Source organism: Bombus vancouverensis, chromosome 6, assembly GCF_051014615.1.
Source record: "Bombus vancouverensis nearcticus chromosome 6, iyBomVanc1_principal, whole genome shotgun sequence".
Lineage (NCBI taxonomy): Eukaryota > Metazoa > Arthropoda > Insecta > Hymenoptera > Apidae > Bombus > Bombus vancouverensis.
In genome coordinates, this window is record NC_134916.1 from 1 (window position 1) to 278,088 (window position 278,088).

Consider the following 278,088-nt stretch of genomic DNA (forward strand, 5'->3'; position numbering starts at 1 on the left):
AATGCGAAGATCAGTGGATGTTTCAGTAGTTGAAAACACCGTTCGCACAAGCCGACACAGCGGACAACTCTTTTGTTAAAAGTTTAAACAATGATTCTATCTTCAAAACCGTTCACGAAAATAAAACGAAATCGATGATAGGAAGTTCTAATTCAATTCTCGAGGGCAACGAGATTACCAGGGAAGAAGGAAATTTTCAAAATTAATTTTCTTACCTTGAGGAGTAGGTGCTGTCTGGTGCCATTGCCTCAGCCGCTCCGGTGGTCGTCGAAGTTTTGTTGAGTTTATTATTTGAACTCGAATATAGTTTACTATCAACTCTTACTTTATTTATCTATTTTAATACAGACTGAGCAATTCACTTAGCTGGATTAATACCGCAATTACAATGCGCGTTTGTGTTTAAACGATGAAATGAGGACTTCAAAGATAAAATTTTCTTTTTACTTAGTCGCGACTCTCTTTTCTTGACCGAAAAAATTAAGACCCCGAAACGCAAAATACTATACAAAATTTCTAAACGCAGTGACGAGCGCAATAGCGAACGTAGTAATAAATTAATAATGGGCCGTAATAACAAACGATCACAAGAATTATGAACAAACTAATGAGCGAAGAATAATGAGCCGTAAGGAATGAACACTATAAAAAATGAACGAACGCAAATTATAAGAAGAATGGACACTATAATAATGAACAAAGAATAATGAACCGTAATAAGAATGTTCACCAGAATAATAATGAGCGCTGCGCTATGTTGCTACGCTTATTTATAATGCCATCCCCCACGGGGTGGTGGTCCACTGGGGGTACGCTTCCGTGGGAATCGGGATGTTGCAGTTTGGGCTTCTTGGAATCGTACGTGACAAAATGCAAATTCCATATTTCGACTTAGTTTTTATCAGTCCTGTGTTCCGCTGAGCTAGCGTCTAGGAGATTTGAAGCATTCCACGCTGATCTAATCCTTTCCACGAGAAACTTCCACGTGCTGTACCGTGGGAATTACCGGTGTTCTTCGGCCCGTGGAAGGGCTGATGGCTGCAGCATCATTATCATTTCAATGTTTACTGGGTAAACACGCGCAGCTCCGCTGCTCTCCCATAACAAGGACCTCCTCCTTCGAGTTGTTTTGCGTAAGTTTGGATGTTTGCATATTAAGGTTGTTTTTGTGATTTTGATTGTTTTTTCCTTTTTTGCTATTTCCCTAGGCTTCGGTGATCGACGTTCGAACAATGTTTGCGGAGTCGTTTCCATCAGAGGTTCCTTTCCAGACTTCCCTGGTACGTATTTAGTCTTGTTTTTAGTCCGCTTGATTCGTCCTGTTTCGTTTTATTTAAAATATACCGTGTTGTTCTCAGCCCAAGCGAAAGAGGGATTCCGAAGAACCCATGGGCGACTCGGGAGGACCAATCAAACGCATGCGGCCCTGTAATAAACCACGAGTATCAGAGTGGTTGGAGGAACTATTCAACATTGGTGCCGAGGCCGTGTCGAAATTGGGCTTTGACGATTTGGTTACTTTCGACGAGAATTTCTTCGATGCAGAGACCGTCGTATTGGAGAGGGAACCCCCTCTGGTTGAAATCGTTGATACCGATCGTTGCGTGAAAGTTCGTTTTGCGAATGAAATTCCCGAAGAGGTTTTGGAGGCACATCTTCCTCACCATGCTTCTGGGAGAAAGGGAATTTCCCCTGTTGTGCGCTATTGGTGTATGCGTGAGTTCAGCGAACTTTATCCCAGAGCTCCTTGCTTCGATTTTGATTTAGTGTAGCTGCTTCAATTTCGTTGGTTCGCTGTTTGATGTTCCTTATTATTATTAATTTTTTGATGTATTTTGTTTTGTGTTCATATATATATATATATATATATATATATATGAATGTGATAGTGTTAGGTTATCTATTTTACGTTTCTTATTTTTTTCAATTTTATATTTCCCCCCTTTTAATTAATTATATATATATATTTTTTTTTACATTTGTAGTTGCGCATAGAATTTATTAAAGAAAAGTGTTAACAATGTGTTTTCATGATTTGTTTCTCGCGCCTGACTTCCATTAATCCCTAATATTCCTGTCGCCATGACGCGTGTAAATCCAACATGGCTGCTCATAAATGTCATCAGTAAAGTTTTTAGTGACGGGTCTTTAGTTTTGTTTGATATCGAAGTAATTTTTCGTCTGTCGCTCGTTTTTCCTTATTCTACCGCAATTGGAACATTTATTTATTAATATTGTTTTAAAGTGACAATAGTATAATATGTATATATATATATATATGTTTATGTTGTGTGTCACTTCAATATGGCTAATGTTTTGTAATTCTTCGATTGCGTTATTTATTGTTTTGAGTAGTTTATTTTATAGAGTATTCGATAATATAAAACATATGCACTCACACATACATATATATATATATATACGTATTTATATGTATATTTCTCTCGTTCATGTAGTGTTCGTACGAAATGAAATGTTAATTATTTATTTTATATTAATTTCTTTTAATAAGATAGAACACGCACACGCACACGTATATATGTATATATTTCTGGCAAAGTGATTTTCATTTAGATTCTTTTGTGATATAGTGTTGTGTATTTGAGGTTATGTGTCAATCATTTGATTTCATATATACATATATATTTTGTATTGTGACAACATAGTATTGAAGGTTTTGTTTCTAGATTATTGTGCGTTTAATGTGTGTTTACATATTTGTGCTTGATGACAGAATTTCTGTAAGCAATTCCTCAAGTCGTTGCGGTGTTAATTATTTTGAGCGTTTGGCCTGTCGACAGGTTGTCGCTTGGTCCCAAGTGTTGCGTTGTGTGTTCTATTTTTTTTGTAGATTATTAATAGTGGTTTTAGTTTAGAAAATAGATTATTTATATGTTTATATAGAGACATGCATGTTTCATAATGTAGTTCTTATTTTATAATGCTTTACCGGCATGTAGGCTAGTTTTAAATATGTATTTCAGATTGTAGAATGCACATAGATTAGTAGTAGTATAGAATATATATGTTTCTGACAATGTAACTTTTATTTCTTTAATAATACAATATTGTATGTTTTATATATTCGTTAGACTATTAGTTTTTAACTTCGTATATACTTATAATTCATAAATTGATAATATTGTATTTGTTGCATAGTATTATAAGCACTAACACTAATATTTACTAGTTTATTACATATCTAGCATATATGTTTATACTTATATGTAACTCTCCAAGTTGATTGATTAAAATATATTTATATATACATGTATTTCTGGCGCTTCAATTATTTCCCTTTTTGTAGTTATTCTTATTTCCTGGTTTATTTGTTTGGTTCGTAACTCGTTCAATCCGTTAGCTGGTTTTATTTATTTTATTTTATACTGGTTGGATTTATTAGTCGCCCTCGCTTTGTTAATCCTTCCTTTAGTTTCGTAGCGCCGTGTGTTCGTTTGTGCATTCAAATCTTTATTCGCGCGTTTTGTATAGAATAGTTTTCTTGTTCTTGTTACGGCGCGTGCGGAGCGCGGGACGTGACACCCCCGCCCTTGGAGTTCAAATTTCCAAAGGAAATTTGACTGATGGTGTCTCTGAGTCGGCTCAAGGCGGACGTAGATGGCGTTGGTTGTTAAGTGACTACCGGTGTTATCGATATCCCTCGAGGTTGTGCTGTTTGATCATCGATATTTCGTTTTCTTTTGAGGTATAGTAGCAGGTGGGTAACTGAGCCGCATATTGCTCCTAATAGGGCGATTCCACATCCGTAAGTTTCACGTAACTGGTATCCGTGTATGGCTATATCTATTATCGTCTTGATTAGTTTAAATATTACAAGTATTCCAAATATTGCTGCACTGACAGTTCCAAATTCCATAAAACCAATCCATAAGCTTGATACGGTATTTTTTGCTATTGTCGTTAATGTGTTTTCGTCCATCATTCCCAGGATGTTTACTGTTCCAGGGACGATTGTTTTTCCTGTTGCTCCTCTGGCCAATGTGTTCAAAACTGCAGATTTTTCTGCCGGGAACATGACGTGGTCCCATAGTGCATCGAGGTCTTTTTGGGTATATATTCCGCTCGTGGCCAACGACGATGGTGCTGAATATTGCCACGTTTGGCGTACGTCCGGGCGGAGTTCCTGTGGTGCAATTGTTTCCATGGGTTTTGGTACGAATTTGTGCCAGAGTCCGTCGATATTGTATAGCGTAGGTAGTACCGCGCTACATTCTCTGTGGTTTCCGTGTTGCGTTAGGATGTGTGTTTTTGGCGTTAAAAATGCGGTGCGATTCCCTTGCCAAACGGGTAGCTCCGAGTAGCATTCTGTTGTATGTCGTACTTTTACTTGTACCGGAATGCATTTGACTATGTGGACTGCTTCTCCTGCGATCAGGGCCATGTGTCCTGGGGTTTTGGATATGGTATATGCAAATTCATCGGGCAGTAAGATTGCTAAGCTTAAAGCATTTTCTATTAGTTTCTTCTGCGTGGTACATCTTTGTGTCAGTATATCATGGTACAATGTTGTCATTTGTCGTTTAATATGTTTCTCTACGTAAATGAATTTTGAGTTGACGTATGCGAATATGTCCAAGTTTTCGACTGCTGTCTTGCTTTTGGAGATAAACGTATTTCCTCTTGTTGTTTCAACTATTTGGGGTGTTCGGTGGATAGTAGGGTATATCCACACAGTGGCTGTTCTTCGGTTTTAGTCAGTGCAAATGTTACTTCTTGCGTTGTTAGTGCGTAAACTGGTTGTGCTGATTCTCTGTTGGTTTTTATTTCCTGGATCTTTGTAGCAATTCCTTCATATAGCACATCGTACTGATCAAATTTGCATGGTGAGGGTGGTTGTGGTTGCCAATAAGTGTATCCGTCTTCAGCGTCTAGACAGTTTCCTTCGCTAAAGGTACATACTGTTCCTGATTTCAGTAGAATTTTGTTCGCCTCGATCCGTACTGGCACAACTGCTGATTTTAAACTTATCCTTACTGTTGCTTGTACGACGACCTTTTCCCAGCTCCCGTATGGGTCTACATACTGTGTTCCCTGGCAGCTGCCGTCGTCTGTTAGCTTGCCGGCTAGGACAAGCGACCTTGTTTCTGTTGCATTATCTTTTAAGGCCAACTATAAGGTTTTGTGGTCCGAGTGAAAATGTGCCGTCTTGGTGCATCCTTGCACATTGTTGGTCGGTTGTTTCATGGAGGTATTTGGCGAATCCGTTATGCACTGCCGACGTGTGAAGGTGCATGCCACAGTAATATACAATTCGAGTTATTTGCACCTTGCATTGCCTTACGTTGGTAAATTCAAATTCTGAGAGTTGAAGTAGTTGTATATAAATATCTTGGGTTTCAGTCATTGTAGGCTGTATGCTGCAGTCCCCGATGGAGTTTAGAGAGATAGTGGTAACGTTGAGGTGGTTGCCATTGCAGTCATATCCTACCAGGCCGTATGCTATTTTGATGAGGGTAAGTACGATGACCAGGCGATTCATCTTCCTATTAACAATTTATTAAATTGTTTCTTACTCTCGAGTTTATTAGAAATAAGAATAATCTTTTATTATTATTAATATATATAAAAAAAATTTATATTTATATGTTTTTTTTTTTTTGTTAAAACTTATTATCGGTGAAAATAAATACCATGAATGCTACCTGGGTTATAATTATATACGTATATGCATACGTATTGCTAAGTAATATAGATGAGATTTGTTTTATCGTTATAAATATATAAGTATATATTATCTATAGGAATAGATATTACAATTATAGCTTGTCTTTGAATATATATATATGTGCGTGTAATGGTAAATATGACGACTTATTTTACGAGTCACTCGGATTATCAATGGAAGTGAGTGTCATAGATATCGCCCACTTTACAACATGCGTGCATATATATATTGGTAAACATAAGTGAAAATTATATGCATAATTATAAATGTCGGTTGTTTACAGGTGGATAGCATCAGTATTTGGTCTTGTGCGTAGCATACAAGTACTTTATAGTTCTACGGCGCGGATTGCTATTCCTTGAACTAAAAAGTTTCTTTCAAGGTGAGTTAGATTAGTGTAAACGATCATGCATTGGAGGCATGATATAGCGGGTTGTAGGTCCGCTAGGTTTATATCACACATACGACAGTATGATATTCGTGTTCTTGCAGATACTCCGCATATGAAATGAGTGGGTGGGTCGTCACATAGGTCCTGGTGGTCTGGATCTAAGTTATCGAAACAGTCTTGACAAAGATGACCGTTATCTAAATGGTAGACAGAACGTATCAACCGAACACAGAGGCAAGACTGAACATCCTCCGTCGCTTCCAGATCGAATGCGGGTACGGGCCCGTCTGAGTCCTCTATGTTAGGGTCGATGAACTCGCCACCTGTTCTGGACATACATACGAAAACAGTTAATATATATATTTTATAATTTTTTATAAGTTTTGTTCGGACCTATCCCTTTGTACAAATACTGTATCCCTGTATGTGGTATAATATATAATATGTTATGGTTATGTTAGTTGTTGTTTATTATATATATTTTCCTTATCTCTCTCTTTTTTTTTCTTTTTTTTTTTATTATTTTTTTTTTGTGTTCAGTACCTAGCATTGCTATTATAATGCTGTATTACATTGTATTAGCTATTATTTGTGTTGGGGTGCGTGCGACGAATTTTCAACATGGTCGCTTGCGTGTATCGTTTGTTTAATGTCAACAGTAGCGTGTTGTTGAAATAGTTAATTTGTTAATCATTATAGTTTATTTTGTAGTGTTTCTGTAATATTGTTTGTGTTTCATGGTATTGTGTGTGTCAATACCGTGTGCTACCTTAATGCGATAGCATAGATTGTGTTGTTTTCGAATTTCGATAGTCATTGTTTTGATTATACGTGACTCGCATTTATATAAATCTTGTTTAATTTAGTTAATGTTTTTTTTCTTTTTTTTTTGTGTGTATTGTGTTACCAGATATTTTGTGTAACGTAACTTTATTCCTTTGCACCGAGTTCAGTCATGTTGTTAATATTTAGTTAGTCCATCTTGATTAATTTCTAACTTATTCCTGTGTTTATTAACCTTTCTTATTTTCCCTATTAATTTATTATTGCATGTACTTGCTATTTGCTATTATTTTGTGTATGATATGAGTTAGTTCCCTTATTAGTGATTAAAACCTACTTGTTAGATTAACATTGTCTGTAATTCTTCAGATTCTACTCTTCCGATGCTGCATCACTTACCTAGATCATTCCCACAACATCACCTGATTCTTCGATATGCCTTGGATACTTACTATGGTTGTCTTCAATCGTCTTATATCTGTGGCCATAAAGGTACTGTTTAGTTTATTTAGTTTAATATGTGTATAATGCATTGTGTGTGCGACCGCTATTGTGTATTACAAAATCCACTTCTACATGTTAGATATAATAATATAACAATACTACGTAGATTAATACATAATAAGATATCCTTTTACTTTCAATTAATCTATCTTAATTATTTTCTAACCACTTTCTACACTTATCAGCTATTTTATTTCTTCTTGTTAATCTGCGACATTCATGCATGTACACTTCCTTGTATGGTGATTAATTGTTCACGAGGTAAGTTGCACTTCCACTGTTTTAGTTATTCGTTGAACTAACACGTTTTACATTCAAACAGTAATCGGAGCATTTGTAATAAACTTCTTTTTCTTTTCAGGTTTCCGCCATCTGTGTTGTTCGACGAACAGTGCCATGCTTCCATAGTATTGTTATAACATTTAGTACTGTTGTATTTTGCATTAAGGCAGTTGAAGTTAATTTGTTCATTTATTTTTCAGCTGGCTGTTGTACATGGTGTTTCGCAAACCGAGATCCATAACCTATTTTGCACGTAAACCTTCTCGTATGATGATTACTTGTTCACAAGGTAACTTTCACTTTCACTCTTTTAATTATTTATTGAATCAACACGTTCTATATTCAAACAATAATTAGAGTACATATAATAATTTTTCCTTTTCTCTTTTAGGTGTTCGATATCTGTATTATTCGACGAACAGCACTACAACATACACTACCGCACTACGTTGCCCACTGAAATCACTTTATTCATTGCTTATTTCGGTTATGCGCTAGTTTTAGCTTGTTTAAGTGCACTGTTCGCGGAATCCCTTTTACTTCAATCTTGACGTTCTGGTTCTGCAAGATTTCTAGCACCTTGTATGGTCCAGTATATTGATCGGAGAATTTTCCTTTACTAGGTTCTTTTAGTAGATATATCGAATCTCCTGTTTTAAAATCTTGAGGGTTAATTCGTCGATCGTTAGTCTTAGTTTGGATTTTATCAAATTTTCTCTTGCCATTCGTTGTACAGTGTTAATTTTTTCGAACAGATCTTCGAGGTATTCTGCGCATGTTGGTTCCGTGTTCTCTTCGATTGTTACTTCACCAATAGGTTCTCTGGCTAGATGTCCGAAACTAATTTGTGCGGGGAGAATTTCGTTCCTTTCCTTCATTTTAGTTTTTATTTTGCGCCAAGACACAGGTTTACTGACATTGATCCAATTATCCAATTGCTTGCTAATAGCATTTAAGATACAAATTTTTGAGAGTGCCGCAGCCATATTAACCCAAAAATATTTTGTATATAGTATAGTGTGATACCATCCATATTTTCCTGGGGGAATCATAAGATCAGCACTACTTACTATGTTACCTACGTCAAATATTAGATGTAGTAACCAATAAAGTATTTTTAATCCAATTATAATCCAATGGCTAGCATATTTATTCAAGTTTTTATATATATCTTCGACTGGTGATTCCCTGTTTTCTCCCTTTTGATTTCTTTGAGCTCGTTGAACTTGCGTTTCTTCAGCTTGAAAATGTTTAGAATCCTTTTCCTTAGTTACCCTTTTTTCTTCTTCATTTATTTTATTCGCAGCACCTTTATTTTTCTCTACCTTTTCAGGATGAATAGTTTTACTGGAAGTGCTTATTATAATTAAATTATTATTTATTTGTATGGAACGTTTAGGAATATTTTTGGTAGATTTGGAATTATTCTTTGAATTTTTACTACAAACCTTTTTGCTTATAGATTCTGTTTTGGATTTAGGGATAGCTATATTTTTATTTTCTATAGTGTGATCTTCCTTGCAATTTAATGATTTGGCTTTGAGTTCGATAAAGTTTCCTTCTGATGGTTTTATAGAAGTTTTTGAGTGAGATGCACTCGCTATCTCTTTTCCTATTATGGTTGAAACATTCACGAAATTCGTGGAGTCTTGCTTTTGTATCTTTGCCAAGTCGAACGTGGAGAGGCGATTTGCACTTCCCAGCGGGTCCAATATCTCTGTGATGTTAGGCAGTGGATAAGCATTGCCTGTCGTCTCGTCGTTCAATTTCCTAGTTTCTGCTTTGTCTGAAAGTTCTTTGGCACTAACATTATTTATCTTGTTTGGTAACTCAGAAAATTTCTCACTCATGATCCTGTCTATGGCACCGTGCGTCCTTTTATTATTTAACGTGACATTATCCCTTATCACAGCAACGGAATGGTGTTTGCATTGAAAAGTTGATTGGTTGAAATGATCAGCATCTCTCTTTTGATTTAGATCTCTATCGAGGTATTTATTTATGCGTTTTTCTTCCCAAGTTATTGCTCTTGTTTCTTTCCTGACATTTTCTTCTATTCCCGGGTTGTTTAGATGTTTCTGCGACGGCGGTACAAATCTCCAGTCCTGGCGGTTGTTTACAGTATAGATACTATTGTATGGTGGATGAGCGTTGTTTTGGTTATAATTATCCGAAGGTGTCGGACGTTGGTATCGAATTCTATTGTTCACTTGTTTTAATTCTCGTGTTGCTTTCACGGCTTAGCGGTACGCATCGTCCAAGGATTGGTATCCTGCTATCTTTACTCGTAAATACACCTCGTTTGGGAGCCCCTTAACGAAAGCTTCCCTCGTGTCTCGATCTATCCTATCTTGAAATACGGTGCCGTACTCGTACCTTTCCCCGTTCATTATCGCCAGCCTGAGATCTTTGACGCGTTCTATGTAGTCCAAAATATCTTCTCCCGGTCGTTGAAATATTGTAGCTAATTCCCCTTTATATTCGTTAACCGTTTTTCCCGGACCGAACATATCTTTTAATTTATTCCCGAAATCGTTTAAACTTATTACTTCTGTGTCTTCTACGGCGAGAAACGCGTGTCCGCGAAGCTTATTCGTTAATAATTTTACTAACTGAGATTCTTGATGCCTAGGAACCATGTTTCGTGCACGCTCGCATGCTCTTAAAAATCGAAATACCGAGGGTCGATGTCCGTCGAACACTGGTACTGTCTCTATTGCATCTTTTAACTTAATTGATTGGGGATTAACTTCTATCGGTATTGTCGCTTGGGAAATTATCGGCGATGATACGGGTGTCTTGATTTCCTTTTTTATTTTCAGTGAACGCACATCGTCTTGTAATTTATTCATTGTTGTACTCATGTCGCGAAAATTCGCATCCCATGCTTTAAGTTTTTCCGATAACATCAAGATCATGCCTTTGTCCAACGATTCTAATTTAGTCGACATTATTTCTTAGGTATATATTTTATCGATAATCGTGACAACTTTAATCCCTTGTGGTGCGAATCGAACCGTTTAAACCAACTTTAATCCTCCGTGGAGCGTATCCCACTGCTGCCACCAAAAATTTATTACTTTACTCTGTTACGTATCTATTTGTTTAAATCGATCAAATTTAAAGTTAAATTTTACTGAAAAATTTTTTTTTTATAGTTTGAGTTTTGAATTTAATCGGAAGGGAAATAAATTGAAATGATATTATTGTGTATTTAATACTGATTTAGATTTCTAATTAATACGGTAGTTGCTGCCACCAGAAATAGTCTAAGGACTATTTCAAAATATTTTATTTTTATTATTTTCTTTTACGCTTAATGGGTAGCGTTAACTGACGCTTAATGCAACTGGTAAACGAATTCCACTTTTCGGCTAACCTGCTATGCGCAGGGATACTAGCACGGGAGAGGATTAAAGCTGGGTACAATAAATATTTTTCCTCGTTGAACGGATTTTTATTTGAATGTAAAATGGCTTAGGTTATTATATATATATTTTATTAGCTAGATAATATATATTTTAGCGTTGCTGGATTGGATAGGAATGTGAGATTTTTCGTTGTTTTATATAAATTTATTTTTACGTTTGACTTCTTCTTCTCTTTTAATTTCGCTGTAGTAGTTTGCCGTTAGGACCGAAACTCAATTCATTTACTACGATGGATTCTGTCACCACGATTTTCTTGCCTTTTGAGTTTAATAATCGGGGATGATTCTAACGATCCTCTCTGTGTGGGACTCGTGTGATTTCGCAAGCCTTGCCCAAAGACGGGTAATATTTTACCAACAGTGGGAGGAGGAATGCGGAGATCGATGGGTGTTTTCGATAAGCGAAAACACCGTTTGCACAAGCCAACACAGCGAACGATCCTTTGGTTAAATTCTCGAAGGGAAATTGTTCTGTTATATCTCTCTTACAATCGCATGCAATGATGGCAAGAATATCAGTTAATAGCAACGCCGGTATTGTTCTTAATTTTCGATTGACCCCGACGATGTATTTAATAGTCCTTTCTGTGCGGGACTTATGTGATTTCGCAAGCCTTGCCCAAAGACGGGTAATATTTTACCAACAATGGGAGGAGGAATGCGAAGATCAGTGGATGTTTCAGTAGTTGAAAACACCGTTCGCACAAGCCGACACAGCGGACAACTCTTTTGTTAAAAGTTTAAACAATGATTCTATCTTCAAAACCGTTCACGAAAATAAAACGAAATCGATGATAGGAAGTTCTAATTCAATTCTCGAGGGCAACGAGATTACCAGGGAAGAAGGAAATTTTCAAAATTAATTTTCTTACCTTGAGGAGTAGGTGCTGTCTGGTGCCATTGCCTCAGCCGCTCCGGTGGTCGTCGAAGTTTTGTTGAGTTTATTATTTGAACTCGAATATAGTTTACTATCAACTCTTACTTTATTTATCTATTTTAATACAGACTGAGCAATTCACTTAGCTGGATTAATACCGCAATTACAATGCGCGTTTGTGTTTAAACGATGAAATGAGGACTTCAAAGATAAAATTTTCTTTTTACTTAGTCGCGACTCTCTTTTCTTGACCGAAAAAATTAAGACCCCGAAACGCAAAATACTATACAAAATTTCTAAACGCAGTGACGAGCGCAATAGCGAACGTAGTAATAAATTAATAATGGGCCGTAATAACAAACGATCACAAGAATTATGAACAAACTAATGAGCGAAGAATAATGAGCCGTAAGGAATGAACACTATAAAAAATGAACGAACGCAAATTATAAGAAGAATGGACACTATAATAATGAACAAAGAATAATGAACCGTAATAAGAATGTTCACCAGAATAATAATGAGCGCTGCGCTATGTTGCTACGCTTATTTATAATGCCATCCCCCACGGGGTGGTGGTCCACTGGGGGTACGCTTCCGTGGGAATCGGGATGTTGCAGTTTGGGCTTCTTGGAATCGTACGTGACAAAATGCAAATTCCATATTTCGACTTAGTTTTTATCAGTCCTGTGTTCCGCTGAGCTAGCGTCTAGGAGATTTGAAGCATTCCACGCTGATCTAATCCTTTCCACGAGAAACTTCCACGTGCTGTACCGTGGGAATTACCGGTGTTCTTCGGCCCGTGGAAGGGCTGATGGCTGCAGCATCATTATCATTTCAATGTTTACTGGGTAAACACGCGCAGCTCCGCTGCTCTCCCATAACAAGGACCTCCTCCTTCGAGTTGTTTTGCGTAAGTTTGGATGTTTGCATATTAAGGTTGTTTTTGTGATTTTGATTGTTTTTTCCTTTTTTGCTATTTCCCTAGGCTTCGGTGATCGACGTTCGAACAATGTTTGCGGAGTCGTTTCCATCAGAGGTTCCTTTCCAGACTTCCCTGGTACGTATTTAGTCTTGTTTTTAGTCCGCTTGATTCGTCCTGTTTCGTTTTATTTAAAATATACCGTGTTGTTCTCAGCCCAAGCGAAAGAGGGATTCCGAAGAACCCATGGGCGACTCGGGAGGACCAATCAAACGCATGCGGCCCTGTAATAAACCACGAGTATCAGAGTGGTTGGAGGAACTATTCAACATTGGTGCCGAGGCCGTGTCGAAATTGGGCTTTGACGATTTGGTTACTTTCGACGAGAATTTCTTCGATGCAGAGACCGTCGTATTGGAGAGGGAACCCCCTCTGGTTGAAATCGTTGATACCGATCGTTGCGTGAAAGTTCGTTTTGCGAATGAAATTCCCGAAGAGGTTTTGGAGGCACATCTTCCTCACCATGCTTCTGGGAGAAAGGGAATTTCCCCTGTTGTGCGCTATTGGTGTATGCGTGAGTTCAGCGAACTTTATCCCAGAGCTCCTTGCTTCGATTTTGATTTAGTGTAGCTGCTTCAATTTCGTTGGTTCGCTGTTTGATGTTCCTTATTATTATTAATTTTTTGATGTATTTTGTTTTGTGTTCAATATATATATATATATATATATATATATATATATATATATATATATATATATATATATTTTGAATGTGATAGTGTTAGGTTATCTATTTTACGTTTCTTATTTTTTTCAATTTTATATTTCCCCCCTTTTAATTAATTATATATATATATTTTTTTTTACATTTGTAGTTGCGCATAGAATTTATTAAAGAAAAGTGTTAACAATGTGTTTTCATGATTTGTTTCTCGCGCCTGACTTCCATTAATCCCTAATATTCCTGTCGCCATGACGCGTGTAAATCCAACATGGCTGCTCATAAATGTCATCAGTAAAGTTTTTAGTGACGGGTCTTTAGTTTTGTTTGATATCGAAGTAATTTTTCGTCTGTCGCTCGTTTTTCCTTATTCTACCGCAATTGGAACATTTATTTATTAATATTGTTTTAAAGTGACAATAGTATAATATGTATATATATATATATATATGTTTATGTTGTGTGTCACTTCAATATGGCTAATGTTTTGTAATTCTTCGATTGCGTTATTTATTGTTTTGAGTAGTTTATTTTATAGAGTATTCGATAATATAAAACATATGCACTCACACATACATATATATATATATATACGTATTTATATGTATATTTCTCTCGTTAATGTAGTGTTCGTACGAAATGAAATGTTAATTATTTATTTTATATTAATTTCTTTTAATAAGATAGAACACGCACACGCACACGTATATATGTATATATTTCTGGCAAAGTGATTTTCATTTAGATTCTTTTGTGATATAGTGTTGTGTATTTGAGGTTATGTGTCAATCATTTGATTTCATATATACATATATATTTTGTATTGTGACAACATAGTATTGAAGGTTTTGTTTCTAGATTATTGTGCGTTTAATGTGTGTTTACATATTTGTGCTTGATGACAGAATTTCTGTAAGCAATTCCTCAAGTCGTTGCGGTGTTAATTATTTTGAGCGTTTGGCCTGTCGACAGGTTGTCGCTTGGTCCCAAGTGTTGCGTTGTGTGTTCTATTTTTTTTGTAGATTATTAATAGTGGTTTTAGTTTAGAAAATAGATTATTTATATGTTTATATAGAGACATGCATGTTTCGTAATGTAGTTCTTATTTTATAATGCTTTACCGGCATGTAGGCTAGTTTTAAATATGTATTTCAGATTGTAGAATGCACATAGATTAGTAGTAGTATAGAATATATATGTTTCTGACAATGTAACTTTTATTTCTTTAATAATACAATATTGTATGTTTTATATATTCGTTACACTATTAGTTTTTAACTTCGTATATACTTATAATTCATAAATTGATAATATTGTATTTGTTGCATAGTATTATAAGCACTAACACTAATATTTACTAGTTTATTACATATCTAGCATATATGTTTATACTTATATGTAACTCTCCAAGTTGATTGATTAAAATATATTTATATATACATGTATTTCTGGCGCTTCAATTATTTCCCTTTTTGTAGTTATTCTTATTTCCTGGTTTATTTGTTTGGTTCGTAACTCGTTCAATCCGTTAGCTGGTTTTATTTATTTTATTTTATACTGGTTGGATTTATTAGTCGCCCTCGCTTTGTTAATCCTTCCTTTAGTTTCGTAGCGCCGTGTGTTCGCTTGCGCATTCAAATCTTTATTCGCGCGTTTTGTATAGAATAGTTTTCTTGTTCTTGTTACGGCGCGTGCGGAGCGCGGGACGTGACACCCCCGCCCTTGGAGTTCAAATTTCCAAAGGAAATTTGACTGATGGTGTCTCTGAGTCGGCTCAAGGCGGACGTAGATGGCGTTGGTTGTTAAGTGACTACCGGTGTTATCGATATCCCTCGAGGTTGTGCTGTTTGATCATCGATATTTCGTTTTCTTTTGAGGTATAGTAGCAGGTGGGTAACTGAGCCGCATATTGCTCCTAATAGGGCGATTCCACATCCGTAAGTTTCACGTAACTGGTATCCGTGTATGGCTATATCTATTATCGTCTTGATTAGTTTAAATATTACAAGTATTCCAAATATTGCTGCACTGACAGTTCCAAATTCCATAAAACCAATCCATAAGCTTGATACGGTATTTTTTGCTATTGTCGTTAATGTGTTTTCGTCCATCATTCCCAGGATGTTTACTGTTCCAGGGACGATTGTTTTTCCTGTTGCTCCTCTGGCCAATGTGTTCAAAACTGCAGATTTTTCTGCCGGGAACATGACGTGGTCCCATAGTGCATCGAGGTCTTTTTGGGTATATATTCCGCTCGTGGCCAACGACGATGGTGCTGAATATTGCCACGTTTGGCGTACGTCCGGGCGGAGTTCCTGTGGTGCAATTGTTTCCATGGGTTTTGGTACGAATTTGTGCCAGAGTCCGTCGATATTGTATAGCGTAGGTAGTACCGCGCTACATTCTCTGTGGTTTCCGTGTTGCGTTAGGATGTGTGTTTTTGGCGTTAAAAATGCGGTGCGATTCCCTTGCCAAACGGGTAGCTCCGAGTAGCATTCTGTTGTATGTCGTACTTTTACTTGTACCGGAATGCATTTGACTATGTGGACTGCTTCTCCTGCGATCAGGGCCATGTGTCCTGGGGTTTTGGATATGGTATATGCAAATTCATCGGGCAGTAAGATTGCTAAGCTTAAAGCATTTTCTATTAGTTTCTTCTGCGTGGTACATCTTTGTGTCAGTATATCATGGTACAATGTTGTCATTTGTCGTTTAATATGTTTCTCTACGTAAATGAATTTTGAGTTGACGTATGCGAATATGTCCAAGTTTTCGACTGCTGTCTTGCTTTTGGAGATAAACGTATTTCCTCTTGTTGTTTCAACTATTTGGGGTGTTCGGTGGATAGTAGGGTATATCCACACAGTGGCTGTTCTTCGGTTTTAGTCAGTGCAAATGTTACTTCTTGCGTTGTTAGTGCGTAAACTGGTTGTGCTGATTCTCTGTTGGTTTTTATTTCCTGGATCTTTGTAGCAATTCCTTCATATAGCACATCGTACTGATCAAATTTGCATGGTGAGGGTGGTTGTGGTTGCCAATAAGTGTATCCGTCTTCAGCGTCTAGACAGTTTCCTTCGCTAAAGGTACATACTGTTCCTGATTTCAGTAGAATTTTGTTCGCCTCGATCCGTACTGGCACAACTGCTGATTTTAAACTTATCCTTACTGTTGCTTGTACGACGACCTTTTCCCAGCTCCCGTATGGGTCTACATACTGTGTTCCCTGGCAGCTGCCGTCGTCTGTTAGCTTGCCGGCTAGGACAAGCGACCTTGTTTCTGTTGCATTATCTTTTAAGGCCAACTATAAGGTTTTGTGGTCCGAGTGAAAATGTGCCGTCTTGGTGCATCCTTGCACATTGTTGGTCGGTTGTTTCATGGAGGTATTCGGCGAATCCGTTATGCACTGCCGACGTGTGAAAGTGCATGCCACAGTAATATACAATTCGAGTTATTTGCACCTTGCATTGCCTTACGTTGGTAAATTCAAATTCTGAGAGTTGAAGTAGTTGTATATAAATATCTTGGGTTTCAGTCATTGTAGGCTGTATGCTGCAGTCCCCGATGGAGTTTAGAGAGATAGTGGTAACGTTGAGGTGGTTGCCATTGCAGTCATATCCTACCAGGCCGTATGCTATTTTGATGAGGGTAAGTACGATGACCAGGCGATTCATCTTCCTATTAACAATTTATTAAATTGTTTCTTACTCTCGAGTTTATTAGAAATAAGAATAATCTTTTATTATTATTAATATATATAAAAAAAATTTATATTTATATGTTTTTTTTTTTTTTGTTAAAACTTATTATCGGTGAAAATAAATACCATGAATGCTACCTGGGTTATAATTATATACGTATATGCATACGTATTGCTAAGTAATATAGATGAGATTTGTTTTATCGTTATAAATATATAAGTATATATTATCTATAGGAATAGATATTACAATTATAGCTTGTCTTTGAATATATATATATGTGCGTGTAATGGTAAATATGACGACTTATTTTACGAGTCACTCGGATTATCAATGGAAGTGAGTGTCATAGATATCGCCCACTTTACAACATGCGTGCATATATATATTGGTAAACATAAGTGAAAATTATATGCATAATTATAAATGTCGGTTGTTTACAGGTGGATAGCATCAGTATTTGGTCTTGTGCGTAGCATACAAGTACTTTATAGTTCTACGGCGCGGATTGCTATTCCTTGAACTAAAAAGTTTCTTTCAAGGTGAGTTAGATTAGTGTAAACGATCATGCATTGGAGGCATGATATAGCGGGTTGTAGGTCCGCTAGGTTTATATCACACATACGACAGTATGATATTCGTGTTCTTGCAGATACTCCGCATATGAAATGAGTGGGTGGGTCGTCACATAGGTCCTGGTGGTCTGGATCTAAGTTATCGAAACAGTCTTGACAAAGATGACCGTTATCTAAATGGTAGACAGAACGTATCAACCGAACACAGAGGCAAGACTGAACATCCTCCGTCGCTTCCAGATCGAATGCGGGTACGGGCCCGTCTGAGTCCTCTATGTTAGGGTCGATGAACTCGCCACCTGTTCTGGACATACATACGAAAACAGTTAATATATATATTTTATAATTTTTTATAAGTTTTGTTCGGACCTATCCCTTTGTACAAATACTGTATCCCTGTATGTGGTATAATATATAATATGTTATGGTTATGTTAGTTGTTGTTTATTATATATATTTTCCTTATCTCTCTCTTTTTTTTTCTTTTTTTTTTTATTATTTTTTTTTTGTGTTCAGTACCTAGCATTGCTATTATAATGCTGTATTACATTGTATTAGCTATTATTTGTGTTGGGGTGCGTGCGACGAATTTTCAACATGGTCGCTTGCGTGTATCGTTTGTTTAATGTCAACAGTAGCGTGTTGTTGAAATAGTTAATTTGTTAATCATTATAGTTTATTTTGTAGTGTTTCTGTAATATTGTTTGTGTTTCATGGTATTGTGTGTGTCAATACCGTGTGCTACCTTAATGCGATAGCATAGATTGTGTTGTTTTCGAATTTCGATAGTCATTGTTTTGATTATACGTGACTCGCATTTATATAAATCTTGTTTAATTTAGTTAATGTTTTTTTTCTTTTTTTTTTGTGTGTATTGTGTTACCAGATATTTTGTGTAACGTAACTTTATTCCTTTGCACCGAGTTCAGTCATGTTGTTAATATTTAGTTAGTCCATCTTGATTAATTTCTAACTTATTCCTGTGTTTATTAACCTTTCTTATTTTCCCTATTAATTTATTATTGCATGTACTTGCTATTTGCTATTATTTTGTGTATGATATGAGTTAGTTCCCTTATTAGTGATTAAAACCTACTTGTTAGATTAACATTGTCTGTAATTCTTCAGATTCTACTCTTCCGATGCTGCATCACTTACCTAGATCATTCCCACAACATCACCTGATTCTTCGATATGCCTTGGATACTTACTATGGTTGTCTTCAATCGTCTTATATCTGTGGCCATAAAGGTACTGTTTAGTTTATTTAGTTTAATATGTGTATAATGCATTGTGTGTGCGACCGCTATTGTGTATTACAAAATCCACTTCTACATGTTAGATATAATAATATAACAATACTACGTAGATTAATACATAATAAGATATCCTTTTACTTTCAATTAATCTATCTTAATTATTTTCTAACCACTTTCTACACTTATCAGCTATTTTATTTCTTCTTGTTAATCTGCGACATTCATGCATGTACACTTCCTTGTATGGTGATTAATTGTTCACGAGGTAAGTTGCACTTCCACTGTTTTAGTTATTCGTTGAACTAACACGTTTTACATTCAAACAGTAATCGGAGCATTTGTAATAAACTTCTTTTTCTTTTCAGGTTTCCGCCATCTGTGTTGTTCGACGAACAGTGCCATGCTTCCATAGTATTGTTATAACATTTAGTACTGTTGTATTTTGCATTAAGGCAGTTGAAGTTAATTTGTTCATTTATTTTTCAGCTGGCTGTTGTACATGGTGTTTCGCAAACCGAGATCCATAACCTATTTTGCACGTAAACCTTCTCGTATGATGATTACTTGTTCACAAGGTAACTTTCACTTTCACTCTTTTAATTATTTATTGAATCAACACGTTCTATATTCAAACAATAATTAGAGTACATATAATAATTTTTCCTTTTCTCTTTTAGGTGTTCGATATCTGTATTATTCGACGAACAGCACTACAACATACACTACCGCACTACGTTGCCCACTGAAATCACTTTATTCATTGCTTATTTCGGTTATGCGCTAGTTTTAGCTTGTTTAAGTGCACTGTTCGCGGAATCCCTTTTACTTCAATCTTGACGTTCTGGTTCTGCAAGATTTCTAGCACCTTGTATGGTCCAGTATATTGATCGGAGAATTTTCCTTTACTAGGTTCTTTTAGTAGATATATCGAATCTCCTGTTTTAAAATCTTGAGGGTTAATTCGTCGATCGTTAGTCTTAGTTTGGATTTTATCAAATTTTCTCTTGCCATTCGTTGTACAGTGTTAATTTTTTCGAACAGATCTTCGAGGTATTCTGCGCATGTTGGTTCCGTGTTCTCTTCGATTGTTACTTCACCAATAGGTTCTCTGGCTAGATGTCCGAAACTAATTTGTGCGGGGAGAATTTCGTTCCTTTCCTTCATTTTAGTTTTTATTTTGCGCCAAGACACAGGTTTACTGACATTGATCCAATTATCCAATTGCTTGCTAATAGCATTTAAGATACAAATTTTTGAGAGTGCCGCAGCCATATTAACCCAAAAATATTTTGTATATAGTATAGTGTGATACCATCCATATTTTCCTGGGGGAATCATAAGATCAGCACTACTTACTATGTTACCTACGTCAAATATTAGATGTAGTAACCAATAAAGTATTTTTAATCCAATTATAATCCAATGGCTAGCATATTTATTCAAGTTTTTATATATATCTTCGACTGGTGATTCCCTGTTTTCTCCCTTTTGATTTCTTTGAGCTCGTTGAACTTGCGTTTCTTCAGCTTGAAAATGTTTAGAATCCTTTTCCTTAGTTACCCTTTTTTCTTCTTCATTTATTTTATTCGCAGCACCTTTATTTTTCTCTACCTTTTCAGGATGAATAGTTTTACTGGAAGTGCTTATTATAATTAAATTATTATTTATTTGTATGGAACGTTTAGGAATATTTTTGGTAGATTTGGAATTATTCTTTGAATTTTTATTACAAACCTTTTTGCTTATAGATTCTGTTTTGGATTTAGGGATAGCTATATTTTTATTTTCTATAGTGTGATCTTCCTTGCAATTTAATGATTTGGCTTTGAGTTCGATAAAGTTTCCTTCTGATGGTTTTATAGAAGTTTTTGAGTGAGATGCACTCGCTATCTCTTTTCCTATTATGGTTGAAACATTCACGAAATTCGTGGAGTCTTGCTTTTGTATCTTTGCCAAGTCGAACGTGGAGAGGCGATTTGCACTTCCCAGCGGGTCCAATATCTCTGTGATGTTAGGCAGTGGATAAGCATTGCCTGTCGTCTCGTCGTTCAATTTCCTAGTTTCTGCTTTGTCTGAAAGTTCTTTGGCACTAACATTATTTATCTTGTTTGGTAACTCAGAAAATTTCTCACTCATGATCCTGTCTATGGCACCGTGCGTCCTTTTATTATTTAACGTGACATTATCCCTTATCACAGCAACGGAATGGTGTTTGCATTGAAAAGTTGATTGGTTGAAATGATCAGCATCTCTCTTTTGATTTAGATCTCTATCGAGGTATTTATTTATGCGTTTTTCTTCCCAAGTTATTGCTCTTGTTTCTTTCCTGACATTTTCTTCTATTCCCGGGTTGTTTAGATGTTTCTGCGACGGCGGTACAAATCTCCAGTCCTGGCGGTTGTTTACAGTATAGATACTATTGTATGGTGGATGAGCGTTGTTTTGGTTATAATTATCCGAAGGTGTCGGACGTTGGTATCGAATTCTATTGTTCACTTGTTTTAATTCTCGTGTTGCTTTCACGGCTTAGCGGTACGCATCGTCCAAGGATTGGTATCCTGCTATCTTTACTCGTAAATACACCTCGTTTGGGAGCCCCTTAACGAAAGCTTCCCTCGTGTCTCGATCTATCCTATCTTGAAATACGGTGCCGTACTCGTACCTTTCCCCGTTCATTATCGCCAGCCTGAGATCTTTGACGCGTTCTATGTAGTCCAAAATATCTTCTCCCGGTCGTTGAAATATTGTAGCTAATTCCCCTTTATATTCGTTAACCGTTTTTCCCGGACCGAACATATCTTTTAATTTATTCCCGAAATCGTTTAAACTTATTACTTCTGTGTCTTCTACGGCGAGAAACGCGTGTCCGCGAAGCTTATTCGTTAATAATTTTACTAACTGAGATTCTTGATGCCTAGGAACCATGTTTCGTGCACGCTCGCATGCTCTTAAAAATCGAAATACCGAGGGTCGATGTCCGTCGAACACTGGTACTGTCTCTATTGCATCTTTTAACTTAATTGATTGGGGATTAACTTCTATCGGTATTGTCGCTTGGGAAATTATCGGCGATGATACGGGTGTCTTGATTTCCTTTTTTATTTTCAGTGAACGCACATCGTCTTGTAATTTATTCATTGTTGTACTCATGTCGCGAAAATTCGCATCCCATGCTTTAAGTTTTTCCGATAACATCAAGATCATGCCTTTGTCCAACGATTCTAATTTAGTCGACATTATTTCTTAGGTATATATTTTATCGATAATCGTGACAACTTTAATCCCTTGTGGTGCGAATCGAACCGTTTAAACCAACTTTAATCCTCCGTGGAGCGTATCCCACTGCTGCCACCAAAAATTTATTACTTTACTCTGTTACGTATCTATTTGTTTAAATCGATCAAATTTAAAGTTAAATTTTACTGAAAAATTTTTTTTTTATAGTTTGAGTTTTGAATTTAATCGGAAGGGAAATAAATTGAAATGATATTATTGTGTATTTAATACTGATTTAGATTTCTAATTAATACGGTAGTTGCTGCCACCAGAAATAGTCTAAGGACTATTTCAAAATATTTTATTTTTATTATTTTCTTTTACGCTTAATGGGTAGCGTTAACTGACGCTTAATGCAACTGGTAAACGAATTCCACTTTTCGGCTAACCTGCTATGCGCAGGGATACTAGCACGGGAGAGGATTAAAGCTGGGTACAATAAATATTTTTCCTCGTTGAACGGATTTTTATTTGAATGTAAAATGGCTTAGGTTATTATATATATATTTTATTAGCTAGATAATATATATTTTAGCGTTGCTGGATTGGATAGGAATGTGAGATTTTTCGTTGTTTTATATAAATTTATTTTTACGTTTGACTTCTTCTTCTCTTTTAATTTCGCTGTAGTAGTTTGCCGTTAGGACCGAAACTCAATTCATTTACTACGATGGATTCTGTCACCACGATTTTCTTGCCTTTTGAGTTTAATAATCGGGGATGATTCTAACGATCCTCTCTGTGTGGGACTCGTGTGATTTCGCAAGCCTTGCCCAAAGACGGGTAATATTTTACCAACAGTGGGAGGAGGAATGCGGAGATCGATGGGTGTTTTCGATAAGCGAAAACACCGTTTGCACAAGCCAACACAGCGAACGATCCTTTGGTTAAATTCTCGAAGGGAAATTGTTCTGTTATATCTCTCTTACAATCGCATGCAATGATGGCAAGAATATCAGTTAATAGCAACGCCGGTATTGTTCTTAATTTTCGATTGACCCCGACGATGTATTTAATAGTCCTTTCTGTGCGGGACTTATGTGATTTCGCAAGCCTTGCCCAAAGACGGGTAATATTTTACCAACAATGGGAGGAGGAATGCGAAGATCAGTGGATGTTTCAGTAGTTGAAAACACCGTTCGCACAAGCCGACACAGCGGACAACTCTTTTGTTAAAAGTTTAAACAATGATTCTATCTTCAAAACCGTTCACGAAAATAAAACGAAATCGATGATAGGAAGTTCTAATTCAATTCTCGAGGGCAACGAGATTACCAGGGAAGAAGGAAATTTTCAAAATTAATTTTCTTACCTTGAGGAGTAGGTGCTGTCTGGTGCCATTGCCTCAGCCGCTCCGGTGGTCGTCGAAGTTTTGTTGAGTTTATTATTTGAACTCGAATATAGTTTACTATCAACTCTTACTTTATTTATCTATTTTAATACAGACTGAGCAATTCACTTAGCTGGATTAATACCGCAATTACAATGCGCGTTTGTGTTTAAACGATGAAATGAGGACTTCAAAGATAAAATTTTCTTTTTACTTAGTCGCGACTCTCTTTTCTTGACCGAAAAAATTAAGACCCCGAAACGCAAAATACTATACAAAATTTCTAAACGCAGTGACGAGCGCAATAGCGAACGTAGTAATAAATTAATAATGGGCCGTAATAACAAACGATCACAAGAATTATGAACAAACTAATGAGCGAAGAATAATGAGCCGTAAGGAATGAACACTATAAAAAATGAACGAACGCAAATTATAAGAAGAATGGACACTATAATAATGAACAAAGAATAATGAACCGTAATAAGAATGTTCACCAGAATAATAATGAGCGCTGCGCTATGTTGCTACGCTTATTTATAATGCCATCCCCCACGGGGTGGTGGTCCACTGGGGGTACGCTTCCGTGGGAATCGGGATGTTGCAGTTTGGGCTTCTTGGAATCGTACGTGACAAAATGCAAATTCCATATTTCGACTTAGTTTTTATCAGTCCTGTGTTCCGCTGAGCTAGCGTCTAGGAGATTTGAAGCATTCCACGCTGATCTAATCCTTTCCACGAGAAACTTCCACGTGCTGTACCGTGGGAATTACCGGTGTTCTTCGGCCCGTGGAAGGGCTGATGGCTGCAGCATCATTATCATTTCAATGTTTACTGGGTAAACACGCGCAGCTCCGCTGCTCTCCCATAACAAGGACCTCCTCCTTCGAGTTGTTTTGCGTAAGTTTGGATGTTTGCATATTAAGGTTGTTTTTGTGATTTTGATTGTTTTTTCCTTTTTTGCTATTTCCCTAGGCTTCGGTGATCGACGTTCGAACAATGTTTGCGGAGTCGTTTCCATCAGAGGTTCCTTTCCAGACTTCCCTGGTACGTATTTAGTCTTGTTTTTAGTCCGCTTGATTCGTCCTGTTTCGTTTTATTTAAAATATACCGTGTTGTTCTCAGCCCAAGCGAAAGAGGGATTCCGAAGAACCCATGGGCGACTCGGGAGGACCAATCAAACGCATGCGGCCCTGTAATAAACCACGAGTATCAGAGTGGTTGGAGGAACTATTCAACATTGGTGCCGAGGCCGTGTCGAAATTGGGCTTTGACGATTTGGTTACTTTCGACGAGAATTTCTTCGATGCAGAGACCGTCGTATTGGAGAGGGAACCCCCTCTGGTTGAAATCGTTGATACCGATCGTTGCGTGAAAGTTCGTTTTGCGAATGAAATTCCCGAAGAGGTTTTGGAGGCACATCTTCCTCACCATGCTTCTGGGAGAAAGGGAATTTCCCCTGTTGTGCGCTATTGGTGTATGCGTGAGTTCAGCGAACTTTATCCCAGAGCTCCTTGCTTCGATTTTGATTTAGTGTAGCTGCTTCAATTTCGTTGGTTCGCTGTTTGATGTTCCTTATTATTATTAATTTTTTGATGTATTTTGTTTTGTGTTCAATATATATATATATATATATATATATATATATATATATATATATATATATATATATATATATTTTGAATGTGATAGTGTTAGGTTATCTATTTTACGTTTCTTATTTTTTTCAATTTTATATTTCCCCCCTTTTAATTAATTATATATATATATTTTTTTTTACATTTGTAGTTGCGCATAGAATTTATTAAAGAAAAGTGTTAACAATGTGTTTTCATGATTTGTTTCTCGCGCCTGACTTCCATTAATCCCTAATATTCCTGTCGCCATGACGCGTGTAAATCCAACATGGCTGCTCATAAATGTCATCAGTAAAGTTTTTAGTGACGGGTCTTTAGTTTTGTTTGATATCGAAGTAATTTTTCGTCTGTCGCTCGTTTTTCCTTATTCTACCGCAATTGGAACATTTATTTATTAATATTGTTTTAAAGTGACAATAGTATAATATGTATATATATATATATATATGTTTATGTTGTGTGTCACTTCAATATGGCTAATGTTTTGTAATTCTTCGATTGCGTTATTTATTGTTTTGAGTAGTTTATTTTATAGAGTATTCGATAATATAAAACATATGCACTCACACATACATATATATATATATATACGTATTTATATGTATATTTCTCTCGTTAATGTAGTGTTCGTACGAAATGAAATGTTAATTATTTATTTTATATTAATTTCTTTTAATAAGATAGAACACGCACACGCACACGTATATATGTATATATTTCTGGCAAAGTGATTTTCATTTAGATTCTTTTGTGATATAGTGTTGTGTATTTGAGGTTATGTGTCAATCATTTGATTTCATATATACATATATATTTTGTATTGTGACAACATAGTATTGAAGGTTTTGTTTCTAGATTATTGTGCGTTTAATGTGTGTTTACATATTTGTGCTTGATGACAGAATTTCTGTAAGCAATTCCTCAAGTCGTTGCGGTGTTAATTATTTTGAGCGTTTGGCCTGTCGACAGGTTGTCGCTTGGTCCCAAGTGTTGCGTTGTGTGTTCTATTTTTTTTGTAGATTATTAATAGTGGTTTTAGTTTACAAAATAGATTATTTATATGTTTATATAGAGACATGCATGTTTCATAATGTAGTTCTTATTTTATAATGCTTTACCGGCATGTAGGCTAGTTTTAAATATGTATTTCAGATTGTAGAATGCACATAGATTAGTAGTAGTATAGAATATATATGTTTCTGACAATGTAACTTTTATTTCTTTAATAATACAATATTGTATGTTTTATATATTCGTTAGACTATTAGTTTTTAACTTCGTATATACTTATAATTCATAAATTGATAATATTGTATTTGTTGCATAGTATTATAAGCACTAACACTAATATTTACTAGTTTATTACATATCTAGCATATATGTTTATACTTATATGTAACTCTCCAAGTTGATTGATTAAAATATATTTATATATACATGTATTTCTGGCGCTTCAATTATTTCCCTTTTTGTAGTTATTCTTATTTCCTGGTTTATTTGTTTGGTTCGTAACTCGTTCAATCCGTTAGCTGGTTTTATTTATTTTATTTTATACTGGTTGGATTTATTAGTCGCCCTCGCTTTGTTAATCCTTCCTTTAGTTTCGTAGCGCCGTGTGTTCGCTTGCGCATTCAAATCTTTATTCGCGCGTTTTGTATAGAATAGTTTTCTTGTTCTTGTTACGGCGCGTGCGGAGCGCGGGACGTGACACCCCCGCCCTTGGAGTTCAAATTTCCAAAGGAAATTTGACTGATGGTGTCTCTGAGTCGGCTCAAGGCGGACGTAGATGGCGTTGGTTGTTAAGTGACTACCGGTGTTATCGATATCCCTCGAGGTTGTGCTGTTTGATCATCGATATTTCGTTTTCTTTTGAGGTATAGTAGCAGGTGGGTAACTGAGCCGCATATTGCTCCTAATAGGGCGATTCCACATCCGTAAGTTTCACGTAACTGGTATCCGTGTATGGCTATATCTATTATCGTCTTGATTAGTTTAAATATTACAAGTATTCCAAATATTGCTGCACTGACAGTTCCAAATTCCATAAAACCAATCCATAAGCTTGATACGGTATTTTTTGCTATTGTCGTTAATGTGTTTTCGTCCATCATTCCCAGGATGTTTACTGTTCCAGGGACGATTGTTTTTCCTGTTGCTCCTCTGGCCAATGTGTTCAAAACTGCAGATTTTTCTGCCGGGAACATGACGTGGTCCCATAGTGCATCGAGGTCTTTTTGGGTATATATTCCGCTCGTGGCCAACGACGATGGTGCTGAATATTGCCACGTTTGGCGTACGTCCGGGCGGAGTTCCTGTGGTGCAATTGTTTCCATGGGTTTTGGTACGAATTTGTGCCAGAGTCCGTCGATATTGTATAGCGTAGGTAGTACCGCGCTACATTCTCTGTGGTTTCCGTGTTGCGTTAGGATGTGTGTTTTTGGCGTTAAAAATGCGGTGCGATTCCCTTGCCAAACGGGTAGCTCCGAGTAGCATTCTGTTGTATGTCGTACTTTTACTTGTACCGGAATGCATTTGACTATGTGGACTGCTTCTCCTGCGATCAGGGCCATGTGTCCTGGGGTTTTGGATATGGTATATGCAAATTCATCGGGCAGTAAGATTGCTAAGCTTAAAGCATTTTCTATTAGTTTCTTCTGCGTGGTACATCTTTGTGTCAGTATATCATGGTACAATGTTGTCATTTGTCGTTTAATATGTTTCTCTACGTAAATGAATTTTGAGTTGACGTATGCGAATATGTCCAAGTTTTCGACTGCTGTCTTGCTTTTGGAGATAAACGTATTTCCTCTTGTTGTTTCAACTATTTGGGGTGTTCGGTGGATAGTAGGGTATATCCACACAGTGGCTGTTCTTCGGTTTTAGTCAGTGCAAATGTTACTTCTTGCGTTGTTAGTGCGTAAACTGGTTGTGCTGATTCTCTGTTGGTTTTTATTTCCTGGATCTTTGTAGCAATTCCTTCATATAGCACATCGTACTGATCAAATTTGCATGGTGAGGGTGGTTGTGGTTGCCAATAAGTGTATCCGTCTTCAGCGTCTAGACAGTTTCCTTCGCTAAAGGTACATACTGTTCCTGATTTCAGTAGAATTTTGTTCGCCTCGATCCGTACTGGCACAACTGCTGATTTTAAACTTATCCTTACTGTTGCTTGTACGACGACCTTTTCCCAGCTCCCGTATGGGTCTACATACTGTGTTCCCTGGCAGCTGCCGTCGTCTGTTAGCTTGCCGGCTAGGACAAGCGACCTTGTTTCTGTTGCATTATCTTTTAAGGCCAACTATAAGGTTTTGTGGTCCGAGTGAAAATGTGCCGTCTTGGTGCATCCTTGCACATTGTTGGTCGGTTGTTTCATGGAGGTATTCGGCGAATCCGTTATGCACTGCCGACGTGTGAAAGTGCATGCCACAGTAATATACAATTCGAGTTATTTGCACCTTGCATTGCCTTACGTTGGTAAATTCAAATTCTGAGAGTTGAAGTAGTTGTATATAAATATCTTGGGTTTCAGTCATTGTAGGCTGTATGCTGCAGTCCCCGATGGAGTTTAGAGAGATAGTGGTAACGTTGAGGTGGTTGCCATTGCAGTCATATCCTACCAGGCCGTATGCTATTTTGATGAGGGTAAGTACGATGACCAGGCGATTCATCTTCCTATTAACAATTTATTAAATTGTTTCTTACTCTCGAGTTTATTAGAAATAAGAATAATCTTTTATTATTATTAATATATATAAAAAAAATTTATATTTATATGTTTTTTTTTTTTTTGTTAAAACTTATTATCGGTGAAAATAAATACCATGAATGCTACCTGGGTTATAATTATATACGTATATGCATACGTATTGCTAAGTAATATAGATGAGATTTGTTTTATCGTTATAAATATATAAGTATATATTATCTATAGGAATAGATATTACAATTATAGCTTGTCTTTGAATATATATATATGTGCGTGTAATGGTAAATATGACGACTTATTTTACGAGTCACTCGGATTATCAATGGAAGTGAGTGTCATAGATATCGCCCACTTTACAACATGCGTGCATATATATATTGGTAAACATAAGTGAAAATTATATGCATAATTATAAATGTCGGTTGTTTACAGGTGGATAGCATCAGTATTTGGTCTTGTGCGTAGCATACAAGTACTTTATAGTTCTACGGCGCGGATTGCTATTCCTTGAACTAAAAAGTTTCTTTCAAGGTGAGTTAGATTAGTGTAAACGATCATGCATTGGAGGCATGATATAGCGGGTTGTAGGTCCGCTAGGTTTATATCACACATACGACAGTATGATATTCGTGTTCTTGCAGATACTCCGCATATGAAATGAGTGGGTGGGTCGTCACATAGGTCCTGGTGGTCTGGATCTAAGTTATCGAAACAGTCTTGACAAAGATGACCGTTATCTAAATGGTAGACAGAACGTATCAACCGAACACAGAGGCAAGACTGAACATCCTCCGTCGCTTCCAGATCGAATGCGGGTACGGGCCCGTCTGAGTCCTCTATGTTAGGGTCGATGAACTCGCCACCTGTTCTGGACATACATACGAAAACAGTTAATATATATATTTTATAATTTTTTATAAGTTTTGTTCGGACCTATCCCTTTGTACAAATACTGTATCCCTGTATGTGGTATAATATATAATATGTTATGGTTATGTTAGTTGTTGTTTATTATATATATTTTCCTTATCTCTCTCTTTTTTTTTCTTTTTTTTTTTATTATTTTTTTTTTGTGTTCAGTACCTAGCATTGCTATTATAATGCTGTATTACATTGTATTAGCTATTATTTGTGTTGGGGTGCGTGCGACGAATTTTCAACATGGTCGCTTGCGTGTATCGTTTGTTTAATGTCAACAGTAGCGTGTTGTTGAAATAGTTAATTTGTTAATCATTATAGTTTATTTTGTAGTGTTTCTGTAATATTGTTTGTGTTTCATGGTATTGTGTGTGTCAATACCGTGTGCTACCTTAATGCGATAGCATAGATTGTGTTGTTTTCGAATTTCGATAGTCATTGTTTTGATTATACGTGACTCGCATTTATATAAATCTTGTTTAATTTAGTTAATGTTTTTTTTCTTTTTTTTTTGTGTGTATTGTGTTACCAGATATTTTGTGTAACGTAACTTTATTCCTTTGCACCGAGTTCAGTCATGTTGTTAATATTTAGTTAGTCCATCTTGATTAATTTCTAACTTATTCCTGTGTTTATTAACCTTTCTTATTTTCCCTATTAATTTATTATTGCATGTACTTGCTATTTGCTATTATTTTGTGTATGATATGAGTTAGTTCCCTTATTAGTGATTAAAACCTACTTGTTAGATTAACATTGTCTGTAATTCTTCAGATTCTACTCTTCCGATGCTGCATCACTTACCTAGATCATTCCCACAACATCACCTGATTCTTCGATATGCCTTGGATACTTACTATGGTTGTCTTCAATCGTCTTATATCTGTGGCCATAAAGGTACTGTTTAGTTTATTTAGTTTAATATGTGTATAATGCATTGTGTGTGCGACCGCTATTGTGTATTACAAAATCCACTTCTACATGTTAGATATAATAATATAACAATACTACGTAGATTAATACATAATAAGATATCCTTTTACTTTCAATTAATCTATCTTAATTATTTTCTAACCACTTTCTACACTTATCAGCTATTTTATTTCTTCTTGTTAATCTGCGACATTCATGCATGTACACTTCCTTGTATGGTGATTAATTGTTCACGAGGTAAGTTGCACTTCCACTGTTTTAGTTATTCGTTGAACTAACACGTTTTACATTCAAACAGTAATCGGAGCATTTGTAATAAACTTCTTTTTCTTTTCAGGTTTCCGCCATCTGTGTTGTTCGACGAACAGTGCCATGCTTCCATAGTATTGTTATAACATTTAGTACTGTTGTATTTTGCATTAAGGCAGTTGAAGTTAATTTGTTCATTTATTTTTCAGCTGGCTGTTGTACATGGTGTTTCGCAAACCGAGATCCATAACCTATTTTGCACGTAAACCTTCTCGTATGATGATTACTTGTTCACAAGGTAACTTTCACTTTCACTCTTTTAATTATTTATTGAATCAACACGTTCTATATTCAAACAATAATTAGAGTACATATAATAATTTTTCCTTTTCTCTTTTAGGTGTTCGATATCTGTATTATTCGACGAACAGCACTACAACATACACTACCGCACTACGTTGCCCACTGAAATCACTTTATTCATTGCTTATTTCGGTTATGCGCTAGTTTTAGCTTGTTTAAGTGCACTGTTCGCGGAATCCCTTTTACTTCAATCTTGACGTTCTGGTTCTGCAAGATTTCTAGCACCTTGTATGGTCCAGTATATTGATCGGAGAATTTTCCTTTACTAGGTTCTTTTAGTAGATATATCGAATCTCCTGTTTTAAAATCTTGAGGGTTAATTCGTCGATCGTTAGTCTTAGTTTGGATTTTATCAAATTTTCTCTTGCCATTCGTTGTACAGTGTTAATTTTTTCGAACAGATCTTCGAGGTATTCTGCGCATGTTGGTTCCGTGTTCTCTTCGATTGTTACTTCACCAATAGGTTCTCTGGCTAGATGTCCGAAACTAATTTGTGCGGGGAGAATTTCGTTCCTTTCCTTCATTTTAGTTTTTATTTTGCGCCAAGACACAGGTTTACTGACATTGATCCAATTATCCAATTGCTTGCTAATAGCATTTAAGATACAAATTTTTGAGAGTGCCGCAGCCATATTAACCCAAAAATATTTTGTATATAGTATAGTGTGATACCATCCATATTTTCCTGGGGGAATCATAAGATCAGCACTACTTACTATGTTACCTACGTCAAATATTAGATGTAGTAACCAATAAAGTATTTTTAATCCAATTATAATCCAATGGCTAGCATATTTATTCAAGTTTTTATATATATCTTCGACTGGTGATTCCCTGTTTTCTCCCTTTTGATTTCTTTGAGCTCGTTGAACTTGCGTTTCTTCAGCTTGAAAATGTTTAGAATCCTTTTCCTTAGTTACCCTTTTTTCTTCTTCATTTATTTTATTCGCAGCACCTTTATTTTTCTCTACCTTTTCAGGATGAATAGTTTTACTGGAAGTGCTTATTATAATTAAATTATTATTTATTTGTATGGAACGTTTAGGAATATTTTTGGTAGATTTGGAATTATTCTTTGAATTTTTACTACAAACCTTTTTGCTTATAGATTCTGTTTTGGATTTAGGGATAGCTATATTTTTATTTTCTATAGTGTGATCTTCCTTGCAATTTAATGATTTGGCTTTGAGTTCGATAAAGTTTCCTTCTGATGGTTTTATAGAAGTTTTTGAGTGAGATGCACTCGCTATCTCTTTTCCTATTATGGTTGAAACATTCACGAAATTCGTGGAGTCTTGCTTTTGTATCTTTGCCAAGTCGAACGTGGAGAGGCGATTTGCACTTCCCAGCGGGTCCAATATCTCTGTGATGTTAGGCAGTGGATAAGCATTGCCTGTCGTCTCGTCGTTCAATTTCCTAGTTTCTGCTTTGTCTGAAAGTTCTTTGGCACTAACATTATTTATCTTGTTTGGTAACTCAGAAAATTTCTCACTCATGATCCTGTCTATGGCACCGTGCGTCCTTTTATTATTTAACGTGACATTATCCCTTATCACAGCAACGGAATGGTGTTTGCATTGAAAAGTTGATTGGTTGAAATGATCAGCATCTCTCTTTTGATTTAGATCTCTATCGAGGTATTTATTTATGCGTTTTTCTTCCCAAGTTATTGCTCTTGTTTCTTTCCTGACATTTTCTTCTATTCCCGGGTTGTTTAGATGTTTCTGCGACGGCGGTACAAATCTCCAGTCCTGGCAGTTGTTTACAGTATAGATACTATTGTATGGTGGATGAGCGTTGTTTTGGTTATAATTATCCGAAGGTGTCGGACGTTGGTATCGAATTCTATTGTTCACTTGTTTTAATTCTCGTGTTGCTTTCACGGCTTAGCGGTACGCATCGTCCAAGGATTGGTATCCTGCTATCTTTACTCGTAAATACACCTCGTTTGGGAGCCCCTTAACGAAAGCTTCCCTCGTGTCTCGATCTATCCTATCTTGAAATACGGTGCCGTACTCGTACCTTTCCCCGTTCATTATCGCCAGCCTGAGATCTTTGACGCGTTCTATGTAGTCCAAAATATCTTCTCCCGGTCGTTGAAATATTGTAGCTAATTCCCCTTTATATTCGTTAACCGTTTTTCCCGGACCGAACATATCTTTTAATTTATTCCCGAAATCGTTTAAACTTATTACTTCTGTGTCTTCTACGGCGAGAAACGCGTGTCCGCGAAGCTTATTCGTTAATAATTTTACTAACTGAGATTCTTGATGCCTAGGAACCATGTTTCGTGCACGCTCGCATGCTCTTAAAAATCGAAATACCGAGGGTCGATGTCCGTCGAACACTGGTACTGTCTCTATTGCATCTTTTAACTTAATTGATTGGGGATTAACTTCTATCGGTATTGTCGCTTGGGAAATTATCGGCGATGATACGGGTGTCTTGATTTCCTTTTTTATTTTCAGTGAACGCACATCGTCTTGTAATTTATTCATTGTTGTACTCATGTCGCGAAAATTCGCATCCCATGCTTTAAGTTTTTCCGATAACATCAAGATCATGCCTTTGTCCAACGATTCTAATTTAGTCGACATTATTTCTTAGGTATATATTTTATCGATAATCGTGACAACTTTAATCCCTTGTGGTGCGAATCGAACCGTTTAAACCAACTTTAATCCTCCGTGGAGCGTATCCCACTGCTGCCACCAAAAATTTATTACTTTACTCTGTTACGTATCTATTTGTTTAAATCGATCAAATTTAAAGTTAAATTTTACTGAAAAATTTTTTTTTTATAGTTTGAGTTTTGAATTTAATCGGAAGGGAAATAAATTGAAATGATATTATTGTGTATTTAATACTGATTTAGATTTCTAATTAATACGGTAGTTGCTGCCACCAGAAATAGTCTAAGGACTATTTCAAAATATTTTATTTTTATTATTTTCTTTTACGCTTAATGGGTAGCGTTAACTGACGCTTAATGCAACTGGTAAACGAATTCCACTTTTCGGCTAACCTGCTATGCGCAGGGATACTAGCACGGGAGAGGATTAAAGCTGGGTACAATAAATATTTTTCCTCGTTGAACGGATTTTTATTTGAATGTAAAATGGCTTAGGTTATTATATATATATTTTATTAGCTAGATAATATATATTTTAGCGTTGCTGGATTGGATAGGAATGTGAGATTTTTCGTTGTTTTATATAAATTTATTTTTACGTTTGACTTCTTCTTCTCTTTTAATTTCGCTGTAGTAGTTTGCCGTTAGGACCGAAACTCAATTCATTTACTACGATGGATTCTGTCACCACGATTTTCTTGCCTTTTGAGTTTAATAATCGGGGATGATTCTAACGATCCTCTCTGTGTGGGACTCGTGTGATTTCGCAAGCCTTGCCCAAAGACGGGTAATATTTTACCAACAGTGGGAGGAGGAATGCGGAGATCGATGGGTGTTTTCGATAAGCGAAAACACCGTTTGCACAAGCCAACACAGCGAACGATCCTTTGGTTAAATTCTCGAAGGGAAATTGTTCTGTTATATCTCTCTTACAATCGCATGCAATGATGGCAAGAATATCAGTTAATAGCAACGCCGGTATTGTTCTTAATTTTCGATTGACCCCGACGATGTATTTAATAGTCCTTTCTGTGCGGGACTTATGTGATTTCGCAAGCCTTGCCCAAAGACGGGTAATATTTTACCAACAATGGGAGGAGGAATGCGAAGATCAGTGGATGTTTCAGTAGTTGAAAACACCGTTCGCACAAGCCGACACAGCGGACAACTCTTTTGTTAAAAGTTTAAACAATGATTCTATCTTCAAAACCGTTCACGAAAATAAAACGAAATCGATGATAGGAAGTTCTAATTCAATTCTCGAGGGCAACGAGATTACCAGGGAAGAAGGAAATTTTCAAAATTAATTTTCTTACCTTGAGGAGTAGGTGCTGTCTGGTGCCATTGCCTCAGCCGCTCCGGTGGTCGTCGAAGTTTTGTTGAGTTTATTATTTGAACTCGAATATAGTTTACTATCAACTCTTACTTTATTTATCTATTTTAATACAGACTGAGCAATTCACTTAGCTGGATTAATACCGCAATTACAATGCGCGTTTGTGTTTAAACGATGAAATGAGGACTTCAAAGATAAAATTTTCTTTTTACTTAGTCGCGACTCTCTTTTCTTGACCGAAAAAATTAAGACCCCGAAACGCAAAATACTATACAAAATTTCTAAACGCAGTGACGAGCGCAATAGCGAACGTAGTAATAAATTAATAATGGGCCGTAATAACAAACGATCACAAGAATTATGAACAAACTAATGAGCGAAGAATAATGAGCCGTAAGGAATGAACACTATAAAAAATGAACGAACGCAAATTATAAGAAGAATGGACACTATAATAATGAACAAAGAATAATGAACCGTAATAAGAATGTTCACCAGAATAATAATGAGCGCTGCGCTATGTTGCTACGCTTATTTATAATGCCATCCCCCACGGGGTGGTGGTCCACTGGGGGTACGCTTCCGTGGGAATCGGGATGTTGCAGTTTGGGCTTCTTGGAATCGTACGTGACAAAATGCAAATTCCATATTTCGACTTAGTTTTTATCAGTCCTGTGTTCCGCTGAGCTAGCGTCTAGGAGATTTGAAGCATTCCACGCTGATCTAATCCTTTCCACGAGAAACTTCCACGTGCTGTACCGTGGGAATTACCGGTGTTCTTCGGCCCGTGGAAGGGCTGATGGCTGCAGCATCATTATCATTTCAATGTTTACTGGGTAAACACGCGCAGCTCCGCTGCTCTCCCATAACAAGGACCTCCTCCTTCGAGTTGTTTTGCGTAAGTTTGGATGTTTGCATATTAAGGTTGTTTTTGTGATTTTGATTGTTTTTTCCTTTTTTGCTATTTCCCTAGGCTTCGGTGATCGACGTTCGAACAATGTTTGCGGAGTCGTTTCCATCAGAGGTTCCTTTCCAGACTTCCCTGGTACGTATTTAGTCTTGTTTTTAGTCCGCTTGATTCGTCCTGTTTCGTTTTATTTAAAATATACCGTGTTGTTCTCAGCCCAAGCGAAAGAGGGATTCCGAAGAACCCATGGGCGACTCGGGAGGACCAATCAAACGCATGCGGCCCTGTAATAAACCACGAGTATCAGAGTGGTTGGAGGAACTATTCAACATTGGTGCCGAGGCCGTGTCGAAATTGGGCTTTGACGATTTGGTTACTTTCGACGAGAATTTCTTCGATGCAGAGACCGTCGTATTGGAGAGGGAACCCCCTCTGGTTGAAATCGTTGATACCGATCGTTGCGTGAAAGTTCGTTTTGCGAATGAAATTCCCGAAGAGGTTTTGGAGGCACATCTTCCTCACCATGCTTCTGGGAGAAAGGGAATTTCCCCTGTTGTGCGCTATTGGTGTATGCGTGAGTTCAGCGAACTTTATCCCAGAGCTCCTTGCTTCGATTTTGATTTAGTGTAGCTGCTTCAATTTCGTTGGTTCGCTGTTTGATGTTCCTTATTATTATTAATTTTTTGATGTATTTTGTTTTGTGTTCTATATATATATATATATATATATATATATATATATATATATATGAATGTGATAGTGTTAGGTTATCTATTTTACGTTTCTTATTTTTTTCAATTTTATATTTCCCCCCTTTTAATTAATTATATATATATATTTTTTTTTACATTTGTAGTTGCGCATAGAATTTATTAAAGAAAAGTGTTAACAATGTGTTTTCATGATTTGTTTCTCGCGCCTGACTTCCATTAATCCCTAATATTCCTGTCGCCATGACGCGTGTAAATCCAACATGGCTGCTCATAAATGTCATCAGTAAAGTTTTTAGTGACGGGTCTTTAGTTTTGTTTGATATCGAAGTAATTTTTCGTCTGTCGCTCGTTTTTCCTTATTCTACCGCAATTGGAACATTTATTTATTAATATTGTTTTAAAGTGACAATAGTATAATATGTATATATATATATATATATGTTTATGTTGTGTGTCACTTCAATATGGCTAATGTTTTGTAATTCTTCGATTGCGTTATTTATTGTTTTGAGTAGTTTATTTTATAGAGTATTCGATAATATAAAACATATGCACTCACACATACATATATATATATATATACGTATTTATATGTATATTTCTCTCGTTCATGTAGTGTTCGTACGAAATGAAATGTTAATTATTTATTTTATATTAATTTCTTTTAATAAGATAGAACACGCACACGCACACGTATATATGTATATATTTCTGGCAAAGTGATTTTCATTTAGATTCTTTTGTGATATAGTGTTGTGTATTTGAGGTTATGTGTCAATCATTTGATTTCATATATACATATATATTTTGTATTGTGACAACATAGTATTGAAGGTTTTGTTTCTAGATTATTGTGCGTTTAATGTGTGTTTACATATTTGTGCTTGATGACAGAATTTCTGTAAGCAATTCCTCAAGTCGTTGCGGTGTTAATTATTTTGAGCGTTTGGCCTGTCGACAGGTTGTCGCTTGGTCCCAAGTGTTGCGTTGTGTGTTCTATTTTTTTTGTAGATTATTAATAGTGGTTTTAGTTTAGAAAATAGATTATTTATATGTTTATATAGAGACATGCATGTTTCATAATGTAGTTCTTATTTTATAATGCTTTACCGGCATGTAGGCTAGTTTTAAATATGTATTTCAGATTGTAGAATGCACATAGATTAGTAGTAGTATAGAATATATATGTTTCTGACAATGTAACTTTTATTTCTTTAATAATACAATATTGTATGTTTTATATATTCGTTAGACTATTAGTTTTTAACTTCGTATATACTTATAATTCATAAATTGATAATATTGTATTTGTTGCATAGTATTATAAGCACTAACACTAATATTTACTAGTTTATTACATATCTAGCATATATGTTTATACTTATATGTAACTCTCCAAGTTGATTGATTAAAATATATTTATATATACATGTATTTCTGGCGCTTCAATTATTTCCCTTTTTGTAGTTATTCTTATTTCCTGGTTTATTTGTTTGGTTCGTAACTCGTTCAATCCGTTAGCTGGTTTTATTTATTTTATTTTATACTGGTTGGATTTATTAGTCGCCCTCGCTTTGTTAATCCTTCCTTTAGTTTCGTAGCGCCGTGTGTTCGCTTGCGCATTCAAATCTTTATTCGCGCGTTTTGTATAGAATAGTTTTCTTGTTCTTGTTACGGCGCGTGCGGAGCGCGGGACGTGACACCCCCGCCCTTGGAGTTCAAATTTCCAAAGGAAATTTGACTGATGGTGTCTCTGAGTCGGCTCAAGGCGGACGTAGATGGCGTTGGTTGTTAAGTGACTACCGGTGTTATCGATATCCCTCGAGGTTGTGCTGTTTGATCATCGATATTTCGTTTTCTTTTGAGGTATAGTAGCAGGTGGGTAACTGAGCCGCATATTGCTCCTAATAGGGCGATTCCACATCCGTAAGTTTCACGTAACTGGTATCCGTGTATGGCTATATCTATTATCGTCTTGATTAGTTTAAATATTACAAGTATTCCAAATATTGCTGCACTGACAGTTCCAAATTCCATAAAACCAATCCATAAGCTTGATACGGTATTTTTTGCTATTGTCGTTAATGTGTTTTCGTCCATCATTCCCAGGATGTTTACTGTTCCAGGGACGATTGTTTTTCCTGTTGCTCCTCTGGCCAATGTGTTCAAAACTGCAGATTTTTCTGCCGGGAACATGACGTGGTCCCATAGTGCATCGAGGTCTTTTTGGGTATATATTCCGCTCGTGGCCAACGACGATGGTGCTGAATATTGCCACGTTTGGCGTACGTCCGGGCGGAGTTCCTGTGGTGCAATTGTTTCCATGGGTTTTGGTACGAATTTGTGCCAGAGTCCGTCGATATTGTATAGCGTAGGTAGTACCGCGCTACATTCTCTGTGGTTTCCGTGTTGCGTTAGGATGTGTGTTTTTGGCGTTAAAAATGCGGTGCGATTCCCTTGCCAAACGGGTAGCTCCGAGTAGCATTCTGTTGTATGTCGTACTTTTACTTGTACCGGAATGCATTTGACTATGTGGACTGCTTCTCCTGCGATCAGGGCCATGTGTCCTGGGGTTTTGGATATGGTATATGCAAATTCATCGGGCAGTAAGATTGCTAAGCTTAAAGCATTTTCTATTAGTTTCTTCTGCGTGGTACATCTTTGTGTCAGTATATCATGGTACAATGTTGTCATTTGTCGTTTAATATGTTTCTCTACGTAAATGAATTTTGAGTTGACGTATGCGAATATGTCCAAGTTTTCGACTGCTGTCTTGCTTTTGGAGATAAACGTATTTCCTCTTGTTGTTTCAACTATTTGGGGTGTTCGGTGGATAGTAGGGTATATCCACACAGTGGCTGTTCTTCGGTTTTAGTCAGTGCAAATGTTACTTCTTGCGTTGTTAGTGCGTAAACTGGTTGTGCTGATTCTCTGTTGGTTTTTATTTCCTGGATCTTTGTAGCAATTCCTTCATATAGCACATCGTACTGATCAAATTTGCATGGTGAGGGTGGTTGTGGTTGCCAATAAGTGTATCCGTCTTCAGCGTCTAGACAGTTTCCTTCGCTAAAGGTACATACTGTTCCTGATTTCAGTAGAATTTTGTTCGCCTCGATCCGTACTGGCACAACTGCTGATTTTAAACTTATCCTTACTGTTGCTTGTACGACGACCTTTTCCCAGCTCCCGTATGGGTCTACATACTGTGTTCCCTGGCAGCTGCCGTCGTCTGTTAGCTTGCCGGCTAGGACAAGCGACCTTGTTTCTGTTGCATTATCTTTTAAGGCCAACTATAAGGTTTTGTGGTCCGAGTGAAAATGTGCCGTCTTGGTGCATCCTTGCACATTGTTGGTCGGTTGTTTCATGGAGGTATTCGGCGAATCCGTTATGCACTGCCGACGTGTGAAAGTGCATGCCACAGTAATATACAATTCGAGTTATTTGCACCTTGCATTGCCTTACGTTGGTAAATTCAAATTCTGAGAGTTGAAGTAGTTGTATATAAATATCTTGGGTTTCAGTCATTGTAGGCTGTATGCTGCAGTCCCCGATGGAGTTTAGAGAGATAGTGGTAACGTTGAGGTGGTTGCCATTGCAGTCATATCCTACCAGGCCGTATGCTATTTTGATGAGGGTAAGTACGATGACCAGGCGATTCATCTTCCTATTAACAATTTATTAAATTGTTTCTTACTCTCGAGTTTATTAGAAATAAGAATAATCTTTTATTATTATTAATATATATAAAAAAAATTTATATTTATATGTTTTTTTTTTTTTTTTGTTAAAACTTATTATCGGTGAAAATAAATACCATGAATGCTACCTGGGTTATAATTATATACGTATATGCATACGTATTGCTAAGTAATATAGATGAGATTTGTTTTATCGTTATAAATATATAAGTATATATTATCTATAGGAATAGATATTACAATTATAGCTTGTCTTTGAATATATATATATGTGCGTGTAATGGTAAATATGACGACTTATTTTACGAGTCACTCGGATTATCAATGGAAGTGAGTGTCATAGATATCGCCCACTTTACAACATGCGTGCATATATATATTGGTAAACATAAGTGAAAATTATATGCATAATTATAAATGTCGGTTGTTTACAGGTGGATAGCATCAGTATTTGGTCTTGTGCGTAGCATACAAGTACTTTATAGTTCTACGGCGCGGATTGCTATTCCTTGAACTAAAAAGTTTCTTTCAAGGTGAGTTAGATTAGTGTAAACGATCATGCATTGGAGGCATGATATAGCGGGTTGTAGGTCCGCTAGGTTTATATCACACATACGACAGTATGATATTCGTGTTCTTGCAGATACTCCGCATATGAAATGAGTGGGTGGGTCGTCACATAGGTCCTGGTGGTCTGGATCTAAGTTATCGAAACAGTCTTGACAAAGATGACCGTTATCTAAATGGTAGACAGAACGTATCAACCGAACACAGAGGCAAGACTGAACATCCTCCGTCGCTTCCAGATCGAATGCGGGTACGGGCCCGTCTGAGTCCTCTATGTTAGGGTCGATGAACTCGCCACCTGTTCTGGACATACATACGAAAACAGTTAATATATATATTTTATAATTTTTTATAAGTTTTGTTCGGACCTATCCCTTTGTACAAATACTGTATGTGGTATAATATATAATATGTTATGGTTATGTTAGTTGTTGTTTATTATATATATTTTCCTTTTCTCTCTCTTTTTTTTTCTTTTTTTTTTTATTATTTTTTTTTTGTGTTCAGTACCTAGCATTGCTATTATAATGCTGTATTACATTGTATTAGCTATTATTTGTGTTGGGGTGCGTGCGACGAATTTTCAACATGGTCGCTTGCGTGTATCGTTTGTTTAATGTCAACAGTAGCGTGTTGTTGAAATAGTTAATTTGTTAATCATTATAGTTTATTTTGTAGTGTTTCTGTAATATTGTTTGTGTTTCATGGTATTGTGTGTGTCAATACCGTGTGCTACCTTAATGCGATAGCATAGATTGTGTTGTTTTCGAATTTCGATAGTCATTGTTTTGATTATACGTGACTCGCATTTATATAAATCTTGTTTAATTTAGTTAATGTTTTTTTTCTTTTTTTTTTGTGTGTATTGTGTTACCAGATATTTTGTGTAACGTAACTTTATTCCTTTGCACCGAGTTCAGTCATGTTGTTAATATTTAGTTAGTCCATCTTGATTAATTTCTAACTTATTCCTGTGTTTATTAACCTTTCTTATTTTCCCTATTAATTTATTATTGCATGTACTTGCTATTTGCTATTATTTTGTGTATGATATGAGTTAGTTCCCTTATTAGTGATTAAAACCTACTTGTTAGATTAACATTGTCTGTAATTCTTCAGATTCTACTCTTCCGATGCTGCATCACTTACCTAGATCATTCCCACAACATCACCTGATTCTTCGATATGCCTTGGATACTTACTATGGTTGTCTTCAATCGTCTTATATCTGTGGCCATAAAGGTACTGTTTAGTTTATTTAGTTTAATATGTGTATAATGCATTGTGTGTGCGACCGCTATTGTGTATTACAAAATCCACTTCTACATGTTAGATATAATAATATAACAATACTACGTAGATTAATACATAATAAGATATCCTTTTACTTTCAATTAATCTATCTTAATTATTTTCTAACCACTTTCTACACTTATCAGCTATTTTATTTCTTCTTGTTAATCTGCGACATTCATGCATGTACACTTCCTTGTATGGTGATTAATTGTTCACGAGGTAAGTTGCACTTCCACTGTTTTAGTTATTCGTTGAACTAACACGTTTTACATTCAAACAGTAATCGAAGCATTTGTAATAAACTTCTTTTTCTTTTCAGGTTTCAGCCATCTGTGTTGTTCGACGAACAGTGCCATGCTTCCATAGTATTGTTATAACATTTAGTACTGTTGTATTTTGCATTAAGGCAGTTGAAGTTAATTTGTTCATTTATTTTTCAGCTGGCTGTTGTACATGGTGTTTCGCAAACCGAGATCCATAACCTATTTTGCACGTAAACCTTCTCGTATGATGATTACTTGTTCACAAGGTAACTTTCACTTTCACTCTTTTAATTATTTATTGAATCAACACGTTCTATATTCAAACAATAATTAGAGTACATATAATAATTTTTCCTTTTCTCTTTTAGGTGTTCGATATCTGTATTATTCGACGAACAGCACTACAACATACACTACCGCACTACGTTGCCCACTGAAATCACTTTATTCATTGCTTATTTCGGTTATGCGCTAGTTTTAGCTTGTTTAAGTGCACTGTTCGCGGAATCCCTTTTACTTCAATCTTGACGTTCTGGTTCTGCAAGATTTCTAGCACCTTGTATGGTCCAGTATATTGATCGGAGAATTTTCCTTTACTAGGTTCTTTTAGTAGATATATCGAATCTCCTGTTTTAAAATCTTGAGGGTTAATTCGTCGATCGTTAGTCTTAGTTTGGATTTTATCAAATTTTCTCTTGCCATTCGTTGTACAGTGTTAATTTTTTCGAACAGATCTTCGAGGTATTCTGCGCATGTTGGTTCCGTGTTCTCTTCGATTGTTACTTCACCAATAGGTTCTCTGGCTAGATGTCCGAAACTAATTTGTGCGGGGAGAATTTCGTTCCTTTCCTTCATTTTAGTTTTTATTTTGCGCCAAGACACAGGTTTACTGACATTGATCCAATTATCCAATTGCTTGCTAATAGCATTTAAGATACAAATTTTTGAGAGTGCCGCAGCCATATTAACCCAAAAATATTTTGTATATAGTATAGTGTGATACCATCCATATTTTCCTGGGGGAATCATAAGATCAGCACTACTTACTATGTTACCTACGTCAAATATTAGATGTAGTAACCAATAAAGTATTTTTAATCCAATTATAATCCAATGGCTAGCATATTTATTCAAGTTTTTATATATATCTTCGACTGGTGATTCCCTGTTTTCTCCCTTTTGATTTCTTTGAGCTCGTTGAACTTGCGTTTCTTCAGCTTGAAAATGTTTAGAATCCTTTTCCTTAGTTACCCTTTTTTCTTCTTCATTTATTTTATTCGCAGCACCTTTATTTTTCTCTACCTTTTCAGGATGAATAGTTTTACTGGAAGTGCTTATTATAATTAAATTATTATTTATTTGTATGGAACGTTTAGGAATATTTTTGGTAGATTTGGAATTATTCTTTGAATTTTTACTACAAACCTTTTTGCTTATAGATTCTGTTTTGGATTTAGGGATAGCTATATTTTTATTTTCTATAGTGTGATCTTCCTTGCAATTTAATGATTTGGCTTTGAGTTCGATAAAGTTTCCTTCTGATGGTTTTATAGAAGTTTTTGAGTGAGATGCACTCGCTATCTCTTTTCCTATTATGGTTGAAACATTCACGAAATTCGTGGAGTCTTGCTTTTGTATCTTTGCCAAGTCGAACGTGGAGAGGCGATTTGCACTTCCCAGCGGGTCCAATATCTCTGTGATGTTAGGCAGTGGATAAGCATTGCCTGTCGTCTCGTCGTTCAATTTCCTAGTTTCTGCTTTGTCTGAAAGTTCTTTGGCACTAACATTATTTATCTTGTTTGGTAACTCAGAAAATTTCTCACTCATGATCCTGTCTATGGCACCGTGCGTCCTTTTATTATTTAACGTGACATTATCCCTTATCACAGCAACGGAATGGTGTTTGCATTGAAAAGTTGATTGGTTGAAATGATCAGCATCTCTCTTTTGATTTAGATCTCTATCGAGGTATTTATTTATGCGTTTTTCTTCCCAAGTTATTGCTCTTGTTTCTTTCCTGACATTTTCTTCTATTCCCGGGTTGTTTAGATGTTTCTGCGACGGCGGTACAAATCTCCAGTCCTGGCGGTTGTTTACAGTATAGATACTATTGTATGGTGGATGAGCGTTGTTTTGGTTATAATTATCCGAAGGTGTCGGACGTTGGTATCGAATTCTATTGTTCACTTGTTTTAATTCTCGTGTTGCTTTCACGGCTTAGCGGTACGCATCGTCCAAGGATTGGTATCCTGCTATCTTTACTCGTAAATACACCTCGTTTGGGAGCCCCTTAACGAAAGCTTCCCTCGTGTCTCGATCTATCCTATCTTGAAATACGGTGCCGTACTCGTACCTTTCCCCGTTCATTATCGCCAGCCTGAGATCTTTGACGCGTTCTATGTAGTCCAAAATATCTTCTCCCGGTCGTTGAAATATTGTAGCTAATTCCCCTTTATATTCGTTAACCGTTTTTCCCGGACCGAACATATCTTTTAATTTATTCCCGAAATCGTTTAAACTTATTACTTCTGTGTCTTCTACGGCGAGAAACGCGTGTCCGCGAAGCTTATTCGTTAATAATTTTACTAACTGAGATTCTTGATGCCTAGGAACCATGTTTCGTGCACGCTCGCATGCTCTTAAAAATCGAAATACCGAGGGTCGATGTCCGTCGAACACTGGTACTGTCTCTATTGCATCTTTTAACTTAATTGATTGGGGATTAACTTCTATCGGTATTGTCGCTTGGGAAATTATCGGCGATGATACGGGTGTCTTGATTTCCTTTTTTATTTTCAGTGAACGCACATCGTCTTGTAATTTATTCATTGTTGTACTTATGTCGCGAAAATTCGCATCCCATGCTTTAAGTTTTTCCGATAACATCAAGATCATGCCTTTGTCCAACGATTCTAATTTAGTCGACATTATTTCTTAGGTATATATTTTATCGATAATCGTGACAACTTTAATCCCTTGTGGAGCGAATCGAACCGTTTAAACCAACTTTAATCCTCCGTGGAGCGTATCCCACTGCTGCCACCAAAAATTTATTACTTTACTCTGTTACGTATCTATTTGTTTAAATCGATCAAATTTAAAGTTAAATTTTACTGAAAATTTTTTTTTTATAGTTTGAGTTTTGAATTTAATCGGAAGGGAAATAAATTGAAATGATATTATTGTGTATTTAATACTGATTTAGATTTCTAATTAATACGGTAGTTGCTGCCACCAGAAATAGTCTAAGGACTATTTCAAAATATTTTATTTTTATTATTTTCTTTTACGCTTAATGGGTAGCGTTAACTGACGCTTAATGCAACTGGTAAACGAATTCCACTTTTCGGCTAACCTGCTATGCGCAGGGATACTAGCACGGGAGAGGATTAAAGCTGGGTACAATAAATATTTTTCCTCGTTGAACGGATTTTTATTTGAATGTAAAATGGCTTAGGTTATTATATATATATTTTATTAGCTAGATAATATATATTTTAGCGTTGCTGGATTGGATAGGAATGTGAGATTTTTCGTTGTTTTATATAAATTTATTTTTACGTTTGACTTCTTCTTCTCTTTTAATTTCGCTGTAGTAGTTTGCCGTTAGGACCGAAACTCAATTCATTTACTACGATGGATTCTGTCACCACGATTTTCTTGCCTTTTGAGTTTAATAATCGGGGATGATTCTAACGATCCTCTCTGTGTGGGACTCGTGTGATTTCGCAAGCCTTGCCCAAAGACGGGTAATATTTTACCAACAGTGGGAGGAGGAATGCGGAGATCGATGGGTGTTTTCGATAAGCGAAAACACCGTTTGCACAAGCCAACACAGCGAACGATCCTTTGGTTAAATTCTCGAAGGGAAATTGTTCTGTTATATCTCTCTTACAATCGCATGCAATGATGGCAAGAATATCAGTTAATAGCAACGCCGGTATTGTTCTTAATTTTCGATTGACCCCGACGATGTATTTAATAGTCCTTTCTGTGCGGGACTTATGTGATTTCGCAAGCCTTGCCCAAAGACGGGTAATATTTTACCAACAATGGGAGGAGGAATGCGAAGATCAGTGGATGTTTCAGTAGTTGAAAACACCGTTCGCACAAGCCGACACAGCGGACAACTCTTTTGTTAAAAGTTTAAACAATGATTCTATCTTCAAAACCGTTCACGAAAATAAAACGAAATCGATGATAGGAAGTTCTAATTCAATTCTCGAGGGCAACGAGATTACCAGGGAAGAAGGAAATTTTCAAAATTAATTTTCTTACCTTGAGGAGTAGGTGCTGTCTGGTGCCATTGCCTCAGCCGCTCCGGTGGTCGTCGAAGTTTTGTTGAGTTTATTATTTGAACTCGAATATAGTTTACTATCAACTCTTACTTTATTTATCTATTTTAATACAGACTGAGCAATTCACTTAGCTGGATTAATACCGCAATTACAATGCGCGTTTGTGTTTAAACGATGAAATGAGGACTTCAAAGATAAAATTTTCTTTTTACTTAGTCGCGACTCTCTTTTCTTGACCGAAAAAATTAAGACCCCGAAACGCAAAATACTATACAAAATTTCTAAACGCAGTGACGAGCGCAATAGCGAACGTAGTAATAAATTAATAATGGGCCGTAATAACAAACGATCACAAGAATTATGAACAAACTAATGAGCGAAGAATAATGAGCCGTAAGGAATGAACACTATAAAAAATGAACGAACGCAAATTATAAGAAGAATGGACACTATAATAATGAACAAAGAATAATGAACCGTAATAAGAATGTTCACCAGAATAATAATGAGCGCTGCGCTATGTTGCTACGCTTATTTATAATGCCATCCCCCACGGGGTGGTGGTCCACTGGGGGTACGCTTCCGTGGGAATCGGGATGTTGCAGTTTGGGCTTCTTGGAATCGTACGTGACAAAATGCAAATTCCATATTTCGACTTAGTTTTTATCAGTCCTGTGTTCCGCTGAGCTAGCGTCTAGGAGATTTGAAGCATTCCACGCTGATCTAATCCTTTCCACGAGAAACTTCCACGTGCTGTACCGTGGGAATTACCGGTGTTCTTCGGCCCGTGGAAGGGCTGATGGCTGCAGCATCATTATCATTTCAATGTTTACTGGGTAAACACGCGCAGCTCCGCTGCTCTCCCATAACAAGGACCTCCTCCTTCGAGTTGTTTTGCGTAAGTTTGGATGTTTGCATATTAAGGTTGTTTTTGTGATTTTGATTGTTTTTTCCTTTTTTGCTATTTCCCTAGGCTTCGGTGATCGACGTTCGAACAATGTTTGCGGAGTCGTTTCCATCAGAGGTTCCTTTCCAGACTTCCCTGGTACGTATTTAGTCTTGTTTTTAGTCCGCTTGATTCGTCCTGTTTCGTTTTATTTAAAATATACCGTGTTGTTCTCAGCCCAAGCGAAAGAGGGATTCCGAAGAACCCATGGGCGACTCGGGAGGACCAATCAAACGCATGCGGCCCTGTAATAAACCACGAGTATCAGAGTGGTTGGAGGAACTATTCAACATTGGTGCCGAGGCCGTGTCGAAATTGGGCTTTGACGATTTGGTTACTTTCGACGAGAATTTCTTCGATGCAGAGACCGTCGTATTGGAGAGGGAACCCCCTCTGGTTGAAATCGTTGATACCGATCGTTGCGTGAAAGTTCGTTTTGCGAATGAAATTCCCGAAGAGGTTTTGGAGGCACATCTTCCTCACCATGCTTCTGGGAGAAAGGGAATTTCCCCTGTTGTGCGCTATTGGTGTATGCGTGAGTTCAGCGAACTTTATCCCAGAGCTCCTTGCTTCGATTTTGATTTAGTGTAGCTGCTTCAATTTCGTTGGTTCGCTGTTTGATGTTCCTTATTATTATTAATTTTTTGATGTATTTTGTTTTGTGTTCATATATATATATATATATATATATATATTGAATGTGATAGTGTTAGGTTATCTATTTTACGTTTCTTATTTTTTTCAATTTTATATTTCCCCCCTTTTAATTAATTATATATATATATTTTTTTTTACATTTGTAGTTGCGCATAGAATTTATTAAAGAAAAGTGTTAACAATGTGTTTTCATGATTTGTTTCTCGCGCCTGACTTCCATTAATCCCTAATATTCCTGTCGCCATGACGCGTGTAAATCCAACATGGCTGCTCATAAATGTCATCAGTAAAGTTTTTAGTGACGGGTCTTTAGTTTTGTTTGATATCGAAGTAATTTTTCGTCTGTCGCTCGTTTTTCCTTATTCTACCGCAATTGGAACATTTATTTATTAATATTGTTTTAAAGTGACAATAGTATAATATGTATATATATATATATATGTTTATGTTGTGTGTCACTTCAATATGGCTAATGTTTTGTAATTCTTCGATTGCGTTATTTATTGTTTTGAGTAGTTTATTTTATAGAGTATTCGATAATATAAAACATATGCACTCACACATACATACATATATATATATACGTATTTATATGTATATTTCTCTCGTTCATGTAGTGTTCGTACGAAATGAAATGTTAATTATTTATTTTATATTAATTTCTTTTAATAAGATAGAACACGCACACGCACACGTATATATGTATATATTTCTGGCAAAGTGATTTTCATTTAGATTCTTTTGTGATATAGTGTTGTGTATTTGAGGTTATGTGTCAATCATTTGATTTCATATATACATATATATTTTGTATTGTGACAACATAGTATTGAAGGTTTTGTTTCTAGATTATTGTGCGTTTAATGTGTGTTTACATATTTGTGCTTGATGACAGAATTTCTGTAAGCAATTCCTCAAGTCGTTGCGGTGTTAATTATTTTGAGCGTTTGGCCTGTCGACAGGTTGTCGCTTGGTCCCAAGTGTTGCGTTGTGTGTTCTATTTTTTTTGTAGATTATTAATAGTGGTTTTAGTTTAGAAAATAGATTATTTATATGTTTATATAGAGACATGCATGTTTCATAATGTAGTTCTTATTTTATAATGCTTTACCGGCATGTAGGCTAGTTTTAAATATGTATTTCAGATTGTAGAATGCACATAGATTAGTAGTAGTATAGAATATATATGTTTCTGACAATGTAACTTTTATTTCTTTAATAATACAATATTGTATGTTTTATATATTCGTTAGACTATTAGTTTTTAACTTCGTATATACTTATAATTCATAAATTGATAATATTGTATTTGTTGCATAGTATTATAAGCACTAACACTAATATTTACTAGTTTATTACATATCTAGCATATATGTTTATACTTATATGTAACTCTCCAAGTTGATTGATTAAAATATATTTATATATACATGTATTTCTGGCGCTTCAATTATTTCCCTTTTTGTAGTTATTCTTATTTCCTGGTTTATTTGTTTGGTTCGTAACTCGTTCAATCCGTTAGCTGGTTTTATTTATTTTATTTTATACTGGTTGGATTTATTAGTCGCCCTCGCTTTGTTAATCCTTCCTTTAGTTTCGTAGCGCCGTGTGTTCGTTTGTGCATTCAAATCTTTATTCGCGCGTTTTGTATAGAATAGTTTTCTTGTTCTTGTTACGGCGCGTGCGGAGCGCGGGACGTGACACCCCCGCCCTTGGAGTTCAAATTTCCAAAGGAAATTTGGCTGATGGTGTCTCTGAGTCGGCTCAAGGCGGACGTAGATGGCGTTGGTTGTTAAGTGACTACCGGTGTTATCGATATCCCTCGAGGTTGTGCTGTTTGATCATCGATATTTCGTTTTCTTTTGAGGTATAGTAGCAGGTGGGTAACTGAGCCGCATATTGCTCCTAATAGGGCGATTCCACATCCGTAAGTTTCACGTAACTGGTATCCGTGTATGGCTATATCTATTATCGTCTTGATTAGTTTAAATATTACAAGTATTCCAAATATTGCTGCACTGACAGTTCCAAATTCCATAAAACCAATCCATAAGCTTGATACGGTATTTTTTGCTATTGTCGTTAATGTGTTTTCGTCCATCATTCCCAGGATGTTTACTGTTCCAGGGACGATTGTTTTTCCTGTTGCTCCTCTGGCCAATGTGTTCAAAACTGCAGATTTTTCTGCCGGGAACATGACGTGGTCCCATAGTGCATCGAGGTCTTTTTGGGTATATATTCCGCTCGTGGCCAACGACGATGGTGCTGAATATTGCCACGTTTGGCGTACGTCCGGGCGGAGTTCCTGTGGTGCAATTGTTTCCATGGGTTTTGGTACGAATTTGTGCCAGAGTCCGTCGATATTGTATAGCGTAGGTAGTACCGCGCTACATTCTCTGTGGTTTCCGTGTTGCGTTAGGATGTGTGTTTTTGGCGTTAAAAATGCGGTGCGATTCCCTTGCCAAACGGGTAGCTCCGAGTAGCATTCTGTTGTATGTCGTACTTTTACTTGTACCGGAATGCATTTGACTATGTGGACTGCTTCTCCTGCGATCAGGGCCATGTGTCCTGGGGTTTTGGATATGGTATATGCAAATTCATCGGGCAGTAAGATTGCTAAGCTTAAAGCATTTTCTATTAGTTTCTTCTGCGTGGTACATCTTTGTGTCAGTATATCATGGTACAATGTTGTCATTTGTCGTTTAATATGTTTCTCTACGTAAATGAATTTTGAGTTGACGTATGCGAATATGTCCAAGTTTTCGACTGCTGTCTTGCTTTTGGAGATAAACGTATTTCCTCTTGTTGTTTCAACTATTTGGGGTGTTCGGTGGATAGTAGGGTATATCCACACAGTGGCTGTTCTTCGGTTTTAGTCAGTGCAAATGTTACTTCTTGCGTTGTTAGTGCGTAAACTGGTTGTGCTGATTCTCTGTTGGTTTTTATTTCCTGGATCTTTGTAGCAATTCCTTCATATAGCACATCGTACTGATCAAATTTGCATGGTGAGGGTGGTTGTGGTTGCCAATAAGTGTATCCGTCTTCAGCGTCTAGACAGTTTCCTTCGCTAAAGGTACATACTGTTCCTGATTTCAGTAGAATTTTGTTCGCCTCGATCCGTACTGGCACAACTGCTGATTTTAAACTTATCCTTACTGTTGCTTGTACGACGACCTTTTCCCAGCTCCCGTATGGGTCTACATACTGTGTTCCCTGGCAGCTGCCGTCGTCTGTTAGCTTGCCGGCTAGGACAAGCGACCTTGTTTCTGTTGCATTATCTTTTAAGGCCAACTATAAGGTTTTGTGGTCCGAGTGAAAATGTGCCGTCTTGGTGCATCCTTGCACATTGTTGGTCGGTTGTTTCATGGAGGTATTCGGCGAATCCGTTATGCACTGCCGACGTGTGAAAGTGCATGCCACAGTAATATACAATTCGAGTTATTTGCACCTTGCATTGCCTTACGTTGGTAAATTCAAATTCTGAGAGTTGAAGTAGTTGTATATAAATATCTTGGGTTTCAGTCATTGTAGGCTGTATGCTGCAGTCCCCGATGGAGTTTAGAGAGATAGTGGTAACGTTGAGGTGGTTGCCATTGCAGTCATATCCTACCAGGCCGTATGCTATTTTGATGAGGGTAAGTACGATGACCAGGCGATTCATCTTCCTATTAACAATTTATTAAATTGTTTCTTACTCTCGAGTTTATTAGAAATAAGAATAATCTTTTATTATTATTAATATATATAAAAAAAATTTATATTTATATGTTTTTTTTTTTTTTGTTAAAACTTATTATCGGTGAAAATAAATACCATGAATGCTACCTGGGTTATAATTATATACGTATATGCATACGTATTGCTAAGTAATATAGATGAGATTTGTTTTATCGTTATAAATATATAAGTATATATTATCTATAGGAATAGATATTACAATTATAGCTTGTCTTTGAATGTATATATATGTGCGTGTAATGGTAAATATGACGACTTATTTTACGAGTCACTCGGATTATCAATGGAAGTGAGTGTCATAGATATCGCCCACTTTACAACATGCGTGCATATATATATTGGTAAACATAAGTGAAAATTATATGCATAATTATAAATGTCGGTTGTTTACAGGTGGATAGCATCAGTATTTGGTCTTGTGCGTAGCATACAAGTACTTTATAGTTCTACGGCGCGGACTGCTATTCCTTGAACTAAAAAGTTTCTTTCAAGGTGAGTTAGATTAGTGTAAACGATCATGCATTGGAGGCATGATATAGCGGGTTGTAGGTCCGCTAGGTTTATATCACACATACGACAGTATGATATTCGTGTTCTTGCAGATACTCCGCATATGAAATGAGTGGGTGGGTCGTCACATAGGTCCTGGTGGTCTGGATCTAAGTTATCGAAACAGTCTTGACAAAGATGACCGTTATCTAAATGGTAGACAGAACGTATCAACCGAACACAGAGGCAAGACTGAACATCCTCCGTCGCTTCCAGATCGAATGCGGGTACGGGCCCGTCTGAGTCCTCTATGTTAGGGTCGATGAACTCGCCACCTGTTCTGGACATACATACGAAAACAGTTAATATATATATTTTATAATTTTTTATAAGTTTTGTTCGGACCTATCCCTTTGTACAAATACTGTATCCCTGTATGTGGTATAATATATAATATGTTATGGTTATGTTAGTTGTTGTTTATTATATATATTTTCCTTATCTCTCTCTTTTTTTTTCTTTTTTTTTTTATTATTTTTTTTTTGTGTTCAGTACCTAGCATTGCTATTATAATGCTGTATTACATTGTATTAGCTATTATTTGTGTTGGGGTGCGTGCGACGAATTTTCAACATGGTCGCTTGCGTGTATCGTTTGTTTAATGTCAACAGTAGCGTGTTGTTGAAATAGTTAATTTGTTAATCATTATAGTTTATTTTGTAGTGTTTCTGTAATATTGTTTGTGTTTCATGGTATTGTGTGTGTCAATACCGTGTGCTACCTTAATGCGATAGCATAGATTGTGTTGTTTTCGAATTTCGATAGTCATTGTTTTGATTATACGTGACTCGCATTTATATAAATCTTGTTTAATTTAGTTAATGTTTTTTTTCTTTTTTTTTGTGTGTATTGTGTTACCAGATATTTTGTGTAACGTAACTTTATTCCTTTGCACCGAGTTCAGTCATGTTGTTAATATTTAGTTAGTCCATCTTGATTAATTTCTAACTTATTCCTGTGTTTATTAACCTTTCTTATTTTCCCTATTAATTTATTATTGCATGTACTTGCTATTTGCTATTATTTTGTGTATGATATGAGTTAGTTCCCTTATTAGTGATTAAAACCTACTTGTTAGATTAACATTGTCTGTAATTCTTCAGATTCTACTCTTCCGATGCTGCATCACTTACCTAGATCATTCCCACAACATCACCTGATTCTTCGATATGCCTTGGATACTTACTATGGTTGTCTTCAATCGTCTTATATCTGTGGCCATAAAGGTACTGTTTAGTTTATTTAGTTTAATATGTGTATAATGCATTGTGTGTGCGACCGCTATTGTGTATTACAAAATCCACTTCTACATGTTAGATATAATAATATAACAATACTACGTAGATTAATACATAATAAGATATCCTTTTACTTTCAATTAATCTATCTTAATTATTTTCTAACCACTTTCTACACTTATCAGCTATTTTATTTCTTCTTGTTAATCTGCGACAGTCATGCATGTACATTTCCTTGTATGGTGATTAATTGTTCACGAGGTAAGTTGCACTTCCACTGTTTTAGTTATTCGTTGAACTAACACGTTTTACATTCAAACAGTAATCGGAGCATTTGTAATAAACTTCTTTTTCTTTTCAGGTTTCCGCCATCTGTGTTGTTCGACGAACAGTGCCATGCTTCCATAGTATTGTTATAACATTTAGTACTGTTGTATTTTGCATTAAGGCAGTTGAAGTTAATTTGTTCATTTATTTTTCAGCTGGCTGTTGTACATGGTGTTTCGCAAACCGAGATCCATAACCTCTTTTGCACGTAAACCTTCTCGTATGATGATTACTTGTTCACAAGGTAACTTTCACTTTCACTCTTTTAATTATTTATTGAATCAACACGTTCTATATTCAAACAATAATTAGAGTACATATAATAATTTTTCCTTTTCTCTTTTAGGTGTTCGATATCTGTATTATTCGACGGACAGCACTACAACATACACTACCGCACTACGTTGCCCACTGAAATCACTTTATTCATTGCTTATTTCGGTTATGCGCTAGTTCTAGCTTGTTTAAGTGCACTGTTCGCGGAATCCCTTTTACTTCAATCTTGACGTTCTGGTTCTGCAAGATTTCTAGCACCTTGTATGGTCCAGTATATTAATCGGAGAATTTTCCTTTACTAGGTTCTTTTAGTAGATATATCGAATCTCCTGTTTTAAAATCTTGAGGGTTAATTCGTCGATCGTTAGTCTTAGTTTGGATTTTATCAAATTTTCTCTTGCCATCCGTTGTACAGTGTTAATTTTTTCGAACAGATCTTCGAGGTATTCTGCGCATGTTGGTTCCGTGTTCTCTTCGATTGTTACTTCACCAATAGGTTCTCTGGCTAGATGTCCGAAACTAATTTGTGCGGGGAGAATTTCGTTCCTTTCCTTCATTTTAGTTTTTATTTTGCGCCAAGACACAGGTTTACTGACATTGATCCAATTATCCAATTGCTTGCTAATAGCATTTAAGATACAAATTTTTGAGAGTGCCGCAGCCATATTAACCCAAAAATATTTTGTATATAGTATAGTGTGATACCATCCATATTTTCCTGGGGGAATCATAAGATCAGCACTACTTACTATGTTACCTACGTCAAATATTAGATGTAGTAACCAATAAAGTATTTTTAATCCAATTATAATCCAATGGCTAGCATATTTATTCAAGTTTTTATATATATCTTCGACTGGTGATTCCCTGTTTTCTCCCTTTTGATTTCTTTGAGCTCGTTGAACTTGCGTTTCTTCAGCTTGAAAATGTTTAGAATCCTTTTCCTTAGTTACCCTTTTTTCTTCTTCATTTATTTTATTCGCAGCACCTTTATTTTTCTCTACCTTTTCAGGATGAATAGTTTTACTGGAAGTGCTTATTATAATTAAATTATTATTTATTTGTATGGAACGTTTAGGAATATTTTTGGTAGATTTGGAATTATTCTTTGAATTTTTATTACAAACCTTTTTGCTTATAGATTCTGTTTTGGATTTAGGGATAGCTATATTTTTATTTTCTATAGTGTGATCTTCCTTGCAATTTAATGATTTGGCTTTGAGTTCGATAAAGTTTCCTTCTGATGGTTTTATAGAAGTTTTTGAGTGAGATGCACTCGCTATCTCTTTTCCTATTATGGTTGAAACATTCACGAAATTCGTGGAGTCTTGCTTTTGTATCTTTGCCAAGTCGAACGTGGAGAGGCGATTTGCACTTCCCAGCGGGTCCAATATCTCTGTGATGTTAGGCAGTGGATAAGCATTGCCTGTCGTCTCGTCGTTCAATTTCCTAGTTTCTGCTTTGTCTGAAAGTTCTTTGGCACTAACATTATTTATCTTGTTTGGTAACTCAGAAAATTTCTCACTCATGATCCTGTCTATGGCACCGTGCGTCCTTTTATTATTTAACGTGACATTATCCCTTATCACAGCAACGGAATGGTGTTTGCATTGAAAAGTTGATTGGTTGAAATGATCAGCATCTCTCTTTTGATTTAGATCTCTATCGAGGTATTTATTTATGCGTTTTTCTTCCCAAGTTATTGCTCTTGTTTCTTTCCTGACATTTTCTTCTATTCCCGGGTTGTTTAGATGTTTCTGCGACGGCGGTACAAATCTCCAGTCCTGGCGGTTGTTTACAGTATAGATACTATTGTATGGTGGATGAGCGTTGTTTTGGTTATAATTATCCGAAGGTGTCGGACGTTGGTATCGAATTCTATTGTTCACTTGTTTTAATTCTCGTGTTGCTTTCACGGCTTAGCGGTACGCATCGTCCAAGGATTGGTATCCTGCTATCTTTACTCGTAAATACACCTCGTTTGGGAGCCCCTTAACGAAAGCTTCCCTCGTGTCTCGATCTATCCTATCTTGAAATACGGTGCCGTACTCGTACCTTTCCCCGTTCATTATCGCCAGCCTGAGATCTTTGACGCGTTCTATGTAGTCCAAAATATCTTCTCCCGGTCGTTGAAATATTGTAGCTAATTCCCCTTTATATTCGTTAACCGTTTTTCCCGGACCGAACATATCTTTTAATTTATTCCCGAAATCGTTTAAACTTATTACTTCTGTGTCTTCTACGGCGAGAAACGCGTGTCCGCGAAGCTTATTCGTTAATAATTTTACTAACTGAGATTCTTGATGCCTAGGAACCATGTTTCGTGCACGCTCGCATGCTCTTAAAAATCGAAATACCGAGGGTCGATGTCCGTCGAACACTGGTACTGTCTCTATTGCATCTTTTAACTTAATTGATTGGGGATTAACTTCTATCGGTATTGTCGCTTGGGAAATTATCGGCGATGATACGGGTGTCTTGATTTCCTTTTTTATTTTCAGTGAACGCACATCGTCTTGTAATTTATTCATTGTTGTACTCATGTCGCGAAAATTCGCATCCCATGCTTTAAGTTTTTCCGATAACATCAAGATCATGCCTTTGTCCAACGATTCTAATTTAGTCGACATTATTTCTTAGGTATATATTTTATCGATAATCGTGACAACTTTAATCCCTTGTGGAGCGAATCGAACCGTTTAAACCAACTTTAATCCTCCGTGGAGCGTATCCCACTGCTGCCACCAAAAATTTATTACTTTACTCTGTTACGTATCTATTTGTTTAAATCGATCAAATTTAAAGTTAAATTTTACTGAAAATTTTTTTTTTATAGTTTGAGTTTTGAATTTAATCGGAAGGGAAATAAATTGAAATGATATTATTGTGTATTTAATACTGATTTAGATTTCTAATTAATACGGTAGTTGCTGCCACCAGAAATAGTCTAAGGACTATTTCAAAATATTTTATTTTTATTATTTTCTTTTACGCTTAATGGGTAGCGTTAACTGACGCTTAATGCAACTGGTAAACGAATTCCACTTTTCGGCTAACCTGCTATGCGCAGGGATACTAGCACGGGAGAGGATTAAAGCTGGGTACAATAAATATTTTTCCTCGTTGAACGGATTTTTATTTGAATGTAAAATGGCTTAGGTTATTATATATATATTTTATTAGCTAGATAATATATATTTTAGCGTTGCTGGATTGGATAGGAATGTGAGATTTTTCGTTGTTTTATATAAATTTATTTTTACGTTTGACTTCTTCTTCTCTTTTAATTTCGCTGTAGTAGTTTGCCGTTAGGACCGAAACTCAATTCATTTACTACGATGGATTCTGTCACCACGATTTTCTTGCCTTTTGAGTTTAATAATCGGGGATGATTCTAACGATCCTCTCTGTGTGGGACTCGTGTGATTTCGCAAGCCTTGCCCAAAGACGGGTAATATTTTACCAACAGTGGGAGGAGGAATGCGGAGATCGATGGGTGTTTTCGATAAGCGAAAACACCGTTTGCACAAGCCAACACAGCGAACGATCCTTTGGTTAAATTCTCGAAGGGAAATTGTTCTGTTATATCTCTCTTACAATCGCATGCAATGATGGCAAGAATATCAGTTAATAGCAACGCCGGTATTGTTCTTAATTTTCGATTGACCCCGACGATGTATTTAATAGTCCTTTCTGTGCGGGACTTATGTGATTTCGCAAGCCTTGCCCAAAGACGGGTAATATTTTACCAACAATGGGAGGAGGAATGCGAAGATCAGTGGATGTTTCAGTAGTTGAAAACACCGTTCGCACAAGCCGACACAGCGGACAACTCTTTTGTTAAAAGTTTAAACAATGATTCTATCTTCAAAACCGTTCACGAAAATAAAACGAAATCGATGATAGGAAGTTCTAATTCAATTCTCGAGGGCAACGAGATTACCAGGGAAGAAGGAAATTTTCAAAATTAATTTTCTTACCTTGAGGAGTAGGTGCTGTCTGGTGCCATTGCCTCAGCCGCTCCGGTGGTCGTCGAAGTTTTGTTGAGTTTATTATTTGAACTCGAATATAGTTTACTATCAACTCTTACTTTATTTATCTATTTTAATACAGACTGAGCAATTCACTTAGCTGGATTAATACCGCAATTACAATGCGCGTTTGTGTTTAAACGATGAAATGAGGACTTCAAAGATAAAATTTTCTTTTTACTTAGTCGCGACTCTCTTTTCTTGACCGAAAAAATTAAGACCCCGAAACGCAAAATACTATACAAAATTTCTAAACGCAGTGACGAGCGCAATAGCGAACGTAGTAATAAATTAATAATGGGCCGTAATAACAAACGATCACAAGAATTATGAACAAACTAATGAGCGAAGAATAATGAGCCGTAAGGAATGAACACTATAAAAAATGAACGAACGCAAATTATAAGAAGAATGGACACTATAATAATGAACAAAGAATAATGAACCGTAATAAGAATGTTCACCAGAATAATAATGAGCGCTGCGCTATGTTGCTACGCTTATTTATAATGCCATCCCCCACGGGGTGGTGGTCCACTGGGGGTACGCTTCCGTGGGAATCGGGATGTTGCAGTTTGGGCTTCTTGGAATCGTACGTGACAAAATGCAAATTCCATATTTCGACTTAGTTTTTATCAGTCCTGTGTTCCGCTGAGCTAGCGTCTAGGAGATTTGAAGCATTCCACGCTGATCTAATCCTTTCCACGAGAAACTTCCACGTGCTGTACCGTGGGAATTACCGGTGTTCTTCGGCCCGTGGAAGGGCTGATGGCTGCAGCATCATTATCATTTCAATGTTTACTGGGTAAACACGCGCAGCTCCGCTGCTCTCCCATAACAAGGACCTCCTCCTTCGAGTTGTTTTGCGTAAGTTTGGATGTTTGCATATTAAGGTTGTTTTTGTGATTTTGATTGTTTTTTCCTTTTTTGCTATTTCCCTAGGCTTCGGTGATCGACGTTCGAACAATGTTTGCGGAGTCGTTTCCATCAGAGGTTCCTTTCCAGACTTCCCTGGTACGTATTTAGTCTTGTTTTTAGTCCGCTTGATTCGTCCTGTTTCGTTTTATTTAAAATATACCGTGTTGTTCTCAGCCCAAGCGAAAGAGGGATTCCGAAGAACCCATGGGCGACTCGGGAGGACCAATCAAACGCATGCGGCCCTGTAATAAACCACGAGTATCAGAGTGGTTGGAGGAACTATTCAACATTGGTGCCGAGGCCGTGTCGAAATTGGGCTTTGACGATTTGGTTACTTTCGACGAGAATTTCTTCGATGCAGAGACCGTCGTATTGGAGAGGGAACCCCCTCTGGTTGAAATCGTTGATACCGATCGTTGCGTGAAAGTTCGTTTTGCGAATGAAATTCCCGAAGAGGTTTTGGAGGCACATCTTCCTCACCATGCTTCTGGGAGAAAGGGAATTTCCCCTGTTGTGCGCTATTGGTGTATGCGTGAGTTCAGCGAACTTTATCCCAGAGCTCCTTGCTTCGATTTTGATTTAGTGTAGCTGCTTCAATTTCGTTGGTTCGCTGTTTGATGTTCCTTATTATTATTAATTTTTTGATGTATTTTGTTTTGTGTTCAATATATATATATATATATATATATTTGAATGTGATAGTGTTAGGTTATCTATTTTACGTTTCTTATTTTTTTCAATTTTATATTTCCCCCCTTTTAATTAATTATATATATATATTTTTTTTTACATTTGTAGTTGCGCATAGAATTTATTAAAGAAAAGTGTTAACAATGTGTTTTCATGATTTGTTTCTCGCGCCTGACTTCCATTAATCCCTAATATTCCTGTCGCCATGACGCGTGTAAATCCAACATGGCTGCTCATAAATGTCATCAGTAAAGTTTTTAGTGACGGGTCTTTAGTTTTGTTTGATATCGAAGTAATTTTTCGTCTGTCGCTCGTTTTTCCTTATTCTACCGCAATTGGAACATTTATTTATTAATATTGTTTTAAAGTGACAATAGTATAATATGTATATATATATATATATGTTTATGTTGTGTGTCACTTCAATATGGCTAATGTTTTGTAATTCTTCGATTGCGTTATTTATTGTTTTGAGTAGTTTATTTTATAGAGTATTCGATAATATAAAACATATGCACTCACACATACATACATATATATATATACGTATTTATATGTATATTTCTCTCGTTCATGTAGTGTTCGTACGAAATGAAATGTTAATTATTTATTTTATATTAATTTCTTTTAATAAGATAGAACACGCACACGCACACGTATATATGTATATATTTCTGGCAAAGTGATTTTCATTTAGATTCTTTTGTGATATAGTGTTGTGTATTTGAGGTTATGTGTCAATCATTTGATTTCATATATACATATATATTTTGTATTGTGACAACATAGTATTGAAGGTTTTGTTTCTAGATTATTGTGCGTTTAATGTGTGTTTACATATTTGTGCTTGATGACAGAATTTCTGTAAGCAATTCCTCAAGTCGTTGCGGTGTTAATTATTTTGAGCGTTTGGCCTGTCGACAGGTTGTCGCTTGGTCCCAAGTGTTGCGTTGTGTGTTCTATTTTTTTTGTAGATTATTAATAGTGGTTTTAGTTTAGAAAATAGATTATTTATATGTTTATATAGAGACATGCATGTTTCATAATGTAGTTCTTATTTTATAATGCTTTACCGGCATGTAGGCTAGTTTTAAATATGTATTTCAGATTGTAGAATGCACATAGATTAGTAGTAGTATAGAATATATATGTTTCTGACAATGTAACTTTTATTTCTTTAATAATACAATATTGTATGTTTTATATATTCGTTAGACTATTAGTTTTTAACTTCGTATATACTTATAATTCATAAATTGATAATATTGTATTTGTTGCATAGTATTATAAGCACTAACACTAATATTTACTAGTTTATTACATATCTAGCATATATGTTTATACTTATATGTAACTCTCCAAGTTGATTGATTAAAATATATTTATATATACATGTATTTCTGGCGCTTCAATTATTTCCCTTTTTGTAGTTATTCTTATTTCCTGGTTTATTTGTTTGGTTCGTAACTCGTTCAATCCGTTAGCTGGTTTTATTTATTTTATTTTATACTGGTTGGATTTATTAGTCGCCCTCGCTTTGTTAATCCTTCCTTTAGTTTCGTAGCGCCGTGTGTTCGTTTGTGCATTCAAATCTTTATTCGCGCGTTTTGTATAGAATAGTTTTCTTGTTCTTGTTACGGCGCGTGCGGAGCGCGGGACGTGACACCCCCGCCCTTGGAGTTCAAATTTCCAAAGGAAATTTGGCTGATGGTGTCTCTGAGTCGGCTCAAGGCGGACGTAGATGGCGTTGGTTGTTAAGTGACTACCGGTGTTATCGATATCCCTCGAGGTTGTGCTGTTTGATCATCGATATTTCGTTTTCTTTTGAGGTATAGTAGCAGGTGGGTAACTGAGCCGCATATTGCTCCTAATAGGGCGATTCCACATCCGTAAGTTTCACGTAACTGGTATCCGTGTATGGCTATATCTATTATCGTCTTGATTAGTTTAAATATTACAAGTATTCCAAATATTGCTGCACTGACAGTTCCAAATTCCATAAAACCAATCCATAAGCTTGATACGGTATTTTTTGCTATTGTCGTTAATGTGTTTTCGTCCATCATTCCCAGGATGTTTACTGTTCCAGGGACGATTGTTTTTCCTGTTGCTCCTCTGGCCAATGTGTTCAAAACTGCAGATTTTTCTGCCGGGAACATGACGTGGTCCCATAGTGCATCGAGGTCTTTTTGGGTATATATTCCGCTCGTGGCCAACGACGATGGTGCTGAATATTGCCACGTTTGGCGTACGTCCGGGCGGAGTTCCTGTGGTGCAATTGTTTCCATGGGTTTTGGTACGAATTTGTGCCAGAGTCCGTCGATATTGTATAGCGTAGGTAGTACCGCGCTACATTCTCTGTGGTTTCCGTGTTGCGTTAGGATGTGTGTTTTTGGCGTTAAAAATGCGGTGCGATTCCCTTGCCAAACGGGTAGCTCCGAGTAGCATTCTGTTGTATGTCGTACTTTTACTTGTACCGGAATGCATTTGACTATGTGGACTGCTTCTCCTGCGATCAGGGCCATGTGTCCTGGGGTTTTGGATATGGTATATGCAAATTCATCGGGCAGTAAGATTGCTAAGCTTAAAGCATTTTCTATTAGTTTCTTCTGCGTGGTACATCTTTGTGTCAGTATATCATGGTACAATGTTGTCATTTGTCGTTTAATATGTTTCTCTACGTAAATGAATTTTGAGTTGACGTATGCGAATATGTCCAAGTTTTCGACTGCTGTCTTGCTTTTGGAGATAAACGTATTTCCTCTTGTTGTTTCAACTATTTGGGGTGTTCGGTGGATAGTAGGGTATATCCACACAGTGGCTGTTCTCCGGTTTTAGTCAGTGCAAATGTTACTTCTTGCGTTGTTAGTGCGTAAACTGGTTGTGCTGATTCTCTGTTGGTTTTTATTTCCTGGATCTTTGTAGCAATTCCTTCATATAGCACATCGTACTGTTCAAATTTGCATGGTGAGGGTGGTTGTGGTTGCCAATAAGTGTATCCGTCTTCAGCGTCTAGACAGTTTCCTTCGCTAAAGGTACATACTGTTCCTGATTTCAGTAGAATTTTGTTCGCCTCGATCCGTACTGGCACAACTGCTGATTTTAAACTTATCCTTACTGTTGCTTGTACGACGACCTTTTCCCAGCTCCCGTATGGGTCTACATACTGTGTTCCCTGGCAGCTGCCGTCGTCTGTTAGCTTGCCGGCTAGGACAAGCGACCTTGTTTCTGTTGCATTATCTTTTAGGCCAACTATAAGGTTTTGTGGTCCGAGTGAAAATGTGCCGTCTTGGTGCATCCTTGCACATTGTTGGTCGGTTGTTTCATGGAGGTATTCGGCGAATCCGTTATGCACTGCCGACGTGTGAAAGTGCATGCCACAGTAATATACAATTCGAGTTATTTGCACCTTGCATTGCCTTACGTTGGTAAATTCAAATTCTGAGAGTTGAAGTAGTTGTATATAAATATCTTGGGTTTCAGTCATTGTAGGCTGTATGCTGCAGTCCCCGATGGAGTTTAGAGAGATAGTGGTAACGTTGAGGTGGTTGCCATTGCAGTCATATCCTACCAGGCCGTATGCTATTTTGATGAGGGTAAGTACGATGACCAGGCGATTCATCTTCCTATTAACAATTTATTAAATTGTTTCTTACTCTCGAGTTTATTAGAAATAAGAATAATCTTTTATTATTATTAATATATATAAAAAAAATTTATATTTATATGTTTTTTTTTTTTTTTTGTTAAAACTTATTATCGGTGAAAATAAATACCATGAATGCTACCTGGGTTATAATTATATACGTATATGCATACGTATTGCTAAGTAATATAGATGAGATTTGTTTTATCGTTATAAATATATAAGTATATATTATCTATAGGAATAGATATTACAATTATAGCTTGTCTTTGAATATATATATATGTGCGTGTAATGGTAAATATGACGACTTATTTTACGAGTCACTCGGATTATCAATGGAAGTGAGTGTCATAGATATCGCCCACTTTACAACATGCGTGCATATATATATTGGTAAACATAAGTGAAAATTATATGCATAATTATAAATGTCGGTTGTTTACAGGTGGATAGCATCAGTATTTGGTCTTGTGCGTAGCATACAAGTACTTTATAGTTCTACGGCACGGATTGCTATTCCTTGAACTAAAAAGTTTCTTTCAAGGTGAGTTAGATTAGTGTAAACGATCATGCATTGGAGGCATGATATAGCGGGTTGTAGGTCCGCTAGGTTTATATCACACATACGACAGTATGATATTCGTGTTCTTGCAGATACTCCGCATATGAAATGAGTGGGTGGGTCGTCACATAGGTCCTGGTGGTCTGGATCTAAGTTATCGAAACAGTCTTGACAAAGATGACCGTTATCTAAATGGTAGACAGAACGTATCAACCGAACACAGAGGCAAGACTGAACATCCTCCGTCGCTTCCAGATCGAATGCGGGTACGGGCCCGTCTGAGTCCTCTATGTTAGGGTCGATGAACTCGCCACCTGTTCTGGACATACATACGAAAACAGTTAATATATATATTTTATAATTTTTTATAAGTTTTGTTCGGACCTATCCCTTTGTACAAATACTGTATCCCTGTATGTGGTATAATATATAATATGTTATGGTTATGTTAGTTGTTGTTTATTATATATATTTTCCTTATCTCTCTCTTTTTTTTTCTTTTTTTTTTTTATTATTTTTTTTTTGTGTTCAGTACCTAGCATTGCTATTATAATGCTGTATTACATTGTATTAGCTATTATTTGTGTTGGGGTGCGTGCGACGAATTTTCAACATGGTCGCTTGCGTGTATCGTTTGTTTAATGTCAACAGTAGCGTGTTGTTGAAATAGTTAATTTGTTAATCATTATAGTTTATTTTGTAGTGTTTCTGTAATATTGTTTGTGTTTCATGGTATTGTGTGTGTCAATACCGTGTGCTACCTTAATGCGATAGCATAGATTGTGTTGTTTTCGAATTTCGATAGTCATTGTTTTGATTATACGTGACTCGCATTTATATAAATCTTGTTTAATTTAGTTAATGTTTTTTTTCTTTTTTTTTTGTGTGTATTGTGTTACCAGATATTTTGTGTAACGTAACTTTATTCCTTTGCACCGAGTTCAGTCATGTTGTTAATATTTAGTTAGTCCATCTTGATTAATTTCTAACTTATTCCTGTGTTTATTAACCTTTCTTATTTTCCCTATTAATTTATTATTGCATGTACTTGCTATTTGCTATTATTTTGTGTATGATATGAGTTAGTTCCCTTATTAGTGATTAAAACCTACTTGTTAGATTAACATTGTCTGTAATTCTTCAGATTCTACTCTTCCGATGCTGCATCACTTACCTAGATCATTCCCACAACATCACCTGATTCTTCGATATGCCTTGGATACTTACTATGGTTGTCTTCAATCGTCTTATATCTGTGGCCATAAAGGTACTGTTTAGTTTATTTAGTTTAATATGTGTATAATGCATTGTGTGTGCGACCGCTATTGTGTATTACAAAATCCACTTCTACATGTTAGATATAATAATATAACAATACTACGTAGATTAATACATAATAAGATATCCTTTTACTTTCAATTAATCTATCTTAATTATTTTCTAACCACTTTCTACACTTATCAGCTATTTTATTTCTTCTTGTTAATCTGCGACAGTCATGCATGTACATTTCCTTGTATGGTGATTAATTGTTCACGAGGTAAGTTGCACTTCCACTGTTTTAGTTATTCGTTGAACTAACACGTTTTACATTCAAACAGTAATCGGAGCATTTGTAATAAACTTCTTTTTCTTTCCAGGTTTCCGCCATCTGTGTTGTTCGACGAACAGTGCCATGCTTCCATAGTATTGTTATAACATTTAGTACTGTTGTATTTTGCATTAAGGCAGTTGAAGTTAATTTGTTCATTTATTTTTCAGCTGGCTGTTGTACATGGTGTTTCGCAAACCGAGATCCATAACCTCTTTTGCACGTAAACCTTCTCGTATGATGATTACTTGTTCACAAGGTAACTTTCACTTTCACTCTTTTAATTATTTATTGAATCAACACGTTCTATATTCAAACAATAATTAGAGTACATATAATAATTTTTCCTTTTCTCTTTTAGGTGTTCGATATCTGTATTATTCGACGGACAGCACTACAACATACACTACCGCACTACGTTGCCCACTGAAATCACTTTATTCATTGCTTATTTCGGTTATGCGCTAGTTCTAGCTTGTTTAAGTGCACTGTTCGCGGAATCCCTTTTACTTCAATCTTGACGTTCTGGTTCTGCAAGATTTCTAGCACCTTGTATGGTCCAGTATATTGATCGGAGAATTTTCCTTTACTAGGTTCTTTTAGTAGATATATCGAATCTCCTGTTTTAAAATCTTGAGGGTTAATTCGTCGATCGTTAGTCTTAGTTTGGATTTTATCAAATTTTCTCTTGCCATCCGTTGTACAGTGTTAATTTTTTCGAACAGATCTTCGAGGTATTCTGCGCATGTTGGTTCCGTGTTCTCTTCGATTGTTACTTCACCAATAGGTTCTCTGGCTAGATGTCCGAAACTAATTTGTGCGGGGAGAATTTCGTTCCTTTCCTTCATTTTAGTTTTTATTTTGCGCCAAGACACAGGTTTACTGACATTGATCCAATTATCCAATTGCTTGCTAATAGCATTTAAGATACAAATTTTTGAGAGTGCCGCAGCCATATTAACCCAAAAATATTTTGTATATAGTATAGTGTGATACCATCCATATTTTCCTGGGGGAATCATAAGATCAGCACTACTTACTATGTTACCTACGTCAAATATTAGATGTAGTAACCAATAAAGTATTTTTAATCCAATTATAATCCAATGGCTAGCATATTTATTCAAGTTTTTATATATATCTTCGACTGGTGATTCCCTGTTTTCTCCCTTTTGATTTCTTTGAGCTCGTTGAACTTGCGTTTCTTCAGCTTGAAAATGTTTAGAATCCTTTTCCTTAGTTACCCTTTTTTCTTCTTCATTTATTTTATTCGCAGCACCTTTATTTTTCTCTACCTTTTCAGGATGAATAGTTTTACTGGAAGTGCTTATTATAATTAAATTATTATTTATTTGTATGGAACGTTTAGGAATATTTTTGGTAGATTTGGAATTATTCTTTGAATTTTTATTACAAACCTTTTTGCTTATAGATTCTGTTTTGGATTTAGGGATAGCTATATTTTTATTTTCTATAGTGTGATCTTCCTTGCAATTTAATGATTTGGCTTTGAGTTCGATAAAGTTTCCTTCTGATGGTTTTATAGAAGTTTTTGAGTGAGATGCACTCGCTATCTCTTTTCCTATTATGGTTGAAACATTCACGAAATTCGTGGAGTCTTGCTTTTGTATCTTTGCCAAGTCGAACGTGGAGAGGCGATTTGCACTTCCCAGCGGGTCCAATATCTCTGTGATGTTAGGCAGTGGATAAGCATTGCCTGTCGTCTCGTCGTTCAATTTCCTAGTTTCTGCTTTGTCTGAAAGTTCTTTGGCACTAACATTATTTATCTTGTTTGGTAACTCAGAAAATTTCTCACTCATGATCCTGTCTATGGCACCGTGCGTCCTTTTATTATTTAACGTGACATTATCCCTTATCACAGCAACGGAATGGTGTTTGCATTGAAAAGTTGATTGGTTGAAATGATCAGCATCTCTCTTTTGATTTAGATCTCTATCGAGGTATTTATTTATGCGTTTTTCTTCCCAAGTTATTGCTCTTGTTTCTTTCCTGACATTTTCTTCTATTCCCGGGTTGTTTAGATGTTTCTGCGACGGCGGTACAAATCTCCAGTCCTGGCGGTTGTTTACAGTATAGATACTATTGTATGGTGGATGAGCGTTGTTTTGGTTATAATTATCCGAAGGTGTCGGACGTTGGTATCGAATTCTATTGTTCACTTGTTTTAATTCTCGTGTTGCTTTCACGGCTTAGCGGTACGCATCGTCCAAGGATTGGTATCCTGCTATCTTTACTCGTAAATACACCTCGTTTGGGAGCCCCTTAACGAAAGCTTCCCTCGTGTCTCGATCTATCCTATCTTGAAATACGGTGCCGTACTCGTACCTTTCCCCGTTCATTATCGCCAGCCTGAGATCTTTGACGCGTTCTATGTAGTCCAAAATATCTTCTCCCGGTCGTTGAAATATTGTAGCTAATTCCCCTTTATATTCGTTAACCGTTTTTCCCGGACCGAACATATCTTTTAATTTATTCCCGAAATCGTTTAAACTTATTACTTCTGTGTCTTCTACGGCGAGAAACGCGTGTCCGCGAAGCTTATTCGTTAATAATTTTACTAACTGAGATTCTTGATGCCTAGGAACCATGTTTCGTGCACGCTCGCATGCTCTTAAAAATCGAAATACCGAGGGTCGATGTCCGTCGAACACTGGTACTGTCTCTATTGCATCTTTTAACTTAATTGATTGGGGATTAACTTCTATCGGTATTGTCGCTTGGGAAATTATCGGCGATGATACGGGTGTCTTGATTTCCTTTTTTATTTTCAGTGAACGCACATCGTCTTGTAATTTATTCATTGTTGTACTCATGTCGCGAAAATTCGCATCCCATGCTTTAAGTTTTTCCGATAACATCAAGATCATGCCTTTGTCCAACGATTCTAATTTAGTCGACATTATTTCTTAGGTATATATTTTATCGATAATCGTGACAACTTTAATCCCTTGTGGAGCGAATCGAACCGTTTAAACCAACTTTAATCCTCCGTGGAGCGTATCCCACTGCTGCCACCAAAAATTTATTACTTTACTCTGTTACGTATCTATTTGTTTAAATCGATCAAATTTAAAGTTAAATTTTACTGAAAATTTTTTTTTTATAGTTTGAGTTTTGAATTTAATCGGAAGGGAAATAAATTGAAATGATATTATTGTGTATTTAATACTGATTTAGATTTCTAATTAATACGGTAGTTGCTGCCACCAGAAATAGTCTAAGGACTATTTCAAAATATTTTATTTTTATTATTTTCTTTTACGCTTAATGGGTAGCGTTAACTGACGCTTAATGCAACTGGTAAACGAATTCCACTTTTCGGCTAACCTGCTATGCGCAGGGATACTAGCACGGGAGAGGATTAAAGCTGGGTACAATAAATATTTTTCCTCGTTGAACGGATTTTTATTTGAATGTAAAATGGCTTAGGTTATTATATATATATTTTATTAGCTAGATAATATATATTTTAGCGTTGCTGGATTGGATAGGAATGTGAGATTTTTCGTTGTTTTATATAAATTTATTTTTACGTTTGACTTCTTCTTCTCTTTTAATTTCGCTGTAGTAGTTTGCCGTTAGGACCGAAACTCAATTCATTTACTACGATGGATTCTGTCACCACGATTTTCTTGCCTTTTGAGTTTAATAATCGGGGATGATTCTAACGATCCTCTCTGTGTGGGACTCGTGTGATTTCGCAAGCCTTGCCCAAAGACGGGTAATATTTTACCAACAGTGGGAGGAGGAATGCGGAGATCGATGGGTGTTTTCGATAAGCGAAAACACCGTTTGCACAAGCCAACACAGCGAACGATCCTTTGGTTAAATTCTCGAAGGGAAATTGTTCTGTTATATCTCTCTTACAATCGCATGCAATGATGGCAAGAATATCAGTTAATAGCAACGCCGGTATTGTTCTTAATTTTCGATTGACCCCGACGATGTATTTAATAGTCCTTTCTGTGCGGGACTTATGTGATTTCGCAAGCCTTGCCCAAAGACGGGTAATATTTTACCAACAATGGGAGGAGGAATGCGAAGATCAGTGGATGTTTCAGTAGTTGAAAACACCGTTCGCACAAGCCGACACAGCGGACAACTCTTTTGTTAAAAGTTTAAACAATGATTCTATCTTCAAAACCGTTCACGAAAATAAAACGAAATCGATGATAGGAAGTTCTAATTCAATTCTCGAGGGCAACGAGATTACCAGGGAAGAAGGAAATTTTCAAAATTAATTTTCTTACCTTGAGGAGTAGGTGCTGTCTGGTGCCATTGCCTCAGCCGCTCCGGTGGTCGTCGAAGTTTTGTTGAGTTTATTATTTGAACTCGAATATAGTTTACTATCAACTCTTACTTTATTTATCTATTTTAATACAGACTGAGCAATTCACTTAGCTGGATTAATACCGCAATTACAATGCGCGTTTGTGTTTAAACGATGAAATGAGGACTTCAAAGATAAAATTTTCTTTTTACTTAGTCGCGACTCTCTTTTCTTGACCGAAAAAATTAAGACCCCGAAACGCAAAATACTATACAAAATTTCTAAACGCAGTGACGAGCGCAATAGCGAACGTAGTAATAAATTAATAATGGGCCGTAATAACAAACGATCACAAGAATTATGAACAAACTAATGAGCGAAGAATAATGAGCCGTAAGGAATGAACACTATAAAAAATGAACGAACGCAAATTATAAGAAGAATGGACACTATAATAATGAACAAAGAATAATGAACCGTAATAAGAATGTTCACCAGAATAATAATGAGCGCTGCGCTATGTTGCTACGCTTATTTATAATGCCATCCCCCACGGGGTGGTGGTCCACTGGGGGTACGCTTCCGTGGGAATCGGGATGTTGCAGTTTGGGCTTCTTGGAATCGTACGTGACAAAATGCAAATTCCATATTTCGACTTAGTTTTTATCAGTCCTGTGTTCCGCTGAGCTAGCGTCTAGGAGATTTGAAGCATTCCACGCTGATCTAATCCTTTCCACGAGAAACTTCCACGTGCTGTACCGTGGGAATTACCGGTGTTCTTCGGCCCGTGGAAGGGCTGATGGCTGCAGCATCATTATCATTTCAATGTTTACTGGGTAAACACGCGCAGCTCCGCTGCTCTCCCATAACAAGGACCTCCTCCTTCGAGTTGTTTTGCGTAAGTTTGGATGTTTGCATATTAAGGTTGTTTTTGTGATTTTGATTGTTTTTTCCTTTTTTGCTATTTCCCTAGGCTTCGGTGATCGACGTTCGAACAATGTTTGCGGAGTCGTTTCCATCAGAGGTTCCTTTCCAGACTTCCCTGGTACGTATTTAGTCTTGTTTTTAGTCCGCTTGATTCGTCCTGTTTCGTTTTATTTAAAATATACCGTGTTGTTCTCAGCCCAAGCGAAAGAGGGATTCCGAAGAACCCATGGGCGACTCGGGAGGACCAATCAAACGCATGCGGCCCTGTAATAAACCACGAGTATCAGAGTGGTTGGAGGAACTATTCAACATTGGTGCCGAGGCCGTGTCGAAATTGGGCTTTGACGATTTGGTTACTTTCGACGAGAATTTCTTCGATGCAGAGACCGTCGTATTGGAGAGGGAACCCCCTCTGGTTGAAATCGTTGATACCGATCGTTGCGTGAAAGTTCGTTTTGCGAATGAAATTCCCGAAGAGGTTTTGGAGGCACATCTTCCTCACCATGCTTCTGGGAGAAAGGGAATTTCCCCTGTTGTGCGCTATTGGTGTATGCGTGAGTTCAGCGAACTTTATCCCAGAGCTCCTTGCTTCGATTTTGATTTAGTGTAGCTGCTTCAATTTCGTTGGTTCGCTGTTTGATGTTCCTTATTATTATTAATTTTTTGATGTATTTTGTTTTGTGTTCAATATATATATATATATATATATTTTGAATGTGATAGTGTTAGGTTATCTATTTTACGTTTCTTATTTTTTTCAATTTTATATTTCCCCCCTTTTAATTAATTATATATATATATTTTTTTTTACATTTGTAGTTGCGCATAGAATTTATTAAAGAAAAGTGTTAACAATGTGTTTTCATGATTTGTTTCTCGCGCCTGACTTCCATTAATCCCTAATATTCCTGTCGCCATGACGCGTGTAAATCCAACATGGCTGCTCATAAATGTCATCAGTAAAGTTTTTAGTGACGGGTCTTTAGTTTTGTTTGATATCGAAGTAATTTTTCGTCTGTCGCTCGTTTTTCCTTATTCTACCGCAATTGGAACATTTATTTATTAATATTGTTTTAAAGTGACAATAGTATAATATGTATATATATATATATATGTTTATGTTGTGTGTCACTTCAATATGGCTAATGTTTTGTAATTCTTCGATTGCGTTATTTATTGTTTTGAGTAGTTTATTTTATAGAGTATTCGATAATATAAAACATATGCACTCACACATACATATATATATATATACGTATTTATATGTATATTTCTCTCGTTCATGTAGTGTTCGTACGAAATGAAATGTTAATTATTTATTTTATATTAATTTCTTTTAATAAGATAGAACACGCACACGCACACGTATATATGTATATATTTCTGGCAAAGTGATTTTCATTTAGATTCTTTTGTGATATAGTGTTGTGTATTTGAGGTTATGTGTCAATCATTTGATTTCATATATACATATATATTTTGTATTGTGACAACATAGTATTGAAGGTTTTGTTTCTAGATTATTGTGCGTTTAATGTGTGTTTACATATTTGTGCTTGATGACAGAATTTCTGTAAGCAATTCCTCAAGTCGTTGCGGTGTTAATTATTTTGAGCGTTTGGCCTGTCGACAGGTTGTCGCTTGGTCCCAAGTGTTGCGTTGTGTGTTCTATTTTTTTTGTAGATTATTAATAGTGGTTTTAGTTTAGAAAATAGATTATTTATATGTTTATATAGAGACATGCATGTTTCATAATGTAGTTCTTATTTTATAATGCTTTACCGGCATGTAGGCTAGTTTTAAATATGTATTTCAGATTGTAGAATGCACATAGATTAGTAGTAGTATAGAATATATATGTTTCTGACAATGTAACTTTTATTTCTTTAATAATACAATATTGTATGTTTTATATATTCGTTAGACTATTAGTTTTTAACTTCGTATATACTTATAATTCATAAATTGATAATATTGTATTTGTTGCATAGTATTATAAGCACTAACACTAATATTTACTAGTTTATTACATATCTAGCATATATGTTTATACTTATATGTAACTCTCCAAGTTGATTGATTAAAATATATTTATATATACATGTATTTCTGGCGCTTCAATTATTTCCCTTTTTGTAGTTATTCTTATTTCCTGGTTTATTTGTTTGGTTCGTAACTCGTTCAATCCGTTAGCTGGTTTTATTTATTTTATTTTATACTGGTTGGATTTATTAGTCGCCCTCGCTTTGTTAATCCTTCCTTTAGTTTCGTAGCGCCGTGTGTTCGTTTGTGCATTCAAATCTTTATTCGCGCGTTTTGTATAGAATAGTTTTCTTGTTCTTGTTACGGCGCGTGCGGAGCGCGGGACGTGACACCCCCGCCCTTGGAGTTCAAATTTCCAAAGGAAATTTGACTGATGGTGTCTCTGAGTCGGCTCAAGGCGGACGTAGATGGCGTTGGTTGTTAAGTGACTACCGGTGTTATCGATATCCCTCGAGGTTGTGCTGTTTGATCATCGATATTTCGTTTTCTTTTGAGGTATAGTAGCAGGTGGGTAACTGAGCCGCATATTGCTCCTAATAGGGCGATTCCACATCCGTAAGTTTCACGTAACTGGTATCCGTGTATGGCTATATCTATTATCGTCTTGATTAGTTTAAATATTACAAGTATTCCAAATATTGCTGCACTGACAGTTCCAAATTCCATAAAACCAATCCATAAGCTTGATACGGTATTTTTTGCTATTGTCGTTAATGTGTTTTCGTCCATCATTCCCAGGATGTTTACTGTTCCAGGGACGATTGTTTTTCCTGTTGCTCCTCTGGCCAATGTGTTCAAAACTGCAGATTTTTCTGCCGGGAACATGACGTGGTCCCATAGTGCATCGAGGTCTTTTTGGGTATATATTCCGCTCGTGGCCAACGACGATGGTGCTGAATATTGCCACGTTTGGCGTACGTCCGGGCGGAGTTCCTGTGGTGCAATTGTTTTCATGGGTTTTGGTACGAATTTGTGCCAGAGTCCGTCGATATTGTATAGCGTAGGTAGTACCGCGCTACATTCTCTGTGGTTTCCGTGTTGCGTTAGGATGTGTGTTTTTGGCGTTAAAAATGCGGTGCGATTCCCTTGCCAAACGGGTAGCTCCGAGTAGCATTCTGTTGTATGTCGTACTTTTACTTGTACCGGAATGCATTTGACTATGTGGACTGCTTCTCCTGCGATCAGGGCCATGTGTCCTGGGGTTTTGGATATGGTATATGCAAATTCATCGGGCAGTAAGATTGCTAAGCTTAAAGCATTTTCTATTAGTTTCTTCTGCGTGGTACATCTTTGTGTCAGTATATCATGGTACAATGTTGTCATTTGTCGTTTAATATGTTTCTCTACGTAAATGAATTTTGAGTTGACGTATGCGAATATGTCCAAGTTTTCGACTGCTGTCTTGCTTTTGGAGATAAACGTATTTCCTCTTGTTGTTTCAACTATTTGGGGTGTTCGGTGGATAGTAGGGTATATCCACACAGTGGCTGTTCTTCGGTTTTAGTCAGTGCAAATGTTACTTCTTGCGTTGTTAGTGCGTAAACTGGTTGTGCTGATTCTCTGTTGGTTTTTATTTCCTGGATCTTTGTAGCAATTCCTTCATATAGCACATCGTACTGATCAAATTTGCATGGTGAGGGTGGTTGTGGTTGCCAATAAGTGTATCCGTCTTCAGCGTCTAGACAGTTTCCTTCGCTAAAGGTACATACTGTTCCTGATTTCAGTAGAATTTTGTTCGCCTCGATCCGTACTGGCACAACTGCTGATTTTAAACTTATCCTTACTGTTGCTTGTACGACGACCTTTTCCCAGCTCCCGTATGGGTCTACATAGTGTGTTCCCTGGCAGCTGCCGTCGTCTGTTAGCTTGCCGGCTAGGACAAGCGACCTTGTTTCTGTTGCATTATCTTTTAAGGCCAACTATAAGGTTTTGTGGTCCGAGTGAAAATGTGCCGTCTTGGTGCATCCTTGCACATTGTTGGTCGGTTGTTTCATGGAGGTATTCGGCGAATCCGTTATGCACTGCCGACGTGTGAAAGTGCATGCCACAGTAATATACAATTCGAGTTATTTGCACCTTGCATTGCCTTACGTTGGTAAATTCAAATTCTGAGAGTTGAAGTAGTTGTATATAAATATCTTGGGTTTCAGTCATTGTAGGCTGTATGCTGCAGTCCCCGATGGAGTTTAGAGAGATAGTGGTAACGTTGAGGTGGTTGCCATTGCAGTCATATCCTACCAGGCCGTATGCTATTTTGATGAGGGTAAGTACGATGACCAGGCGATTCATCTTCCTATTAACAATTTATTAAATTGTTTCTTACTCTCGAGTTTATTAGAAATAAGAATAATCTTTTATTATTATTAATATATATAAAAAAAATTTATATTTATATGTTTTTTTTTTTTTTTTTGTTAAAACTTATTATCGGTGAAAATAAATACCATGAATGCTACCTGGGTTATAATTATATACGTATATGCATACGTATTGCTAAGTAATATAGATGAGATTTGTTTTATCGTTATAAATATATAAGTATATATTATCTATAGGAATAGATATTACAATTATAGCTTGTCTTTGAATATATATATATATGTGCGTGTAATGGTAAATATGACGACTTATTTTACGAGTCACTCGGATTATCAATGGAAGTGAGTGTCATAGATATCGCCCACTTTACAACATGCGTGCATATATATATTGGTAAACATAAGTGAAAATTATATGCATAATTATAAATGTCGGTTGTTTACAGGTGGATAGCATCAGTATTTGGTCTTGTGCGTAGCATACAAGTACTTTATAGTTCTACGGCGCGGATTGCTATTCCTTGAACTAAAAAGTTTCTTTCAAGGTGAGTTAGATTAGTGTAAACGATCATGCATTGGAGGCATGATATAGCGGGTTGTAGGTCCGCTAGGTTTATATCACACATACGACAGTATGATATTCGTGTTCTTGCAGATACTCCGCATATGAAATGAGTGGGTGGGTCGTCACATAGGTCCTGGTGGTCTGGATCTAAGTTATCGAAACAGTCTTGACAAAGATGACCGTTATCTAAATGGTAGACAGAACGTATCAACCGAACACAGAGGCAAGACTGAACATCCTCCGTCGCTTCCAGATCGAATGCGGGTACGGGCCCGTCTGAGTCCTCTATGTTAGGGTCGATGAACTCGCCACCTGTTCTGGACATACATACGAAAACAGTTAATATATATATTTTATAATTTTTTATAAGTTTTGTTCGGACCTATCCCTTTGTACAAATACTGTATGTGGTATAATATATAATATGTTATGGTTATGTTAGTTGTTGTTTATTATATATATTTTCCTTTTCTCTCTCTTTTTTTTTCTTTTTTTTTTTATTATTTTTTTTTTGTGTTCAGTACCTAGCATTGCTATTATAATGCTGTATTACATTGTATTAGCTATTATTTGTGTTGGGGTGCGTGCGACGAATTTTCAACATGGTCGCTTGCGTGTATCGTTTGTTTAATGTCAACAGTAGCGTGTTGTTGAAATAGTTAATTTGTTAATCATTATAGTTTATTTTGTAGTGTTTCTGTAATATTGTTTGTGTTTCATGGTATTGTGTGTGTCAATACCGTGTGCTACCTTAATGCGATAGCATAGATTGTGTTGTTTTCGAATTTCGATAGTCATTGTTTTGATTATACGTGACTCGCATTTATATAAATCTTGTTTAATTTAGTTAATGTTTTTTTTCTTTTTTTTTTGTGTGTATTGTGTTACCAGATATTTTGTGTAACGTAACTTTATTCCTTTGCACCGAGTTCAGTCATGTTGTTAATATTTAGTTAGTCCATCTTGATTAATTTCTAACTTATTCCTGTGTTTATTAACCTTTCTTATTTTCCCTATTAATTTATTATTGCATGTACTTGCTATTTGCTATTATTTTGTGTATGATATGAGTTAGTTCCCTTATTAGTGATTAAAACCTACTTGTTAGATTAACATTGTCTGTAATTCTTCAGATTCTACTCTTCCGATGCTGCATCACTTACCTAGATCATTCCCACAACATCACCTGATTCTTCGATATGCCTTGGATACTTACTATGGTTGTCTTCAATCGTCTTATATCTGTGGCCATAAAGGTACTGTTTAGTTTATTTAGTTTAATATGTGTATAATGCATTGTGTGTGCGACCGCTATTGTGTATTACAAAATCCACTTCTACATGTTAGATATAATAATATAACAATACTACGTAGATTAATACATAATAAGATATCCTTTTACTTTCAATTAATCTATCTTAATTATTTTCTAACCACTTTCTACACTTATCAGCTATTTTATTTCTTCTTGTTAATCTGCGACATTCATGCATGTACACTTCCTTGTATGGTGATTAATTGTTCACGAGGTAAGTTGCACTTCCACTGTTTTAGTTATTCGTTGAACTAACACGTTTTACATTCAAACAGTAATCGGAGCATTTGTAATAAACTTCTTTTTCTTTTCAGGTTTCCGCCATCTGTGTTGTTCGACGAACAGTGCCATGCTTCCATAGTATTGTTATAACATTTAGTACTGTTGTATTTTGCATTAAGGCAGTTGAAGTTAATTTGTTCATTTATTTTTCAGCTGGCTGTTGTACATGGTGTTTCGCAAACCGAGATCCATAACCTATTTTGCACGTAAACCTTCTCGTATGATGATTACTTGTTCACAAGGTAACTTTCACTTTCACTCTTTTAATTATTTATTGAATCAACACGTTCTATATTCAAACAATAATTAGAGTACATATAATAATTTTTCCTTTTCTCTTTTAGGTGTTCGATATCTGTATTATTCGACGAACAGCACTACAACATACACTACCGCACTACGTTGCCCACTGAAATCACTTTATTCATTGCTTATTTCGGTTATGCGCTAGTTTTAGCTTGTTTAAGTGCACTGTTCGCGGAATCCCTTTTACTTCAATCTTGACGTTCTGGTTCTGCAAGATTTCTAGCACCTTGTATGGTCCAGTATATTGATCGGAGAATTTTCCTTTACTAGGTTCTTTTAGTAGATATATCGAATCTCCTGTTTTAAAATCTTGAGGGTTAATTCGTCGATCGTTAGTCTTAGTTTGGATTTTATCAAATTTTCTCTTGCCATTCGTTGTACAGTGTTAATTTTTTCGAACAGATCTTCGAGGTATTCTGCGCATGTTGGTTCCGTGTTCTCTTCGATTGTTACTTCACCAATAGGTTCTCTGGCTAGATGTCCGAAACTAATTTGTGCGGGGAGAATTTCGTTCCTTTCCTTCATTTTAGTTTTTATTTTGCGCCAAGACACAGGTTTACTGACATTGATCCAATTATCCAATTGCTTGCTAATAGCATTTAAGATACAAATTTTTGAGAGTGCCGCAGCCATATTAACCCAAAAATATTTTGTATATAGTATAGTGTGATACCATCCATATTTTCCTGGGGGAATCATAAGATCAGCACTACTTACTATGTTACCTACGTCAAATATTAGATGTAGTAACCAATAAAGTATTTTTAATCCAATTATAATCCAATGGCTAGCATATTTATTCAAGTTTTTATATATATCTTCGACTGGTGATTCCCTGTTTTCTCCCTTTTGATTTCTTTGAGCTCGTTGAACTTGCGTTTCTTCAGCTTGAAAATGTTTAGAATCCTTTTCCTTAGTTACCCTTTTTTCTTCTTCATTTATTTTATTCGCAGCACCTTTATTTTTCTCTACCTTTTCAGGATGAATAGTTTTACTGGAAGTGCTTATTATAATTAAATTATTATTTATTTGTATGGAACGTTTAGGAATATTTTTGGTAGATTTGGAATTATTCTTTGAATTTTTATTACAAACCTTTTTGCTTATAGATTCTGTTTTGGATTTAGGGATAGCTATATTTTTATTTTCTATAGTGTGATCTTCCTTGCAATTTAATGATTTGGCTTTGAGTTCGATAAAGTTTCCTTCTGATGGTTTTATAGAAGTTTTTGAGTGAGATGCACTCGCTATCTCTTTTCCTATTATGGTTGAAACATTCACGAAATTCGTGGAGTCTTGCTTTTGTATCTTTGCCAAGTCGAACGTGGAGAGGCGATTTGCACTTCCCAGCGGGTCCAATATCTCTGTGATGTTAGGCAGTGGATAAGCATTGCCTGTCGTCTCGTCGTTCAATTTCCTAGTTTCTGCTTTGTCTGAAAGTTCTTTGGCACTAACATTATTTATCTTGTTTGGTAACTCAGAAAATTTCTCACTCATGATCCTGTCTATGGCACCGTGCGTCCTTTTATTATTTAACGTGACATTATCCCTTATCACAGCAACGGAATGGTGTTTGCATTGAAAAGTTGATTGGTTGAAATGATCAGCATCTCTCTTTTGATTTAGATCTCTATCGAGGTATTTATTTATGCGTTTTTCTTCCCAAGTTATTGCTCTTGTTTCTTTCCTGACATTTTCTTCTATTCCCGGGTTGTTTAGATGTTTCTGCGACGGCGGTACAAATCTCCAGTCCTGGCGGTTGTTTACAGTATAGATACTATTGTATGGTGGATGAGCGTTGTTTTGGTTATAATTATCCGAAGGTGTCGGACGTTGGTATCGAATTCTATTGTTCACTTGTTTTAATTCTCGTGTTGCTTTCACGGCTTAGCGGTACGCATCGTCCAAGGATTGGTATCCTGCTATCTTTACTCGTAAATACACCTCGTTTGGGAGCCCCTTAACGAAAGCTTCCCTCGTGTCTCGATCTATCCTATCTTGAAATACGGTGCCGTACTCGTACCTTTCCCCGTTCATTATCGCCAGCCTGAGATCTTTGACGCGTTCTATGTAGTCCAAAATATCTTCTCCCGGTCGTTGAAATATTGTAGCTAATTCCCCTTTATATTCGTTAACCGTTTTTCCCGGACCGAACATATCTTTTAATTTATTCCCGAAATCGTTTAAACTTATTACTTCTGTGTCTTCTACGGCGAGAAACGCGTGTCCGCGAAGCTTATTCGTTAATAATTTTACTAACTGAGATTCTTGATGCCTAGGAACCATGTTTCGTGCACGCTCGCATGCTCTTAAAAATCGAAATACCGAGGGTCGATGTCCGTCGAACACTGGTACTGTCTCTATTGCATCTTTTAACTTAATTGATTGGGGATTAACTTCTATCGGTATTGTCGCTTGGGAAATTATCGGCGATGATACGGGTGTCTTGATTTCCTTTTTTATTTTCAGTGAACGCACATCGTCTTGTAATTTATTCATTGTTGTACTCATGTCGCGAAAATTCGCATCCCATGCTTTAAGTTTTTCCGATAACATCAAGATCATGCCTTTGTCCAACGATTCTAATTTAGTCGACATTATTTCTTAGGTATATATTTTATCGATAATCGTGACAACTTTAATCCCTTGTGGAGCGAATCGAACCGTTTAAACCAACTTTAATCCTCCGTGGAGCGTATCCCACTGCTGCCACCAAAAATTTATTACTTTACTCTGTTACGTATCTATTTGTTTAAATCGATCAAATTTAAAGTTAAATTTTACTGAAAATTTTTTTTTTATAGTTTGAGTTTTGAATTTAATCGGAAGGGAAATAAATTGAAATGATATTATTGTGTATTTAATACTGATTTAGATTTCTAATTAATACGGTAGTTGCTGCCACCAGAAATAGTCTAAGGACTATTTCAAAATATTTTATTTTTATTATTTTCTTTTACGCTTAATGGGTAGCGTTAACTGACGCTTAATGCAACTGGTAAACGAATTCCACTTTTCGGCTAACCTGCTATGCGCAGGGATACTAGCACGGGAGAGGATTAAAGCTGGGTACAATAAATATTTTTCCTCGTTGAACGGATTTTTATTTGAATGTAAAATGGCTTAGGTTATTATATATATATTTTATTAGCTAGATAATATATATTTTAGCGTTGCTGGATTGGATAGGAATGTGAGATTTTTCGTTGTTTTATATAAATTTATTTTTACGTTTGACTTCTTCTTCTCTTTTAATTTCGCTGTAGTAGTTTGCCGTTAGGACCGAAACTCAATTCATTTACTACGATGGATTCTGTCACCACGATTTTCTTGCCTTTTGAGTTTAATAATCGGGGATGATTCTAACGATCCTCTCTGTGTGGGACTCGTGTGATTTCGCAAGCCTTGCCCAAAGACGGGTAATATTTTACCAACAGTGGGAGGAGGAATGCGGAGATCGATGGGTGTTTTCGATAAGCGAAAACACCGTTTGCACAAGCCAACACAGCGAACGATCCTTTGGTTAAATTCTCGAAGGGAAATTGTTCTGTTATATCTCTCTTACAATCGCATGCAATGATGGCAAGAATATCAGTTAATAGCAACGCCGGTATTGTTCTTAATTTTCGATTGACCCCGACGATGTATTTAATAGTCCTTTCTGTGCGGGACTTATGTGATTTCGCAAGCCTTGCCCAAAGACGGGTAATATTTTACCAACAATGGGAGGAGGAATGCGAAGATCAGTGGATGTTTCAGTAGTTGAAAACACCGTTCGCACAAGCCGACACAGCGGACAACTCTTTTGTTAAAAGTTTAAACAATGATTCTATCTTCAAAACCGTTCACGAAAATAAAACGAAATCGATGATAGGAAGTTCTAATTCAATTCTCGAGGGCAACGAGATTACCAGGGAAGAAGGAAATTTTCAAAATTAATTTTCTTACCTTGAGGAGTAGGTGCTGTCTGGTGCCATTGCCTCAGCCGCTCCGGTGGTCGTCGAAGTTTTGTTGAGTTTATTATTTGAACTCGAATATAGTTTACTATCAACTCTTACTTTATTTATCTATTTTAATACAGACTGAGCAATTCACTTAGCTGGATTAATACCGCAATTACAATGCGCGTTTGTGTTTAAACGATGAAATGAGGACTTCAAAGATAAAATTTTCTTTTTACTTAGTCGCGACTCTCTTTTCTTGACCGAAAAAATTAAGACCCCGAAACGCAAAATACTATACAAAATTTCTAAACGCAGTGACGAGCGCAATAGCGAACGTAGTAATAAATTAATAATGGGCCGTAATAACAAACGATCACAAGAATTATGAACAAACTAATGAGCGAAGAATAATGAGCCGTAAGGAATGAACACTATAAAAAATGAACGAACGCAAATTATAAGAAGAATGGACACTATAATAATGAACAAAGAATAATGAACCGTAATAAGAATGTTCACCAGAATAATAATGAGCGCTGCGCTATGTTGCTACGCTTATTTATAATGCCATCCCCCACGGGGTGGTGGTCCACTGGGGGTACGCTTCCGTGGGAATCGGGATGTTGCAGTTTGGGCTTCTTGGAATCGTACGTGACAAAATGCAAATTCCATATTTCGACTTAGTTTTTATCAGTCCTGTGTTCCGCTGAGCTAGCGTCTAGGAGATTTGAAGCATTCCACGCTGATCTAATCCTTTCCACGAGAAACTTCCACGTGCTGTACCGTGGGAATTACCGGTGTTCTTCGGCCCGTGGAAGGGCTGATGGCTGCAGCATCATTATCATTTCAATGTTTACTGGGTAAACACGCGCAGCTCCGCTGCTCTCCCATAACAAGGACCTCCTCCTTCGAGTTGTTTTGCGTAAGTTTGGATGTTTGCATATTAAGGTTGTTTTTGTGATTTTGATTGTTTTTTCCTTTTTTGCTATTTCCCTAGGCTTCGGTGATCGACGTTCGAACAATGTTTGCGGAGTCGTTTCCATCAGAGGTTCCTTTCCAGACTTCCCTGGTACGTATTTAGTCTTGTTTTTAGTCCGCTTGATTCGTCCTGTTTCGTTTTATTTAAAATATACCGTGTTGTTCTCAGCCCAAGCGAAAGAGGGATTCCGAAGAACCCATGGGCGACTCGGGAGGACCAATCAAACGCATGCGGCCCTGTAATAAACCACGAGTATCAGAGTGGTTGGAGGAACTATTCAACATTGGTGCCGAGGCCGTGTCGAAATTGGGCTTTGACGATTTGGTTACTTTCGACGAGAATTTCTTCGATGCAGAGACCGTCGTATTGGAGAGGGAACCCCCTCTGGTTGAAATCGTTGATACCGATCGTTGCGTGAAAGTTCGTTTTGCGAATGAAATTCCCGAAGAGGTTTTGGAGGCACATCTTCCTCACCATGCTTCTGGGAGAAAGGGAATTTCCCCTGTTGTGCGCTATTGGTGTATGCGTGAGTTCAGCGAACTTTATCCCAGAGCTCCTTGCTTCGATTTTGATTTAGTGTAGCTGCTTCAATTTCGTTGGTTCGCTGTTTGATGTTCCTTATTATTATTAATTTTTTGATGTATTTTGTTTTGTGTTCAATATATATATATATATATATATTTTGAATGTGATAGTGTTAGGTTATCTATTTTACGTTTCTTATTTTTTTCAATTTTATATTTCCCCCCTTTTAATTAATTATATATATATATTTTTTTTTACATTTGTAGTTGCGCATAGAATTTATTAAAGAAAAGTGTTAACAATGTGTTTTCATGATTTGTTTCTCGCGCCTGACTTCCATTAATCCCTAATATTCCTGTCGCCATGACGCGTGTAAATCCAACATGGCTGCTCATAAATGTCATCAGTAAAGTTTTTAGTGACGGGTCTTTAGTTTTGTTTGATATCGAAGTAATTTTTCGTCTGTCGCTCGTTTTTCCTTATTCTACCGCAATTGGAACATTTATTTATTAATATTGTTTTAAAGTGACAATAGTATAATATGTATATATATATATATATGTTTATGTTGTGTGTCACTTCAATATGGCTAATGTTTTGTAATTCTTCGATTGCGTTATTTATTGTTTTGAGTAGTTTATTTTATAGAGTATTCGATAATATAAAACATATGCACTCACACATACATATATATATATATACGTATTTATATGTATATTTCTCTCGTTCATGTAGTGTTCGTACGAAATGAAATGTTAATTATTTATTTTATATTAATTTCTTTTAATAAGATAGAACACGCACACGCACACGTATATATGTATATATTTCTGGCAAAGTGATTTTCATTTAGATTCTTTTGTGATATAGTGTTGTGTATTTGAGGTTATGTGTCAATCATTTGATTTCATATATACATATATATTTTGTATTGTGACAACATAGTATTGAAGGTTTTGTTTCTAGATTATTGTGCGTTTAATGTGTGTTTACATATTTGTGCTTGATGACAGAATTTCTGTAAGCAATTCCTCAAGTCGTTGCGGTGTTAATTATTTTGAGCGTTTGGCCTGTCGACAGGTTGTCGCTTGGTCCCAAGTGTTGCGTTGTGTGTTCTATTTTTTTTGTAGATTATTAATAGTGGTTTTAGTTTAGAAAATAGATTATTTATATGTTTATATAGAGACATGCATGTTTCATAATGTAGTTCTTATTTTATAATGCTTTACCGGCATGTAGGCTAGTTTTAAATATGTATTTCAGATTGTAGAATGCACATAGATTAGTAGTAGTATAGAATATATATGTTTCTGACAATGTAACTTTTATTTCTTTAATAATACAATATTGTATGTTTTATATATTCGTTAGACTATTAGTTTTTAACTTCGTATATACTTATAATTCATAAATTGATAATATTGTATTTGTTGCATAGTATTATAAGCACTAACACTAATATTTACTAGTTTATTACATATCTAGCATATATGTTTATACTTATATGTAACTCTCCAAGTTGATTGATTAAAATATATTTATATATACATGTATTTCTGGCGCTTCAATTATTTCCCTTTTTGTAGTTATTCTTATTTCCTGGTTTATTTGTTTGGTTCGTAACTCGTTCAATCCGTTAGCTGGTTTTATTTATTTTATTTTATACTGGTTGGATTTATTAGTCGCCCTCGCTTTGTTAATCCTTCCTTTAGTTTCGTAGCGCCGTGTGTTCGCTTGTGCATTCAAATCTTTATTCGCGCGTTTTGTATAGAATAGTTTTCTTGTTCTTGTTACGGCGCGTGCGGAGCGCGGGACGTGACACCCCCGCCCTTGGAGTTCAAATTTCCAAAGGAAATTTGACTGATGGTGTCTCTGAGTCGGCTCAAGGCGGACGTAGATGGCGTTGGTTGTTAAGTGACTACCGGTGTTATCGATATCCCTCGAGGTTGTGCTGTTTGATCATCGATATTTCGTTTTCTTTTGAGGTATAGTAGCAGGTGGGTAACTGAGCCGCATATTGCTCCTAATAGGGCGATTCCACATCCGTAAGTTTCACGTAACTGGTATCCGTGTATGGCTATATCTATTATCGTCTTGATTAGTTTAAATATTACAAGTATTCCAAATATTGCTGCACTGACAGTTCCAAATTCCATAAAACCAATCCATAAGCTTGATACGGTATTTTTTGCTATTGTCGTTAATGTGTTTTCGTCCATCATTCCCAGGATGTTTACTGTTCCAGGGACGATTGTTTTTCCTGTTGCTCCTCTGGCCAATGTGTTCAAAACTGCAGATTTTTCTGCCGGGAACATGACGTGGTCCCATAGTGCATCGAGGTCTTTTTGGGTATATATTCCGCTCGTGGCCAACGACGATGGTGCTGAATATTGCCACGTTTGGCGTACGTCCGGGCGGAGTTCCTGTGGTGCAATTGTTTTCATGGGTTTTGGTACGAATTTGTGCCAGAGTCCGTCGATATTGTATAGCGTAGGTAGTACCGCGCTACATTCTCTGTGGTTTCCGTGTTGCGTTAGGATGTGTGTTTTTGGCGTTAAAAATGCGGTGCGATTCCCTTGCCAAACGGGTAGCTCCGAGTAGCATTCTGTTGTATGTCGTACTTTTACTTGTACCGGAATGCATTTGACTATGTGGACTGCTTCTCCTGCGATCAGGGCCATGTGTCCTGGGGTTTTGGATATGGTATATGCAAATTCATCGGGCAGTAAGATTGCTAAGCTTAAAGCATTTTCTATTAGTTTCTTCTGCGTGGTACATCTTTGTGTCAGTATATCATGGTACAATGTTGTCATTTGTCGTTTAATATGTTTCTCTACGTAAATGAATTTTGAGTTGACGTATGCGAATATGTCCAAGTTTTCGACTGCTGTCTTGCTTTTGGAGATAAACGTATTTCCTCTTGTTGTTTCAACTATTTGGGGTGTTCGGTGGATAGTAGGGTATATCCACACAGTGGCTGTTCTTCGGTTTTAGTCAGTGCAAATGTTACTTCTTGCGTTGTTAGTGCGTAAACTGGTTGTGCTGATTCTCTGTTGGTTTTTATTTCCTGGATCTTTGTAGCAATTCCTTCATATAGCACATCGTACTGATCAAATTTGCATGGTGAGGGTGGTTGTGGTTGCCAATAAGTGTATCCGTCTTCAGCGTCTAGACAGTTTCCTTCGCTAAAGGTACATACTGTTCCTGATTTCAGTAGAATTTTGTTCGCCTCGATCCGTACTGGCACAACTGCTGATTTTAAACTTATCCTTACTGTTGCTTGTACGACGACCTTTTCCCAGCTCCCGTATGGGTCTACATAGTGTGTTCCCTGGCAGCTGCCGTCGTCTGTTAGCTTGCCGGCTAGGACAAGCGACCTTGTTTCTGTTGCATTATCTTTTAAGGCCAACTATAAGGTTTTGTGGTCCGAGTGAAAATGTGCCGTCTTGGTGCATCCTTGCACATTGTTGGTCGGTTGTTTCATGGAGGTATTCGGCGAATCCGTTATGCACTGCCGACGTGTGAAAGTGCATGCCACAGTAATATACAATTCGAGTTATTTGCACCTTGCATTGCCTTACGTTGGTAAATTCAAATTCTGAGAGTTGAAGTAGTTGTATATAAATATCTTGGGTTTCAGTCATTGTAGGCTGTATGCTGCAGTCCCCGATGGAGTTTAGAGAGATAGTGGTAACGTTGAGGTGGTTGCCATTGCAGTCATATCCTACCAGGCCGTATGCTATTTTGATGAGGGTAAGTACGATGACCAGGCGATTCATCTTCCTATTAACAATTTATTAAATTGTTTCTTACTCTCGAGTTTATTAGAAATAAGAATAATCTTTTATTATTATTAATATATATAAAAAAAATTTATATTTATATGTTTTTTTTTTTTTTTTGTTAAAACTTATTATCGGTGAAAATAAATACCATGAATGCTACCTGGGTTATAATTATATACGTATATGCATACGTATTGCTAAGTAATATAGATGAGATTTGTTTTATCGTTATAAATATATAAGTATATATTATCTATAGGAATAGATATTACAATTATAGCTTGTCTTTGAATATATATATATATGTGCGTGTAATGGTAAATATGACGACTTATTTTACGAGTCACTCGGATTATCAATGGAAGTGAGTGTCATAGATATCGCCCACTTTACAACATGCGTGCATATATATATTGGTAAACATAAGTGAAAATTATATGCATAATTATAAATGTCGGTTGTTTACAGGTGGATAGCATCAGTATTTGGTCTTGTGCGTAGCATACAAGTACTTTATAGTTCTACGGCGCGGATTGCTATTCCTTGAACTAAAAAGTTTCTTTCAAGGTGAGTTAGATTAGTGTAAACGATCATGCATTGGAGGCATGATATAGCGGGTTGTAGGTCCGCTAGGTTTATATCACACATACGACAGTATGATATTCGTGTTCTTGCAGATACTCCGCATATGAAATGAGTGGGTGGGTCGTCACATAGGTCCTGGTGGTCTGGATCTAAGTTATCGAAACAGTCTTGACAAAGATGACCGTTATCTAAATGGTAGACAGAACGTATCAACCGAACACAGAGGCAAGACTGAACATCCTCCGTCGCTTCCAGATCGAATGCGGGTACGGGCCCGTCTGAGTCCTCTATGTTAGGGTCGATGAACTCGCCACCTGTTCTGGACATACATACGAAAACAGTTAATATATATATTTTATAATTTTTTATAAGTTTTGTTCGGACCTATCCCTTTGTACAAATACTGTATGTGGTATAATATATAATATGTTATGGTTATGTTAGTTGTTGTTTATTATATATATTTTCCTTTTCTCTCTCTTTTTTTTTCTTTTTTTTTTTATTATTTTTTTTTTGTGTTCAGTACCTAGCATTGCTATTATAATGCTGTATTACATTGTATTAGCTATTATTTGTGTTGGGGTGCGTGCGACGAATTTTCAACATGGTCGCTTGCGTGTATCGTTTGTTTAATGTCAACAGTAGCGTGTTGTTGAAATAGTTAATTTGTTAATCATTATAGTTTATTTTGTAGTGTTTCTGTAATATTGTTTGTGTTTCATGGTATTGTGTGTGTCAATACCGTGTGCTACCTTAATGCGATAGCATAGATTGTGTTGTTTTCGAATTTCGATAGTCATTGTTTTGATTATACGTGACTCGCATTTATATAAATCTTGTTTAATTTAGTTAATGTTTTTTTTCTTTTTTTTTGTGTGTATTGTGTTACCAGATATTTTGTGTAACGTAACTTTATTCCTTTGCACCGAGTTCAGTCATGTTGTTAATATTTAGTTAGTCCATCTTGATTAATTTCTAACTTATTCCTGTGTTTATTAACCTTTCTTATTTTCCCTATTAATTTATTATTGCATGTACTTGCTATTTGCTATTATTTTGTGTATGATATGAGTTAGTTCCCTTATTAGTGATTAAAACCTACTTGTTAGATTAACATTGTCTGTAATTCTTCAGATTCTACTCTTCCGATGCTGCATCACTTACCTAGATCATTCCCACAACATCACCTGATTCTTCGATATGCCTTGGATACTTACTATGGTTGTCTTCAATCGTCTTATATCTGTGGCCATAAAGGTACTGTTTAGTTTATTTAGTTTAATATGTGTATAATGCATTGTGTGTGCGACCGCTATTGTGTATTACAAAATCCACTTCTACATGTTAGATATAATAATATAACAATACTACGTAGATTAATACATAATAAGATATCCTTTTACTTTCAATTAATCTATCTTAATTATTTTCTAACCACTTTCTACACTTATCAGCTATTTTATTTCTTCTTGTTAATCTGCGACAGTCATGCATGTACATTTCCTTGTATGGTGATTAATTGTTCACGAGGTAAGTTGCACTTCCACTGTTTTAGTTATTCGTTGAACTAACACGTTTTACATTCAAACAGTAATCGGAGCATTTGTAATAAACTTCTTTTTCTTTCCAGGTTTCCGCCATCTGTGTTGTTCGACGAACAGTGCCATGCTTCCATAGTATTGTTATAACATTTAGTACTGTTGTATTTTGCATTAAGGCAGTTGAAGTTAATTTGTTCATTTATTTTTCAGCTGGCTGTTGTACATGGTGTTTCGCAAACCGAGATCCATAACCTCTTTTGCACGTAAACCTTCTCGTATGATGATTACTTGTTCACAAGGTAACTTTCACTTTCACTCTTTTAATTATTTATTGAATCAACACGTTCTATATTCAAACAATAATTAGAGTACATATAATAATTTTTCCTTTTCTCTTTTAGGTGTTCGATATCTGTATTATTCGACGGACAGCACTACAACATACACTACCGCACTACGTTGCCCACTGAAATCACTTTATTCATTGCTTATTTCGGTTATGCGCTAGTTCTAGCTTGTTTAAGTGCACTGTTCGCGGAATCCCTTTTACTTCAATCTTGACGTTCTGGTTCTGCAAGATTTCTAGCACCTTGTATGGTCCAGTATATTGATCGGAGAATTTTCCTTTACTAGGTTCTTTTAGTAGATATATCGAATCTCCTGTTTTAAAATCTTGAGGGTTAATTCGTCGATCGTTAGTCTTAGTTTGGATTTTATCAAATTTTCTCTTGCCATCCGTTGTACAGTGTTAATTTTTTCGAACAGATCTTCGAGGTATTCTGCGCATGTTGGTTCCGTGTTCTCTTCGATTGTTACTTCACCAATAGGTTCTCTGGCTAGATGTCCGAAACTAATTTGTGCGGGGAGAATTTCGTTCCTTTCCTTCATTTTAGTTTTTATTTTGCGCCAAGACACAGGTTTACTGACATTGATCCAATTATCCAATTGCTTGCTAATAGCATTTAAGATACAAATTTTTGAGAGTGCCGCAGCCATATTAACCCAAAAATATTTTGTATATAGTATAGTGTGATACCATCCATATTTTCCTGGGGGAATCATAAGATCAGCACTACTTACTATGTTACCTACGTCAAATATTAGATGTAGTAACCAATAAAGTATTTTTAATCCAATTATAATCCAATGGCTAGCATATTTATTCAAGTTTTTATATATATCTTCGACTGGTGATTCCCTGTTTTCTCCCTTTTGATTTCTTTGAGCTCGTTGAACTTGCGTTTCTTCAGCTTGAAAATGTTTAGAATCCTTTTCCTTAGTTACCCTTTTTTCTTCTTCATTTATTTTATTCGCAGCACCTTTATTTTTCTCTACCTTTTCAGGATGAATAGTTTTACTGGAAGTGCTTATTATAATTAAATTATTATTTATTTGTATGGAACGTTTAGGAATATTTTTGGTAGATTTGGAATTATTCTTTGAATTTTTATTACAAACCTTTTTGCTTATAGATTCTGTTTTGGATTTAGGGATAGCTATATTTTTATTTTCTATAGTGTGATCTTCCTTGCAATTTAATGATTTGGCTTTGAGTTCGATAAAGTTTCCTTCTGATGGTTTTATAGAAGTTTTTGAGTGAGATGCACTCGCTATCTCTTTTCCTATTATGGTTGAAACATTCACGAAATTCGTGGAGTCTTGCTTTTGTATCTTTGCCAAGTCGAACGTGGAGAGGCGATTTGCACTTCCCAGCGGGTCCAATATCTCTGTGATGTTAGGCAGTGGATAAGCATTGCCTGTCGTCTCGTCGTTCAATTTCCTAGTTTCTGCTTTGTCTGAAAGTTCTTTGGCACTAACATTATTTATCTTGTTTGGTAACTCAGAAAATTTCTCACTCATGATCCTGTCTATGGCACCGTGCGTCCTTTTATTATTTAACGTGACATTATCCCTTATCACAGCAACGGAATGGTGTTTGCATTGAAAAGTTGATTGGTTGAAATGATCAGCATCTCTCTTTTGATTTAGATCTCTATCGAGGTATTTATTTATGCGTTTTTCTTCCCAAGTTATTGCTCTTGTTTCTTTCCTGACATTTTCTTCTATTCCCGGGTTGTTTAGATGTTTCTGCGACGGCGGTACAAATCTCCAGTCCTGGCGGTTGTTTACAGTATAGATACTATTGTATGGTGGATGAGCGTTGTTTTGGTTATAATTATCCGAAGGTGTCGGACGTTGGTATCGAATTCTATTGTTCACTTGTTTTAATTCTCGTGTTGCTTTCACGGCTTAGCGGTACGCATCGTCCAAGGATTGGTATCCTGCTATCTTTACTCGTAAATACACCTCGTTTGGGAGCCCCTTAACGAAAGCTTCCCTCGTGTCTCGATCTATCCTATCTTGAAATACGGTGCCGTACTCGTACCTTTCCCCGTTCATTATCGCCAGCCTGAGATCTTTGACGCGTTCTATGTAGTCCAAAATATCTTCTCCCGGTCGTTGAAATATTGTAGCTAATTCCCCTTTATATTCGTTAACCGTTTTTCCCGGACCGAACATATCTTTTAATTTATTCCCGAAATCGTTTAAACTTATTACTTCTGTGTCTTCTACGGCGAGAAACGCGTGTCCGCGAAGCTTATTCGTTAATAATTTTACTAACTGAGATTCTTGATGCCTAGGAACCATGTTTCGTGCACGCTCGCATGCTCTTAAAAATCGAAATACCGAGGGTCGATGTCCGTCGAACACTGGTACTGTCTCTATTGCATCTTTTAACTTAATTGATTGGGGATTAACTTCTATCGGTATTGTCGCTTGGGAAATTATCGGCGATGATACGGGTGTCTTGATTTCCTTTTTTATTTTCAGTGAACGCACATCGTCTTGTAATTTATTCATTGTTGTACTCATGTCGCGAAAATTCGCATCCCATGCTTTAAGTTTTTCCGATAACATCAAGATCATGCCTTTGTCCAACGATTCTAATTTAGTCGACATTATTTCTTAGGTATATATTTTATCGATAATCGTGACAACTTTAATCCCTTGTGGAGCGAATCGAACCGTTTAAACCAACTTTAATCCTCCGTGGAGCGTATCCCACTGCTGCCACCAAAAATTTATTACTTTACTCTGTTACGTATCTATTTGTTTAAATCGATCAAATTTAAAGTTAAATTTTACTGAAAATTTTTTTTTTATAGTTTGAGTTTTGAATTTAATCGGAAGGGAAATAAATTGAAATGATATTATTGTGTATTTAATACTGATTTAGATTTCTAATTAATACGGTAGTTGCTGCCACCAGAAATAGTCTAAGGACTATTTCAAAATATTTTATTTTTATTATTTTCTTTTACGCTTAATGGGTAGCGTTAACTGACGCTTAATGCAACTGGTAAACGAATTCCACTTTTCGGCTAACCTGCTATGCGCAGGGATACTAGCACGGGAGAGGATTAAAGCTGGGTACAATAAATATTTTTCCTCGTTGAACGGATTTTTATTTGAATGTAAAATGGCTTAGGTTATTATATATATATTTTATTAGCTAGATAATATATATTTTAGCGTTGCTGGATTGGATAGGAATGTGAGATTTTTCGTTGTTTTATATAAATTTATTTTTACGTTTGACTTCTTCTTCTCTTTTAATTTCGCTGTAGTAGTTTGCCGTTAGGACCGAAACTCAATTCATTTACTACGATGGATTCTGTCACCACGATTTTCTTGCCTTTTGAGTTTAATAATCGGGGATGATTCTAACGATCCTCTCTGTGTGGGACTCGTGTGATTTCGCAAGCCTTGCCCAAAGACGGGTAATATTTTACCAACAGTGGGAGGAGGAATGCGGAGATCGATGGGTGTTTTCGATAAGCGAAAACACCGTTTGCACAAGCCAACACAGCGAACGATCCTTTGGTTAAATTCTCGAAGGGAAATTGTTCTGTTATATCTCTCTTACAATCGCATGCAATGATGGCAAGAATATCAGTTAATAGCAACGCCGGTATTGTTCTTAATTTTCGATTGACCCCGACGATGTATTTAATAGTCCTTTCTGTGCGGGACTTATGTGATTTCGCAAGCCTTGCCCAAAGACGGGTAATATTTTACCAACAATGGGAGGAGGAATGCGAAGATCAGTGGATGTTTCAGTAGTTGAAAACACCGTTCGCACAAGCCGACACAGCGGACAACTCTTTTGTTAAAAGTTTAAACAATGATTCTATCTTCAAAACCGTTCACGAAAATAAAACGAAATCGATGATAGGAAGTTCTAATTCAATTCTCGAGGGCAACGAGATTACCAGGGAAGAAGGAAATTTTCAAAATTAATTTTCTTACCTTGAGGAGTAGGTGCTGTCTGGTGCCATTGCCTCAGCCGCTCCGGTGGTCGTCGAAGTTTTGTTGAGTTTATTATTTGAACTCGAATATAGTTTACTATCAACTCTTACTTTATTTATCTATTTTAATACAGACTGAGCAATTCACTTAGCTGGATTAATACCGCAATTACAATGCGCGTTTGTGTTTAAACGATGAAATGAGGACTTCAAAGATAAAATTTTCTTTTTACTTAGTCGCGACTCTCTTTTCTTGACCGAAAAAATTAAGACCCCGAAACGCAAAATACTATACAAAATTTCTAAACGCAGTGACGAGCGCAATAGCGAACGTAGTAATAAATTAATAATGGGCCGTAATAACAAACGATCACAAGAATTATGAACAAACTAATGAGCGAAGAATAATGAGCCGTAAGGAATGAACACTATAAAAAATGAACGAACGCAAATTATAAGAAGAATGGACACTATAATAATGAACAAAGAATAATGAACCGTAATAAGAATGTTCACCAGAATAATAATGAGCGCTGCGCTATGTTGCTACGCTTATTTATAATGCCATCCCCCACGGGGTGGTGGTCCACTGGGGGTACGCTTCCGTGGGAATCGGGATGTTGCAGTTTGGGCTTCTTGGAATCGTACGTGACAAAATGCAAATTCCATATTTCGACTTAGTTTTTATCAGTCCTGTGTTCCGCTGAGCTAGCGTCTAGGAGATTTGAAGCATTCCACGCTGATCTAATCCTTTCCACGAGAAACTTCCACGTGCTGTACCGTGGGAATTACCGGTGTTCTTCGGCCCGTGGAAGGGCTGATGGCTGCAGCATCATTATCATTTCAATGTTTACTGGGTAAACACGCGCAGCTCCGCTGCTCTCCCATAACAAGGACCTCCTCCTTCGAGTTGTTTTGCGTAAGTTTGGATGTTTGCATATTAAGGTTGTTTTTGTGATTTTGATTGTTTTTTCCTTTTTTGCTATTTCCCTAGGCTTCGGTGATCGACGTTCGAACAATGTTTGCGGAGTCGTTTCCATCAGAGGTTCCTTTCCAGACTTCCCTGGTACGTATTTAGTCTTGTTTTTAGTCCGCTTGATTCGTCCTGTTTCGTTTTATTTAAAATATACCGTGTTGTTCTCAGCCCAAGCGAAAGAGGGATTCCGAAGAACCCATGGGCGACTCGGGAGGACCAATCAAACGCATGCGGCCCTGTAATAAACCACGAGTATCAGAGTGGTTGGAGGAACTATTCAACATTGGTGCCGAGGCCGTGTCGAAATTGGGCTTTGACGATTTGGTTACTTTCGACGAGAATTTCTTCGATGCAGAGACCGTCGTATTGGAGAGGGAACCCCCTCTGGTTGAAATCGTTGATACCGATCGTTGCGTGAAAGTTCGTTTTGCGAATGAAATTCCCGAAGAGGTTTTGGAGGCACATCTTCCTCACCATGCTTCTGGGAGAAAGGGAATTTCCCCTGTTGTGCGCTATTGGTGTATGCGTGAGTTCAGCGAACTTTATCCCAGAGCTCCTTGCTTCGATTTTGATTTAGTGTAGCTGCTTCAATTTCGTTGGTTCGCTGTTTGATGTTCCTTATTATTATTAATTTTTTGATGTATTTTGTTTTGTGTTCAATATATATATATATATATATATTTTGAATGTGATAGTGTTAGGTTATCTATTTTACGTTTCTTATTTTTTTCAATTTTATATTTCCCCCCTTTTAATTAATTATATATATATATTTTTTTTTACATTTGTAGTTGCGCATAGAATTTATTAAAGAAAAGTGTTAACAATGTGTTTTCATGATTTGTTTCTCGCGCCTGACTTCCATTAATCCCTAATATTCCTGTCGCCATGACGCGTGTAAATCCAACATGGCTGCTCATAAATGTCATCAGTAAAGTTTTTAGTGACGGGTCTTTAGTTTTGTTTGATATCGAAGTAATTTTTCGTCTGTCGCTCGTTTTTCCTTATTCTACCGCAATTGGAACATTTATTTATTAATATTGTTTTAAAGTGACAATAGTATAATATGTATATATATATATATATGTTTATGTTGTGTGTCACTTCAATATGGCTAATGTTTTGTAATTCTTCGATTGCGTTATTTATTGTTTTGAGTAGTTTATTTTATAGAGTATTCGATAATATAAAACATATGCACTCACACATACATATATATATATATACGTATTTATATGTATATTTCTCTCGTTCATGTAGTGTTCGTACGAAATGAAATGTTAATTATTTATTTTATATTAATTTCTTTTAATAAGATAGAACACGCACACGCACACGTATATATGTATATATTTCTGGCAAAGTGATTTTCATTTAGATTCTTTTGTGATATAGTGTTGTGTATTTGAGGTTATGTGTCAATCATTTGATTTCATATATACATATATATTTTGTATTGTGACAACATAGTATTGAAGGTTTTGTTTCTAGATTATTGTGCGTTTAATGTGTGTTTACATATTTGTGCTTGATGACAGAATTTCTGTAAGCAATTCCTCAAGTCGTTGCGGTGTTAATTATTTTGAGCGTTTGGCCTGTCGACAGGTTGTCGCTTGGTCCCAAGTGTTGCGTTGTGTGTTCTATTTTTTTTGTAGATTATTAATAGTGGTTTTAGTTTAGAAAATAGATTATTTATATGTTTATATAGAGACATGCATGTTTCATAATGTAGTTCTTATTTTATAATGCTTTACCGGCATGTAGGCTAGTTTTAAATATGTATTTCAGATTGTAGAATGCACATAGATTAGTAGTAGTATAGAATATATATGTTTCTGACAATGTAACTTTTATTTCTTTAATAATACAATATTGTATGTTTTATATATTCGTTAGACTATTAGTTTTTAACTTCGTATATACTTATAATTCATAAATTGATAATATTGTATTTGTTGCATAGTATTATAAGCACTAACACTAATATTTACTAGTTTATTACATATCTAGCATATATGTTTATACTTATATGTAACTCTCCAAGTTGATTGATTAAAATATATTTATATATACATGTATTTCTGGCGCTTCAATTATTTCCCTTTTTGTAGTTATTCTTATTTCCTGGTTTATTTGTTTGGTTCGTAACTCGTTCAATCCGTTAGCTGGTTTTATTTATTTTATTTTATACTGGTTGGATTTATTAGTCGCCCTCGCTTTGTTAATCCTTCCTTTAGTTTCGTAGCGCCGTGTGTTCGTTTGTGCATTCAAATCTTTATTCGCGCGTTTTGTATAGAATAGTTTTCTTGTTCTTGTTACGGCGCGTGCGGAGCGCGGGACGTGACACCCCCGCCCTTGGAGTTCAAATTTCCAAAGGAAATTTGACTGATGGTGTCTCTGAGTCGGCTCAAGGCGGACGTAGATGGCGTTGGTTGTTAAGTGACTACCGGTGTTATCGATATCCCTCGAGGTTGTGCTGTTTGATCATCGATATTTCGTTTTCTTTTGAGGTATAGTAGCAGGTGGGTAACTGAGCCGCATATTGCTCCTAATAGGGCGATTCCACATCCGTAAGTTTCACGTAACTGGTATCCGTGTATGGCTATATCTATTATCGTCTTGATTAGTTTAAATATTACAAGTATTCCAAATATTGCTGCACTGACAGTTCCAAATTCCATAAAACCAATCCATAAGCTTGATACGGTATTTTTTGCTATTGTCGTTAATGTGTTTTCGTCCATCATTCCCAGGATGTTTACTGTTCCAGGGACGATTGTTTTTCCTGTTGCTCCTCTGGCCAATGTGTTCAAAACTGCAGATTTTTCTGCCGGGAACATGACGTGGTCCCATAGTGCATCGAGGTCTTTTTGGGTATATATTCCGCTCGTGGCCAACGACGATGGTGCTGAATATTGCCACGTTTGGCGTACGTCCGGGCGGAGTTCCTGTGGTGCAATTGTTTTCATGGGTTTTGGTACGAATTTGTGCCAGAGTCCGTCGATATTGTATAGCGTAGGTAGTACCGCGCTACATTCTCTGTGGTTTCCGTGTTGCGTTAGGATGTGTGTTTTTGGCGTTAAAAATGCGGTGCGATTCCCTTGCCAAACGGGTAGCTCCGAGTAGCATTCTGTTGTATGTCGTACTTTTACTTGTACCGGAATGCATTTGACTATGTGGACTGCTTCTCCTGCGATCAGGGCCATGTGTCCTGGGGTTTTGGATATGGTATATGCAAATTCATCGGGCAGTAAGATTGCTAAGCTTAAAGCATTTTCTATTAGTTTCTTCTGCGTGGTACATCTTTGTGTCAGTATATCATGGTACAATGTTGTCATTTGTCGTTTAATATGTTTCTCTACGTAAATGAATTTTGAGTTGACGTATGCGAATATGTCCAAGTTTTCGACTGCTGTCTTGCTTTTGGAGATAAACGTATTTCCTCTTGTTGTTTCAACTATTTGGGGTGTTCGGTGGATAGTAGGGTATATCCACACAGTGGCTGTTCTCCGGTTTTAGTCAGTGCAAATGTTACTTCTTGCGTTGTTAGTGCGTAAACTGGTTGTGCTGATTCTCTGTTGGTTTTTATTTCCTGGATCTTTGTAGCAATTCCTTCATATAGCACATCGTACTGATCAAATTTGCATGGTGAGGGTGGTTGTGGTTGCCAATAAGTGTATCCGTCTTCAGCGTCTAGACAGTTTCCTTCGCTAAAGGTACATACTGTTCTTGATTTCAGTAGAATTTTGTTCGCCTCGATCCGTACTGGCACAACTGCTGATTTTAAACTTATCCTTACTGTTGCTTGTACGACGACCTTTTCCCAGCTCCCGTATGGGTCTACATAGTGTGTTCCCTGGCAGCTGCCGTCGTCTGTTAGCTTGCCGGCTAAGACAAGCGACCTTGTTTCTGTTGCATTATCTTTTAAGGCCAACTATAAGGTTTTGTGGTCCGAGTGAAAATGTGCCGTCTTGGTGCATCCTTGCACATTGTTGGTCGGTTGTTTCATGGAGGTATTCGGCGAATCCGTTATGCACTGCCGACGTGTGAAAGTGCATGCCACAGTAATATACAATTCGAGTTATTTGCACCTTGCATTGCCTTACGTTGGTAAATTCAAATTCTGAGAGTTGAAGTAGTTGTATATAAATATCTTGGGTTTCAGTCATTGTAGGCTGTATGCTGCAGTCCCCGATGGAGTTTAGAGAGATAGTGGTAACGTTGAGGTGGTTGCCATTGCAGTCATATCCTACCAGGCCGTATGCTATTTTGATGAGGGTAAGTACGATGACCAGGCGATTCATCTTCCTATTAACAATTTATTAAATTGTTTCTTACTCTCGAGTTTATTAGAAATAAGAATAATCTTTTATTATTATTAATATATATAAAAAAAATTTATATTTATATGTTTTTTTTTTTTTTTTGTTAAAACTTATTATCGGTGAAAATAAATACCATGAATGCTACCTGGGTTATAATTATATACGTATATGCATACGTATTGCTAAGTAATATAGATGAGATTTGTTTTATCGTTATAAATATATAAGTATATATTATCTATAGGAATAGATATTACAATTATAGCTTGTCTTTGAATATATATATATGTGCGTGTAATGGTAAATATGACGACTTATTTTACGAGTCACTCGGATTATCAATGGAAGTGAGTGTCATAGATATCGCCCACTTTACAACATGCGTGCATATATATATTGGTAAACATAAGTGAAAATTATATGCATAATTATAAATGTCGGTTGTTTACAGGTGGATAGCATCAGTATTTGGTCTTGTGCGTAGCATACAAGTACTTTATAGTTCTACGGCGCGGATTGCTATTCCTTGAACTAAAAAGTTTCTTTCAAGGTGAGTTAGATTAGTGTAAACGATCATGCATTGGAGGCATGATATAGCGGGTTGTAGGTCCGCTAGGTTTATATCACACATACGACAGTATGATATTCGTGTTCTTGCAGATACTCCGCATATGAAATGAGTGGGTGGGTCGTCACATAGGTCCTGGTGGTCTGGATCTAAGTTATCGAAACAGTCTTGACAAAGATGACCGTTATCTAAATGGTAGACAGAACGTATCAACCGAACACAGAGGCAAGACTGAACATCCTCCGTCGCTTCCAGATCGAATGCGGGTACGGGCCCGTCTGAGTCCTCTATGTTAGGGTCGATGAACTCGCCACCTGTTCTGGACATACATACGAAAACAGTTAATATATATATTTTATAATTTTTTATAAGTTTTGTTCGGACCTATCCCTTTGTACAAATACTGTATCCCTGTATGTGGTATAATATATAATATGTTATGGTTATGTTAGTTGTTGTTTATTATATATATTTTCCTTATCTCTCTCTTTTTTTTTCTTTTTTTTTTTTATTATTTTTTTTTTGTGTTCAGTACCTAGCATTGCTATTATAATGCTGTATTACATTGTATTAGCTATTATTTGTGTTGGGGTGCGTGCGACGAATTTTCAACATGGTCGCTTGCGTGTATCGTTTGTTTAATGTCAACAGTAGCGTGTTGTTGAAATAGTTAATTTGTTAATCATTATAGTTTATTTTGTAGTGTTTCTGTAATATTGTTTGTGTTTCATGGTATTGTGTGTGTCAATACCGTGTGCTACCTTAATGCGATAGCATAGATTGTGTTGTTTTCGAATTTCGATAGTCATTGTTTTGATTATACGTGACTCGCATTTATATAAATCTTGTTTAATTTAGTTAATGTTTTTTTTCTTTTTTTTTTGTGTGTATTGTGTTACCAGATATTTTGTGTAACGTAACTTTATTCCTTTGCACCGAGTTCAGTCATGTTGTTAATATTTAGTTAGTCCATCTTGATTAATTTCTAACTTATTCCTGTGTTTATTAACCTTTCTTATTTTCCCTATTAATTTATTATTGCATGTACTTGCTATTTGCTATTATTTTGTGTATGATATGAGTTAGTTCCCTTATTAGTGATTAAAACCTACTTGTTAGATTAACATTGTCTGTAATTCTTCAGATTCTACTCTTCCGATGCTGCATCACTTACCTAGATCATTCCCACAACATCACCTGATTCTTCGATATGCCTTGGATACTTACTATGGTTGTCTTCAATCGTCTTATATCTGTGGCCATAAAGGTACTGTTTAGTTTATTTAGTTTAATATGTGTATAATGCATTGTGTGTGCGACCGCTATTGTGTATTACAAAATCCACTTCTACATGTTAGATATAATAATATAACAATACTACGTAGATTAATACATAATAAGATATCCTTTTACTTTCAATTAATCTATCTTAATTATTTTCTAACCACTTTCTACACTTATCAGCTATTTTATTTCTTCTTGTTAATCTGCGACAGTCATGCATGTACATTTCCTTGTATGGTGATTAATTGTTCACGAGGTAAGTTGCACTTCCACTGTTTTAGTTATTCGTTGAACTAACACGTTTTACATTCAAACAGTAATCGGAGCATTTGTAATAAACTTCTTTTTCTTTTCAGGTTTCCGCCATCTGTGTTGTTCGACGAACAGTGCCATGCTTCCATAGTATTGTTATAACATTTAGTACTGTTGTATTTTGCATTAAGGCAGTTGAAGTTAATTTGTTCATTTATTTTTCAGCTGGCTGTTGTACATGGTGTTTCGCAAACCGAGATCCATAACCTATTTTGCACGTAAACCTTCTCGTATGATGATTACTTGTTCACAAGGTAACTTTCACTTTCACTCTTTTAATTATTTATTGAATCAACACGTTCTATATTCAAACAATAATTAGAGTACATATAATAATTTTTCCTTTTCTCTTTTAGGTGTTCGATATCTGTATTATTCGACGAACAGCACTACAACATACACTACCGCACTACGTTGCCCACTGAAATCACTTTATTCATTGCTTATTTCGGTTATGCGCTAGTTCTAGCTTGTTTAAGTGCACTGTTCGCGGAATCCCTTTTACTTCAATCTTGACGTTCTGGTTCTGCAAGATTTCTAGCACCTTGTATGGTCCAGTATATTGATCGGAGAATTTTCCTTTACTAGGTTCTTTTAGTAGATATATCGAATCTCCTGTTTTAAAATCTTGAGGGTTAATTCGTCGATCGTTAGTCTTAGTTTGGATTTTATCAAATTTTCTCTTGCCATCCGTTGTACAGTGTTAATTTTTTCGAACAGATCTTCGAGGTATTCTGCGCATGTTGGTTCCGTGTTCTCTTCGATTGTTACTTCACCAATAGGTTCTCTGGCTAGATGTCCGAAACTAATTTGTGCGGGGAGAATTTCGTTCCTTTCCTTCATTTTAGTTTTTATTTTGCGCCAAGACACAGGTTTACTGACATTGATCCAATTATCCAATTGCTTGCTAATAGCATTTAAGATACAAATTTTTGAGAGTGCCGCAGCCATATTAACCCAAAAATATTTTGTATATAGTATAGTGTGATACCATCCATATTTTCCTGGGGGAATCATAAGATCAGCACTACTTACTATGTTACCTACGTCAAATATTAGATGTAGTAACCAATAAAGTATTTTTAATCCAATTATAATCCAATGGCTAGCATATTTATTCAAGTTTTTATATATATCTTCGACTGGTGATTCCCTGTTTTCTCCCTTTTGATTTCTTTGAGCTCGTTGAACTTGCGTTTCTTCAGCTTGAAAATGTTTAGAATCCTTTTCCTTAGTTACCCTTTTTTCTTCTTCATTTATTTTATTCGCAGCACCTTTATTTTTCTCTACCTTTTCAGGATGAATAGTTTTACTGGAAGTGCTTATTATAATTAAATTATTATTTATTTGTATGGAACGTTTAGGAATATTTTTGGTAGATTTGGAATTATTCTTTGAATTTTTATTACAAACCTTTTTGCTTATAGATTCTGTTTTGGATTTAGGGATAGCTATATTTTTATTTTCTATAGTGTGATCTTCCTTGCAATTTAATGATTTGGCTTTGAGTTCGATAAAGTTTCCTTCTGATGGTTTTATAGAAGTTTTTGAGTGAGATGCACTCGCTATCTCTTTTCCTATTATGGTTGAAACATTCACGAAATTCGTGGAGTCTTGCTTTTGTATCTTTGCCAAGTCGAACGTGGAGAGGCGATTTGCACTTCCCAGCGGGTCCAATATCTCTGTGATGTTAGGCAGTGGATAAGCATTGCCTGTCGTCTCGTCGTTCAATTTCCTAGTTTCTGCTTTGTCTGAAAGTTCTTTGGCACTAACATTATTTATCTTGTTTGGTAACTCAGAAAATTTCTCACTCATGATCCTGTCTATGGCACCGTGCGTCCTTTTATTATTTAACGTGACATTATCCCTTATCACAGCAACGGAATGGTGTTTGCATTGAAAAGTTGATTGGTTGAAATGATCAGCATCTCTCTTTTGATTTAGATCTCTATCGAGGTATTTATTTATGCGTTTTTCTTCCCAAGTTATTGCTCTTGTTTCTTTCCTGACATTTTCTTCTATTCCCGGGTTGTTTAGATGTTTCTGCGACGGCGGTACAAATCTCCAGTCCTGGCGGTTGTTTACAGTATAGATACTATTGTATGGTGGATGAGCGTTGTTTTGGTTATAATTATCCGAAGGTGTCGGACGTTGGTATCGAATTCTATTGTTCACTTGTTTTAATTCTCGTGTTGCTTTCACGGCTTAGCGGTACGCATCGTCCAAGGATTGGTATCCTGCTATCTTTACTCGTAAATACACCTCGTTTGGGAGCCCCTTAACGAAAGCTTCCCTCGTGTCTCGATCTATCCTATCTTGAAATACGGTGCCGTACTCGTACCTTTCCCCGTTCATTATCGCCAGCCTGAGATCTTTGACGCGTTCTATGTAGTCCAAAATATCTTCTCCCGGTCGTTGAAATATTGTAGCTAATTCCCCTTTATATTCGTTAACCGTTTTTCCCGGACCGAACATATCTTTTAATTTATTCCCGAAATCGTTTAAACTTATTACTTCTGTGTCTTCTACGGCGAGAAACGCGTGTCCGCGAAGCTTATTCGTTAATAATTTTACTAACTGAGATTCTTGATGCCTAGGAACCATGTTTCGTGCACGCTCGCATGCTCTTAAAAATCGAAATACCGAGGGTCGATGTCCGTCGAACACTGGTACTGTCTCTATTGCATCTTTTAACTTAATTGATTGGGGATTAACTTCTATCGGTATTGTCGCTTGGGAAATTATCGGCGATGATACGGGTGTCTTGATTTCCTTTTTTATTTTCAGTGAACGCACATCGTCTTGTAATTTATTCATTGTTGTACTCATGTCGCGAAAATTCGCATCCCATGCTTTAAGTTTTTCCGATAACATCAAGATCATGCCTTTGTCCAACGATTCTAATTTAGTCGACATTATTTCTTAGGTATATATTTTATCGATAATCGTGACAACTTTAATCCCTTGTGGAGCGAATCGAACCGTTTAAACCAACTTTAATCCTCCGTGGAGCGTATCCCACTGCTGCCACCAAAAATTTATTACTTTACTCTGTTACGTATCTATTTGTTTAAATCGATCAAATTTAAAGTTAAATTTTACTGAAAATTTTTTTTTTATAGTTTGAGTTTTGAATTTAATCGGAAGGGAAATAAATTGAAATGATATTATTGTGTATTTAATACTGATTTAGATTTCTAATTAATACGGTAGTTGCTGCCACCAGAAATAGTCTAAGGACTATTTCAAAATATTTTATTTTTATTATTTTCTTTTACGCTTAATGGGTAGCGTTAACTGACGCTTAATGCAACTGGTAAACGAATTCCACTTTTCGGCTAACCTGCTATGCGCAGGGATACTAGCACGGGAGAGGATTAAAGCTGGGTACAATAAATATTTTTCCTCGTTGAACGGATTTTTATTTGAATGTAAAATGGCTTAGGTTATTATATATATATTTTATTAGCTAGATAATATATATTTTAGCGTTGCTGGATTGGATAGGAATGTGAGATTTTTCGTTGTTTTATATAAATTTATTTTTACGTTTGACTTCTTCTTCTCTTTTAATTTCGCTGTAGTAGTTTGCCGTTAGGACCGAAACTCAATTCATTTACTACGATGGATTCTGTCACCACGATTTTCTTGCCTTTTGAGTTTAATAATCGGGGATGATTCTAACGATCCTCTCTGTGTGGGACTCGTGTGATTTCGCAAGCCTTGCCCAAAGACGGGTAATATTTTACCAACAGTGGGAGGAGGAATGCGGAGATCGATGGGTGTTTTCGATAAGCGAAAACACCGTTTGCACAAGCCAACACAGCGAACGATCCTTTGGTTAAATTCTCGAAGGGAAATTGTTCTGTTATATCTCTCTTACAATCGCATGCAATGATGGCAAGAATATCAGTTAATAGCAACGCCGGTATTGTTCTTAATTTTCGATTGACCCCGACGATGTATTTAATAGTCCTTTCTGTGCGGGACTTATGTGATTTCGCAAGCCTTGCCCAAAGACGGGTAATATTTTACCAACAATGGGAGGAGGAATGCGAAGATCAGTGGATGTTTCAGTAGTTGAAAACACCGTTCGCACAAGCCGACACAGCGGACAACTCTTTTGTTAAAAGTTTAAACAATGATTCTATCTTCAAAACCGTTCACGAAAATAAAACGAAATCGATGATAGGAAGTTCTAATTCAATTCTCGAGGGCAACGAGATTACCAGGGAAGAAGGAAATTTTCAAAATTAATTTTCTTACCTTGAGGAGTAGGTGCTGTCTGGTGCCATTGCCTCAGCCGCTCCGGTGGTCGTCGAAGTTTTGTTGAGTTTATTATTTGAACTCGAATATAGTTTACTATCAACTCTTACTTTATTTATCTATTTTAATACAGACTGAGCAATTCACTTAGCTGGATTAATACCGCAATTACAATGCGCGTTTGTGTTTAAACGATGAAATGAGGACTTCAAAGATAAAATTTTCTTTTTACTTAGTCGCGACTCTCTTTTCTTGACCGAAAAAATTAAGACCCCGAAACGCAAAATACTATACAAAATTTCTAAACGCAGTGACGAGCGCAATAGCGAACGTAGTAATAAATTAATAATGGGCCGTAATAACAAACGATCACAAGAATTATGAACAAACTAATGAGCGAAGAATAATGAGCCGTAAGGAATGAACACTATAAAAAATGAACGAACGCAAATTATAAGAAGAATGGACACTATAATAATGAACAAAGAATAATGAACCGTAATAAGAATGTTCACCAGAATAATAATGAGCGCTGCGCTATGTTGCTACGCTTATTTATAATGCCATCCCCCACGGGGTGGTGGTCCACTGGGGGTACGCTTCCGTGGGAATCGGGATGTTGCAGTTTGGGCTTCTTGGAATCGTACGTGACAAAATGCAAATTCCATATTTCGACTTAGTTTTTATCAGTCCTGTGTTCCGCTGAGCTAGCGTCTAGGAGATTTGAAGCATTCCACGCTGATCTAATCCTTTCCACGAGAAACTTCCACGTGCTGTACCGTGGGAATTACCGGTGTTCTTCGGCCCGTGGAAGGGCTGATGGCTGCAGCATCATTATCATTTCAATGTTTACTGGGTAAACACGCGCAGCTCCGCTGCTCTCCCATAACAAGGACCTCCTCCTTCGAGTTGTTTTGCGTAAGTTTGGATGTTTGCATATTAAGGTTGTTTTTGTGATTTTGATTGTTTTTTCCTTTTTTGCTATTTCCCTAGGCTTCGGTGATCGACGTTCGAACAATGTTTGCGGAGTCGTTTCCATCAGAGGTTCCTTTCCAGACTTCCCTGGTACGTATTTAGTCTTGTTTTTAGTCCGCTTGATTCGTCCTGTTTCGTTTTATTTAAAATATACCGTGTTGTTCTCAGCCCAAGCGAAAGAGGGATTCCGAAGAACCCATGGGCGACTCGGGAGGACCAATCAAACGCATGCGGCCCTGTAATAAACCACGAGTATCAGAGTGGTTGGAGGAACTATTCAACATTGGTGCCGAGGCCGTGTCGAAATTGGGCTTTGACGATTTGGTTACTTTCGACGAGAATTTCTTCGATGCAGAGACCGTCGTATTGGAGAGGGAACCCCCTCTGGTTGAAATCGTTGATACCGATCGTTGCGTGAAAGTTCGTTTTGCGAATGAAATTCCCGAAGAGGTTTTGGAGGCACATCTTCCTCACCATGCTTCTGGGAGAAAGGGAATTTCCCCTGTTGTGCGCTATTGGTGTATGCGTGAGTTCAGCGAACTTTATCCCAGAGCTCCTTGCTTCGATTTTGATTTAGTGTAGCTGCTTCAATTTCGTTGGTTCGCTGTTTGATGTTCCTTATTATTATTAATTTTTTGATGTATTTTGTTTTGTGTTCAATATATATATATATATATATATTTTGAATGTGATAGTGTTAGGTTATCTATTTTACGTTTCTTATTTTTTTCAATTTTATATTTCCCCCCTTTTAATTAATTATATATATATATTTTTTTTTACATTTGTAGTTGCGCATAGAATTTATTAAAGAAAAGTGTTAACAATGTGTTTTCATGATTTGTTTCTCGCGCCTGACTTCCATTAATCCCTAATATTCCTGTCGCCATGACGCGTGTAAATCCAACATGGCTGCTCATAAATGTCATCAGTAAAGTTTTTAGTGACGGGTCTTTAGTTTTGTTTGATATCGAAGTAATTTTTCGTCTGTCGCTCGTTTTTCCTTATTCTACCGCAATTGGAACATTTATTTATTAATATTGTTTTAAAGTGACAATAGTATAATATGTATATATATATATATATGTTTATGTTGTGTGTCACTTCAATATGGCTAATGTTTTGTAATTCTTCGATTGCGTTATTTATTGTTTTGAGTAGTTTATTTTATAGAGTATTCGATAATATAAAACATATGCACTCACACATACATATATATATATATACGTATTTATATGTATATTTCTCTCGTTCATGTAGTGTTCGTACGAAATGAAATGTTAATTATTTATTTTATATTAATTTCTTTTAATAAGATAGAACACGCACACGCACACGTATATATGTATATATTTCTGGCAAAGTGATTTTCATTTAGATTCTTTTGTGATATAGTGTTGTGTATTTGAGGTTATGTGTCAATCATTTGATTTCATATATACATATATATTTTGTATTGTGACAACATAGTATTGAAGGTTTTGTTTCTAGATTATTGTGCGTTTAATGTGTGTTTACATATTTGTGCTTGATGACAGAATTTCTGTAAGCAATTCCTCAAGTCGTTGCGGTGTTAATTATTTTGAGCGTTTGGCCTGTCGACAGGTTGTCGCTTGGTCCCAAGTGTTGCGTTGTGTGTTCTATTTTTTTTGTAGATTATTAATAGTGGTTTTAGTTTAGAAAATAGATTATTTATATGTTTATATAGAGACATGCATGTTTCATAATGTAGTTCTTATTTTATAATGCTTTACCGGCATGTAGGCTAGTTTTAAATATGTATTTCAGATTGTAGAATGCACATAGATTAGTAGTAGTATAGAATATATATGTTTCTGACAATGTAACTTTTATTTCTTTAATAATACAATATTGTATGTTTTATATATTCGTTAGACTATTAGTTTTTAACTTCGTATATACTTATAATTCATAAATTGATAATATTGTATTTGTTGCATAGTATTATAAGCACTAACACTAATATTTACTAGTTTATTACATATCTAGCATATATGTTTATACTTATATGTAACTCTCCAAGTTGATTGATTAAAATATATTTATATATACATGTATTTCTGGCGCTTCAATTATTTCCCTTTTTGTAGTTATTCTTATTTCCTGGTTTATTTGTTTGGTTCGTAACTCGTTCAATCCGTTAGCTGGTTTTATTTATTTTATTTTATACTGGTTGGATTTATTAGTCGCCCTCGCTTTGTTAATCCTTCCTTTAGTTTCGTAGCGCCGTGTGTTCGTTTGTGCATTCAAATCTTTATTCGCGCGTTTTGTATAGAATAGTTTTCTTGTTCTTGTTACGGCGCGTGCGGAGCGCGGGACGTGACACCCCCGCCCTTGGAGTTCAAATTTCCAAAGGAAATTTGACTGATGGTGTCTCTGAGTCGGCTCAAGGCGGACGTAGATGGCGTTGGTTGTTAAGTGACTACCGGTGTTATCGATATCCCTCGAGGTTGTGCTGTTTGATCATCGATATTTCGTTTTCTTTTGAGGTATAGTAGCAGGTGGGTAACTGAGCCGCATATTGCTCCTAATAGGGCGATTCCACATCCGTAAGTTTCACGTAACTGGTATCCGTGTATGGCTATATCTATTATCGTCTTGATTAGTTTAAATATTACAAGTATTCCAAATATTGCTGCACTGACAGTTCCAAATTCCATAAAACCAATCCATAAGCTTGATACGGTATTTTTTGCTATTGTCGTTAATGTGTTTTCGTCCATCATTCCCAGGATGTTTACTGTTCCAGGGACGATTGTTTTTCCTGTTGCTCCTCTGGCCAATGTGTTCAAAACTGCAGATTTTTCTGCCGGGAACATGACGTGGTCCCATAGTGCATCGAGGTCTTTTTGGGTATATATTCCGCTCGTGGCCAACGACGATGGTGCTGAATATTGCCACGTTTGGCGTACGTCCGGGCGGAGTTCCTGTGGTGCAATTGTTTTCATGGGTTTTGGTACGAATTTGTGCCAGAGTCCGTCGATATTGTATAGCGTAGGTAGTACCGCGCTACATTCTCTGTGGTTTCCGTGTTGCGTTAGGATGTGTGTTTTTGGCGTTAAAAATGCGGTGCGATTCCCTTGCCAAACGGGTAGCTCCGAGTAGCATTCTGTTGTATGTCGTACTTTTACTTGTACCGGAATGCATTTGACTATGTGGACTGCTTCTCCTGCGATCAGGGCCATGTGTCCTGGGGTTTTGGATATGGTATATGCAAATTCATCGGGCAGTAAGATTGCTAAGCTTAAAGCATTTTCTATTAGTTTCTTCTGCGTGGTACATCTTTGTGTCAGTATATCATGGTACAATGTTGTCATTTGTCGTTTAATATGTTTCTCTACGTAAATGAATTTTGAGTTGACGTATGCGAATATGTCCAAGTTTTCGACTGCTGTCTTGCTTTTGGAGATAAACGTATTTCCTCTTGTTGTTTCAACTATTTGGGGTGTTCGGTGGATAGTAGGGTATATCCACACAGTGGCTGTTCTCCGGTTTTAGTCAGTGCAAATGTTACTTCTTGCGTTGTTAGTGCGTAAACTGGTTGTGCTGATTCTCTGTTGGTTTTTATTTCCTGGATCTTTGTAGCAATTCCTTCATATAGCACATCGTACTGATCAAATTTGCATGGTGAGGGTGGTTGTGGTTGCCAATAAGTGTATCCGTCTTCAGCGTCTAGACAGTTTCCTTCGCTAAAGGTACATACTGTTCCTGATTTCAGTAGAATTTTGTTCGCCTCGATCCGTACTGGCACAACTGCTGATTTTAAACTTATCCTTACTGTTGCTTGTACGACGACCTTTTCCCAGCTCCCGTATGGGTCTACATAGTGTGTTCCCTGGCAGCTGCCGTCGTCTGTTAGCTTGCCGGCTAAGACAAGCGACCTTGTTTCTGTTGCATTATCTTTTAAGGCCAACTATAAGGTTTTGTGGTCCGAGTGAAAATGTGCCGTCTTGGTGCATCCTTGCACATTGTTGGTCGGTTGTTTCATGGAGGTATTCGGCGAATCCGTTATGCACTGCCGACGTGTGAAAGTGCATGCCACAGTAATATACAATTCGAGTTATTTGCACCTTGCATTGCCTTACGTTGGTAAATTCAAATTCTGAGAGTTGAAGTAGTTGTATATAAATATCTTGGGTTTCAGTCATTGTAGGCTGTATGCTGCAGTCCCCGATGGAGTTTAGAGAGATAGTGGTAACGTTGAGGTGGTTGCCATTGCAGTCATATCCTACCAGGCCGTATGCTATTTTGATGAGGGTAAGTACGATGACCAGGCGATTCATCTTCCTATTAACAATTTATTAAATTGTTTCTTACTCTCGAGTTTATTAGAAATAAGAATAATCTTTTATTATTATTAATATATATAAAAAAAATTTATATTTATATGTTTTTTTTTTTTTTTTGTTAAAACTTATTATCGGTGAAAATAAATACCATGAATGCTACCTGGGTTATAATTATATACGTATATGCATACGTATTGCTAAGTAATATAGATGAGATTTGTTTTATCGTTATAAATATATAAGTATATATTATCTATAGGAATAGATATTACAATTATAGCTTGTCTTTGAATATATATATATATGTGCGTGTAATGGTAAATATGACGACTTATTTTACGAGTCACTCGGATTATCAATGGAAGTGAGTGTCATAGATATCGCCCACTTTACAACATGCGTGCATATATATATTGGTAAACATAAGTGAAAATTATATGCATAATTATAAATGTCGGTTGTTTACAGGTGGATAGCATCAGTATTTGGTCTTGTGCGTAGCATACAAGTACTTTATAGTTCTACGGCGCGGATTGCTATTCCTTGAACTAAAAAGTTTCTTTCAAGGTGAGTTAGATTAGTGTAAACGATCATGCATTGGAGGCATGATATAGCGGGTTGTAGGTCCGCTAGGTTTATATCACACATACGACAGTATGATATTCGTGTTCTTGCAGATACTCCGCATATGAAATGAGTGGGTGGGTCGTCACATAGGTCCTGGTGGTCTGGATCTAAGTTATCGAAACAGTCTTGACAAAGATGACCGTTATCTAAATGGTAGACAGAACGTATCAACCGAACACAGAGGCAAGACTGAACATCCTCCGTCGCTTCCAGATCGAATGCGGGTACGGGCCCGTCTGAGTCCTCTATGTTAGGGTCGATGAACTCGCCACCTGTTCTGGACATACATACGAAAACAGTTAATATATATATTTTATAATTTTTTATAAGTTTTGTTCGGACCTATCCCTTTGTACAAATACTGTATGTGGTATAATATATAATATGTTATGGTTATGTTAGTTGTTGTTTATTATATATATTTTCCTTTTCTCTCTCTTTTTTTTTCTTTTTTTTTTTATTATTTTTTTTTTGTGTTCAGTACCTAGCATTGCTATTATAATGCTGTATTACATTGTATTAGCTATTATTTGTGTTGGGGTGCGTGCGACGAATTTTCAACATGGTCGCTTGCGTGTATCGTTTGTTTAATGTCAACAGTAGCGTGTTGTTGAAATAGTTAATTTGTTAATCATTATAGTTTATTTTGTAGTGTTTCTGTAATATTGTTTGTGTTTCATGGTATTGTGTGTGTCAATACCGTGTGCTACCTTAATGCGATAGCATAGATTGTGTTGTTTTCGAATTTCGATAGTCATTGTTTTGATTATACGTGACTCGCATTTATATAAATCTTGTTTAATTTAGTTAATGTTTTTTTTCTTTTTTTTTGTGTCTATTGTGTTACCAGATATTTTGTGTAACGTAACTTTATTCCTTTGCACCGAGTTCAGTCATGTTGTTAATATTTAGTTAGTCCATCTTGATTAATTTCTAACTTATTCCTGTGTTTATTAACCTTTCTTATTTTCCCTATTAATTTATTATTGCATGTACTTGCTATTTGCTATTATTTTGTGTATGATATGAGTTAGTTCCCTTATTAGTGATTAAAACCTACTTGTTAGATTAACATTGTCTGTAATTCTTCAGATTCTACTCTTCCGATGCTGCATCACTTACCTAGATCATTCCCACAACATCACCTGATTCTTCGATATGCCTTGGATACTTACTATGGTTGTCTTCAATCGTCTTATATCTGTGGCCATAAAGGTACTGTTTAGTTTATTTAGTTTAATATGTGTATAATGCATTGTGTGTGCGACCGCTATTGTGTATTACAAAATCCACTTCTACATGTTAGATATAATAATATAACAATACTACGTAGATTAATACATAATAAGATATCCTTTTACTTTCAATTAATCTATCTTAATTATTTTCTAACCACTTTCTACACTTATCAGCTATTTTATTTCTTCTTGTTAATCTGCGACAGTCATGCATGTACATTTCCTTGTATGGTGATTAATTGTTCACGAGGTAAGTTGCACTTCCACTGTTTTAGTTATTCGTTGAACTAACACGTTTTACATTCAAACAGTAATCGGAGCATTTGTAATAAACTTCTTTTTCTTTCCAGGTTTCCGCCATCTGTGTTGTTCGACGAACAGTGCCATGCTTCCATAGTATTGTTATAACATTTAGTACTGTTGTATTTTGCATTAAGGCAGTTGAAGTTAATTTGTTCATTTATTTTTCAGCTGGCTGTTGTACATGGTGTTTCGCAAACCGAGATCCATAACCTCTTTTGCACGTAAACCTTCTCGTATGATGATTACTTGTTCACAAGGTAACTTTCACTTTCACTCTTTTAATTATTTATTGAATCAACACGTTCTATATTCAAACAATAATTAGACTACATATAATAATTTTTCCTTTTCTCTTTTAGGTGTTCGATATCTGTATTATTCGACGGACAGCACTACAACATACACTACCGCACTACGTTGCCCACTGAAATCACTTTATTCATTGCTTATTTCGGTTATGCGCTAGTTCTAGCTTGTTTAAGTGCACTGTTCGCGGAATCCCTTTTACTTCAATCTTGACGTTCTGGTTCTGCAAGATTTCTAGCACCTTGTATGGTCCAGTATATTGATCGGAGAATTTTCCTTTACTAGGTTCTTTTAGTAGATATATCGAATCTCCTGTTTTAAAATCTTGAGGGTTAATTCGTCGATCGTTAGTCTTAGTTTGGATTTTATCAAATTTTCTCTTGCCATCCGTTGTACAGTGTTAATTTTTTCGAACAGATCTTCGAGGTATTCTGCGCATGTTGGTTCCGTGTTCTCTTCGATTGTTACTTCACCAATAGGTTCTCTGGCTAGATGTCCGAAACTAATTTGTGCGGGGAGAATTTCGTTCCTTTCCTTCATTTTAGTTTTTATTTTGCGCCAAGACACAGGTTTACTGACATTGATCCAATTATCCAATTGCTTGCTAATAGCATTTAAGATACAAATTTTTGAGAGTGCCGCAGCCATATTAACCCAAAAATATTTTGTATATAGTATAGTGTGATACCATCCATATTTTCCTGGGGGAATCATAAGATCAGCACTACTTACTATGTTACCTACGTCAAATATTAGATGTAGTAACCAATAAAGTATTTTTAATCCAATTATAATCCAATGGCTAGCATATTTATTCAAGTTTTTATATATATCTTCGACTGGTGATTCCCTGTTTTCTCCCTTTTGATTTCTTTGAGCTCGTTGAACTTGCGTTTCTTCAGCTTGAAAATGTTTAGAATCCTTTTCCTTAGTTACCCTTTTTTCTTCTTCATTTATTTTATTCGCAGCACCTTTATTTTTCTCTACCTTTTCAGGATGAATAGTTTTACTGGAAGTGCTTATTATAATTAAATTATTATTTATTTGTATGGAACGTTTAGGAATATTTTTGGTAGATTTGGAATTATTCTTTGAATTTTTATTACAAACCTTTTTGCTTATAGATTCTGTTTTGGATTTAGGGATAGCTATATTTTTATTTTCTATAGTGTGATCTTCCTTGCAATTTAATGATTTGGCTTTGAGTTCGATAAAGTTTCCTTCTGATGGTTTTATAGAAGTTTTTGAGTGAGATGCACTCGCTATCTCTTTTCCTATTATGGTTGAAACATTCACGAAATTCGTGGAGTCTTGCTTTTGTATCTTTGCCAAGTCGAACGTGGAGAGGCGATTTGCACTTCCCAGCGGGTCCAATATCTCTGTGATGTTAGGCAGTGGATAAGCATTGCCTGTCGTCTCGTCGTTCAATTTCCTAGTTTCTGCTTTGTCTGAAAGTTCTTTGGCACTAACATTATTTATCTTGTTTGGTAACTCAGAAAATTTCTCACTCATGATCCTGTCTATGGCACCGTGCGTCCTTTTATTATTTAACGTGACATTATCCCTTATCACAGCAACGGAATGGTGTTTGCATTGAAAAGTTGATTGGTTGAAATGATCAGCATCTCTCTTTTGATTTAGATCTCTATCGAGGTATTTATTTATGCGTTTTTCTTCCCAAGTTATTGCTCTTGTTTCTTTCCTGACATTTTCTTCTATTCCCGGGTTGTTTAGATGTTTCTGCGACGGCGGTACAAATCTCCAGTCCTGGCGGTTGTTTACAGTATAGATACTATTGTATGGTGGATGAGCGTTGTTTTGGTTATAATTATCCGAAGGTGTCGGACGTTGGTATCGAATTCTATTGTTCACTTGTTTTAATTCTCGTGTTGCTTTCACGGCTTAGCGGTACGCATCGTCCAAGGATTGGTATCCTGCTATCTTTACTCGTAAATACACCTCGTTTGGGAGCCCCTTAACGAAAGCTTCCCTCGTGTCTCGATCTATCCTATCTTGAAATACGGTGCCGTACTCGTACCTTTCCCCGTTCATTATCGCCAGCCTGAGATCTTTGACGCGTTCTATGTAGTCCAAAATATCTTCTCCCGGTCGTTGAAATATTGTAGCTAATTCCCCTTTATATTCGTTAACCGTTTTTCCCGGACCGAACATATCTTTTAATTTATTCCCGAAATCGTTTAAACTTATTACTTCTGTGTCTTCTACGGCGAGAAACGCGTGTCCGCGAAGCTTATTCGTTAATAATTTTACTAACTGAGATTCTTGATGCCTAGGAACCATGTTTCGTGCACGCTCGCATGCTCTTAAAAATCGAAATACCGAGGGTCGATGTCCGTCGAACACTGGTACTGTCTCTATTGCATCTTTTAACTTAATTGATTGGGGATTAACTTCTATCGGTATTGTCGCTTGGGAAATTATCGGCGATGATACGGGTGTCTTGATTTCCTTTTTTATTTTCAGTGAACGCACATCGTCTTGTAATTTATTCATTGTTGTACTCATGTCGCGAAAATTCGCATCCCATGCTTTAAGTTTTTCCGATAACATCAAGATCATGCCTTTGTCCAACGATTCTAATTTAGTCGACATTATTTCTTAGGTATATATTTTATCGATAATCGTGACAACTTTAATCCCTTGTGGAGCGAATCGAACCGTTTAAACCAACTTTAATCCTCCGTGGAGCGTATCCCACTGCTGCCACCAAAAATTTATTACTTTACTCTGTTACGTATCTATTTGTTTAAATCGATCAAATTTAAAGTTAAATTTTACTGAAAATTTTTTTTTTATAGTTTGAGTTTTGAATTTAATCGGAAGGGAAATAAATTGAAATGATATTATTGTGTATTTAATACTGATTTAGATTTCTAATTAATACGGTAGTTGCTGCCACCAGAAATAGTCTAAGGACTATTTCAAAATATTTTATTTTTATTATTTTCTTTTACGCTTAATGGGTAGCGTTAACTGACGCTTAATGCAACTGGTAAACGAATTCCACTTTTCGGCTAACCTGCTATGCGCAGGGATACTAGCACGGGAGAGGATTAAAGCTGGGTACAATAAATATTTTTCCTCGTTGAACGGATTTTTATTTGAATGTAAAATGGCTTAGGTTATTATATATATATTTTATTAGCTAGATAATATATATTTTAGCGTTGCTGGATTGGATAGGAATGTGAGATTTTTCGTTGTTTTATATAAATTTATTTTTACGTTTGACTTCTTCTTCTCTTTTAATTTCGCTGTAGTAGTTTGCCGTTAGGACCGAAACTCAATTCATTTACTACGATGGATTCTGTCACCACGATTTTCTTGCCTTTTGAGTTTAATAATCGGGGATGATTCTAACGATCCTCTCTGTGTGGGACTCGTGTGATTTCGCAAGCCTTGCCCAAAGACGGGTAATATTTTACCAACAGTGGGAGGAGGAATGCGGAGATCGATGGGTGTTTTCGATAAGCGAAAACACCGTTTGCACAAGCCAACACAGCGAACGATCCTTTGGTTAAATTCTCGAAGGGAAATTGTTCTGTTATATCTCTCTTACAATCGCATGCAATGATGGCAAGAATATCAGTTAATAGCAACGCCGGTATTGTTCTTAATTTTCGATTGACCCCGACGATGTATTTAATAGTCCTTTCTGTGCGGGACTTATGTGATTTCGCAAGCCTTGCCCAAAGACGGGTAATATTTTACCAACAATGGGAGGAGGAATGCGAAGATCAGTGGATGTTTCAGTAGTTGAAAACACCGTTCGCACAAGCCGACACAGCGGACAACTCTTTTGTTAAAAGTTTAAACAATGATTCTATCTTCAAAACCGTTCACGAAAATAAAACGAAATCGATGATAGGAAGTTCTAATTCAATTCTCGAGGGCAACGAGATTACCAGGGAAGAAGGAAATTTTCAAAATTAATTTTCTTACCTTGAGGAGTAGGTGCTGTCTGGTGCCATTGCCTCAGCCGCTCCGGTGGTCGTCGAAGTTTTGTTGAGTTTATTATTTGAACTCGAATATAGTTTACTATCAACTCTTACTTTATTTATCTATTTTAATACAGACTGAGCAATTCACTTAGCTGGATTAATACCGCAATTACAATGCGCGTTTGTGTTTAAACGATGAAATGAGGACTTCAAAGATAAAATTTTCTTTTTACTTAGTCGCGACTCTCTTTTCTTGACCGAAAAAATTAAGACCCCGAAACGCAAAATACTATACAAAATTTCTAAACGCAGTGACGAGCGCAATAGCGAACGTAGTAATAAATTAATAATGGGCCGTAATAACAAACGATCACAAGAATTATGAACAAACTAATGAGCGAAGAATAATGAGCCGTAAGGAATGAACACTATAAAAAATGAACGAACGCAAATTATAAGAAGAATGGACACTATAATAATGAACAAAGAATAATGAACCGTAATAAGAATGTTCACCAGAATAATAATGAGCGCTGCGCTATGTTGCTACGCTTATTTATAATGCCATCCCCCACGGGGTGGTGGTCCACTGGGGGTACGCTTCCGTGGGAATCGGGATGTTGCAGTTTGGGCTTCTTGGAATCGTACGTGACAAAATGCAAATTCCATATTTCGACTTAGTTTTTATCAGTCCTGTGTTCCGCTGAGCTAGCGTCTAGGAGATTTGAAGCATTCCACGCTGATCTAATCCTTTCCACGAGAAACTTCCACGTGCTGTACCGTGGGAATTACCGGTGTTCTTCGGCCCGTGGAAGGGCTGATGGCTGCAGCATCATTATCATTTCAATGTTTACTGGGTAAACACGCGCAGCTCCGCTGCTCTCCCATAACAAGGACCTCCTCCTTCGAGTTGTTTTGCGTAAGTTTGGATGTTTGCATATTAAGGTTGTTTTTGTGATTTTGATTGTTTTTTCCTTTTTTGCTATTTCCCTAGGCTTCGGTGATCGACGTTCGAACAATGTTTGCGGAGTCGTTTCCATCAGAGGTTCCTTTCCAGACTTCCCTGGTACGTATTTAGTCTTGTTTTTAGTCCGCTTGATTCGTCCTGTTTCGTTTTATTTAAAATATACCGTGTTGTTCTCAGCCCAAGCGAAAGAGGGATTCCGAAGAACCCATGGGCGACTCGGGAGGACCAATCAAACGCATGCGGCCCTGTAATAAACCACGAGTATCAGAGTGGTTGGAGGAACTATTCAACATTGGTGCCGAGGCCGTGTCGAAATTGGGCTTTGACGATTTGGTTACTTTCGACGAGAATTTCTTCGATGCAGAGACCGTCGTATTGGAGAGGGAACCCCCTCTGGTTGAAATCGTTGATACCGATCGTTGCGTGAAAGTTCGTTTTGCGAATGAAATTCCCGAAGAGGTTTTGGAGGCACATCTTCCTCACCATGCTTCTGGGAGAAAGGGAATTTCCCCTGTTGTGCGCTATTGGTGTATGCGTGAGTTCAGCGAACTTTATCCCAGAGCTCCTTGCTTCGATTTTGATTTAGTGTAGCTGCTTCAATTTCGTTGGTTCGCTGTTTGATGTTCCTTATTATTATTAATTTTTTGATGTATTTTGTTTTGTGTTCAATATATATATATATATATATATTTTGAATGTGATAGTGTTAGGTTATCTATTTTACGTTTCTTATTTTTTTCAATTTTATATTTCCCCCCTTTTAATTAATTATATATATATATTTTTTTTTACATTTGTAGTTGCGCATAGAATTTATTAAAGAAAAGTGTTAACAATGTGTTTTCATGATTTGTTTCTCGCGCCTGACTTCCATTAATCCCTAATATTCCTGTCGCCATGACGCGTGTAAATCCAACATGGCTGCTCATAAATGTCATCAGTAAAGTTTTTAGTGACGGGTCTTTAGTTTTGTTTGATATCGAAGTAATTTTTCGTCTGTCGCTCGTTTTTCCTTATTCTACCGCAATTGGAACATTTATTTATTAATATTGTTTTAAAGTGACAATAGTATAATATGTATATATATATATATATGTTTATGTTGTGTGTCACTTCAATATGGCTAATGTTTTGTAATTCTTCGATTGCGTTATTTATTGTTTTGAGTAGTTTATTTTATAGAGTATTCGATAATATAAAACATATGCACTCACACATACATATATATATATATACGTATTTATATGTATATTTCTCTCGTTCATGTAGTGTTCGTACGAAATGAAATGTTAATTATTTATTTTATATTAATTTCTTTTAATAAGATAGAACACGCACACGCACACGTATATATGTATATATTTCTGGCAAAGTGATTTTCATTTAGATTCTTTTGTGATATAGTGTTGTGTATTTGAGGTTATGTGTCAATCATTTGATTTCATATATACATATATATTTTGTATTGTGACAACATAGTATTGAAGGTTTTGTTTCTAGATTATTGTGCGTTTAATGTGTGTTTACATATTTGTGCTTGATGACAGAATTTCTGTAAGCAATTCCTCAAGTCGTTGCGGTGTTAATTATTTTGAGCGTTTGGCCTGTCGACAGGTTGTCGCTTGGTCCCAAGTGTTGCGTTGTGTGTTCTATTTTTTTTGTAGATTATTAATAGTGGTTTTAGTTTAGAAAATAGATTATTTATATGTTTATATAGAGACATGCATGTTTCATAATGTAGTTCTTATTTTATAATGCTTTACCGGCATGTAGGCTAGTTTTAAATATGTATTTCAGATTGTAGAATGCACATAGATTAGTAGTAGTATAGAATATATATGTTTCTGACAATGTAACTTTTATTTCTTTAATAATACAATATTGTATGTTTTATATATTCGTTAGACTATTAGTTTTTAACTTCGTATATACTTATAATTCATAAATTGATAATATTGTATTTGTTGCATAGTATTATAAGCACTAACACTAATATTTACTAGTTTATTACATATCTAGCATATATGTTTATACTTATATGTAACTCTCCAAGTTGATTGATTAAAATATATTTATATATACATGTATTTCTGGCGCTTCAATTATTTCCCTTTTTGTAGTTATTCTTATTTCCTGGTTTATTTGTTTGGTTCGTAACTCGTTCAATCCGTTAGCTGGTTTTATTTATTTTATTTTATACTGGTTGGATTTATTAGTCGCCCTCGCTTTGTTAATCCTTCCTTTAGTTTCGTAGCGCCGTGTGTTCGCTTGTGCATTCAAATCTTTATTCGCGCGTTTTGTATAGAATAGTTTTCTTGTTCTTGTTACGGCGCGTGCGGAGCGCGGGACGTGACACCCCCGCCCTTGGAGTTCAAATTTCCAAAGGAAATTTGACTGATGGTGTCTCTGAGTCGGCTCAAGGCGGACGTAGATGGCGTTGGTTGTTAAGTGACTACCGGTGTTATCGATATCCCTCGAGGTTGTGCTGTTTGATCATCGATATTTCGTTTTCTTTTGAGGTATAGTAGCAGGTGGGTAACTGAGCCGCATATTGCTCCTAATAGGGCGATTCCACATCCGTAAGTTTCACGTAACTGGTATCCGTGTATGGCTATATCTATTATCGTCTTGATTAGTTTAAATATTACAAGTATTCCAAATATTGCTGCACTGACAGTTCCAAATTCCATAAAACCAATCCATAAGCTTGATACGGTATTTTTTGCTATTGTCGTTAATGTGTTTTCGTCCATCATTCCCAGGATGTTTACTGTTCCAGGGACGATTGTTTTTCCTGTTGCTCCTCTGGCCAATGTGTTCAAAACTGCAGATTTTTCTGCCGGGAACATGACGTGGTCCCATAGTGCATCGAGGTCTTTTTGGGTATATATTCCGCTCGTGGCCAACGACGATGGTGCTGAATATTGCCACGTTTGGCGTACGTCCGGGCGGAGTTCCTGTGGTGCAATTGTTTTCATGGGTTTTGGTACGAATTTGTGCCAGAGTCCGTCGATATTGTATAGCGTAGGTAGTACCGCGCTACATTCTCTGTGGTTTCCGTGTTGCGTTAGGATGTGTGTTTTTGGCGTTAAAAATGCGGTGCGATTCCCTTGCCAAACGGGTAGCTCCGAGTAGCATTCTGTTGTATGTCGTACTTTTACTTGTACCGGAATGCATTTGACTATGTGGACTGCTTCTCCTGCGATCAGGGCCATGTGTCCTGGGGTTTTGGATATGGTATATGCAAATTCATCGGGCAGTAAGATTGCTAAGCTTAAAGCATTTTCTATTAGTTTCTTCTGCGTGGTACATCTTTGTGTCAGTATATCATGGTACAATGTTGTCATTTGTCGTTTAATATGTTTCTCTACGTAAATGAATTTTGAGTTGACGTATGCGAATATGTCCAAGTTTTCGACTGCTGTCTTGCTTTTGGAGATAAACGTATTTCCTCTTGTTGTTTCAACTATTTGGGGTGTTCGGTGGATAGTAGGGTATATCCACACAGTGGCTGTTCTTCGGTTTTAGTCAGTGCAAATGTTACTTCTTGCGTTGTTAGTGCGTAAACTGGTTGTGCTGATTCTCTGTTGGTTTTTATTTCCTGGATCTTTGTAGCAATTCCTTCATATAGCACATCGTACTGATCAAATTTGCATGGTGAGGGTGGTTGTGGTTGCCAATAAGTGTATCCGTCTTCAGCGTCTAGACAGTTTCCTTCGCTAAAGGTACATACTGTTCCTGATTTCAGTAGAATTTTGTTCGCCTCGATCCGTACTGGCACAACTGCTGATTTTAAACTTATCCTTACTGTTGCTTGTACGACGACCTTTTCCCAGCTCCCGTATGGGTCTACATAGTGTGTTCCCTGGCAGCTGCCGTCGTCTGTTAGCTTGCCGGCTAGGACAAGCGACCTTGTTTCTGTTGCATTATCTTTTAAGGCCAACTATAAGGTTTTGTGGTCCGAGTGAAAATGTGCCGTCTTGGTGCATCCTTGCACATTGTTGGTCGGTTGTTTCATGGAGGTATTCGGCGAATCCGTTATGCACTGCCGACGTGTGAAAGTGCATGCCACAGTAATATACAATTCGAGTTATTTGCACCTTGCATTGCCTTACGTTGGTAAATTCAAATTCTGAGAGTTGAAGTAGTTGTATATAAATATCTTGGGTTTCAGTCATTGTAGGCTGTATGCTGCAGTCCCCGATGGAGTTTAGAGAGATAGTGGTAACGTTGAGGTGGTTGCCATTGCAGTCATATCCTACCAGGCCGTATGCTATTTTGATGAGGGTAAGTACGATGACCAGGCGATTCATCTTCCTATTAACAATTTATTAAATTGTTTCTTACTCTCGAGTTTATTAGAAATAAGAATAATCTTTTATTATTATTAATATATATAAAAAAAATTTATATTTATATGTTTTTTTTTTTTTTTTGTTAAAACTTATTATCGGTGAAAATAAATACCATGAATGCTACCTGGGTTATAATTATATACGTATATGCATACGTATTGCTAAGTAATATAGATGAGATTTGTTTTATCGTTATAAATATATAAGTATATATTATCTATAGGAATAGATATTACAATTATAGCTTGTCTTTGAATATATATATATATGTGCGTGTAATGGTAAATATGACGACTTATTTTACGAGTCACTCGGATTATCAATGGAAGTGAGTGTCATAGATATCGCCCACTTTACAACATGCGTGCATATATATATTGGTAAACATAAGTGAAAATTATATGCATAATTATAAATGTCGGTTGTTTACAGGTGGATAGCATCAGTATTTGGTCTTGTGCGTAGCATACAAGTACTTTATAGTTCTACGGCGCGGATTGCTATTCCTTGAACTAAAAAGTTTCTTTCAAGGTGAGTTAGATTAGTGTAAACGATCATGCATTGGAGGCATGATATAGCGGGTTGTAGGTCCGCTAGGTTTATATCACACATACGACAGTATGATATTCGTGTTCTTGCAGATACTCCGCATATGAAATGAGTGGGTGGGTCGTCACATAGGTCCTGGTGGTCTGGATCTAAGTTATCGAAACAGTCTTGACAAAGATGACCGTTATCTAAATGGTAGACAGAACGTATCAACCGAACACAGAGGCAAGACTGAACATCCTCCGTCGCTTCCAGATCGAATGCGGGTACGGGCCCGTCTGAGTCCTCTATGTTAGGGTCGATGAACTCGCCACCTGTTCTGGACATACATACGAAAACAGTTAATATATATATTTTATAATTTTTTATAAGTTTTGTTCGGACCTATCCCTTTGTACAAATACTGTATGTGGTATAATATATAATATGTTATGGTTATGTTAGTTGTTGTTTATTATATATATTTTCCTTTTCTCTCTCTTTTTTTTTCTTTTTTTTTTTATTATTTTTTTTTTGTGTTCAGTACCTAGCATTGCTATTATAATGCTGTATTACATTGTATTAGCTATTATTTGTGTTGGGGTGCGTGCGACGAATTTTCAACATGGTCGCTTGCGTGTATCGTTTGTTTAATGTCAACAGTAGCGTGTTGTTGAAATAGTTAATTTGTTAATCATTATAGTTTATTTTGTAGTGTTTCTGTAATATTGTTTGTGTTTCATGGTATTGTGTGTGTCAATACCGTGTGCTACCTTAATGCGATAGCATAGATTGTGTTGTTTTCGAATTTCGATAGTCATTGTTTTGATTATACGTGACTCGCATTTATATAAATCTTGTTTAATTTAGTTAATGTTTTTTTTCTTTTTTTTTGTGTGTATTGTGTTACCAGATATTTTGTGTAACGTAACTTTATTCCTTTGCACTGAGTTCAGTCATGTTGTTAATATTTAGTTAGTCCATCTTGATTAATTTCTAACTTATTCCTGTGTTTATTAACCTTTCTTATTTTCCCTATTAATTTATTATTGCATGTACTTGCTATTTGCTATTATTTTGTGTATGATATGAGTTAGTTCCCTTATTAGTGATTAAAACCTACTTGTTAGATTAACATTGTCTGTAATTCTTCAGATTCTACTCTTCCGATGCTGCATCACTTACCTAGATCATTCCCACAACATCACCTGATTCTTCGATATGCCTTGGATACTTACTATGGTTGTCTTCAATCGTCTTATATCTGTGGCCATAAAGGTACTGTTTAGTTTATTTAGTTTAATATGTGTATAATGCATTGTGTGTGCGACCGCTATTGTGTATTACAAAATCCACTTCTACATGTTAGATATAATAATATAACAATACTACGTAGATTAATACATAATAAGATATCCTTTTACTTTCAATTAATCTATCTTAATTATTTTCTAACCACTTTCTACACTTATCAGCTATTTTATTTCTTCTTGTTAATCTGCGACAGTCATGCATGTACATTTCCTTGTATGGTGATTAATTGTTCACGAGGTAAGTTGCACTTCCACTGTTTTAGTTATTCGTTGAACTAACACGTTTTACATTCAAACAGTAATCGGAGCATTTGTAATAAACTTCTTTTTCTTTCCAGGTTTCCGCCATCTGTGTTGTTCGACGAACAGTGCCATGCTTCCATAGTATTGTTATAACATTTAGTACTGTTGTATTTTGCATTAAGGCAGTTGAAGTTAATTTGTTCATTTATTTTTCAGCTGGCTGTTGTACATGGTGTTTCGCAAACCGAGATCCATAACCTCTTTTGCACGTAAACCTTCTCGTATGATGATTACTTGTTCACAAGGTAACTTTCACTTTCACTCTTTTAATTATTTATTGAATCAACACGTTCTATATTCAAACAATAATTAGAGTACATATAATAATTTTTCCTTTTCTCTTTTAGGTGTTCGATATCTGTATTATTCGACGGACAGCACTACAACATACACTACCGCACTACGTTGCCCACTGAAATCACTTTATTCATTGCTTATTTCGGTTATGCGCTAGTTCTAGCTTGTTTAAGTGCACTGTTCGCGGAATCCCTTTTACTTCAATCTTGACGTTCTGGTTCTGCAAGATTTCTAGCACCTTGTATGGTCCAGTATATTGATCGGAGAATTTTCCTTTACTAGGTTCTTTTAGTAGATATATCGAATCTCCTGTTTTAAAATCTTGAGGGTTAATTCGTCGATCGTTAGTCTTAGTTTGGATTTTATCAAATTTTCTCTTGCCATCCGTTGTACAGTGTTAATTTTTTCGAACAGATCTTCGAGGTATTCTGCGCATGTTGGTTCCGTGTTCTCTTCGATTGTTACTTCACCAATAGGTTCTCTGGCTAGATGTCCGAAACTAATTTGTGCGGGGAGAATTTCGTTCCTTTCCTTCATTTTAGTTTTTATTTTGCGCCAAGACACAGGTTTACTGACATTGATCCAATTATCCAATTGCTTGCTAATAGCATTTAAGATACAAATTTTTGAGAGTGCCGCAGCCATATTAACCCAAAAATATTTTGTATATAGTATAGTGTGATACCATCCATATTTTCCTGGGGGAATCATAAGATCAGCACTACTTACTATGTTACCTACGTCAAATATTAGATGTAGTAACCAATAAAGTATTTTTAATCCAATTATAATCCAATGGCTAGCATATTTATTCAAGTTTTTATATATATCTTCGACTGGTGATTCCCTGTTTTCTCCCTTTTGATTTCTTTGAGCTCGTTGAACTTGCGTTTCTTCAGCTTGAAAATGTTTAGAATCCTTTTCCTTAGTTACCCTTTTTTCTTCTTCATTTATTTTATTCGCAGCACCTTTATTTTTCTCTACCTTTTCAGGATGAATAGTTTTACTGGAAGTGCTTATTATAATTAAATTATTATTTATTTGTATGGAACGTTTAGGAATATTTTTGGTAGATTTGGAATTATTCTTTGAATTTTTATTACAAACCTTTTTGCTTATAGATTCTGTTTTGGATTTAGGGATAGCTATATTTTTATTTTCTATAGTGTGATCTTCCTTGCAATTTAATGATTTGGCTTTGAGTTCGATAAAGTTTCCTTCTGATGGTTTTATAGAAGTTTTTGAGTGAGATGCACTCGCTATCTCTTTTCCTATTATGGTTGAAACATTCACGAAATTCGTGGAGTCTTGCTTTTGTATCTTTGCCAAGTCGAACGTGGAGAGGCGATTTGCACTTCCCAGCGGGTCCAATATCTCTGTGATGTTAGGCAGTGGATAAGCATTGCCTGTCGTCTCGTCGTTCAATTTCCTAGTTTCTGCTTTGTCTGAAAGTTCTTTGGCACTAACATTATTTATCTTGTTTGGTAACTCAGAAAATTTCTCACTCATGATCCTGTCTATGGCACCGTGCGTCCTTTTATTATTTAACGTGACATTATCCCTTATCACAGCAACGGAATGGTGTTTGCATTGAAAAGTTGATTGGTTGAAATGATCAGCATCTCTCTTTTGATTTAGATCTCTATCGAGGTATTTATTTATGCGTTTTTCTTCCCAAGTTATTGCTCTTGTTTCTTTCCTGACATTTTCTTCTATTCCCGGGTTGTTTAGATGTTTCTGCGACGGCGGTACAAATCTCCAGTCCTGGCGGTTGTTTACAGTATAGATACTATTGTATGGTGGATGAGCGTTGTTTTGGTTATAATTATCCGAAGGTGTCGGACGTTGGTATCGAATTCTATTGTTCACTTGTTTTAATTCTCGTGTTGCTTTCACGGCTTAGCGGTACGCATCGTCCAAGGATTGGTATCCTGCTATCTTTACTCGTAAATACACCTCGTTTGGGAGCCCCTTAACGAAAGCTTCCCTCGTGTCTCGATCTATCCTATCTTGAAATACGGTGCCGTACTCGTACCTTTCCCCGTTCATTATCGCCAGCCTGAGATCTTTGACGCGTTCTATGTAGTCCAAAATATCTTCTCCCGGTCGTTGAAATATTGTAGCTAATTCCCCTTTATATTCGTTAACCGTTTTTCCCGGACCGAACATATCTTTTAATTTATTCCCGAAATCGTTTAAACTTATTACTTCTGTGTCTTCTACGGCGAGAAACGCGTGTCCGCGAAGCTTATTCGTTAATAATTTTACTAACTGAGATTCTTGATGCCTAGGAACCATGTTTCGTGCACGCTCGCATGCTCTTAAAAATCGAAATACCGAGGGTCGATGTCCGTCGAACACTGGTACTGTCTCTATTGCATCTTTTAACTTAATTGATTGGGGATTAACTTCTATCGGTATTGTCGCTTGGGAAATTATCGGCGATGATACGGGTGTCTTGATTTCCTTTTTTATTTTCAGTGAACGCACATCGTCTTGTAATTTATTCATTGTTGTACTCATGTCGCGAAAATTCGCATCCCATGCTTTAAGTTTTTCCGATAACATCAAGATCATGCCTTTGTCCAACGATTCTAATTTAGTCGACATTATTTCTTAGGTATATATTTTATCGATAATCGTGACAACTTTAATCCCTTGTGGAGCGAATCGAACCGTTTAAACCAACTTTAATCCTCCGTGGAGCGTATCCCACTGCTGCCACCAAAAATTTATTACTTTACTCTGTTACGTATCTATTTGTTTAAATCGATCAAATTTAAAGTTAAATTTTACTGAAAATTTTTTTTTTATAGTTTGAGTTTTGAATTTAATCGGAAGGGAAATAAATTGAAATGATATTATTGTGTATTTAATACTGATTTAGATTTCTAATTAATACGGTAGTTGCTGCCACCAGAAATAGTCTAAGGACTATTTCAAAATATTTTATTTTTATTATTTTCTTTTACGCTTAATGGGTAGCGTTAACTGACGCTTAATGCAACTGGTAAACGAATTCCACTTTTCGGCTAACCTGCTATGCGCAGGGATACTAGCACGGGAGAGGATTAAAGCTGGGTACAATAAATATTTTTCCTCGTTGAACGGATTTTTATTTGAATGTAAAATGGCTTAGGTTATTATATATATATTTTATTAGCTAGATAATATATATTTTAGCGTTGCTGGATTGGATAGGAATGTGAGATTTTTCGTTGTTTTATATAAATTTATTTTTACGTTTGACTTCTTCTTCTCTTTTAATTTCGCTGTAGTAGTTTGCCGTTAGGACCGAAACTCAATTCATTTACTACGATGGATTCTGTCACCACGATTTTCTTGCCTTTTGAGTTTAATAATCGGGGATGATTCTAACGATCCTCTCTGTGTGGGACTCGTGTGATTTCGCAAGCCTTGCCCAAAGACGGGTAATATTTTACCAACAGTGGGAGGAGGAATGCGGAGATCGATGGGTGTTTTCGATAAGCGAAAACACCGTTTGCACAAGCCAACACAGCGAACGATCCTTTGGTTAAATTCTCGAAGGGAAATTGTTCTGTTATATCTCTCTTACAATCGCATGCAATGATGGCAAGAATATCAGTTAATAGCAACGCCGGTATTGTTCTTAATTTTCGATTGACCCCGACGATGTATTTAATAGTCCTTTCTGTGCGGGACTTATGTGATTTCGCAAGCCTTGCCCAAAGACGGGTAATATTTTACCAACAATGGGAGGAGGAATGCGAAGATCAGTGGATGTTTCAGTAGTTGAAAACACCGTTCGCACAAGCCGACACAGCGGACAACTCTTTTGTTAAAAGTTTAAACAATGATTCTATCTTCAAAACCGTTCACGAAAATAAAACGAAATCGATGATAGGAAGTTCTAATTCAATTCTCGAGGGCAACGAGATTACCAGGGAAGAAGGAAATTTTCAAAATTAATTTTCTTACCTTGAGGAGTAGGTGCTGTCTGGTGCCATTGCCTCAGCCGCTCCGGTGGTCGTCGAAGTTTTGTTGAGTTTATTATTTGAACTCGAATATAGTTTACTATCAACTCTTACTTTATTTATCTATTTTAATACAGACTGAGCAATTCACTTAGCTGGATTAATACCGCAATTACAATGCGCGTTTGTGTTTAAACGATGAAATGAGGACTTCAAAGATAAAATTTTCTTTTTACTTAGTCGCGACTCTCTTTTCTTGACCGAAAAAATTAAGACCCCGAAACGCAAAATACTATACAAAATTTCTAAACGCAGTGACGAGCGCAATAGCGAACGTAGTAATAAATTAATAATGGGCCGTAATAACAAACGATCACAAGAATTATGAACAAACTAATGAGCGAAGAATAATGAGCCGTAAGGAATGAACACTATAAAAAATGAACGAACGCAAATTATAAGAAGAATGGACACTATAATAATGAACAAAGAATAATGAACCGTAATAAGAATGTTCACCAGAATAATAATGAGCGCTGCGCTATGTTGCTACGCTTATTTATAATGCCATCCCCCACGGGGTGGTGGTCCACTGGGGGTACGCTTCCGTGGGAATCGGGATGTTGCAGTTTGGGCTTCTTGGAATCGTACGTGACAAAATGCAAATTCCATATTTCGACTTAGTTTTTATCAGTCCTGTGTTCCGCTGAGCTAGCGTCTAGGAGATTTGAAGCATTCCACGCTGATCTAATCCTTTCCACGAGAAACTTCCACGTGCTGTACCGTGGGAATTACCGGTGTTCTTCGGCCCGTGGAAGGGCTGATGGCTGCAGCATCATTATCATTTCAATGTTTACTGGGTAAACACGCGCAGCTCCGCTGCTCTCCCATAACAAGGACCTCCTCCTTCGAGTTGTTTTGCGTAAGTTTGGATGTTTGCATATTAAGGTTGTTTTTGTGATTTTGATTGTTTTTTCCTTTTTTGCTATTTCCCTAGGCTTCGGTGATCGACGTTCGAACAATGTTTGCGGAGTCGTTTCCATCAGAGGTTCCTTTCCAGACTTCCCTGGTACGTATTTAGTCTTGTTTTTAGTCCGCTTGATTCGTCCTGTTTCGTTTTATTTAAAATATACCGTGTTGTTCTCAGCCCAAGCGAAAGAGGGATTCCGAAGAACCCATGGGCGACTCGGGAGGACCAATCAAACGCATGCGGCCCTGTAATAAACCACGAGTATCAGAGTGGTTGGAGGAACTATTCAACATTGGTGCCGAGGCCGTGTCGAAATTGGGCTTTGACGATTTGGTTACTTTCGACGAGAATTTCTTCGATGCAGAGACCGTCGTATTGGAGAGGGAACCCCCTCTGGTTGAAATCGTTGATACCGATCGTTGCGTGAAAGTTCGTTTTGCGAATGAAATTCCCGAAGAGGTTTTGGAGGCACATCTTCCTCACCATGCTTCTGGGAGAAAGGGAATTTCCCCTGTTGTGCGCTATTGGTGTATGCGTGAGTTCAGCGAACTTTATCCCAGAGCTCCTTGCTTCGATTTTGATTTAGTGTAGCTGCTTCAATTTCGTTGGTTCGCTGTTTGATGTTCCTTATTATTATTAATTTTTTGATGTATTTTGTTTTGTGTTCAATATATATATATATATATATATTTTGAATGTGATAGTGTTAGGTTATCTATTTTACGTTTCTTATTTTTTTCAATTTTATATTTCCCCCCTTTTAATTAATTATATATATATATTTTTTTTTACATTTGTAGTTGCGCATAGAATTTATTAAAGAAAAGTGTTAACAATGTGTTTTCATGATTTGTTTCTCGCGCCTGACTTCCATTAATCCCTAATATTCCTGTCGCCATGACGCGTGTAAATCCAACATGGCTGCTCATAAATGTCATCAGTAAAGTTTTTAGTGACGGGTCTTTAGTTTTGTTTGATATCGAAGTAATTTTTCGTCTGTCGCTCGTTTTTCCTTATTCTACCGCAATTGGAACATTTATTTATTAATATTGTTTTAAAGTGACAATAGTATAATATGTATATATATATATATATGTTTATGTTGTGTGTCACTTCAATATGGCTAATGTTTTGTAATTCTTCGATTGCGTTATTTATTGTTTTGAGTAGTTTATTTTATAGAGTATTCGATAATATAAAACATATGCACTCACACATACATATATATATATATACGTATTTATATGTATATTTCTCTCGTTCATGTAGTGTTCGTACGAAATGAAATGTTAATTATTTATTTTATATTAATTTCTTTTAATAAGATAGAACACGCACACGCACACGTATATATGTATATATTTCTGGCAAAGTGATTTTCATTTAGATTCTTTTGTGATATAGTGTTGTGTATTTGAGGTTATGTGTCAATCATTTGATTTCATATATACATATATATTTTGTATTGTGACAACATAGTATTGAAGGTTTTGTTTCTAGATTATTGTGCGTTTAATGTGTGTTTACATATTTGTGCTTGATGACAGAATTTCTGTAAGCAATTCCTCAAGTCGTTGCGGTGTTAATTATTTTGAGCGTTTGGCCTGTCGACAGGTTGTCGCTTGGTCCCAAGTGTTGCGTTGTGTGTTCTATTTTTTTTGTAGATTATTAATAGTGGTTTTAGTTTAGAAAATAGATTATTTATATGTTTATATAGAGACATGCATGTTTCATAATGTAGTTCTTATTTTATAATGCTTTACCGGCATGTAGGCTAGTTTTAAATATGTATTTCAGATTGTAGAATGCACATAGATTAGTAGTAGTATAGAATATATATGTTTCTGACAATGTAACTTTTATTTCTTTAATAATACAATATTGTATGTTTTATATATTCGTTAGACTATTAGTTTTTAACTTCGTATATACTTATAATTCATAAATTGATAATATTGTATTTGTTGCATAGTATTATAAGCACTAACACTAATATTTACTAGTTTATTACATATCTAGCATATATGTTTATACTTATATGTAACTCTCCAAGTTGATTGATTAAAATATATTTATATATACATGTATTTCTGGCGCTTCAATTATTTCCCTTTTTGTAGTTATTCTTATTTCCTGGTTTATTTGTTTGGTTCGTAACTCGTTCAATCCGTTAGCTGGTTTTATTTATTTTATTTTATACTGGTTGGATTTATTAGTCGCCCTCGCTTTGTTAATCCTTCCTTTAGTTTCGTAGCGCCGTGTGTTCGTTTGTGCATTCAAATCTTTATTCGCGCGTTTTGTATAGAATAGTTTTCTTGTTCTTGTTACGGCGCGTGCGGAGCGCGGGACGTGACACCCCCGCCCTTGGAGTTCAAATTTCCAAAGGAAATTTGACTGATGGTGTCTCTGAGTCGGCTCAAGGCGGACGTAGATGGCGTTGGTTGTTAAGTGACTACCGGTGTTATCGATATCCCTCGAGGTTGTGCTGTTTGATCATCGATATTTCGTTTTCTTTTGAGGTATAGTAGCAGGTGGGTAACTGAGCCGCATATTGCTCCTAATAGGGCGATTCCACATCCGTAAGTTTCACGTAACTGGTATCCGTGTATGGCTATATCTATTATCGTCTTGATTAGTTTAAATATTACAAGTATTCCAAATATTGCTGCACTGACAGTTCCAAATTCCATAAAACCAATCCATAAGCTTGATACGGTATTTTTTGCTATTGTCGTTAATGTGTTTTCGTCCATCATTCCCAGGATGTTTACTGTTCCAGGGACGATTGTTTTTCCTGTTGCTCCTCTGGCCAATGTGTTCAAAACTGCAGATTTTTCTGCCGGGAACATGACGTGGTCCCATAGTGCATCGAGGTCTTTTTGGGTATATATTCCGCTCGTGGCCAACGACGATGGTGCTGAATATTGCCACGTTTGGCGTACGTCCGGGCGGAGTTCCTGTGGTGCAATTGTTTTCATGGGTTTTGGTACGAATTTGTGCCAGAGTCCGTCGATATTGTATAGCGTAGGTAGTACCGCGCTACATTCTCTGTGGTTTCCGTGTTGCGTTAGGATGTGTGTTTTTGGCGTTAAAAATGCGGTGCGATTCCCTTGCCAAACGGGTAGCTCCGAGTAGCATTCTGTTGTATGTCGTACTTTTACTTGTACCGGAATGCATTTGACTATGTGGACTGCTTCTCCTGCGATCAGGGCCATGTGTCCTGGGGTTTTGGATATGGTATATGCAAATTCATCGGGCAGTAAGATTGCTAAGCTTAAAGCATTTTCTATTAGTTTCTTCTGCGTGGTACATCTTTGTGTCAGTATATCATGGTACAATGTTGTCATTTGTCGTTTAATATGTTTCTCTACGTAAATGAATTTTGAGTTGACGTATGCGAATATGTCCAAGTTTTCGACTGCTGTCTTGCTTTTGGAGATAAACGTATTTCCTCTTGTTGTTTCAACTATTTGGGGTGTTCGGTGGATAGTAGGGTATATCCACACAGTGGCTGTTCTCCGGTTTTAGTCAGTGCAAATGTTACTTCTTGCGTTGTTAGTGCGTAAACTGGTTGTGCTGATTCTCTGTTGGTTTTTATTTCCTGGATCTTTGTAGCAATTCCTTCATATAGCACATCGTACTGATCAAATTTGCATGGTGAGGGTGGTTGTGGTTGCCAATAAGTGTATCCGTCTTCAGCGTCTAGACAGTTTCCTTCGCTAAAGGTACATACTGTTCCTGATTTCAGTAGAATTTTGTTCGCCTCGATCCGTACTGGCACAACTGCTGATTTTAAACTTATCCTTACTGTTGCTTGTACGACGACCTTTTCCCAGCTCCCGTATGGGTCTACATAGTGTGTTCCCTGGCAGCTGCCGTCGTCTGTTAGCTTGCCGGCTAAGACAAGCGACCTTGTTTCTGTTGCATTATCTTTTAAGGCCAACTATAAGGTTTTGTGGTCCGAGTGAAAATGTGCCGTCTTGGTGCATCCTTGCACATTGTTGGTCGGTTGTTTCATGGAGGTATTCGGCGAATCCGTTATGCACTGCCGACGTGTGAAAGTGCATGCCACAGTAATATACAATTCGAGTTATTTGCACCTTGCATTGCCTTACGTTGGTAAATTCAAATTCTGAGAGTTGAAGTAGTTGTATATAAATATCTTGGGTTTCAGTCATTGTAGGCTGTATGCTGCAGTCCCCGATGGAGTTTAGAGAGATAGTGGTAACGTTGAGGTGGTTGCCATTGCAGTCATATCCTACCAGGCCGTATGCTATTTTGATGAGGGTAAGTACGATGACCAGGCGATTCATCTTCCTATTAACAATTTATTAAATTGTTTCTTACTCTCGAGTTTATTAGAAATAAGAATAATCTTTTATTATTATTAATATATATAAAAAAAATTTATATTTATATGTTTTTTTTTTTTTTTTGTTAAAACTTATTATCGGTGAAAATAAATACCATGAATGCTACCTGGGTTATAATTATATACGTATATGCATACGTATTGCTAAGTAATATAGATGAGATTTGTTTTATCGTTATAAATATATAAGTATATATTATCTATAGGAATAGATATTACAATTATAGCTTGTCTTTGAATATATATATATGTGCGTGTAATGGTAAATATGACGACTTATTTTACGAGTCACTCGGATTATCAATGGAAGTGAGTGTCATAGATATCGCCCACTTTACAACATGCGTGCATATATATATTGGTAAACATAAGTGAAAATTATATGCATAATTATAAATGTCGGTTGTTTACAGGTGGATAGCATCAGTATTTGGTCTTGTGCGTAGCATACAAGTACTTTATAGTTCTACGGCGCGGATTGCTATTCCTTGAACTAAAAAGTTTCTTTCAAGGTGAGTTAGATTAGTGTAAACGATCATGCATTGGAGGCATGATATAGCGGGTTGTAGGTCCGCTAGGTTTATATCACACATACGACAGTATGATATTCGTGTTCTTGCAGATACTCCGCATATGAAATGAGTGGGTGGGTCGTCACATAGGTCCTGGTGGTCTGGATCTAAGTTATCGAAACAGTCTTGACAAAGATGACCGTTATCTAAATGGTAGACAGAACGTATCAACCGAACACAGAGGCAAGACTGAACATCCTCCGTCGCTTCCAGATCGAATGCGGGTACGGGCCCGTCTGAGTCCTCTATGTTAGGGTCGATGAACTCGCCACCTGTTCTGGACATACATACGAAAACAGTTAATATATATATTTTATAATTTTTTATAAGTTTTGTTCGGACCTATCCCTTTGTACAAATACTGTATCCCTGTATGTGGTATAATATATAATATGTTATGGTTATGTTAGTTGTTGTTTATTATATATATTTTCCTTATCTCTCTCTTTTTTTTTCTTTTTTTTTTTTATTATTTTTTTTTTGTGTTCAGTACCTAGCATTGCTATTATAATGCTGTATTACATTGTATTAGCTATTATTTGTGTTGGGGTGCGTGCGACGAATTTTCAACATGGTCGCTTGCGTGTATCGTTTGTTTAATGTCAACAGTAGCGTGTTGTTGAAATAGTTAATTTGTTAATCATTATAGTTTATTTTGTAGTGTTTCTGTAATATTGTTTGTGTTTCATGGTATTGTGTGTGTCAATACCGTGTGCTACCTTAATGCGATAGCATAGATTGTGTTGTTTTCGAATTTCGATAGTCATTGTTTTGATTATACGTGACTCGCATTTATATAAATCTTGTTTAATTTAGTTAATGTTTTTTTTCTTTTTTTTTTGTGTGTATTGTGTTACCAGATATTTTGTGTAACGTAACTTTATTCCTTTGCACCGAGTTCAGTCATGTTGTTAATATTTAGTTAGTCCATCTTGATTAATTTCTAACTTATTCCTGTGTTTATTAACCTTTCTTATTTTCCCTATTAATTTATTATTGCATGTACTTGCTATTTGCTATTATTTTGTGTATGATATGAGTTAGTTCCCTTATTAGTGATTAAAACCTACTTGTTAGATTAACATTGTCTGTAATTCTTCAGATTCTACTCTTCCGATGCTGCATCACTTACCTAGATCATTCCCACAACATCACCTGATTCTTCGATATGCCTTGGATACTTACTATGGTTGTCTTCAATCGTCTTATATCTGTGGCCATAAAGGTACTGTTTAGTTTATTTAGTTTAATATGTGTATAATGCATTGTGTGTGCGACCGCTATTGTGTATTACAAAATCCACTTCTACATGTTAGATATAATAATATAACAATACTACGTAGATTAATACATAATAAGATATCCTTTTACTTTCAATTAATCTATCTTAATTATTTTCTAACCACTTTCTACACTTATCAGCTATTTTATTTCTTCTTGTTAATCTGCGACAGTCATGCATGTACATTTCCTTGTATGGTGATTAATTGTTCACGAGGTAAGTTGCACTTCCACTGTTTTAGTTATTCGTTGAACTAACACGTTTTACATTCAAACAGTAATCGGAGCATTTGTAATAAACTTCTTTTTCTTTTCAGGTTTCCGCCATCTGTGTTGTTCGACGAACAGTGCCATGCTTCCATAGTATTGTTATAACATTTAGTACTGTTGTATTTTGCATTAAGGCAGTTGAAGTTAATTTGTTCATTTATTTTTCAGCTGGCTGTTGTACATGGTGTTTCGCAAACCGAGATCCATAACCTATTTTGCACGTAAACCTTCTCGTATGATGATTACTTGTTCACAAGGTAACTTTCACTTTCACTCTTTTAATTATTTATTGAATCAACACGTTCTATATTCAAACAATAATTAGAGTACATATAATAATTTTTCCTTTTCTCTTTTAGGTGTTCGATATCTGTATTATTCGACGAACAGCACTACAACATACACTACCGCACTACGTTGCCCACTGAAATCACTTTATTCATTGCTTATTTCGGTTATGCGCTAGTTCTAGCTTGTTTAAGTGCACTGTTCGCGGAATCCCTTTTACTTCAATCTTGACGTTCTGGTTCTGCAAGATTTCTAGCACCTTGTATGGTCCAGTATATTGATCGGAGAATTTTCCTTTACTAGGTTCTTTTAGTAGATATATCGAATCTCCTGTTTTAAAATCTTGAGGGTTAATTCGTCGATCGTTAGTCTTAGTTTGGATTTTATCAAATTTTCTCTTGCCATCCGTTGTACAGTGTTAATTTTTTCGAACAGATCTTCGAGGTATTCTGCGCATGTTGGTTCCGTGTTCTCTTCGATTGTTACTTCACCAATAGGTTCTCTGGCTAGATGTCCGAAACTAATTTGTGCGGGGAGAATTTCGTTCCTTTCCTTCATTTTAGTTTTTATTTTGCGCCAAGACACAGGTTTACTGACATTGATCCAATTATCCAATTGCTTGCTAATAGCATTTAAGATACAAATTTTTGAGAGTGCCGCAGCCATATTAACCCAAAAATATTTTGTATATAGTATAGTGTGATACCATCCATATTTTCCTGGGGGAATCATAAGATCAGCACTACTTACTATGTTACCTACGTCAAATATTAGATGTAGTAACCAATAAAGTATTTTTAATCCAATTATAATCCAATGGCTAGCATATTTATTCAAGTTTTTATATATATCTTCGACTGGTGATTCCCTGTTTTCTCCCTTTTGATTTCTTTGAGCTCGTTGAACTTGCGTTTCTTCAGCTTGAAAATGTTTAGAATCCTTTTCCTTAGTTACCCTTTTTTCTTCTTCATTTATTTTATTCGCAGCACCTTTATTTTTCTCTACCTTTTCAGGATGAATAGTTTTACTGGAAGTGCTTATTATAATTAAATTATTATTTATTTGTATGGAACGTTTAGGAATATTTTTGGTAGATTTGGAATTATTCTTTGAATTTTTATTACAAACCTTTTTGCTTATAGATTCTGTTTTGGATTTAGGGATAGCTATATTTTTATTTTCTATAGTGTGATCTTCCTTGCAATTTAATGATTTGGCTTTGAGTTCGATAAAGTTTCCTTCTGATGGTTTTATAGAAGTTTTTGAGTGAGATGCACTCGCTATCTCTTTTCCTATTATGGTTGAAACATTCACGAAATTCGTGGAGTCTTGCTTTTGTATCTTTGCCAAGTCGAACGTGGAGAGGCGATTTGCACTTCCCAGCGGGTCCAATATCTCTGTGATGTTAGGCAGTGGATAAGCATTGCCTGTCGTCTCGTCGTTCAATTTCCTAGTTTCTGCTTTGTCTGAAAGTTCTTTGGCACTAACATTATTTATCTTGTTTGGTAACTCAGAAAATTTCTCACTCATGATCCTGTCTATGGCACCGTGCGTCCTTTTATTATTTAACGTGACATTATCCCTTATCACAGCAACGGAATGGTGTTTGCATTGAAAAGTTGATTGGTTGAAATGATCAGCATCTCTCTTTTGATTTAGATCTCTATCGAGGTATTTATTTATGCGTTTTTCTTCCCAAGTTATTGCTCTTGTTTCTTTCCTGACATTTTCTTCTATTCCCGGGTTGTTTAGATGTTTCTGCGACGGCGGTACAAATCTCCAGTCCTGGCGGTTGTTTACAGTATAGATACTATTGTATGGTGGATGAGCGTTGTTTTGGTTATAATTATCCGAAGGTGTCGGACGTTGGTATCGAATTCTATTGTTCACTTGTTTTAATTCTCGTGTTGCTTTCACGGCTTAGCGGTACGCATCGTCCAAGGATTGGTATCCTGCTATCTTTACTCGTAAATACACCTCGTTTGGGAGCCCCTTAACGAAAGCTTCCCTCGTGTCTCGATCTATCCTATCTTGAAATACGGTGCCGTACTCGTACCTTTCCCCGTTCATTATCGCCAGCCTGAGATCTTTGACGCGTTCTATGTAGTCCAAAATATCTTCTCCCGGTCGTTGAAATATTGTAGCTAATTCCCCTTTATATTCGTTAACCGTTTTTCCCGGACCGAACATATCTTTTAATTTATTCCCGAAATCGTTTAAACTTATTACTTCTGTGTCTTCTACGGCGAGAAACGCGTGTCCGCGAAGCTTATTCGTTAATAATTTTACTAACTGAGATTCTTGATGCCTAGGAACCATGTTTCGTGCACGCTCGCATGCTCTTAAAAATCGAAATACCGAGGGTCGATGTCCGTCGAACACTGGTACTGTCTCTATTGCATCTTTTAACTTAATTGATTGGGGATTAACTTCTATCGGTATTGTCGCTTGGGAAATTATCGGCGATGATACGGGTGTCTTGATTTCCTTTTTTATTTTCAGTGAACGCACATCGTCTTGTAATTTATTCATTGTTGTACTCATGTCGCGAAAATTCGCATCCCATGCTTTAAGTTTTTCCGATAACATCAAGATCATGCCTTTGTCCAACGATTCTAATTTAGTCGACATTATTTCTTAGGTATATATTTTATCGATAATCGTGACAACTTTAATCCCTTGTGGAGCGAATCGAACCGTTTAAACCAACTTTAATCCTCCGTGGAGCGTATCCCACTGCTGCCACCAAAAATTTATTACTTTACTCTGTTACGTATCTATTTGTTTAAATCGATCAAATTTAAAGTTAAATTTTACTGAAAATTTTTTTTTTATAGTTTGAGTTTTGAATTTAATCGGAAGGGAAATAAATTGAAATGATATTATTGTGTATTTAATACTGATTTAGATTTCTAATTAATACGGTAGTTGCTGCCACCAGAAATAGTCTAAGGACTATTTCAAAATATTTTATTTTTATTATTTTCTTTTACGCTTAATGGGTAGCGTTAACTGACGCTTAATGCAACTGGTAAACGAATTCCACTTTTCGGCTAACCTGCTATGCGCAGGGATACTAGCACGGGAGAGGATTAAAGCTGGGTACAATAAATATTTTTCCTCGTTGAACGGATTTTTATTTGAATGTAAAATGGCTTAGGTTATTATATATATATTTTATTAGCTAGATAATATATATTTTAGCGTTGCTGGATTGGATAGGAATGTGAGATTTTTCGTTGTTTTATATAAATTTATTTTTACGTTTGACTTCTTCTTCTCTTTTAATTTCGCTGTAGTAGTTTGCCGTTAGGACCGAAACTCAATTCATTTACTACGATGGATTCTGTCACCACGATTTTCTTGCCTTTTGAGTTTAATAATCGGGGATGATTCTAACGATCCTCTCTGTGTGGGACTCGTGTGATTTCGCAAGCCTTGCCCAAAGACGGGTAATATTTTACCAACAGTGGGAGGAGGAATGCGGAGATCGATGGGTGTTTTCGATAAGCGAAAACACCGTTTGCACAAGCCAACACAGCGAACGATCCTTTGGTTAAATTCTCGAAGGGAAATTGTTCTGTTATATCTCTCTTACAATCGCATGCAATGATGGCAAGAATATCAGTTAATAGCAACGCCGGTATTGTTCTTAATTTTCGATTGACCCCGACGATGTATTTAATAGTCCTTTCTGTGCGGGACTTATGTGATTTCGCAAGCCTTGCCCAAAGACGGGTAATATTTTACCAACAATGGGAGGAGGAATGCGAAGATCAGTGGATGTTTCAGTAGTTGAAAACACCGTTCGCACAAGCCGACACAGCGGACAACTCTTTTGTTAAAAGTTTAAACAATGATTCTATCTTCAAAACCGTTCACGAAAATAAAACGAAATCGATGATAGGAAGTTCTAATTCAATTCTCGAGGGCAACGAGATTACCAGGGAAGAAGGAAATTTTCAAAATTAATTTTCTTACCTTGAGGAGTAGGTGCTGTCTGGTGCCATTGCCTCAGCCGCTCCGGTGGTCGTCGAAGTTTTGTTGAGTTTATTATTTGAACTCGAATATAGTTTACTATCAACTCTTACTTTATTTATCTATTTTAATACAGACTGAGCAATTCACTTAGCTGGATTAATACCGCAATTACAATGCGCGTTTGTGTTTAAACGATGAAATGAGGACTTCAAAGATAAAATTTTCTTTTTACTTAGTCGCGACTCTCTTTTCTTGACCGAAAAAATTAAGACCCCGAAACGCAAAATACTATACAAAATTTCTAAACGCAGTGACGAGCGCAATAGCGAACGTAGTAATAAATTAATAATGGGCCGTAATAACAAACGATCACAAGAATTATGAACAAACTAATGAGCGAAGAATAATGAGCCGTAAGGAATGAACACTATAAAAAATGAACGAACGCAAATTATAAGAAGAATGGACACTATAATAATGAACAAAGAATAATGAACCGTAATAAGAATGTTCACCAGAATAATAATGAGCGCTGCGCTATGTTGCTACGCTTATTTATAATGCCATCCCCCACGGGGTGGTGGCCCACTGGGGGTACGCTTCCGTGGGAATCGGGATGTTGCAGTTTGGGCTTCTTGGAATCGTACGTGACAAAATGCAAATTCCATATTTCGACTTAGTTTTTATCAGTCCTGTGTTCCGCTGAGCTAGCGTCTAGGAGATTTGAAGCATTCCACGCTGATCTAATCCTTTCCACGAGAAACTTCCACGTGCTGTACCGTGGGAATTACCGGTGTTCTTCGGCCCGTGGAAGGGCTGATGGCTGCAGCATCATTATCATTTCAATGTTTACTGGGTAAACACGCGCAGCTCCGCTGCTCTCCCATAACAAGGACCTCCTCCTTCGAGTTGTTTTGCGTAAGTTTGGATGTTTGCATATTAAGGTTGTTTTTGTGATTTTGATTGTTTTTTCCTTTTTTGCTATTTCCCTAGGCTTCGGTGATCGACGTTCGAACAATGTTTGCGGAGTCGTTTCCATCAGAGGTTCCTTTCCAGACTTCCCTGGTACGTATTTAGTCTTGTTTTTAGTCCGCTTGATTCGTCCTGTTTCGTTTTATTTAAAATATACCGTGTTGTTCTCAGCCCAAGCGAAAGAGGGATTCCGAAGAACCCATGGGCGACTCGGGAGGACCAATCAAACGCATGCGGCCCTGTAATAAACCACGAGTATCAGAGTGGTTGGAGGAACTATTCAACATTGGTGCCGAGGCCGTGTCGAAATTGGCCTTTGACGATTTGGTTACTTTCGACGAGAATTTCTTCGATGCAGAGACCGTCGTATTGGAGAGGGAACCCCCTCTGGTTGAAATCGTTGATACCGATCGTTGCGTGAAAGTTCGTTTTGCGAATGAAATTCCCGAAGAGGTTTTGGAGGCACATCTTCCTCACCATGCTTCTGGGAGAAAGGGAATTTCCCCTGTTGTGCGCTATTGGTGTATGCGTGAGTTCAGCGAACTTTATCCCAGAGCTCCTTGCTTCGATTTTGATTTAGTGTAGCTGCTTCAATTTCGTTGGTTCGCTGTTTGATGTTCCTTATTATTATTAATTTTTTGATGTATTTTGTTTTGTGTTCAATATATATATATATATATATATATATTTTGAATGTGATAGTGTTAGGTTATCTATTTTACGTTTCTTATTTTTTTCAATTTTATATTTCCCCCCTTTTAATTAATTATATATATATATTTTTTTTTACATTTGTAGTTGCGCATAGAATTTATTAAAGAAAAGTGTTAACAATGTGTTTTCATGATTTGTTTCTCGCGCCTGACTTCCATTAATCCCTAATATTCCTGTCGCCATGACGCGTGTAAATCCAACATGGCTGCTCATAAATGTCATCAGTAAAGTTTTTAGTGACGGGTCTTTAGTTTTGTTTGATATCGAAGTAATTTTTCGTCTGTCGCTCGTTTTTCCTTATTCTACCGCAATTGGAACATTTATTTATTAATATTGTTTTAAAGTGACAATAGTATAATATGTATATATATGTCGGAGATGAAATGAAAACTGGAGCCTTCCCTATGCAATTTTGAGAAAGCCTTTTAATGCTTTAGCCCAGATTTTATCATAACTGTAATTAAGTAATTGTCATCTGTAATTGTTTGACATTTGTGAAAAGCGAAAGTGGGTTCGAGGTGACAACTGTTCGCTGAACGTAGCCACGGTCACGGGATAAACGTTTTGCCTGACGAAGGTGTGGATCGGTTGTATTGTTCTCCCTAGAAATCACATAGAATTGTACTTTAGAGATGTCGATATAATGGGACACACGTTGTATGAGGAATCAATCTCCAGACAGAAACTGCCTAGCAACGGCGTTTGGATCTTTCTCGATGTTTCCAAGGAGTATATAACAAACTTTTGACAGATATTGCCTAGCAACAACGATTGGAACCTTCTCGATGTGTCCAGCGAGAATATAACAAACAAATGCAGTCGTATTACGAAAAAGATTTTAATCAGAGAGGCATTCGTGTGGTCGCCTTGGAAAGTGATACATCGAGTAATTTTTTCCGAGTGATTCAGCAAACGTATTTTTGAGTTATAAAATTGTTTAAAGTTTTCCCGTTGACCGTGTATTCGTTTGAACCCCGGATCATTCTTTATAGCGTAAATTAAATTCAATATTTGTAAATTTATCAATCGTTAATTTTCATTATTCGTTAAATTAGTAAATCGTAAGATATATTATTCGTTTCTTTATTGTTCGATAAAACTTATTATTCTTTAATCTAATTAATAATTTAATTTATCATTTGTTAATCAATCATATCATTTACAAAATTCATTATTCATAATATTTGTAAAACCTTGTTTATTCGTGTAAATATATTCTCTGTTTTGTAAAACAATGGCTAATTCAAATGAAGAAACATTACGTGATTCAAATCTTCATATTAACCCGACATATATATATATATGTTTATGTTGTGTGTCACTTCAATATGGCTAATGTTTTGTAATTCTTCGATTGCGTTATTTATTGTTTTGAGTAGTTTATTTTATAGAGTATTCGATAATATAAATATATATATATATATATATATATATATATATATATATATATATATATATATATATATGTCGGAGATGAAAGGAAAGCCGAAGCCCTTCCTTGGAAATTTTGGGAACATCCTCTAGTACCTTAGCCTAGATTTTATTATAGTTGTAATTGTTTAAGATTTGTAATAAGCGAGATTGGGTTCGAGGTGACAATCGGTCGCTGAACGTAGCCACGGTCACGGGATGGATGTTTTATCTAACGGAGGTCTGGAGTGGTTGTATGTGTTTTCCGAGAAATGTGGTTGTGGCGGCATGCGGCCTCGAGAGCGGGCCGAGCCACGTGTGATGTTGCCTCGGAGGTGCCGATGCAATGGGACATACATTGTATTTAGTAACCAAAACTCCAGGCAGAAACTGCCTAGCAACGGCGTTTGGAACTTTCTCGATGCTTCCAACGAGTGTGCCTAGCAACGGCGTTTGGAACCTTCTCGATGCTTCCAAACGGGTATAGAAAACAAAATGCAATCGTACAGGGAGAAAAATCTCCACGAGGCTGGCATTCTTGCGATTGCCTTGGAGAGTGATACATCGAGCATTTTCGACGATCGCATTTGCGTCTAAGTTAGTTTCGCTTAGTAAGGAGTTATCCCGGTGACCGTGGATTCGTTTGAACTCAAACATTGCTAATAGTATTATTTAATTTAATTATTAGTAGATCGTATTATTTATTAGGCTTAGTGTTTGTTAGACTTATTATTAGTTGTACTTATTATTTGTTAAGCTTAGTGATAGACCTGTATATACGTGTAAATAAAATCTCGGCTTTGTGAGACGATGGCTAGTCCACATGAAGAGTCGTCGCGCGCCCAAAATTCGAATCCTGATCCGACATCAGAAGTGGGATCAGAACCGTTTAAAGTGCTACAAGAGCAAATGGACCTTATGCGCGAGTTAATTCAGACGCTAGCGCACAAACCGGGGGAGCAACGACCGAGTACGGAATCTAAGGATGCAACGTTACCACGTTTTGACCCCGAAGGCGCGGGCGCCGATCCATCCGCGTGGTGCTCTCATGCTGATCTGATTTTGAAAGACCACCCGATGCAAGAGAGTGCGTTACTTTCGAGGACCAATTTCATGATGAAATGAGGATTCTCCCTTACAACGATCAGCCGACATTTTCGCCAAGAAATTCACTAACGGAACCTGAAGCTAAACGCAGCAGGCTATCAGTTCCTCGGATTAAGTGCTACCGCTGTGGTGCTCACGGACATAGGAGAACGGAGTGTCGCCTGCAAACACAAACGGGGAAGGAGCAGGATATACGAAACCCGAAGGAAAAACGACCAGCCGCATCGTCGAAGGTGACCTGCTTCAAATGCCACGAGGAGGGACATATCGCGCCTAATTGCCCATCATCGCGGAAAAGAAACTACGATTCCATTGACGAACGCCGGATCGACTCCTGTGTAGTAGAAGCTCCGGCTGGTAGATTAAGCCATCTGGGTGAGTCGTATCCATTTTACTTTGATTCTGGGGCCGAGTGTTCGTTAATCAAAGAGTCCCTAGCCTCGAAATTTTCGGGCAAAAGAATAACCGATGTGGTAGTGATGCGGGGGATCGGGAATACTTGTATTAAGAGTACACTTCAGATTTTGTCCACTGTTCGTATTAACGATCTTACATTGGAGATAGTTTTTCATGTCCTTGCTGACGATTACCTAAAATACGACATCATGATTCGTCGCGAGATTTTGAGCCAGGGATTCGACGTAAATATCGCGCAAGATAGCCTCGTTATTTGTAAAACAAAGGTCGTTAACGCTTGTGGTAAAGTCGCAGAAGATGCGGTCAACATTAACGAGGTTGACACTGATGTGATCGGTAACTATAAAGATCGATTAATCTCTGTTCTCGAAAAATTCAAAGAATCATTCATTACGGGTTTCCCGCGTACTCGCGTCAGTACGGGCCAGTTGGAAATACGGCTAATCGATCCCAACGTCACCGTGCAGAGAAGCCCTTACAGGCTTAGCGTGGAAGAGCGAAGAATAGTACGCGAGAGGATAGACGAGTTAATTAAAGCACAAATTGTAAAACCTAGTAATTCGCCGTTCGCGAGCCCTATAATACTCGTGAAGAAGAAGGACGGCTCAGACAGATTGTGCGTAGACTTTCGAGCGCTGAATAAAAATACGGTCGCGGATCGGTATCCCTTACCCCTTATTGCTGACCAAATCGCGAGATTGCAGAGTGCGAGATACTTCATTAGCCTGGACATGGCTAGCGGATTTCACCAGATCCCCATTCACCCTAACTCGACGGAATATACTGCGTTCGTTACCCCCGACGGTCAATACGAATACGTGACGATGCCGTTTGGGTTGAAAAATGCACCAGCCGTTTTCCAGAGAGCCATTTTCAAGGCCTTAGGCGACCTCGCTTATTCGTATGTCGTTGTTTATTTGGACGACGTTCTAATAATCGCCGACTCAATAGATCAAGCTCTAGAAAGGTTGCACACTGTACTAAACACTCTCGTAAACGCCGGATTTTCTTTCAATTTCGCTAAATGTTCTTTTCTGAAGACGTCGGTACTTTATTTGGGATATGTAATTCGTAACGGAGAAGTTCGTCCAAACCCGGGAAAAATACAAGCTTTGAATTCTTTACCTGCACCGTCGACCGTCACACAGCTTAGGCAGTTTATAGGTTTGGCCTCTTACTTCCGAAAATTTATTCCTAAATTTTCGCAAGTGATGAAACCCTTGTACGCACTCACTTCTAGTAACAAGCACATAACTTGGACGGACCGGCACGAAAAGATAAGACAACAGATAATTTCCGTTCTGACCGACGCGCCGGTGTTAATGATATTTGATCCCAATCGTCCCATAGAGCTACATACCGACGCTAGTTCGGAGGGGTATGGAGCTATTTTAATGCATAGAGTCGAAAAGGAAAACAGAGTCATCGAATATTATAGTAAAAGGACCAGTCCCGCGGAATCTAGGTATCATTCGTACGAACTGGAGACACTAGCAGTAGTAAGCGCCGTTAAGCATTTCCGACACTACTTACATGGACGGAAATTCTTAGTAGTTACGGACTGTAATTCTTTGAAAGCCTCCAGCAACAAAGTAAACTTAAACGACCGGGTTTATAGGTGGTGGGCTTATTTGCAAACATTCGATTTTGACATCATGTATCGAGAGGGTAAACGAATGGCCCACGTAGATTTCTTTTCGCGAAACCCCGTAGACTTGAATCGCCGTATGATAGACAAGGTCGCAGAGAAAGAGATTAATCTGGCCGAGATCTCCGAAGACTGGCTATTAGCGGAACAACGTCGCGATCCGCAAATCTCCGAAATCGTTAATAAATTACAGAACGAAGAGCTCGCGGAAGATATCGCGAATACCTACGAACTGCGATCCGGTACACTTTACCGTAAAGTACAACGAAAGGGCAGAACCCTTTGCTTACCCATTGTTCCGAGAGGTTTTAGATGGTCCGTCATCAACCATGTGCATCAGTCAATTATGCACTTAGGATGGGATAAAACGCTCGAGAAGCTCTATGAGTATTATTGTTTCGAGGGAATGGCGAAGTATGTTCGCAAGTTTGTCGAGAACTGCCATGCTTGTAGAGTTTCGAAGGCTAGTTCAGGTAAAATACAGGCTGAACTGCATCCTATACCTAAGACCGGCATACCGTGGCATACGGTGCATATGGACATAACGGGCAAGCTGAGTGGCAAGAATGACTCGAAAGAGTATGTCGTCGTCTTGATCGATGCCTTTACGAAATTCGTGCACTTATATCACACACGCAAATTGGATTCGCTCAGCGTTATCAAGGCACTTAAGTCCGCCGTGTTTTTGTTCGGTAGTCCCTGTCGAATAATAGCAGATCAGGGTAGATGTTTCACGGGCCGGGAGTTTCAAGAATTCTGTGCAAGCAAACAAATCAAAGTTCATTTGATCGCGACCGGTGCAAGTAGGGCCAATGGGCAAGTAGAGCGTGTTATGAGCACGTTAAAAAATATGTTCACAACGGTGGAAACGACCGGGCGTTCGTGGCAAGACGCGATCGGGGAGATGCAATTGGCTTTGAATTGCACCATCAACCGCGTAACCAAATCGAGTCCTTTAGAGTTATTGATTGGTAGAGCAGCAAGACCGTATGACTTATTACTACCTGATAACATCGAGGAAAAAGAAATAGATATCTCCAGTGTAAGACAACAGGCAATAAAAGAGATGGAAACTAGTGCTAGGTATGACAAAGAGAGATTCGATAAAACCAAAGCTAAAGTAGTTAGGTTTAATCCTGGTGATTTATACTACGCCAAAATGAAGAAAGGAACCAGACAAAATTGGATCCAAAATTCAGGGGTCCGTTTGTGATATCGGAGGTCCTGGGAGGAGACCGATATACCTTGAAAACACTGGATGGGAAAAGGTCATACAAGTACAGTCATGACAGGTTAAGGAAAATGCCGGATAGTCGCATTCCTGCGGAGTTGGATGTCTGTTGTGATGACGAGAACAGTGACCATGGCGATGTGAGTACCCCGATCCCAGAGGATCGTAGAATTATATGAGCCCAGGTGCGGCCATGGGACGGAGTTCAGTGCGGTCAGGCACTGGGAGTGACGATGTCACGAAGCTGGGAGCCGGTTTAGTACCGACAGCGACGATGTCACGAAGCTGGGAGCCGGTTTAGTACCGACAGCGACGATGTCACGAAGCTGGGAGCCGGTTTAGTACCGACAGCGACGATGTCACGAAGCTGGGAGCCGGTTTAGTACCGACAGCGACGATGTCACGAAGCTGGGAGCCGGTTTAGTACCGACAGCGACAATGCCACGAGGTTGGAGCTGGTTTAGTACCGACAGCGACGATGTCACGAAGCTGGGAGCCGGTTTAGTACCGACAGTGACAATGTCACGAGGCTGGAGGCGGTCTAGTGTTGACAGCGATCGTGTTACGAAGCTGGTTATGTAACGAACTTTGAGAGTATGTGCGATTCGAAGGATGAGACCCATTTGGGTGTGAAATCGAGAATGGTCCGTCATGTCATTACGACCCGACTGAAAGCACGCAGAATGCAACTGGCACTTTGAATGCTAATCACAATGACACTAATCTTGTTTCCTTTTGTTTTGTTAACGAAGGTACACCCGAGGACGTGTGATAGTCAGGATGGCCGTGTCGGAGATGAAAGGAAAGCCGAAGCCCTTCCTTGGAAATTTTGGGAACATCCTCTAGTACCTTGGCCTAGATTTTATTATAGTTGTAATTGTTTAAGATTTGTAATAAGCGAGATTGGGTTCGAGGTGACAATCGGTCGCTGAACGTAGCCACGGTCACGGGATGGATGTTTTATCTAACGGAGGTCTGGAGTGGTTGTATGTGTTTTCCGAGAAGTGTGGTTGTGGCGGCATGCGGCCTCGAGAGCGGGCCGAGCCACGTGTGATGTTGCCTCGGAGGTGCCGATGCAATGGGACATACATTGTATTTAGTAACCAAAACTCCAGGCAGAAACTGCCTAGCAACGGCGTTTGGAACTCTCTCGATGCTTCCAACGAGTGTGCCTAGCAACGGCGTTTGGAACCTTCTCGATGCTTCCAAACGGGGATAGAAAACAAAATGCAATCGTACAGGGAGAAAAATCTCCACGAGGCTGGCATTCTTGCGATTGCCTTGGAGAGTGATACATCGAGCGTTTTCGAGGATCGCATTTGCGTCTAAGTTAGTTTCGCTTAGTAAGGAGTTATCCCGGTGACCGTGGATTCGTTTGAACTCAAACATTGCTAATAGTATTATTTAATTTAATTATTAGTAGATCGTATTATTCATTAGGCTTAGTGTTTGTTAGACTTATTATTAGTTGTACTTATTATTTGTTAAGCTTAGTGATAGACCTGTATATACGTGTAAATAAAATCTCGGCTTTGTGAAACGATGGCTAGTCCACATGAAGAGTCGTCGCGCGCCCAAAATTCGAATCCTGATCCGACATATATATATTATATTTTTTTTCTTTCCTTTTTTTCTTCTTTCTTTTTCTTCTTATCCTTTTTCTTTTTTTTTTTGTTTTTTGCTTATTGTTAAAACCTTTGTTTTATTTTAGGTTTTACGTACTTGTTATCAGTGAAAATAAATATTATGAATACTACTTGGATTGGAATTATATACATATATGCGTACAAAATCCATTTCTACATGTTAGATATAATAATATAACAATACTACGTAGATTAATACATAATAAAATATCCTTTTACTCCGGTTATATTTATTACTAACTCTCAATTAATCTATCTTAATTATTTTCTAACCACTTTCTATATTTATCAGCTATTTTATTTCTTCTTGTTAATCTGCGAAATCCATGCATGTACACTTCCTTGTATGGTGATTGATTGTTCACGAGGTAAGTTGCACTTTCACTGTTTTCGTTATTCGTTGAACTAACACGTTTTACATTCAAACAGTAATTGGAACACTCGTAATAAACTTCTTTTCTTTTTCCAAGTTTCCGCTATCTGTGTCATTCGACGAACAGTGCCACGCCTCCACAGCACCGTTATAACATTTAGCGATGCTGCTCTTTGCATTAAGGCAATTGAAGTTAATTCGTTCGTTTATTTTCAGCTGGTACATGGTGTTCCGCAAGCAGGGAGCCATAACCTATTTTGCATGTAGACCTTCTTGTATGATGATTACTTGTTTACAAGGTAACTTTCACTTCCCCTCTTTTAATTATTTATTGAAACGACATGTTGTATATTCAAACAATAATTGGAGTACACATAATGATTTTCCCTTTTTCTTTTTAGGTTTTCGCTATCTGTATTATTCGAAGAACAGTGTTACACCTCCTTTTGATTTATCCATAATATAGTTATAACATTTAGTAACCTTGTATTTTGCACCGAGACAATTGAAACTAATTTATTCACTTATTTTAGGTAGCTGTCATACATTGTGTTCCACGAACAATGATCCATAACCTATACTTGCACGTACACTTTCTTGTATGTTGATCACTTGTTCACAAGGTAACTTTCACTTTCACTAGTTAATTGTTCATTGAGTTAACACGTTTTATATTTAAGCAATAATTGAAACACGTATAATAATTTTCTTTTTTCCTTTTAGGTGTTCGATATCTGTATTATTCGACGAACAGCACTATAACATATACTACCGCACTACGTTGCCCACTGAAATCGCTTTATTCATTGCTTATTTCGATTATGCGCTAGTTTTAACTTGTTTAAATGCACCGTTCGCGGAATCCCTTTTACTTCGATCTTGACGTTTTGGTTTTGCAAGATTTCTAGCACTTTGTATGGCCCAGTATATTGATCGGAGAATTTTCCTTTACTGGGTTCTTTTAGTAAATATATCGAATCTCCTATTTTAAAATCTGGGGGGTTGATTCGTCGGTCGTAATATTCTTTTGATCTTAGTTTGGATTTTATCAAATTTTCTCTTGCCATTCGTTGTACGGTGTTAATTTTTTCGAACAGATCTTCGAGATATTCTGCGCATGTTGGTTCCGTGTTCTCTTCGATTGTTACTTCACCAATAGGTTCTCTGGCTAGATGTCCGAAACTAATTTGTGCGGGGAGAATTTCGTTCCTTTCCTTCATTTTAGTTTTTATTTTGCGCCAAGGCACAGGTTTACTGACATTGATCCAATTATCCAATTGCTTGCTAATAGCATTTAAGATACAAATTTTTGAGAGTGCCGCAGCCATATTAACCCAAAAATATTTTGTATATAGTATAGTGTGATACCATCCATATTTTCCTGGGGGAATCATAAGATCAGCACTACTTACTATGTTACCTACGTCAAATATTAGATGTAGTAACCAATAAAGTATTTTTAATCCAATCATAATCCAATGGCTAGCATATTTATTCAAGTTTTTATATATATCTTCTACTGGTGATTCCCTGTTTTCTCCCTTTTGATTTCTTTGAGCTCGTTGAACTTGCGTTTCTTCAGCTTGAAAATGTTTAGAATCCTTTTCCTTAGTTACCCTTTTTTCTTCTTCATTTATTTTATTCGCAGCACCTTTATTTTTCTCTACCTTTTCAGGATGAATAGTTTTACTGGAAGTGCTTATTATAATTAAATTATTATTTATTTGTATGGAACGTTTAGGAATATTTTTGGTAGATTTGGAATTATTCTTTGAATTTTTATTACAAACCTTTTTGCTTATAGATTCTGTTTTGGATTTAGGGATAGCTATATTTTTATTTTCTATAGTGTGATCTTCCTTGCAATTTAATGATTTGGCTTTGAGTTCGATAAAGTTTCCTTCTGATGGTTTTATAGAAGTTTTTGAGTGAGATGCACTCGCTATCTCTTTTCCTATTATGGTTGAAACATTCACGAAATTCATGGAGTCTTGCTTTTGTATCTTTGCCAAGTCGAACGTGGAGAGGCGATTTGCACTTCCCAGCGGGTCCAATATCTCTGTGATGTTAGGCAGTGGATAAGCATTGCCTGTCGTCTCGTCGTTCAATTTCCTAGTTTCTGCTTTGTCTGAAAGTTCTTTGGCACTAACATTATTTATCTTGTTTGGTAACTCAGAAAATTTCTCACTCATGATCCTGTCTATGGCACCGTGCGTCCTTTTATTATTTAACGTGACATTATCCCTTATCACAGCAACGGAATGGTGTTTGCATTGAAAAGTTGATTGGTTGAAATGATCAGCATCTCTCTTTTGATTTAGATCTCTATCGAGGTATTTATTTATGCGTTTTTCTTCCCAAGTTATTGCTCTTGTTTCTTTCCTGACATTTTCTTCTATTCCCGGGTTGTTTAGATGTTTCTGCGACGGCGGTACAAATCTCCAGTCCTGGCGGTTGTTTACAGTATAGATACTATTGTATGGTGGATGAGCGTTGTTTTGGTTATAATTATCCGAAGGTGTCGGACGTTGGTATCGAATTCTATTGTTCACTTGTTTTAATTCTCGTGTTGCTTTCACGGCTTAGCGGTACGCATCGTCCAAGGATTGGTATCCTGCTATCTTTACTCGTAAATACACCTCGTTTGGGAGCCCCTTAACGAAAGCTTCCCTCGTGTCTCGATCTATTCTATCTTGAAATACGGTGCCGTACTCGTACCTTTCCCCGTTCATTATCGCCAGCCTGAGATCTTTGACGCGTTCTATGTAGTCCAAAATATCTTCTCCCGGTCGTTGAAATATTGTAGCTAATTCCCCTTTATATTCGTTAACCGTTTTTCCCGGACCGAACATATCTTTTAATTTATTCCCGAAATCGTTTAAACTTATTACTTCTGTGTCTTCTACGGCGAGAAACGCGTGTCCGCGAAGCTTATTCGTTAATAATTTTACTAACTGAGATTCTTGATGCCTAGGAACCATGTTTCGTGCACGCTCGCATGCTCTTAAAAATCGAAATACCGAGGGTCGATGTCCGTCGAACACTGGTACTGTCTCTATTGCATCTTTTAACTTAATTGATTGGGGATTAACTTCTATCGGTATTGTCGCTTGGGAAATTATCGGCGATGATACGGGTGTCTTGATTTCCTTTTTTATTTTCAGTGAACGCACATCGTCTTGTAATTTATTCATTGTTGTACTCATGTCGCGAAAATTCGCATCCCATGCTTTAAGTTTTTCCGATAACATCAAGATCATGCCTTTGTCCAACGATTCTAATTTAGTCGACATTATTTCTTAGGTATATATTTTATCGATAATCGTGACAACTTTAATCCCTTGTGGAGCGAATCGAACCGTTTAAACCAACTTTAATCCTCCGTGGAGCGTATCCCACCGCTGCCACCAAAAATTTATTACTTTACTCTGTTAGGTATCTATTTGTTTAAATCGATCAAATTTAAAGTTAAATTTTACTGAAAAATTTTTTTTTTATAGTTTGAGTTTTGAATTTAATCGGAAGGGAAATAAATTGAAATGATATTATTGTGTATTTAATACTGATTTAGATTTCTAATTAATACGGTAGTTGCTGCCACCAGAAATAGTCTAAGGACTATTTCAAAATATTTTATTTTTATTATTTTCTTTTACGCTTAATGGGTAGCGTTAACTGACGCTTAATGCAACTGGTAAACGAATTCCACTTTTCGGCTAACCTGCTATGCGCAGGGATACTAGCACGGGAGAGGATTAAAGCTGGGTACAATAAATATTTTTCCGCGTTGAACGGATTTTTATTTGAATGTAAAATGGCTTAGGTTATTATATATATATTTTATTAGCTAGATAATATATATTTTAGCGTTGCTGGATTGGATAGGAATGTGAGATTTTTCGTTGTTTTATATAAATTTATTTTTACGTTTGACTTCTTCTTCTCTTTTAATTTCGCTGTAGTAGTTTGCCGTTAGGACCGAAACTCAATTCATTTACTACGATGGATTCTGTCACCACGATTTTCTTGCCTTTTGAGTTTAATAATCGGGGATGATTCTAACGATCCTCTCTGTGTGGGACTCGTGTGATTTCGCAAGCCTTGCTCAAAGACGGGTAATATTTTACCAACAGTGGGAGGAGGAATGCGAAGATCGATGGGTGTTTTCGATAAGCGAAAACACCGTTTGCACAAGCCAACACAGCGAACGATCCTTTGGTTAAATTCTCGAAGGGAAATTGTTCTGTTATATCTCTCTTACAATCGCATGCAATGATGGCAAGAATATCAGTTAATAGCAATGCCGGTATTGTTCTTAATTTTCGATTGACCCCGACGATGTATTTAATAGTCCTTTCTGTGCGGGACTTATGTGATTTCGCAAGCCTTGCCCAAAGACGGGTAATATTTTACCAACAATGGGAGGAGGAATGCGAAGATCAGTGGATGTTTCAGTAGTTGAAAACACCGTTCGCACAAGCCGACACAGCGGACAACTCTTTTGTTAAAAGTTTAAACAATGATTCTATCTTCAAAACCGTTCACGAAAATAAAACGAAATCGATGATAGGAAGTTCTAATTCTATTCTCGAGGGCAACGAGATTACCAGAGAAGAAGGAAATTTTCAAAATTAATTTTCTTACCTTGAGGAGTAGGTGCTGTCTGGTGCCATTGCCTCAGCCGCTCCGGTGGTCGTCGAAGTTTTGTTGAGTTTATTATTTGAACTCGAATATAGTTTACTATCAACTCTTACTTTATTTATCTATTTTAATACAGACTGAGCAATTCACTTAGCTGGATTAATACCGCAATTACAATGCGCGTTTGTGTTTAAACGATGAAATGAGGACTTCAAAGATAAAATTTTCTTTTTACTTAGTCGCGACTCTCTTTTCTTGACCGAAAAAATTAAGACCCCGAAACGCAAAATACTATACAAAATTTCTAAACGCAGTGACGAGCGCAATAACGAACGTAGTAATAAATTAATAATGGGCCGTAATAACAAACGATCACAAGAATTATGAACAAACTAATGAGCGAAGAATAATGAGCCGTAAGGAATGAACACTATAAAAAATGAACGAACGCAAATTATAAGAAGAATGGACACTATAATAATGAACAAAGAATAATGAACCGTAATAAGAATGTTCACCAGAATAATAATGAGCGCTGCGCTATGTTGCTACGCTTATTTATAATGCCATCCCCCACGGGGTGGTGGTCCACTGGGGGTACGCTTCCGTGGGAATCGGGATGTTGCAGTTTGGGCTTCTTGGAATCGTACGTGACAAAATGCAAATTCCATATTTCGACTTAGTTTTTATCAGTCCTGTGTTCCGCTGAGCTAGCGTCTAGGAGATTTGAAGCATTCCACGCTGATCTAATCCTTTCCACGAGAAACTTCCACGTGCTGTACCGTGGGAATTACCGGTGTTCTTCGGCGCGTGGAAGGGCTGATGGCTGCAGCATCATTATCATTTCAATGTTTACTGGGTAAACACGCGCAGCTCCGCTGCTCTCCCATAACAAGGACCTCCTCCTTCGAGTTGTTTTGCGTAAGTTTGGATGTTTGCATATTAAGGTTGTTTTTGTGATTTTGATTGTTTTTTCCTTTTTTGCTATTTCCCTAGGCTTCGGTGATCGACGTTCGAACAATGTTTGCGGAGTCGTTTCCATCAGAGGTTCCTTTCCAGACTTCCCTGGTACGTATTTAGTCTTGTTTTTAGTCCGCTTGATTCGTCCTGTTTCGTTTTATTTAAAATATACCGTGTTGTTCTCAGCCCAAGCGAAAGAGGGATTCCGAAGAACCCATGGGCGACTCGGGAGGACCAATCAAACGCATGCGGCCCTGTAATAAACCACGAGTATCAGAGTGGTTGGAGGAACTATTCAACATTGGTGCCGAGGCCGTGTCGAAATTGGGCTTTGACGATTTGGTTACTTTCGACGAGAATTTCTTCGATGCAGAGACCGTCGTATTGGAGAGGGAACCCCCTCTGGTTGAAATCGTTGATACCGATCGTTGCGTGAAAGTTCGTTTTGCGAATGAAATTCCCGAAGAGGTTTTGGAGGCACATCTTCCTCACCATGCTTCTGGGAGAAAGGGAATTTCCCCTGTTGTGCGCTATTGGTGTATGCGTGAGTTCAGCGAACTTTATCCCAGAGCTCCTTGCTTCGATTTTGATTTAGTGTAGCTGCTTCAATTTCGTTGGTTCGCTGTTTGATGTTCCTTATTATTATTAATTTTTTGATGTATTTTGTTTTGTGTTCAATATATATATATATATATATATATATATATATATATATATATTTTGAATGTGATAGTGTTAGGTTATCTATTTTACGTTTGTTATTTTTTTCAATTTTATATTTCCCCCCTTTTAATTAATTATATATATATATATATTTTTTTTTACATTTGTAGTTGCGCATAGAATTTATTAAAGAAAAGTGTTAACAATGTGTTTTCATGATTTGTTTCTCGCGCCTGACTTTCATTAATCCCTAACATTCCTGTCGCCATGACGCGTGTAAATCCAACATGGCTGCTCATAAATGTCATCAGTAAAGTTTTTAGTGACGGGTCTTTAGTTTTGTTTGATATCGAAGTAATTTTTCGTCTGTCGCTCGTTTTTCCTTATTCTACCGCAATTAGAACATTTATTTATTAATATTGTTTTAAAGTGACAATAGTATAATATGTATATATATGTCGGAGATGAAATGAAAACCGGAGCCTTCCCTATGCAATTTTGAGAAAGCCTTTTAATGCTTTAGCCCAGATTTTATCATAACTGTAATTAAGTAATTGTCATCTGTAATTGTTTGACATTTGTGAAAAGCGAAAGTGGGTTCGAGGTGACAACTGGTCGCTGAACGTAGCCACGGTCACGGGATAAACGTTTTGCCTGACGAAGGTGTGGATCGGTTGTATTGTTCTCCCTAGAAATCACATAGAATTGTACTTTAGAGATGTCGATATAATGGGACACACGTTGTATGAGGAATCAATCTCCAGACAGAAACTGCCTAGCAACGGCGTTTGGATCTTTCTCGATGTTTCCAAGGAGTATATAACAAACTTTTGACAGATATTGCCTAGCAACAACGATTGGAACCTTCTCGATGTGTCCAGCGAGAATATAACAAACAAATGCAGTCGTATTACGAAAAAGATTTTAATCAGAGAGGCATTCGTGTGGTCGCCTTGGAAAGTGATACATCGAGTAATTTTTTCCGAGTGATTCAGCAAACGTATTTTTGAGTTATAAAATTGTTTAAAGTTTTCCCGTTGACCCCCGTGTATTCGTTTGAACCCCGGATCATTGTTTATAGCGTAAATTAAATTCAATATTTGTAAATTTATCAATCGTTAATTTTCATTATTCGTTAAATTAGTAAATCGTAAGATATATTATTCGTTTCTTTATTGTTCGATAAAACTTATTATTCTTTAATCTAATTAATAATTTAATTTATCATTTGTTAATCAATCATATCATTTACAAAATTCATTATTCATAATATTTGTAAAACCTTGTTTATTCGTGTAAATATATTCTCTGTTTTGTAAAACAATGGCTAATTCAAATGAAGAAACATTACGTGATTCAAATCTTCATATTAACCCGACATATATATATATATGTTTATGTTGTGTGTCACTTCAATATGGCTAATGTTTTGTAATTCTTCGATTGCGTTATTTATTGTTTTGAGTAGTTTATTTTATAGAGTATTCGATAATATAAATATATATATATATATATATATATATATATATATATACGTATTCATATGCATATTTCTCTTGGCAGTGTAGTATTCATACGAAATGAAATGTCAATTATTTATTTATCCTTTACCGGAATGTAGGCTAGTTTTAAGTATGTATCTTAGATTATCGGTTTGATAGAATTCGCACACATATATATATTTCTGACAATGTAACCTTCATTTCTTTAATAATACAATATTGTATGTTTTATGTATTCGTTAAACTATTAGTTTTTGACTTCATGTATACTTATATTTCATAAATTGATAATATTGTATTTATTGCATAGTATTGGAAGCACTGTCTCTAATATTTACTAGGTTATTACATGTTCGGCATATATGTTTATACTTATATGTAACTCTCCAAATTGATTGATTGAAATATATTTATATATATATATGTCGGGTTAACATTAAGATTTAAGGCGCGTAACGATTCTTCGTTTGAATTAGCCATTGTTTTACAAAACAGAGAGTATATTTACACGAATAAACAAGGTTTTACAAATATTATGAATAATGAATTTTTATAAATGATATGATTGATTAACAAATGATAAATTAAATTATTAATTAGATTAAAGAATAATAAGTTTTATCGAACAATAAAGAAACGAATAATATATCTTACGATTTACTAATTTAACGAATAATGAAAATTAACGATTGATAAATTTACAAATATTGAATTTAATTTACGCTATAAACAATGATCCGGGGTTCAAACGAATACACGGGGGTCAACGGGAAAACTTTAAACAATTTTATAACTCAAAAATACGTTTGCTGAATCACTCGGAAAAAATTACTCGATGTATCACTTTCCAAGGCGACCACACGAATGCCTCTCTGCATAAAATCTTTTTCGTAATCCGACTGCATTTGTTTGTTATATTCTCGCTGGACACATCGAGAAGGTTCCAATCGTTGTTGCTAGGCAATATCTGTCAGAAGTTTGTTATATACTCCTTGGAAACATCGAGAAAGATCCAAACGCCGTTGCTAGGCAGTTTCTGTCTGGAGATTGATTCCTCATACAACGTGTGTCCCATTATATCGACATCTCTAAAGTACAATTCTATGTGATTTCTAGGGAGAACAATACAACCGATCCACACCTTCGTCAGGCAAAACGTTTATCCCGTGACCGTGGCTACGTTCAGCGACCAGTTGTCACCTCGAACCCACTTTCGCTTTTCACAAATGTCAAACAATTACAGATGACAATTACTTAATTACAGTTATGATAAGATCTGGGCTAAAGCATTAAAAGGCCTCCTCAAAATTGCATAGGGAAGGCTCCGGTTTTCATTTCATCTCCGACACGGCCATACTGACTATCACACGTCCTCGTGTGCAGCTAAAATACAGAGTTTTAACATTAGACTCGGTGTAACTGATATTATTTACCATTCGATTAGATGTTCCAAATAAGTCAAGGGTCCAATTCAGCAACAAGCTCTGTTCAAAAATTTGACAAGCAAGGAAATGAAAAAAGAACTCAAATTAGTGTTATAGTTTGTATTCAAAGTACCAGTTGCACTCCGTAAATCACCAGTCAGACCGCAATGACACGACAGATCATTTTCGACTCCACACAAAGATCTCAGTTTGTTGAATCGCATAACCACGTTGGATGCATAACAAAAAGCACAAGACACCAGTGAGGATATTATAGAAAGCACAGGGCACCAGTGAGGATATTATAATAAGCGCAGGGCACCAGTGAGGATATTATAATAAGCGCAGGGCACCAGTGAGGATAATATAGAAAGCGCAGGGCACCAGTGAGGATATTATAAAAATACAAGCACTACACTGGGAGTATTATAAAAGGCGCATACACTACACTGGGAGAATTATAAAAGGCGCACACACTACACTGGGAGAATTATAAAAGGCGCATACACTACACTGGGAGTATTATAAAAAGGCGCATACACTACACTGGGTATATTACTATGACCACAATGCGGCGTTAATGATTCCCAGAGATCAATGTGCTCGCATCGTTATTATCACCGTCGCTGTCATCACCGCAGACATCCAACTCAGCAGGAATACAACCATCTGGCATCTTTCTCAACTTGTCGTGTCTATCCTTATATGACCGTTTGCCATCTAGAGTTTTTAAAATATATCTATCCCCCTCTAAAACTTCCGTTATCACGAATGGACCCTTGAATTTCGGATCTAGCTTCGTTTGGTTTCTCTCCTCGTTCTTACGTAACACAAAGTCACCGAGATTAAACCTAACTATCTTCGCTTTCGTTTTGTCAAACCGGTCTTTATCATAACTGGCGCAAGTCTCTATGTTCCGTATCGCTTGTTGCCTTACATTGAAGATGTCTACTTCCTTTTCCTCAATATTATCAGGCAACAATAAACCGTAGGGCCTAGCTGCCTTCCCAATTAATAATTCCAGAGGACTTGATTTGGTTACACGATTGGTAGTGCAATTCAAGGCCAATTGTATCTCCCCAATCGCGTCTTGCCAAGATCGCCCGGTCGTTTCCACCGTCGTTAACATATTTTTCAGCGTACTCATAACACGCTCTACCTGTCCATTGGCCCTACTCGCACCAGTTGCTATTAAGTGAAGTCTAATATGTCTATTCTGGCAGAAATTTTGGAAATCTTTACCCGTAAAACACCTTCCTTGGTCTGCTATTACCCGGCAGGGATTGCCGAATAAAAATATAGCGGACTTAAGTGCTATAATGGTATTAAAGGAATCTAATTTACGAGTATGATACAGGTATACAAATTTCGTGAAAGCATCAACTAAAACAATGATATACTCTTTCGAGTCACTCTTACCACTTAATTTACCCGTTATATCCATGTGTACCGTATGCCAGGGTATGCTGGTCTTAGGTATGGGATGTAGTTCAGCTTGTACTTTACCCGAACTAGCCTTCGAAACTCGACAAGCATGACAGTTCTCAACGAATTTGCGAACATATTTCGCCATTCCTTCAAACCAGTAATACTCGTATAGTTTCTCAAGCGTTTTATCCCAACCTAAGTGCATAATGGACTGATGCACATGATTAATGACGGACCACCTGAAACCCCTTGGGACAATGGGCAAGCAAAGAGTTCTACCTTTTCTCTGTATTTTCCGATGGAGTGTACCAGACCGTAATTCATACGTATTCGCAATATCTTCCGCGAGCTCTTCATTTTGCAACTTACGGACGATCTCAGAGATTTGTGGGTCGCGACGTTGTTCTGCTAACAACCAATCATCGGAGATTTCAGATAGATTGATTTCTTTCTCTACAATTTTGTTGATCGTACGGTGATCCAGATCTACGGGATTTCTCGAAAAGAAATCTACATGAGCCATTCGTTTGCCTTCCCGATACATAATGTCAAAGGTAAAAGTTTGCAGGTAAGCCCACCATCTGTAAACCCTGTCATTTAAATGTACCTTGTCACTGGATGCCTTCAGAGAATTACAATCAGTGACAACAAGAAATTCCCGACCGTGCAGATAGTGACGAAAATGCTTGATGGCGTTTACCACTGCCAGCGTTTCTAACTCATAAGAATGATATCTAGATTCCGCAGGGCTAGTCCGCTTGCTATAATACTCAACTAATCTATTTTTACCTTCGACCCTATGCATTAGGATAGCCCCAAATCCTTCGGAACTAGCATCCGTATGTAGTTCTATTGGATATTTGGGGTCAAAAATCATTAGCACCGGCTCATTGGTCAGAATAGAAATTACTTTTTGCCTAATTTTTTCATGTTTATCCGTCCAATTTATGTTCTTGCTACCGGAAGTGAGAGCATACAAAGATTTCATTACCTGTGAGAATTTAGGAATAAATTTTCGAAAGTAAGAAGCTAAACCAATGAATTGCCGGAGCTGTGTAACAGTCGTTGGTGCGGGCAAAGAGCTCAAGGCTTGTACTTTACCTGGGTTTGGTCGGACTTCTCCGTTATGAATCACATAACCCAGATAAAGTACTGACGTCTTCAAGAAAGAACATTTAGAAAAGTTGAAAGAGAATCCGGCGTTTACGAGGGTATCTAGGACGGTGTTTAATCTTTTTAACGCCTGATCTATCGTATCGGCAATAATTAAAACATCATCCAAATAAACGACAACATATGAATAAGCAAGATCACCTAAGGCATTGAAAATGGCCCTCTGAAAAACAGACGGTGCATTCTTCAATCCAAACGGCATCGTCATGTATTCATATTGACCATCAGGAGTAACGAACGTGGTATATTCAGTCGAATTCGGGTGAATAGGAATTTGATGAAACCCGCTGGCCATATCCAGGCTTATAAAGTATTTCGCCCCTCTCAGTCTCGCGATCTGGTCAGCTATGAGAGGAAGAGTGTACCGATCCGCGACGGTGTTTTTATTTAATGCTCGGTAATCTACACATAATCTATCTGAACCGTTCTTTTTTTTAACAAGTAATACAGGGCTTGCGAATGGTGAATTACTCGGTCTTATGATTTTTGCTCGGATCAGTTCACCTATCCTCTCTCGAACTATTCCCCGCTCCTCCTCACTGAGTCTATAAGGACTTCGTTGCACAGTAACGTTGGGATCAATTAAACGAATTTCTAATTGACCCGTATTTACACGATTCCGCGGAAAACCCGTAATAAATGACTCTTTGTATTTCTCAAGAACAGAAATCAATCGATCTTTATCGTTACCAACTACATCAGTGTCGACCTCATTAATGTTGATCACATCTTCCGCGACTCTGCTACAAGCGTTAACTATTTTTGTCTTACAAATATCGACACTGTTTCGTGTAACATTCACGTCAAAACCTTGGCTCAAAATTTCACGACCAATCATGATATCGTATTTTAAGTAATTATCAGAAAGGGCATGAAAAGTTATCTCCAATGTAAAACCGTTAATACATACAGTGGATAAAATCTGAGATGTACTGTTGACACAAGTATTCCCTATGCCTCGCATTACTACTACATCAGTCGTTCGTTTGCCAGAAAATTTCGAAGCTACGGATTCTTTGATTAATGAGCATTCGGCTCCGGAATCGAAATAAAATGGGTACGACTCACCCAGATGACTTAATTTACCAGCTGGAGGCTCTACCACACAGGAGTCGACTCGACGTTCATTCTTGAAGCCGGATTTTCTGTTCTGCAGTTGTGGACAATCAGGTGCGATATGACCCTCCGCACGACACTTGAAGCAAACCACCTTGGACGATGAAGCTGGACGGTTTCTTTCCTGGTGTTGTGTATCCTTTGTATCCTTTGTATCCTTCGTATCCTTCCGCTGTTCACTACGCATCCTCTTGCGACACTCCGTTATTTTGTGTCCAAGAGTACCACAATAATGACACTTCACCCGGTAATGCGATAACTTGCGTCGTTTAACTTCAGGTTCCTCCGATGTATTTCCTAACAAAGTTGCCGGCAGATCGTTGTAAGGATAAGCTCTCATTTCATCATAAAATTGTTCCTCCGTCTTGATATTATTTGCGAGCGTTAATCGATGAAAGCGTTGATCTTGTGAGTTTAGCATATAAAGAGTTAAGGCATTGAGTACTTCGGGCATCGTTAGATCTTGCATCTTCATCTGCAACATGGAACGGAGGCGACTACCGTAAGCTCCTAGAGTTTCGGTCTCCGTCGGTCGTTCTCTGGACATCCTTATTAATGCCGTGGCGGCTGTCTCTCTGCCACCAAAACGCGAAAGGAATTGTTCCTTAAACGTTGGCCAGGAAAGCTTTCCACCGCGCACTATTTGTGAAAGCCAATGTGCAGCAGATCCCTTTAGGGCACGATTTAAAGCAGAAAGTAACACACTATCTTGCATCGGATAGTCTTTCAAAATCACATCTGTGTATGAGCACCACGCGAATGGGTCAGCGCCCGTAGCTTCAGGATCAAAACGTGACAACATTACATCCTTAGGTTCCATACTCGACTTTTGCTCCCTAGGCTGAGTCATCTGGTTCGTGATTTTCAGGAGTTGTTCCAAAGTGACACTTGGGCTTGATCCCACTTCTGATGTCGGGTTAACATTAAGATTTAAGGCGCGTAACGATTCTTCGTTTGAATTAGCCATTGTTTTACAAAACAGAGAGTATATTTACACGAATAAACAAGGTTTTACAAATATTATGAATAATGAATTTTTATAAATGATATGATTGATTAACAAATGATAAATTAAATTATTAATTAGATTAAAGAATAATAAGTTTTATCGAACAATAAAAGAAACGAATAATATATCTTACGATTTACTAATTTAACGAATAATGAAAATTAACGATTGATAAATTTACAAATATTGAATTTAATTTACGCTATAAACAATGATCCGGGGTTCAAACGAATCCACGGTCAACGGGAAAACTTTAAACAATTTTATAACACAAAAAAATACGTTTGCTGAATCACTCGGAAAAAAAATTACTCGATGTATCACTTCCCAAGGCGATCACACGAATGCCTCTTTGCATAAAATCTTTTTCGTAATCCGACTGCATTTTGTTTGTTATATTCTCGCTGGAAACATCGAGAAGGTTCCAATCGTTGTTGCTAGGCAATATCTGTCAGAAGTTTGTTATATACTCCTTGGAAACATCGAGAAAGATCCAAACGCCGTTGCTAGGCAGTTTCTGTCTGGAGATTGATTCCTCATACAACGTGTGTCCCATTATATCGACATCTCTAAAGTACAATTCTATGTGATTTCTAGGGAGAACAATACAACCGATCCACACTTTCGTCAGGCAAAACGTTTATCCCGTGACCGTGGCTACGTTCAGCGACCAGTTGTCACCTCGAACCCACTTTCGCTTTTCACAAATGTCAAACAATTACAGATGACAATTACTTAATTACAGTTATGATAAGATCTGGGCTAAAGCATTAAAAGGCCTCCTCAAAATTGCATAGGGAAGGCTCCGGTTTTCATTTCATCTCCGACATATATATATTCCTGGCGTTTCAATTATTTTCCCCTTTTGTAGTTATTCTTATTTCCTGGTTTATTTAGAATTGTGTGTATATGTATTTTGTTTATTGGTTGGATCCGTTAATCGCCCTCGTTTTGTTAATCCTTCCTTTCGTTTCGTAGTGCCGTGTGTTCGTTTGTGCATTAAAATCCTTATTCGCGTGTTTTGTATAGAATGGTTTTCTTGTTCTTGTTACGGCGCGTGCGGAGCGCGGGACGTGACATCCCCGCCCTTGGAGTTCAAATTTCCAAAGGAAATTTGACTGATGGTATCTCTGAGTTCGCTCAAGGCGGACGTAGATGTCGTTGGTAGTTGAGTGACTACCGGTGTTATCGATATCCCTTGAGGTTGTGCTGTTTGGTCATCGATATTTCGTCTTCTTTTGAGGTATAGTAGCGGGTGGGTGACTGAGCCGCATATTGCTCCTAATAGAGCGATTCCACATTCGTAAGTTTCACGTAACTGGTATCCCTGTGCGGCTATATCTATTATTGTTTTGATTAGTTTAAATATTGCGAGTGTTCCAAATATTGCTGCACTGACAGTTCCAAATTCCATAAAAGCAGTCCATAAGCTTGATACGGTATTTTTCGCTATTGTCGTTAATGTGTTTTGTCCATCATTCCCAGGATGTTTACTGTTCCAGGGACGATTGTTTTTCCTGTTGCTCCTCTGGCCAATGCGTTCAAGACTGCAGATTTTCTGCCGGGAACATGACGTGGTCCCGTAGTGCATCGAGGTCTTTTGGGTATATATTCCGCTCGTGGCCAACGACGATGGTGCTGAATATCGCCACGTTTGGCGCACGTCCGGGCGGAGTTCCTGTGGTGCGATTCCTTTGCCAAAAGGGTAGTTCCGAGTAGCATTTTGTTGTATGTCGTACCTTTACTTGTACCGGAATGCATTTGACTATATGGACCGCTTCTCCTGCGATCAATGTTGAGAAATGTTAAGTTGGTATGATCGCTGCTTACTACAAGCTAAGTTGGTACGACTTCTAACGACGCTCTTTTGTCTTAGAAGTCGACCACATTGTTCTATTGACTTGGAGATTCCTGTGTGGTAAGACGTGTTATAAGACTGAAATATATTGGAGAAAACGAATCTAAGTGAATCGTTATTTTATAAACCCAAAACCTTATTAAATAACAGGTTATGGGCCCAGAGCAGTAAACTGCGGGGAAAAACGGTATTATTTTTTTGAGTTTTTTGTGTTTTCTAAGACAATCCGAGAAGAGACCACGCCATGGCCGATCACGACAAAGTAAGTGATGTGGACAGCGATATGAAGCCGGTCCTAAGAAAGGGGAATTACGAGTATTGGAAGACAATGACGGAAGCCTCGCTAATTTTCCTGGGTTGCTGGGAGGCAATAGAACCAGGATTTACGGAAGCGCAAAGGCTGGACCCAGAATGTATGAGGAAGGATAACATGGCACGTGCATATCATTTCCGACATATTCGCCCCGAATATATCGGAGAAATTAAATCCTTGAAGACAGCGAGGGATGGAAAGGCGCTAGAGGACGTCCATGGAAGGTCCACGTCGATGGACACTGTCCTATGCATACGGGAACTGGGTACCATAGAAAAAACCCCGATATGGACGTCGCAAAATACTGCGGAAAGATATACGATCTGTGCGAAAAAATTTCCAACGCAGGTTTAAGAATCGAAGACCACATGATGGCGTGTTTCATCTTAGCCGGCCTCGTGGCGGACCCAAACTACACGACATATCTTAGGACGGTAAGACTCGATAAGAATCTAACCTCGAGGGTCGTGAAATCCGATCTCCTACTTGAGGAAAGGAGAATGGAAGCGGCCATGTGTCCCTCCGAGAAGAACAGTGCAATGGCGGCTTGCAAACAATCGAAGACCAAGCCCCAACAAAATCAAGATGGCGCTAAGAAAAAGCACAAAAACCCAAAGGATAAAAAATGCTATAAATGTGGAAAACGAGGCCACATATCGTACAACTGCCATGAGGGAAAAGAAGACAAGGAAGAGAAAGACCCAGAAAACAAAGTGGAGAAAGGATCGGAAGATAAACCGAGATCCAAGGGACTTATCTCTACACTGGCTTTATCATCTATGAACCACGTGGAAAGGGACAGGATCAGCTATCTTGACTCGGGAGCCTCAAACCATATGACCCCGGATAGGTATCGGTTCGTGGACTTCGTGCCTGCGACTGGACAGATCCGGATTGGTAAGGGGTACCTGGAAGTCAAGGGAAAAGGCACGATCGTCGTGAAGATGACCAAAGCCTGTGGCGGGTGGAGTCTATCCTTGTCGAACGCCCTGTGGGTGCCTGAATTAGATGTAAATCTAACCTCGATCAGGCAATTGGCAGTGAAAGGCGTCACCACAGTGTGTACGAAGGATGAGGTCGTCGGCACACATGATGATGGGGATGTGGTATTTAACTCAAAGGTAGGAGACAACGTGTACTACCTAGAGACAATACCACCTGAGAGGCATGTAGCAAACGTTTCCATGGAGAACGATCAAGAAGAACCTGGAAATGACGACGACCACGCCGAGGTTATTGAAGCTAAGGCGTACAAAGGTATCGTGTCATGGCATGAGAGGTTAGGTCATCTACATGGGGATGCGATGAGAAAGATCCCTGTGAGGAACGTGAAGGAGGGCTCTAGGATACATGGGGAACCATGCGGGGTCTGCGTGAAAGGGAAAATGACAAAAGTACCATTTCGGAAGACAGCCCACCACATGTGTCAACGTCCTTTAGAAATAGTTCACAGCGATATTAGTGGCAGAACGCAATGCAAGTCGCTGGGCGGAGGTAATTATTTCGTAACGTTCATAGATGATTTTTCTCGTTTCATGCACGTCAGAATCATCAGTAGGAAGAATGAAGTACTCAAGTGCTTCAAGGAGTACCAGGCGGAGGTGGAGGCTTTACACCAATCCAAGATAAGTGCCCTTCAAACAGATAACGGGGGTGAGTACACAGGAGAAAACTTCGAGAACTACCTGAAGGAGAAAGGCATCTTACACAGGAAAACTGTTCCTAGAAACCCTGAACAAAATGGGGTCTCCGAACGAGCGAACAGAACCCTGGTCGAGATGTCCAGATGTTTACTCATCCAATCTGGACTCCCTGACTATCTGTGGGGGGAGGCTGTGAACACGGCATGCCACATAAGAAACCTATGCCCATCCGCTGCCATCGGAGACAAGATCCCACTGGAATTATGGAAGGGTAAGGGATGTGACCTCCAAGGGGAGATAAACAGACTGAGAGTGTTTGGATGCAGAGTCTGGTATCTAAAGAGTCCAAGCGGAGGAAAATTCGAGAGCAGAGCGGATGAGGGGATATTTGTGGGATATGACAGACAGGTCAAAGGTTATAGAATTTACCTACCGAAGATCCAAAAGGTGATAATATCCTGTCATGTCAGGTTCGAGGAGAACACGTTTCCCTACAAGAGCGCTAAGGCGGAAACGAACCATATAAAGGATAAGTCCTCGGAATGGATATGGGATGTAGAAACCTTTGAACATAGGGGAGAAGCCGGTCAAACTGACGTCGAGACACAGAGTGACGGAGAAAACGACGAAGGGGAAACCGACTACTTTATGGACAGTTTAACGTGTGAGGACAATCCAGTGAATACTGTGAGTGTACCGTTTGTGCCGAGGAGGTCGGCAAGACTACACAAACCAAGAATATGTGATTGTTGTGCTCACACTGCGACTGTTTGTAAAGCTCAAAACGTGTGTGTACCTGTGAATGTGTATGAAGCCCTGAGGGGGCCAGACGCTCAAAAATGGACTGATGCAATAAGGAAGGAACTAGACAATCTAAAAAGTAAAGATGTGTGGGACATTGTGCAAAGACCCTTAAATAAAAACGTTATAGACTGTAAGTGGGTGCTTGTGATAAAGAGAGACCCTGATAGGTATAAGGCTAGGCTAGTAGCTCGGGGATTCTGGCAGAGGCCTGGAGTAGATTATTCAGAAACCTTTAGTCCAATAGTAAAACGCAGAACTCTAAGAATTCTGCTTGCTCTATGTGCGGAAAATGAGTGGGTTTACGAGCACATCGATGTGGAATGTGCGTATCTCAACAGCCCTCTGGATGAGGATATATACATGGAGCAACCAGAACTCTTTAGAGTTCCAGGTAAAGACAGAACTAAATTTGTGTGTAAGCTCAAAAAGAGCCTGTATGGACTGAAGCAAGCTGGAAGAATGTGGTTTAGACACATCAATAGCATTTTAAGAGGTATGAGTCTGAACCCATGCTTGAGTGGTCCATGTGTGTATGTGGATGCGTCTAAAAAATTTATTGTAGCTGTGTATGTGGACGACATCCTTGTGTTTGGGACGAATGAGTGGATTGAGATATTCAAAACTAGGATTAAGGACAAATTAGATGTTAGAATGCTAGGTGTAGACACTCAATTTCTGTCCATCCACCTGAGTAAGCCAAACAGCACCACTGTAGTATTCGATCAATCTGTACAGATAGGTCAAATGCTGGATCTGTTTGACATTACTCGTGAGGTTGGGGTGGTGGGAGTGTCGACACCGCTAGCTAGAGAATGTGAGGCTGGTTTTGATATTGAACGTGATGAGCCTTTCGACAGTAAATTATATGAACAAGCTGTGGGGCACATAATGTATGTAGCTACTGTAAGTCGTCCTGATGTTGCGTGTGCAATAGGGAAACTAAGCCAAAGATGCGCGAATCCGACTGTATCCGATTGGAAAGCAGTGAAGCGGGTATTCAGATATTTACTAAAGACCAAAGACTTGAAGTTAGTATACCAAAGGACCGGGCAACCTCTGAAGGTGTTTTGCGACTCGGATTTTGCGGGTTGTACGGTAGACAGGAAATCCAGGAGCGGGTATGTGTTCATACTCGCTGGTGGTGCGATATCCTGGCTATCCAAAAAACAACCGATTATAGCTCAATCGACGTGCGAAGCGGAATTTGTGGCAATGCAGGAAGCAGCAAGGGAAACAGTGTGGATTTCTTTACTGTTAAAGGAATTGGGTCAACTGTCATATTGCCCTCGCCCCTGCAAGATATTCTGCGATAATATCGGAGCTATTTCATGGTCAAAGGACGAAATAGTTGCTGAGAGTTCTAAGCACGTCCAAGTGCGTTACTTTTACGTTAAGAACTGCGTATCGAGGGGGATACTAGATTATACTTATGTACCTAGTCCTGAGAATATGGCTGACATTCTCACCAAAGGCCTAAATAGGATTAAGACTCAGCAATTTACCAAAGCTATGGGGCTTCTAGAAACTAGCGATCAAAGGGGAGTGTTGAGAAATGTTAAGTTGGTACGATCGCTGCTTACTACAAGCTAAGTTGGTACGACTTCTAACGACGCTCTTTTGTCTTAGAAGTCGACCACGTTGTTCTATTGACTTGGAGATTCCTGTGTGGTAAGACGTGTTATAAGACTGAAATATATTGGAGAAAACGAATCTAAGTGAATCGTTATTTTATAAACCCAAAACCTTATTAAATAACAATCAAAGCCATGTGTCCTGGGTTTTGGTTATGGTGTATGCAAATTCGTCGGGCGGTGAGTTTGCCAAGCTTAAAGCGTTCTCTATTAGTTTCTTCTGTGTGGTGTATCTTTGCGTCAGTGTATCATGGTATAATGTTTTCATTTCTCCAGTTTTCACTTCCCCTCTTTTAATTATTTATTGAATCGACATGTTGTATATTCAAACAATAATTGGAGTACACATAATGATTTTCCCTTTTTCTTTTTAGGTTTTCGCTATCTGTATTATTCGACGAACAGTGTTACACCTCCTTTTGATTTATCCATAATATAGTTATAACATTTAGTAACCTTGTATTTTGCACCGAGAAAATTGAAACTAATTTATTCACTTATTTTAGGTAGCTGTCATACATTGTGTTCCACGAACAATGATCCATAACCTATACTTGCACGTACACTTTCTTGTATGTTGATCACTTGTTCACAAGGTAACTTTCACTTTCACTAGTTAATTGTTCATTGAGTTAACACGTTTTATATTTAAGCAATAATTGAAACACGTATAATAATTATCCTTTTTCCTTTTAGGTGTTCGATATCTGTATTATTCGACGAACAGCACTATAACATATACTACCGCACTACGTTGCCCACTGAAATCGCTTTATTCATTGCTTATTTCGATTATGCGCTAGTTTTAACTTGTTTAAATGCACCGTTCGCGGAATCCCTTTTACTTCGATCTTGACGTTTTGGTTCTGCAAGATTTCTAGCACTTTGTATGGTCCAGTATATTGATCGGAGAATTTTCCTTTACTGGGTTCTTTTAGTAAATATATCGAATCTCCTATTTTAAAATCTTGGGGGTTGATTCGTCGGTCGTAATATTCTTTTGATCTTAGTTTGGATTTTATCAAATTTTCTCTTGCCATTCGTTGTACGGTGTTAATTTTATCGAACAGATCTTCGAGATATTCTGCGTAAGTTGGTTCCATGTTCTCTTCGATTATTACTTCACCAGTAGGTTCTCTGGCTAGATGTCCAAAAACTAATTCGTGCGGGGAGAATTTCGTTCCTTCGTGTACAGAGGTATTATAGGAAAACATAGCTAATTCTACCCATTCGTCCCAATTTTTGGAATTTTCAATATATAATTTGAGATATTCTATCGGCACGTGGTGAGATCTTTCGATTGAACCGTTACTTTGTGGATGATATGCCGTCGTGGTATATTGTTTGATGCGGAATCTCTTTGCTACTTTCTTCATTAGTGAGGATGTAAAGTTCGTTCCTTGATCAGTGAGAATAGCTCTCGGTGACCCGAAACGACAAATAAATCGCTTTACAAAAACGTCCGCTATCTCGGTTGAAGAGATTCCTCCTAGTGGAATCCCAGTTGAGTATTTTGTTAATAAGTCTTGGATAGTTAATATATATTCGTTTCCCCTTTGGGTTTTTGGTAATGGACCTATAATATCCATACTAACCTTATCGAACGCTTTACCTGGTGTGTCTGTAAGTACCATTGGTTGCTTTGCTTTTATTCTTGTGAGTTTCTTCAATTGACATTCCTTACATGTTCTTACGTAATCTTGAATTTCCTTTTTCATATTTTCCCAATAGTAATGTTGTCGTATTCTTTGATAAGTTTTTGTTATTCCTTTGTGTCCTGCTACGTTTGATTCATGTTTTTCTCGTATTATGTTGTTCCGCGCTTCCACAGATGGGGTAATTACTTCCCCAGTGCAAATGGTGATGGTTAAGGTTTTTTCCATAAATATTTCCTTTAATTTTCTGATTGTATATCGCCAGGGTATTTCCTCCAAGTTTCCTTTGCTAATGCTGAACGAAGTTAACTGTTTTTCATTTACTGCGTCTAATAGAGATCTTAGCGAGTTTAATAAATTTTCTGGTGTTATTGGAATATTTCTATTTTCCTTTATCGGTAGGAATACAATGTATTTTCCAGAATCGTAATTCAATCTTGCTTTTTCTAACATTAAATCTTCATAACGAGGTAATTTTCCCGTTTCCTTCATTTCTAAGGCTCCTTTATCTATCGGATTGCCATGTATATCTATAAATACTACTTTATGGTCATTTACTCTCGCAATTGAGTCTCGGGTTTCTGAAATTCTTAGTTCCGCAATTATCGTAGGTCTCGTGTCCTTTTCTCGTTGTTGAATTAGTTCTGGAATTACAGTGGAGGTCTCTTTTTCGCTTGTTGTATCCGTGCCTTCTTTTTCTCGATTGGTTATTTCTCTATCTGTACTTACATCGATTTCTGCTAATGCTTGGTCTAAATATTTTATGGGGGTTTCTTCTCTTGTAAAATGTTTTCGGGTAAAACCCTTTCCTTGATTTTTAGAATCACTGGATTGAGGCAAGACGTGTGGTTTAGCTTCGAATATGGGAGAGTCTTCGGTTGACGTATCTATTTCGAATCTTTTTGAGACAGGATAGCGAATCGGTGAGACTTCCTCTCTCTTTCTGATTGGTAAACAAACTTCCGGAGGGTTCCTAGATAATGCGTCTGCGTTTGCGTTCGCCCTGCCTTCTTTGTATACAATATCAAATTCGAAGTCCGATAACTTCAATTTCCATTTCCAAATTCTTGAAGTAGGATCTTTGATAGAATGCATCCACACTAAAGGTTTATGATCGGTTACGATGGTAAACTTTCTTCCGTAAAGATACGGTCGGAAGTGCATTGCGCTGTAAACAATTGCCAGACACTCCTTTTCTATGGCAGAGTAGTTTTGTTCGGCGGGATTTAATAGCCTTGAGGTATACGCAATCGGCAAATCCTTTCCGACTGGCCCTTGACTCAGTACACCGCTTATTGCATATCCTGATGCGTCTGTAGTAAGGTTAAAGGGTTTAGAAAAGTCCGGATATTGCAGGATGGGTTTCGTCACTAACGCTGTCTTTAAATTATTGAATGCGTTTTCTTGATTTTCTGTCCATTTAAAGGGAGTGTCTTTCTTTAATAGTTGTGTCAATGGTTTCGCGACCTTGGGGAAATCGGGGTATAAATCTTCTGTAATATCCTGCTAGTCCCAGAAATTGTTTGATATTTTTCGCCCTCTTTGGTCGTGGAAATTTTGATACGGCTTCGACTTTCTTTGGGTCGGGTTTCACGCCATCCTCACTAATTATATGTCCTAAATAATTCACCTCGTGTCGTAAAAATTCGCACTTATCAGGTTGTAATCGTAATTTAGCTTTCCTCAGTCTTTCCATTAATTTATTAAATTTAATTTCGTGTTCTTGGAGAGACGTGGAATAAATCACTATGTCATCCAGATAGACGAATAGTTCTATTCCTTGCAGACCAGATAATATTGAATTCATCAAACGTTGAAATGTTGCTGGGGCATCTTTTAATCCAAAGGGCATTCTTTTGAATTGAAAATGCCCGTATGGTGTCGAAAATGCAGTTTTGTGGGCATCTTCCTGTGACATACGGATCTGGTGAAAGCCCGATGCCAAGTCAAACGTGGAAAAATATTTTGCACTTCCTAATTGATCCAATATTTCTGTAATGTTGGGTAGTGGGAAGGCATCGCCAATCGTTTTATCGTTCAATTTTCTATAATCGATGACTAATCTCCAGCGCTTATTTCCTTGCGAATCGGGTTTTTGGGCACAATCCATAACGGGGAGTTATATGGAGATATTGATGGTTCCACTACGTCCGTATCTAGTAGTTCTTGGACCTGTCGATTTATTTCTTCTCGATGTATTGGTGGATATCGATACTGTTTAGTATTGATGGGTATATTATCCGTTGTAATTATCCTATGTTCCAGAACTTCGGTTGCTTCCAATGTATCTCCTGGAATATGAAACCTATCTTGATTATTACGAATCAATTTTTTAGCATTTTCCTTTTCTTCTTCGTTCAAATGTTCGAGACGCAGTAACTCATTTATTTTATCGTATCTACTTTCCTCCGATCTTAGAACTGTATTGCACGCTGTCCTAGGAAGCGGGGGGCGGGGGGGGGGGATTTTCAAGTTCTTTAATTACCATCGTTGGTGTTGTAAATACGTAATCTCTCGAAGTAGTGTTTATTACTCTTATGTAACCTTTTCCTTTATGATTCCTCACAACTGCATTACCAAAATAGATTCCCTTGTTCGGCTCGATTCTTGGAATAAATCCCTCTTTTATCTCTGGATTAGCGATATTAATCGAACACGTTATTGAACTTCGCTTCGGTATAATTATTTTTTCTTTAGTATCGAAGGGAATATAAATATTTCCCCATCTGATATGTTTTCCCTCATAATCTAAACGAGCCTTACAACCTGCAAAAAATTCGGGTCCTATGATTCCGTCTTGATCGATTAGCAATGAATCATCGACTACATGAAAAACAACCGGATGGCCCGCAACCTGTATTACCGTCTGCCCTAAGAAGACCAGGCTCGTTGCCGTAATTCCTCGCACTTCGATTGATTCTTTTTCGTCGATGATGGCTGAATCGAGTATAGCAGGTTTCTTGATAATGTTGATTTCCGATCCAGAGTCTAATAATAAACTCGTCTTAGTCTTTAGATCTGGGGAAACTATTCGTGCAGTTGGGGTCGTTGGGGAATCGTTAAATTTTATTGAAATAATTCGGAGAGGTCGCCTTCCGAATCTGGATTCAACTCCTGATGATTTTCCTTCGCCGGTTGCTTGTGCTTCACTCTTTTCCTTTTGCCTTGAGATTCTGGATTCTCTGTCTGTGACCTCGTTTGGTTGTGGGATGACTCCCCCACAATATTTAGTGGTTGTTCGTTCGATCTTATGGTCGGCATTGCGTTCGCTCTGTCTCTCGTTATGGGTGGTGGAGTCGATCTCGCGGGGGTGGCTGTCCTTGTTGTGTTTGTTGCCGTCGGCGCCGGTCGCCTGGTTGCCGCCTGTACTCTTGGGCGATCCGGCGTATCGTTCCTTCGTGGCTCGCCCCATTCTCCCCAAGGACGTGTTTGGTTTCCCGATGGTCTCGAAGCATAGGGTACGATTAATCCGGCATCTACTCGGGCTTTAAATTTGTAACAGTCTTTCACTAGATGCCCGGGTTTTTTGCAATAGTTACACGTGATATTTTGTCTTGTAGAATTCAAAAAATTCTGCGATGGAGGTAGCGATCTTCGATCTTGGCGGTTGTTCCTGATATTGTTGTTAGTGTTCGAAGGATGTGCGTTGTCGCGTCTGTAATAGTTCGAGGGTGTCGGTCGTTGGGGTCGCGTTCTATTGGTTATTTGTGTCAATTCGTGTGTTGCTTTGACGGCTTGACGATACGCATCTTCTAAAGTATGGTACCCTGCTATTTTTACTCGCACATATACCTCGTTCGGAAGTCCTTTAACGAAAGCTTCTTTCGTTTCCCAATCTATAGTATCTTGGATATCGGGGGATATGATGCCGTAGTCGCCTCTTTCTCCGTCCATTATTGCCAATCTAAGATTTCTAACGCGATCCATATAATGTAATATGTCTTCCCCGGGTCGTTGAAATATCGTTCCTAATTCCCCTTTATATTCGTTAAGAGATTTCTTTGGGCCGAATAGATCCTTTAATTTGTTTCCGAAATCGTTTAGACTCATTAATTCTGTGTCTTCGATGGCGAGGAGCGCGTGTCCACGGAGCTTATTTACTATCAATTTTACCAATTGAGGTTCTTGATATCTGGGAATCATATTTCGCGCGCGCTCACAAGCTCTTAAAAAGTGGAATACCGACGGTCGATATCCGTCAAACACTGGCACCGATTCGATCGCATCTTTTAGCTTAATTGGCTGGGTATGTCCACTCGGCTGGACCGTCTCTTGTTGCGTTGTCGGCGGCGATGCGGGTGTTTTAGGTTCTTGTTTTGTTTTAAGTTCGAATAAGCCGCTTTGTAATTCGGCGAGTTTTGCACTCATATCGCGAAAGTTCGCATCCCATGCTTTAAGCTTTTCCGACAATGTCAAAACCATTTCTTCGTCCAACGATTCCACTACACTCGCCATTGTTTCTTAAATATTTGTTAAATATATATATTAATCAAGATAGACTAACTAAATATTAACGACAAGACATGACTGAACTCGGTGCAAAGGAATAAAGTTATGCTACACGAAATAACTGGTAACACAATACACAGAACATTAACTAAATTAAACGAGACTTACATAAATGCAAGTCACGTATAATCGAAACAATGACTATTGAAATTCGGTAACAATACATTCCATGCTATCGCATTAAAGTAGCACACGGTATTGACACACACAATATCATGAAACACAAAACAATATTACAAAACACTACTAAATAAAATTATAGTGATTAACAATTAATTAGTTATTTCAACAACACGTTACTGTTGACATTAAACCAACGCCATACCAAAGAGACACGCGAGCGACCATGTTGAAAAATTCGTCGCGCGCACATACAAATAACAGCCAATGCAATACAATACAGCATCATAATAGCAATGTTAGGTACTAATAAAAAAAAAAAAAAAAAAAAAAACACAAGAAAAAGGGGGAGAGAGTTAAGGAAAATATATATAATAAATAACAACATAATTATAACATATTATATATATTATATTATATACAGGGATACAGTATTCGTACAAAGGAACAGATCCAAACGAAAATTATATATATAAAAAGAAATAAATAATATATATATGTAATATCGTGATATAATATATTTACAAGGAATGGATGATACAGATGTTAATCGGACAGAAAAAGACGATTGTTGTTCAACCTGAACTATTCACACCAAACGTACAGAAAACAGCACAACTAAATAATTAGATAACGACTCGACTTTCACAAAATGCAATCAACACTCTCTCGGCAACGCCACTCGCAAACTCTGTTTGTTGATTCCTTTTTTCCCGTCCCTTGGCAACCGCTCGTGGCCAAGATCACGTAGGTCTCCTCTTTCCAAAACTACGCGATCAAAAACAAACGCCTCGGCTCTCGCGACATTCCACGCGGTTCACCCGCCAACTCCCAGGCCTCTCACTCACGATACTACACTCGGCCATCCTGCAATAACATCTGCCCTCAGATGTTGCCTTCTATCTCGCTGTCATCAGATGCGTCACTTTCGGCGTTTATGACCCAAGGTTTCATAAAATCAGCAGTAGTTGATGACCGTTTTGGCCCCTCATGCTCTCCTACCTTCTCCACAATGTAGCGATCATTCCGCATTGCTCGCACTATCCGGTACGGACCCAAAAATCTGCCTCCCAGTTTTAATCCTGGGCCAAACTGCGTTCTCTTTATGGCCACCAACTCTCCACTTAGGTACTGTTTCGCACCTTTTCTTCTTTTGTTGTAGTGCCTCCGATTTTCCTCTTGAGTAGCAGCAATTTTCTTTTTCGCGTCCTCACGCAGTTCACGACGTTGCTCTTCGAATTCCACCACCCATTCTTCTTCAACCAATTTTCGGATCTGTGGGTCTTCTTTAGTTTGCATCTCGACCCCGACAAGTAGCTGGAAAGGAGTTTTTCCCGTGCTCCTGTTTAATGTAAAATTCAGGTATTTCTGTACTTGGTCGACATGTTTATACCAATCATCGGGTTTAGGGGCAGTCAGTTTAGTTAGTAAAGGTATGAGTGTCCTGTTTACCCTCTCTACCTGCCCGTTCCCCCTCGGCGTCCCCGTCGTGACTAATAAATGCTTTATATTTTCTTCTTCGCAATACTCTTGGAACGCGTTGGATGTGAACGCTGTTCCCCGATCAGAGATAATTCGTCGTGGGTTCCCAAAAACAGTCGCTTGCTTCTTCAGTCGATCGATAACATCCGCGGTATCAGTAGATCTAGTAGGATAAAGCCACGTAAACTTCGTGAACGCATCCACTACTACAAAGATGTGTGCGTATCTTTTCTTTGTAGCTGTCATAGGGCCCACATGGTCAATATGGTAAGTGTCTAACGGTGTGTCACCTTTGTCTAACGGATTTAGATATCCCTCTTGCTTGCCCAATTTTCGTTCGGCTAGGATACAATCGAGACAGTTAGATACCACATGCTCGACCTTTTCACGTAGCCCCTTAAACCAAAAGTCCTTCTTGACTATAGCTTCTGTTTTGGTGACCCCAAAATGCCCACGCTCGTGCGCCTGCCTGACTACCTGAACCTGCATAGCCTTCGGTACTACTATTAACACATCATCCTTACACTCTTTATACAAAATATTGTTCCTTATTACATACCCATCGACCTGATTGCACGTTGCGGCGTCTAAAATCCTACGGACTTCAACGTCCTTGTTTTGTGCACTTCTCAACCGTGCAATCAGCCCGTCTTCACTTTCCGTTACATACATAGTGCTCGGCAGGGGGTTTCTACTCAGAGCATCCACATGCTGCATGCTTTTACCTGGCCTATGACACACCTGATACTTAAACTCGTCTAGTAACAAGGCCCATCTGGCTACACGCACACACAAATCTTTCTTTTTCATTGTCATAGCAAACGCTTGGCAATCCGTGACGATAGTAAACGGCATACCTAACAGATATATTCTAAACTTGTTCAACGCTTTTACAATTGCTAGTACTTCCAGTTCGTAACTGGTGTACTTTGCCTCGGCGGGAGTTGTTTTTCCGCTGGCAAAGTAGACCGGATGGAATTTTCCATCGTCCAGATCTAGTTGCATTAAAATTGCTCCGTAACCCTCTGCGGACGCGTCTGTATGCAACTCAGTCTCCGCGCCCATTCTATACAACTTTAACACTGGTTCGTTGACAAGCGCTGTTTTCAAGATTCCAAAGGCCTCTACTTCTCGATCGCCGAACTGAAATTTTACCTCCTTTTTCAACAAATCCGTCAAAGGCTTAGCAATCTTCGCGTATCCCCTAATAAATTTTCGAAAGTACCCCGTAAGTCCCAAAAAACTCTGAACCTTTTTAACAGATGTTGGCTTGGGAAAGTTTGCTACTGCCCTAGTTTTATGTGTAGACGGCCTTATGGTATTTTTTGAGACTATATACCCCAAATATTCAATTTCCTGCTGCAGAAAACGACATTTTCTCCAGTTTATAATTAGCCCATACTGCTCAGCTAACTCTATGACCATTTGCAAACGTTCCCACGTCTCCTCTAAATTCTTTGCAAGAATAATAATGTCGTCCATATACACGATAACAATACCTTTACCTACTAGTTCCTTAAAGATCATCGAAATATACTTCTGAAACACAATGGGTGAAATCTTTAAACCAAACGGCAACTTCAAAAATTCATATTGCCCCGATGGCGTAACGAAAGATGTATATTTTCGGCTGTCTTTGTCTAAACACACGTGAAAAAAACCATTCTTTAAATCCAACGTTGTGAAAAACTGAGTACCTTGCAATGCATCTAAAATATCATCAATTAAAGGCAATGGGAAATGTGGACACTCAATAAGTTCATTAAGCTCGCGAAAATCAACACAGACTCTGATAGAACCATCTTTCTTTCTAACTACAACTATGGGACTTGCATATTCTGAGTTTGACGGTTTTATTGTGCCTTCATTTGTCCATAATTCCATCAACTCGTCCACCTCTTTTTTCTCCGAAGGCGCCAATCTTCGCGGCCTTCGAACCACAGGTTTGTCACTCTTTAAAACGATTTTTGCCGTTATCCCAACGTCCCGCTTTTTCTCCGGCCTATACCCCCTAACGATATCGCGAATCGCTTCACGATAATGCGGTTCCCGTACGTGTGTTAGGTCTGTTTCGTCGGTCTGTTCTACCACGTTAACTCTAAACACATCCGGCACGTCTTTGTTAGTCTGTTCGTCAAGCCGCAAGAAAGTCACTTCGCCTCGTTTAACCCGTAACTTTACCTGATCCAGAAAATCAGTGCCTAACAACAGGCCGTGCTTCGTCAATATTTTGTTTGAAACAACGTGCAAAGTGATTGGCAGTTTACACCCATCAACCGTCATTACCTTGGTGAATTCACCCCAGGTCTCATTGCCAGCGGAACCAACACCGTCGAACTTAAGCGTGCATTTACCTAGCGGTGGTGACCCTAACCTCGCATACTCGTCTGATCGAATGAACGTGAGATCACTACCCGTATCCACTAGTGCCACAAACCTACAATCATCTATCGCCACTTCCTTCACATACTTCCCCTTTTCGGATCTTGACACTACGCAAGTCTCTTTCGGTCGTGCCGTACACCTCGCTGCAATATGTCCAAATCCGCTGCACTCGGAACACCTAACACCTTCTCCCCTCTCCGGACACTTAACACTTAGATGATCCTCACTACCGCAAATGAAGCATCTTCTTTTCTTCATTGCATCTACAGATTGACTGGGCTTCCCGTTCTTCTGGGTTTTAGCCGGCTTCACAATCGACTTTACTCTGCGACTCTTCTGCTCTTCGTACATCACTAACCTCTTCCTCAACTCTTTGATTGACGTAGCGCCGTACAATATAGCCTTATTGTTCTCGTCGTCTATTATTCCATCCACTATGTATTCCACCTTTGCTTCCTCCTCTATGTCCACATGGTTGGCTATTTCGAGCATGCGGTACATCTAAGCCAAACATGCTTCATCACTCTCCTTTTTTGTTTCTTCAAGTTTCTGATGTACTTGCCTACTGTTGACTTTCCTCGAAAATTCTTTCACTAGCCCCCTCTTCTACTCATGCCAAGTCCTGGCATGACACTCGAAGCTCGCAAATATTTTCGCTGATCCCTTCAGCAGCTTCCTCGCGTGGACTGCCTTCTGCCCATCCGACCACATGCACGTATCAGCGACTTCCTCGAACGACTCGAACCATCGTTCGACATTTTCACCTTCGTTGCCACTAAACGACTCTAATGCATCTTCGACGTCTCTAAAACTCAGTGTCGAACCAACACATGCCCTTCGACAATATTCATCACGGTCCTGATACACCCTTCGCGTACCTCTCTTGTATCCTCTTGCGTTTTTTTTGTCATTTTCATACTCACTTTCGTCGTCGCTTTCTTCTTCCGACGATATGTCATTACCATCCATGGCCGCTTGTAGCCATGCGCGTAATTCTACTTTTCTTCCCGTCGTTTTTAAACCCAAACTAGCGAGGCGCTCCTTCAACTCCTTCGTATTCATTTTCTCAAAATTTTCATCTTCGTTACAATCACGCTCAGCTCTCTGTACATTTCCTAAATCTCGTTGACCGGTTAGCTCTTCACCGCCCGTCGATCCCTTAGGATACGATTGTCCAGCCCTACACGCCCGATTCAGCCTTGCAATCAGCACTGACCTCGCACCAGATATAGGGAGGTACATTCGCGCGAGCTTACTCCTCAGCTCCTCCAGCGTCGAACCCTCTTCACCCGACAATCGTTCGTCCCCAATGTTTGCCATTTTTCACACTACACAAACTTAAACAGTCAACGATATCGTCTTTTATCGCACCGCGTACCGGTAAATTCACAACTAGCTCGAATAGCTCTGTTAAACCGTTTCGTTTTCTGTCTTGTCCAATCCCGGACGAGCCCCCCAAAAATGTAATATCGTGATATAATATATTTACAAGGAATGGATGATACAGATGTTAATCGGACAGAAAAAGACGATTGTTGTTCAACCTGAGCTATTCACACCAAACGTACAGAAAACAGCACAACTAAATAATTAGATAACGACTCGACTTTCACAAAATGCAATCAACACTCTCTCGGCAACGCCACTCGCAAACTCTGTTTGTTGATTCCTTTTTTCCCGTCCCTTGGCAACCGCTCGTGGCCAAGATCACGTAGGTCTCCTCTTTCCAAAACTACGCGATCAAAAACAAACGCCTCGGCTCTCGCGACATTCCACGCGGTTCACCCGCCAACTCCCAGGCCTCTCACTCACGATACTACATATATACATTAACTATTTTTATATGTGTGTACAGAACTGATGGCGAACTCATCAACCATTTTCTGAACGACGGATGGAAGAACATGAATAGCAATCCACACAGTGGAACTGTAAAGTATTTGTACGCCACTCACGAAACCAAACACTGATGCTATCCACCTGTAAACAAACAACATTTATAACTATGCATATAATTTTCACTTATGTTCACCACTATATATATATACACGCATGTTGTAAAGTAGGCGATATTTATAACATTCACTTCCATTGATAATGCAAGTGACTCATAAAAATAAGCCGCCATATTTACCATTGCACGCACATATATATATATATATATATATATATATATATATATATATATACTCGAAAACAAGGTACATTTGTGATATTTATTCCTATTGATGATATATACTTATATATTTATAACAATAAAACAAATCTCATTCATACTGCTTACCAATACGTACGCATATATATATATATAATTACAATCCAAGTAGTATTCATAATATTTATTTTCACTGATAACAAGTACGTAAAACCTAAAATAAAACAAAGGTTTTAACAATAAAAAAAAACAAAAAAAAAGAAAAAGAAAAAGGGGAAGAAGAAAAAAGGAAAGAAAAAAAATATAACATTGTTAGGGAAGTGATACATTTACACTGTACATGAGAGTGTGTGTGTAAGGGCCAGAGGGCGTCAAGGTTTTAGTGGAGACAAAAGACTGTTGCCAGATGTTAGAAGAATCTAGGATAGTCGGTTGGCGACCAGCGTGCGTGCAAGACGTTCTTCAGAGAGTAATATAGATGTATAACTGTTGTGTGGGAAATGTAGGCAATAATTTGTATTCCCATATCCTCGAATTTCCTTAACAAATATATATAAATATAAAATTTTCTTTTTCTATAAAAGGTTATTCCTATTTCTGATAAACTCGAGAAATGAAAACATTATACCATGATACACTGACACAAAGATACACCACACAGAAGAAACTAATAGAGAACGCTTTAAGCTTGGCAAACTTACCGCCCGACGAATTTGCATACACCATAACCAAAACCCAGGACACATGGCTTTGATCGCAGGAGAAGCGGTCCATATAGTCAAATGCATTCCGGTACAAGTAAAGGTACGACATACAACAAAATGCTACTCGGAACTACCCGTTTGGCAAAGGAATCGCACCACAGGAACTCCGCCCGGACGTGCGCCAAACGTGGCGATATTCAGCACCATCGTCGTTGGCCACGAGCGGAATGTATACCCAAAAGACCTCGATGCACTACGGGACCACGTCATGTTCCCGGCAGAAAATCTGCAGTCTTGAACGCATTGGCCAGAGGAGCAACAGGAAAAACAATCGTCCCTGGAACAGTAAACATCCTGGGAATGATGGACAAAACACATTAATGACAATAGCGAAAAATACCGTATCAAGCTTATGGACTGGTTTTATGGAATTTGGAACTGTCAGTGCAGCAACATTTGGAATACTCGCAATATTTAAACTAATCAACACAATAATAGATATAGCCGCACACGGATACCAGTTACGTGAAACTTACGAATGTGGAATCGCCCTATTAGGAGCAATATGCGGCTCAGTCACCCACCCGCTACTATACCTCAAAAGAAGACGAAATATCGATGATCAAACAGCACAACCTCAAGGGATATCGATAACACCGGTAGTCACTCAACTACCAACGACATCTACGTCCGCCTTGAGCGAACTCAGAGATACCATCAGTCAAATTTCCTTTGGAAATTTGAATTCCAAGGGCGGGCGTGTCACGTCCCGCGCTCCGCACGCGCCGTAACAAGAACAAGAAAACCATTCTATACAAAACACGCGAATAAGGATTTGAATGCACAAACGAACACACGGCACTACGAAACGAAAGGAAGGATTAACAAAACGAGGACGATTAACGGATCCAACCAATAAACAAAATACATATACACACAATTCTAAATAAACCAGGAAATAAGAATAACTACAAAAGGAGAAAATAATTGAAACGCCAGGAATATATATATATATATATAAATATATTTCAATCAATCAATTTGGAGAGTTACATATAAGTATAAACATATATGCCGAACATGTAATAACCTAGTAAATATTAGAGACAGTGCTTCCAATACTATGCAATAAATACAATATTATCAATTTATGAAATATAAGTATACATGAAGTCAAAAACTAATAGTTTAACGAATACATAAAACATACAATATTGTATTATTAAAGAAATGAAGGTTACATTGTCAGAAATATATATATGTGTGCGAATTCTATCAAACCGATAATCTAAGATACATACTTAAAACTAGCCTACATTCCGGTAAAGGATAAATAAATAATTGACATTTCATTTCATTTCGACATTGCGGTAGAATAAGGAAAAACGAGCGGCAGACGGAAAATTACTTCGATATTAAACAAAATTAAAGACCCGTCACTATAACTTTGCTGATGACATTTACGAGCAGCCATGTTAGATTTACACGCGTCACGGCGACAGGAATATTAAGGATTAATGGAAGTCAGGCGCGAGAAATAAATCATGAAAACACATTGTTAACACTTTTCTTTAATAAAATCTGTGCGCAACTACAAATGTAAATATATATATATATATATATATATATATATATATATATATATATATATATATATAATCAATTAAAAAGGGGGAAATATAAAATTAAAATGCATATATTTAACAACCATAAAATAGATATCACATTTAAAAAATATATAAATATATATATATATCATACATAAAAACAAAAGACATTTAAAAGGAAAAAAATAATAATAATAAGGAACCTCTGATGGAGATGCCTCCGCAAGGGTAATAAAAATGGTAATTTTTAAAATGGTAAAAACGGTAATAAAATGAACGGTAATAACAATGATCACTATAATAATGAGCGAAGAATAATGAGCGTAATAAGAATGTTTACCAGAATAATAATGAGCAAAGAATAATGAACGAAGAATAATGAACGTAATAAGAATGTTCACCGGAATAATAATGAGCAATGAACGTAATAAGAACGTTCACCAGAATAATAATGAGCAATGGACGTAATAAGAATGTTCACCGGAATAATAATGAGCAATGGACGTAATAAGAATGTTCACCGGAATAATAATGAGCCCTGCTCTACGTTGCTTTGCTTATTTATGCCATCCCCCACACGGTGGTGGTCCGCTGGGGGTACGCTTATGATTGTTTTTGCGATTTTGATGTTTTTTCCTTTCTTGTTGTTTCCCTAGGTTTCGGTGATCGACGTTCGAACAATGTTTGCGGAGGCATTTCCATCAGAGGTTCCTTATTATTATTATTTTTTTCCTTTTAAATGTCTTTTGTTTTTATGTATGATATATATATATTTTTTTTAAATGTGATATCTATTTTATGTTTGTCAAATATATGTATTTTTAATTTTATATTTCCCCCTTTTTAATTAATTATATATATATATATATATATATATAATTATATATATAATATATATATAATATATATATAATATAATATATAATTAATTATATATATAATAAATATATATATATATATATATATATGTCGGGTAGTTATTCAACTAATTGTAGTTATTCAACCCGATTGTAATTGTTCGAGAGTCGTGATAATGTGCTTGGGCTCGAGGCGACAGTCAGTCGCCGAACGTAGCCGCGGTCACGGGATGAACGCTTTGTCTAACAAAGGTATGGAGTAATTCTATAGCTCTCCTTAAAAGAAATATTCGTGGTGACACGCGACAGTAAACATTCCAACGGTTTCTGTCCTGTGGCTCGCCACACGCAGACCCTATTCTTCGAGTAAGATGATTGCCAGATGTCGATGCGTCTCCGCAGTACATGTTCGGCTAGCTCGAGGGCCCGTTATAAATCTTAAGGTTTAGTTAACTAAAGTCCTTCAAACAGACAAACAGTCTTTGTCCCAACTACGGGAAGATAGGGGAGACATATTTTTCAACGAGCGGCGTCTCCCACTAGCAACTTTCCCTCGAGGGCGGCTAGCATCTTTTTCTAACCACCGATATGGGGATTGACCAATTAGCAGCAACGCCAATTTCCCTTACTTTCTGAACGAAGGCTTTTCTCGACGAATCCGATGATCTCGTGTCCTTAGACACACCCCATTATAGTTTTCCTCTGTGGCATGATCGGGACGGGAAAGACATTCTCGCTCGCGATCTCATTGATGAAAGGAGTAACTCTTTACGACCAGTGAATATTACGCGTCCGACTTAGATTTTGTGAGTACGTTCATCTATCATCCCGTCGACCGCGGATTCGTTATTGAACCTAGGATCATTGTCATTTGTTTCTCGAGCACCTAACTACCGCGGTTACTTGTCCGGTTCTATAATAATCGTATTTGCACTAGTCAATGTCTTCTCCGTTGCATAACGATAACGTGTAACCCAAACGAAGATTCGTTTTACGCCCCTAACCCTAATTCTAATGTAAACCCGACATATATATATATATATATAATATTTTAAAATATTAATAAAAAATAATAATATTACTATAAATATTTAATTATCTATAAAATTAAATTATAAAATATTAATACTTAAATATTCTACCCTTTATTTTTAAATTGTTTAATATATAATTTTTTTTATTTTGAAAAAATGGAAATTACTATAATATAAATTGTATAATATATAATTTAAAAATTTTTTATTTATGATATATATATATTAAATTATAAAATATCAAAAATTTCAATTATATATTAATATAAATAAAAAATATTAATGATATTATAAAATTAAAAATATTAAAAATTTTAAGATTGTATTTTTAATATTAATAAAAAAAATATTAATAATATTACTATAAATATTTTATTTATAATGTTTAAATAAATATAATTATTAAATTATAAAAATATTAAAAATTTTTAAATTATATTTTTAGTTCTAATAAAAAGATATTAATAATATTATTATAAATATTTTATTTATAATACTTATATAAATATAGTAATTATTATCATTATTAAATTATAAAAATATTAAAAATTTTAATTTAATATATATATATTATTTATTCATTAATACGTTCATGCTGTAATACACGAACATATGCGTTACTCTGCTACTCACGATGCATCGTAACAAGTATGCATTTTTGTATGAAAAACCGTTTATTTTCATTTTATGTTCGTTTTTAAAGTCAGATGCGATACGAAATAACGTCAGTGTTGTTTTCTGGCTGCTCGCGAACATATGATATCTATTCCATTTTCAAATTGATTTTATCTACACGTTAAAGCGAGCTGTGGAATAAATCAAACTTGCTCGAGCCTGCTTGAATCTCTGTATCATTGTATCATAATGTGAGAACTTTCACAAGCCTAAATCCTGGCAGTCTGACGATCGAGAATATTGCTATCGGAAGAATCGCTCTCATCCGTAAACAAGATATTTCCAAGGATTGCGTTATAATTTTCTTAGCGGCTAACCATCGAATATTCGTCAAACGACATAATTTCGCACACGGCGAACCTTATAACGTACACCTTTTTGGCGTATTATTTTTCCCACTTTTTTTTTTTTTTTTTTTTATTAACGTGGAGGACACCAGGTCGCTTCTGGGAAAAAGCGGCGTGGTAGTGGCGGACGCCAACGGACTAAAACCTCCATGATGACCGTCCCGGCAGCGATCTAGAGGGGCCCGGGAACTGGTGTGAGGGATACACCCCCCCCGCGCTCAATACACCCCCTAATGGAGCGATATGCGGCCACGTCACACCGCGCCTCGTCGCCGGAGCCGCCGTGCCAGACAGTCCGGTTCCCCTGCCGGGCTGATTTGCTGCCCCGGGGCGCTGAGTTGCCAGCGCCTAAGTTTGCACCCCACCGGGGGGCGCGACGGACCTAGCGCGCCTCACCGAAGCGCTTCCATGGCCTCTGCCGCGCCCTCGCCGGTCAATTCTTTCAGGGTGCCCACTGCTGCGTGTGAAACCCCTATTGGACAAACTGTTCTTTGCAATACATCGATGGATAAATACGCGCACAAACACGCAATACGTGCAATAGAATGCTCGAGGTCAATTTTGTGATCCTCTTTTTCAACAGATCTTCGCAAATCCGAAGGTGTAGAATTACCTCCCAAAGACATAAGATGACAACAAACACTTTCTTGACACACTGTATAACATTGAGGTATCCAGTTTTGCCACATACAATTTTGTCATTGTCACGTTTGACTTTGTTCATTGTAAAGTCAAATTTGCACACTCCATCTGTGAAATAGTACGAAGAAATCATAGTGACTTGTATTCCTTATGATATCATGATGCCACATAATATATAATACAATACAATAATTCGCGAACAGATCACTCGTTAATTGCTTTTAAAAGAATTACCACGGAAGCTTCCTAACACGCTACCCGGGGGCCAGGGATTTATTTCGTCGATAAGTTAGGTTATTAAACTTATGTTCTTTCATTGAAGACATCGATGGACGCTGTGTTCCAGAAATCGCCAATCACACTTGACGAAGCATAATAGTAATTTACAATAACAAATACTTAAGAATGCCTAATTTTGTTAAACATAGGGTTCAATTTACAATTATGTAAATATTACTTCTTGAAAGTAACTTCTTAATCAATTTTAACAAATTTTGTAAAATCATGTAATAAATCTTATTATTTATCATACGCGTGTATTAAGCCAATTGCCAACCGAACATGTTCAAACTGTATTTTTGTCAAAACGGAACCTTAAGCTAAAAAGCTTTATTTCACATATTCGACTTGTTCTTGTATGTGGTATCAGCACCTAGTCGGATGCCCGCGTTATGCAGGACACCCTGATGGCGTTGAACGCAACGATTCAAATTGAACTGAAAAGTAGTTATGTTTTCAGAGGACTTGTGTGTAGAGGATGGTTGATCGTGAGATTCATTAGACAAGATTGCTCGTTGTTGAAACCTTCAAGTATATTTTCAAATGATTAAATAAATAATTATAGATAATGTTCGCAAAGACGGTAGATACTCGTAGATACTGATCCATAACTCTCGTGAACTCTTTACGATTGCGTCCGTTTAAACTGGTATAGTATAAACAGATCGGGGGAGAGTCGGAGAATTCAAATTCGTCTTTGTTCGACGGTTCGACGGTAACGTAACGGCGACATTGTTTTGCCCGGAGTTTATTTATTAATATATTATGTATGTCCTCACGATCTTGATACTCCGAAGCAAAAAAACAACAACATGGTTTGAAATGTTCTCTAGCTCATGTACCGCTACGTGTACTTTCAAGGAGCAAAACTGACACAGTTCCGCTTGTGACGCGAGACGGAGATTATCGTTTCACTTCCTTTAACGCATTTTTGCCATTGAAAGACACTAATTTCTGTGACTTGCTTTATCTCTGTTATAAATCTCTCTTTATATTTAAAATTTTATAGTTTTTGTGCAAACGTAAAAGGTAAGTAAATATTAATAAATATTATAATAATATAATATAATGCTATATAATAATATTAATAAATACTTCGCTATTTACTTATTTTATTTCCATTAAGGTATATTGTATTTTTCATTGCATTACTTTCATTTTTATTTAGTGTAATAATAAACGCATACGTTAATATTCATTGGCATTAGTGTAATTGTAAGCTTCACTGTAAATTTAATAAAATTTATAAGAACGGAATTATTAAAAGGGTATATATGTGTAATTAAACTAGATTCTATTCTCAATGTTACTTCATTATTTTATTATTGTTTCATATATATATATTTTTTTAATTTACATGTGCTTCTAAGTTAATAGAACTAAACACATGTGTATGTATTAATTGCTATATACGTCATAATTTCAACCATAATATTAAATTATGGTATGTATTATTAAAAAGTATAGTTTAATGTATATATTAAATATATATCATTTATTCGTAGATTTTAAATATGGATACTGGATCAAAGAAGGAGATTAAAGAAATGATTACCAAAGATATATCGAATATACATAATTATTCCTTGGATGTTAAAAAATATATTAACAACCAGCTTGAAGACACTCTGGATTATTTACATGGTTTAATTGCTGAAATACCACAATCAGTCCCTGGCCCTTCAACTACAAAGAGGCCGAAAGTTTTGAAGAAAAAAGGTTATCGCCGTAAAGAGACTATCCCAGAAAATGATATTATCAATACTGACAATACAGTAACAGATTCAGCAGTACATGATAAAACAGAAAATAAAGATGTAAAAACTGAGGATGTGCTGGAAACAACAATTGACCGAACAAAAAGAAAGGCTGCAATAAAAGCTGCAATTAATATTAAAAAGCAGCAGTCAACGTCACTTGTTACAAAATTACGAAGGCTAACTCTTGATGATGACAGTAATGTAAATGTTTGTGTCATATTATGATGAAATTTAATACTTTTAATCTTACCCCATATCTTATGTTACTAATCAATACTAACCCTTATATGTAGTACCCAATAATGTTTGATATCGGTTAATTAATGCGTCAAAATCTAATTGCTTATACAATTGTATGTACATTGTGTATATAAATACAACTATAACGTTGTTAAATATATTCTAAATTTTTAGAGGAAACGTGGAGGCCGACCTAAAAAAAAGGAAAGTGCTAGAAGTAGTTCAGATGAAAAAAACACAAAAGGTCCTACAAAACATAGTAAAACAAAAAAGAATGTTTTAAGCGAAACAATTTCAAAAGAAGATGCAAAACAGCCAGAAAGGATTGAACCATTAAAGTCTTCAATGACAACAAGAGATAGTAATATAAAGAGAACTTTTTCACGGAGTGAAAACACGAAGGGTAAATATTCTAATATTATTGATGATACAGTAATTCCATCAGCAAGAAATGATATTGAAGATCCTTCAATGTGCGAGGATGCACTTGAGAAATTTACTCCTCTTATGAATTCCACGATGGACATCAATTCTACTTATACGCAGAAGATGATGGACGCTACCGCAATTGTAGAACCTTTATCACCAATAAAATCAAACGAAACGGTAGTAATTAATAAAAACTTGGCTAGTAGTATAGGAAAAAATAATGAACCTAAATTTACATCACGGTCGCCAATAACTCTGCAGGAGGAGGTTCAGCAGCTGAATCAAGCGATTGGACTCACCGAGTTCGAAGAATTATTCGCAGAAGATGAGCCATCCCGTGAAAGGGAAATGTCTAATAGAAACATGACGAAACAGGACATTCAAAATGAAATGAAGAAAAATGTGCCCGTAAGAAGGAGAATCGAGGCCTTTGAAAAAGAAAAAATTTCAGAAAAAGCCATTGTTCAAAAACTGGCACGAAGATCTGTCGAAAAAGCAAAAAAAATCTTATTAGCGAAACAAAAGAAGGAGACTCAGATGATGACATCGCAGGTAACATTACAAACAGTATCAAAGTATTCTTCTGTTATAAAAACACAAGCTATTATTCATTCGATATTTTATCCAAAATATAGCTCCAAACAGTAAGGTCCACTTCTGTTTTGCACAGTAAACCTGACGACGACACATCGGACGATGAAGCCAGACCAAGGCGTACAATTCCACATTAGGCGCAATGTAAGTGTTGTTTTACTTAATGAGTTAATAAACATTATAATGCATGGAGTACTCGAATTTTTATCAATTTTAGCATACATACGCGAAAATGAACTTGCAATGCAACGATAAATTCCGAAGAAAGCAGTCTATAAATTCTTTGATAGAAGAATGTGCACACCAGATTTAACTGAAATGTTTGAAAATATAGATAGGAGTAGATTACAACGCACGTCCAGTGCAATATGGAAGACACCACCGCGTTATTCCATGATGGAAAACGAATAGAAGTTATAATTTGTTAAACTGAATGTTGTTGATTTCAAATTGTGCCTTAGAGCAGGAATACTTGCCATACCTTGCGTGTAATATAAAAATGATGTTACATTGCAACTATCGTTAAAAGATGTATGTGTTCTTAAAATATACCAATGAACGTAAGACTATTTCACTTTTTATATTTTAGAATGATCATAGGCATATATTACTTTTATTATACTAATCAAATTTTACCATTTTTTCTTATTTATATGTATCTTCTTAAGAATTAATAAATAAACCAATTAATAAATAATTGTTTTGGTACGACTTTTTAATGAGAAGTAAATTTTATTAGATTTGCCTTATTATCACTGTCGTGTAATAATTCGCGAGATACGCGTGATATAATTCGCACGATTAAATAGCACTGGTGATTTCGTCTCTTCGTGTAACGAGGAGGGTCTGGTAAATGGGTCGACCGTGGACGTTCAATCTTGTAAGAGAACAAACGGCGGCACCGTATCGTCGAGCATTTTTCTTTCGGTCAACAGCCATCCATTTTATATTTAGCACATTCGGTTGCGACGCTAAATTTTCGTTACACCACCAGTTGTTTCGTCTGAAATTCGCGTGACGTAAGTGCATTGCACTCTCGCACCCGTCAGCCATTCCCGCGACCACTTCGCGTGCGTTAACTCGATAATATTTCGTCTCTGTTACCTTGTCGCCGTTGCTGCTTGACACATCTCGCTTGCTGGACGACTGATCGATGAAAATTAAAACGGGACGCTGATTTACCGTATCGTTATTTTTGTGTCAGGTATTCTCTTTTTGCCGTTTCGGCGAATTATTTTCATTTCGAACTTTTTTAGTCTTATTGTTACGTCGATTCTTATATTTCAAGATCTAGTCTTGTATGTACGCTGGGGAGCGCTTTTATTTATTGATTCAACAAAGAATATCGTTGTAGGTGTCATACATGCGAGTAAAAGTAACGAAGTACGAGCAGTTTCACTGTAACATACTTCCTGACAATTTCTCGTTATTTATACCATAAGAAAGTATCAAAGAGGAACTCTTATCTCGAACGTGGATCTATTTGTCGATAATGCATGCGTGTAATACTCGAGTGTCGTTCATACAGCGTAAATATACGTGCAGATACGTAAACCTTTTATGATTTTTGTATCAAAGGCAGACCTGCTATAATACTCGCAAGTGAAATATAATTCTACGAAAGAAAATGGAGCAAAAGAGTTTCGTTGGTAATATATTCTTCCTTTTTCATCACAAGTTTCCTCTTTGTTGTGCTTCTGTTACATTATAATCCTGTTAGATTTACGCGCGTAAAATTTCACTTTGTTGCACTATATCTCATCATCGCCATCTGCCGAACACCTGTGAGAAACGCGGTTTACTTTGTCTCAAAGCGAGCAAACGTCTAATTTCACAAATTGGATTTTCATCAACAGCGAGAAGGGCATATGCGATGTAAAGGAGGCTGTAAGGGCGTCCTAGGGCTTACGGTGGTTGTCACGATGCCGGAAGTGGCGCCGAGCAGACACGGCAAGGGAGAATCAGAATCGCTATTGGGAAAACCATCACGAACATTTGTCCTTCGCGCCACCAAAATTCTATCTTCTGAGATATTTTTCGCGTTTTCGAGGTCATCGCCACTCTCCTTAACTTTGCCTTACGATGTATAATATCTCGATGTTACGGTAGTTAGAAATTTGTATTAATTTGGAGAACCTTGCAAAAGTACGCAAATCTGCTACGATAGTCGGATAGAGAGTATCGGCAGAGATCTGTTCCTTTATCGTGAAACTCTCTCGGACAACTTAGATGCTACCAGATATCGATTCTCGCATCCAACCATTTCGTAATAAACGTAGATCACCCAAGAAATTTCTCAATTGTCATCCGTTAATTTCGCGCAACTTTTGCTTTATTTTAGCTACGTGGGAACCTATTAGTGCGCAAATGTTACCCCGAAAATGTTACTCCTCTGTGCCAAATATCGTTCACGTGTATAATCAAAGTTGCATAAAACCGCGTACAATTGCATCAGGAAATTTCTAATAATTTGCTCGTCTCGCAGGACGAAAACAGGCTCACGAAGGATCCCTCTGTTCTGGCTATCGAATGTACCGCAAGCACGTAGTTTCAAGTGTCCGTTCTCTAGAAAATTCGAAACAATTTATGGTCGATGGTCGAGTGAACGGTGCAACGGTCGAGTCGGAAAGATCAGAAAGACAAATCGTCATAGTTCGAACAGACCGGGAAGCAGAAACGCACTTCCATGATCATTTGTATCGTTGCTCGATCTGTTGCTGCGCAATGACCGAGCAAGCTGTTGATTTTTCTTTTTCTGCGATGCTACTATACTCTACACTCTATGCTTTATACCGTTCTTTTGCCCGCTATTTACCTTGTACGCGAACTTTTTATCGCTAGTGGATTGCAAAAATCCTTTTTTATCACGAATTTTACGTGACAATGCGTAGGTCAAGGTGGACGTAAGACAAAGGAAGGTGTAGATAAATAAGACAGGGTGTATTTAAAAATAATAAGTTATTTATTACAGTTTATTTAATATGTATACAGGCTATTCGTATTATAGCAGCGATAGCTAGTGTTAAATTAACAATGACAGTTTCTATCGTAGTTAATATTATATTGGTTATTGGCCATGACGAAGGCGAATTTTGATAGCCCTGGTCGAGGTCGGTGGTCTGGATTTATAACAAATAATACTATATTAATATAGCAAAAAAATGTCGTAAATATCGATATCATTTGCAAGGCGATTCTTTTTGGGCATAGTGAAATTATGTTGATCAGTTTGTGGATATTAGGTTGAAATTAGATAATAAAGTTATAGATTTACCCGTTTTAAGGGATTGTTCAGGCGCCGTTAATTCACTGGATATGTCGCCCTGAAGCAGGATGTTTAAATTTTGGATCATATATTGTACTGATAGGAAGTATTTTATCGATACAATTATGAGTTTATTTGATTAAAATATCTAACGTAGTGTCTAGTCACCAAACGAATTAGTAGATCAGCCGTGAACAATGGCAGTAATTTGTATAATAACAAAGGATAAGCCAAATATAGCAGAATGACTCATCGGCTAGCGGGAGGTTGTGCCTAATTATCAAAAGCGAAAGAAATATGAAAGATCCTAGTTTGTAGGACTTGTTGACAATCAATGTCAACAATTTTTTCGTTTGGTCCATAGAATGTTTTGAGTGGGCTGTATTTCGACACACGACAAAATTGATAACGTAAATAAATCTTATATATTTGTTTCAAGAAATGATAGCTTGTTTGTGAGCGGTATCTTTAGACAGGTTGTTGAAAACTGGATGTTAATTCGGATTTTATATTTTCAATAAGTTCGCATGAGTATTTTAGTCAAATCTAGCACGAATCGAACAGGTGAAAACAATCTATACGGCGTTCGTGCTGAGGTGGTATGGTGATAGGTGCGTAAGGAACTACTCTTGGTGTTTTTAACGAACAATAGTTTATTTAGAACTAATCAACAATCAGAGTTAACAATTAACAATTAACAATTACACTTAACAGACAATTGGTAACAACTAACAAATAACGATAGACACCGAGAGATCATTCGACGCGTTGCTATGCAAATAATACCGAGGAGTTACACATTTAATGGCGTAAGACAGACTGCCTGTGCTTTTGTTTCGGATCGCGCAGATTCTTCCCTTCGTAGCCCATCGATATCGTAGCCCAGTGCTGGCACGTGTATGCTCTTCCGAGAATTCGGCGGAAAGAGTGTGAAGATATCGATGGTACATTGGGCACGTCGGTGTTGCGCTTTGGCGGCGTCGCGCTTTGCATCCGGAGCCGTTGAAAAGTTCCGTGGCCCGTGCCGCCACAGTGCTTGGCAGGCTTTTATTTTGTTTACCTAGTGGATCGGTATGATAGAGTTCGAGACATGTGGAAAGTACGGCTTCCAGGCAAGCAGGGGCTGATTCAGCGCATTAAAATAAGAAGAAAATTTCGTATAAACGTTTTCGAGTAGACGCTTGCTTTGTGTCACAGTACTTTCTTACCTATCTTTAGAGAAATTACTCGAATCGACCAGTTCCAGTTTCTACGGAAACGCGAATGCGTCGCGTCATAGATCGTCCATCTTGTTCGAACAGCTTACACGAATTTGTCGAAAATTTTGATCGTCACGTCAACTAACGTTTTATAAGTAAGAGATTTTAAACGTCCCCGTATTTAATAATCGAACGGATTCGGATCCGAAGAGCGTATTGGTCCGGAAATAAGGCCAGCACGATTTATCCATTTTCCAAGAAATCGTTCATCTGTGTAATGTTTAGCATCGCAAAATAAGCTATAAGCGGAACGTATGGTCATATTAGGCATATTATGTTATATAAAATTTTCTTCTTATTTCAGTATTCAGAATCAACCTCTGCCATATTTTCCACGTGTTCTGATTCACCTTGTATAATATATAAGAATGATAATTGCAAATATATTTGTATAATAACTCTATGATAAGCGCTTAATAATACATACAGTGAACTTGTAGAGAGTAACGTTTGCTGACTGTCGGAGGCACATTGTTGCTGTCTATGCAAAGACAAGTGCCCATTTCTTGTCGAAGAACTCCAGTCAATTCTAGCGTTTCACCCACATAAGTTTTCAACGCTGAAACATGAAAATATATAGTCGTTATTTTTTAGCTTTGCCTCTATTTGATCTTCATCTTATCTGCTTACGCGCTTAATAATAGAACTAGGTTTGGTCTACGTAAAAAGTAACCTCTTTTATTAAGACTCATATTTATTAAGATTTAATAAGATACAATTTATTAAGATACATGTAACGAAAGGCAGGAAGTAGTAACATTTTACGTGAATATGCATGGATCGAATATGCTGATGTGCTTACGAATAAGAGAGTATTGATCGATAATTATTAAAGCCAATTGTTTGTGACATGGGAATAAGCAAAAGTCATTTTTAAGTTTAAAGATCTTTAGTTTAGTATTGAAATGTGTTTAATGTATTTTAGCAAAAGTAGATAAAATAGGAATATTAAAAACATTAAAAACTTAATATCTAGTTCTTGTATTGTCCAAAGTTGTGTTTTGAAGACAAAATTTGACAAAAATGATGCATATACAAATGCTATCTGTGGTCATTAATATATTTTTTCGTTATCGACAGAACATTTTCCCTTGATTTTATTGACATATTGGATTAATCACTTCTTTAAGTTACTCGTTGTTGAAACAACATCAAAATCGTATATTGTTTCGTGCTAAAAAATCTACTAAATCTATTGACAGTGAAACGATATTTCGTATACGGTTCTTACAAGAATTATTATTATTTAAGACTTAGGAAAACGTATATACAGTAGCCACGCACACTGTGCGTATTTCTGGCGCGCGTTTCCGTTCAGTGACAGTACTTCGGCGGACTGGATTGCCGAAGCGAAAGGGTTAAAAAAATACGATAAAATCACATGTAGCTCTCTATTTGTCTAGTCGCTTTTGTAGCAATATCACTATGTCCTCTGACATACTTGAGGTTTCTTACAATTCACAAATTAAATGAACAACTGTGCAAGCGAAATCGCTGCTGTAGAATCCCCGCTTCTGTAGAATCAGTCGTATGGATTTCAAAATTTAGTGTGTCGCCGGGATTAGCGTCATCCAAAGTACGCCACAGGAATAGAACATAAAGATATTTCTCAAAATTTGTTATTGCTGGTATGATATTGCTGAAATACAAGGCTGCAGTTTCTTAATGTCGTCAAAACATTCAGTTCTTTTTTGGTCAGTCACTTTTCGCGTGTGTCACGACCGGCATACTTCAAATCCGACGGACTGACGATAGAGATAAAGATGTGGCGGCACTCGGCGACAATGTATATCGCTGAAGTGCCTAATGAACCATCAACATCCCAACGGTCCTTCCACCGAAGGTTCTAGAAGAAAGAGCACGTGGCAACGATCGCGGACGCCTAGCAAATGCATGGACGGTGGGGATGTTGAGGAATGACAAAAGAAAGTAATCGGATCCGATCGAAAGTAAAATCATAAGAGTCAGTCTTAGAAAGTCACGCCTAGAGTTCGGAAGTAGATTGTAAAGTGTATTGATGTTAGAAAAAAAATAAAGTTTTCTTTTTTTATTTTTTTACCTCAAATTCCTTTTTTATTTTGTTATTTTACGTGACACGTGCTTTGTATTGCTCTGTCGAATTTGAAAGTTTCTATTACGATAGCGGATGGTGCGAAAGACGCAAGTTTCTAGTATTTTAGAGATGTCTGAACGTCAGCTGCGTGATTATGTAACAAAAAATGGAGATATCCATTGAAATATTTTAACACGCAAGAGATTTCATGTTAAGACAATACACGCAAAGTAAATACACACGAATATAATAGTGTATCCTTTTCGATGTCATTCGATTTTTGTGTCATTCATTTTTCCCCGATATATTTGAGCGATTCGAGATAAACAGGATACACTTCTAAACAATTCCTCTCAAAAGTGGCAGGAATTAATATTTTTTCTACTGAAAACAAATAACTCTGGAAATATTGAAAATGTAAAAGAACAGGAAGCTTAAAATCCGTTCACTTGTCGATGTAATGAGCAGAACAATACATATTTGCGATAATAAGAAGAATATCTCTAATGATACTGTAGTATCGGGGAGAAGGGCCCAAGAAACGTCGAGCTAACTACAGACAATGTCGCGAGAGCCGAGGCGCTGTCGGCTCCATCAATGCATTACCGGGTCCTTCAAGTAAATAGCCTTGCCGAAAAGACCTACGTGACCCTGGCTACGAGCGTCTGCAGAACACGTGTGCGGTGGGCCCAGCAAAAGACAATAGAGTGCTACAACGGCCAGAGAGTCAGTCGAGAAGCAGAGTGCGAGTTGAGCGGACGCGGAGTGTGAGTCGGCGTGCGACGATATTGTAGTCGATCCTTTTGTTATTGAATATCACTTATTAAAATACACTAAACTTTGAACTCTACCATCATCACTTGTCCTTACTCTAAGAAACCATCAGTTACTACAATACTTTTAATACATCAAAAGGCAAATACTATAAAAAGATTCGACGCGCTCTTTGAATACAGCTACTATCAAGATGTATAAACATTAGTACACATAATTAGCCTAGATCGTGTCGAAGTAGTAAGTACGTATGTACTTTTGACGAATTTTTAAATTCAAAATTCTTTTGAAATCACGTTTAAAATACAGTTATTCTTAGAATATGATTTAAAATATAATCTTCTTTTTACTTTTTGCGTAATTTATTACGTAAATCATTACTAAAGAAAGTTACTTTCCAGTTGTGTTACAAAGTAATCCACTTTGTACACAGGTATGTAATAAATTGCCAGAAACTTTGATGAGAACGAACTTTTTATTAAAAAAAGTGACATCTTTCATGTATGATTTCCTCTTCAATCTAATATTTGCTTGGTAGTAGTATATCAAATATTTTTGAGCTAAAAGTAAGTAATAAATATTCGGTAGGTTTATATGCGGAATGCATAAATAATTGTTATGAGTATTGAAAGTATTACATTTTTCTGTCTAAATCGTTTCGGTTCAATTTGGAAAATCTTATTCTGCGTGTGCAATTAATACCAGCAGCATGTCAACTCTAAAGTTTCATATCACGAAAAGAGTTTATGCAAAAGACGAGTAAGAGTTAAGTTTGACATCGAGTAAAGAAAACCCAATTTGAAATTGATCTAACAGTGTTTTTCTAAATTATTTCTACGTATTGTTCAATTTGTTCTTTCCTCAATATTGTTGGATTTAATTAACGCAGCGTCATATTTACGCTAATATCTGCTTGTTAAGCATAATTTTAATATATAATAACATGATCTATAACTCTTTACAATTTATATTTTATCATGGCATACGTTTTAGAATATTCTCCGGCTTCTTGTAATTTTTATTCATACCTATTCCACGTGTATCATGTTCTCTTTATTAACTTGAAACGTTTTACACGCACAGGTGTACGCGAGTACTATCAATTACACGTACATACAGAACTTCCTCAAGCTAATATTATCAACTCTAGAGCTATTAATAAATGTTCATAAAGGGGATACTTCTTCACGACATGTAGTTTAATAGTTTATTAACACATTGACTGCCACGCGTGTTTTCAAAAAAGTCTGCGTCAGGTCACGCGTACAGCAGTACCAAGTCTCTGCTAGGTGCTCCTATCGATATTTTAGTAATGCGAATCGCTCAAGTGGTGGTCTCAAGAATGATCTTTCGTTTCGCTTGTTCGCTACATTAAAACCGCTAGCTGTTGTCGAATATAACGAAGGAAAGTGTGGTATAGATTATTCCGATCAAATGGTTTCTTATGCCACCACAATTAGAAAAGGAATCAAATGGTACAGAAAACTTGGCATTCAATTCCTTCTGGGAATTTCTGTTGTAAACGCTTTGACGGTTTACAAAATTGCAACAAGGAAAAATATAAATATTGGAATATTGTTATTCTATAAATTTATTATTATTATGTTATTTTTATTTATTATTATATTATTTTTTATTATTATTATATTATATTATTATTATTATTCATTATTATATACTGTTATTTTATAAATTCAGAAAGATAGTTATATTCACTGTATATACTACGTACATATATGTATAAAATATATGATTTTTTAGGAATATCTCTCTACTTTAAACTGTTACTAGCAAAGATACTTTGCAAGTAGCATTCTTATATGTTGGATTACAAGCTATTTCAATTAGCCTTGTAGTGAATATACTGTACAATATTTGTAATTTTAGCGAATGTCGTGATATTGTTCTGTAGGAGTACCAAAACATAGTTATCTTCTATTAGCAAATAAAATTCTATTTTTGATGAAATTTAGTAAAAAATATTAAAGTATCCGAGGAACAATTTCTTTTGCCTGCAAAAGTCACTTTGAGCAGGTGAAATCGAATCTTCAAGATTTTGATTAACTTGTGATGATCCGAGATACAGTAAAACTTTGCATCGCTCGATTGAAAAATATTTGTGCGCTAGGAATAAATCTCGAGTAAATAATGAGTTTGCTATTTTAAAGATAAAACGTGTAACAGGCATTACATGTAAGAAATACAATGCGGGCAAAATAACAGCTCACTTACGCGATGGAAAAAGTTTTTCTCAGATGGACGCGTTTACGAGTTTTAAAGAACACTTTAATAGGCTTCGTTTTTTTTTAAGTGTAGCCGTGTAGTTTTGAATACCTATTTGTCCCATTGTTGCTCTTTTGAAGACGGATTTAAATATCGCGGTCATTTAAGGTCACTCAAGGTCATAAAACGTAGTAAAATAGTCCAATCGAACGTAATGTTTCAATATTCCGAAACAAAGGAAAATGGATTTACCATTTTCAAGATAAGCGGCCCGTTTATAAAACACCATTAAACTAGGAGACGCAATCAATTGGAGAAAAGATAAATTTTCTGTGACTACTTATCGTACTCGAATTCGACTCTACATCTTCGTTACTTTGTCGAAATTGCTATGTATAATAATTATTAATTATGAATAACGAAAGAAATCCTTAACCGAAAAATACTTCGTTATTCAGTATTCGTTGTTTAATATAATTATAAAACACCAATCAATAATAACACAGGTACTTCACAGCGAGATATTTGAATTATTCATCTAATATAAAGAATAAGAATTTTGGAACAAAAAATTAAACGGTTAGTACAAACATTCGATAATTGCACGAAAAAGTCCTCTACGTAGTTACACAGCCGTCGTGTCCACTTTGAGAAGGACAGATTTCCCTGAGGTATCGCGGAAATTTGGCGGTCCATTGCGATCGAGCAGTGTAACATGATCCAATATTATCAGTTATCGTTGAGACAATGTGTCCGAGTAATCATTCAAAACTGAAAATTGCCTTATTTTAGGCTTTTTAAAATTAAATTTCCACTAACGCATTTGTAGGATTTCCCCGACTAAAATAAGATCAAACATGATATAATATGAATAATATTTAATTATCAATTATTAAGTAAGCAAATATGTTCCAAATTTTATCGTGTTTGGTGTCATTTTAACCAGTAAAACGCGAGAAACATATTAGCAAAAATTTCATTGATCAAAAATCGCAAATAAGAATCTTTCAACTTATCGCCAGCCTTTAACGAGGCTCTCTTTCTCTTTCATTCGCGTTGTCAATTTTGAGGAATAGAGTCGTTCCTACGTCTCCATAATTGTAACGTTTCAGACCCGATTTTTGTGCAATTATCGAATGTAATTATTAAAATTGTATACACGACATATTACAAACATTGAATCGAATCTTCTTCTGCAAAACGTTATCGAACACGAAAAAACGAACACGAATAATCGAATCGAAAATTACTAAACGATCGGCTGTTGGATAAGTGTTTACTAAGAATCTGACTAAGTACACTCTCTTAAATGCAAATGACTCATTGAACTTTTTTGATATTAACTTTTTAATGAACGGCAATCCTCGAATAAAATCTTACTCAAACTGATAACATTAACAAAATATTTAAAAAATGTCAAAATCGGCGGTATCTCCTTTTTTTGTAAATATTTACCGGCTATTGAATCCATTGATTCTCGATTGCCTTATCTGTTTGCTTGTGTATATCTTTTATATATACATAGATGGATACACAAATAAGTTTCGTCTATGGCGAGATCAATTTAGCCACCTGAGTAACCAGCTATCTTTCGAATCAACAGATACAATACCGATACAATGATACGACATGCGATGTACATACTCGAAACGTTACAGATTGAATCAATGAATTAATGAATTAATGAAGAGTAGCTGCTAATCATTGGTAGGATACACGCTTGTTAAAGATCGAAGATGTCCCTGAATTAATTAGCTTTAAAATTAAAAGGTTAGGTATGTGGGAAATTTTGCGTTTGAGGAAAATTATTCGAAGATAGCAATATGGTTGATGATACGGAAGTGTAGGGGTAATAGGGTGAATGCAACGAGCAATGTATAATAAACAATTGATAATTGGTAATAATGTATAAATAATTCGTAACGATTAAGAATAGAAGCAGATAGTAATATTTAATTAGAACCCATGTTTTTTGTTTCAACTTCCAATTTATGTTCCTTTGATAGCAAAAACTAAAATAGAATTGATTATAATAAATTTTGAATATAGAGATTGAAAATTGAAATGGTTTATCAATTGGGCTGATTTCAAACTAATCTCGTAAAAAAGTTGTAAAGAGGGGAAATATAGCTTTAAGAAATACGCAATTAGTCGAGTGTTTACGGTACGTGCCAATAACAAGACAAGCTTTTGACTTTTGGAGAAGTCGACTGTAACAAAAATATATTATATTATATTATATTATATATTATATTATATATTATAGCTATAATTTTAGCAGATACTGTTTATCTATTTCGTTTTGCGTGTATTAACGTCCTCATGGTGTATCGTATAGTAATTAATGCATCAGATTATATACATATCGGTGTTTGTAGGTAACACGTTATACAGAGTGGAGAAGCAGCATCAAATTGTCACGATTGCAAAATAAAATGAGTGAACGGCTGGTGAACGAGCAAAATACTCGTACAATAACAAGTGAATGTAAAGGGAGCTCTAAATTCCAAGAAATTCCATTTTATCAGCCGAACAAAATGTATAATCTGATAACGTTTTGAGGATAGTAAGTTAGGCAGGCGAAAAAAATAGGTGTTAACGATCAAGTATAACAGATACAGTAGTAAATATTCAACAATTTTTCATCCGTAATGTATTTATACACAAATCTGCGTACTTTGTATCAAAGTTTCTGTTGAAAATGACAACGTGAGTTCGTGCTCGCCATCCATATGCAGATGCGTTAGTGATAAGAAATAGTAACTAGAGGATGATGCTAGTTACAATCGATAGATTTAATCGATAGGCTTAAGATGCTTTTTTGTTTTTATCCCTAGTTTTTGTAAGCGTGTGCAATAAAGGCTTTTTTTGGCTCAGAACGGTGTAATAGATTTATCCATTCAATAAAATAATAACTACTCTGATCTTACCTCTGAGTATAGAAATAACAACAGTTTCGATACATATATTTTTATGTACAGCATGTATAAAAAGTGTCAGGGCGTATAAGTGTCCACTAGCGTGATTTCGGAGGATCGGAGCCTCTGGATCGATTGATTCATGCAAAATTTTGTAAAAATTGACGTTTGCTGGCACCGTATGCTACTTAGCACGAGGATCAAATGGAACTTTACTGGGAAAGTATATTTGGATACCATGATGTGCAAGATATTATTCTTGTATATGTAGGATTTGTATACATTTTAATCAATTTACTTTTTTTAATCAATTTAATCCTCATTTTATCAATAAATCCAATTATTTTGCCATCTATCTCTATTACCGACTATCGAATTGTTCGTTGTCCCAAAAATGTGTTGCGCGCAATACTGGGCACTATTAAATAAATTTTCATTTAAATAATTGTTTAAATGTTAAAAGACAGAAATAAATTATTTGCAATTTCAACAAGTTTAAATATATTATTTAAAATAATGAGATTAATTGTTATTTACAAATTTTATTTTCTATTTATTCTAAAAGAAAGCTAATAAAATCAGAATCTTTGTTTGAAAGTCTTTTTTCACACAGTAGATAATTCTGTAATAATGTGAAATCACGCTGATTGCTCCATTCTGTTTATCACGGGCTATCCCACCTGCTAACGAAAACTTGTTGTTTTCTCGTTAATGTCACATTGCTTACTTTCTACCTGACTGCGAAATATAAACTTGTTGCGAATAATCTCGATGTAAGACCCAATGGAATTTCAACGTCATTTCTCCAGAAAACGGTTCAATTGCGACTCATAGCTTATTTTGAAAAGTTGGCAAGTTGGTCCTCGCGATGAGTAGACGTTTGTAAAACTGTATCAACCTGAGTTGTAGAATTAGGGTGGTCCGGTCAAATAAGTGTATTTTTTATATACTCTGTACATATACAGGCTTTTCCAGAATAATTCCATACCGCCAGACAGGATAAGACGTCAAACAAGAAAAAAAACATTTTTCTTTTCTTCAGCTTATTTTTGCGCGTAAACTTTTTTTATTTAAAGCTAAAGTTTGAAATAGTTGTCGATACTCTGTCACACTGAACGTATTTGATTGTAAGCTAGCTCAAGCAGAAACAAAGCCTTATACAAGAAAACTTCATCCTCTTCCTTTGACTTACTTTTGCATACAGAAGAATCTGCAGTCTAAGTGTGCTATCCTGAGATTCCTTGATTATACGTATCTTTTCTAAATTTTTCGTTTCTGTTAACAAAACTTCCATAAATGATAAAGTGCAGGTATTCCTAAAGGAAAAAAATGTAAAGAAACTGAAATTAACGCCCAAACACCCAAAATTTCAACATTAACCCGCCATATATATATTGTTAAATATGTAAATTCGCACGTTCGTGGGGAGACGCGATCTCGAGGAAGTGCGCCAACGGGAGTCGTAAATTCCCGTTACGATTGACTAATCGACGCCACGAGTCGTTCAATCCCTTATTTCTTTTGGGATAATAAGGGTAGTTAACTTAAAGAGAACGCTGCTATTAACAGGTTATTATATATGTCGGAGATGAAAGGAAAACCGGAGCCTTCCCTTTGCAATTTTGAGGAAGCCTTCTAATGCTTTAGCCTAGATTTTATCATAACTGTAATTAAGCAATTGTCATTTGTAATTGTTTGACATTTGTGAAAGCGAAACTGGGTTCGAGGTGACAACTGGTCGCCGAACGTAGCCACGGTCACGGGATAAACGTTTTGCCTGACGAAGTTGTGGATCGGTTGTATTGTTCTCCCTAGAAATCACATAGAATTGTACTTTAGAGATGCTGATATAATGGGACACACGTTGTATTAGGAATCAATCTCCAGAGAGAAACAGGTCGTCCCATATAATGTAATACGTTATAACGTCATCCCATAGAACGTAATAAGTTATAACGTCATACCATATAACATAATACGTTATACCGTCATACCATATAACGTATTACGTTATAACGTTATAACATATAACGTAATACGTTATAAAGTTATATCATGTAAAGTAATACGTTATAACGTTATACCATATATCGTTACATATGTCACGACCGGCATACTTCAAATCCGACGGACTGACGATAGAGATAAAGCACTCGGCGACAATGTATATCGCTGAAGTGCCTAATGAACCATCAACATCCCAACGGTCCTTCCACCGAAGGTTCTAGAAGAAAGAGCACGTGGCAACGATCGCGGACGCCTAGCAAATGCATGGACGGTGGGGATGTTGAGGGATGACAAAAGAAAGTAATCGGATCCGATCGAAAGTAAAATCATAAGAGTCAGTCTTAGAAAGTCACGCCTAGAGTTCGGAAGTAGATTGTAAAGTGTATTGAGAAAAAAATATTAGAAAAAAAAATAAAGTTTTCTTTTTTTATTTTTTACCTCAAATTCCTTTTTTATTTTGTTATTTTACGTGACACATACATCGACACTCTGTGTTACCACAGATTTTATACGAAATAGTGAAATTGGAAATTGAATACTGTATTCAGAGTTGAAATATAATGCTATATGGAAATGAAATAGCACTTCAAAGACTTGATAGATTTCGTTAATAAAATAAAGCAAAATAAATCTTTAATTCACTCACTACGAATTTATGGTATTGATTAAAATCAATGAATGTAGAGTTACTTCCGATTAAGGGTACAACTGTTATAAATTAAGAGCATAATTACATTGAATTAATGGGAAAATGTTGTTAGAAATTATTGGTATAACTGTTAAGAATTAATGATGTAATTGTTTTAGATTAATGGCTTAAATGTTATAAATTAATGGCTTAGAAGGTATAAATGAATAGCTTAAATGTTATAAATTAATAGTTTAAATGTATAAAATAACAGTTTAAATGTTGTACATTATTGGCTTAGATGTTGAAAATTAATAGCTTAAATGTTATAAATTAATGGCTTAAATGTTATAAATTAATAGTTCAAATGTTATAAATTAATGGCTTAAATGTATAAAATAATAGTTCAAATATTGTAAATTAATGGCTAAGATGTTGTAAATTAATAGCCTAAATGTTATAAATTAATAACTTAAATGTATAAAATAACAGTTCAAATGTTGTAAATTAATGGCTTAGATGTTGTAAATTAATGACTTAAATGTTATAAATTAATAGCACAAATGTTGTTGAGAATTGTGGATCTTTGAAGTCGAAATAATGTTATAAGAACACTAAATTTATACTGAGGATTAATTTTAAAATAGTAATATATTTATTTCATGGACGATTTCTTATATATTCATCGATACACACTTGCACGCGTCTCAGCACTTTCTTCTATACCCGACTGTTAACGGACTGAACAGTTTACATTCATCTGTTTTCGAGACGCCGCGCACACACATACATCCACACGCTGATATTCACATACAAGTATCTCTACTACACATTTAACCCAGTCCAACACAGAAAATTATACATATCTCAACAAATGTTATAAATTAATAGTTTAGACGTTATAAATTAATTGCTTATATGTTATATATTAATGGCTTAAATGTTATAAATTAATAGCTTAAATATTATAAATTAATTTCTCAAGTATTGTAAATTAATGGCTTAGACGTTATAAATTACTAGTTACAATGTTGTTATTTGATATTTTTTTTTATTTACCTTATATTTAAATTCTTCTTGGATGTTCACTGTCCGGAATTTCAGGCACGAAAGAGCTCGCGCGCGACTTCCGCGTTCCTTATATATCTTGACAAGGTGTCGAGATGTCAATCAAACGTTAACGATCTCTTGACATAGCAAAGGACGGGTTTTCCATTATAACAAAATAAAATTGAACAATTTCTTAATTTTTATCGTAAATTGGCGCCTTCGACGATTTAATACACTATCCATTTTTATCATTTTAATAGTTTCTACAAACTAAGACTAAATTCACACCTCCTTGATACTAGTTTTCGACTATCAATTAGTTTGAACAAAAAGGGAAAAGAGCCTAACGGCAGTCGATGACGTTACTGTGAAATATGTTATGGTATTTAAATAATCAGCCAGATAAAATTCATATTAATCATTATATTATATTATCGATATTCGTTCATTTACTCGTGCTAATTACAAAATAAAATGTTCTCTTTTCTTGAATAACACCTACATCACCGTCTGCGATATTTAAATTTCTTATTTAATGCTTATTTAAAAGTCAGGTACCTTTTTAATTCCTCTCAAGTTAAACGAGTAAATTTACTCGTTATAGTTGTAACATAAAATGGCTATTTTCTTCAATACCACTTGCATCGCTGTACGTGATACAAATATTAATTATGTATCGAATAATATGTACCAATTGGCTGTAATCGCGGTTAGGTATTTCTTCGTTTAATCTATCAAGAGATCTATTAGGCTATTAGCGAAAGACTTATTGATTCCTCAAAGATGTATCTTAACTTAAATCTTAAAGATTAACTAAATGATTATATTTGATTAGTATTCGACAGTGTCTATCATATTCAGCCATCTTCTTTTATAATTGATAATGCTCGGATCAATTATTTTATAATAAATTGCAGATTATGCCACGGTATATTATAAGATATTTGTCTATAGCTCTTTTTTTCTAATTCATTGATTTTATTATTAGTCTCGTTGGTTTTTCCTGTGAGTATCTGCTGTACGTACATTGGAAATACATAATGGATACGTACATTATATACATATTTTAAAATATAAAAATAAAAAATTAACAATACTATTATAAATATTGCTATTATAATTAATTAATAATAATTTAATTAGATAATTAAATTAAAATAATTTATGAATATTTAACGTAATAAAATAAAATTTTTTAATAAAAAATTGAAATTTTTTAATAAAAAATTGAAATTTTTTAATAAAATTGATAAAAATTGAATTATATTGTATATAAGTATATATTAATATATAATTATTAATTTTAAATGTATTAATTTTAAAATCTTTATACATATATTTAATTTTATAAAAAAATTAAAATATAAATATAAATATTTTAACTTTAAATCGAAAAAAATGTATTATATATAATTAAATATTTATATATAAAAATTAATATAAATTATAAATATTTTATTATCTTGAGATATATAATTAAACTATTATTAATAATAGGTAATATTAATTTATAATTATTTATTTATTTATATATATATATACGTCGGGTTTACATTAGAATTAGGGTTAGGGGCGTGAAACGAATCTTCGTTTGGCTTACACGTTGTCGTTATGCAATAGAGAAGACATTGACTAGTGCAAATACGATTACCATAGAACCGGACAAGTAACCGTGGTTATTAGATATTCGAGAGACTAATGACAATGATCCTAGGTTCAATAACGAATCCGTGGACAACGGGACGGTAGTCGTACGCACTCGCAAAAAATCTAAGTCGGATTCTGTGTTAATATTCGCTGACCGTAAGGAGTTAATCCTTTTTTGTCGATGAGACTGCAAGAGAGAGAGACTTTCCGACCCGGTGATACCCCAGAGGAAAAATATGACGGGGTGTGTCTAAGGACACGAGATCATCGGATTCGTCGGGGACATCCTACGTTCGGAAAGTAAGGGAAATTGACGTTGCTGCTAATTGGCCAATCTCCATATCGGTAGTTAGAAAAGGATGCTAGCCACCCTTGAGGGAGGGTTGCTAGTGGGAGACGTCGTTCGTGGAAAAATAGGTCTCTCCTGTCTTCCCGTAACTGGGACAAAGACTGTGTATCTGTTGAAGGATTTTAGGTAACTAGATATTAGCGTTTATGACGGTCCTCGGGCTAGCCGATCACGTACTGTGGAGACGCGTCGACATCTGGTAAACATCCTGCCCGGAGAATAGGATCTGCGTGTGGCGAGCTACGGGACAGAAACCGTTGGAATGTTTACTGCCATGTGCCGCTACAAATCTTTCTTTTAAGGAGAGCTATAGGATTACTTAATGCCTTTGTTAGATGGAGAGTTCGTCCCGTTGACCGTGTGACACCAATTACCTCTCAGAGAAAAGACATCGACTCCCGACTGTCGGACGCCAACGCCGCGACGCATCTTAGTCCCCATCAGAGATAAGGCCCCAACCCCGACTTTCGGACTCCTTGGAATCCACACCAAACCCCCCAACATCCCCAAGCCAGGGTGTATATAAGCCGAGACTTCACCCAGCCCGGGGAGTTCTCGTTCTAGTTGCTGTTCTTGTACAACACCCCTTTCTCTGTTCAACGTTATTCTACTGTAAGTGCCAAAGTCATAATAAAGTTCGATAAAAGAGAATTAATAGTTGGGCTACGACTCAGCTTTCTTTTCTCTCGCAACCCAAGTATCCATTTTACGTGACATTTTGGCGATCCGTGCCAGGATCCATCAACTTCAAGAAAACGAAATTACGCATTTCGCATGCGATCGACTGCAGATCAGCTCACTTTGCGTGAAAACGACTTCTACGGAAAGCGGACTACGGTCATCACCAAAACTGAAACTGGTCACGAAAAGAAGAATATTCAGGTAAAGAACTGGATTCTTTTAAATATTATCGTACTCGTCACAATAGCTTCGCTAGTACAGACTCCAACAACAGTACAATAACCACTATGAGCAAAAAATCAGAAGACACATCTTCTGTTAGCCCTATGGCTACTGGTGTGGATCCAAGTATTCGGGCCATACTAGACGCTATGCAGAAGCAGAACGAAATCAAGTTAAGAAAACTGTTAAAGGAGACTATTAAAGCAGCGACTAGTCGGAGTTATCAGGGTAGTTTAGTTTCTAATAATTTGAACAAAAGCTTGGAGAAAACAGACGTTACTGTTAGGAAATGAAGAAATGGTTTTGAAAGAATTTTCAAAAGAATTGCAGTCTAATGTAGAAAATTCTTATGAAAAGAAAGTATCAATTGACACCGCTTCACAGGATTATATTTTCATTAAAACAGACTTAATGTTTGATGTCAATAGCTCAACAGAATACCAGATAGAGTTTGTGAAACGAAGGAAAGAAGATATTGCAGTATTGTATAATGATTTGTCACCATCTTCGTCACAAGATACTCAAAATTTACAAGAATGGTTTGACAAAAAAAGTAAAAGTTTAGGAGAAGCAGAAAAAGATCATAACAAGAAGGATAATATTTCAATGAGAAATATTTTGGACGGCCATACAAATAAAGAAAACCAAATTGAAACGAAGGAATTAGAAGCAGTTAGTAAATCAACTGCTGAAAATGATACAAACCAATTAGCAACGTTGAACAAAATATATCATTAGAATCCATACAAAAAGCAAGAGATAATGCTTACAATAATGAACATTTGCTTATAGAAGAAGACCAAATGATGACAGCGAAAAATGCGTGTGACACTACAGAATCAAAAACTTCAGCAGATCTTATGTCGAGAAATTTAGATGCTAATACACAAGAGAAGTCTTTAGAGAATAAAGATGACAAGAATCCATCTCCATCTATGTTAGATAGTAGTAAACGGAGCAGTCGTTATAATGTTGCTGCAAAGCCTGCTACTTCGCCAAAATTTGAAGAAATTGTTTATAATCAAACCAGACAATCAAACACAAATAAAATTTTGCGAAGCGCTTTAAAGACAAAATTAATCGAAGACAAGTCTGAAATAATTAATAAACAAAAGGCATCGGAAAATGTAGAAAATAAATTTGCCAAAGAAGAAAAAAGAGGTGTTAAACAAAAATCAATTTCAGATAGTGAAAACGAAACAACTGATACTCGTCAACGAAGGGAAGTTCTTTTAACGAACACAGCTAGTGATAGCGATAGGTATAAATCTGTAGAAAATGATAATGCAGTAACGGGTGTAATAGCAACTGATGAAGCGAAACATAGAGGCAGACCTAGGAGATCGGATAAAGTCGAAGTTAAAAAAGATGAAGATACAAGGAAGATCCTACAAAATGAGAAGGGTGGATTAGAAGAACAAAGAAAACTCGAAGAAGATACAAAAGAAGAAACTGCAGAGACAGTAGTCAATTCAAAACGTATATTAAATAATAAGTGCGATTTACTTGATACCGAAAGAGCTATTGAAATTAATGATACGGTTCAAGATATTAAATTTACTGAAGGTAAAAGCCGCACTCAAAATGATATGGAAGATGTAGTAGAAGATTCACAAGAATTATCTAATAAAACTAAGTTATCAGAAATAAGGATTGCACTTAACAAAATTGAATATACAAAAACTATTTTACGGAATAAAATGAATTCATTAGAAAGAGAAAGAGGAGTAAGGAAAAAGAAGAAAATGTACAGACAGAAATTATTTCAAAAAATATATCAGATGATAAATGTGATTTGCTTTAGAAAAAAAAAATATTATCCACAAACTACATTAGGAATTTATCTATTTTAGTGAGGAGAAAGAGAAAGGATAGAGGAGTTGATCAATAGACTGTGGATTTTGAAGCGTTTATGAAAAACTTACAATTTTAATAAAATATTCAATGTAAAGTCTTTGTTATAATATTCAGATAGATAGATGAAAAAAAAATGAATTTGCATAATTACTCATGGCTTATTGATCAATCATGCGACTCGTTCAGAGGTAACTCGAGTTGTAAAGGCGACAATTTATTAAAAATGGTATATCTGATGTACGATGCATTTGATGTACGATTTTCATGTTAAACTATTTAAATAAGTATAAAAATCACGCGAAAAAAAATCTACTGAGAATAATGTTGAACTAGTTAATAATAATAAATCATATAGTGAAACACAAACCTTAAATCAAGATTTTAAGTTCAAAAAAAAAAAGAAAAAAAAGAAGAAAGAAGTTGATAAAATGACAGCAACATGTAGCAGCAGGCAAGAGAAAATAAGCCAAATTTCTAAAAGAAGAAACGATGCTCAAGAACTCGAAATTTCTCGAGTGGATATGCTAAACAACGAATTTAATGAACAGTTGAAAGAACGTGAAACAGCAATAGAAGACTTACATCAAATGTTAAAGCATCAATCGGAAATTCATAAAGTTACCTTAAATGAAGCAAGTTTGAAAATAGGAGAACTGCAGAGTGCAGTGTATCAATGTGCACTAAAAATGCAAGCAACGTGACGATTACTTTTAGAACACCACAAGCACCACGAAAACACAATCAAGACCAAACAAGATCAAGTTCAAAAGTGAAGTTACGTGAGCTTATTACTGCTAACGACCAAAAATTGAATTACGATCCCGAGCATCAACTCGCTGATCTTCAAGTAGAATGTTCCGACAAAGACAGGACGACACAAGAGTTCGAGAAGCACATAGAGGACATGAAGGAGGAAGTGCAAAAATTAGAATTGCAACTCGACGAGTTACAAAAAAAAAAAAACACACACACACACGCACGTAAAAAGAGTTCAATCTTTTGGAATACAAATTGAAGAACTAACAATAAAATTAGAAGAAATAACATAAGTCACAAATATGAAGTTGACTTGCTGGAACAAAAAAGAAAAGGCCAAACTTAATTCATGTGTTAGTAATTCAATGGAGGAAAGTGAAGCTGGAGCTAAAGATGCAAAAGAGATAAAATGTAGTTCTTGAACCACAAGGACATATAATCTGCCCTTCAATGTGAACTAGACAAACTAAAGGGTGAATATGAAAAAGTGGGTGATTTTGGATATAAATATGAAGAAGAAACTAATAAATTGAAACTGAATTTTGAAAAATAAGAAAAATGATCCTTGTCAATGAAAATAAATTTGAAATATTGCGTAGGGTAGAAATTGAAGGTAAAGTAAAAGATATGAACGAACAAAATAATTTTCTTAGAAAAGAACTGGAAAACGTCCAAAAACTTTCCAAAGATGTTAATAATCGCTTACTCGAGGCGAACCAAGAATTAAAAGATGCATATAGAAAACACACTCTTATTTGAAAATTGAAAAAAAGGAAAAAAAACATCAGGAAGAATTAGGTGATATAATAAAACTTCATGATGAAGAAAAATATAAACTGATACAGCATTGGTGTTCTGTAGAATGTCAAACTGCCATAAAGGGTTACATTGATGGAAAAGTGCAGTAAATATTTAAATAACAATCCATGACTTCTTAAGTAATTGTAACAATCTTGATGTTTTACTATGGAACAACTAGATGAAGTGCACAGTGACATTAATAAAGTAGAATCATCGATAAAAGTAGATGTATCTTCTTCATTAATATCAGAATCAACCACTGATATTATAAAGAATGTGCATGATATTCCAGAAAATCAAAAAAAGAAAAAAAATAAGTCACAGGAATGTACAGATAATACAATTCAAGGTGGTTTAGTAGTAAATAAATGTGATGTAACAGATTTAAATAAAAACAAAAAAAAATTTTTAAAGTAAGGAAAGTAGTGAGACAGAGAGCATAAAGAACGCTGCGATTAATGAAGTAGAACAAAAAATAATAAATAAGGACCCACAAATTGATGATCAATATAAAAAAAAAAAAAAGATGAGAAATTTCAAGAAGAGCAAGCAGAGAATACAACTGAGATTGGAGATCATTCAAGATATGCAGGTGACACATCTTTAGATAAAGAAAGTACGAACGATGTTGAAATATTTAATACAAATGAGGGTGAACAAAACAGTGAGAAACACAACGTTTGTACAGTGTTAAATATAGATACAGTTAGTGTTACTAATGCTCAGTGTCAAGCATTAATTAAAACACTTGGTGAAACTTTTGATGATAAAGCCCAAACATTGCATGTAACGGATACAGACACAGATTTGTCTAAACTAGTTGATAGTAGTTCAGAAGTAATGGTACTGACTGTAGAAACTACTATATATTAATGATATGAATGAAAGTACAGAAGAAAATATTGTTTTAACTGTACATGAAAAGGATGCTGTTGTAAATTCCAATGAAGAAAAAAAAAATGTTTCTGCAGAACAAAAAGGAATGAAGAACGCTGAAATTGTAAATGAAGAATTTAATTCGATAGGTTAAGCACGAGAAAGTGATGGAACAATTATAGAAGTAATTTCAACAGAAATTGTGGCCCAAGAAGTTTCTGAAAATTGTAGCCAGAAATACAATTATGACATATTAAATCATACAAAGACAAGAAACGATTCTATAACTCCTATTACCTCAGGAGTAATTAGTGATCTAGAAACTGCAGATGACATTGATATTAAAGAAAAGAATAACAAGAAACAACAAATGGAAATGGCAAGATTGATCTTTTGATAGTTCACATAAAATTAATGTAGAAAAGAAAATTATTCATAATAAAATTGTCGTACTTATACATGTTGCTAATACAGAAGGAAGGAATAAATCTATAAGTGAAGCAGATAAAGTGCGCATAACTAACAAAAGAAGTGTCATTCAGGATATCTTTGATGATTGGGGCATTGAAAATGCAGAAGATGACAGTCAGTCGGTATCCAAAGCTCCAGATACTGTGGAAATTGAATTGAAAAGTTTACTAAATGACACAAAAACACGAACTATAGAGGAAAGCACAGTTGTACTGGTTGAAGAAGAAATTACATGCATGGAAAAAGAACCAGTTGTAGATGCTGAAAAGGCTTTAGAAGTTGCTAAACAAAACAAAGAAATGCAAGTATCAAAGGAACAACTGGATAACAATCAAACTATAAAGAAACAACAAGATAGTATAAAACCATTACTCAAAGACCACTAACTCATTTTATATCACAGGCTGTTAGAAAGTCTACAAAAGATTCAACACGTGATACTGCGGCATTTCGTCAAACTTAGCAAATTATCCCTATTAATCGTAGTCGAAATTTAACCAGCCAACAACCTTCACAGGTTGAAATAGCAAAAGCATATACCACGACGAAGAAGAACAAGTACAAGTCGAGCCAGTCAGAGTCCAATTCCATCGCTCCATACTGAGGAAACACTAAGATTTTGGAGGACCAAAATCAATCTAAAGAGGGGGGTATGTGACATCAATCACATCTCAACCTACATCAGTGATAATACATCGACGGTCGACTCTCGAACACTTTTGGACACATCACCACCTTATCATCATAGAATACACCAAGACTGTGACGCACCTTAGTCCACATCAGAGATAGGATATGGACCCCCGACCTTTGGACACTTTTGGATACATCACCACCTTATCATCATAACATACACCAAGGCTGTGATGCACCAAAGTCCACATCAGAGATAGGATATGGACCCCCGACCTTCGGACACTTTTCTACATCATAACCTACACCTATCCCCTCAACATCCTAAAACCAAAACGTATATAAACCGAGACTTCACCCAGCTCGGGCAGTTGTTGTTCCTCTTCTAGTTGCTGTACTCATACAACCCCTATTCTCCGGTTCGGTGTTATTTTGTAAGTGTTTATAATAAAGTTTTATAAAGGAAAATAAGTAGTTGGGTTACGACTCAGCCTTCTTACTACCACCCAAGTACCAACTTTACGTGACAGGAGCCGCCTCGTACCTAAGACTGATAATATAGGACTTGGGTTAAGTAGTAGAAAGGTAGTCGCGATACACTGTGTGGTTTTTAATAGTTCTTACACACGGTGTGTACGCGAACCTTTCCCACCAAACTAGATTAAGAGTGGGGCCGCTCCACTGGGATACGTCGCAAGAGAGGGTAGGAGATCAGACCGGCCTTGGATACAGTGTCCGGCCGTGGGAGGGAGGAATCCGTCTTCAATGTCTCTGCCATGTACATAGCTTTGTTTCCCCCTCCTTCCATTGTGTCTAAGGCATGAGCCTGCTAGGTAAGCCTTACTGATGAGTCCACCAGCAGGCTCTGGACGAAACACACTTTTTTTCTTCTTTTTCTCCGTCTTCCTTCATATTCCCGTGATAATTGTAGCCTGCTGGCTGTAGGTGTCGCTTGCCGGGGTGTAGTACTGCTGTATTTCCTTCTTATTTAGATGTCGTGGAAGAAAAATCGGACTTTGGAAAAGTACGAGGCGCCGGGATTTGAACCCGGGATCCGAACGTTTGTACTCTATGGCGCTAACCACTGCGCTGCCGTCGTCCGACACTAGTTGGTTTCGAGTGGTGAGATTTGCGTTCTCCTGTGCCGCCACGAGAGGAAATCTCAGTGTGGGTGTGCTTTCTGAACGAAGAACGCGGATTCGTTGTTCACACTTTTCGTTAGGAAAGTGAGGGTGCCCATTGATTATAGCCAACGTTAATGAATGAAGATAGGAGGAGGAAGCCTCCTACCAACGTGGCTCGTGGGTGACATTGTTTATTGGAAAAATAACTACCCGCTTTCTCCGTTATTTGTAAGAGTGCGCAATAAACCTAAGCATTGTTCTAAGGACCATCCATAAACCGAAAACACTTACAGGGTTAGAGATTCCTTCAAGCTATTAAGATTACGTCAAAGGATTCAGTTTATAGGATATAGTATGTAGTAGATCAGTATATAGTATAAAGTTTCAGACGGCGCACGGACCATCGTACGCGCCGTAACAGAGAGAGTTATAAGAATATACATAAAATGTAATTAAACATCGCAAAAGTAACTTAATTAGAAATGACTAGAATGTATGATGTATAATATAATGAATTCAAATTGTCTAAAAAATATTACAAATTTATAGAGATTTTACTATAAAATGTTTTTAACAGAAGCTGATACAGTTATATAGCATTTTCAAGCATTTACGAACATTAATGTACGAATTTGAAATTAGCAATATTGAAGCGCGGTACTCGGAAAGACGAATGTACATGGATAATTGTATGCACTAATCAACGATACGGTTATAATTGCATGCTTGATAGAAAAATATCATCGTAAAATTGATATGATTTCATGGAAACGCGTCTAACTTGGTATCTCGAAAGTATCTTAAGCAAACTAATTAGCGTGCCTGTTATGTCTTTTAAAATGTAAATTAACATGTAACAAAGAAACCTTCATCAATTTGATTCGCTTCAAACTGCGCAAATAAGTAGTATAAATAATATTTGTGATAGATTTGGCATCAATTCCATGTTTCCTTTAATATTTGCCTTTAGAAAGTCCAATTCGTTTCACGATTATACAAATTACTAAAAAAATGTCTATATTAGTAATTTATTTATTTTGCATTAATCGTGACATGTTAGTTGCATTATGTTATATGTAAACTACCACAGAGGAAAAATGATAATCTTTCAGTTATTAGTTTTCTGATTTTAATGTCATTTTATGAGTACTTTAACACGAGGTACTTGTAAATGAAAACAACCAATTAGGTCTAAAAACATAAGCCTGTTACCAAGACTCTTATTAAATTGAACAAGCTTTTCAAAAATCGAACGTGTATATTAACGCGAACTTATTATTTGACTGATTTGACTGACATCCGAAATTGGTGAGATCATATGAAATTTTGCTTTTCGCGGTTCGGTGTATAAGAACGCGTCACCGATTGCTCAACTTTCGATATAAAAAGCGGATCAAGTCTACCGGATCATCCTACAGACACGCATTAATTCGTAAGAGTTAGTCATCATCTGGATAATAATTATCTGAAGAAACTTTCAACGTGAAAATATAAAATTTTCATTGATTACATATTGCGTTCGCCATAATTGAAAAAATGGTAAACCTTCGATCTCATCTTTCTAATACACATTTTCTTTATCTTGTGATAAATAAATTCTTGGAAATTTAGGAAAATTTTCAGTGATCATTTTAAGGAATTTGACAAATTTCCAACGAGACTATGTGACACCGTTAGGTAAAAGTGATTCAAATGTAGTAGCGATATTAAACGAGAAATCTATAAAGGTGTCATTAGAAATTCTAAGAATGTCTCTGCATCTTTCTCTTAGATATCACGCCAATAGTTTTCATTACCGTGATGTAATATTTATCATGCTTATTTTGTACGTAAAACGAATCGTTGGAATATTCCCGAAGCTAACGAAGCATTTCCCAAAAGTTAAACCGAAGAAATTAACGGGAATAGTTAAGTGAAATTTTTCCATTAACTTGCTGACCAACCGGCAAATAAAAAATCATAAAAATTGTTTCAATGTGTTGAGGTCACGCATAACTTCTTTTTTCATTGACGATTACCAAACAGGTAAAATTTCGAAATTGTACGAAGGCCACGTGACCAGATCGTATTGGAATTTGAAGTGCATGGAAAAAGACAACTCGAAGTACAAACCTTGAGCTGTACTACTCGAAGTACAAACGTGAACTAATGGATGCAGAAAAGCAATTAACGCCAAACATCTGAACAGCATCTTGGAGCCCGTCATTGTTCTGAAATAAAAGAAGTGACGAATTAAAAAGACGCAGGACTAATAATAATAAAGGAAACTTAGTTCGTATTATAAATTGAATTTACATCAGAAAAGAAGCACGATCAAGCGAAACAGATCGTAGAAATGACAAATATCATCGATATACGTTTCAGTGTAATTTCACTTTTGAAAATTATTTAGTTTAATACGATCGTATTCATCGCTCTGAAACTTTCATTGTGCTGCAATTTGTGCTGCGTCTTTTTAATTTCTCTATCTTTCTGTGTTTTCGGAAAAATTACTTGAAAGATTAAGAATTGCTTGCCTTATTTTATTTTCGATTAGTTAGGATTTGATTATTCCAGGTAAGGTTTATTATTTATAACAGGTTTTATCACTTGTTTATTATTTAGGAGTTTGTTATTTTAGGATTAGTACCTTTTAGGATTTCTTATCCTTCGAGTTTCTGTTTCAGATATCTAGGTCTATTTCAAGATGTTTTATTACATTAGGATTATTTATTCGATTAAGATAATTTAAGAGTTTCACAATGTACAAAGAAATAATCGCGTGAAATTTAGATTTATGCTTTAAACGTATTAAACACGCGGTAATTTCAATGCCTATAGCCTCGAACGTGTTCTGATTAGTTGTGTCATTGTCTGTGACATTGAAATCACAAAAATCCATTGCAAGTGTGCTGTCATGCAATGTGGATGTAATTGGGTTTTTTGGGTATTTCCTGTATCATCTGATTTGTACAGTACTATTTTAACGCAAGGACAGGAAACTTATTATATATTTCCCGTCCATTATTTGAATCGTTGTGAAGTGTAACGAATTATATTCGATTCGAGGAGATGTTAATGAATTACCCATTTCATATGTAATTACATGGAAATAAAAATCATTGCAAAAATAATTGATCTAATGACAACGGAATTTCCAATATTTTTTTGTTTCGTCACGTCTTTTTCATAATATATCTTTTATAGGTACGTGATTTATTAATCGTTCGAATGGAAATAATTATTCGTATAATATTCAAATGATTCTAGCCATAAAATAAATTAAAACGATACCTGTAATGCAATCTGCGTATGACGTCAACCTCGATCTATGCTTATACAAGAAATTTTATCAATCAATGACTAGATATACAATAATCAAATATTATAAAATTTCCTGAAAACCTTTAGGTGTTAATATTAAGGTGTTAATATCTTTAATATTTGCAAGTTATTGTTTAGCGCTAATTAGTTAGAATGTAACAAGTGGTGTACCAGAATTGAGATAATTAAGCCACACGAACAATCTTATTTAGATCTTTTTAATTTTTTAATTCTCTTTTGCTCTAATACTTCGTAAAATTAATCTTCATTAGCTACTACACTTCATAGAATAACAAGAGATAATTTTTCTTATATAACGTTTCATTCATAAAATCTATCATTAAAGTATATCTTCATAAAAATATCATTCCATACTAACGGTATATTTGGTGTCATACGAGATAACAGTTACCAGTGATGACATATGTAACTTTATAAAGATATCTCGTTTTATTATATATTAAAAGAATGTACTCATTGCTGCTATATTTCAGATGAAAAAAAGGAGGCAATGATTTTACAGTAAAATCGTTCGTTTACAACTGATTCATTTACATTTCATGATAATACTGTGCATTCTGAATATGCTATGATTTGGTTTAAAATAATATATAGTCCATTCTTGCATACTATTGCTCCAGCTTTACTTGTATTTTCGATATTGGTATAAATAGAAAGACAATTAATGTCGTTCGAGTCTATTTTCGGATCATTTATATTACGTTTAATCCATATAGTTATTATATGAGACATAGTATCGTAAAATTTGGAAGAATAAAACGTTCGTACAGGATGTACATTTTATAAGAACTCCAACAAATCTGCGTGTGCACCTAAAATACAAACTGATAGTGATTGTTCATAAGTTTATATACATTATCTAATGTCAATCGAAGGTATCAATTCTTTTTCTCCATAAGAGTACTTTTTCATTTATATGTGTTCAAAAATACACGTGTTCAACCGTGAAGCATATGTCACCTACAACGAAAAAGAGTTTTCCTATACTTAATATTTCCTTTATATACCTATGAAAGTCTATTCTTCGCGTAGTATGAAATTATGAATAAATCTGGAATATTGTTCAATCTGAAAAGAAAAATAACTTATTGACATCATTCATTGATACGAGATTCAGAATGTTTGTTTTGTCTTGCAGAGAAAGAAGGCAGCCCTTTCTTTTAATGTGAAATAGAAAGCGAAAATTTGAAAACAGATTTTTTGGAAATTTACTTGCAAATATTGTTTTCAATATCGTGATTTTCTTCCCAATGGTACTGTACTTTCAAATTTTCCAGTATCCCTCTAAAAACAAAAAGTCGAACCTCGTTATTATTAACGTAGGCATTACAAGGAAGAGAAGTATTAGAAAGCAGCTCCTTTTTATTATGGATTTCTTTATAATCATGTAAATGAGAAATTCCGGAAATTTTTTCCTCAAGAATTTAATTCTTGTGTTTTGATTGATAATTATTACACTGCATACTAACTTTTCGCATACTGTTCGCGTCTAACAATTTCCTAATAATAACTACTTCAAAATTACATATGTTCTTGCACGAATTCAAAAGTACGTATGATACAATTACAATTGATTCTAAAATAATAATTATTTAAAGATATTAAGATACTAATTAAACGTTTCACTATATTTCAAAATCTGGAACAACAAATTTTTATTTATAAAAAATGAAACTGTGTTTATATATTCTTTGTCATGATGCTATTTCTTATTACCATGTCGACATTTTTTAAAATTCATTTTGTTATCTCTACGCAATATGAAAATTCATATACTGCTTAATATTTTTTACATATTATCCATCCACCGCATGATATCTCCTGAAAAATCAAAATATTAATGTTATATTATTACAATGCTTCTTAAATTTCACTTTTTGACAAATTTGAAATCCAATATATTTTGCACAATTATTATTTATCAAAAAATTCTAAGTTAGTAACTTTCTTTTCAAATGGCAAATAACATATACTTTGACTTACCTGTAAGTTTTTGTTCCTAATCATCATTTCCTCTTATAGAACATCATTATTGTTCTTATAATTACTACCAGTGTCATAGATATTGTAGTGGCTACAACTGAATTAATAGAAAATGACAAATAACTGTGTATAACACTAACACATAACTGTGTATAACAATGACACATAACTTTTACTTACATATCAGTCGATAAGGGATTACTGTGATATCCTGTTGATGTTTCTTAAGGCACTTGATTAGGTGTGATACGGTATCATTCCTTATGGTATACTGTAGATAAGTATTTTAGAAAATAACAAGAATAAATCTAAATTATTCAGAGGTTCCAGTTTCGACTTAGACATAAATACAGGACCATTTGCAAAGAAGAAAGGGTGTGTTTCTACAGCCTCGTTATAGTAACCATGAATACCAATCTCTGAATTACTGGTTACTAAACATAAATATCCTATAAAATTTAATATATTTCTTTAATTTTTAATACATACATGAGTTAGTAGTTCTAAATTATGAATCATCCTACCTGTGATATTACACTTTTCCTTATAATATCATCACTCAAGTGAACAACATTAAGATCATGTAAACCATGTCATCCTATCTTACTGTGAAGATACTTAGTTATGTTATCTAACATTATAAAAATATCATCAAATTCAAGTCCTTTTATTCACATCACATGGCCACGACGATCTGGTTCTTCGTTATATAATGTTCTAAAATTTGTCGCACATATAGGATGTACAAACCGTGATATCAAGGTATCAGTTCTTCCTTCCCAAGGGACAGTTTCATTAAAATTCTGATAGAATTAAAAATTAATTATTAATATTCTAACAATCATATATGTTAAATACATTATAGTCAACGATATATACCTGAGCGAATGTAGGGGTGATTCCTTGATAATTATAAATGTCATCAGCCCACATCATTGTGCCACTTCTTTGTACTCCAGCCTCTAGATTAACAGCCTAAACAAACATACAAAATTTTACAGAAGCTGTACAAAATACAGTATATATGCGCAATATTGAAGCGTTCAAGGGGATATAAAGGTAATGTACATCACATACACGTGTACTCTCATGCAACAAAATACAATTAGATTTAATAGTATAAGCTCTTTTATTCATCGTAATAGATTGGAAATTTAAGTGTCTTACGAGGGTGAGTAAAAAGTTACCCGCTCTGTCGGTGTAGAATTTATTTTAAGCAATTGTCAAAAAAGACATACATCATTTTTTGACATAATCACTCAATTTCTGTATACACTTTGTCCATTTGCTGAAGGACCTTCGTATTTTCTCGTTAAAAAATGTTTTGGGCTGAGCTGCGAACCACGAATGCATCGTCGTCTTCACCTTTTCATCAGCTTTCTCGGCATCCATCTCGCACAAACTTTTTAAAACCCAAATCTGTCGTGCACTATTGCATAAGCAGAGCCGTGGCTGATTTGCAAATGATTTGCCACATTATCCAGCGTCACTCGTCTATTCCATAGAGCATAAGTTCATGAGCACGTTCAATGTTGTCATCGTGGATGTGGACGGGCGTCCAGCTGTTTTTTCATAACACTTGTGCGATCTTCTTTGAACTTTTGTGCCCATTCAAACACACTTCGTGACAAAACACTTTCTCCATAATGTGCATTAAATCTTTGATAAATATAGGCATCAAACATAACCTCCGACCACAAGAAACGAATCACAGCATCCTGCACTGTTTTCCTGCAAATCACCACTGCAAAGCGCCATTACTCGCGCAACGGTCACAAACGAATTGACGTAACACAATGAAACCTACGCAGCAGCACTGAACAGATAGTGACGTCATACGAAGAGTGCAGATGGATCAATACGGTCGACAGAAGTTTTAACTATCTGGAGTGCGGATAAATTTTTACCGAGAGTCGTATAGGAATCTATAATCTGTAAGTACACCTTTGGCTGAATGGAAATTTCTCTTACATATAGTCAAAAATGCAGAAACAGTGTATTGAATTGGAAAGTGATAAAAAATAAGCGAAGTTTCGAGGTTGCATGTGATTGCATGAGTACACAGGACGTTTTTATCGAATAAAAAATAATTTTGAAAGACACGAGACTTATCTTGTATTTTATGCACTCTCTGTGTCCGAATTTCCAGAAGCTCTCTATCTTATGAAGTGTTTTAGATTAGCCGGAAAATTTTGTATGTACATGCAAGAAGTATACGATCTAAGTGGAATATTCCATTATTCTCTTGATACAACAGAAACGAAATTTACAGAACTTCTCAGAAAGTTGGTTTATTATTACCAAATTAATAGAATTAATATACGTTTATCATATTTACATACCTAAGTTGTGGAGGTTTATCGTGCGTAAAAAATTAGTGTCGTTTCAAAGTTACATTTCGTACATTTTAAGCCTATAATTTGTAACGTACAAAACAATGTAAATTTGAGCTGTTTCTTATCTCCACAATAAGAAAATCCAATTTTACGTTTTTTACACAATGATATTTATGGAACAGTAATATATTATTGCATCGCTTGGAGAATGAAGTCAAGGTACGATGTGACCCTAGTGTAAACGCTGGGATACCCAGCTGTGCCGCATCTTGAATTTCCTTTTTCATATTTTCCCAATAGTAATGTTGTCGTATTCTTTGATAAGTTTTTGTTATTCCTTTGTGTCCTGCTACGCTTGATTCATGTTTTTCTCGTATTATGTTGTTCCTCGCTTCCACAGATGGGGTAATTACTTCCCCAGTGCAAATGCTGATGGTTAAGGTTTTTTCCATAAATATTTCCTTTAATTTTCTGATTGTATATCGCCAGGGTATTTCCTCCAAGTTTCCTTTGCTAATGCTGAACGAAGTTAACTGTTTTTCATTTACTACGTCTAATAGAGATCTTAGCGAGTTTAATAAATTTTCTGGTGTTATTGGAATATTTCTATTTTCCTTTATCGGTAGGAATACAATGTATTTTCCAGAATCGTAATTCAATCTTGCTTTTTCTAACATTAAATCTTCATAACGAGGTAATTTTCCCGTTTCCTTCATTTCTAAGGCTCCTTTATCTATCGGATTGCCATGTATATCTATAAATACTACTTTATGGTCATTTACTCTCGCAATTGAGTCTCGGGTTTCTGAAATTCTTAGTTCCGCAATTATCGTAGGTCTCGTGTCCTTTTCTCGTTGTTGAATTAGTTCTGGAATTACAGTGGAGGTCTCTTTTTCGCTTGTTGTATCCGTGCCTTCTTTTTCTCGATTGGTTATTTCTCTATCTGTACTTACATCGATTTCTGCTAATGCTTGGTCTAAATATTTTATGAGGGTTTCTTCTATTGTAAAATGTTTTCGGGTAAAACCCTTTCCTTGATTTTTAGAATCACTGGATTGAGGCAAGACGTGTGGTTTAGCTTCGAATATGGGAGAGTCTCCGGTTGACGTATCTATTTCGAATCTTTTTGAGACAGGATAGCGAATCGGTGAGACTTCCTCTCTCTTTCTGATTGGTAAACAAACTTCCGGAAGGTTCCTAGATAATGCGTCTGCGTTTGCGTTCGCCCTGCCTTCTTTGTATACAATATCAAATTCGAAGTCCGATAACTTTAATTTCCATTTCCAAATTCTTGAAGTAGGATCTTTGATAGAATGCATCCACACTAAAGGTTTATGATCGGTTACGATGGTAAACTTTCTTCCGTAAAGATACGGTCGGAAGTGCATTGCGCTGTAAACAATTGCCAGACACTCCTTTTCTATGGCAGAGTAGTTTTGTTCGGCGGGATTTAATAGCCTTGAGGTATACGCAATCGGCAAATCCTTACCGACTGGCCCTTGACTCAGTACACCGCTTATTGCATATCCTGATGCGTCTGTAGTAAGGTTAAAGGGTTTAGAAAAGTCCGGATATTGCAGGATCGGTTTCGTCACTAACGCTGTCTTTAAATTATTGAATGCGTTTTCTTGATTTTCTGTCCATTTAAAGGGAGTGTCTTTCTTTAATAGTTGTGTCAATGGTTTCGCGACCTTGGGGAAATCGGGTATAAATCTTCTGTAATATCCTGCTAGTCCTAGAAATTGTTTGATATTTTTCGCCCTCGTTGGTCGTGGAAATTTTGATACGGCTTCGACTTTCTTTGGGTCGGGTTTCACGCCATCCTCACTAATTATATGTCCTAAATAATTCACCTCGTGTCGTAAAACTTCGCACTTATCAGGTTGTAATCGTAATTTAGCTTTCCTCAGACTTTCCATTAATTTATTAAATTTAATTTCGTGTTCTTGGAGAGACGTGAAATAAATCACTATGTCATCCAGATAGACGAATAGTTCTATTCCTTGCAGACCAGATAATATTGAATTCATCAAACGTTGAAATGTTGCTGGGGCATCTTTTAATCCAAAGGGCATTCTTTTGAATTGAAAATGCCCGTATGGTGTCGAAAATGCAGTTTTGTGGGCATCTTGCTGTGACATACGGATCTGGTGAAAGCCCGATGCCAAGTCAAACGTAGAAAAATATTTTGCACTTCCTAATTGATCCAATATTTCTGTAATGTTGGGTAGTGGGAAGGCATCGCCAATCGTTTTATCGTTCAATTTTCTATAATCGATGACTAATCTCCAGCGCTTATTTCCTTGCGAATCGGGTTTTTGGGCACAATCCATAACGGGGAGTTATATGGAGATATTGATGGTTCCACTACGTCCGTATCTAGTAGTTCTTGGACCTGTCGATTTATTTCTTCTCGATGTATTGGTGGATATCGATACTGTTTAGTATTGATGGGTATATTATCCGTTGTAATTATCCTATGTTCCAGAACTTCGGTTGCTTCCAATGTATCTCCTGGAATATGAAACCTATCTTGATTATTACGAATCAATTTTTTAGCATTTTCCTTTTCTTCTTCGTTCAAATGTTCGAGACGCAGTAACTCATTTATTTTATCGTATCTACTTTCCTCCGATCTTAGAACTGTATTGCACGCTGTCCTAGGAAGCGGGGGGCGGGGGGATTTTCAAGTTCTTTAATTACCATCGTTGGTGTTGTAAATACGTAATCTCTCGAAGTAGTGTTTATTACTCTTATGTAACCTTTTCCTTTATGATTCCTCACAACTGCATTACCAAAATAGGTTCCCTTGTTCGGCTCGATTCTTGGAATAAATCCCTCTTTTATCTCTGGATTAGCGATATTAATCGAACACGTTATTGAACTTCGCTTCGGTAAAATTATTTTTTCTTTAGTATCGAAGGGAATATAAATATTTCCCCATCTGATATGTTTTCCCTCATAATCTAAACGAGCCTTAGAACCTGCAAAAAATTCGGATCCCAGGATTCCGTCTTGATCGATTAGCAATGAATCATCGACTACATGAAAAACAACCGGATGGCCCGCAACCTGTATTACCGTCTGCCCTAGGGAGACCAGGCTCGTTGCCGTAATTCCTCGCATTTCGATTGATTCCTTTTCGTCGATGATGGCTGAATCGAGTAAAGCAGGTTTCTTGATAATGTTGATTTCCGATCCAGAGTCTAATAATAAACTCGTCTTAGTCTTTAGATCTGGGGAAACTATTCGTGCAGTTGGGGTCGTTGGGGAATCGTTAAATTTTATTGAAATAATTCGGAGAGGTCGCCTTCCGAATCTGAATTCAACTCCTGATGATTTTCTTTCGCCGGTTGCTTGTGCTTCACTCTTTTCCTTTTGCCTTGAGATTCTGGATTCTCTGTCTGTGACTTCGTTTGGTTGTGGAATGACTCCCCCACAATATTTAGTGGTTGTTCGCTCTAATACTAAAAAAAAAAAAAAAAAAAAAAAACAAGAAAAAGTAATCTGTAATATACCCACAGTGACGTTTTGCGTATCTGCAATATATCCACTGTGATGTCTCATATATCTGTAATATACCCACAGTGACGTTTTGCGTATCTGCAATATATCCACTGTGATGTCTCATATATCTGTAATATACCCACAGTGACGTTTTGCGTATCTGCAATATATCCACTGTGATGTCTCATACATCTGTGATATACCCACAGTGACGTTTTGCGTGTCTGCAATATATCCACTGTGATGTCTCATACATCTGTAATATACCCACAGTGACGTTTGCGTATTTGCAATATATCCACTGTGATGTCTCATGTATCTGTAATATACCCACAGTGACGTTTTGCGTATCTGCAATATATCCACTGTGATGTCTCATACATCTGTAATATACCCACAGTGACGTTTTGCGTGTCTGCAATATATCCACTGTGATGTTTCATACATCTGCAATATACCCATAGTGATACACCCAACGTAGCAATATGATCCAACCAACTGAGATTCATCAGTGTACGAAATCGAACATGATCTGTCGTGTCATTACGGTCTGGCGACTCACAGAACGCAACTAGCACTTTGAATACAAATTATAACGCTACAAATTCTTGTTCTCTTTTAGTTTTGTGTTGTCAAGCCTCCGAACGAAATTTTGTTATTGCACTGGACCCTTGACTTGCTTGGACATTTAGTTAAATCGTAAATAATGTCAGTTGAATCTAATGAAAGAAAACACGATATTTTAGTTACACACGAGGACGTGTGATAGTCAGGAAGGCCGTGTCGGAGATGAAAGAACAGCGGAGCCTTTGGAATTTTGGATAATCCCGCAACATTGTAACCTAGAGTCTACTATAGCTGTAATTGAACAATTGTAGTTATTCAACCCGATTGTAATTGTTCGAGAGTCGTGATAATGAGCTTGGGCTCGAGGCGACAGTCAGTCGCCGAACGTAGCCGCGGTCACGGGATGAACGTTTTGCCTAACAAGGTATGGAGTAATTCTATAGCTCTCCTTAAAAGAAATATTCGGGGCGACACGAGACAATAAACATTCCAACGGTTTCTGTCCCGTGGCTCGCCACGTGCAGACCCTATTCTTCGAGTAAGATGATTGCCAGATGTCGATGCGTCTCCGCAGGACATGTTCGGCTAGCCCGAGAGCCCGTTATAAATCTTAAGGTTTAGTTAACTAAAGTCCTTCAAACAGACAAACAGTCTTTGTCCCAACTACGGGAAGATAGGGGAGACATATTTTTCAACTAGTGGCGTCTCCCACTAGCAACTTTCCCTCGAGGGCGGCTAACATCCTTTTCTAACCACCGATATGGAGATTGACCAATTAGCAGCAACGCCAATTTCCCTTACTTTCTGAACGAAGGCTTTTCTCGACGAATCCGATGATCTCGTGTCCTTAGACACACCCCATTATAGTTTTCCTCTGTGGCATCATCGGGACAGGAAAGGCATTCTCGTTCGCGATCTCAATGATGAGAGGAGTAACCCTTTACGACCAGTGAATATCACGCATCCGACTTAGATTTTGTGAGTACGTTCATCTATCATCCCGTCGACCGCGGATTCGTTATTGAACCTAGGATCATTGTCATTAGTTTCTCGAGTACCTAACTACCACGGTTACTTCTACGGTTCTATAATAATCGTATTTGCACTAGTCAATGTCTTCTCTATTGCACAACGACAACGTGTAACCCAAACGAAGATTCGTTTCACGCCCCTAACCCTAATTCTAATGTGCGCTCCGACATATATATATACTCGAAAACAAGGTACATTTGTGATATTTATTCCTATTGATGATATATACTTATATATTTATAAGAATAAAACAAATCTCATTTATACTACTTACCAATACGTACGCATATATGTATATAATTACAATCCAAGTAGTATTCATAATATTTATTTTCACTGATAACAAGTACGTAAAACCTAAAATAAAACAAAGGTTTTAACAATAAAAAAAAACAGAAAAAAAAGAAAAAGGGGAAGAAGAAAAAAAAAGAAGAAAAAAAGGAAAGAAAAAAAATATAATATTGTTAGGGAAGTGATACATTCACACTGTACATGAGAGTGTGTGTGTAAGGGCCAGAGAGCGTCAAGGTCTTAGTGGAGACAAAAGACTGTTGCCAGATGTTAGAAGAATCTAGGATAGTCGGCTGGCGACCAGCGTGCGTGCAAGACGTTCTTCAGAGAGTAATGTAGATGTATAACTGTTGTGTGGGAAATATAGGCAATAATTTGTATTCCCAAATCCTCGAATTTCCTTAACAAATATATATATAAATATAAAACTTTCTTTTTCTATAAAAGGTTATTCCTATTTCTGATAAACTCGAGAAATGAAAACATTATACCATGATACACTGGCACAAAGATACACCACACAGAAGAAACTAATAGAGAACGCTTTAAGCTTGGCAAACTTACCGCCCGACGAATTTGCATACACCATAACCAAAACCCAGGACACATGGCTTTGATCGCAGGAGAAGCGGTCCATATAGTCAAATGCATTCCGGTACAAGTAAAGGTACGACATACAACAAAATGCTACTCGAAACTACCCGTTTGGCAAAGGAATCGCACCACAGGAACTCCGCCCGGACGTGCGCCAAACGTGGCGATATTCAGCACCATCGTCGTTGGCCACGAGCGGAATATATACCCAAAAGACCTCGATGCACTACGGGACCACGTCATGTTCCTGGCAGAAAATCTGCAGTCTTGAACGTATTGGCCAGAGGAGCAACAGGAAAAACAATCGTCCCTGGAACAGTAAACATCCTGGGAATGATGGACAAAACACATTAACGACAATAGCGAAAAATACCGTATCAAGCTTATGGACTGGTTTTATGGAATTTGGAACTGTCAGTGCAGCAATATTTGGAATACTCGCAATATTTAAACTAATCAAGACAATAATAGATATAGCCGCACACGGATACCAGTTACGTGAAACTTACGAATGTGGAATCGCCCTATTAGGAGCAATATGCGGCTCAGTCACCCACCCGCTACTATACCTCAAAAGAAGACGAAATATCGATGATCAAACAGCACAACCTCAAGGGATATCGATAACACCGGTAGTCACTCAACTACCAACGACATCTACGTCCGCCTTGAGCGAACTCAGAGATACCATCAGTCAAATTTCCTTTGGAAATTTGAACTCCAATGGCGGGGGTGTCACGTCCCGCGCTCCGCACGCGCCGTAACAAGAACAAGAAAACCATTCTATACAAAACACGCGAATAAGGATTTGAATGCACAAACGAACACACGGCACTACGAAACGAAAAGAAGGATTAACAAAACGAGGGCGATTAACGGATCCAACCAATAAACAAAATACATATACACACAATTCTAAATAAACCAGGAAATAAGAATAACTACAAAAGGGAAAATAATTGAAACGCCAGGAATATATATATATATATATATATATATATATATAAATATATTTCAATCAATCAATTTGGAGAGTTACATATAAATATAAACATATATGCCGAACTTGTAATAACCTAGTAAATATTAGAGACAGTGCTTCCAATACTATGCAATAAATACAATATTATCAATTTATGAAATATAAATATACATGAAGTCAAAAACTAATAGATTAACGAATACATAAAACATACAATATTGTATTATTAAAGAAATGAAGGTTACATTGTCAGAAACATATATATATGTGTGCGCATTCTATCAAATCGATAATCTAAGATACATACTTAAAACTAGCCTACATTCCGGTAAAGAATTATAAAATAATAACTATATTACGGAACATGCATGTCTATATATAAATATATAAATTATATTCTAAACTAAACTACTATTAATGTATGCGCATTCTACATTATTGATTCAAATCGATAATCTAAGATACATACTTAAAACTAGCCTACATTCCGGTAAAGGATAAATAAATAATTGACATTTCATTTCGTATGAATACTACACTGCCAGGAGAAATATGCATATGAATACGTATACTTATATATATATATGTATGTGTGCGCGTATGTTTTATATTATCGAATACTCTATAAAATAAACTACTCAAAACAATAAATAACGCAATCGAAGAATTACAAAACATTAGCCATATTAAAATGACACACAACATAAATATATATATATACGTATATTCACACGAACAAGACTTTTGTCACTTTAAAACAATATTAATAAATAAATGTTCTAATTGCGGTAGAATAAGGAAAAACGAGCGGCAGACGGAAAATTACTTCGATATCAAGCAAAACTAAAGACCCGTCACTATAACTTTACTGATGACATTTATGAGCAGCCATGTTAGATTTACACGCGTATGGCGACAGGAATATTAGGGATTAATGGAAATCAGTCGCGAGAAGTAAATCGTGAAAACACATTGTTAACACTTTTCTTTAATAAAATCTGTGCGCAACTACAAATGTAAAAAATATATATATGTCGGAGATGAAAGAACACCGGAGTCTGTAATTGAACAATTGTAGTTATTCAATCCGATTGTAATTGTTCGAGAGTTGTGATAATGAGCTTGGGCTCGAGGCGACAGTCAGTCGCCGAACGTAGCCGCGGTCACGGGATGAACGCTTTGTCTAACAAAGGTATGGAGTAATTCTATAGCTCTCCTTAAAAGAAATATTCGTGGCGACACGCGACAGTAAACATTCCAACGGTTTCTGTCCCTTGGCTCGCCACACGCAGACCCTATTCTTCGAGTAAGATGATTGCCAGATGTCGATGCGTCTCCGCAGTACATGTTCGGCTAGCCCGAGTGTCCGTTATAAATCTTAAGGTTTAGTTAACTAAAGTCCTTCAAACAGACAAACAGTCTTTGTCCCAACTACGGGAAGATAGGGGAGACATATTTTTCAACGAGCGGCGTCTCCCACTAGCAACTTTCCCTCGAGGGCGGCTAGCATCTTTTTCTAACCACCGATATGGAGATTGACCAATTAGCAGCAACGCCAATTTCCCTTACTTTCTGAACGAAGGCTTTTCTCGACGAACCCGATAATCTCGTATCCTTAGACACATCCCATTATAGTTTTCCTCTGTGGCATCATCGGTACGGGAAAGGCATTCTCGCTCGCGATCTCATTGATGAAAGGAGTAACTCTTTACGATCAGTGAATATTACGCGTCCGACTTAGATTTTGTGAGTACGTTCATCTATCATCCCGTCGACCGCGGATTCGTTATTGAACCTAGGATCATTGTCATTAGTTTCTCGAGTACCTAACTACCACGGTTACTTCTACGGTTCTATAATAATCGTATTTGCACTAGTCAATGTCTTCTCTATTGCATAACGACAACGTGTAACCCAAACGAAGATTCGTTTCACGCCCCTAACCCTAATTCTAATGTAAACCCGACATATATTATAATTCTATATTGAAAAAAATATGAAATTAACATGATATATACATTACTACATAAGTTATATATAAAATATGTATATTATACCCTTGCCTACTGACTGATATGAATTTCTTTCGGTCTCGAATGCGTTAAAAGAGAGCGCAAAGAAGTCGAAATTACTTATTGTAATTAGTAAAACGACCTGAGTGGCAGACAGATACAAGAAAGAAGGAATATTATATTAGCGGCATTTTTATAGGCATTATATAGGGTTTCGATCGCATAATTAATCAGTATCAACTTACCAGTCTTTAACGGAAGGACAAAAAGAAGAGCAGACGGCACACAGACCGCAATCATGATCATTTTCAAGTAGAATCTCAAACTGCCGTACATCTTCGAAAACTTCGTTAGTCGTAAGGGATCAAAGGATGATGTCCGCGCTGCGGAAAATAGATGAGAAGCGGCTATTTCAACAACCACCGTGTAGGTACTGCACTAACCAGAAGTATCTGCGACAGAAATCAGAATACACTCGTTTTCGCATGGTTGGATCAATTTCGCGTGGGACTAACCTGATTGAACCTAACGCGGGATAATTGCTCAACTCACGGCTTTAACCAGCCCGCTTGATTCTCTGTAAATGCTTGAAATTGACGCTTGGATTCTTTCCAGATTAACTAGCTTTGCCCCTCCCTCCCTTTATCTATTTTCTTAGATCGACTTAGACTGCCACAACATATTATCTTTCTTCTTTTCTTTTCTTTTGATCTTTTAAAGCCCTAAATCGCTGGCTATTTTGTATACTATATATTTTGTACACTCAATTACTCTGTAAGTCATAAGTACATATGTTTTACAACGTTATTTGTCATATTTCAGTTAAACCCCAGAAAAGCCAGAAATATATTTTCAGCATATTTTAACGCGCCCCTGGCAAAGATCTCAAAAACGAGTTGCGGCACAATTTAAAGCGACAAATAGTATCGCGTGTCTCGTTGTGGTAACACACGGTTCGCCAGTTTTTTTTTTTTTTTTTTTTTTTTGATATCGGTGACTGCCATATTCTCTTGAGTTTCCAAATCGTAAAGAATCTTTCCCCAGGGATTGGTCAACTGTGTATGTCCCCATGCGACGTAACTTGCTTAAGGAACACGAGCCGGTGATATGCAGGCAACGTATAATTGATTATCATTCGCTCTGGAACGCTGAAGTAATGACCAGTGCAGTGGTCCAGTGGTCATATTGAATGCCGCTGGATATATCAGCATTTGGCAACCTAACCCAGAGAAGCAGGAAATATGAAGCCACCGAATACCAATTAACTTCGTAGTTGCACGGTTCACATTCCATCATTTCTGAATATGCGAGGACAGTCCTCTTATTGTGCTTTTAATTCTTTTATTTGTTTCATTTTCAGCAAATATACTGGTTTTTTAAATTAAGCTTCTTTTTATACAGAGTTACAGATTATATTAATTTTATATAGAATATATTTAAGAAAGATATTTAATTTTTTGCTAGTTAAGTATTGATCGATTAAGTTACTGTACCTTTGTTCCGATAAATGCGTGCCATTTCCTCGAATCTAATATCATAGCAAATGCCAATACCTATTTTGCAGCCCTTCACATCGAAAGTCGTTAGGGAGTTACCAGGACTGAGTGAATCACTCTCTCGAAAAGTAATCTTATTAGGAATGTCGATGTCGAATAGATGTACCTAATAACATAAAAATGTAGTCGCTAATTCTATTGCTGCAACTTTTGTAATTTAATATCAAAGTTACCAACTCCTAAACTTTAATTATTTTTTATTTAATAACTGACAGCGTTTTTATCACTTTCTTTTATTAAAAAATCTTATCATTTAATAATGTTTAAAAAGGAGAAAAAATAAGTATAATAATATTTTAAGTATGTGAAAAATTTATACAACAACAAACACATTACAACAAAAATGGGCGTTTCCCGTATCATAACGTATTTTATAAACCGTAAATTATAGAATTGGTTATAGTATACGTATGTGCATATGTATATTCCTAAATTATTCCTAGATAGAGTCACTTTCTTCACCCCAATATTTTCAAATTCAAAGCCATAAAGGAATATATTACTTACCTTTCGGTGTCTTGCTATCAAAGACCTGCAACGGGCAAGATTTGAGCGATACGTTTAGTACCAATATCTCTTATAGTACAGGTATAGTACAGGTATTGTACAATTTATCGCCCTCTATTTCAGGCATCGTACCACCAACTACATAGATGTTGTTTTCTTTAGCTGCGTTCGATGAAGCAACGCTCGTTTCACCATCAGGAATACTCTCGGCGTATTTTGGAAAGTACTCTGCATTGCAATATTTCAATTAATGAAAAATAACTGTCTTTTGTTCCAACCATAAATTAAATTGAAATGTTTGTCAGTTTTTTATTTTTTAAATTATTAAAATAACTAAGTTTTATATTTCGACTTAATTAAATATGCAATTACTTAGCTAATAGAATATATAATAAATTGTTTCTACAGGTTCAAAATGAAAAATGAATATTTAGAAATATTTAATTACGACAATGCTATTTGTGTTAGCATCAGTGGCTTGTTACTCAACGACTTTGCTAGTACTTTTTGAAACATAAAGTTAGTTTTCAATTAACACTTATACTAGAGGCGGAATTATAAATGCAAAATAATTGATAATACTAATTTATAAGTACCTAATTATTAGTATCTTAAAAAATATATTTATACAAAAATCACGATAATCATGAAAATGGGGAAATCCTATGTTCTCGACTCAATTCACAATTTATTTTGTATATTAATTAGATTCCACGCTTATCAGTACGTACTCACTGGCGACATCGAGAAAATGTATCGGCAATTCCTCGTACGACCAGAGGATCGGAAATATCAAAGGATATTATGGCGCAGCGCGAGTGGAGAAACAGAAACATATGAGCTTAACACCGTAATACTCTTATCATAGAAATAGAAGCAGTCCTCAATTCCCGCCCGCTAACTTCTATCTCCACCGATCCAAATGATCTCCTAGCCCTCACTCCCGGACATTTCCTCATTGGCGATTCATTAATGTGCTTACGTGATCGAGATTTCAGGGACATTCCATCGAACCGACTCTCCAAATGGCAGCATATCCAACAGCTAAAACAACATTTTTGGAACCGCTGGCATAAGGAGTATTTGAACGAGCTAACCAACCGCAATAAATGGAGCAAGGGTGGACACAGCATCCAAAAGGGCACAATCGTCATCCTCAGAGAGGACAACGTTCCCTCCATGCATTGGCCTCTGGGCCGAGTTATCAAGGTTCATCCAGGTGTCGATGGTGTTGTCACGTAAAATAACAAAATAAAAAAGGAATTTGAGGTAAAAAAATAAAAAAAGAAAACTTTATTTTTTTTTCTAACATCAATACACTTTACAATCTACTTCCGAACTCTAGGCGTGACTTTTTTAAGACTGACTCTTATGATTTTACTTTCGATCGGATCCGATTACTTTCTTTTGTCATCCCTCAACATCCCCACCGTCCATGCATTTGCTAGGCGTCCGCGATCGTTGCCACGTGCTCTTTCTTCTAGAACCTTCGGTGGAAGGACCGTTGGGATGTTGATGGTTCATTAGGCACTTCAGCGATATACATTGTCGCTGAGTGCTTTATCTCTCTCGTCAGTCCGTCGGATTTGAAGTATGCCGGTCGTGACATACCCCCCTGGTTAGATTGATCTTGGTCCTCTAAGATCGTAGTAGAATGGAATTATTTAAATGTAGATCAAAAGATATGTTTACGCTTTTTTTTCAGGGATCGCTATGAATTGATTTTCTGCATGTGATGGTACAAAAGTTATTTCGTTAATCTTAAATATAGCAATTTTACAATATTTGTTAGTGTTCGAGAAGCTAATAATTTCAGAGGCGTAATCATGTTGTAGTTTTCGATCGTGAATTGGTTGGGTTTGTTTACAAAGCGTAATTCCTATCCCGTGAATTTAAGGCAACTAATTAAGGGTATTGTTACTAGTGCTAGGGTCAGCATTATCCTGAAAAAAGTACGCTTTCAATCGGTTACCATGTATCTTTTTCTTAGCATTGTCGATAGAAATAATGTAATAAGGAGTTTTCACATCGTTAATCCTGTAGGATCCTAACCATTCAATGTCCAATTTATCTCTTTTATGGTCGTTGTGAATTAAAACAAAGTCTCCTTTCCTAAACACAGTCTGAGTTTTAACAATCTTTCTTTCTTGGTCTCGCTTGTATCGTTGCTTATTCTGGATAAGTGTTTTGTGAGCTGTTTCCCAATATTTATTCAACTGTTTTTGCCAAAGTGAGTACATATCATCATAGGTAAGTGTGGGAAATTTGGATATTGCGGAAGGTAAGTTAGCTTTTCGCCCAAAGGTCAATTCAAAGGGAGAGAATCCTGTTCCTTCATGTTTCGCGGTGTTGTACCCTAAACAAATGAAATTAAGTACTTCATCCCATTCTTTGTCATTGTCGTGTAATGCAGTACGAATTAAATCTTTAACTGAGGCATGCGTTCTTTCGAGGGATCCGTTACTTTGTGGGTGAAATGAAGTTGTTTTGATGTGTTTGATTTTAAAAGCTTCTTCAAATGTCGTCATTAAATCACTAACAAAATTTTGTCCCTGATCTGTTAGGATCGTTTTTGGTGCCGAAAATATGTAAATATAGTGTTCAATGAGCGCGTTAATTATGGATTCAGTTCGTTGCGTTTTAAGGGGAACTAGTATCAGATATTTCGTAAGTTCATCGTGTATTGAAAGTATGTATTAGTTTCCGCGTTTGGTTTTCGTCATCGGTCCTATGATGTCCATAGCGATTTTGTCGTTAGGGTTAAGTGGCGTGTCTGAGATTTGTGGGGATTCTTTGGGTCTGATACGTGTTAGTTTCTCCTTTTGACATGTGTCGCATGTTTTCACAAAGTTTTCTACTCTTTCTAAAAGTCCGGAAATTTTGAATTTATCCTTGATCCGTTGATACGTTTTCTGTATCCCTAAATGTCCTACGGTGTCGTTATGGTTTTCCTTTATTGCTTGTATTATTTCGTTTTCGTCTAGTTTTAAGATGGGATTAGGTGCATAAGTAATTTTCTTGTACGTGTCGTTAAAATATATTAGCGTGAGTTTAATCTGTGTTTTCTCTAATTCAGTGAAATCGCTATTTCCTATGCCGATTTTTGTTGTATCTTTAAGAATTTTGTAAAGTCTTCTGATCCAAAGTGTCTCGTCGTATTCTCCTAAGTCGTTTCGAGTTAATTGGTAAAATGTTTGGTCATTTGGTTTAATTTCTAAGAGTTTCGGATTCTCGTTGTTATCTTTCCATGCGTTGAATGAATTAGTATGATCAATTACTAGGTCGAGGTTAACTACTTCGTCGCGAGTTACTGCGTGAACTCTAGATAAAGCGTCTGCAGCTGTGTTATCTTTACCCTTTGTATATTCGATTTCATAGTCATATTCTTCGAGTCTAAGTCTCCAACGAATCAGTCTGCTAGAAGGGTCTTTGCAATTGTGTAGCCACTTAAGAGCTTGGTGGTCGGTTCGAATAATGAAGCGCCGTCCTAACAAATATTGTCTTAATCTTTTCACGGCCCATACGATGGCTAAGAGTTCCTTTTCTGTCGTGGTATAGTTTCGTTCGGGTGGATTCAGTGTTCTTGAAATGTAACAACAAGGATGACCGTCTTGCGACAGTATTGCTCCTAGTCCTTCGTTACTTGCGTCGGTAGTTAAGGTAAAGGTTTTGTTAAAGTCTGAATAAGCTAATATTGGGAAATTACAGAGTTTGTCTTTTAAAGTATCAAAGCTAATCTGGTGTTTGTCAGTCCAATGGAATGGTGTGTCCTTTTTTGTTAAGTCTGTAAGGCTTTTCGCGATTTTGGAAAAGTTTCGAATAAATTTGCGATAATAACCTGCTAAACCTAAGAATGATTTCACGTCCGTGGCATTGCGGGGTAATCGAAAGTTTTTTACAGCGTCTAATTTCTTGGGGTTTGGTTTGACTCCTTCGGATGAAACTACATGGCCTAAGTATTCTAATTCCGGTTTTATGAATTCACATTTGTCCGGTTGCAATTTAAGTCCTAATTCTCTGAGTCTCTGAAATACTATCGTGAGGTTTTCGTTATGTTCTTGAATCGTTTTTCCGAATATCACTATGTCATCCAAATAAACAAAGCAGTATTTTCCTACAAGTCCAGCTAAGGCTCTGTCCATTAATCTTTGATAGGTGGCGGGTGCGTTTTTAAGTCCGAATGGCATTCGATTGAAATGAAAATGTCCTTGCGGTGTCGAAAAAGCGGTAAATTTTTTAGATTTCTCGTTCATTGGAATTTGATGGAATCCTGAGGATAAATCAAGTGCCGAAAAGAATTTTGCGTTTCCTAGTTGTGTTAAAATGTCGTCTATATCAGGTAAAGGGTAAGCGTCTTGTTCTGTGAGTTCATTTAGTTTCCTGAAATCGATAACTATCCTCCATTGCTGTTTTCCTGAGGCGTCTAATTTTTTCGGAACTACCCATACCGGAGAGTTATAAGGGGATTCGGATTCTTCTATAATATTTTTCTTCAACATGTCTCCTATTTGTCGCGAAATCTCGTCACGGTGACATTCCGGTGGTCTATACGATCGTGTGTTAATAATTTTGTCTTTGGTTAACGAAATTGTGTGCTGAGTTAAATTAGTACAGGGTAAAAGATCGGTTTCTAAATTAAAGATGTCAATATAATGGAGGATAATCTTTTCGATGGATTCACGGATTGGTTTTTCAATGTGATCTGTTCTCACTAGGCTTTTTAGTTTTGATACGTTGAAAAAGTCATGAGAATTTTGAATATTGCTAGAAATTTCAATGTTTTGCTCACCAGTGTTGATAAAACATACTTTAGTTGGTTTGCCTTCCAAATAGATTGTTTGAACTCTGTTTTCTCCAGGAGTCAAATGTATTGGTTTCTGAAATAAAATGGTTTTGTCGTTTAATCGGATTTTGTCATTGGATATTGAATAGTTATACTTCTCTAAACATGGTAGCCCAATGATTCCGTCTTCGATAATAGGGAAATTGTTCGGTACTATGTGAAAAATGTGATTTTGTCCAAAAATTCGTTTCGTTACGTATTCGTTAGTTTCGTATTTGTCTCGTCCCATAGAAAATTTTTGTTTAGGCCCTATTTGTAACGCGTTGACAGTTTTGTTACGTTTCACCAGGTTTATCCCTGCTCCTGTGTCGACCAGAAATACTCGCTCTTCGGTTCGGGTTGACAAAGGTATTGCGAGTAATCTTCCCGTGGCGATGTTGACTCGTATGTCTCGTACGGTTCGTCCATCTCCTGGTTCGATGTTGTTTCTTGTATTTCGTCCCATTCCTGAACTGCCTGAATCCTTGCGGGTGGTCGATCGCGTTGGCTCGGTGGTAGAAAATTTTGACACTTGTTGGCAATGTGTCCCAGCTTTCTGCACTTGAAGCACTTCATCTGCGCGCGTTCAGCAGGTGATCTATTTTCTACTTGGTTAAATGTAGCAGGTTTCTGAGCTACTGGCGTGTTAGGCGATCTTGATGGTACATTTGATCGTCTTACCTGCATATGCTGGTTGTCGGGGCGATTACTAACCGAAGGTAAGCGATTATATGACCAATTATGTTGTCGTTCTTCTCGCAAGTAGCGTTCTACATCGGCTGCCTTTTTTTCAGCTTCCGGAAGATTCAAGGGTTCACTGCTTAATAGTATTCGCCCTATGTCGCGTCTGAGTCCCTTTAGGTACACACGAACAGTCTTCTTCGTGATTTCTTCAGTCATAATTTTACATGTTAGTGGTTGTGGGTACTCATTGGTTACTGCGTACAGCAAACGGTTGAGTATTCTTCTAAACCGAATATTAAAACTTTGCACTGATTCCTCGCGTCCCTGTCTCAACTCTCGTAATTGTTCTTGGTACTCATCCGAAGTCACTTGTGCTGCTAAGTTATTTCTCAGTGCGTCGTACAGATCACTGTAACACTCAATAGGAATATTGCGAATACTTTGGGCTGCTTTCCCTACGATTTTTTTCCACTTTTATTGCTTTTAGCAATAGATCTTGCTCCATACAGCGATCCTTCATACTTCTCATTTCTTTGATGAAGTCTTCAACTCCTACATCATCATCTCCGTTGAGCGTTGGGATGTAGCGTATTGCATCCTTAGCTCGTAGAGTGGGAAGAGCGGGCGGAAAATAGCCTCTTTCTTCCACCTCGGGTTGTTCGATGTCGAGGTGGACAGGTGGGGTGTCTGGAGCTGCTAACCCTGACAGTTTGCGTGCTTTTGCCATATTCACGGTGCGATTGATTGCTGTCGACGCACTTTCATTGTCTTCGGTGATAATGGAAGCAAATTCATCGGTCGCAGGGGATCCGAACCCAGTCCGTAGCGCTGCGACGGTTTTTCCGAGATTCTCGATTTCTGCTGCCCTGTGTCTGTTCTCTTCGTCATTTTGCATAGACAAACGTAACATTTCCTCTCGTAAAAGGGCAATGTTCTCGTTCTGTTTTTGAATACTGTCCCATATTGCTCGCAACATTGGGTCAATTGAGGTTGAAGTTTGAGATTCGTTTGCCTTAGACATTATTGCGCTGATTTATAATTTTCAGACGAAGACGAGTCTTGGCTACTGAAGCTAAATTTTCTTTCACGGTAACGTACAAAGGAATTCAGTTTACCTTTTATTGTTACTTCACTTGGTTCGCGATAGTTACTTTGTTGTTGCGGATGACCGTAGTCCCAAATAATTCGATCTTCCGTAGATGATGAATGTCTTTTGGTTTCCGAACAAACACTTTTCACTATCCTGGCAGGATCGCCAAAATGTCACGTAAAATAACAAAATAAAAAAGGAATTTGAGGTAAAAAAATAAAAAAGAAAACTTTATTTTTTTTTCTAACATCAATACACTTTACAATCTACTTCCGAACTCTAGGCGTGACTTTCTAAGACTGACTCTTATGATTTTACTTTCGATCGGATCCGATTACTTTCTTTTGTCATCCCTCAACATCCCCACCGTCCATGCATTTGCTAGGCGTCCGCGATCGTTGCCACGTGCTCTTTCTTCTAGAACCTTCGGTGGAAGGACCGTTGGGATGTTGATGGTTCATTCATCATCACTTCAGCGATATACATTGTCGCCGAGTGCTTTATCTCTCTCGTCAGTCCGTCGGATTTGACGTATGCCGGTCGTGACATGCTCTTCGGGCCATACGTTTTATGATACAAGACCAGCAAAATGATCAATGTGTAATTTTACATATCTTACATTTTTTCCAAATGAAATATTGTTTTTATTAAACGTTTAAAACCTCAGGCAACATTTATTTCATCTGATTTCAGTTTTACAAATATATATCTATAATACATATCTGTATAAATTACGGTCTGGTTATATCAAACAGGGACCGACACTCGTTAGGGAAAACTGCCCAAAAATTGAATCGTAAAAACCAATATGAAAGACAACAAATTTCTCGTTCTGCGGAACAAATAGAAATGAGCAGAGTATCTTTATCTTTATCTGAGACATTCAAAGCGTATCACGCATACGCTAAACCTGAAGAAAACTTTCTTGTCTTCCATGTTCATTTTTCCCTTTCCATTTCCGAACGGTTTCTTCTATATTTATTTATATGTTCGTGATTGATGCTATTGACAACATACAACTAAGAGGAAATACGAATAGTAATAGATAGATGTATAATTCATTATGCAATTTTATAGAATTAAATCTTATTTATCTTCAGATATAAAAACTATATTTACCAGCTGAAACACTAACGCATATGCAGTATAATATAATCTACTTAACAATCTCGTTTTAGTTATAATATGTGATTAATTCTTTTGCTATTTCGCTATAAACAGTTTCTTGTGCATACAATATTTTTTTATAGTATTCTAATATATTGTTAGATATTATAAAGAAAGTAAAATACAGTTATTGAAGTTTGGGAACATTCAATGTTAACCTTGCTTCAAAAAATAATCTTTCGAATGAATGGGGAATAGATTTTTAGTATTATAGTTGGTATAATGTCATCATTGTTTACAATGTGTTAGAGTTGAAGAAATGAGACAAATTAATATTTCAGAAGCAAATTCAATATTTAAATGATGTTATTTTAAAATGGCAGATGATATGAATGTTCTTTTTATACGAGGAAATGGAAACGTATGTATGGTAATGGAAACGTAATGGTTTTAACATTATTTTAGTACAAGATTTTAGCATAATAGTAATTAACAGTATCCACTACCTTTTAGTCAATTTTTGAAAAATGACATATATGATAATTTGCAATAGTTTGATAATAAAATACTTGTATCAATATTAATAACGTATAATTTGCTATCTCAAAAGGATACAGACACAGCCAATGATAATGTTTGGGATGATAGTGCATTAATAGAAGCATATGATAAAGCAATAAATTTAGCAAAAGAAGAAGTTATCAAGCGAATGGGAATGGATGTTGGAAATTCTCAACCGAAAGAAAACCTACAAAATCTTAAGCAGCCTAAACACGCAAGTAAATTACACAAGGTTGTGATTTTGATAGAATATTACTAAATTTGATACAGAATATTATTAAATATATTGATTAAGAAGCAAATTATTTTATTTTGCTATTTACTTATATTTATTTGTATACACATCTTTTCTCTATAGAAATGGATCATAGGAGCACCTTATCGTGCAATATACTCAGAGGATGGAGAAATTTATGAAGCTATAATATCAAAAATTTACGAAAACAATGGCACGTGTTGAAGTGGTTAACACTTCTAAGAAAACTCTACATCTGGTCTTTTTTAGTTTTCTCAAGCACTGAAGCCATCGACAGCGTGTAGACAAAAGACTGCGACGAAGTCAGGCCATAAACAGTAGACAGGCGACGTTGGCTTCGGGGTTTTTCAGTTATTAGGTAACACAGCTAGCGTGCGGATCTGGACCAGCTCAAATTGTATTTTTACTTATTACACTTCTATTTAAATATATTTTCTACCTTACAATTTATCCACGTGTTTTCTCTGTTTACACACCGAATAACCTCAACAGGTTATGGGCCCAGAGCTGTAAATTGCAAGGTAGCAACGTGAAGTGAATAAACTGTTAAAGTGTTGTGCTTAGTAAAATAAGGGATAGTGCTAAAATGGAATCAGCAAGTGCGAAGGTCGAGATGTTACGCGGCGAAGAAAATTGGCTCCAGTGGCGTTTTGTTATGCGTACACTTTTGGAGGAAGATGACGACCTGATCAACGTGTGTGAAGGGAATTTGTGTCATCCAGGTAACAGCGCGGAGAAAGAAATCGCTCGTGGAAGATTTTTGAAAGCAGATCGATTAGCGAGAAAATTAATCGTGACCTCAGTAGAAAAGAAACCGTTGGATCTTCTTTTATGTTGCACGACAGCACATGAAATGTGGAAAAAGCTGAATACGGTATATGACATGAAGTCGGATGAGAATTTAAATATGGTCCAGAAGCAGTTCTTCGATTTTGAATGGGAAGAATCTGAAAATGTCTCTTACAACCTATCAAAGTTGGAACTCATAGCGGCGAAGATGAAAGTCCTTGGGAGTGAAATTGGCGAGAAAATGCTGATAACACGCATTTTATCGGTGTTACCAAACAAATTCGATCATTTTCACAGTGCGTGGGATTCCGTGGAAGAAGAATAGAAGACCTTAGACAGGCTTAGTACCAGGCTGATGACGGAAGAAATTAGATGGAAGGAAGACGACCAGGAAACATCGGTGGCACTGGTAACAAAAGGTAATAATTATGAAAGGGAACAGCAGAAGCAGTGAAGTAAACGTGAATACGAGAAACAAGGACCAAGTTGCTTTAACTGTGGAAAAGTTGGCCATCTAAAGAAGGATTGCTTTAGATGCTTTATATGAAAAAGGAAAGGCCACACCAGCAAAAACTGTTTTAAAAATAACAAAAGAAGCAACAGTAGAGACAACCAGGAACCTAGAAACCAAAATCGGGATCACAGCGGAATTGGTCTATTAGGAAGTACCTCAGCGATACAAACGGCAAACCCTGATGTTTGGATAATCGACTCAGGAGCTACGGATCACATGACAGGACGACGGGAATGGTTCAGCGTTTTCGAAGAATTCGATAACACGGTGAAGATAGAGATCGGCGATGGTACGTTCATGGATGCGTGCGGCAAAGGAAAAATCAGAGTAGAGACTTTTGTGGACGGCAAATGGGTAACATGTACAATGAACGATGTTCTATACGTACCAGGTATGAAAAGAAATCTGTTTTCGATTAGATCTGTCGCAAGAAGGGGCATAGATTTTTGTATTTCAAAGGAAGGGACCAATTGCATATTTTTACAAAATCAGAAAATAATAGCAAGAGGTTCTGTTATCGGAAATTTGTATAAAGTAGATATGCGAGTTATCATACCGTCAGTTTGTAATTTTAGCAATAGAGCGGAGTCAAACGCGGACACATTGCAGTTATGGCACGAACGGCTATGTCATCAGAACATCAGACATGTTAAAGAATTCTTAAAGAATTCAAATATGAAAGTTGTAGAGGATAATAACTTTTTCTGTGAAGGTTGCGCGTACGGGAAACAGCATAGATCGAGTTTTCACGAGAAAATCAATCGGGCGACTAAACCTCGCGAAATTATTTATACGGATGTATGTGGACCTATGGAAGTCGAGTCATTAGGCAAGAAACTGTATTTTCTGACATTTAAAGATGATTTTTCAAAATTCACAAAGATTTACTTCTTACGACGTAAGTCAGAAGTAATTGAAAAACTAAAAACCTTTTGCCTAGAAGTTGAAAATCAATTTAAGGATAAAATTAAAGAAATTCATAGTGATGGAGGGAAAGAATTCCAAAATAAAGAAGTCAAAGAATTTTTAAGAAGTCAGGGAATTAGGCACACGATTAACGTCCCATACACTCCTGAACAGAATGGTGTCGCAGAAAGGGAAAATAGAACAATAGTAGAGGCAGGTCGGTCGATGCTATATTCGAAACCAAATCTACCGCTGTTCTTATGGGCCGAAGCCATGAACACAGCAGTACATGTCATAAATAAGACGGGACCGACAAGACAAGATAAGAAAACACCATATGAACTGTGGTATGGGAAACCGCCGAATTTAGAAAAGTTTAGGGTTTTCGGTACTGAGTGCTTTGCTCACATACCTGCGGAGAAAAGGACAAAACTTGACAAAAAGGCTAACAAAGGATATTTGGTAGGCTATTTAGATGACGGACGAGGGTATCGAGTGTACGTGCCGACAGTAAAAAATGTAATATTAAGCCGTGACGTAATATTTAAGCCTGAACTAGAAAATGCGAAATTCGTAAAATTAAGTTTACCGAAAATTGTCGAGCGCGAAGATGTGAGTGCGCAGAGCGATAGAGCATGTACGTATGAAAGTGCAGAGAGTGAACATGAAAAACAACCTCATGGAATTAGCGACAATGTGAGACAATTGAGAGATAGAGATAAGATCAAACGAGCCGATTTTTATGGTAACCCAGTAACGTACGTAGCGGAAAAATTACCGGTGGATTTTAACGAAGCGATGAGATCCGAAAAGAAAGAGTTATGGGAAACAGCTATGAATGATGAAATGAAATCGCACCATGAAAATGAGACGTGGATACTTGTAGAAAAACCTAAAGATCAGAAGGTACTTAGCAATAGGTGAGTTTTAACGATAAAGCTAAATCCGGACAACTCGGGACGATACAAAGCGCGACTTGTAATAAAAGGGTGTTCACAGAAAGAAGGCATAGATTATAAGGAAACATATAGTCCCGTTGCTCGGTTTGACACAATTAGATTAATGCTCAGTATTGCAGCCAAAAATAATTTACACCTCGGACAGTTCGACATTAAAACCGCATTCTTATATGGAAGTCTGAAAGAAGATATTTATATAAAACAACCTAAAGGTTATGATGATGGTACAAATCGGGTTTGTAAATTGCTAAAAAGCCTATATGGCTTAAAGCAGTCTCCAAGATGTTGGACGGAACGTTTCACAAAATTTATCTCGAACTTAAAATTTTATCAGAGTAACGCAGATCCTTGTTTTTATATTTATACAGAAGACGACAAATTAATGTTGATGACCATATACGTAGACGATGGACTGGTAGCAGCTTCAGACGAATCTTTAATTGATAAATTCTTCGATGATTTAAATAAAGAATTCAAAATTACGAGTTCGAAAGAAGTAAAGAGTTTTCTTGGACTTGAAATTAATAGATTAGAAGATGGTTCAATATTCATTCATCAGAGTAGGTATATCGAAAACATATTGGAAAAATTTAATATGAATGAGGCAAACAGTATTTCTACACCTATCGAGACTAATTGGAGCGAAAGTAACATAGGCGATAATGATTGTAACGCACCATACAGAGAAGCCGTAGGGAACTTAATGTTTTTACAAACTGTAAGTAGGCTAGATATTAGCTTTGCAATAAATATACCGGCGAGACATTTAGAGAATCCAAACCAGTATCAGTGGAAATTAGTCAAGCGAATTTTGCGCTACATAAAAGGGACCGCAGACATGGGACTCTTGTATACAAAAGCAGGCAGTCTCGAAACCTTTAGCGACGCTGACTATGCAGGCGACAAAGAAACAAGAAAGTCGACATCAGGCGTTGTATGTAAGTATGCGAATGCGGCCATCACATGGCAATGTAAGCGACAACAATGTATAGCTCTATCTACGATCGAAGCTGAATATGTCAGTGCAGCCTCAGGAGCGAAAGAAATTATGTGGCTAAAGAAAATATTTCTTGAATGTAAATTAGAGATCCTTAAGTATATGCTATGTGTAGACAATACTAGTGCCGTGAAATTAATTAAGAATCCAGAATTCCATCAAAGAAGTAAGCATATTGACGTAAGATATCATTTCTTGCGAGATTTATACAATAGAGGCGAAATTGATATAACGTATGTAACAAGCGAAGAGCAATTGGCAGATATATGTACAAAGGCGTTGCCAAAACCGAGATTTGAATATTTAAGGAAAAAGTTAGGTTTGAAAAGTAAAAAAGATATTAAGAGGTAATTGTTTGTAAACATGTAGAGTTTTTAGGGAGGGTGTCGAAGTGATTATTACTTCTCAAAAAAAAAGAGGAAAAACTCTACATGATCTGTTTAGTCTTCTAGTTTTTTTTTTTGTGTAATAAATTAATTTGTATGGAAAAGAGAAAGGCGGCTGGCAAATGTACTTGAGAAGGCATTGACAAATTAATTTTCAGATATTTACGACAAGAGTTAGAAAATATTAAGAGATAATTTGTAAATTTGAGATAATTGTTTGTAGGGATGTAGAGTTTTAGGGAGGGTGTTGAAGTGGTTACCACTTCTAAGAAAACTCTACATCTGGTCTTTTTTAGTTTTCTCAAGCACTGAAGCCATCGACAGCGTGTAGACAAAAGACTGCGACGAAGTCAGGCCATAAACAGTAGACAGGCGACGTTGGCTTCGGGGTTTTTCAGTTATTAGGTAACACAGCTAGCGTGCGGATCTGGACCAGCTCAAATTGTATTTTTACTTATTACACTTCTATTTAAATATATTTTCTACCTTACAATTTATCCACGTGTTTTCTCTGTTTACACACCGAATAACCTCAACAGCACGTGTGTTGTAAAATTTGTAGGCAATACCTTTAGCATGATGGTTATGTCAATTAAGAAATGTACTAAAAATACATATATATATATGAAGTAAAGGCTTTCGCATAGTCTATCACAGTGTCATTCAGCAGGTCCTTAACTGGGCAGGAGTACCTGTCAATGTCTATGGGGAGATCCGTGGGATATAGGGTCATGAACCATAAACATGCATGTTACTTATTGTTCATTATTAGCTGCTTGGAATATAATTCTCCTCATTAGACGAGTGATTATTACTACATATATCAAGGCAAACATTTATACATATACATTTATGCACGGGAAATTCTAATACATTGCCTGTAAGGACAGTAACTGAATGGCACTCAGTCATTCTATTAAATGACAAAAATTTCTTTTACTCTGTGTTTAGGCTATGGTAATACAGAGAAAGTCGAGTTGAGTTCTCTTTTAGAATCAGAAGGTTTGCAAAGTCAAATAGCACAACAAAAGAAAGCTTTGGAAGAGAAATTCAATGAAGAGAACGATGAGACTTGTGAGACTAATTTTTCTACAAATGTAAATTCGAAAAAATATAATGTAGCAAAAATGGATTGTGACTCTGAAGAAGCAAATGCGTATAAACATCACTTCATACCGGGACCATCTTTCAATTCGATGACTGATATAATGCCACCTGCACCTCCTTTACCACCACAATTAATGGCCAAGTAAGTACAATTTAAAAATTCTAATGGAATGCTGAATACTTCTAATATTAATAAGTAATTTGGAATAAGTTTAACATTTTATTTGGAAAAAAAATACGAAATTTTAATAAAATGTACTAGATTACCAGATAATGATACAGACGCACTTTCAAGTATGTTGATGTCATGGTATATTAGTGGTTACATGGTATATTACACAGGTAATTATTTCATATAAGTATTTTATTGTATATTAAATTTTCAATGGACTATGTTATTTCTTTTGTAGGTTATTATCATGGTTTGAAACAAGCAAGAAACAATCAAGAGAACAGGAAGAACTGTTGATTATATCAATTTTTTCAATAACAATATAACAATAATATAAGATATAATAAAATATAAAACTCATTGTATTTATTTACTTCAATTATTTGAAATAAAGAACAGCTTTATTTTCATATAAGACTTTAAGACTTTTTTAAAAATAATTACTAAGATAAGAAAACATAAAAAACATATTTTTGATAAAATACACTCACATATATATGTCGGGTTATCATTAGGATTTAAGGCGCGTAATGATCCTTCGTTTGAATTAGCCATTGTTTTACGAAACGGGGGAATATATTTACGCGAATAAACAAGATTTTACAGAATATTATGAATAATGAGTTTAATAAATAATAAGATTAACAAACGATAAGTTTAACTAATAATTAGATTAAAGATTAATAAGTTTAACGAACAATAAGAGGAACGAATAATATGTCTTACGAATAATGAATTTAATTAACGCTATTAACAATGTTTCGGGGTCCAAACGAATCCACGGTCAACGGGATAACTCTTTACTATGTGTAGAATAATTTTAAACACAAAATACAATTGCTGAGACACTCGGTAAATTGCTCGATGTATCACTTTCCAAGGCGATCACACGAATGAATATCTGATGAAAATCTTTTTCGCTATACGACTGCATTTGTTTGTTATATGCTCGCTGGAAACATCGAGAAGGTTCCAATCGTTGTTGCTAGGCAATTTCTGTCAAAAGTTTGTTATATACTCTTTGGAAACATCGAGAAAGATTCAAACGCCGTTACTAGGCAGTTTCTGTCTGGAGATTGATTCCTAACACAACGTGTGTCCCATTATATCGACATCTCTAAAGTACAATTCTATGTGATTTCTAGGGAGAACAATACAACCGATCCACACCTTCGTCAGGCAAAACGTTTATCCCGTGACCGTGGCTACGTTCGGCGACCAGTTGTCACCTCGAACCCACTTTCGCTTTCACAAATATCAAACAATTACAAATGGCAATTGCTTAATTACAGTTATGATAAAATCTAGGCTAAAGCATTAGAAGGCTTCCTCAAAATTGCAAAGGGAAGGCTCCGGTTTTCTTTTCATCTCCGACATATATAATACAAGGATATAATACAACCGAACATTTTAAACTTAGCTTATAGCGCGTGCGCGCACATACACGCACATACATGACACACATGCGCGCACACACATGCGCGCACACACATGCGCGCACACACATGCGCGCATACACACATGCACACACATGCGAATGATTTCTCGAACGATAATCCATTTATTTATATTTTTCAATATTTGTCCTTACGATTGCGTATTTATTTGTTCCACGTATCATATTTATCTATTTGCATAACTGTAGGTGACATTTTTTTTAACAATTTTGCTAATATTTCATAACTTTTTAATTCATATTTCAAAGTGTAACAGGTGTTTCTTTCTTTTCAAGAACGCGTGAATAATAGATAGCGACAATCACGCGAACGCTAGTTACAGCTGACTTGGCTTACATTGTAGCATTCGAACTAGAGTATACGAGCCGTAAGCGCTATTGAAAGTTCAAAGGCCGACTAGTGAGCTTCGTCCTATCTCATTTTTTAATCAGGCGATGGATCGACGAATCGTATTGATTTCGAGGATTATTATAGTTCTGTGGGAATTTTAAAGCGTGGTTTGTCTAATCTTGTCTCGTTAGCTACAGACTCTTTGGCGAGCAGCCTGAAACTTGATCCAGTTTCGAGAAAATGAAAAATTCGTTTCTTCTCTTTGCTTCCCTGTTCCTTCTTTCCTCCTTTTTCCCTTTTTACATCGCGTTATGACCCGTTAAATAATATTGACTGCCGTGGACGCTGGCTGAGAAGTGCACTTTATAACTAGCTTTGAAATCACTGACGTCGATGAGGACAAAGGTAAGTTAGAGGGTCATTTATCTGAGCTGGTGTTATTCGACCTGAACTCTGCAGCTTTTCAGAGCTTCTTTCGTTTTTCTTTTAAGAGCAGAGATGTTAACTGGTCTTTTGTTACGTGTAAGAAGTATGTACTAAAGCTTATTTAGCACCAATTGGTTGCTCAAAGTCGAGATATACATACCTATATTATATTAATACGTTACAGAAGATTAGGCGTTAGTTAGCTTATGAGAATTTATAGTGTGTCACAGATCACAAAAGCAGAATGACTACTTTTTCATAAACGATATATGTATATGAATTGAAAGTTTAACTATTACGCCACATACTTCTCTCGATAAACGTCGTCGAGTGCATATTGTTAAGGAATATTAGCCATTTGAATTCAATAGTTTCGAAGATACTAATGCTTCTGTGAAGTTTTTGCAGGCTGTTAATTTTTTATTGAGATACTACAAATTTTGAATAACTTCGATTAGAAATAAAAATCACATTACATTAACGCGTAGAATGTAACGTAACGTAGATAATGTAAATATAAATTATATTACAAGGAAATAATACGGGTAAGTAATGTGAAACATTCTGGTTAAAATTGCATCCTTTGAAGGCTAGGACACACAGTACTTACGAAGTAGATTAAGTACCAAATGGGGTACTTAAGAAAATTCATGTTGTCATTGTTTAATAAACATCTTTAGCTAATAGCCTTCTGCAAAAGCTGGTTTAAGTTATGCTAACTTATTCCTTATTAATTGCAATTATATTGTTCGTATCTCCTAGAGGATTAACAATCCATTTTTATAATGGATAATAAAAGTAAATTTCTATTAGGTTGTCCCAAGTTTCTTTCGTTTTATAAAGAAATGACAGATGCACAACATATTTTGTTTTATGTTATTCTATATTATTTTACATTAAATTGGAAAAAGGTGGACCACACGTAATTCAATAAAATAATATAAAACGAAAAATGTTGTACATCTATTACTTTCTTATAAAACGAAAGAAACTTTTGGAACAACCTAATATTTCTCTACTACGACGCTTTTACAGTGCTAAAATATTTGATAAAAATGTTAAGAAATTCTAATATTGATTTAAGCGTATCGATTTATCTGCTCTTCATATTTAATCAAACAGAAATTGTTAATTATGATTTCCACTTAAAAGCGGATTGCATATTATGAGGATAAATTATCAAATTCATCTCTAATATACACATTAGAGAATCATTCATAGCCGCCATCCTGTTTACCGCTAACATTCCTGGTACTCAATAATTCATTAGGTGACTGCTTTAGCCGCACAGAATACACCTACAAATAATTAATCGCGATTAATATTCCATCGACTTTTGAAAATCCCTCATGTGATCTATTTCATGCGATGAGAATACGTATAAATTGAGATTGCGATCGACCATCCTCAGTCGGATAAATCGAGTGACTCAAATTATAACACAAAAAAAAGTTAAAACTAGTTACATTACCTTTTTCAATTTTTATGTATTATTTGGCGGAAGAAACTTTGGTAATTGGTAAGTAAAGTTCACCTCCTTAATGTTAATGATTTTAATATGTTATTAAGCTCAAAGTTCTAAGGAATTTTCTATATATATATATACATATACATAACTGTGTGCGTATATGTATAATATACGTATAACAACCAAAGTTCAGCTCTCAAGTGTACGCAAAACTTTTATGTTCATTTTACGCTATACCAGTATGTTTCATGAATTTGTTTGCTAACAGTATCGAAACAAATAACAAGCAGAGGACAAGCTATTCATGAATTGTTTTGCCAGCGTGTACGCTCCCAATATTTTCTATTTGAGAAAACATACTTGTTGCTATTGCAACTACAAATATCTTTACAGTCGACGCTTTTGCCGTGAATCATTGGCTAACATGTAAAATCGAGAAAAAACATGGTTTATTGTGATGGAAATGTGGAAAACCGCGAAACCGATATAGAAGGGAAAATAAAGGAAAGGAAGGTAGATAAGTAGAAGCTTGGGGCCAAGTTTAATTCACTGAAACCGAGCTGCTTGTATTATCACAAAACAAAATTGCCAGTACGTCATTTCCGTACTCTCGTCCTCGCGAAAATGGTTTCGCTTGTTAAGGAAAAACGCATTGAAACTTGATCCAGTTTCGAGAAAATGAAAAATTCGCTTCTTCTCTTTGCTTCCCTGTTCCTTCTTTCCTCCTTTTTCCCTTTTTACATCGCTTTGTTTTACATCGCAATTTACATTTATTTGTAAAGTTTGAATCTCCTCGATATTGAAGATGTTGAAGCTGCAAGTATGTATTTCATTTTAATCCATTCGAGACCGAGATTTAATTGTAAGACGATACCGAGGCGTCGGTACGATCTGAATGTTTAGTTAGAATGATTCTGTGTTTTACTCCCTCCAGGGTATCCTTTTCATACTTTGATTTTAAATCGATGACAATCTTAAATAGTATGCCTCATATTTTTAAAATATAAAATTATATACTATGTTATTCTATAATGTATTATGTACAGTCATATATATATATATATATATATATATATATATATATATATATATATATAATAATTCTATATTGAAAAAATATGAAATTAACATGATATATACATTACTACATAAGTTATATATAAAATATGTATATTATACCCTTGCCTACTGACTGATATGAATTTCTTTCGGTCTCGAATGCGTTAAAAGAGAGCGCAAAGAAGTCGAAATTACTTATTGTAATTAGTAAAACGACCTGAGAGGCAGACAGATACAAGAAAGAAGGAATATTATATTAGCGGCATTATCATGTTTTTGCTCTCTTTAAGTCTTTCATCGAGACAGACAATCTACAGGTATTAATCGACCAATTTCTCCAAGCTGATAACTTCAAATTGATGTTTATATATAAGAAGTGTTATGTGTTAATCTGTCTAAATGTTTAAAAGGTGTTATAAATTAAATGTTGTTAAACGATACGTAAGTGCCTTTTGATCGTAAATTTTACTATCAAGGGGTCTTTTGTGTATGCGTAATCATTGTGAATTATAACAATTTATGTGATCGATATTAAAGGTGTTTAAAAGCATGTATTTTTTTCTATATTATTATTCTCCTATATTATTATAATATCCAATTACATGTTGATACACAAGATATACAGATTATTATTTATAACGTTTTGGTTTTCTTAATTGAGTCATTCATTTAGTACAAATGATAAGAAATTAGTAATAATTCACAAAAAAAGGATATGGTAGTAGAAATATTATAAAAAAACATTTTCTGTTTTAGTGTAGAGTTATTCCTTCTTACAGACAGTGTCGTACAAATCTGTACGTCTCTGAGAAAATGTAGGTATCTGAGCCCTTACTTCCTCAACAACTTTTACATCTGATAGAAAAAAGAAACATACGAAGTAATAAGTAATGCTTACTAATAAATTCAACAAATACAGAGGAAGATGGCTAAATCGATAAATTAACGAGACTAAAAATTAATTACATCATGGATCTCTCGCTTTTAATTTTAAGCTGTAAATTACCGATATCGGTGACTGCCATATTCTCTTGAGTTTCCAAATCGTAAAGAATCTTTCCCCAGGGATTGGTCAACTGTGTATGTCCCCATGCGACGTAACTTGCTTAAGGAACACGAGCCGGTGATATGCAGGCAACGTATAATTGATTATCATTCGCTCTGAAACGCTGAAGTAATGACCAGTGCAGTGGTCCAGTGGTCATATTGAATGCCGCTGGATATATCAGCATTTGGCAACTTAACCCAGAGAAGCAGGAAATATGAAGCCACCGAATACCAATTAACTTCGTAGTTGCACGGTTCACATTCCATCATTTCTGAATATGCGAGGACAGTCCTCTTATTGTGCTTTTAATTCTTTTATTTGTTTCATTTTCAGCAAATATACTGGTTTTTTAAATTAAGCTTCTTTTCATACAGAGTTACAGATTATATTAATTTTATATAGAATATATTTAAGAAAGATATTTAATTTTTTGCTAGTTAAGTATTGATCGATTAAGTTACTGTACCTTTGTTCCGATAAATGCGTGCCATTTCCTCGAATCTAATATCATAGCAAATGCCAATACCTATTTTGCAGCCCTTCACATCGAACGTCGTTAGGGAGTTACCAGGACTGAGTGAATCACTCTCTCGAAAAGTAATCTTATTAGGAATGTCGATGTCGAATAGATGTACCTAATAACATAAAAATGTAGTCGCTAATTCTATTGCTGCAACTTTTGTAATTTAATATCAAAGTTACCAACTCCTAAACTTTAATTATTTTTTATTTAATAACTGACAGCGTTTTTATCACTTTCTTTTATTAAAAAATCTTATCATTTAATAATGTTTAAAAAGGAGAAAAAATAAGTATTTTCGTATGTGAAAAATTTATATTACACATTACAACAAAAATGGGCGTTTCCCGTATCATAACGTATTTTATAAACCGTAAATTATAGAATTGGTTATAGTATACGTATGTGCATATGTATATTCCTAAATTATTCCTAGATAGAGTCACTTTCTTCACCCCAATATTTTCAAATTCAAAGCCATAAAGGAATATATTACTTACCTTTCGGTGTCTTGCTATCAAAGTACAGGTATAGTACAGGTATTGTACAATTTATCGCCCTCTATTTCAGGCATCGTACCACCAACTACATAGATGTTTTCTTTAGCTGCGTTCGATGAAGCAACGCTCGTTTCACCATCAGGAATACTCTCGGCGTATTTTGGAAAGTACTCTGCATTGCAATATTTCAATTAATGAAAAATAACTGTCTTTTGTTCCAACCATAAATCAAATTGAAATGTTTGTCAGTTTTTTATTTTTTAAATTATTAAAATAACTAAGTTTTATATTTCGACTTAATTAAATATGCAATTACTTAGCTAATAGTATATATAATAAATTGTTTCTACAGGTTCAAAATGAAAAATGAATATTTAGAAATATTTAATTACGACAATGCTATTTGTGTTAGCATCAGTGGCTTGTTACTCAACGACTTTGCTAGTACTTTTTGAAACATAAAGTTAGTTTTCAATTAACACTTATACTAGAGGCGGAATTATAAATGCAAAATAATTGATAATACTAATTTATAAGTACCTAATTATTAGTATCTTAAAAAATATATTTATACAAAAATCACGATAATCATGAAAATGGGGAAATCCTATATTCTCGAATCAATTCACAATTTATTTTGTATATTAATTAGATTCCGCGCTCATCAGTACGTACTCACTGGCGACATCGAGAAAATGTATCGGCAATTCCTCGTACGACCAGAGAATCGGAAATATCAAAGGATATTATGGCGCAGCGCGAGTGGAGAAACAGAAACATATGAGCTTAACACCGTAATACTCTTATCATAGAAATAGAAGCAGTCCTCAATTCCCGCCCGCTAACTTCTATCTCCACCGATCCAAATGATCTCCTAACCCTCACTCATTTTAAATTAAATTATTATTATTAAATTATAATTAAATTATTAATATAACAATTAAAATTTTATATTTTCACGTGAGTTTCTTTAGATAATTATTATCAACATGATGACTAACTCTTACGGATTAATACGTGTCTGTAGGGCAATCCGATGGACTTGATCGGCTTTTTACTTCGAAAGTTGAGTAATCGGTGTCGCTTTCTTACGCATCTTTGAACTGTATAAATGTTTGAAAATTTTTTGATCCAGAATGTACCACACCGGAGAATCAAGAAGGCAGGTGCCTTGACTACAGAAAATGTAAACCTCTGCAAGAAATATGGCAGATACAGTACCGTACAGCCACCGATTTTTATAGACGATCAGTGTGCAGATACCAGGGCAATGTTACGATCGTTTGCTGTCCGGACGATCCAAACAAAGAGAAGAGAGAAATTTTAATAAAAACTGTGTATAAGTATAACGCTTGGCGACCACCATACTGTGGTTTTAGCAACGTCTCTCATACCAGGCTGGTCGATGGTAAACCAGCTGAACTTGGTACGTTTTATGTATTTCTTTCCGATTAATAATAAGTCATTTACTGCAAAGAATGAACTTTAAAGGCATTAAACAGCACATCAATGTACATTTCAATTAGACTAAATAATAATGCTATGATTTTATCGGTAGTAACTTTACTTATTAACTTGAATTATTTCTTTCTTTTACTTCATGTTAGGAAGAGTATCTTTTTGCTTGAAATAAAAAATTGATATAGGAGTAATAATATGGATAGAGATCAAAAACTGTTAGGGCAGAAATTACACCTTTGAACTTTATAGTTCAGTATAGTTCAAATAGAAATTATATAGAATTATTTAATAATTTGTATTCCACTGGAATAAAAATTTAATTTCTGTCTTTATCAAATCTCTATTTCAGAGTATTTGTACGTATGTACTTATCGTCTGCTGTATGATCGAATATCGAATAGGTAATAATCGTTGTTACTCGTTATGTGAGAAAAAATTATGTATATTCACAACTATGACTATTGCATTTTAGGCGCTTGGCCATGGATCGCTGCATTAGGTTTTCGTAATCCCCGAAACCCAGACAAACCACGATGGAAGTGCGGAGGTTCCCTGATATCGGCTAGGCATGTTTTGACCGCAGCACATTGTGCACATATGGATGGAATAGAAAACATACACAATCATAATATTGCCATTCTTAGATTGGTGGAGGAGGTGCCATTTTCGAGTAAGTCCTCAAATATATATATATGTCGGAGCGCACATTAGAATTAGGGTTAGGGGCGTGAAACGAATCTTCGTTTGGGTTACACGTTGTCGTTGTGCAATAGAGGAGACATCGGCTAGTGCAAATACGATTATTATAGAGCCGGACAAGTAACCGTGGTAGTTAGGTACTCGAGAAACTAATGACAATGATCCTAGGTTCAATAACGAATCCGCGGTCGACGGGATGATAGATGAACGTACTCACAAAATCTAAGTCGGATGCGTGATATTCACTGGTCGTAAAGGGTTACTCCTCTCATCATTGAGATCGCGAACGAGAATGCCTTTCCTGTCCCGATGATGCCACAGAGGAAAACTATAATGGGGTGTGTCTAAGGACACGAGATCATCGGATTCGTCGAGAAAAGCCTTCGTTCAGAAAGTAAGGGAAATTGGCGTTGCTGCTAATTGGTCAATCTCCATATCGGTGGTTAGAAAAGGATGTTAGCCGCCCTCGAGGGAAAGTTGCTAGTGGGAGACGCCACTAGTTGAAAAATATGTCTCCCCTATCTTCCCGTAGTTGGGACAAAGACTGTTTGTCTGTTTGAAGGACTTTAGTTAACTAAACCTTAAGATTTATAACGGGCTCTCGGGCTAGCCGAACATGTCCTGCGGAGACGCATCGACATCTGGCAATCATCTTACTCGAAGAATAGGGTCTGCACGTGGCGAGCCACGGGACAGAAACCGTTGGAATGTTTATTGTCTCGTGTCGCCCCGAATATTTCTTTTAAGGAGAGCTATAGAATTACTCCATACCTTGTTAGGCAAAACGTTCATCCCGTGACCGCGGCTACGTTCGGCGACTGACTGTCGCCTCGAGCCCAAGCTCATTATCACGACTCTCGAACAATTACAATCGGGTTGAATAACTACAATTGTTCAATTACAGCTATAGTAGACTCTAGGTTACAATGTTGCGGGATTATCCAAAATTCCAAAGGCTCCGCTGTTCTTTCATCTCCGACATATATATATATGCTATTGAGTATTACTGAAGTATCATATCCTGAAATTTCTTACTGTACACATATATTGTGTCATAAAGCGTGTACAAGTCTTTCTCATACTTTTGGTCATTCGTTTCCTGCATTTTCATTTATTTTTTTATTTTTCAGAGTACGTATATCCCATTTGTACGAAAGAGCCCCTACGAAAGAGCAACTTCGTCGGCTATAACCCCCTTGTTGCTGGATGGGGAGCATTAAGATATAGTAAGTGATATCAATTTTATAATAAAATTAAACAGTTCCAGTCTTAAATATCTTTCTTATTTTCTTCGTAGGACGACCACGACGTTGTCACGTAAAGTCGGTACTTGTGTGGTAGTAAGAAGGCTGAGTCGTAACCCAACTACTTATTTTCCTTTATAAAACTTTATTATAAATGTTCACACTTACAAAATAATACCGACCTGGAGAAAAGGGGTTGTATGAGTACAGCAACTAGAAGAAGAACAAGAACTGCCCGAGCTGGGTGAAGTCTCGGTTTATATACGTTTTGGTTTTAGGATGTTGAGGGGCTAGGTGTAGGTTATGATGTAGAAAGTGTCCGCAGGTCAGGAGTCCATATCCTATCTCTGATGTGGACTGAAGTGCATCACAGCCTTGGTGTATGTTATGATGATAAGGTGGTGATGTATCCAAAAGTGTCCAAAGGTCGGGGGTCCATATCCTATCTCTGATGTGGACTAAGGTGCGTCACAGTCTTGGTGTATGCTATGATGATAAGGTGGTGATGTGTCCAAAAGTGTTCGAGAGTCGACCGTCGATGTATTATCACTGATGTAGGTTGAGATGTGATTGATGTCACATACCCCCCTCTTTAGATTGAACTTGATCCCTCAAGTTTTCTTCAGAAGACTTTTGTGGAATCGGACTTGACGTGGCTTGAAAATTACAGCTGATTCCTCCTCTTCATCTGAGTGGTATGTGTTGGTTGGAATATAGATGTTGGGTGTTGAGCCCAGGGTGAGTGGTACTGGTGGGGCTGTCGCATTGTGGCTGTTGATTACAGTTTCATTTCGGCAGCAAAATAAATTGATACATAGTTTGTTCGGTATACATTTCCTGATGCATTTGAATACCCCTATTTTGTTTAATCCATATATACCTAGTATGCCTAATGCTATGTACCCTAATATCTGGAGCGTGGTTAGTCCCCAATACTGTATATTTTTAATTCTGTGTTCGAAATTAAGTGTTTCTATCTCGTCGCCTATTTTATCGATCGTTGTTTTATAGCCTTGTAGATTATCTATTATTTTCGGTGCTCGCTCGAGTTTATCTAATAGATGAGTGAAACTATCGTTTGTTTTGAGCGCTATAGTTTTTGTTTTGATTTCGTATATGACTTCGTTTTTTGTTTCGCCTATACGCATGTGTTCGTCTTTGTACAATATATCGCAAGAAGTGTTAGCTCTTATGATGGAAGGCTTGTCAAGTTTTTGTAAGGTATGTTTCGTTTGGCAAATTGTGTCTATTTCTATCGGATTTGCTGGTATCGCAATGTAACAGTTGCTAGTTTTGAGCGGTATAAAGCTAATGTCTTCAATCTTAAGTACAGTTATTTGACAATGTTCAATGTGTGGTTTGAAATTTATTATTTCGCTGCGACAATCGGTTCTTGAATTTCTGTCATGGATTGGTAGTGTTTGTTTGCATATAGTGGTTCCGGCTCGATTCTTACAAAGTTTGTTGAAATACTCGATATCAGCGTTTATAAATGAAAGACCTGAAGTTAAATATATCTGATGTTCGACTACTGGAGCCAAAAATACTCCATTTCTTTTACTCGGGATAGGATATACTTGTAATATGTTCCATTCTGTGTTAGAGACTAAAGGTACTATGATTTTGAAAAATATTTTGTCATCTATTGTGAAGATTTTAAGATCACTGATGTCGAGTATGAATTGAAAATGTTCGGTTTTGGCAGAAATCGCGGTATTGTACATCTGGCTACCTATTGCCTTGGCGTAATTTTCTATGAATTCATTGGGGTCAAGTATTTGTGGACTAATTATTCCTTGTTTGCCTAATATCATGACGTTAAGTATTGCATCTAATTGGAAGTGTAAAGCTTGCACCGCGGTGTGGACTTTCATGATCATCTTAAGCATAGATCTATCGATATTTGCCTGCTGTTGTAATTTTAATATATCACTATATGATCTCTCTAAGTGGTTTAGGTTTTCTGAGTTTACAATTTTTCTAATAAGTGCTGTTTAATTAGCTATTATGGTCTTGATTTTATTATTATCATCGAATAGTTTGTCCATATTTTTGTTTATGAGCGTAAGATCATCATCGTCGAGAGTCCCGAACAGACTTTTCGATACGGAACCTATGATGTTAAGCAAACCTCGTGTGCTCCGGGTATGTGTTAACGCTTTCAAGTGTTTTGCGAGTTGTTTTAGGTTATTGATGCGATTTTGTAATCCGCCTAACTCTTCGACGTATTGTTTGCTGATTGCACGTGAGTCTATTGTTAATTTATATGATTCTATTGCGCTTATCTGTTCGTATATGTCGCTAGTGTCTAATCCTACTATTACATTGGCAGAGTCGCTGTATAAATATCCTTTTCCTATGTTTTCTACGAATACAGAGTTTCCTTCTAATGGTGTAATATTTATTTGCGCGGATACTATTCCGGCAAAGAAGAGCGTCGACCTGGAAAGTAAGGTTTTAAACGATTACCGTGTATCTTTTTGTCTTGAATCAGATAGTACGGAGTACATACTTTATCAATCGTGTACGGTCCTAACCATTCCACATCAAGTTTATGCTTTTTATGATCGTTATGTATTAAAACGGAGTCTCCTTCTTTGAAAACTGATTGAGGTTTTATAATTTTACGTTTTTGATCGCGCTGATATCGCTGTTTACTTTTGATCAATGTTTCGCGAGCGTGTCGGAATCTAGAGTCCCATTCCTTTTTGCGGAACGTGACTTCGTCTGCGTATGTGCGTTGGGGATTCTTGGATATTGTGGAGGGAAGATTGGCTTGGTGTCCGAATGTGAGTTCGAATGGCGTGTAACCAGTAGAGTCGTGTATCATTGTGTTATATGCAAGGCATACAAAGTTAAGTTGATCGTCCCATTCTTCATCCGAATTTCGCTGTATCGATTTTAACATGTCTGTTATTACTGCGTGTGTCCGTTCTAACGATCCGTTACTTTGTGGGTGGAAGGATGTCGTTTTGATATGTTTGATTTTGAACGCGTCTTCGTACTGTTGCATTAAACTAGATATAAAATTCTGTCCGCGGTCAGTTAATATCTTTTTTGGAGCGGAAAAGATGTAAATGTAATGATTCAAGAGTGCGTTCCAAATTGTTTCCGTTTGCTGAGTTTTTAGTGGTACGAGTATTAAGTATTTTGTCAATTCGTCATGTATGGATAGAATGTACTGATTGCCTTTTTTCGTCTTTTTCAGTGGGCCTAATAAGTCCATAGCAATTTTATCGTTTGGTTCGAGGGGTGTGTCGGTGATACAAGGTTCTTCGCGCGGTCTGATACGTGTAGTTTTAGATGTTTGGCAGGTGTCGCATGATTCTATATGTTGTTGTATACGTTTTATCAAATCTGGTACTCTGTGCCGTTCACGAATGCGGTCGTATGTCTTTTGTATACCGGGGTGTCCTACTAAATCGTGATTTTCTTTCAATAATTCGTCTATTTCTTCGTCGCTATATGTTTGAATTGGTTCCCATGCAAAATTTAATTCTTTTACGGTGTCGTTCAGGAATAGTAAAATTTGTTTGATCGCGTTCTTTTCGGTCTCTGTGAAACTGTCGTCGCCTATACCTATCTTTTCGTTTATATGAATAATTTCGTTTAATTTAGTTAACCATTCGATTCTGTCGTAATTTCCTAGCTCTGTTTTGGATAATTGATAGAAAGATTTACGGTTCGGAGTCATTTTGAGAATTTTGGGTAACGCGTCGGTAGATTTTTCCCAATCGTGGTATTTTTTATTGAGTTCTATGTTCAAATTTTCGCGTCGTCTGGTCAGAACATGTATTCTAGATAGTGCGTCGGCTGCAGTATTATCTTTTCCTTTCGTGTATTCTATGTCGTATTCGTATTCTTCTAGTTTTAATCGCCATCTCATCAAGCGTGATGAGGGGTCTTTGCAATTCTGTAACCATTTTAGTGCTTGGTGATCGGTTCGGATGAGGAATTTCCGTCCTAACAGATATTGTCGGAGGCGTTTCACGGCCCATACTATTGCTAAAAGTTCTTTTTCTGTAGTGGAATAATTTCGTTCCGGTGGGTTTAGAGTTCGCGAGATATAACAACATGGATGTCCGTCCTGTGATAAGATTGCACCTATACCTTCGTTACTGGCGTCAGTCGTTAATGTGAATGGTTTCGCAAAGTCTGGGAATTTTAGTACGGGTGATGAACAGAGTTTGTCTTTTAATGTCTGGAATGCTTCCTGGGTTTTATCTGTCCAATGAAATGGTGTCTCCTTTTTTGTAAGTTCGGTCAATGGTTTCGCGATCTTAGAAAAGTTTCTGATGAACTTACGGTAATAACCTGCTAGTCCTAAGAACGATTTGATGTCTGTGGGATTACGTGGCTGTTTGAAATTGCTAACGGCTTCTAATTTTTTGGGATTTGGCTTTACACCTTCGGCGGTTACTATATGTCCAAGATATTCTAATTCTGGTTTGAGAAATTCGCATTTGTCCGGCTGTATTTTGAGTCCGAGTTCGCGTAGGCGTTGCAATACTATCGCGAGGTTGCTATTGTGCTCTTCAATCGACTGTCCGAATATTATAATGTCGTCTAAATATACGAAGCAATGTTTATTTATGAGTCCTCTTAGCGCGGTATCCATCATGCGTTGAAATGTTGCAGGTGCATTCTTTAAACCGAATGGCATCCTATTGTAATGATAGTGTCCTTGTGGTGTGGAGAATGCTGTGTACTTTTTAGAGTCTATATCCACTGGGATTTGGTGGAATCCGGAGGATAAATCGAGGGCTGAGAGGAATTTTGCGTTGCCTAGTTGGGATAGTATGTCGTCTATGTCAGGTAATGGATATGCGTCCTGGTCAGTTAGTTCGTTTATTTTTCTGAAGTCTATTACAATTCGCCATTTCTGTTTCCCTGAGGCGTCTGCCTTTTTTGGTACTACCCAGACTGGTGAATTGTAAGGAGAATCAGATGGTTCTATAATGTTCTTTTGTAGCATTTCGTCCATTTGTCGTTTGATTTCTTCTTTATGGCATTCAGGCGGTCGGTAAGATTTTGTGTTAATGATTTTATTTTCTTTTAACGTTATTGTGTGTTTAGCAAGATTAGTGCATGGTAATAAGTCGGTCTCTAGATTGAATACGTCGAGGTAGAACAGCAATATCTTTTCGATTGGTTCACGGAGGGTTTTCTCTATATGCGAAAGTCTAACTAAATCTTTAAACGTGGAGACTTGATCATACGTATTTGAATGTTCGATAAAATTAGTCATTTTGGCTGGGCACTCACCACCATTGATAAAGCATATCGTTGTCGGTTTTCCTTCCAGGTAGACTGTTTTTGACACTGCTTGTTTTGGAGGTACGTCGTTTTCCTGTTGCAATAAAAGTATATTATTGTCGAGTTTTAATTGTTGATTCGAAAGTTCAAATTTGAATTTAGATAGGGCTGGCAAACCGAATATGCCGTCTTCTATAATTGGAAAGTTGTCTTTTACCACAAAAAATTCTAGAGTTTTGCCAAATAGTTTTATCAAGGCGTGTTCGTTGGTTTTAAATTTAGAGTGTCCCATCGAGAATTTCCGTTCTTTTGTTATTCTTGGTCGTAATACGCATCTTCGCTTGAGTATATTAATTCCTGCTCCGCTGTCAATGAGGAATTTATGTCGCTGTCCGTCGGATCGTAAAAGTACTGTGGGTAGTCTTCCTGTTGTGGCGTTAATTCGTAGGTCTGGTCTATTGGTTCCTCTATTTCTTCCTTGTGTGTCTCGAGATTGTGGACTGCTGGTGGTCTCGGAAATTGGCTGGGTATTCGAAAATTTTTACATTGACTGGAGACATGTCCGATTTGGTTGCATTTGAAGCATTTTAATTGTGTCCTTTGGGCAGGTGATATTTGTTCGGTTTGTCGGAAGCTTCTTGGCATTGGATTGGGTGTTGGAGTTGGTTTTTTAGTGATCGGATTAGGATTATTGGTTGTTAGTCGTTGCTGCTCAGGAAGTCGTAATCGTTCTATTGGTTTTAGTCGTCGATTTCGATCTTCCCTGAAGAATCGCTCGATGTCGGTGGCTTTCTTTTCGGCTTCAAGGATGTTGTATGGTGGATTGGCGAGTAGTAATTGTCCTATTTCGCCTTTCAGGCCTCGGATAAAATCGGTCACGGAATCTTTTAAAATCCTGTCGTTCATAGCTCGTCTAGTAATTTCGTCACAGTATTCGTTCGTTATACTGTATTGTAACTTATTGAGCGCTCTGCGGAACCTGATGATATAACTTTGCACACTTTCGTCGTGACGCTGTCTCGTTTCGCGTAGCTGGTCTTGATGTTCTCTAACAGAGTCTTGGGTGGCTACGTTTCGTCTTAGGGCATCGTACAGGTGTCCGTATTCGTATATTGGTATATTGCAGATGGCCATTGCGGCTTTACCCGTGATTTTCCCGATTTTGATCATTTTTAATAGTAGCGTGGGTTCGCTACACATGGCTCGTAATTCGCGTACTTCGCGTATGAATTCTTCTACTCCGATATTGTCTTCGCCGTTTAATTGCGGAATACATACTATCGCGTCTTCGGCCCGTAAGCTCGGAGAGGCGAATTGCGGTGGACGGTCTTCGTAAGAGGGATGGTTGTCTTCTTCTGTTCGAATTGGAACGCATGGCGGGGAAGTTCTATCTCTCGCGGCAACAGATTCGTCCATAGTAATAAGGGAGCCTAGTTCTGTAGTAGCGTCGCGTCCTATTTTTATTTTAGAGATATGTTTGCCTAATAGTTCTATTTCCGCTGCACGCTTCTTATTTTCACTGTCGGCCGTCCGTTGTGTCTCTTCTACACGTTGCGCAAGAATTTCCATTTGTTTTTGAATTACGTCGAGTATGGCACGAATCGAATTGTCCGTACCTCCGTTTGTAGAAACGGTTTCAATAGTTTCGACTTTGTCTTTTCGTGATGTGGGCATGATGCTTATTGAGTCTGAGCTACTGTTGCTATTTGGACTCGAAGCGCTTGAGAAACTGGGTTTTCTCACACGGTATCGTGAAAATGAGTCCAGATTTTTCAGCTTACCGTAGTAGCTATGACCGTTGAGGAGTCTCAGGGATGTTTCCTCTCTGGTTGGTTCTAGATTCCGAATCTTATTTGTAGGCTTGCTCTGCGCTCACCGTAGTCCTCTCGTCTAGTTTCACCGTAATGGAACGTTGAAAGTTGCTGCAGGGCTTCGTAGTAGCAAAGATTCGCACTGGGTCCGTTGATCCTTCGATCTTCAATGATGCGCGTACGCCGAAATCGTAATTTCGTTTTCACTGAAGTGAATAGATCCTGGCACGGATCGCCAAAATGTCACGTAAAGTCGGTACTTGTGTGGTAGTAAGAAGGCTGAGTCGTAACCCAACTACTTATTTTCCTTTATAAAACTTTATTATAAATGTTCACACTTACAAAATAATACCGACCTGGAGAAAAGGGGTTGTATGAGTACAGCAACTAGAAGAAGAACAAGAACTGCCCGAGCTGGGTGAAGTCTCGGTTTATATACGTTTTGGTTTTAGGGTGTTGAGGGGCTAGGTGTAGGTTATGATGTAGGAAGTGTCCGAAGGTCAGGAGTCCATATCCTATCTCTGATGTGGACTGAGGTGCATCACAGCCTTGGTGTATGTTATGATGATAAGGTGGTGATGTATCCAAAAGTGTCCAAAGGTCGGGGGTCCATATCCTATCTCTGATGTGGACTAAGGTGCGTCACAGTCTTGGTGTATTCTATGATGATAAGGTGGTGATGTGTCCAAAAGTGTTCGAGAGTCGACCGTCGATGTATTATCACTGATGTAGGTTGAGATGTGATTGATGTCACAACGTAATGCATTAATGGAAGTACAAATGCCAGTGATTAAGAACGCCGAATGCAAAATAGCTTATTCCAAATTTCCTAATGCACCTGATATCACTGATGGTATAATATGCGCCGAACATGCTCAGGGTGGAAAGGATTCTTGTACGGTAATTAAGTTACAGAGTTACTACAAACTATACGGTATCTGAAGACACGTCAATTCGAATTAACATCAAATCGATGTCTTAAACATTAAAAATAATAAATAAACACAATTTAATAGTTTTGCCCACTTCTCACACCTCATTATGGTATTTAATCTAATTTCCTTCTAATCTTAGTTTTGCTCAAAATACATATAACATGTACATTATAAATTGGAGTATTTCAATACACAAATCAATAGAAGATTATTACTGTATATAAGTATAATTTCAATACAATTCGATCGATATATTTCAGTATCTTTGATTAAAAATTTAACGATCCTTTCAGGCTGACCGCGGCGGACCACTGCTGATACAACATGAATTAACCTCGTATTTAATAGGCATTGTGTCTTATGCTTATAAGTGCGGCACAGCTGGCTATCCCAGCGTTTACACTAGGGTCACATCGTACCTTGACTTCATTCTCCAAGCGATGCAATAATATGATATTACTGTTCCATAAATATCATTGTGTAAAAAACGTAAAGTTGGATTTTCTTATTGTGGAGATAAGAAACAGCTCAAATTTACATTGTTTTATACGTTACAAATTATAGGCTTAAAATGTACGAAATGTAACTTTGAAACGACACTAATTTTCTACGCACGATAAACCTCCACGACTTAGGTATGTAAAGATGATAAACGTATATTAATTCTATTAATTTGGTAATAATAAATCAACTTTCTGAGAAGTTCTGTAAATTTCGCTTCTGTTGTATCAAGAGAATAATGGAATATTCCACTTAGATCGTATACTTCTTGTATGTACATACAAAATTTTCCGGCTAATCTAAAACACTTCATAAGATAGAGAGCTTCTGGAAATTCGGACACAGAGAGTGCATAAAATACAAGATAAGTCTCGTGTCTTTCAAACTTATTTTTTATTCGCTAAAAACGTCCTGTGTACTCATGCAATCACATGCAACCTCGAAACTTCACTTATTTTTTATCACTTTCCAATTCAATACACTGTTTCTGCATTTTTGACTATATGTAAGAGAAATTTCCATTGAGCCAAAGGTGTACTTACAGATTATAGATTCCTATACGACTCTCGGTAAAAATTTATCCGCACTCCAGATAGTTAAAACTTCTGTCGACCGTATTGATCCATCTGCACTCTTCGTATGACGTCAATATCTGTTCAGTGCTGCTGCGTAGGTTTCATTGTGTTACGTCAATTCGTTTGTGACCGTTGCGCGAGTAATGGCGCTTTGCAATGGTGATTTGCAGGAAAACAGTGCAGGATGCTGTGATTCGTTTCTTGTGGTCGGAGGTTATGTTTGATGCCTATATTTATCAAAGATTTAATGCACATTATGGAGAAAGTGTTTTGTCACGAAGTGTGTTTGAATGGGCACAAAAGTTCAAAGAAGATCGCACAAATGTTATGAAAAAACAGCTGGATGCCCGTCCACATCCACGATGACAACATTGAACGTGCTCATGAACTTTATGCTCTATGGAATAGACGAGTGACACTGGATAATGTGGCAAATCATTTGCAAATCAGCCACGGCTCTGCTTATGCAATAGTGCACGACAGATTTGGGTTTTAAAAAGTTTGTGCGAGATGGATGCCGAAAAAGCTGATGAAAAGGTGAAGACGACGATGCATTTGTCACGTAAAGTTGGTACTTGGGTGGTAGTAAGAAGGCTGAGTCGTAACCCAACTAGTTATTTTCCTTTATAAAACTTTATTATAAATGTTCACACTTACAAAATAACACCGAACCGGAGAATAGGGGTTGTATGAGTACAGCAACTAGAAGAGGAACAAGAACTGCCCGAGCTGGGTGAAGTCTCGGTTTATATACGTTTTGGTTTTAGGATGTTGAGGGGCTAGGTGTAGGTTATGATGTAGAAAAGTGTCCGAAGGTCGGGGGTCCATATCATATCTCTGATGTGGACTTTGGTACATCACAGCCTTGGTGTATGCTATGACGATAAGGTGGTGATGTATCCAAAAGTGTCCAAAGGTCGGGGGTCCAAATCCTATCTCTGATGTGGACTAAGGTGCGTCACAGTCTTGGTGTATGCTATGATGATAAGGTGATGATGTGTCCAAAAGTGTTCGAAAGTCGACCGTCGATGTATTATCACTGATGTAGGTTGAGATGTGATTGATGTCACACATTCGTGGTTCGCAGCTCAGCCCAAAACATTTTTTAACGAGAAAATACGAAGGTCCTTCAGCAAATGGACATAGTGTATACAGAAATTGAGTGATTATGTCAAAAAATGATGTATGTCTTTTTTGACAATTGCTTAAAATAAATTCTACACCGACAGAGCGGGTAACTTTTTACTCACCCTCGTAAGACACTTAAATTTCCAATCTATTATGATGAATAAAAGAGCTTATACTATTAAATCTAATTGTATTTTGTTGCATGAGAGTACACGTGTATGTGATGTACATTACCTTTATATCCCCTTGAACGCTTCAATATTGCGCATATATACTGTATTTTGTACAGCTTCTGTAAAATTTTGTATGTTTGTTTAGGCTGTTAATCTAGAGGCTGGAGTACAAAGAAGTGGCACAATGATGTGGGCTGATGACATTTATAATTATCAAGGAATCACCCCTACATTCGCTCAGGTATATATCGTTGGCTATAATGTATTTAACATATATGATTGTTAGAATATTAATAATTAATTTTTAATTCTATCAGAATTTTAATGAAACTGTCCCTTGGGAAGGAAGAACTGATACCTTGATATCACGGTTTGTACATCCTATATGTGCGACAAATTTTAGAACATTATATAACGAAGAACCAGATCGTCGTGGCCATGTGATGTGAATAAAAGGACTTGAATTTGATGATATTTTTATAATGTTAGATAACATAACTAAGTATCTTCACAGTAAGATAGGATGACATGGTTTACATGATCTTAATGTTGTTCACTTGAGTGATGATATTATAAGGAAAAGTGTAATATCACAGGTAGGATGATTCATAATTTAGAACTACTAACTCATGTATGTATTAAAAATTAAAGAAATATATTAAATTTTATAGGATATTTATGTTTAGTAACCAGTAATTCAGAGATTGGTATTCATGGTTACTATAACGAGGCTGTAGAAACACACCCTTTCTTCTTTGCAAATGGTCCTGTATTTATGTCTAAGTCGAAACTGGAACCTCTGAATAATTTAGATTTATTCTTGTTATTTTCTAAAATACTTATCTACAGTATACCATAAGGAATGATACCGTATCACACCTAATCAAGTGCCTTAAGAAACATCAACAGGATATCACAGTAATCCCTTATCGACTGATATGTAAGTAAAAGTTATGTGTCATTGTTATACACAGTTATGTGTTAGTGTTATACACAGTTATTTGTCATTTTCTATTAATTCAGTTGTAGCCACTACAATATCTATGACACTGGTAGTAATTATAAGAACAATAATGATGTTCTATAAGAGGAAATGATGATTAGGAACAAAAACTTACAGGTAAGTCAAAGTATATGTTATTTGCCATTTGAAAAGAAAGTTACTAACTTAGAATTTTTTGATAAATAATAATTGTGCAAAATATATTGGATTTCAAATTTGTCAAAAAGTGAAATTTAAGAAGCATTGTAATAATATAACATTAATATTTTGATTTTTCAGGAGATATCATGCGGTGGATGGATAATATGTAAAAAATATTAAGCAGTATATGAATTTTCATATTGCGTAGAGATAACAAAATGAATTTTAAAAAATGTCGACATGGTAATAAGAAATAGCATCATGACAAAGAATATATAAACACAGTTTCATTTTTTATAAATAAAAATTTGTTGTTCCAGATTTTGAAATATAGTGAAACGTTTAATTAGTATCTTAATATCTTTAAATAATTATTATTTTAGAATCAATTGTAATTGTATCATACGTACTTTTGAATTCGTGCAAGAACATATGTAATTTTGAAGTAGTTATTATTAGGAAATTGTTAGACGCGAACAGTATGCGAAAAGTTAGTATGCAGTGTAATAATTATCAATCAAAACACAAGAATTAAATTCTTGAGGAAAAAATTTCCGGAATTTCTCATTTACATGATTATAAAGAAATCCATAATAAAAAGGAGCTGCTTTCTAATACTTCTCTTCCTTGTAATGCCTACGTTAATAATAACGAGGTTCGACTTTTTGTTTTTAGAGGGATACTGGAAAATTTGAAAGTACAGTACCATTGGGAAGAAAATCACGATATTGAAAACAATATTTGCAAGTAAATTTCCAAAAAATCTGTTTTCAAATTTTCGCTTTCTATTTCACATTAAAAGAAAGGGCTGCCTTCTTTCTCTGCAAGACAAAACAAACATTCTGAATCTCGTATCAATGAATGATGTCAATAAGTTATTTTTCTTTTCAGATTGAACAATATTCCAGATTTATTCATAATTTCATACTACGCGAAGAATAGACTTTCATAGGTATATAAAGGAAATATTAAGTATAGGAAAACTCTTTTTCGTTGTAGGTGACATATGCTTCACGGTTGAACACGTGTATTTTTGAACACATATAAATGAAAAAGTACTCTTATGGAGAAAAAGAATTGATACCTTCGATTGACATTAGATAATGTATATAAACTTATGAACAATCACTATCAGTTTGTATTTTAGGTGCACACGCAGATTTGTTGGAGTTCTTATAAAATGTACATCCTGTACGAACGTTTTATTCTTCCAAATTTTACGATACTATGTCTCATATAATAACTATATGGATTAAACGTAATATAAATGATCCGAAAATAGACTCGAACGACATTAATTGTCTTTCTATTTATACCAATATCGAAAATACAAGTAAAGCTGGAGCAATAGTATGCAAGAATGGACTATATATTATTTTAAACCAAATCATAGCATATTCAGAATGCACAGTATTATCATGAAATGTAAATGAATCAGTTGTAAACGAACGATTTTACTGTAAAATCATTGCCTCCTTTTTTTCATCTGAAATATAGCAGCAATGAGTACATTCTTTTAATATATAATAAAACGAGATATCTTTATAAAGTTACATATGTCATCACTGGTAACTGTTATCTCGTATGACACCAAATATACCGTTAGTATGGAATGATATTTTTATGAAGATATACTTTAATGATAGATTTTATGAATGAAACGTTATATAAGAAAAATTATCTCTTGTTATTCTATGAAGTGTAGTAGCTAATGAAGATTAATTTTACGAAGTATTAGAGCAAAAGAGAATTAAAAAATTAAAAAGATCTAAATAAGATTGTTCGTGTGGCTTAATTATCTCAATTCTGGTACACCACTTGTTACATTCTAACTAATTAGCGCTAAACAATAACTTGCAAATATTAAAGATATTAACACCTTAATATTAACACCTAAAGGTTTTCAGGAAATTTTATAATATTTGATTATTGTATATCTAGTCATTGATTGATAAAATTTCTTGTATAAGCATAGATCGAGGTTGACGTCATACGCAGATTGCATTACAGGTATCGTTTTAATTTATTTTATGGCTAGAATCATTTGAATATTATACGAATAATTATTTCCATTCGAACGATTAATAAATCACGTACCTATAAAAGATATATTATGAAAAAGACGTGACGAAACAAAAAAATATTGGAAATTCCGTTGTCATTAGATCAATTATTTTTGCAATGATTTTTATTTCCATGTAATTACATATGAAATGGGTAATTCATTAACATCTCCTCGAATCGAATATAATTCGTTACACTTCACAACGATTCAAATAATGGACGGGAAATATATAATAAGTTTCCTGTCCTTGCGTTAAAATAGTACTGTACAAATCAGATGATACAGGAAATACCCAAAAAACCCAATTACATCCACATTGCATGACAGCACACTTGCAATGGATTTTTGTGATTTCAATGTCACAGACAATGACACAACTAATCAGAACACGTTCGAGGCTATAGGCATTGAAATTACCGCGTGTTTAATACGTTTAAAGCATAAATCTAAATTTCACGCGATTATTTCTTTGTACATTGTGAAACTCTTAAATTATCTTAATCGAATAAATAATCCTAATGTAATAAAACATCTTGAAATAGACCTAGATATCTGAAACAGAAACTCGAAGGATAAGAAATCCTAAAAGGTACTAATCCTAAAATAACAAACTCCTAAATAATAAACAAGTGATAAAACCTGTTATAAATAATAAACCTTACCTGGAATAATCAAATCCTAACTAATCGAAAATAAAATAAGGCAAGCAATTCTTAATCTTTCAAGTAATTTTTCCGAAAACACAGAAAGATAGAGAAATTAAAAAGACGCAGCACAAATTGCAGCACAATGAAAGTTTCAGAGCGATGAATACGATCGTATTAAACTAAATAATTTTCAAAAGTGAAATTACACTGAAACGTATATCGATGATATTTGTCATTTCTACGATCTGTTTCGCTTGATCGTGCTTCTTTTCTGATGTAAATTCAATTTATAATACGAACTAAGTTTCCTTTATTATTATTAGTCCTGCGTCTTTTTAATTCGTCACTTCTTTTATTTCAGAACAATGACGGGCTCCAAGATGCTGTTCAGATGTTTGGCGTTAATTGCTTTTCTGCATCCATTAGTTCACGTTTGTACTTCGAGTAGTACAGCTCAAGGTTTGTACTTCGAGTTGTCTTTTTCCATGCACTTCAAATTCCAATACGATCTGGTCACGTGGCCTTCGTACAATTTCGAAATTTTACCTGTTTGGTAATCGTCAATGAAAAAAGAAGTTATGCGTGACCTCAACACATTGAAACAATTTTTATGATTTTTTATTTGCCGGTTGGTCAGCAAGTTAATGGAAAAATTTCACTTAACTATTCCCGTTAATTTCTTCGGTTTAACTTTTGGGAAATGCTTCGTTAGCTTCGGGAATATTCCAACGATTCGTTTTACGTACAAAATAAGCATGATAAATATTACATCACGGTAATGAAAACTATTGGCGTGATATCTAAGAGAAAGATGCAGAGACATTCTTAGAATTTCTAATGACACCTTTATAGATTTCTCGTTTAATATCGCTACTACATTTGAATCACTTTTACCTAACGGTGTCACATAGTCTCGTTGGAAATTTGTCAAATTCCTTAAAATGATCACTGAAAATTTTCCTAAATTTCCAAGAATTTATTTATCACAAGATAAAGAAAATGTGTATTAGAAAGATGAGATCGAAGGTTTACCATTTTTTCAATTATGGCGAACGCAATATGTAATCAATGAAAATTTTATATTTTCACGTTGAAAGTTTCTTCAGATAATTATTATCCAGATGATGACTAACTCTTACGAATTAATGCGTGTCTGTAGGATGATCCGGTAGACTTGATCCGCTTTTTATATCGAAAGTTGAGCAATCGGTGACGCGTTCTTATACACCGAACCGCGAAAAGCAAAATTTCATATGATCTCACCAATTTCGGATGTCAGTCAAATCAGTCAAATAATAAGTTCGCGTTAATATACACGTTCGATTTTTGAAAAGCTTGTTCAATTTAATAAGAGTCTTGGTAACAGGCTTATGTTTTTAGACCTAATTGGTTGTTTTCATTTACAAGTACCTCGTGTTAAAGTACTCATAAAATGACATTAAAATCAGAAAACTAATAACTGAAAGATTATCATTTTTCCTCTGTGGTAGTTTACATATAACATAATGCAACTAACATGTCACGATTAATGCAAAATAAATAAATTACTAATATAGACATTTTTTTAGTAATTTGTATAATCGTGAAACGAATTGGACTTTCTAAAGGCAAATATTAAAGGAAACATGGAATTGATGCCAAATCTATCACAAATATTATTTATACTACTTATTTGCGCAGTTTGAAGCGAATCAAATTGATGAAGGTTTCTTTGTTACATGTTAATTTACATTTTAAAAGACATAACAGGCACGCTAATTAGTTTGCTTAAGATACTTTCGAGATACCAAGTTAGACGCGTTTCCATGAAATCATATCAATTTTACGATGATATTTTTCTATCAAGCATGCAATTATAACCGTATCGTTGATTAGTGCATACAATTATCCATGTACATTCGTCTTTCCGAGTACCGCGCTTCAATATTGCTAATTTCAAATTCGTACATTAATGTTCGTAAATGCTTGAAAATGCTATATAACTGTATCAGCTTCTGTTAAAAACATTTTATAGTAAAATCTCTATAAATTTGTAATATTTTTTAGACAATTTGAATTCATTATATTATACATCATACATTCTAGTCATTTCTAATTAAGTTACTTTTGCGATGTTTAATTACATTTTATGTATATTCTTATAACTCTCTCTGTTACGGCGCGTACGATGGTCCGTGCGCCGTCTGAAACTTTATACTATATACTGATCTACTACATACTATATCCTATAAACTGAATCCTTTGACGTAATCTTAATAGCTTGAAGGAATCTCTAACCCTGTAAGTGTTTTCGGTTTATGGATGGTCCTTAGAACAATGCTTAGGTTTATTGCGCACTCTTACAAATAACGGAGAAAGCGGGTAGTTATTTTTCCAATAAACAATGTCACCCACGAGCCACGTTGGTAGGAGGCTTCCTCCTCCTATCTTCATTCATTAACGTTGGCTATAATCAATGGGCACCCTCACTTTCCTAACGAAAAGTGTGAACAACGAATCCGCGTTCTTCGTTCAGAAAGCACACCCACACTGAGATTTCCTCTCGTGGCGGCACAGGAGAACGCAAATCTCACCACTCGAAACCAACTAGTGTCGGACGACGGCAGCGCAGTGGTTAGCGCCATAGAGTACAAACGTTCGGATCCCGGGTTCAAATCCCGGCGCCTCGTACTTTTCCAAAGTCCGATTTTTCTTCCACGACATCTAAATAAGAAGGAAATACAGCAGTACTACACCCCGGCAAGCGACACCTACAGCCAGCAGGCTACAATTATCACGGGAATATGAAGGAAGACGGAGAAAAAGA

General features: G+C 36.5%; 34 protein-coding genes and 5 long non-coding RNA genes across 80 annotated transcripts; 35 read left to right on the plus strand and 4 right to left on the minus strand.

Annotated features, from left to right (window-relative positions):
• The first annotated feature begins 90 nt into the window (after positions 1–90).
• LOC143302855 (uncharacterized) lies at positions 91–1,839 on the plus strand. The gene is made up of 3 exons (XM_076619454.1): positions 91–1,133; positions 1,209–1,280; positions 1,359–1,839. The coding sequence occupies exons 1-3, from the start codon at positions 1,035–1,037 to the stop codon at positions 1,770–1,772; spliced, it is 585 nt and encodes a 194-aa protein (XP_076475569.1). The 5' UTR covers positions 91–1,034; the 3' UTR covers positions 1,773–1,839.
• A 490-nt stretch (positions 1,840–2,329) lies between these two features.
• LOC143302836 (uncharacterized) lies at positions 2,330–6,532 on the plus strand. 4 transcript variants are annotated; one of them, XM_076619346.1, is made up of 4 exons: positions 2,330–3,718; positions 3,967–4,215; positions 5,362–5,474; positions 5,970–6,532. In XM_076619346.1, the coding sequence occupies exons 2-4, from the start codon at positions 4,035–4,037 to the stop codon at positions 6,000–6,002; spliced, it is 327 nt and encodes a 108-aa protein (XP_076475461.1). In that variant the 5' UTR covers positions 2,330–3,718; positions 3,967–4,034; the 3' UTR covers positions 6,003–6,532. The 4 variants fall into 4 exon arrangements, 3 of the variants coding, with proteins under 3 accessions (XP_076475461.1, XP_076475462.1, XP_076475460.1); XM_076619347.1 differs by having other exon boundaries at positions 3,716–3,766; XR_013058644.1 differs by lacking the exon at positions 2,330–3,718 and having other exon boundaries at positions 3,792–4,211.
• A 158-nt stretch (positions 6,533–6,690) lies between these two features.
• On the plus strand, positions 6,691–13,607 carry LOC143302827 (uncharacterized). Of its 3 annotated transcripts, none has more exons than XM_076619313.1 (7): positions 6,691–6,996; positions 7,230–7,352; positions 7,726–7,771; positions 7,847–7,935; positions 8,038–12,866; positions 12,942–13,013; positions 13,092–13,607. In XM_076619313.1, the coding sequence occupies exons 2-5, from the start codon at positions 7,244–7,246 to the stop codon at positions 8,142–8,144; spliced, it is 351 nt and encodes a 116-aa protein (XP_076475428.1). In that variant the 5' UTR covers positions 6,691–6,996; positions 7,230–7,243; the 3' UTR covers positions 8,145–12,866; positions 12,942–13,013; positions 13,092–13,607. The 3 variants fall into 3 exon arrangements, with proteins under 3 accessions (XP_076475428.1, XP_076475429.1, XP_076475427.1); XM_076619314.1 differs by having other exon boundaries at positions 6,693–6,754; XM_076619312.1 differs by lacking the exons at positions 6,691–6,996; positions 7,230–7,352; positions 7,726–7,771; positions 7,847–7,935 and having other exon boundaries at positions 11,297–12,866; positions 13,092–13,596.
• A 1,265-nt stretch (positions 13,608–14,872) lies between these two features.
• LOC143302840 (uncharacterized) lies at positions 14,873–18,300 on the plus strand. Of its 4 annotated transcripts, none has more exons than XM_076619354.1 (4): positions 14,873–15,485; positions 15,734–15,982; positions 17,129–17,241; positions 17,738–18,300. In XM_076619354.1, the coding sequence occupies exons 2-4, from the start codon at positions 15,802–15,804 to the stop codon at positions 17,768–17,770; spliced, it is 327 nt and encodes a 108-aa protein (XP_076475469.1). In that variant the 5' UTR covers positions 14,873–15,485; positions 15,734–15,801; the 3' UTR covers positions 17,771–18,300. The 4 variants fall into 4 exon arrangements, 3 of the variants coding, with proteins under 3 accessions (XP_076475469.1, XP_076475470.1, XP_076475468.1); XM_076619355.1 differs by having other exon boundaries at positions 15,483–15,533; XR_013058646.1 differs by lacking the exon at positions 14,873–15,485 and having other exon boundaries at positions 15,570–15,978.
• A 158-nt stretch (positions 18,301–18,458) lies between these two features.
• On the plus strand, positions 18,459–20,772 carry LOC143302829 (uncharacterized). 2 transcript variants are annotated; one of them, XM_076619316.1, is made up of 5 exons: positions 18,459–18,764; positions 18,998–19,120; positions 19,494–19,539; positions 19,615–19,703; positions 19,806–20,772. In XM_076619316.1, exons 2-5 carry the CDS (start codon positions 19,012–19,014, stop codon positions 19,910–19,912), a joined length of 351 nt encoding a protein of 116 aa, XP_076475431.1. In that variant the 5' UTR covers positions 18,459–18,764; positions 18,998–19,011; the 3' UTR covers positions 19,913–20,772. The 2 variants fall into 2 exon arrangements, with proteins under 2 accessions (XP_076475431.1, XP_076475432.1); XM_076619317.1 differs by having other exon boundaries at positions 18,461–18,522.
• A 2,292-nt stretch (positions 20,773–23,064) lies between these two features.
• Positions 23,065–25,364, plus strand: LOC143302828 (uncharacterized). Its single transcript, XM_076619315.1, has 3 exons — positions 23,065–24,634; positions 24,710–24,781; positions 24,860–25,364. The coding sequence occupies exons 1-3, from the start codon at positions 24,536–24,538 to the stop codon at positions 25,271–25,273; spliced, it is 585 nt and encodes a 194-aa protein (XP_076475430.1). The 5' UTR covers positions 23,065–24,535; the 3' UTR covers positions 25,274–25,364.
• A 632-nt stretch (positions 25,365–25,996) lies between these two features.
• Positions 25,997–30,072, plus strand: LOC143302837 (uncharacterized). Of its 4 annotated transcripts, none has more exons than XM_076619349.1 (4): positions 25,997–27,257; positions 27,506–27,754; positions 28,901–29,013; positions 29,510–30,072. In XM_076619349.1, the coding sequence occupies exons 2-4, from the start codon at positions 27,574–27,576 to the stop codon at positions 29,540–29,542; spliced, it is 327 nt and encodes a 108-aa protein (XP_076475464.1). In that variant the 5' UTR covers positions 25,997–27,257; positions 27,506–27,573; the 3' UTR covers positions 29,543–30,072. The 4 variants fall into 4 exon arrangements, 3 of the variants coding, with proteins under 3 accessions (XP_076475464.1, XP_076475465.1, XP_076475463.1); XM_076619350.1 differs by having other exon boundaries at positions 27,255–27,305; XR_013058645.1 differs by lacking the exon at positions 25,997–27,257 and having other exon boundaries at positions 27,342–27,750.
• A 158-nt stretch (positions 30,073–30,230) lies between these two features.
• Positions 30,231–33,343, plus strand: LOC143302833 (uncharacterized). Of its 2 annotated transcripts, none has more exons than XM_076619322.1 (5): positions 30,231–30,536; positions 30,770–30,892; positions 31,266–31,311; positions 31,387–31,475; positions 31,578–33,343. In XM_076619322.1, exons 2-5 carry the CDS (start codon positions 30,784–30,786, stop codon positions 31,682–31,684), a joined length of 351 nt encoding a protein of 116 aa, XP_076475437.1. In that variant the 5' UTR covers positions 30,231–30,536; positions 30,770–30,783; the 3' UTR covers positions 31,685–33,343. The 2 variants fall into 2 exon arrangements, with proteins under 2 accessions (XP_076475437.1, XP_076475438.1); XM_076619323.1 differs by having other exon boundaries at positions 30,233–30,294.
• Positions 33,344–34,836: 1,493 nt separating this feature from the next.
• LOC143302832 (uncharacterized) lies at positions 34,837–37,131 on the plus strand. The gene is made up of 3 exons (XM_076619321.1): positions 34,837–36,406; positions 36,482–36,553; positions 36,632–37,131. The coding sequence occupies exons 1-3, from the start codon at positions 36,308–36,310 to the stop codon at positions 37,043–37,045; spliced, it is 585 nt and encodes a 194-aa protein (XP_076475436.1). The 5' UTR covers positions 34,837–36,307; the 3' UTR covers positions 37,046–37,131.
• A 4,844-nt stretch (positions 37,132–41,975) lies between these two features.
• Positions 41,976–48,856, plus strand: LOC143302815 (uncharacterized). 2 transcript variants are annotated; one of them, XM_076619233.1, is made up of 7 exons: positions 41,976–42,037; positions 42,513–42,635; positions 43,009–43,054; positions 43,130–43,218; positions 43,321–48,148; positions 48,224–48,295; positions 48,374–48,856. In XM_076619233.1, the coding sequence occupies exons 2-5, from the start codon at positions 42,527–42,529 to the stop codon at positions 43,425–43,427; spliced, it is 351 nt and encodes a 116-aa protein (XP_076475348.1). In that variant the 5' UTR covers positions 41,976–42,037; positions 42,513–42,526; the 3' UTR covers positions 43,428–48,148; positions 48,224–48,295; positions 48,374–48,856. The 2 variants fall into 2 exon arrangements, with proteins under 2 accessions (XP_076475348.1, XP_076475347.1); XM_076619232.1 differs by lacking the exons at positions 41,976–42,037; positions 42,513–42,635; positions 43,009–43,054; positions 43,130–43,218 and having other exon boundaries at positions 46,579–48,148.
• A 1,790-nt stretch (positions 48,857–50,646) lies between these two features.
• On the plus strand, positions 50,647–53,547 carry LOC143302835 (uncharacterized). Of its 3 annotated transcripts, none has more exons than XR_013058643.1 (3): positions 50,647–50,732; positions 52,376–52,488; positions 52,985–53,547. XR_013058643.1 is itself a non-coding variant. In XM_076619344.1 (3 exons), the coding sequence occupies exons 1-3, from the start codon at positions 50,809–50,811 to the stop codon at positions 53,015–53,017; spliced, it is 567 nt and encodes a 188-aa protein (XP_076475459.1). In that variant the 5' UTR covers positions 50,806–50,808; the 3' UTR covers positions 53,018–53,547. The 3 variants fall into 3 exon arrangements, 1 of the variants encoding a protein (XP_076475459.1); XR_013058642.1 differs by lacking the exon at positions 50,647–50,732 and adding an exon at positions 50,806–51,225; XM_076619344.1 differs by lacking the exon at positions 50,647–50,732 and adding an exon at positions 50,806–51,229.
• A 158-nt stretch (positions 53,548–53,705) lies between these two features.
• Positions 53,706–56,022, plus strand: LOC143302831 (uncharacterized). 2 transcript variants are annotated; one of them, XM_076619319.1, is made up of 5 exons: positions 53,706–54,010; positions 54,244–54,366; positions 54,740–54,785; positions 54,861–54,949; positions 55,052–56,022. In XM_076619319.1, exons 1-5 carry the CDS (start codon positions 53,962–53,964, stop codon positions 55,156–55,158), a joined length of 414 nt encoding a protein of 137 aa, XP_076475434.1. In that variant the 5' UTR covers positions 53,706–53,961; the 3' UTR covers positions 55,159–56,022. The 2 variants fall into 2 exon arrangements, with proteins under 2 accessions (XP_076475434.1, XP_076475435.1); XM_076619320.1 differs by having other exon boundaries at positions 53,708–53,769.
• Positions 56,023–58,309: 2,287 nt separating this feature from the next.
• LOC143302830 (uncharacterized) lies at positions 58,310–60,651 on the plus strand. The gene is made up of 3 exons (XM_076619318.1): positions 58,310–59,879; positions 59,955–60,026; positions 60,105–60,651. The coding sequence occupies exons 1-3, from the start codon at positions 59,781–59,783 to the stop codon at positions 60,516–60,518; spliced, it is 585 nt and encodes a 194-aa protein (XP_076475433.1). The 5' UTR covers positions 58,310–59,780; the 3' UTR covers positions 60,519–60,651.
• Positions 60,652–62,379: 1,728 nt separating this feature from the next.
• Positions 62,380–65,277, plus strand: LOC143302834 (uncharacterized). 5 transcript variants are annotated; one of them, XM_076619342.1, is made up of 4 exons: positions 62,388–62,461; positions 62,710–62,958; positions 64,104–64,216; positions 64,715–65,277. In XM_076619342.1, exons 2-4 carry the CDS (start codon positions 62,778–62,780, stop codon positions 64,745–64,747), a joined length of 327 nt encoding a protein of 108 aa, XP_076475457.1. In that variant the 5' UTR covers positions 62,388–62,461; positions 62,710–62,777; the 3' UTR covers positions 64,748–65,277. The 5 variants fall into 5 exon arrangements, 3 of the variants coding, with proteins under 3 accessions (XP_076475457.1, XP_076475458.1, XP_076475455.1); XM_076619343.1 differs by having other exon boundaries at positions 62,460–62,509; XR_013058641.1 differs by lacking the exon at positions 62,710–62,958 and having other exon boundaries at positions 62,380–62,461.
• A 159-nt stretch (positions 65,278–65,436) lies between these two features.
• On the plus strand, positions 65,437–67,750 carry LOC143302771 (uncharacterized). 2 transcript variants are annotated; one of them, XM_076619039.1, is made up of 5 exons: positions 65,437–65,742; positions 65,976–66,098; positions 66,472–66,517; positions 66,593–66,681; positions 66,784–67,750. In XM_076619039.1, the coding sequence occupies exons 2-5, from the start codon at positions 65,990–65,992 to the stop codon at positions 66,888–66,890; spliced, it is 351 nt and encodes a 116-aa protein (XP_076475154.1). In that variant the 5' UTR covers positions 65,437–65,742; positions 65,976–65,989; the 3' UTR covers positions 66,891–67,750. The 2 variants fall into 2 exon arrangements, with proteins under 2 accessions (XP_076475154.1, XP_076475155.1); XM_076619040.1 differs by having other exon boundaries at positions 65,439–65,500.
• Positions 67,751–70,041: 2,291 nt separating this feature from the next.
• On the plus strand, positions 70,042–72,517 carry LOC143302765 (uncharacterized). The gene is made up of 3 exons (XM_076619028.1): positions 70,042–71,611; positions 71,687–71,758; positions 71,837–72,517. Exons 1-3 carry the CDS (start codon positions 71,513–71,515, stop codon positions 72,248–72,250), a joined length of 585 nt encoding a protein of 194 aa, XP_076475143.1. The 5' UTR covers positions 70,042–71,512; the 3' UTR covers positions 72,251–72,517.
• A 4,638-nt stretch (positions 72,518–77,155) lies between these two features.
• Positions 77,156–79,474, plus strand: LOC143302770 (uncharacterized). Of its 2 annotated transcripts, none has more exons than XM_076619037.1 (5): positions 77,156–77,466; positions 77,700–77,822; positions 78,196–78,241; positions 78,317–78,405; positions 78,508–79,474. In XM_076619037.1, exons 2-5 carry the CDS (start codon positions 77,714–77,716, stop codon positions 78,612–78,614), a joined length of 351 nt encoding a protein of 116 aa, XP_076475152.1. In that variant the 5' UTR covers positions 77,156–77,466; positions 77,700–77,713; the 3' UTR covers positions 78,615–79,474. The 2 variants fall into 2 exon arrangements, with proteins under 2 accessions (XP_076475152.1, XP_076475153.1); XM_076619038.1 differs by having other exon boundaries at positions 77,163–77,224.
• Positions 79,475–81,765: 2,291 nt separating this feature from the next.
• LOC143302766 (uncharacterized) lies at positions 81,766–84,241 on the plus strand. The gene is made up of 3 exons (XM_076619030.1): positions 81,766–83,335; positions 83,411–83,482; positions 83,561–84,241. The coding sequence occupies exons 1-3, from the start codon at positions 83,237–83,239 to the stop codon at positions 83,972–83,974; spliced, it is 585 nt and encodes a 194-aa protein (XP_076475145.1). The 5' UTR covers positions 81,766–83,236; the 3' UTR covers positions 83,975–84,241.
• Positions 84,242–88,878: 4,637 nt separating this feature from the next.
• LOC143302769 (uncharacterized) lies at positions 88,879–91,197 on the plus strand. Of its 2 annotated transcripts, none has more exons than XM_076619035.1 (5): positions 88,879–89,188; positions 89,422–89,544; positions 89,918–89,963; positions 90,039–90,127; positions 90,230–91,197. In XM_076619035.1, exons 1-5 carry the CDS (start codon positions 89,140–89,142, stop codon positions 90,334–90,336), a joined length of 414 nt encoding a protein of 137 aa, XP_076475150.1. In that variant the 5' UTR covers positions 88,879–89,139; the 3' UTR covers positions 90,337–91,197. The 2 variants fall into 2 exon arrangements, with proteins under 2 accessions (XP_076475150.1, XP_076475151.1); XM_076619036.1 differs by having other exon boundaries at positions 88,886–88,947; positions 90,230–91,196.
• A 2,290-nt stretch (positions 91,198–93,487) lies between these two features.
• Positions 93,488–95,963, plus strand: LOC143302767 (uncharacterized). The gene is made up of 3 exons (XM_076619031.1): positions 93,488–95,057; positions 95,133–95,204; positions 95,283–95,963. Exons 1-3 carry the CDS (start codon positions 94,959–94,961, stop codon positions 95,694–95,696), a joined length of 585 nt encoding a protein of 194 aa, XP_076475146.1. The 5' UTR covers positions 93,488–94,958; the 3' UTR covers positions 95,697–95,963.
• A 383-nt stretch (positions 95,964–96,346) lies between these two features.
• On the plus strand, positions 96,347–100,453 carry LOC143302768 (uncharacterized). Of its 4 annotated transcripts, none has more exons than XM_076619033.1 (4): positions 96,347–97,636; positions 97,885–98,133; positions 99,280–99,392; positions 99,891–100,453. In XM_076619033.1, the coding sequence occupies exons 2-4, from the start codon at positions 97,953–97,955 to the stop codon at positions 99,921–99,923; spliced, it is 327 nt and encodes a 108-aa protein (XP_076475148.1). In that variant the 5' UTR covers positions 96,347–97,636; positions 97,885–97,952; the 3' UTR covers positions 99,924–100,453. The 4 variants fall into 4 exon arrangements, 3 of the variants coding, with proteins under 3 accessions (XP_076475148.1, XP_076475149.1, XP_076475147.1); XM_076619034.1 differs by having other exon boundaries at positions 97,634–97,684; XR_013058563.1 differs by lacking the exon at positions 96,347–97,636 and having other exon boundaries at positions 97,710–98,129.
• A 159-nt stretch (positions 100,454–100,612) lies between these two features.
• Positions 100,613–102,925, plus strand: LOC143302777 (uncharacterized). 2 transcript variants are annotated; one of them, XM_076619050.1, is made up of 5 exons: positions 100,613–100,918; positions 101,152–101,274; positions 101,648–101,693; positions 101,769–101,857; positions 101,960–102,925. In XM_076619050.1, exons 2-5 carry the CDS (start codon positions 101,166–101,168, stop codon positions 102,064–102,066), a joined length of 351 nt encoding a protein of 116 aa, XP_076475165.1. In that variant the 5' UTR covers positions 100,613–100,918; positions 101,152–101,165; the 3' UTR covers positions 102,067–102,925. The 2 variants fall into 2 exon arrangements, with proteins under 2 accessions (XP_076475165.1, XP_076475166.1); XM_076619051.1 differs by having other exon boundaries at positions 100,615–100,676.
• A 2,292-nt stretch (positions 102,926–105,217) lies between these two features.
• On the plus strand, positions 105,218–107,693 carry LOC143302772 (uncharacterized). Its single transcript, XM_076619042.1, has 3 exons — positions 105,218–106,787; positions 106,863–106,934; positions 107,013–107,693. Exons 1-3 carry the CDS (start codon positions 106,689–106,691, stop codon positions 107,424–107,426), a joined length of 585 nt encoding a protein of 194 aa, XP_076475157.1. The 5' UTR covers positions 105,218–106,688; the 3' UTR covers positions 107,427–107,693.
• A 4,644-nt stretch (positions 107,694–112,337) lies between these two features.
• Positions 112,338–114,648, plus strand: LOC143302778 (uncharacterized). The gene is made up of 5 exons (XM_076619052.1): positions 112,338–112,399; positions 112,874–112,996; positions 113,370–113,415; positions 113,491–113,579; positions 113,682–114,648. The coding sequence occupies exons 2-5, from the start codon at positions 112,888–112,890 to the stop codon at positions 113,786–113,788; spliced, it is 351 nt and encodes a 116-aa protein (XP_076475167.1). The 5' UTR covers positions 112,338–112,399; positions 112,874–112,887; the 3' UTR covers positions 113,789–114,648.
• Positions 114,649–116,939: 2,291 nt separating this feature from the next.
• LOC143302774 (uncharacterized) lies at positions 116,940–119,415 on the plus strand. Its single transcript, XM_076619044.1, has 3 exons — positions 116,940–118,509; positions 118,585–118,656; positions 118,735–119,415. Exons 1-3 carry the CDS (start codon positions 118,411–118,413, stop codon positions 119,146–119,148), a joined length of 585 nt encoding a protein of 194 aa, XP_076475159.1. The 5' UTR covers positions 116,940–118,410; the 3' UTR covers positions 119,149–119,415.
• A 4,637-nt stretch (positions 119,416–124,052) lies between these two features.
• On the plus strand, positions 124,053–126,371 carry LOC143302776 (uncharacterized). Of its 2 annotated transcripts, none has more exons than XM_076619048.1 (5): positions 124,053–124,362; positions 124,596–124,718; positions 125,092–125,137; positions 125,213–125,301; positions 125,404–126,371. In XM_076619048.1, exons 1-5 carry the CDS (start codon positions 124,314–124,316, stop codon positions 125,508–125,510), a joined length of 414 nt encoding a protein of 137 aa, XP_076475163.1. In that variant the 5' UTR covers positions 124,053–124,313; the 3' UTR covers positions 125,511–126,371. The 2 variants fall into 2 exon arrangements, with proteins under 2 accessions (XP_076475163.1, XP_076475164.1); XM_076619049.1 differs by having other exon boundaries at positions 124,060–124,121; positions 125,404–126,370.
• Positions 126,372–128,661: 2,290 nt separating this feature from the next.
• LOC143302773 (uncharacterized) lies at positions 128,662–131,137 on the plus strand. The gene is made up of 3 exons (XM_076619043.1): positions 128,662–130,231; positions 130,307–130,378; positions 130,457–131,137. The coding sequence occupies exons 1-3, from the start codon at positions 130,133–130,135 to the stop codon at positions 130,868–130,870; spliced, it is 585 nt and encodes a 194-aa protein (XP_076475158.1). The 5' UTR covers positions 128,662–130,132; the 3' UTR covers positions 130,871–131,137.
• A 383-nt stretch (positions 131,138–131,520) lies between these two features.
• LOC143302775 (uncharacterized) lies at positions 131,521–135,627 on the plus strand. 4 transcript variants are annotated; one of them, XM_076619046.1, is made up of 4 exons: positions 131,521–132,810; positions 133,059–133,307; positions 134,454–134,566; positions 135,065–135,627. In XM_076619046.1, the coding sequence occupies exons 2-4, from the start codon at positions 133,127–133,129 to the stop codon at positions 135,095–135,097; spliced, it is 327 nt and encodes a 108-aa protein (XP_076475161.1). In that variant the 5' UTR covers positions 131,521–132,810; positions 133,059–133,126; the 3' UTR covers positions 135,098–135,627. The 4 variants fall into 4 exon arrangements, 3 of the variants coding, with proteins under 3 accessions (XP_076475161.1, XP_076475162.1, XP_076475160.1); XM_076619047.1 differs by having other exon boundaries at positions 132,808–132,858; XR_013058564.1 differs by lacking the exon at positions 131,521–132,810 and having other exon boundaries at positions 132,884–133,303.
• Positions 135,628–135,786: 159 nt separating this feature from the next.
• On the plus strand, positions 135,787–172,244 carry LOC143302808 (uncharacterized). Of its 4 annotated transcripts, none has more exons than XM_076619216.1 (7): positions 135,787–136,092; positions 136,326–136,448; positions 136,822–136,867; positions 136,943–137,031; positions 137,134–141,961; positions 142,037–142,108; positions 142,187–142,894. In XM_076619216.1, exons 2-5 carry the CDS (start codon positions 136,340–136,342, stop codon positions 137,238–137,240), a joined length of 351 nt encoding a protein of 116 aa, XP_076475331.1. In that variant the 5' UTR covers positions 135,787–136,092; positions 136,326–136,339; the 3' UTR covers positions 137,241–141,961; positions 142,037–142,108; positions 142,187–142,894. The 4 variants fall into 4 exon arrangements, with proteins under 4 accessions (XP_076475331.1, XP_076475333.1, XP_076475332.1 ...); XM_076619217.1 differs by having other exon boundaries at positions 135,788–135,850; XM_076619218.1 differs by lacking the exons at positions 137,134–141,961; positions 142,037–142,108; positions 142,187–142,894 and adding exons at positions 171,101–171,322; positions 171,423–172,244 and having other exon boundaries at positions 135,787–136,448.
• LOC143302839 (uncharacterized) lies at positions 156,010–157,031 on the plus strand. The gene is made up of 3 exons (XM_076619352.1): positions 156,010–156,123; positions 156,199–156,270; positions 156,349–157,031. Exons 1-3 carry the CDS (start codon positions 156,025–156,027, stop codon positions 156,760–156,762), a joined length of 585 nt encoding a protein of 194 aa, XP_076475467.1. The 5' UTR covers positions 156,010–156,024; the 3' UTR covers positions 156,763–157,031.
• Positions 159,277–163,937, minus strand: LOC143302863 (uncharacterized). Its single transcript, XM_076619486.1, has 2 exons — positions 163,421–163,937; positions 159,277–159,710 (listed from the first exon to the last, which is right to left on the minus strand). Exons 1-2 carry the CDS (start codon positions 163,935–163,937, stop codon positions 159,691–159,693), a joined length of 537 nt encoding a protein of 178 aa, XP_076475601.1. The 3' UTR covers positions 159,277–159,690.
• Positions 172,245–191,095: 18,851 nt separating the features above from the next.
• LOC117162281 (uncharacterized) lies at positions 191,096–192,897 on the plus strand. Its single transcript, XM_076619456.1, has 5 exons — positions 191,096–191,144; positions 191,352–191,783; positions 191,868–192,158; positions 192,242–192,344; positions 192,418–192,897. Exons 2-4 carry the CDS (start codon positions 191,523–191,525, stop codon positions 192,335–192,337), a joined length of 648 nt encoding a protein of 215 aa, XP_076475571.1. The 5' UTR covers positions 191,096–191,144; positions 191,352–191,522; the 3' UTR covers positions 192,338–192,344; positions 192,418–192,897.
• A 28,886-nt stretch (positions 192,898–221,783) lies between these two features.
• On the minus strand, positions 221,784–225,144 carry LOC143302852 (uncharacterized). 2 transcript variants are annotated; one of them, XR_013058671.1, is made up of 7 exons: positions 224,909–225,144; positions 224,289–224,832; positions 223,981–224,076; positions 223,626–223,904; positions 223,282–223,550; positions 223,102–223,198; positions 221,784–222,939 (listed from the first exon to the last, which is right to left on the minus strand). It is a non-coding gene; the product is annotated as an uncharacterized LOC143302852 (long non-coding RNA). The 2 variants fall into 2 exon arrangements; XR_013058670.1 differs by lacking the exon at positions 224,909–225,144 and having other exon boundaries at positions 224,289–224,884.
• Positions 225,145–235,126: 9,982 nt separating this feature from the next.
• On the minus strand, positions 235,127–236,707 carry LOC143302822 (uncharacterized). The gene is made up of 3 exons (XR_013058631.1): positions 236,486–236,707; positions 235,916–236,084; positions 235,127–235,641 (listed from the first exon to the last, which is right to left on the minus strand). It is a non-coding gene; the product is annotated as an uncharacterized LOC143302822 (long non-coding RNA).
• Positions 236,708–244,106: 7,399 nt separating this feature from the next.
• Positions 244,107–245,455, plus strand: LOC143302812 (survival motor neuron protein-like). Of its 5 annotated transcripts, none has more exons than XR_013058619.1 (3): positions 244,107–244,132; positions 244,799–244,981; positions 245,108–245,455. XR_013058619.1 is itself a non-coding variant. In XM_076619227.1 (3 exons), exons 1-3 carry the CDS (start codon positions 244,565–244,567, stop codon positions 245,164–245,166), a joined length of 282 nt encoding a protein of 93 aa, XP_076475342.1. In that variant the 5' UTR covers positions 244,369–244,564; the 3' UTR covers positions 245,167–245,455. The 5 variants fall into 5 exon arrangements, 4 of the variants coding, with proteins under 4 accessions (XP_076475342.1, XP_076475339.1, XP_076475341.1 ...); XM_076619227.1 differs by lacking the exon at positions 244,107–244,132 and adding an exon at positions 244,369–244,618 and having other exon boundaries at positions 244,799–244,967; XM_076619224.1 differs by lacking the exon at positions 244,107–244,132 and adding an exon at positions 244,377–244,618.
• Positions 245,456–250,096: 4,641 nt separating this feature from the next.
• LOC117165469 (uncharacterized) lies at positions 250,097–251,256 on the plus strand. The gene is made up of 4 exons (XR_013058620.1): positions 250,097–250,114; positions 250,508–250,805; positions 250,926–251,005; positions 251,074–251,256. It is a non-coding gene; the product is annotated as an uncharacterized LOC117165469 (long non-coding RNA).
• Positions 251,257–256,155: 4,899 nt separating this feature from the next.
• On the minus strand, positions 256,156–270,230 carry LOC143302823 (uncharacterized). Its single transcript, XR_013058633.1, has 4 exons — positions 270,093–270,230; positions 257,644–257,815; positions 256,582–257,258; positions 256,156–256,430 (listed from the first exon to the last, which is right to left on the minus strand). It is a non-coding gene; the product is annotated as an uncharacterized LOC143302823 (long non-coding RNA).
• Positions 268,872–269,552, plus strand: LOC143302878 (venom serine protease Bi-VSP-like). The gene is made up of 2 exons (XM_076619580.1): positions 268,872–269,014; positions 269,343–269,552. The coding sequence occupies exons 1-2, from the start codon at positions 268,883–268,885 to the stop codon at positions 269,496–269,498; spliced, it is 288 nt and encodes a 95-aa protein (XP_076475695.1). The 5' UTR covers positions 268,872–268,882; the 3' UTR covers positions 269,499–269,552.
• A 968-nt stretch (positions 270,231–271,198) lies between the features above and the next one.
• LOC143302845 (uncharacterized) lies at positions 271,199–273,864 on the plus strand. Of its 2 annotated transcripts, XR_013058656.1 has the most exons (7): positions 271,199–271,359; positions 271,572–271,667; positions 271,744–272,022; positions 272,098–272,366; positions 272,450–272,546; positions 272,709–272,813; positions 272,891–273,864. It is a non-coding gene; the product is annotated as an uncharacterized LOC143302845 (long non-coding RNA). The 2 variants fall into 2 exon arrangements; XR_013058655.1 differs by having other exon boundaries at positions 272,709–273,864.
• The last annotated feature ends 4,224 nt before the right edge of the window (positions 273,865–278,088 follow it).

Excerpts from the sequence above, each read along its gene's own strand:
- LOC143302855 (XM_076619454.1), top strand. The coding sequence starts at position 1,035 with ATGGCTGCAGCATCATTATCATTTCAATGTTTACTGGGTAAACACGCG. Across the intron at positions 1,134-1,208 it reads CCTCCTTCGAGTTGTTTTGC|GCTTCGGTGATCGACGTTCG; the intron begins GTAAGTTTGGAT and ends CTATTTCCCTAG. Across the intron at positions 1,281-1,358 it reads TTCCTTTCCAGACTTCCCTG|CCCAAGCGAAAGAGGGATTC; the intron begins GTACGTATTTAG and ends TGTTGTTCTCAG.
- LOC143302836 (XM_076619345.1), top strand. The coding sequence starts at position 3,795 with ATGGCTATATCTATTATCGTCTTGATTAGTTTAAATATTACAAGTATT. Across the intron at positions 4,216-5,361 it reads GTCGATATTGTATAGCGTAG|TCATTGTAGGCTGTATGCTG; the intron begins GTAGTACCGCGC and ends CTTGGGTTTCAG. Across the intron at positions 5,475-5,969 it reads CGTATGCTATTTTGATGAGG|GTGGATAGCATCAGTATTTG; the intron begins GTAAGTACGATG and ends GGTTGTTTACAG.
- LOC143302827 (XM_076619312.1), top strand. The coding sequence starts at position 12,768 with ATGGCTGCAGCATCATTATCATTTCAATGTTTACTGGGTAAACACGCG. Across the intron at positions 12,867-12,941 it reads CCTCCTTCGAGTTGTTTTGC|GCTTCGGTGATCGACGTTCG; the intron begins GTAAGTTTGGAT and ends CTATTTCCCTAG. Across the intron at positions 13,014-13,091 it reads TTCCTTTCCAGACTTCCCTG|CCCAAGCGAAAGAGGGATTC; the intron begins GTACGTATTTAG and ends TGTTGTTCTCAG.
- LOC143302840 (XM_076619353.1), top strand. The coding sequence starts at position 15,718 with ATGTTTACTGTTCCAGGGACGATTGTTTTTCCTGTTGCTCCTCTGGCC. Across the intron at positions 15,983-17,128 it reads GTCGATATTGTATAGCGTAG|TCATTGTAGGCTGTATGCTG; the intron begins GTAGTACCGCGC and ends CTTGGGTTTCAG. Across the intron at positions 17,242-17,737 it reads CGTATGCTATTTTGATGAGG|GTGGATAGCATCAGTATTTG; the intron begins GTAAGTACGATG and ends GGTTGTTTACAG.
- LOC143302829 (XM_076619316.1), top strand. The coding sequence starts at position 19,012 with ATGCTGCATCACTTACCTAGATCATTCCCACAACATCACCTGATTCTT. Across the intron at positions 19,121-19,493 it reads TTATATCTGTGGCCATAAAG|GTTTCCGCCATCTGTGTTGT; the intron begins GTACTGTTTAGT and ends TTTTCTTTTCAG. Across the intron at positions 19,704-19,805 it reads GATGATTACTTGTTCACAAG|GTGTTCGATATCTGTATTAT; the intron begins GTAACTTTCACT and ends TTTCTCTTTTAG.
- LOC143302828 (XM_076619315.1), top strand. The coding sequence starts at position 24,536 with ATGGCTGCAGCATCATTATCATTTCAATGTTTACTGGGTAAACACGCG. Across the intron at positions 24,635-24,709 it reads CCTCCTTCGAGTTGTTTTGC|GCTTCGGTGATCGACGTTCG; the intron begins GTAAGTTTGGAT and ends CTATTTCCCTAG. Across the intron at positions 24,782-24,859 it reads TTCCTTTCCAGACTTCCCTG|CCCAAGCGAAAGAGGGATTC; the intron begins GTACGTATTTAG and ends TGTTGTTCTCAG.
- LOC143302837 (XM_076619348.1), top strand. The coding sequence starts at position 27,490 with ATGTTTACTGTTCCAGGGACGATTGTTTTTCCTGTTGCTCCTCTGGCC. Across the intron at positions 27,755-28,900 it reads GTCGATATTGTATAGCGTAG|TCATTGTAGGCTGTATGCTG; the intron begins GTAGTACCGCGC and ends CTTGGGTTTCAG. Across the intron at positions 29,014-29,509 it reads CGTATGCTATTTTGATGAGG|GTGGATAGCATCAGTATTTG; the intron begins GTAAGTACGATG and ends GGTTGTTTACAG.
- LOC143302833 (XM_076619322.1), top strand. The coding sequence starts at position 30,784 with ATGCTGCATCACTTACCTAGATCATTCCCACAACATCACCTGATTCTT. Across the intron at positions 30,893-31,265 it reads TTATATCTGTGGCCATAAAG|GTTTCCGCCATCTGTGTTGT; the intron begins GTACTGTTTAGT and ends TTTTCTTTTCAG. Across the intron at positions 31,476-31,577 it reads GATGATTACTTGTTCACAAG|GTGTTCGATATCTGTATTAT; the intron begins GTAACTTTCACT and ends TTTCTCTTTTAG.
- LOC143302832 (XM_076619321.1), top strand. The coding sequence starts at position 36,308 with ATGGCTGCAGCATCATTATCATTTCAATGTTTACTGGGTAAACACGCG. Across the intron at positions 36,407-36,481 it reads CCTCCTTCGAGTTGTTTTGC|GCTTCGGTGATCGACGTTCG; the intron begins GTAAGTTTGGAT and ends CTATTTCCCTAG. Across the intron at positions 36,554-36,631 it reads TTCCTTTCCAGACTTCCCTG|CCCAAGCGAAAGAGGGATTC; the intron begins GTACGTATTTAG and ends TGTTGTTCTCAG.
- LOC143302815 (XM_076619232.1), top strand. The coding sequence starts at position 48,050 with ATGGCTGCAGCATCATTATCATTTCAATGTTTACTGGGTAAACACGCG. Across the intron at positions 48,149-48,223 it reads CCTCCTTCGAGTTGTTTTGC|GCTTCGGTGATCGACGTTCG; the intron begins GTAAGTTTGGAT and ends CTATTTCCCTAG. Across the intron at positions 48,296-48,373 it reads TTCCTTTCCAGACTTCCCTG|CCCAAGCGAAAGAGGGATTC; the intron begins GTACGTATTTAG and ends TGTTGTTCTCAG.
- LOC143302835 (XM_076619344.1), top strand. The coding sequence starts at position 50,809 with ATGGCTATATCTATTATCGTCTTGATTAGTTTAAATATTACAAGTATT. Across the intron at positions 51,230-52,375 it reads GTCGATATTGTATAGCGTAG|TCATTGTAGGCTGTATGCTG; the intron begins GTAGTACCGCGC and ends CTTGGGTTTCAG. Across the intron at positions 52,489-52,984 it reads CGTATGCTATTTTGATGAGG|GTGGATAGCATCAGTATTTG; the intron begins GTAAGTACGATG and ends GGTTGTTTACAG.
- LOC143302831 (XM_076619319.1), top strand. The coding sequence starts at position 53,962 with ATGTTTTTTTTCTTTTTTTTTGTGTGTATTGTGTTACCAGATATTTTG. Across the intron at positions 54,786-54,860 it reads AACAGTGCCATGCTTCCATA|CTGGCTGTTGTACATGGTGT; the intron begins GTATTGTTATAA and ends TTTATTTTTCAG. Across the intron at positions 54,950-55,051 it reads GATGATTACTTGTTCACAAG|GTGTTCGATATCTGTATTAT; the intron begins GTAACTTTCACT and ends TTTCTCTTTTAG.
- LOC143302830 (XM_076619318.1), top strand. The coding sequence starts at position 59,781 with ATGGCTGCAGCATCATTATCATTTCAATGTTTACTGGGTAAACACGCG. Across the intron at positions 59,880-59,954 it reads CCTCCTTCGAGTTGTTTTGC|GCTTCGGTGATCGACGTTCG; the intron begins GTAAGTTTGGAT and ends CTATTTCCCTAG. Across the intron at positions 60,027-60,104 it reads TTCCTTTCCAGACTTCCCTG|CCCAAGCGAAAGAGGGATTC; the intron begins GTACGTATTTAG and ends TGTTGTTCTCAG.
- LOC143302834 (XM_076619340.1), top strand. The coding sequence starts at position 62,538 with ATGGCTATATCTATTATCGTCTTGATTAGTTTAAATATTACAAGTATT. Across the intron at positions 62,959-64,103 it reads GTCGATATTGTATAGCGTAG|TCATTGTAGGCTGTATGCTG; the intron begins GTAGTACCGCGC and ends CTTGGGTTTCAG. Across the intron at positions 64,217-64,714 it reads CGTATGCTATTTTGATGAGG|GTGGATAGCATCAGTATTTG; the intron begins GTAAGTACGATG and ends GGTTGTTTACAG.
- LOC143302771 (XM_076619039.1), top strand. The coding sequence starts at position 65,990 with ATGCTGCATCACTTACCTAGATCATTCCCACAACATCACCTGATTCTT. Across the intron at positions 66,099-66,471 it reads TTATATCTGTGGCCATAAAG|GTTTCCGCCATCTGTGTTGT; the intron begins GTACTGTTTAGT and ends TTTTCTTTCCAG. Across the intron at positions 66,682-66,783 it reads GATGATTACTTGTTCACAAG|GTGTTCGATATCTGTATTAT; the intron begins GTAACTTTCACT and ends TTTCTCTTTTAG.
- LOC143302765 (XM_076619028.1), top strand. The coding sequence starts at position 71,513 with ATGGCTGCAGCATCATTATCATTTCAATGTTTACTGGGTAAACACGCG. Across the intron at positions 71,612-71,686 it reads CCTCCTTCGAGTTGTTTTGC|GCTTCGGTGATCGACGTTCG; the intron begins GTAAGTTTGGAT and ends CTATTTCCCTAG. Across the intron at positions 71,759-71,836 it reads TTCCTTTCCAGACTTCCCTG|CCCAAGCGAAAGAGGGATTC; the intron begins GTACGTATTTAG and ends TGTTGTTCTCAG.
- LOC143302770 (XM_076619037.1), top strand. The coding sequence starts at position 77,714 with ATGCTGCATCACTTACCTAGATCATTCCCACAACATCACCTGATTCTT. Across the intron at positions 77,823-78,195 it reads TTATATCTGTGGCCATAAAG|GTTTCCGCCATCTGTGTTGT; the intron begins GTACTGTTTAGT and ends TTTTCTTTTCAG. Across the intron at positions 78,406-78,507 it reads GATGATTACTTGTTCACAAG|GTGTTCGATATCTGTATTAT; the intron begins GTAACTTTCACT and ends TTTCTCTTTTAG.
- LOC143302766 (XM_076619030.1), top strand. The coding sequence starts at position 83,237 with ATGGCTGCAGCATCATTATCATTTCAATGTTTACTGGGTAAACACGCG. Across the intron at positions 83,336-83,410 it reads CCTCCTTCGAGTTGTTTTGC|GCTTCGGTGATCGACGTTCG; the intron begins GTAAGTTTGGAT and ends CTATTTCCCTAG. Across the intron at positions 83,483-83,560 it reads TTCCTTTCCAGACTTCCCTG|CCCAAGCGAAAGAGGGATTC; the intron begins GTACGTATTTAG and ends TGTTGTTCTCAG.
- LOC143302769 (XM_076619035.1), top strand. The coding sequence starts at position 89,140 with ATGTTTTTTTTCTTTTTTTTTGTGTGTATTGTGTTACCAGATATTTTG. Across the intron at positions 89,189-89,421 it reads TGTGTTACCAGATATTTTGT|ATTCTACTCTTCCGATGCTG; the intron begins GTAACGTAACTT and ends GTAATTCTTCAG. Across the intron at positions 89,964-90,038 it reads AACAGTGCCATGCTTCCATA|CTGGCTGTTGTACATGGTGT; the intron begins GTATTGTTATAA and ends TTTATTTTTCAG.
- LOC143302767 (XM_076619031.1), top strand. The coding sequence starts at position 94,959 with ATGGCTGCAGCATCATTATCATTTCAATGTTTACTGGGTAAACACGCG. Across the intron at positions 95,058-95,132 it reads CCTCCTTCGAGTTGTTTTGC|GCTTCGGTGATCGACGTTCG; the intron begins GTAAGTTTGGAT and ends CTATTTCCCTAG. Across the intron at positions 95,205-95,282 it reads TTCCTTTCCAGACTTCCCTG|CCCAAGCGAAAGAGGGATTC; the intron begins GTACGTATTTAG and ends TGTTGTTCTCAG.
- LOC143302768 (XM_076619032.1), top strand. The coding sequence starts at position 97,713 with ATGGCTATATCTATTATCGTCTTGATTAGTTTAAATATTACAAGTATT. Across the intron at positions 98,134-99,279 it reads GTCGATATTGTATAGCGTAG|TCATTGTAGGCTGTATGCTG; the intron begins GTAGTACCGCGC and ends CTTGGGTTTCAG. Across the intron at positions 99,393-99,890 it reads CGTATGCTATTTTGATGAGG|GTGGATAGCATCAGTATTTG; the intron begins GTAAGTACGATG and ends GGTTGTTTACAG.
- LOC143302777 (XM_076619050.1), top strand. The coding sequence starts at position 101,166 with ATGCTGCATCACTTACCTAGATCATTCCCACAACATCACCTGATTCTT. Across the intron at positions 101,275-101,647 it reads TTATATCTGTGGCCATAAAG|GTTTCCGCCATCTGTGTTGT; the intron begins GTACTGTTTAGT and ends TTTTCTTTTCAG. Across the intron at positions 101,694-101,768 it reads AACAGTGCCATGCTTCCATA|CTGGCTGTTGTACATGGTGT; the intron begins GTATTGTTATAA and ends TTTATTTTTCAG.
- LOC143302772 (XM_076619042.1), top strand. The coding sequence starts at position 106,689 with ATGGCTGCAGCATCATTATCATTTCAATGTTTACTGGGTAAACACGCG. Across the intron at positions 106,788-106,862 it reads CCTCCTTCGAGTTGTTTTGC|GCTTCGGTGATCGACGTTCG; the intron begins GTAAGTTTGGAT and ends CTATTTCCCTAG. Across the intron at positions 106,935-107,012 it reads TTCCTTTCCAGACTTCCCTG|CCCAAGCGAAAGAGGGATTC; the intron begins GTACGTATTTAG and ends TGTTGTTCTCAG.
- LOC143302778 (XM_076619052.1), top strand. The coding sequence starts at position 112,888 with ATGCTGCATCACTTACCTAGATCATTCCCACAACATCACCTGATTCTT. Across the intron at positions 112,997-113,369 it reads TTATATCTGTGGCCATAAAG|GTTTCCGCCATCTGTGTTGT; the intron begins GTACTGTTTAGT and ends TTTTCTTTCCAG. Across the intron at positions 113,580-113,681 it reads GATGATTACTTGTTCACAAG|GTGTTCGATATCTGTATTAT; the intron begins GTAACTTTCACT and ends TTTCTCTTTTAG.
- LOC143302774 (XM_076619044.1), top strand. The coding sequence starts at position 118,411 with ATGGCTGCAGCATCATTATCATTTCAATGTTTACTGGGTAAACACGCG. Across the intron at positions 118,510-118,584 it reads CCTCCTTCGAGTTGTTTTGC|GCTTCGGTGATCGACGTTCG; the intron begins GTAAGTTTGGAT and ends CTATTTCCCTAG. Across the intron at positions 118,657-118,734 it reads TTCCTTTCCAGACTTCCCTG|CCCAAGCGAAAGAGGGATTC; the intron begins GTACGTATTTAG and ends TGTTGTTCTCAG.
- LOC143302776 (XM_076619048.1), top strand. The coding sequence starts at position 124,314 with ATGTTTTTTTTCTTTTTTTTTGTGTGTATTGTGTTACCAGATATTTTG. Across the intron at positions 125,138-125,212 it reads AACAGTGCCATGCTTCCATA|CTGGCTGTTGTACATGGTGT; the intron begins GTATTGTTATAA and ends TTTATTTTTCAG. Across the intron at positions 125,302-125,403 it reads GATGATTACTTGTTCACAAG|GTGTTCGATATCTGTATTAT; the intron begins GTAACTTTCACT and ends TTTCTCTTTTAG.
- LOC143302773 (XM_076619043.1), top strand. The coding sequence starts at position 130,133 with ATGGCTGCAGCATCATTATCATTTCAATGTTTACTGGGTAAACACGCG. Across the intron at positions 130,232-130,306 it reads CCTCCTTCGAGTTGTTTTGC|GCTTCGGTGATCGACGTTCG; the intron begins GTAAGTTTGGAT and ends CTATTTCCCTAG. Across the intron at positions 130,379-130,456 it reads TTCCTTTCCAGACTTCCCTG|CCCAAGCGAAAGAGGGATTC; the intron begins GTACGTATTTAG and ends TGTTGTTCTCAG.
- LOC143302775 (XM_076619045.1), top strand. The coding sequence starts at position 132,887 with ATGGCTATATCTATTATCGTCTTGATTAGTTTAAATATTACAAGTATT. Across the intron at positions 133,308-134,453 it reads GTCGATATTGTATAGCGTAG|TCATTGTAGGCTGTATGCTG; the intron begins GTAGTACCGCGC and ends CTTGGGTTTCAG. Across the intron at positions 134,567-135,064 it reads CGTATGCTATTTTGATGAGG|GTGGATAGCATCAGTATTTG; the intron begins GTAAGTACGATG and ends GGTTGTTTACAG.
- LOC143302808 (XM_076619215.1), top strand. The coding sequence starts at position 141,863 with ATGGCTGCAGCATCATTATCATTTCAATGTTTACTGGGTAAACACGCG. Across the intron at positions 141,962-142,036 it reads CCTCCTTCGAGTTGTTTTGC|GCTTCGGTGATCGACGTTCG; the intron begins GTAAGTTTGGAT and ends CTATTTCCCTAG. Across the intron at positions 142,109-142,186 it reads TTCCTTTCCAGACTTCCCTG|CCCAAGCGAAAGAGGGATTC; the intron begins GTACGTATTTAG and ends TGTTGTTCTCAG.
- LOC143302839 (XM_076619352.1), top strand. The coding sequence starts at position 156,025 with ATGGCTGCAGCATCATTATCATTTCAATGTTTACTGGGTAAACACGCG. Across the intron at positions 156,124-156,198 it reads CCTCCTTCGAGTTGTTTTGC|GCTTCGGTGATCGACGTTCG; the intron begins GTAAGTTTGGAT and ends CTATTTCCCTAG. Across the intron at positions 156,271-156,348 it reads TTCCTTTCCAGACTTCCCTG|CCCAAGCGAAAGAGGGATTC; the intron begins GTACGTATTTAG and ends TGTTGTTCTCAG.
- LOC143302863 (XM_076619486.1), bottom strand. The coding sequence starts at position 163,937 with ATGCAAGATCTAACGATGCCCGAAGTACTCAATGCCTTAACTCTTTAT. Across the intron at positions 159,711-163,420 it reads TGGTAAATTAAGTCATCTGG|CTGCACACGAGGACGTGTGA; the intron begins GTGAGTCGTACC and ends TCTGTATTTTAG.
- LOC117162281 (XM_076619456.1), top strand. The coding sequence starts at position 191,523 with ATGACAACAAGAGATAGTAATATAAAGAGAACTTTTTCACGGAGTGAA. Across the intron at positions 191,784-191,867 it reads CAATAAAATCAAACGAAACG|GAGGAGGTTCAGCAGCTGAA; the intron begins GTAGTAATTAAT and ends ATAACTCTGCAG. Across the intron at positions 192,159-192,241 it reads CTCAGATGATGACATCGCAG|CTCCAAACAGTAAGGTCCAC; the intron begins GTAACATTACAA and ends TCCAAAATATAG.
- LOC143302812 (XM_076619224.1), top strand. The coding sequence starts at position 244,565 with ATGGCAGATGATATGAATGTTCTTTTTATACGAGGAAATGGAAACGTA. Across the intron at positions 244,619-244,798 it reads GAAATGGAAACGTATGTATG|GATACAGACACAGCCAATGA; the intron begins GTAATGGAAACG and ends CTATCTCAAAAG. Across the intron at positions 244,982-245,107 it reads ACGCAAGTAAATTACACAAG|AAATGGATCATAGGAGCACC; the intron begins GTTGTGATTTTG and ends TTTTCTCTATAG.
- LOC143302878 (XM_076619580.1), top strand. The coding sequence starts at position 268,883 with ATGGAAGTACAAATGCCAGTGATTAAGAACGCCGAATGCAAAATAGCT. Across the intron at positions 269,015-269,342 it reads GTGGAAAGGATTCTTGTACG|GCTGACCGCGGCGGACCACT; the intron begins GTAATTAAGTTA and ends CGATCCTTTCAG.